This window comes from Saimiri boliviensis, chromosome 12, assembly GCF_048565385.1.
Source record: "Saimiri boliviensis isolate mSaiBol1 chromosome 12, mSaiBol1.pri, whole genome shotgun sequence".
In the NCBI taxonomy this organism is placed as follows: Eukaryota; Metazoa; Chordata; class Mammalia; order Primates; family Cebidae; genus Saimiri; species Saimiri boliviensis.
In genome coordinates this window covers 108,554,089-108,768,592 of record NC_133460.1, presented here as the reverse complement: position 1 = coordinate 108,768,592, position 214,504 = coordinate 108,554,089, and the positions used below count along the sequence as shown (strand labels likewise).

At 51.6% G+C, this 214,504-nt stretch overlaps 3 protein-coding genes and 1 pseudogene across 4 annotated transcripts; 2 read left to right on the top strand and 2 right to left on the bottom strand.

Moving 5' to 3' along the window:
* Positions 1-3,316: 3,316 nt before the first annotated feature.
* On the bottom strand, positions 3,317-156,729 carry LHPP (phospholysine phosphohistidine inorganic pyrophosphate phosphatase). Of its 2 annotated transcripts, XM_003922116.3 has the most exons (7): positions 156,539-156,729; positions 134,773-134,960; positions 130,604-130,757; positions 121,071-121,134; positions 120,015-120,107; positions 97,290-97,381; positions 3,317-4,113 (listed from the first exon to the last, which is right to left on the bottom strand). In XM_003922116.3, the coding sequence occupies exons 1-7, from the start codon at positions 156,661-156,663 to the stop codon at positions 4,017-4,019; spliced, it is 813 nt and encodes a 270-aa protein (XP_003922165.1). In that variant the 5' UTR covers positions 156,664-156,729; the 3' UTR covers positions 3,317-4,016. The 2 variants fall into 2 exon arrangements, with proteins under 2 accessions (XP_003922165.1, XP_074239157.1); XM_074383056.1 differs by lacking the exon at positions 97,290-97,381 and having other exon boundaries at positions 4,020-4,113.
* Positions 125,322-129,866, bottom strand: LOC141580693 (uncharacterized; annotated as a pseudogene).
* An 11,201-nt stretch (positions 156,730-167,930) lies between the features above and the next one.
* NKX1-2 (NK1 homeobox 2) lies at positions 167,931-172,839 on the top strand. The gene is made up of 2 exons (XM_003922117.3): positions 167,931-168,226; positions 169,801-172,839. The coding sequence occupies exons 1-2, from the start codon at positions 168,013-168,015 to the stop codon at positions 170,514-170,516; spliced, it is 930 nt and encodes a 309-aa protein (XP_003922166.2). The 5' UTR covers positions 167,931-168,012; the 3' UTR covers positions 170,517-172,839.
* Positions 172,840-189,731: 16,892 nt separating this feature from the next.
* Positions 189,732-213,934, top strand: OAT (ornithine aminotransferase). The gene is made up of 11 exons (XM_039465220.2): positions 189,732-189,817; positions 195,973-196,059; positions 198,678-198,905; positions 202,178-202,402; positions 202,542-202,637; positions 206,783-206,910; positions 208,424-208,546; positions 209,229-209,357; positions 210,390-210,503; positions 211,253-211,397; positions 213,143-213,934. Exons 3-11 carry the CDS (start codon positions 198,707-198,709, stop codon positions 213,301-213,303), a joined length of 1,320 nt encoding a protein of 439 aa, XP_039321154.1. The 5' UTR covers positions 189,732-189,817; positions 195,973-196,059; positions 198,678-198,706; the 3' UTR covers positions 213,304-213,934.
* Positions 213,935-214,504: the final 570 nt, after the last annotated feature.

Genomic DNA, 214,504 nt, shown 5'->3' with positions numbered 1-214,504 from the left:
TCAGCCCCTTGCCGACCCCCATCCCCAGATGAGGTCCCTGGCTGGGTGGCAGCTCCATTCTGCCCTGCCATGGGGCCTGGCCCTAGGCCTCACCCCAGTGCAGTGCCCAGGCCAGAAGCAGGTGCTTCTGACATGGGACACGCATGGAGTCTCCTTATCTGCACGGTGATCATAACCCTGTGGGCTCACGAGAGAATCAGTGTGAACCCCGCGGCCACCCTGGATGGCCACTCTGTCCAGTGTGCAGGGAGAGGGCCGTAGGAAAGAAGGCAGGAGGAAATGCCACAGAGACAGTGCTCAGGCTCCCGTGTGACTCTTGGTTTCTTTCTGTAGACTTTTCTGTTAAATATCCTATAATAACACATGCTGCTTATATAATGTTTAAAAAAAAAACACCCAAAAACCAAAAATCAGAACTAAATGCAGGCTGCCCCGTGTGGTCACCGCCTACACCAGGACAGTTCTGAGGGGCAGCTGGAGCTACTGGCACCACTCTGGGTCGGGAGGCAGACTCCAGAGCACCTGCCCGAGAGCTGTGCCACACTCGTCCGTCCCACCTTGTCCCCACCTGTGCCCTGAGTGAACATACAGGAGCCTTGCCAGCTGCTGGACGGCCCCGCTGAGAGGGGCAGGAACCACCACCCAGCAGGACAGGCCCAGGACGGTGGCTCCAGGTCAGGCCTCAGCCTTTCCAAGGGCTCAAGCTGAACGGAAGGAGAAAAGAACTGAAGTCAGCTGCCCAGGGGCGCTCACATCTGATGTGGACGCCTCTGCCTCACTTGGCCCAGTTCCCAGCCTCATGTCAGCGAGATGAGGACATGGACATTCCCTCCTCGTCCCAGAGCTCCCCCCACCCCCACCTTTTTTTTTTTTTGAGACCAAGTGTCGCTCTGTTGCTCAGGCTGGAGTGCAGTGGTGCAATCTTGGCTCACTGCAACCTCTGCCTCTTGGGTTTAAGCGATTCTCCTGCCTCAGCTTGTTAGTAGCTGGGATTACAGGCGCCCGCCACCATGCCTGGCTAACTTTTTTGGTGTTTTTTTTAGTAGAGACAGGATTTTGCCATTTGGCCAGGCTGGTCTCGAACTCCTGACCTCAAGTGATCCACCTGCCTCAGCCTCCCAAAGTGCTGGGATTACAGAAGAGAGCCACTGTGCCCAGCCCACAGCCGAGTCCTGACAGGCATTTGAGGAAGTGGCATTCGCTGGCCTCGGTCCTCCGCCTGGCACCACGTGCTGTCTTCTGTGGTTGGGGTTTGGTTGGGATGGAGACTGTGCCCCTGTTCCTGGTCCGCTTGGTCTCTTTGCCAGTCTGAGTCCTGGGGTTGCTGAACAGGGAGGAGGAAGTCTGGGGGGGTGGGGCCATTCTGCCACCCGCCAGGTAGCTGCGATGGGAAGAGATGGGGTTCCTGTGACGGCGCTTGGGACTCTTAACTCCTGAGACGACCAGATCTCTCGTCAGACTGAGCCACTTGCAGTGTTCGTAAGCAGCACACTGAGCTGGGCTCAGTACTGTGTGGGCCCTAGAGCTGGAAGGGGTGAGGGTGGGTGAGGCCCCGGAGAGGGGTGCTGCTCTCTGCCCCCCTCCATTCCCCACCCTGCTGCTACTCTCAGTGGTTGGGCCTGGCAGCTCGGGAGTCTGGGAGGCTAACTTGGGGCCTTGGTAGGAAAGGCTCTTGGGAGCCCCCCTGGCCTGTGGCCCTGGGTGTTGAGAGTCTTTTCACAGCGGTTCATACACGTGCCGAACTCGGCCTTAGCCCACAGCCAGCCCCGAGCTGCAGCTCCACATGCGGCCGGCGGCTGCACACCGCCTCTGCCAGGGCCCGGGCCCCCTCCACATGCTGGAAATGGCCAGACTGCTGGAAGGACCCTCACTTCTGGGCAGCACCAAACCCTGAAAAGCATCAGGGCACGCCTTATCAGCTCCAGCCAGGGGACAGGCACCCTGTGGGGTCAGGAAGTGCCTGCTAAGGAAGTGAATCCCCGTATTTTGTAGACATGGTAGTAGTAGGGGTTACAAGACCACCGCTGGTGGGGCTGGACCTCACCCCTCAGAAGAGCCCATCTCTAGAGCGAGGACACCGGTGTCCTGGCCCAGCCAGAAAGTCAGCCACAGGGGTCACCACAGCCCGAGGGAGGATTCCAGGCAAGCGTGGGAAGCAGCACTGCTGAAGGTGCTCAGAAGGGCCTGGGAGGCGGGGCTGGACCTTCCTGCCAGTCGCAGCCCCGCCCGTCACTAACTGTTGGCCTCAGCGAGTCCCTCGCTCACTGCACCCCAGGCTCCAGACCTGTGCAATGGGAAGAATGACAGCATCCGCTTCACTGAGCCCACCGCAGCCCAGAGGGTGGCATGCTCCCTGCCCAGACAGAGTAGGGGTCGGCACCCCACTCCCTGGGCAGCCACTAGAAAGAGGAGGCCTCAGCTTGAACTTCCTCCAGAGGGGTCGCTGTCTTGGTTGGAAGCTTCCCCATGAAACATAAAAGGAGAAAACAACTAAAGACCCACAAACGAACCCAACAGTAGGCGCAGCCCCTCCAGGCCGCCACCGAACTGCAGCCGCCACCTGAATGTCCTGTGTGGTCTCCTAAGGAGCTGTAATCGGGGACTCCATCGAGGGGCCAGCCATCTCCGTGTTCTCAACGAAGGGGCCAAATGGCCCTCCCTCAGATCCAGTAAGTAACACTGGCCCGGCTGGTGGCCTCTCGTTTTGATGAAAAGACTGTCACCGTTTCCCCTGATTCTGACTGAACGGTGGCCGGTCTTCTTAACGCTGCCCTCGCCCCCACTCGGGTCCCACACTTTCTCATTGTCTGTCTTCATGTAATGGAAATCCTGTTACGGGGACCCCTGGCTTCGCTCAGAAGCAGCGGTCTCCCAAGGGTTAGCAGTCGCTTCTGAACTGATTTGGGGAGAATTGGAGCAGTCGAGTTTCCTGCTCAGCTGACGGATTCTGAAACCTGAAACTTGCTCCCGGGAGTCCTGTGGGAAGGCCTCTGTGCCCTTGGTCGGGAGAGCAAAGCTCATCACCAGCCACCACCAGGCTGCAGGCTGCTCCGTTAGGAAGGGCAGCGCCAAAGTTTGCCCTGGACTACCTTGTTCCAGATGGGGCCAAGAGCAGCTCCCTGGCCCCTCTGGGCCTCAGTTTCCCCATCTGCTAAGTGAAGGGGTTGGAGCAGGCAAGGTGTGTCAGGACTTTTGTCCCTTGCCCCTCTGATATTCAGTGGCTCAAGCATAAGGCAGGACAGGGACAGTGGCCTAGACCCTGCTGGTGGCCTCCCCCATCTGGTTCTTTCTAGCAGTCAAAGCCTGAGTCAGAGGCTGCTGGTCAAGGCAGAGTTTATTCAACTGTTAATTTCCTCCTGCACATGCCAGGCATGACACCTTCAAGTCTGTCCAGCAGTGGCTCCAGAAAGTACCCTGTGTGCCTTGGACACAGGCTACAGTTCTTCCTGTGTGGCACTGGAGCCTCCAGAGTGCCCTCGAGAGCTGCCCCTGGTCCCTGTCTGCAAAGGTGACTGTGGGGATAGAAAGCAGTGGGCTGGCGCTATTTCGGGGCTGGGGTGGTGGGTAGTGTGCTTGGGCAGTCGCAGGGAGGCTGACGTGGTTCTGGGTTGCAAGGTCTGTGCACAGGAGGCCCTGGTTTATTCCAGGCTCTTCACTTAAATGCAGAGATCTGAGCAGGAGGCAGTGGGCGAGTGCCTCTGAGTCCAGTTAGGTGGAGTTTACTGCGGTTAAAGGACCAGGTGCACGGTGAGTGAGTGAGTTCGGGGATTTGGGAGCTTCCCAGAGGCCTGACAGGTCTGTCCCACCCTCCTGGACTTCACTACAGGGAGCTGAAGTTAGGGCCCAAGTGGGAGCAGGCCACCCGGATAGGGAACATATGCCTGCCCACGCAGGACAGAAGGCAGAAGGCAGGGCTCTCAGGGCCTTGGGTGGTCTAGGCACCTGGGTGGGTGGAGGAGGGGCACAGGTGGGGGAGAGGCAGGGGTGGGGGAGGTGGGGCTCTCCCAGGAGGCCGGTCACTTGTCCACGTGCTGCAGCAGCAGGTCCACAGCCTCTGCGAGGTTGTCCACATACCCATCAGCCTTCACTTCCGGATGGTGTTCGTCACTGGGCCTGGAGAGGATGGCGGAGGTTAGTCCATGCCCCCATGTTGACCCCTCTACAGCTCCACCCACCCAGCATCTAGCACAGGTCTGGCCTCAGCTTGAGGAAACCTCCAGGTCTTGCCAGGCAGTCTGACCCGTGACCACTGGCCATGCCCCTCTTCCCCGTCCCCTACTCAGGCACACACGGCCCCTCCTGACTGTGCCCTCAACCTGGACACCTCCCCAGACCTGTCTCCCATTGGGAGCTTGCTTAGCCTCGTGGCGCAGTGACAGCCGCCCAGCGCCCTTGGGTCTCCAGCACAGGCATCTCGCCTTCGATGGTGGGGACGTGTGTATGCTGCTGTGGGCTCCCCGGGGGCTCACCCTGCATCCCTGGCCTGGCCTAGTGCCCAGTGGGAGGAGCCCAGGGCATGTGCACTGTGGGGACTGCTGGGGGAGAGTCCCGGAGCTCCTGCCTGCCCTACTTTGAGGCCTTGTCCACCCGACAGAGGGGGCACTGGGCTGCTGGGTGAGCTGCCCTCTGGTTGGGATTCTGGGGGCAGGAACCTCCCCAAACCTTCAACCACTCCCCAGGCATCTCCCGAGGTCTCACTGATGCTGAGGACACAGGAATGATTCCATGAGGCAGCGTAGAAGCCTCTGGGCCCTGCCAGGGGACTTTGTGGAAGGCTCTGTGGGCTGAGTCCTGAAGGCAGGCGGGGGCTACGGGTAGACGTGTGTGGGAGAGGAGAGCCCCAGCCACAGGAAGAGGTCAGGTGAGTTAATGGGGACATCCAGAGCCTTTTTTTTTTTTTTTTTTTGAGACCAAGTGTGACCGTTGTCCAGGCTGGAGTGCAGTGGTGCGATCTTGGCTCACTGCAACCTCCACCTCCTGGATTCAAGCGATTCTCCTGCCTCAGCTCGTGAGTAGCTGGGATTACGGGCTACTTTTGTGTTTTTTTAGTAGAGACAGGATTTCACCATGTTGGCCAGGCTAGTCTCAAACTCCTGACCTCAAGTGACTCCCAAAGTGCTGAGATTACGGGAGAGAGCCACCATGCGCAGCCTGTACCCCAGGATCTTGACAGTTACTTGAGGAAGTGGCATCTCATCCTAGGGGCTGTGAGCCAGAAGACCCCTCCCCACAGCCTTACATCCACAGAGGGGCTGCTGGAGCTTCGCAGGAAGTAGGGACCGGCCCATCTGCAAACCTGCCACTGCCGAGGGACGTGGTGCTCGGATCACCCTATGGCCTGGTCCAAGCTCCCTGAGAAGCAGAGAAACCGTGGCCTCCCAGCTGTGTGCCCCGCCTTGGAAGCTGCCACCCTGGTCTAAGAGGACGTGCTTGAAGTTGGTTCTCACAACATCTAAAAGTTGTGTTGTCCCTTTCAAAGCGTTTGCTTTCCGCAAAGGGCTTTCTTCACCCTAAAATGACTGTCATGGGCAGGGGTGCATTTTCTTTTAAGGGTTCTCAGCCCAGTGGCCTAGAGGCTACCTCCTGCACTTGGGGACCGCTGAGGCCGTGGACCCGCACTCGGGGACTGCTGAGGCTGTGGACCTGGACGGGGCCACAGGGGCAGTCCCTGGGAGGGGAGGGCAGTGTGGGCTCCCCTGTGACTGGGGGGTACACCTTTTGGCTCTTGTCCGGGTCCCAAGGGAACCCTGTCCCCTGAGCTCCTCCAGCGCCCCCACTTGCTCGGCCACCCGCTTGTACGGGGCTGCGGCCACTTCCCCTCCTGCTGTCTCCGAGCACAGCACTCAGGCCTCACGTCCCTCGTTTCCTTATACCCTCCAAGGAAGAAATGGCCACCCCCATCTTGAATGGGTGAGGAAACAGCTCAGAAAGGTTCAGGGACTGGCTGAAGGTCACACAGTGGGGAGAGCAGAGCTGGGATCTGACCGAGTTCTACTCCCAGCCCTGGTTCTTTTGAGAGCTTCCACCACTGCTGGACCCTCCTGCTCCTTCCAGCAAAGGGTGGCTGACAGCACCCACTCCAAGCAGAGGCACCCACAGCTGTCAGAACCAGTGGGTGTCACTCTACTGCTCCTGAATGAACACACACCAAACTAAGAGCCTTGGGGACCAAACAAGGGGACGAATGTGTGGTGCCCTCACCCGAACTTCCACCCATACCCTCACCCCCACCCGCACCCTCACCCTCTGCCACACCCCAGTCCCACCTGCACCTCACCCTCGCCTGAAACTTCACCCTTACCCAAACCTTCACCCCCACCCTCACCTGCACCCTCACCAGTACCCCCACCCGCATCTGCACCCATACCCCCACCTGCACCCACATCCTCACCCGCACCCCAACCCTCACCTCCGCCCTCACCTGCGCCTTCACCCCCACCCCCACCCACACCATCTGTACCTGAACGCTTGACTGTACCCGCAACCCTACCAGCACCCCAACCCTCATTCACATCCTCACCCACACCCCAACCCTCACCCCCCCACCAGCACCCTCACCCGCAACAGCTCCATCAGCACCTGCACCCATTCCCAAACCTGCTCCCTCACCCGCACCCTTGCCCACTCTAGCACCCTCATCCACACCTTCACCCTCACTCCCACCCTTCCCTGCACCCCTCCCACTTCATCAGAACCCCGGGCAAGAACAGCTCATGTCACTCTCGGGGCTTTAGCGGCCTCTTGTTCTGTTCATGCCATTCTGTGCGTTCTGTGATGGCACAGTGTGTCCACGCTTTAGGAAAGGCGGCACTGAAGACGGGCATGATGCCACATCGGTGCTGAAATCTGTTCTGGGCACCGTCACAAGGTCTTCTATGGTATGGGCCGCTTTGGAAAACTGCGTGCCAACATCCTCTAGCAACCTGCAGTCCCACTCCTAGGTATGTACTCAGCAGAAATGCATCTGCACAGTCACCAAAGGCACATACTAGAATGTTCCACACAGCTTTAGTTGCAATAGCAGAAGTCAAACACTGGACAAATGCCCGCCAGTGGGAGGATGGAAAAACAGACGGTGGCAGAATCGCACGCTAGAATGCTCCGCAGTGGCTCAGCCTGGGGTGAGCTCCCGCTGCACGGCAACGTGGGAGCCCCAGGCCACGTGAGGAACACACAAGGCATGGCCGATTCACAGAGAGCTCCAGAGCTGGCAAAGCCAGGCTAGTGACAGAGGGTGGGATGGCAGTTTCCTCATGGAATGGTGAACGGGATGCCAGCAATGTTCTAGATCTTGGCCGGGGCTGGGCTAACATCCTGCTCTTTACTGTTAGAGAACTTTACTAATGTTATTTCTCAAAGATGTAATTAAAAAGCCACATATGGGCCGGGCGTGGTACGTAGCTCACGCCTGTAATCCTAGTACCTTGGGAGGCTAAGGCAGGAAGATTGCTTTAGCCCAGGCGGTCGACACCAGCCTGGGCAACATGGTGAAACCCCATCTCTACAAAAAAAATACAAAAATTATTCGGGTGTAGTGGCAGTCGCCTGTAGTCCCAGCTATTCAGGAGGCTGAGGTGGGAGGATTACCTAAGCCTAGGAGGTTGAAGCTGTGGTGAGCCGTGATCATACCACTGCACTCCAGCCTGGGTGACAGAGTGAGACCCTGTCTCAAAAAAAAAAAAAAAAAGCCACATATGATGCTCACAGATGCTGTTAAGTAGCCCAGAGGGCCAATCCTACCTGTGGCCTGTTTGTATTTTTTAAGGGATGTAAAAAGAAGAAAATAACGAAAGAGACCAAATGGAAGCCTGCAGAGCCTGCCGTGGTAAGGACCTGGCCCCTGCAGGAAAGGCCTGGGCCCCTAGTCTGGCCTGCCCACTCCCCTGTACCCCAGGTCTCCGGAAAGGCCCTCCTGGGAACAAGTTCTTGCTCTTGGGAGGCCAGTGCTTCCGCTCGCCCGCTGCTGCAGGAGGTGCGGCTGCTCCCGGCTAGGCAGGGCCGGTCCCAGTTTCCTGGGGCTGCCAGCCACGCCAGGCTCCAGGCTGTGCAGATATACCATGCCCTGGTACAGAACAAAGGATGGGCAGGGGTATAAGGTCCCCTTAAGGCTGCTGACGCCCCCCCCCCCTTACTCAGGTCTCTCTTGGAGGACAGATGCCATGAGGGGAAGCGCTTCTCCCCTCAGCAGCTCTACCTCTAAGACTGTGCTGGCCCTGGCCGAGGGTATGGCAGGGTACGTGGGCAGGACGGGCCCCTGACTGAGACAGAGACAGCACCAGATCAGCCACGTGGCCTCGGGCAGCTTCTTAGGCCTTTGTGTTTTGGTGTCCCCACCCCTGGACTGAGGTCATAATAGCATGCGCCATGGGCTCCCGTCAGGAGGGCAGGAGCCGACATTCCTGGCAAGGACAGGTTGGTTGGTGTGAGCATGGGCGCTGTTGTGGCTAAAATCGGGAGCTCAGCAATGCTGTTTGGGGAATGCACTGTGGGCTGGGGCTGGGTCGGCCAGGGAGGTGGTTTGTGACCGGCCTTGAGCCGTCCCCTGGGCACACAGGCTGGGTGGTGGGGATAGGCAGGCGGATGGACAGACCCTGGTGTGTGGGGTACAGTGAGGACAGGGTGAGGTGTGTGGGGACAGGGTGAGCCCACCATAGGCACTGGAGTTGGTGGGGGGGGGGGGTCAGGAAGGCTCCAAGCAGGATCCTAGGGGATGTCCCAACAGCCTGGAGTCCCAGCAGGCCTGGCACTAGGGAGGGCGCCTGCAGGCTCTGCCCCCTCGCCCTCTGTACCTGTGGTGCCACGCCTCCCTGGGCTCACCTCTGCCTGGCCTGTGTGCATAGCCTGGGCTCCCCCTGGAGTCTGGGAAGATGAGCTCGGAAGCCTGCTCGCTGCCACTGTGTGTGCCCAGCCACACTCACAAGGAGTCCAGGGCTGAGGTTGCTGGTACCAGTTCTCTTGGCCAGTTCCCATCGGATTCCCAACTTCTCTCCCCACGGCGGTGAGAGGTCTGGGCTCCTTGTTGCCCAAAGTGGAACAAAAATTTTTCCAGCAAACACTGCCAATTCATCCAAGCCCCCTGGGGACTGGCCCCCAGGACCCCCTCCTCGGGCACCTTCCCAGCCAGGCTTATGGTCCGGGCAAAGGAAACCAGCCCCGAGAAGGGAACAAGAGTCCCTCCCACAGATGAGGCTTCGTACTGAGAATCCAGCCGCCCCACTCCGTGCACGTACCTAGCCGAATGGTGTCTGTGGCTAATTATGTTTAATTACGTATCATTTAAATTCAAGAATCCACTGAAAGGATTGCATTAGCACCCGGCCAGTGTTTGCCCACACGCAGCAGAAATCGTGGACTTTTATGTCTTAATGACGTGACGCTGCTGTGGGCTGTGGCTCCCAGGGAGTTGGGGTAGGTGGGAGGGGACTGTTCCTGGCTTGCTGGCCCCAAGCCCCTGAAGCTGCTCTGCCTGGTCCAACGGCCTGTGCAGGAGTTGTCCCTGCACCACACTGGCCAGTGCCCTGTGACCTATGGGCCTCAGATGCCATGGTACAAAAGCCGAACCAAGAAACCCAGCAAAGGTGCGCCCTTGGTAGTGGGGACAGAGTGGAGCTGGTGAAGCGGGAGGGGCCACAGGCCTTCCTGCCCTCAGTGCCCTGCTGGGACAGAGCTGGTGGAGGAGGAGGAAGAGACACCCACATGGAGGGAGGGAGGGCAGGGACAGGAGGGACTGCAAGACAGGCAGAAACAGGGAGTGAGAAAAGAAACAGAAAAGGAGGGCGGAGAGGGCAGGCGGGTGGAGACAGACCCACGGAGGGAGGGGACAGGCCCGGGACACGAACAGAGAGCACACCATGTGCAGGGCACAGGTCTTCACCAGGCAGGGAGGCGTCGCTCGGGCTGGGGCTGCCCCAGGGTTGTGTGTCCAGGCCACGTGGGCCTGTGTAAGCCCCTCTGCCCTTCCCTGGCTTACGGACCCTTGCTGATTGCTCCCTGTGGGGGTCCTAGCACTGCTGCTTTTCTGCCCCAGGCCCAGCCCAGGCCCTCACAGGTGAGCACCCTGCTGTGTTCCCAGTGAACTTCGTGGCCCAGGGCAGGTCTCTTTACCTCCCTGAGCCTCGGCTTCCTCATCTGTAAGGTGGCAGGGGGCCTGGCTCCAGGGGCCACTCTGAGATGAAACTGAGATGAAACGGGGTGAGACTGAACACGAACCTGGCATTTCCCCTGCACCTGGGGACTCTGCAGCCCACACTGGTGCTGGCTCCTGCCCCCATCCCACCTCCACCCTCTGCCCTCCGGGCTTCACAGGCCAGTTCCACACTCATGGTTCTCATCACTGCTGGGAAGGAAAGAAAAGGGCCTGGAGTCACGGCACTGATGGGAGAGGGGGCGGGCAGAACTGAGTGGGGACGCTTCCAGAAACGGACATGAAAGCGAGCACCACTCCCATCCATTGTCCTTGCTGCTGTCCTCCTGAGAATGGCGTGGAGACACCAGGCCTTTGCAGGGCGGCTTCCTCTCCAAGCCAGAGTGCCCGGCCCTCGGGGCCCAGCTGGGAGGTGGAGGCAGTGGGAGATGCCCCCAGGTGCCTGCGGAGCGGCCGTGGGCTCTCCTCTCCTGTCCTGGGTGCAGCCTCTCTCGGGCTGCATTTGGGTGTCTCCGGCTGAGGACCTGCTTCTGGTGTGGGGTGCCCTCCAGATACCTCCCCCATCCTTGCGCAGCACCCTGCAGGTGGGTCCTACTGTCTGTTTCGGAGGGGGAAGTGGAGGGACGCGGCAGTGAAGTGTGTGGCAGAATGATCAGGAGGCCGGCCTGGAGCTAGCATGGCTTCCTCAGGCCCCACAGGGTGACCCGGGCCCCTCAGGGACAGTAGGGCTGCTAAAGCCTGTTCCCTTCCCCTTCCTCCTCCCCCTCCACTGGCTTATCCATCCAGCCTGGCCCCCTCTCATCCCTTTTGCAGCCAGAGTAGCTTCCCCAAATGCTCACCTGCTCCCGCCTCCCCTGTAAACGGCGGTGGCTCCCTGCTGTCCACGTCATAGCCCAGTTCCTCAGCATGGCTGACAAGTCCATCCTGCCTGGGCCTTACCTGCGGACCTCCCTTCCCATGCCAGCCACTCTGCCTGGGCTGCCACTCCAGACGTCCTAGCTCTCCCTGCCACTGCCCATGCTATGCCCTAGAATGCTCTTGAAACCTGCGCCACCTGCAGACTCCTACTCATGCTGCAAGACCCTACCCACTTGTCCCCATCTCCAATCTATGTTCCTTCCACTGGGCGAGTTGCTGTCTCTCCTGAGCATGCAGAATGTGCCCCCCACCCCAGACCACCCCACCCCACGCCACCAAATGAACAAAGGCCCCCAGCTGGGCCGGGCGGCGCCCATCATCAGTGATTCCTCCCTCTCATGCCCTGTGAGTTGAATGCAGGGAATGAGTGAGAGAGAGAAAACAAGGCGGTTCTGTGCCTGACCAGCTTCACAGGGACAGTCTCAATCCAAGGAAATGGTGGCCAGACCCCAGCAAACAAGCCTCATGAGGGCGGTCTCCCTGCCACTATCTCCAGGGCACATGCAGGCCAGCACCGCCTCCTGGGCAACACTGACCAAGGGGAGATGGTGGCCTCTCCCGGAGGGGCTCTTGAGGGTCCTGCCCTGCCTGGGGCTCCCAGCGGGTGGCCCGTCCACCCCCTCCCCGCCCTGCAGGGTCACGGGCAGGGGCAGGGTGGGGAAGAGGCTTTCACAACGGGAGGCCGCAATGGCTGCCTGCCAGTGGAGGGCCATGTTCCCTGTCCCCAGTTGCTTTAGAAAGGCGGTAGCTGAGAGCCAGGTGCTGGGGGCAGCTGCCCAGTGAATTCAGGGATCCGAGCATTGGCCTCAGAGGGTGACGTCAGCTCGGCTGTGCTGACAGACTTGCAGAACAAAGAGGCCGCTGATTCATGAGGTGGAGGTGGCAAGGCCAGGCATGGGGCCGCCTCCGTCGGAACCCCAGGAGCCCAAGATCCCTGGAGCCTGGGGGGTGGTTTCTAGAAGGGTGTTCACCTGAGCCTGGCCCTGGCAAGTGCCGGGAGGATGTGGCTGGGAGGCCTGCCTCCACCTGCACACGGCAGCTTCTCTGAAGGCTGATTATTAGATGCCTGCAGCATCGCAGCAGACACTAGGCCTGTGCCCATGGGGTTCCCTGCTGTCCACGTGCTGGCTCAGCACAGCCACCCTCAGGACAGCAGCTTGATGGGGCCCAGTGATGGGGGGAGAACAACTCACATACCGCCCATGACCTGGCCTGAGCTGGGCTCCTGGCAGATGCTCGAGGATCAGTGACCTCCTAACAGAGTGGGGGTGGGGTTGGGGGTGAGGGGGCCGGGGGGTGGACATGGCCACAGATCTTAGGCAGGTTGCTCCGACCCCTCCGTTCCCTGGGCTAACACTGGGCCTAGGTTCTGGAAGTGCTTCGGGGGTGTGACATGTCCAGACCCAGGTACCTCTAGAAAGGTGCCGTGTCCTGCTGATTACAAAGAAACCCGAGCTAGGAGCTCCTTCCATGGAGCCTGTGCATCCAGCCGAGGCCTCTGACCCAAGAGGGACACAGGATCCTGACCTGGTGGCTGCCTGCAGAGATCACATGGCGCCTGAGCCAGCACTCCAGGCCCGGGCCTCAGCAGGTGCTGGGGACGCAGGCTCCAGCCTCAGCTGCCTCACCTCACTCGGGGACTGCTCAGCCTCAGGCCCATGTCCCCCCAAGCCGGCTCTGCCCACAGGCCTGAGGACTGCTGCGAGTCAGCCTGGAGCCTCGGAGCCCAGCCTGAGGGCCCTCTAGCCCAGGGCACCTCCTGCCATGGAGGCCAGCTGGGTCCAGGTGGGAAGGGCAGTCTGGAGGGACCGGAGGGTTGGGCCACATGCCAGCCCCATGGCGAGGACCGCAGGGAGGCTCCCATCCTGGAGACTTGCCTCCCCACGCCCCTCTCACACATGCGGGAGCTCCTTGGGCTACCGTAAAGCCATTGGCAGAAAAAAAAACATCCAAATAAAAACCCAGGCCTGAAGGAGTCCTCACCCTGGGCCTCTCTGGGGCCCTCAGCCCTCTGGCCAAGAGCAGGGATGGGGACATACTTCCCCGACTGGGCCCTCCCTTGGAGGTGCCATGCTCCCTTTCCCACTGGCCCAGCCCAGAGCAGAGCAGTGGCCGGCTTGGGGGGACCACATGCTGGTCCCCCATCTATCTGGCCATCTGGCCACCCCAGGAGGAGTAGGGTGGAAGGAGATGACCCATCCCCCGGAGCCCCTTTCCATAGCATCTGTGTGTGACTGGGAAAATTGTGCACCCTGGTTGAGCCTGCCCAGCCCAAACTACCCAGGCCCGCCTTCCCCTCACCTAGGGTGAGCCAGACACCCATAGAGGCTGGGCACGAGGACACTGCAGATGTCCGGCCAGGCTGCAGCCCCCAGGTGGCACTTCATACAAAAAGACAGCCAGGGCAATGTTGAGAGGCCTGGATTCCCCAACTCTGTCCTGCCCCGGCCTGGCCCCAGCCCCAGTGCCCTCCCAGGGGCTGCAGCTGGCCACGCCTGCCCTGCCCCACCTGTCCAGGAGGCCTGTCAAGGACGTCTCAGCTAAGAGTGAGGTGGGGTCCTGTGCCCCCAGCCGAGAGATACACCTTCCCTGAGTGCACATGTGTGGGCGGGAGCAACCCAGAGATAGGAGAGGGCCGCACCATCTCCTGCCCTCAGCCTTGGGTCCCTATAGTCTCCTGGTGGTTTGACCGCCCCCACCACCATGTGGATATGTGAAGAGCTGGGGTGAGGGCAGGGCTGGGCTAGCTGAACCCCAATTTTCTTCCATTGTGAGGGCAGGGCTGCCTAACTGAACCCCCTTTCCTTCCAGTAGGTGGTACCCAGAGCCTGCCCCTGCTGACCTGTCCTCTAGCTAGTAAGTACAAGAGTCTCTCCTTGCAGAAGGAGGCACTCACTGGGCTCTGAGCCCTGGTGGGTAAACTGAGGCACAGAAGGGCCTTGCCCAAGGTCTCACACACCCCCAAGAGCCCCAGACTCACTGGAAATAGGCCTTGCCTGCTGCCTGCAACCCAGAGCTCTCACCAGCCAGCGGGCAGGCCCTGGGGTGCAGGCGAGACTGCTCTAGCTAGACACGCACGGCCGCCACCACATCAGCGATACCCCAATCGGCCCGCAACTCTGCAGCAGGCCAGCTGTGGGTGGCATCTCCACGTGCTCTGCACAGCATGCCGTGGGGTGCGTACTGCGATCCGTTTCTCTGAGATAAGGAGACAGACAGACCCCAGAGAAGAAGGGCTATGCCCAAAGTCACAGCCAGAGGCAGCGAAGCTGGGGTTTCAACCCAGTTGGTCTCCCTCCCACAAGAATGGAAATCTGGGCTCACATTAGTGATTCCTCCATGGGCACATGGGCATAGCCTGCATCTGGGGGTCTCAGATAGGCTGGTTGGCTCTGGCCAGACCTGGAGGCCTGGGGGCAGGGGGTCTCCCCTCCCAGCCACCCCCAGATGGAGTCAGGGTGCTAAGAAGAGGCAGTGGAGGGGCAGCCTGCATGGAGACCGACGGGGACCTGGAGAAGAGGAAAGGTGCATGCAGGGAGTGCACGTGGGCCTGGCAGCTCACAGCCTCCCCATGGCTGGTGCTCTGCATGGGGCCACCCAGATGCCTGCATTCCTTGGGATCTGCCACCTGATGGTCAACAGGACCCGGGGGCCAGGGCTGAGGCAAGGGTGTGTGCCAGCCAGCCAGCCAGAGGGCAGGGGGCCTGGGCAAGGCTTTAGGCTCCTAAGCTGGAGCCTGGCGGGGAAGGGCTTTTGCCGTGAACCTTGGCACCTGCCAGTCTCGGTCCACAGGGAGGAAACGGGGCTTATTTACGACTAGGTTTAGCCAGGTGGCACCCTGTCAACCAGAACTGACACCATGGTACCAGCTATTTCCTGCACGGTCCTCACTGCCGCAGTGACTGAGGCCGAGGGCAGACGTGGGACGAGGTGAGAGGGACTGGTGGTGATGCTTGGCGGTCTCCAGAGACTCCCTCACGTGGCAGATGTGGCCCCTCGAATCCCCGGCCCTGGCTGGAGTGTGGGGCAAGCGCTACCACTGCCTGTCTTCACCCGATTCACGTATACATAAGGCCCCGCAAGTGCACAAAACCAGAGCTTTTCAAAACCAGAAGCTGGAAATCTGGCTTCTTGAGAAAATCTGAAAGAGCCCAGTATGGGTGACAAACCATGGGCAGCGGTGTGCCGCAGGGTGTGATGTGGCAGCTGTCCCCTCGGAAGGGGCAAGGCGCGCCCGGCTGCCACGCTCCCCACCATTCTCCAGTGTCTCCCCATTCCCACACCAGGCACGCGTCACTTCCCCCTGCCCTGAGGGCGTCTCTGAGTCTACTGCCCGGCCCTAAAGCTTCGGCTACCTGAGACTCATTCCCCAAGAACAAGTCATCTCCTTGTCTTCCCTGAAGCCTTCCTCCAACCCTCACCTCCTCAGTTAGGTGCCCACTCTGCACTCCATGGCAACTGTGTGGACCCCATCACAGCACTCATCAATCTCTAGAATTATCTGGTTACCTGTGTGCTGCCCACTCCACACTGAGATCCCTGAAATCAGGGACATTCCGTTGGTGGCCTCATGGCCTTGGCTCTTAGTGGGCACAGGAGCAGTCAGCCAACTACCTGGGTGGACAAACGGGCAGCCTCCTTCCTCCTAACCACTGGGGACTGTGGGTCATCACCCAGCATCGGCTTCCTGTGAGCCCCGGCCCTCCTAGAAATGTGGGCTGGGGGGCAGTCCCTCCCCATGAGTGGAGGGGTGATGGGCAGACAGGCAGGCCCCTGGGGCTCAAGACCTTGGTACCCTGGCCTGACTTTACCCTTCTGGTCCTCCCTAGAGCCCAGCTCCAGCACAAGGGGCCACATGTACTTCACCTCCTTGGGGGAGGCCCCACTGCTTGAGACCCCGGGCACCTAGGCTGCAGTACTGATACAGAGAGTTGCCTTCTGGAGACTAACTCCCTGGATGGAGCACCCTCTCCTACATCCAGACCGAGAGGTGAGAGCATGCTGGCCACGCCACACAGGCCAACACCCAGATCGGGCCAGCCCTGTTTCTGGCCAGAAGGTGAACCCTATGCAGCAAGGCCCCCACCCTGCCCTGGCCACCTGCAGCCCTCTGTGCTTTGGCGAAGTGGGCACCGGTGCTCCGGGGCAGGGGCCTAGGAAGAGCCACAGGCGCCAGGAATGGAAGCAAAAGCTCACAGAAGCCGGGGTGGTGCCAAACCAGCAGCTGGGGTCCCGGAGGCCTGTCGGGGAACCCATCACCCCAAGGGGCCCCACTAGCAACCAGGCCAGACCCAGTCTCTCTAATGTGGCCCACAGGGGGCCCTGGACTGACCCCTGCTTACACATCAGCAGCCCCCTCCTCACCCCCCAGCACCTGCCCCTGCCTCACCGGGGGGCCTTTCCCGACCACCTCCTCTGCCTGGAACACCCTCTCACCTTCCTCCCTCCACAAGCCCCAACTCAGAGATCCCCGCCCTGTGGTCTCCAGGGCGTGTCCTACCCCCTGAATAAACGCATGCCAAATGAACGAAGACCTGGAGGGTCTCTGGGACACAGGCCTGGGGGATCCAGTTGGAACTTCCAGAATGGAGGCTGGCAGGGAGGAGCACCCACAGAATGGGTGGCTCTGCCCACAGAGCATGACACCCGGTTCAGGGCCGCAGCGTGGACGCAGCTCCTGGGCACCCCAAGTCAAGCCCCAAGCAATTGGCCATCACATCCCCCAGGACGCCCACAGGATGTCCTGACAGCAAAAGTGGCTTCTCTTTTTCTCCTTTTTTGTTTACAGGAAGCTTTGAGAGCCAGGCCTCCCTAATTTCAATGACTCGAGGACGTGGGCTCCCACAGCCTGGCTGCTCCACCTGCACACGGGGAGGCGGGGCTGGTGGAGGGGCCTGGGCTTCGGCCATGGGAAGGGCTGGCCCTGACCTCTGTGTGACCGTGGCCAAATAGCCACTCGGAGCCTCCCTTCGCTCATCCTGAAAGCGGGGCTGGAAAGCACCCATCCTAGGGCTACAGTGGAGATTCACCGAAATGATGCAGGTGGTGGCCAGGGCGGGTGCTCGCCGGGATGGTGGCTGGACAGGTGGATGGGGATGGACAGATGGATGGTTGGAAGGATGAATGGATGGCTGGGGACGGACGGATGGATGGACACATGGATGGGTAGGTGGGTGGACGAGATGGACAGATGGGTTGGTGGATGGATGAGTGGACAGATGGACGGATGGATGGGGACAGACAGAGAAGGGTGGATGGCAGGCCCTGCATCGGGGTGGACAGGTGGAAGAATGGACAGGGATGGACAGGGGACAGAGGGATGGGTAGATGGCAGGAACTGCATCGAGGTAGACAGAGACAGACAGGCAGATGGACGGACAGAGGGATGGGTGGGCGGGCCACTCCCCGCAGGTCCTCAAGCTGACCCTGGCCTCATCAGAACTCACATGAGCCTCACTGCCTGGAGAACAGGCTTCATCTCGGGAGACGGTGGGCAGGTCCAGTGCCCAAACACTCCAAGCGGCTTTCCCCATGGGGCTCTCCAGAGAACCTCAAGGCTACACCCAGCCAGGCCACTAAGCTCAGAGCGCTGTACTCCTGGCCCTCAGCGGCCAAGCAGGCCCTGGACAGCTGACATGCAGACCCTGCAGACACATCTCTGTGGCTGTGCCCGGGAACCAGTGGCAAGGGGCCACCCTGGACTCTGAGACAGAGAAAGGGAAGCTCCTGTGGGTGCAGACCCAGCCCGTGTCCCCTCCAGGCCGATGGGACACTCCTATTAGAACACCACTCCTGGCAGTGCCAGTCACAGAGAGTCCTCCCCCTGGGGACCTGGTGAGGGGCTGTCACACTTCTGCTCATTTGGTTTTCACGGCAGCTGGGGAGTGGGTGCCTCCGCCCCATCTTTACAGCTGACCAAATGGAGGCTCAGAGCTGGTGCGGGGGGCCCTGCCTGCCTTGCCGCGTGCGCTTGGAACTGCCTGCAGCCTGGGCCAGGGCCCACCAGGAGCTGGGGCCTGGGCCAGCAGGTGGCCGGCAGGGCTCACCTAAAAGGCTTTGGCAGAGGGATGGACCTGGGCACAGCGCCTCGAAGCCCAGGAGCCTCTTGCAGCTGTTCACAATATTTTGATAAAAACATGTTAAGCACCTGGTATGTGTTTAGATTTTAAAGAGCTGACTCCGCCCCTCCCAATGTGCACTACGACGGCCAGACCCTCCAGAGTTCTGCATGCACCCTCACCCAGGGGCACAGGCTGGGCTCGGGGCAGAGCACTCATTCCAACCACCCCAGAAGTGCCACCCCACCTCCTCTCCTTCTCAGGCCAAACCACATGGGGGTGGAGAAGCCCCATGTCTAGCCCAGTGGCCCAGGAGAAAGCAGGGGTGCAGAGAGGTGGGGCTGTTCTCTCCCAGGACTCAGTGTGCCCCTGCTGGTCCTGGGGATGCCGGAGTCACTCAGCCCCACTATTTCAGAGCCTAGTGTCATCTCCACCACCACTCACAGACCTGAGTGCTAGGCTGGGGGATCTTTTTGACAGGTGGCGGTGACACAGATGGGGACTTGCTATCCTAGGTGGTGACCCCCATGTTCTGCCCAACGGGCAAAGAAGCTGAAGCTGAGGGATGGGTGAGGGGCCTGCCTGGAGCCCTCCGCCGCTGTCTGAGGCAGGACTCACAGGACGGATGTCTCTATGAAGGGGGTTCTTTAGGAGAACTGGCTCACACCGTCACAAGGCGGGTCCATGATAGGCCGTATGCAAGCTGGGGAAGAGAGAAGCTGGTAGTGACTCAGTCCGAGTCCCAAAGCCTCAAAAGCAGGGAAGCCAGCACTGCCTGAGCGCCCCCAGCAAAACACTGGTGCAAGTCCCGGAGTCCAGAGGTCGGAGAACCTGGAGTCTGATGTCCAAGAGCAGGAAGCATCCAGCACGGGAGGCGGATGAATGCCAGAAGACCCAGCAAACCAAGTCTCCACCGCCTTTCACCTGCTTTGTTCCAGCCGTGCGGGCAGCCGATGGGATGGTGCCCACCCACACAGAGGCTGGGACTCCCTCTCCCCGTCCACCGACTCAAATGTCAGTCTCCTCTGGCAACACCCTCACAGACACTTTACCAGCCCAGCCAACCAGGCCTCCTTCAATCCAATCAAGCTGACACCCCATATTCACCATCACAGTGGCAGGGCAGCACCCACACCTGCAGCCTCCGTCCTGGCCTGTTTGTGGGGAAGCAGCTCCCTGACAGTCAGGCCTCCCCACCGCCCACCCAGCTTCATGGTGCCCCCTGCTCATGGGCCAGGCTGCCCCCGCTGTGTTGTTTAGGGTCTGACGCGTAGAGCCCTCATTCCAAGAAAAGCTCGGCCCCCGCTTAGCGATGCGGCTGCGCTAACGCGACACTCTCCAGGGATTCACACGGGACCTCCTGCAGGCGTCAGCCCACTCTGCGTGTGTCCACCGAAAGGGATTCCCGCAGGCGCCTCAGGAAGGAAATGACACCGCTACACGCCCGCCTGAATGGCCAGCGTGGAGAGGTCCGGCCACACTGTGTGCTGGAGAACGCGAGGTGCCGAGAGAACTCACGTGAGGCTGTAGGGAGCGCATCATGACGCATCGGGCACGCTGGAGAGACATTTGGCGAGAATCTCCCACAGAAACACATGCACACCGTGGGACCCCGCAGCCCCACTCTGGAGTCACATGCATGAAATGAGGCTACGTCCACCAAGAGCCATGGACAGGCCTTTTCTGATTAGCTCTGTTCACAGGGACCCCAACCCAGAAACTGCCCAAGGGTCCAGCAACAGTGAAATGATGAATACATTGTGGTCCAACCTTGTGATGAAACATTGCCACGGATGCTGCAGGACGGAGCCTGCACTAGGACAGTTCCAGAGGAAGTTTGAGGGGTGGCTCAGAAACCACAGTAAGGAAGTAAGGAGATATCCACACCAGGGGCCTAGGAATTTGAGCAAAAAAAAACTTAGCTTTGAGTTCCCTGGGAGCCAAAGCAAAGACGGAATCCCTGTAGGTTACACAGAAACAGGTAACTGTTTAGGAGGGATAGCCTTCCCAGCAGCACAGGCTAGGGTGTGAGGGGCGTGCGTGGCCTTCTGTGGCAGCCAAGGCTCTAGCACAGGCCCTGGGAGCTCAGAAGCCATTCTTACCACGTGGGCAGACCCCCGGCCATCTCTGATACATGCAAACTCCGAGGTGCCTGCTGTGGCTCCCCGGGGGACAGCCGGGTTCTGGGCCCAGATTGCAGTCCACCTCCTGCCCTTGACAGCCTGCTGGGTGCCCTCCTCATGGCCCCACCCAGATTGCAGTGGGTGGGGAAGAACAGAGCTGGGGCTCATCCCTCTCCAATGCCTACCCCCACAACCCTGCTCAGGACCCCCAAATTTTAATTTTGTAAAAATACAAAAATTAGCCAGGTGTGGTGGCATGTGCCTGTAGTCCCAGCTACTCGGGAGGTTGTGCTCCCTGGTGAAGGCCCAGCAGGAGACGTCACTCCAAAGGCGAGTGTGATAGCAGAAGTGACCAGAGGCCCTCACTTGGGGGAGAGTCATTCCAGCAGAAAGAGGCAGGCCCGGTCTCATTAAATGACATGGTGTATTAGTCTCTTTTCACACTACTAATAAAGACACACCTGAGACTGGGTACTTTATAAAGGAAAGAGGTTTAACGGACTCACAGTTACTTGGCTGGGGAAGCCTCACAATCACGGCGGAAGACAGAAGAGCAAAGGGGCCGGGCGCGGTGGCTCACGCCTGTGCTCCCAACACTTTGGGAGGCCGAGGCAGGTTCGTCACTTGAGATTAAAAGTTCCAAACTAGCTTGGCCAACATGGTGAAACCCGTCTCTACTAAAAATACAAAAATTAGCCAGGTGTGGTGGCATGTGCCTGTAGTCCCAGCTACTCGGGAGGTTGTGCTCCCTGGTGAAGGCCCAGCACACACTAACCATCCCTGCAGGTGATCTGAATGTCTCTGCTAAGATCCACAGGAAGACCGTGTTCCTCCACCCGCTCCTGGAAGTCTTTCCCAGAGACTCAGCTCTAGAAAGGGACCCACCCACAGCCTGGGATGTGGAAAGTTTGCCATGACATTTCACTGAGACAATTATTATTTGTTGATTAAAAAGAAATATATTTCTAATGTAAAAGTTTACTGAATTTGGCCAGGGATGGTGGCTCACACCTGAAATCTTAGCACTTTGTGAGGCCAAGGTGGGTGGATCACCTGAGGTCACTTCTAGACCAGCCTGGCCAACACGGTGAAACCCCATCTCTACTGAAAATACAAACTTTAGCCAGGCATGGTGGTGGGTGCCCGTAATCCCAGTTACTCGGGATGCTGAGGCAGGAGAGTCGCTTGAACCTGGGAGGCAGAGGTTGCAGTGAGCCGAGATTGCAGCACTGCACTCCAGCCTGGGCAACAGAGTGAGACTGTCTTGAGGGAAAAAAAAAAAAAAAAAGTTTACTGAATTGAAGGAAAAATGCCATAGGAATTGCAGTGATATTTACAACAGGAAAGGAGATGTTTAACCCTGGGGAGTAATTCAGGCTGGTAGAGTTTATCTGCTCTGCAAAATATTACGCAGCTATGAACAATGAGCAGGGTGAGGGCGAGGAGACGAGCCTTATACATGCCGTGCCCACAGCTAGAGAAGACAGCTGGCAGGCAGCTGGAGGAAATCAACAACTGTCTACGCATACACTTCTTTTTTTTTTTTTTTAATTCCCTTGGCTCCTAGGTTCCTGTCTCAGCCTCCCGAGTAGCTGGGATTACAGGCACGCGCCACCATGCTCAGCTAATTTTTGTATTTTTAGTAGAGATGGGGTTTCCTCATGTTGGCCAGGCTGGTCCCAAACTCTTGACCTCAAGTGAGCCACCTGCCTCGGCCTCCCAAGTGCTGGGATTCCAGGTGTGAGCCACCGTGCCCGGCCAATGCTGTCTTAATAACACATATAATACCCGCAATCTTTAGTTTGGTCGTGGTGCCATTCCGCAGAGGTAATGAGGAGGCTGAAAGGTCAAGGGTGTCCTGGAGCCCTGCCAGACTCGAGGAGGGCCTGGTGCTCAACGGCCGTGGGAGAGACGATCCAGGCAGCCCTGGCCCTGGGCAGTGCAGGCATGGCAAATGCCACCTGCTCCACAGACCATATCAGTAAATTATGGAGTGAGGGACAGCCCTGGTCAGCCTAGGGAGGCCCTGGAGCCGGTGAAAGCTCCTGTGTCAAACAAACACACGTGATGTGGAGACTGCCCAGGGCTCGCCCTCGCCCCAGACTCTCTGCTCAGTTACTGCCACTGGGGACGTTGTGTTTGGGTCCCAAGCCCGCCACCCTCTGGACAGGGTGTCCCCGGGGTCTGCCCAGCAGGTCCATGGTCGCGCCTCACTTGGAGCCACTTGGGAAGACCTCGTGTCACCCCCCCAGAGAGGAGGACATGGGAGGAAAGCCCAGGTCATGTGGCCAGCACACGGGGGCTGGGATGAGGAGCCCAGTGTGACTCCAATGCTGGAAACCACTGCAGGGAAAGAAGAGTGAGCCCCCAATCTGAGAGCTGGAGGGCCTTAGGGTGCCACTCCTCACATCTCAGGTGTGGAAACCGAGGTCTGAGAGGGGCAGATGCCCACCTGAGGTGGCCAGGGAGGCTGCACCTGAGAGGATAAGTCCGTGTCCCTCCCGAGAGCGCAGCCTGGCTCTGGGCCGATGGGGCTATCTGCCTGCCACCCACGGGCTGCAGGACCCGAGCAGAAAGAGGGGCTCTCGGCTGGCTTCCCAGGACTCTCCCTCCTGCCTGGACTTGCAATCCAGGGGCCAGGACAGGGGGCATGTGCCGTCTTCATCAGTTCCTCCACGCAGATGGGGAGACTGAGGCATAGCACAGGGACCCAGAGCGGGCCAGTGGGGAGGGCAGCACGCTCCCCCTGTATTTACCCAGCAACTTGCACCCGGTTCCCTGAAACGCTGACTGAGGCCACCTCATTAATCATAGCTGCAACGTCATCACCTTGTAAATTGTCAAAGCAGCCCAGTGAGGGTCCATTCATTCCGGCCCCAGGGATGCCAGCCTGCTCAGGGCGGTGCACCCCACACTGGGCCAATTGTGCCCGCAGGGACCCCATCCAAGCTGCCCCGGCGCCTGGCGGGCCGCCGTGTCCTGGACGATTCCTAGACGGAATCTTGTTTTCTGCAGTTTTCATTTCCAGGCCGGGGAGAAAAGCTGCCTTCCAGGGCACTCAGGTAACACTGCTTTGCTTTTCCTCAGACCCTGGTCCTGTCCCACCATTTACTGGGAAGCCACAAACCAAGTAAGACAGCCCTGGGGCCTCCGGGAAGGCCTGGACGCAGCTCCACCGCTCCCACATCCTGGCCGCCAGCCACAGGCGTGGTGGTGGTTGGGCCTCAGTGGTCCTCAGGAGGGTGCCAGAGAGAAGGGGAAACTGAGGACTGGAAGGGAAATTGGGTACTTGGCAGCAATTTAGGCTCAGGATTCTAGGCCAGGGCTTTTCCCAAGTTCGGGGGAACACCCCAGTGACTCATTTTCCCCACCAGTGACCTTAGGGTCTCACCATGAAAGCTCAAACCTGGGCCCTAAGTCCAGTGTGCTCTAAGGGCTCTGCTATGCTGCAATTCGAGCTGACAGGGCCAGCCTAGGGCTGGGTGAGCACGGCTAAGGGACCTTCCTCTTCATGGTGCTGAGAGGGTTGAGACTCCATCAGGGCCAGGTGCCATCTGCCACGTTTTGGCTTCCTGGTGAGAGATGTGGTGCACAGAGCCTGGCGTTCCCAGGCAGGCCACCCCGCACTGTCCCTCACCTAGTCACGTGCCAGACCACACTGTGCCAGCAAATGGGGCTTTATACTGCACTTAAACATCCACAGGACTCGCCTCCTCTTACTGTCCTCCCACCCCAAGATTTCCTTTCTTGACTAATTTTACTTGCTTATTTAATCGTATAAACTTGAGCACTGACTCGCCTAGGGTGCGTTACAAGGTGGGGAGAAGAAGGGAGGAGAGCAGATGAACCTCCTGGCATCTGAAATTGTCCCTAAACAAAGTTCTTCACCAGGAGGCAGAGTCTAATTTGCTCCTCAGAGCCATCAGAACCCGGAAGTGTTGCTAGCTCTATTGTCAGAGACCCAAGATCAGAGAGAAGATGAGAATGTTTCTCCAATGTGGCTGCTCTCTGGAATCAGCTGCGGAGCTCAGAACAATTACTCCTGCCTGGTATCAGAAGTTAGGATGCAGCTAAAGCAGGACTCAGAGGGAAATTTATAGCACCAAATGGTTGTTAGAAGAGAGAAAAGATCTGAAATCAATCACTGAAGTTCCCCTCTTAACAAAGTAGAAAAGGGGCACAAAATAAACCCAAAGCAAGCAGAGGAGGGAGTAACAGAGATCGGCACCATGCTGGCCACCTGCTCTGTGGCCTTGGGCAAGTCCCTTTTCAGGGCCTCAGTGTCCACAGTGACTGTCCTAAACCTGATGTTCTCTGCCTGGGCTTCCTGGAACCCCAGGCTTCCAGAGAAATCAGGGGTTGGGAGACAGCCCAGGGGTAGGCGCCAGGCTGCCGCATCCTCAGAAGGCCGCCCCCACACTGCTTCCACGGTGGGGGAGGTGGGGGTAGGGGGTGGTACGGACTCTGTCCTCCAGCCCCAGGCCTGCACCTGTGGGAGAGCCCCTGACTGCCCTAGCTCTGTCCCACCTTCAGGGGCACCCCAGCTTTTGTCTTCTCCCTGAGGCCCTCTCCCTCACCGGCTGCTCAGGCCAGGCCACTGGTCAGGCACAGGACTCTTCCCTCCCTGCCTCAGCCCCACTGACCCTGAAGCAGCAGTTAACGCCCGCCCGCCGCGCCCTTCCCCCAGCTTATTTCCTGCACATTTCACACCCCCTTTGGGAGGCTGCTGTGCGCTCCTCCACTCGAGAGAGTTGAGGAAACAGGAATTCCTCACGTTCGGGTCTGGTGGAAAGTCCACAAAGGAATGATGCGCTCAGGCCCCGGATGGGCGAGACCGCTTCTGTCTGGGATCCTGTTTCCTGGAAGGAGGCCCATGGCAGTGTTTACCAATGACACAGTCCCAGCCCTTGAGTTCATAGGGCACAACCAGATGGATTCAAAGCCATCCTGCCCCCTCCAAGTGCGCACGCTAATGGTCTGGCCTTTGTTTTGTGGGCAGAGAAGCAGGCTGAGGAAGGGGACATCACTTCCCTCAGTCACAACGAGGCTTAGCTGAGCCTTGCTGGTGCCTCTGTGGGACGGGTGCATTGTTCGGGTAGAGAACGTCCTGGGCAGAGAGGACCAACTCTGTCCCCTCACCTGGAGCTCCCAGCCTAGAAGTGACAAGTACAGCCATGACACGGGACAGGTACTGAGTGGGGTCTTGGCAGGGGAGCCAAGTCCCCTAATGGGGTCACACAGACTTTCTCGGGGCAGCCTGGAGACACTCACCATCGCCCATGCCTGCTTCAGACCTCAACTCAGAATTCTGGGTCAGGAGACATCTTTTTGGCTCAGAGCCTGAGAGGTGCCTTCAGAGCCCAAGAAAGTTGCCCTCAGGCGTGGGGTTCCAGCACTTCCCTGTGGTCAAGGGTGGGAGCCGCTCCTGAGCAGCCTGGCCGTGGGGCGCGCTCCTTTGCAGACCTCGCCCAAAGCCAATGCTTGTTCCGCACCCACCCCGATAATGCTCACACACCATGTTCTCCTACTTCCATCTCACGTGGCTATGAAAGGAGAGAGAGAGGGACTGGGAGCGGGAAGTCACGTGGACGAGCGAATGAGCTGTTCACACTATTCTGTGGAAAGAACCATGGATTGAAACCTGCAAAGCCAGTCAATCACACATTTATTTTTCTAAGGGTGGGGGGTGGGGTGGAGCGGTGGGATGGAGAGAACTTTCCTGAAAGGACTTGGCCTTGAAACGTGAAGTCAAACAACTGGATTTGGCAGGCTGACAGCTCCTGGGCCCTGCCAGCCTAAAGAATTGCCAGCCTGGCGGCCAGGGTGAGCTGAGAAATAATGAACTCATTCAGAGCTGCGCGGGGCTGGAGAGCGGGGCTGCACGCAGGGGACCTTCCAACCAGAGGGGCCACGGCACCAGGGACCCTGCAGGCCTGAGCGAGAGCCGACCTCACCCCTGGAGAGGCGGGAAAGGCAGGTCCGCCCAGGATGGACGAGAAAAGGTCTTCTTTAATCTCTAACGAAGCAAGGAAGTCCCAGAGAACAGGAGTGAAGGCGGCCAATCTCGGATGGGTGATGAAAGCTGGGGCGGGGGAGCCCTGCCCACCAGAACCTGTCCACTGAACCTGGCCCTGCTCTCCTGGCTCCGCTCCTCCCGGCTCATTTTGCTGAGCCTGTGTGGCCACCTCCGGGACCTTCTCCTGGGTGGAATCCCGCCGTGGGCCTATGGGGTTGTGAGCTGCATCTCAGCAACTCTATGGCTGAGCCCCTATCAGCTTTATTTATTTTTTTGAGATGGAGTTTTGCTCTGTCACCCAGGCTGGAGTGCAGTGGCACAATCTCAGCTCACTGCAACCACCCTCTCCCTGGTTCTAGCGAGTCTCCTGCCTCAGCCTCCCGAGTAGCTGGGACTACAGGCGCACACCACCACCCCTAGCTAATTTTTTTGTAATTTTAGTAGAGACGGGGTTTCACAGTGTTAGCCAGGATAGTCTCGATCTCCTGACCTCATGATCCGTCGGCCTCAGCCTCCCAAAGTGCTGGGATTACAGGTGTGAGCCACTGTGCCTAGCCCATGTCAGCTTTTTAAAGCCAAGTTTTCATTGTCATTGCCTTCCAGGTGGCTCAGAAACCTGAATGGTCACAGGGGTCCAGTCAGCAGTGGAAGCTTTTGTGGCTGGAACAGATACGGCATTAGGACCTGTGGTACATGCTCCAAGTGAGACCGAGGTCCCATGTCTCAGGCCGCGAGCGTAGCCACCACCAAGCAGGTGGTGTAAGCTCTGAGATGCTTTATGCAGAAAAAGCCTCCTGACATTTCTGCAGGGACTGTCCCCAAGGCTGCCTGACCTTGCAGCAGCAGGAACAGGTTCTGCTAGAGTCCAGGCAAAAGCATTGGTTCTTGAAGGTGACAGGCCAGCTTTCTCTGGGATGGTTCAAGGGAGGAGCACCAGGAGATCGTCTCGGAGCCCTCACAGCCTCGCTGCTGGGGACAGCCTTGATTTGTGGGCCCTCCACCAGGGCTATAAATAACCGCACTGCGCTGGCTGTGGCTGGTCAAGAAATTGACGTCTGGTTTTCCCTAACCTTCGCCCTTCCTTCCTCATTGCCAGGGCACTGTGCAGCATGTGTGGAGGGTGGGCCATTGCCCTCTCCAGAGCCCCCGGACCTGACTGTCAGAGGAGGGAGGAGACTTGGGAGGCCTTGGGGTAGGGCAGGTCTCCCTTGGAAAGCAGCGTTGGGGGAGCTGCGTCCTCTGTGCAGCTGCTGTCACCTCGGACCCTGAGGACCTGGGACCCACCAATATGGATATTTTTGTGCAGACATTTGTAAAAACTTCCACTGATTTCAAAATCAAAAAGCAGGGCTGGACCGGGCGCGGTGGCTCACGCCTGTAATCCCAGCACTTTGGGAGGCCGAGGCGGGTGGATCACGAGGTCCAGAGATCGAGACCATCCTGGTCAACACGGTGAAACCCCGTCTCTACTAAAAATACAAAAATTAGCTGGGCATGGTGGCGCGTGCCTGTAGTCCCAGCTACTCGGGAGGCTGAGGCAGGAGAATTGCTTGAACCCAGGAGGCGGAGGTTGCGGTGAGCCGAGATCGAGCCATTGCACTCCAGCCTGGGTAACAAGAGCAAAACTCTGTCTCCAAAAAACAAACAAACAAACAAACAAACAAACAAACAAACAAACAAACAAAAACGCAGGGCTGGCACATGTCTGTAATCCCAGCACTTTGGGCGGGCAGATCACATGAGGTCAGGAGTTTGAGACTAGCCTGGTCAACATGGCAAAACCCTGTCTCTACTAAAAACACAAAATTTAGCGGGGCGTGATGGCAGCTGGCTGGACCTCCACTCAGTACTACCGATTTTAATCACTGAGGAGGTCCTAGGTGATTAAAACTGACAGTACTAAGTGGAGGGCCACAGCTCCAGCTCAGCTACTCGGGAGGCTGAGGCAGGAGAATCGCTTGACCTGGAGGTTTCAGTGAGCCGAGATCGCATCACTGCACTCCGGCCTGGGCAACAAAGCGAAACTCAAAAAAAAAAGAAAAGAAAAGAAAAAGTGGCTGCTCCAGAAAGCAGTGCTTCAGGTCAGCTAGACCCAGGGTCACCCTGGAGGGCAGCAGAGGTGGCAGGGCTGAGGGACGCATGCTGTGCTTGTGGCCACATCTGGGCCTGACACGTGAAGCCCCGCCCTCAGCAAGGGCCTGTTCACTGGGTCCTGTCTTCTCAAACGTCCGCTTTCCGTACAGAGCACCTGTGAGTGTGGCCTGCTTGTGGGGAGCAGTGGCAGTGGGGCTGTCCATCAAAGCTGGCAGCCAGTGGAGGTGGGCACTGCCGGGTGAGGCTGTGTTTATCACAGCCAGCAGCCCCAGCTCCACCGGGTGGGTCTGGGGTCCCCACCCTTACAGAGGCCGGCAGCCCCGTCCCCATCCTGCATTCAGCAGTCGGCCAGGGCCTTCCCGTCCTCATCTGTGGGAGGCATGGGAGCTCCGTGGCCACCCCTGAGACAGCCCAGCAAGCATTTCTTAGCATTTTTCTTTTAAACTCAGGGTGGGTTTTCGTTCGTTTGTCTTGAGATGGAGTCTCACTCTGTTGCCTTGGCTGGAGTGCAGTGGCGTGATCTTGTCTCACTGCAACCTCCACCTCCCAGGCTCCAGTGATTCTCCTGCCTCAGCCTCCTGAATAGGTGGGATTAGAGGTGCACACCACCACACCTGGCTAATATTACCTGGCTAATGTTTGTGTCTTTTAGTAGAGAGGGGGTTTCGCTATATTGACGAGGCCGGTCTCGAACTCCTGACCTCGTGATCTGCCCGCCTCGGCCTTCCAAAGTGCTGGGATTACAGGCGTGAGCCACCGCCCCCAGCAATTTTTGTATTTTTAGTAGAAATGGAGTTTCATCATGTTGGCCAGACTGGTTTTGAACTCATGACCTCAGGTGATCCGCCTATCTTGGCCTGTCTTGGCCTCCCAAAATGCTGGTATTACAGGCGTGAGCCACTGCGCCCAGCCTCAGGGTGGGTTTCGGCCATGTTTGCAATAAACGAGCAAAGACCATGGAGGCAGAAGTGGAGGGAACATGGGCTCCCGGGAGGCAGCAGGCAGAGCTGGCCCTGGTGGCAGGGCCCACCTCCCATTGGCACTGGCCACAGCCTTGTCCTGATCACCCTGGCTAAGCAGCGAGCCCCGGCCTCTGAGGTGACGGAAGGAATGGAACAGTGGTGACTCAGGAAGTTCAGACTAAATTGAGACACTGAAGGTCACGGTACAGGGGCCAGTGCCAGAGGAAGAAGTGTCATGGAGTCCCCCAGGAAGCTCCCCCTGCCATGAGATGTGGAGTGGGGGGATCCCTCCCTTGCTGTCCAGGTATGGTGTCCCAGCCTGAGGATCCCCTGACATCTGGATGGACCTCCTTACTAGGAGGAGTCCCCGGTGGCCAGCAGGTCGGAGAACCAAGGCGAGGGCTGTCTGGGACCCTCTTTTAAGCACTGCCAAGGCATTGCTGGGGGTTGCTGTGGGGCCTGAAGCCAGGCCGGAGGACTGACAGCCGGAAGGGGCACTCTCGGCGACTCTGCATGCCAGCTCCGATGTGGGCTCCAGCTGGAGTTGCTCTGCCACATGGTCACAGAGACCCAGGCCTCAGGGGCATTGCTGGCAGGGATGAGGGTCCAGAGGTTGAGAGCAGAGATGTCTGACTTGGGGCAAATCTCCCAACCCCCAAAGCCTCGTGAACTTTTTGCGCTGTCTGCCAGATACCAGGCAACCCTTTCAGAAGGAAATGGAGGCTCTCTCAGCATTCAGGAGTATCAGAACCCGGAGAAGGCTCCTGCTGGGTGGCCCTTCTCACAGGGCGGGGACTTCCGTGCTCTTTCTACTTCCTGCTCTGCTCTTCTCTGCCATCCACACAGAAATCCCTTTGCTTTGTCCACTGCTGACCTCAAGCTCTGCAGAGATTAGACAAAAACAGTCCCCTCTCACATCCATGCAGCCTTCTCTCTCAGGGCTGTGTCTGCACCCGGAGATGAATTAGAACCAGTTTCTCCCTAGAAAGAATCTCGAGACCACATGCTCCTCCTTAGAATGAAAACAAAAGGGGTTGCACACAGCGGCGTGCGATCCGACAGGAGGGTAGGAGCTGGCGCGCACATCTCTACACTCCCTGTTCAGCGACATCACAGTGGCTGCTTGAAGTCAGCCACAGTGGGAGTATTTACACCACACGAAGTAGCAAGCACTGCGAATTAGGGCTTCCCCTACCCCAGCCTGAAGAATTGTTTGTTACATTTAAAGTGCACCACTTGAACTTGATAATCCCCAAGTTCATTTCTGTTAAAAAAAAAAAATCCATGGGATGATGTATATGCACATATATATAAACAAGTCTGTGCTCACAGGTCCACAGCAAGGCAATTTCCAAGATAATGACAATAAAACCTAATTACTATTAATCCAGGGAAGGTTTGTTTAATTGAGCAAACCTTTAATTACATAATTTCTTGGATAATTAAAATTGATAGTACTGGCTAGGCATGGTGGTTCACGCCTGTAATCACAGCACTTTGGGAGGCTGAGGCAGGCAGATCACTTGAGGTCAGGCGTTTGAGACAGCCTGGCCAATATGGCGAAACACCGCCTCTACTAAAAAGACAAAAATTAGCTGGGTGTGATGGCATGCACCTATAGTCCCAGCTACTTGGGAGGCTGAGGCAGGAGAATCACTTAAACCCGGGTGGCAGAAGTTGCAGGTCGCAGTGAGCCAAGATTGTGCCACTGCACTCCAGCCTGGATGATGGAGCAAGGCTCCATCTCCAAAAAAAAAAAAAAAAAAAAGAAAACACACATCTAGCCAGGCACACTCCTAGGCATACTCCTATAGTTCCTGCTGCTCAGGAGGCTGAGGCAGAAGGATTACTTAAGCCCAGGAGTTTGAGGTCAGCCTGAGCAACAGTTCTTTTTTTTTTTTTTTTTGAGACGGATTCTTGTTCTGTTGCCCAGGCTGGAGTACAGTGGCCATGATCTTGGCTCACTGCAACCTCTGCCTCCTGGGTTCAAGCAATTCTCCTGCCTCAGCCTCCCATGTAGCTAGGACTCACATGCTCGAAGCCATGCCCAGCTATTTTTTTGTATTTTAGTAGAGATGGGGTTTCACCATTGGTCTCGGACTCCTGAGCTCAGGCAATCCGCCTACCTCTGTCTCCCAAAGTGCTAGGATTACAGACATGAGCCACTGCACCTGGCCTACGTCTCCATTTCTTTAAAAAAAAAAAAAAAAGAGAGAGATCAAAAAAATCTAACAGGAATGCAGTCCAATTTACAGCAGCTCAAAAAGAATAAAATAGTAGTAAATTTAACAACAAAAGTATGCACTGTATATTTTAGCCTATATTGTTTATATTGTATTACAGTTTATAGTGTGAACACTGCAAAATACAAGAATCCCTTATCCAAAATGCGTGGGTCCAAAAGTGTTTCAAATTTTTCTCTCTCTATATTTGTGATTCCGGAATATCTGCATATACATGAGAAATCTTGGAGATGGGACCTAAGTCTAAACATAAAATGTATTTGTGTTTCATGTATGCTTATGCACATAGCCTGAGAGTAATTCTACAATATTTTAAATAATCTTGTGCATGAGACAAGGGTTTGATTGCGTTTTGACTGCGAGCCATCACGTGAGGATGGGGGTGGAATTTTCTACTGGTGCTGTCATGTCAGTGCTCAGAAAGTTTCGGGTTTTGGAGCATTCTGGATTTCAGATTTTTGGATTAACATTTGTTAAAAGAAATTAGGCCAGGCGTGCCAGCCCATGCCTATAATCCCAGCACTTTGGGAGGCCAAGATGGGTGTATCATGAGGTCAGGAATTTGAGACCAGCCTGGCCAATATGGTGAAATCCTGTCTCTACTAAAAACACAAGTAGCTGGGCATGGTGGTGCACGCCTGTAGTCCCAGCTGCTCAGAAGACTGAGGCAGGAGAATCGCTGGAACCTGGGAGGCAGAGGCTACAGTGAGCCAAGATTCCACCACTGCACTCCAGCCTGGTGACAGAGCAAGATTCCATCTTAAAAAAAAAAAAAAAAGAAAGAAAGAAAAAAAAGAGAAAGAAAGAAAAAGAGAGAGAGAGAGAGAGAGGCTGGGCACAGTGGCTCACGCCTGTAATCCCAGCACTCTGGGAGGTCAAGGCGGGTGGATCATGAGGTCAAGAGATCGAGACCATCCTGGCCAACATGGTGAAACCCCATCTCTACATAAATACAAAAATTAGCTGGGCATGGTGGCGCACGCCTGTAGTCCCAGCTACTTGGGAGGCTGAGGCAGGAGAATTGCTTGAACCCAGGAGGTGGAGGTTGCAGTGAGCCAAGATTGTGCCACTGCACTCCAGTCTGGCGCCTGGTGACACAGCAAGACTCTATCTCAAAAGAAAGAAAGAAAGAGAAAGGAAAGAAAGAAAGAAAGAAAGAAAGAAAGAAAGAAAGAAAGAAAGAAAGAAATTACAGAAGATCTAAATAAACAGAAAAACATCCCATGTTCATGGAGTATAAGACTTAACGTTGTTAAGATGGGAATGGGAATACTCCCTGCTATGGTCTGAATGTCCCCCCAGAATTCATGTGTTGAAACTAAACTGGTAACATGATCATATTAAGAGGTGGGGCCTTTAAGAGGGGTTTGCTCTTGTGAACACGATCAGCAATTTACATATAAAAGGGCTGCTATGAACACTGTTGGTCCCTGTTTTTCCTTTCCGTCCCTCGCCATATGAGGACAAATCACAAGGCACCATCTTGAAAGTAGAGAATCGCCCTTCCCTGACATCAGCCTACTGGTGCCTTGATCTTGGAATTCCCAACTCCCGAACTGTGAGGAAACAAATTCCTGTTATTTATTTTTTATTTTTTTTGAGTCATTGTCTCACTCTGTCGCCCAGGCTGGAATGCAATAGTGGGATCACGGTGCATGGCTACCTTGACCTCCTGGGCTCAAATGATCCTCCTACCTCAGCCTCCTAAGTAGCTGGGACTACAGGTGCATGCTACCATGCCTGCTAATTTTTTTTTTTTTTTTTTTTTTGTAGAGATGGGGTTTCCCTATGTTGCCCAAGCGAAATTTCTATTATTTATAGATTGCCCAGTTTCAGGCATTTTGTTATAGCAGCACAAATGGACTAAGACACTCCCCAAATTGAGCTATGGATGTCACACAATCCCCTTCAGAATTCTAGCTGACTTCTTCGTTGAAACTGACAAGCTGAATCTAAAATTCATATGGGATTATAAAGGACCCAGAATAGCCAAAACAATCTAGAAAAAGAATTACAAAGCAGGGGAATTCATACTTCCTAATTTCAAAACGTACTACAAAGCAAGAGTAATCATGTCAGTGATCAATGAAATAGAACTGAAAGTCTAGAAACTTTGGGTTTCTAGAATATTTGTCCCCACCCAAATCTCATGTGGAATTGTAATCCTCCATGCTGGAGGTGGGGCATGGTGGGAGGTGTTTGGGTCATGGGGCAGATCTCTCAGGGCTTGGTGCCATATTTGCGATAATGAGTGAGTTCTCATGAGATCTGGTCATTTAAAAGTATATGGCACCGCCCTTGCTCCCATTCGTGCCATGTGAGATGCCTACTTCTGCTTTGCCTTCCACTATGATTGAAGCTTCCTGAGGCCTCCAAGAAGCAGATGCTGCTATACTTCCTGTGTAACCTGCAGAACTGTAAGCCAATTAAGTTTCTTTTCTTATAAATTACCCAGTCTTAGGTAGTTATGGCAGTGCAAGAACAGCTTACTACAATGGTCAACTGATTTTTGACAAATGTGCCATAACCATTCAAAAGGGAAAGAACAGCCTTCAACAAATGCTGCATGTGGATAGCCACATGCAAAAGAAAAGAAGTAGTACCCTTACCTCACACCATATGCAAAAGTGAATTAACAATATATCAGAGACCTAACTATTACAGCTAAAATATACAGTTCTTAGGAGAAAACACAGGGGTAAATCTTCATGGCTTCAGATTTATCCAAGGATTCTTAGAGATGCCACCAAAACCACAAGCAACAAAGAAAATAAAAGATAACATGGACTTCATAAAAACTTTAAAAACTTTTGTCCTTTAAAGAACATCATCTTGGGAGGCTGAGGCCAGTAGATCATGAGGTCAGGAATTCAAGACCAGCCTGGTCAAGATGGTAAAACCCCGTCTCTACTAAAAATACAAAAATTAGCCAGGTGTGGTGGCATATGCCTGTAATCTCAGCTACTCAGGAGGCTGAGGTAGGTAAATGCTTAAACTCTCAAGGCAGAGGTTGCAGTGAGCTGAGATTGTGCCACTGCACTCCAGCCTGGGGAACAGAGTGAGACTCCATCTCCAAATATATATATATATATAAATAAAATGAAAAGGCATACCACAAAATGAGAGAAAATACAGTTGACCCTTGACAACTGGGTTTGAACTGCATGGGCCCACTTATACACAGTTTTTCTTCTACCTCTGCCACCCTGAGACAGCAAGACCAGCTCTTTTCCTCTGCTTCCTCAGCCTATTTACAGCCTACTCAATGTGAAGACAATAGATAAAGACCTTCATGATGATTCACTTCCACTTCATGAACAGTAAATATATTTTCTTTTCCTTGTGATTTTTTTTTTTTTTTTTTTTACTAGAAAGAGGGTTTCACCATGTTGCCCAGGCTGATCTCAAACTCCTGAGATCAAGTTATGCACCTGGTTTGACCCCGCAAAGTGCTAGGATTATAGGTGTGAGCCACCATATCCAGCCCCTTATGCTTTTCTTAATAACATTTCTTTTCTCTGGCTTCCTTCATTGTAAGAATCTAGGGTATAATACATATGCAAACATGTGTTAACCAACTGTTTATGTCAGGCGTCCCCAAACTACGGCCGGCCCACAGGCCGCATGCGGCCCCCTGAGGCCATTTATCTGCCCCCGCCCACCCGCCGCACTTCAGGAAGGGGCACCTCTTTCATCAGTGGTCAGTGAGAGGAACACAGTATGTGGCGGCCCTCCAACGGTCTGAGGGACAGTGAACTGGCCCCCTGTGTAAAAAGTTTGGGGACGCCTGGTTTATGTTATCAGCAAATCTTCTGGTAAACAGAAGGCTATTTGTAATTAAATTTTGGGGAAGTCAAAGGTTACATACAGATTTTCTACTGCACAGGTGGCAAGTACCCTTAACCCCCATGTTATCCAAGGGTCAGCTGTACCTGTAAATCATATATTTGATGAATCCCTTATGTCCAGAATATATAAATAACTCTTACAATTCAATGATAAAAAGGTAACTAATCCACTTTTAAAATGTGCAAGGGAGGCTAGATATGGTGGCTTACACTTGTAATCCCAACACTTCAAGGGGCCTAGCCAAGAGTATTGCTTGAGGCTAAGAGTTTGAGACCAGCTTGAGCAACAAAGCAAGACCCCATCTCTCCAAAAATAAAAATAAAAATTCACCAGGAATGCTGCTGTATACCTGTAGTCCTAGCTACGTGGGAGGCTGAGGCAGAAAGATGGTTTGAGCCAAGGAGTTCAAGGTTGCAGTGAGCTATGATTGTGCCACTGTACTCCAGCAGGGGTGACAGAGATCCTGTCTTTTAAAAAAATAAATATATAAATTAAAATGTGCAAAAAAATCTGAATAGACATTTCTCCGAAGAAGACAAACAGATGGCTAATAAGTACAAGAAAAGATGTTTCACATCACTAGTCATCATCGTAGGGAATTGCAAACCAAAATCTGAATGAGATAGTACTTCAGCCACTAGGATGGCTAGAATTAAAAAGTCGAATCAGAAGCATTGGTAAGGGCACGGATAAATCAGCTCTCATACGCTACTGGTGGGAATGTAAAATGGTGTAAAATGGTGCAGCTGCTTTTGACTAGTCTTGCAGTTCTTCAGGTGATAAAAATAGATATCATGTGACCCAGCAATTCCATTCCTTAGGCATATATACAAGAGAATAAAGACCTATGTCCACACAAAAACTTGCCCATTAATCCTTATAGTAGCATTACTCAAAATAGCCAAAGGCAGAAACAACCCAAATGTCCACCAACACAGCCATAAAAAGAAATGAAGTCCTGATACATACTACAACATGGATGAACCTTGAAAAGATGCAGAGTAAAAGAAGACAGACAGAAAAGACCACATACTACATGGTTCCATTCCTAAGAACTGTCCAGAAAAGGGAAACCCACAGAGTCAGAAAGCAGACGAGTATTTGCTTAGGGCTATGGAGATGAGAGGTAACTGAAGGGCACAAGGTTTATTTGGAGGTAGTGAAAATGTTCTAAAATTGACTGATGGCAATGGCGTATGAATATAATAAAAACACTAATTACACACTTTAGATGGGTGAATTGTATCATATGTGAATTATGTCTCAATAAAGTGTCAAAAACACATTTAACAGGAACTGATAAAGCAAATATGCAAAGCTGGCATATGACAGAGGTGGCACAAGTCAGTGAGGGAAAGGGTGGAACATTTAAAAGTGATAATGGAACAAGTGTTATCCATGTAGCAAATCAAATCAAATCCCTATCTCACACCATACACACAAGTCAAATTCAAACAGATTTGGAACCTGAATGTGCAAGGCAAATCTTGAGAACTCCTGAAGGAGAATATAAGGTATCTTTCTTTCTAAGTATAACATGGAGAGAGATAGATTTCTTAGACAAGATAGAAAATGCACAAACCACAACATGATTAATACATCTGATTATACTTTAAAACTCTGTCTCAATAAGGGATCATAAACAAAGTAGAAAGACAAACCACAGACTGGGAGCAGATGTGTGCACCACACATAATCGACCAAACAGTGGGAGTGAAATGTATAAAGAATGGTTACAAATCAGTAATAAGCATTCCACAGTGAAGCTACAAAGGATATGAATAGGTCATCCACAAAAAGGAAGTTTCAGTGGTCAAGGTCATCAAGCATTTGAAAAAGTACTCAAGCACAGTAATAATATAGAGAATGTGGATTATATTACAACAACATACGATCACAGCCTTCAGAGAAGAAGTTTAAAGAATCTCACAATACCAAGAACTGGCCAGGATGTGAGATAATGGGATTCTTTCCCACTACTGGAGGGGACAGAAATGGCACGTCCACTTTAGAGTCATCAGCAGTGTCTATCTAATTAGTAAGACAGAACACGTACGTTTGCTCCAGTGAGCTCTTCCACATCAGGGCAAACTTCCTGGACCACAGGAATCAGTTAAGTATCTGCTAAAAGAAAGAAAAGATTCCTGGGTCCAAATGTCAGACCCACCAGAGCAGACCTAGAAATAAGTATATTTAACAACCTTCTCAAGGTGACCATATTACCTGGCAAGTTTGGAGAACTATGCTCTGAAGAACACCTAGCACCGTATTTGCACAAGGAGTCACACCCAGAGCTGTTCACAGTGGCGTGATCTATGATCGTGGAAAAACTGGAAACCGCCTACCTGTCCATCAACAGGAGACTGGAATATAAATTATGAGACAGCCATACATTGAAATGCTACAGCACAGCTCTGGCCTCCTTCCTGGCCAGCGCTGAAATGCTGATTTCCAGAGCCAGCCAGGCCTCGGAATGAATAGGTGCTATGTAAGTTTCCCCTGTTGGCACCGTGTCTGCAAATGTAGTTGAGGGGAAACTGGATGGCACTCAGTGCTGGGATTCTTCTGCCTTCCCCAGGGTTGACTGCCTCCCAGGCAGGACTTACTCAGACTGGCCAGCACCCCGGTGGCGGGCTGCCTGCTCAGAGGGCGCTCAGAACACTGGGCCCAGGAGATGCTCTTAGAGAGGGGCTGTTGTTAAGCTCCTCTGGGGAATGAGATACACACCCGCTCTCAGCTCATTACAACATGTATCTGCTTGCTGGTAACTGGGAAGACCTGCCTTACAGCCACTCCAACATGGAGACCCAGTGACCGTGCCTGAAATAGCCTCAGGGACTGCAGGCAGAGAGGTGTGCCAGCCTCAAGCAGCCAGTATTTCCCAGGCTTACACCACGGACTCCCCTGTCCACATTATCCTGCCACTGGGAACCCCTTCTGGCCTCAGGCCTCCCAGCAGCCTGAGATGGGTGGGGCCGAAGCTAAAGCAGCACTCAGGGCTGTGAAGAGCTTTTTTCCACTCAGGACAAACCGTAGCAAGCCCTGGCTCCTGCCCCATAGGTGCTGGGCTGCGCTGGGTTGTGGGGGTGCAAGGAGGAGGGCGGAGATGCTGCTCAGCCCCTGCCAGCTTCTGATGCATGGCACAGTGTAAGCCCTGCAGCCAGCAACTGTGCCTGCGTCCCCTTAGCTCTGTGCTGCCACGGCACCTGCCACACACAGTTATGTCCTTCCTGACCCTCTCCCTCCGCACCCTGCCAAGGCAGGGTGAGATGTCACCTCTGAGCTCCCCCAACCCCCATGCCTCCTGATCAGAGCCTGTCACACCAGTGACAGCTCAGAGGGTGATCAGAACAGTCTACGTCCGGCCCTTCCTTTAGAGCAGACATTCCCCCTAAGAGGCACTCAAGAACCCCTGCTGAATAAATGAAGGAATGAATGAATGAGTGAGCAGATGGAAGAAGGACACAGGAGAGCCAGTGACACAGAGGACCCCAAACCATGCCTGTGCCCCGTGGCTCTCCTGTCAGGTGGAGACTTTCAGAGCTGCCCCTGAGGCAGTCACGGGGTGCGTGCTCAGTACACAGCCAGCAGCCTCTTCACTGACTTAGTCTGTGTTCTCCTCCCTTGTAAATGCCCTGGGAACCAGGTGGAGGATATCAGCAGGGAGGAATCTGTGAAGGCTTCTTGGAGGTGATAGCATCTGATGGGGCCTGGGAAGGCAGTGGGAATGCCAAATGTGCCTATGGGAGGAACAGTGACTCAGGTGTGTGCCGGACTGCTGTCCTGGGCTTTGGAGAGCCAGGTTGTCAGCTAGGGCCACGCTAGCACCACACCTGGCACAGAGGAAGGGGTCTACCCAGACCCCAGAGAGCACAGCCAGGGAGAACCCTGGTGGCACTCCAGGATGGGGCTGGGTGTGCTGCTGTGCCGAGACAGGGACCAGTGTGGCCCCACCTCATCTCAAGGAGCTCAGAGACTGGGGACCAAGTGGTCACATGAGGAGATGGAGTAGGTACGCACAGATGTGAGGGGCCACAAGGCTCAAGTCCCAGTGTTGCCAGGGTGAAGAAGGAGCAGCCCTGAGGAAGGCCTTCCCTTGAAGGATAGGGAGGTGAAGGTATGTACATGTGTGTGCACATGTGTGCGCATGAGCCTGTACATGTATGTACATGTGCATGAGTATGTACATGTGTGCAAGCATGTGTCTGCATTTTGTGCATGTGAGTATGCATGTATGTACATGTGTGTATGGGTGTACATGAGTATGCATGTGTGCATGAGTACACGTGTGTGCATGAGTACATGTGTGCACAGGTTCATGCATATATATGCACACATGCACGTGTACATGTGTGCATGTATGTGTGTGCACCTGTACGTGTGTGTACATGCATGTGCACAAGCATGTACATTGTGTGTGCATGAGTGTACGCATGTGCATGTGTGTACGTGTATGCAATGTGTGCATAAATATGTACGCATGTGTGCAAGCATGTACATGTATATGCATTGTGTGCATGAGTATATACGCATGTGTGTGCATGTGCATGTGTACACGTGTTTGCATGCACATGCATGTGTGTACACGCATGTGCACGTGTGCATGAGTGCGTACATGTGTGAGTACATAGGTGTGCATGAGTATGTACGCATGTGTGCATGAGTATATACATGTGTGCATGTGCGTGCATGTGTGTGTACACACGTGTGTACATGTATATGTGTGCACACATGCATAGGATGGGGCAGAGCTGGTCACTGCTTCACATCAGGGAAGGAAAGGTAACCACAGGGTGACATTTCAAAATGAGGAAGGCAGGGCCAAGGCCTCTAAGGTCACCTGGTGCTGGCTGAAGACGGACCTGGCTGTCCACCTGCCTCAGACTCCCTAGGGAATCTGAAAGCCAGAGGTGTGTCCTCTGGAGAGTCTAAAGTAACAGTTTATAAAGCTAATGTTTTTTCTTTGAATCAATAAAATCTCAGGGTGGGCTCATTCCAAGGGATGTCTTGCTTTAAAGAAAAGGTTAGATGGGGAAAAGGCTATGCAGGTTGGCTGGGGGTGGGAGGTGACCTCTGTGTCCAGGAGGCTGGGGTGGTCCAGTCTTGGGCTGGCTGGGCTTGGCTGAGCCACCCTGGCCTCAGCCATAGGGACACACAGCCTGGAGGCCAGGAGCACAGGCTCGGGACCCATCGGCCCACGTGGCTCTTCTCCTGGCCCAGCACAGACCCGCCTGGGCAGGTTAAGGAACCTTTCTGGCCTCTGTTCTCCTAGCTCTGAAATGGAATGACAAGGGTACCTGCTTCCTAGGGTCTGGAAAGACTGAAGTCAGCACAGTGCCCAACAACAGTATGCGCTCAGAGACTCTATCATTCAGTGTCCTTGTCCTCAAAATGCAAATTACAGTGCCTGCTTTATTTCTAGGTCGAGGCTGTTGGGTGGGTGGTGCAATGTACCTGGGCGCTAAGGATCACAGCTGGCCAAGCCCCCTTCTGGAGGCAGGATATGAGGGGGTCTGGGGTTAGCTAGTGGAAAGGAGTCTGGGGTGGGATATGGGGGTATGTTGGGGGGCCTGTCCCTGCTGCCACCCCAGCGCCCCCACTTGCTACCTCACACCCCACACTAGTGCTGTATGTTCTGCCAGGTTCCTGATGGGTTTTTCTTTGAACGTGTTTCTGGGACAGCTGTATTCTCACTCCTGCCTGCCAGGTGGTTTTTAATGCACGTGAGCGCTTCCTTAAGCAGTACAATCACAATCTGACGTGAAGTTGCCCTCAGCAGCTGATAATCAAGCCTGAGGTGTTCAGTGAACACAGCGGTTAAGAAACTGGACAATACAGAAATGACCAATCCAGTGGAAACCCCAATTTCTTTTGGCTCATACCTTTCTCATTAGCCACTCATTTGTATGCATCACAGCAGACCCCAAGGAGTGTGACCCTTTCAGGGGGCCACCAGGCTGCCCAGACCCCCACCTGGCACCCAGGTCCTTGCCCAGCCCTGGTTCTCTGCCATCCAGGCATCTCACGCCAACACGCCAGGCTTTCTTTCCCTCACTCATCCACATGCACGATGCCTTTGGGAGTCAGGGTGCGGGGGACCGGGACACAGGTTTGAGGTGGTGACAGTGGCAGTGGGTCCAGGGAAGCTGGTGCAGGGAAGGTGCTGCCGGAGGGGACAAAGGGGGCCAGGATGAGGGGAAGACCACACAAGGGCCGGTCTGTCCTGCAGACGCCGACGGAGGTCTCTGCTCAGAGCCTGGACCCAGGAGCTGAGGTAGGAGCCAAGAAACCCTGTAGCTCTTGCCCCCAGGAGAGGCTGCAGGATATGGTTGTAGGGGACTGTCACAGAAAATCAGGGGCTACGCATCCTCGGAAGAACAAAGCAGGGGTCTGGCAGGAGAGGACCCGGAGCTTCTGCCTCAGGCAGCCAGTGAGGGCTTCTCTAAGCAAAGGGTGCGTTAGGGAGTGAACTGTGCCCACCCCCGCTGAAGCCCTAACCCCCACTGTGCCTGTCCTGGGACATGCGGCAGCTTGGTTTTGTCCGATGCTCCCCGGGCGAGGCTGAGTGGTGCATTGGGGGAAGGGTGCCCGCTGGAGGTGGGCTGCCCTTCTCAGCACACCAGGAACGCAGGCCACCTCATGACTGGTGCCGTGAACCTTGGTTGCCGGGCCAAGCCTGTGTCTGGCAGGATTCTCCACTGTAAACCTCCTATTTTGCCCTTTGTAATTGTTAAATATTTGGGGTGAAGGGAATTACTTTAAGACTCTGCAAATAGTCTGTTTCTGCTAAAACTCCCAAAGGGCTGTTTTGAGGCTGCCAAGTTTGAGATAGTTCATGATGGCAAGGGGGAGGTCACGTGGCTGCCGGTAGCAGCTCCTGAACTCAGGGGAGGGCCCGGGCGGAGGCAGAGGCTGAAGAAGCATCATCTGGCTGGGTTTAAAGCCACAACCCAGGTGGGTCCCCTGGGGAGATAGTGGAGGAGGACAGCAGCAGGCTCAAGCCAAGCCACCCTGGAGCACATGACATGGAAGATCAGGAAGGGACAGAGGCCGCAGAAAGACTCGGGGGGGGGGGTGGCGGTGCTTCTAGACAGCGGCCCCTCTCCTGCCTCTGGACCGCCAACCATGCCTTCCCCAGGCTTGGGCTCCACTCCCTCCTGCTCTGTCCCCACAAACCCCGCTCTGGCCCTACAGAGCCAAATCAGAGGCTGCCTCCTCCAGTGTCATTCTAGGCGCCCTCGGCACAGCCGAACTCAGGACTTTGGTTGACCCTTGGGTCAGCACAGATGCCGAGTACGAGTTGGCCCAGGAGCAGCTCCACATTGGAAGCTTTGCAGCCCCCGGTGCACACTGCTTCTGCACACAACACCTCCCGCAGATCAAAGCTGCGCTGAGCTCCCACCCGTCTTGGAGCCAGGCTCTCTGCCTGTGAAGGTCTAGGGACTGGAGGGGATTGTGCCAAAGGCCCTCTGTGGGGCCTTGCTCTGGGTGGCGAGTGATTCTGAATCTGTGAGTGCCCTCGTGGGGGGTGGCACTCCTGCTGCTCGTGATGCTCCCGCCTCCCACTCCCCAGCAAACCTGCGCCCCCAGCGCCACGCTGCCTGTTTGCTGTGGCTACGCACTGAGATCCATATGTCGGAAACGACTAACTGTTCCGAACGGCAGCAAATATTTTGGCAGGCGGGTGTCACACATGTGCACGCAGATGACACGTGGTCTGATGGGAGGCAGAACTCACAGGGGCACTGGGAGGAGCCAGCACAGGGCCTCACGTCCCCTGTGCCATGCCAGGCATTCCCGCAGCTTCCATGGGTGACAGCTTCGGGGCAGCATGGTGGCTCCAGGGAAGCTGTGCCCCTGGAGGCTGCAGGGGTGGCTTTTTGATTCTCAAGCCTCACACATAAACTCGGACCTGTCTGAGTCTCAGGTAAACAAAATCAGTGTTTGGGAACAAAAACTGCCAGGTGTCAGACATGGCAACCTCTGTCCCCCCACAGCCACCACAGCTAAGCCTTGCTTTCCTCGGCTACACAGAGCCTGGGTTGGCCTAGGGGGCCCAGAGCTCCGTGATGTTGCCTGGGCACACTGCTCAGCAATGGGGGACAGTGAGGCCCTGTCCCCTGTGGGATGATGATGTGGCAGCGGGGATCAGGCCTGGTACTCCCATTCCAGGGACTGTACCTTAAACAAACAGTCACACAAGTATACAGAAGCATATGTTTATAGTAAAATCCAAATAAAGACTGGACATAGTGGTTCATACCTGTAATCCCAGCACTTTGAGAGGCCAAGGCAGGAGGACCCTTTGAGGTCAGGAGTTCAAGACCAGCCTGGGTAATAGAGTGAGACCCCCATCTCTACAAAAAATAAAGAATTAGCTAGGCCGGGCGCGGTGGCTCAAGCCTGTAATCCCAGCACTTTGGGAGGCCGAGGTGGGCGGATCACGAGGTCAAGAGATCGAGACCATCCCGGTCAACATGGTGAAACCCCGTCTCTACTAAAAATACGAAAAATTAGCTGGGCATGGTGGTTCATGCCTGTAATCCCAGCTACTCGGGAGGCTGAGGCAGGAGAATTGCCTGAACCCAGGAGGCGGAGGGTGCGGTGAGCCGAGATCGTGCCATTGCACTCCAGCCTGGGTAACGAGCGAAATTCCATCTCAAAAAAAAAAAAAAAAAAAAAAAAAAAAAAGAATTAGCTGTGCGTGGGGGTGCGCACCTGTAGTCCCAGCTACTTGGGAGGCTGAGGCGGAAGGATCATTGAGGTGGAGACTGCAGTGAGCTATGATCTGCACCACTGCACTCCAGCCTGGGTGACAGAATGAGACCCCATCTTAAAAAGAAAAAAATCCAAATAAAGTCTGATGTTTCATTAATAGTGTAGGTACCAATGTCAGTTCCTTGGTTGTGACAAATGTACCATGGATGTGTGAGATGTTCCTACAGAAAACTGGGTGAAGAGTGGATGAAAACACCCTAACTCCACAACTTTTCTTTCCATATGAAATTATTCCAAAATAAGCTTATTTTTAACACACACACACATTTACATAAGGATGTTCACTGTGACACTAAGTAGTGACAAGCTAGAAGGGACAATGTGCACCGATCTGGGAACTGTGAGACACACAATGGCACAACCGCATTACACACATTGTGCAGTTGAGTGCGAGGCAACTCCATGCGCACCCACATGCCCTGAGTGCACGGGCGTCACCTCTGGGAACCAGGATTGCTGGAGCCGATACTCTGCCACGATTCCAACAAACTACAGAGTGTGTTTCCATCCATGACGGAGACCACAGGGCTGATGTCGGATGGGGCCAGCAGCAATTACTGCTGGGGAGTGCAGTGATGAGATGACGCTCACTGTCAAATGTCTGTATTTCTTTATTATAGGAACAGAGCATTTTAATTAATTTATTTATTTTTTATTTTTTCGAAATGGAGTCTCACTCTGTTGCTCAGGCTGGAGTGCTGTGATACGATCTTGGCCCGCTATCACCTCCGCCTCCTGGGTTCAGGGGATTCTCTCTAGTCTCAGCTTCCTGAGTAGCTGGGATTACAGGCACCTGCCACCATGCCTAGCTAAATTTTGTATTTTTAGTATTGACAAGGTTTCACCGTATTGGCTAGGCTGGTCTCCTGACCTCAAGTAATCTGCCCACTTCAGTATCCCAAAGTGTTGGGGTTACAGGCGTGAGCCACTGCGCCTGGCCTCCTGAACATAGTATGTTCTTTGCAGCATGTACACTACTTGGTGCTGGTGACCGCCACCACTCCGTGGGTTACTGCAAAAGCCTCCTGAGCATCCCCTGCTCTACCCTCATCCCGCTGTGACCTTCTCTCAAACAGCAGCCAGAGGGACCCTTTGAAACCTGAAGGAAGGTCATGGGTCTCATCTGGCAAGGCCCATGATGGCCAGCCTGGCAGAAGAGAAGCAAAAGCCTTTGGAAGGCCTGCCAGCCCCTGGCTTCTCCCTGCCCAGTGCTTTCCCCCAGCCCTCTGACCACTGAGAGTCTTTCTCCAGCACCTGAGGGGCTTTGCAGCGGCTGCCTCCTCACCTGGAATGTTCCTTCCCCAGAATTCGCATTAATCTCCCTTTCCCAACCCCTCACCCCCCCAGGTCTTGGTTTAAATCTCACAGTTCAGTAAGACCCACCTGAACCCACCTGTGTAATGACAGCCCTCTCATCCTCCTACAGACACCCAACCTCCTCATCCACCACATCTTCTGTCTTCCTCTGCTGGCACGTGAGGCCACAGCAGAAGCCTGTGTCTCTCGATGATGATGCCTCCTGAGGGCCAGTGTGGTGCTGGCAGGGTGGCCACCCAGGGAATGCGGTTAAGGAGCAAAAGACTCAGCAAAACACAAAAACACCTATAATGCAAGAGGTCCAAGATCCCATACATGAACCAGACTGCATTACCAAAGTCACATTACTTAACCTTTCCATCTGAAACACGGGGGGCTCTGCCCTTTGCTGGTCCTCCTCCAGGCACAGGGGCCACAGCTTTCAGGCAGCACATCCTGGACGCCTCGTGCAGGGCGTTTGGCTAGGTCCCGAAGCGCTCCCATTCCGCCTGCTGTTTGGTAGGTACATTTCCCGAATGGAAGCGAATAAATGTGGTTTCTTCCTTGTGCATTCCTATCCAGTCTTTAAAAATGGCTGCTCATTCCTCGAAAAGTTAAACATGAATTACCACATGAGCAAGGATTTCCGCAACTAGGTATACATCCAAGACAACCAGAAACGTGTCCACACAAAAACCTGTACGTCAGTGTTCACAGCAGCCAACAAGTGGAAGTGTATTAGACCGCCTTCACGCTGCTGATAAAGACACACCAGAGACTGGGCGATTTACAAAAGAGAGGTTCATTGGACTTACAGTTCCACATGGCTGCAGAGGGCGCATAATCGTGGTGGAAGATGAAAGGCGGCACGTCTCACATGGGCACAGACAAGAGAAGAGTCTATGCAGGGCAACTCCCCTTTTTAAAACCATCAGATCTCGTGAGACTACTTCACTATCACGAGAACAGCATGGAAAAGACCTGCTCCCATGATTCAATTACCTCCCACCGGGCCCTCCTACAACACGTGGGAATTCAAGATGAGATTTGAGTGGGGACACAGCCAAACCATACCAGAAAGCAACCCAAATGTTTATCAACTGATAACAGATCAACAAAACGTGGCCTATCCACACAGTGGAATATTACTCAGCCACAAAAAGAAGTGAAACTCTGACGCACACCATCACACAGATGAACAGTGAAGACATGATGCAAAGCGAAAGGAGCCAGACACAAAAGGTAGCATATCGTCTGATTCCACGTATATGAAATGCCCAGAGCAGGCGAATCCATGGAGATTGAAAGAGGCTGGAGGCTGCTACGGGTTGGGGGTGTGGAGAGTGAGAAGTCACTGCTAATGGGTACAGGGTTTCTCTTTGGAGTGACAGAAATATTCTGGAATTAGAGGTAACGGTTGTACAGCATTGTGAATATATTAAAAACCTAAAGACAACCAGATTGTGTGTTTTAAGAGGAATTTTATGGCATACGAATTATCTCAGTTAAAAAATTTAAAACCTGGCTGCTCACAGGGTCACACCTCTGATTTGGGGACAATCTCAGCTCACCAACTGTCCCCTTCATTCCACAGGCCCTTGGGCCAGCCCAGTGCCCAATTTGCTTAAGCACCTAATGAATTCTGACTGCACTGAGCTAAACCAGGCAGATCCAAATTAAGGAGCTATGCACAGGTCAGCGGGAGGGCCCAGAGGAGGGCTATGAGAGCCACTGTGGGTGCCGTGGGGACAGAGGGGGGCTTTTCCTCCAGTCCCTCCTAAGATTAATCCTGGAAGCCCCCAAAGAGATTGAAGCTAGGGAGGAACTTGGTCAGATCAGCTGTCACCAACATATTTTAAACCGAAATTAACAGTCACAGTTTTTCCCTGAAAAAGACCTTCCTCACCTGCTATGAGGAAGAGAGGAAGTGGCCAGGTGGCCTCTGCGCTGCAAGTCAGGGCACTGGTGACCTGGGGTCGGGGAGAGTGACTGAGAAGAGGAACGGGGAAACTTCCGAGTGCTGGAATGTTCCACATCTTGATCTGTGTCGGGGTTACATGGGTGTATGTATGTGCAAAAATTCACCAGACTGTACACTTGATGTCCTTTACTGGGTGTTACCCCTCGATAAACATGTGGAAGAAAGAACAGAGAAACCTTGCTTGTGACTAGCGACACTCACCAGCCCCACTGTGGTGCCGCTGCCTTCAGGTCTGTTTACCTTCACAGCCATTGTGGCATCTGTGACGGTGGAGGTGGCAAGCGCCTCTCCCCTCCAGGCTGTGTGCGTTGTGAGACACATGTCCCTGAGGTCCCTCAGCCCTGGTTCAGGGCCACAGACTGCACCATGCCACTTGGCAAATCTTGGTAGAGCGAATGAATGGCCTGGGACAGAGGGTGTGTGTCCCGGCTACCCTGCCTGCTATGTTCCTGTCTGCCTTTTCCATTCGCTTTAGAAATGCTGCCCTCCCAGCTCTGCCCTCAGGCTTTCCACGACAGAACTCAGTGCCTGGCACAGGACAGCAGAGCCAGCAGTCCCCAAGGCAGCGCCTGGAAGAGACAGCTGCTCTGTGGGCTGCCCCGCGGAACCACTGTACAGTGCAGTCCAACAGACAACTGACCAGGCGAAAGGCCTCATTCCTACGCTTGCACAACCTCAAAACCTGATCCAAAACCAGGGAGAGAAAAAAATCCCCAATTGTGCAAGAGCCTGGGCCTCCCAGCGGCCTGTCTCACCGTCTCAGGCCAGGTCAAGCCACCAGCAGCTTCCTCCGGGCAGAAGAAAGCCAGCCATTCCTGATCTGGGGCCCTGCCCGAAGGAACGGGCCCCACCTGGCAGTGTACGTGTGGAGGGGACAGAAGCCCAGGACACAGACCTGGGGCTTATCAGACCTGCCGTGGAAACAAGGCATGCCTGTCACCCCCATCACCAGCAGGTCCTGTGCTAGCCACGCCGAGCCCATGTCTTAACAGCTCAAAGCTGCGGGAGGGCGCCGGGAGTGGTGCAGGCAGAACGCGCTGGTCACCAGCACGAGCTCATTACGGACAAACCTGGGGGGCATCCCAGTGTCCCTTGGCACCTGCCCTTACTTCTGTAGAACACAGACAGGTTTAAAAATTCAATGAAGTGAGGTGTGTAAAGGGGAGGTGACCGCTCCAAAGGTGGCCTCCTCCCCACTGCCCTGGGGACAACAGCTTCCCCCACAGAGCTAGGATGAAGAGCGCCAGACACAGAAGCCCAGTGCCAGCACATGCCCAGCATGTCACTGTACCACAGGACCTGTATGAGAACATTCCAGACCCCATTCCAAGATCCGGCACTGTAAGCCTCTCTCGGCATACAGAGAAAGGGCAGAACTTGACACGCCTCGGAGTGGGAAGAAGCCACACCTCCCCACAGCACCGCAGAGGGACGGCGTAAGCGCAGGGCTGAGCAAAAGCAGGCAGACATGAAAGGGTCCTCACCCCGTGGCTCCACCTCAGTAAAGCAAAGGAGCGAACAGAATTTTCCCAGGGGCAGAGACCAGGGAGCGGTTACCCCGGGGATGGGGGTGGCAGGGAAAGGGCAAGAAGGGGCAGGAAGTGTTCCGCTTCTCGATCCGGAGCTGGTTTCAGGATGTCTTTCACTCTGTGAACATCTATCAGATTGTACCCTCATGATATGCACACTTCTCTGTAGGTATGTTATTCTTCAATAAAATTAAAGACATAAAAAAGACCCAGCTGGGCACGGTGGCTCGTGCCTGTAATCCCAGCACTTTGGGAGGCTGAGGCAGGCGGATCACGAGATCAAGAGATCAACCATCCTGGCTGGCATGAAGAAATCTTGTCTCTACTAAAAATACAAAAATTAGCTGGGTGTGGTGGTGTACACCTGTAGTCCCAGCTGCTTGGGAGGCTGAGGTGGGAGAATCCTTGAACCCAGAAGGCAGAGGTTGCAGTGAGCTGAGATTGCACCACCGCACTCCAGCCTGGCAACAGAGCAAGACTTTATCTCAAAAGAAAGAAAGAAAGAAAGAAAAAACCACCATGGAACATTACATAGCTATTAAGACCATGCATCAGAGCAGATCATAGTGAGCCGCTGTGTCTGTGCACTCATGTGTGCACGTGTGTATGGTGTAGGAATGCGTACATGTGTAGTATGAGTGTATGCATGCATGTGCATGTGTGTGCTGTGTACTGTGTGTGTGCATACATGTGCATGCGTGTCCATGTGTTTGTGCACTGCATACGTGTGCACATGTGTAAGTACATTAGTGTGCATGTGTGTGCACATGCGTGTCTAACCAAGGAGAGTAGCAGCTCAGTCAACCACAGATCACAAGCCACAGGTGGGAACACAAGTGGCTGCTGTGGCTGGCTAGGCTGCTGACCAGCAGTGCCAAGCCAGAGCGTTGCCGAGTGGTTACTCAGTGAAAATAAGAACTCCCACAGCCACAAAGGATGGCTTCATAACACTGGTTACTATCTATCAAGCATTGCTATGAGCCAGGCGGTCAGCCAAGAACCTCACTTATATTTTCTATTCTCTTACTTATTCCCACTCATGAGTGGCGGGGGCCGAGGCTGAGAGGGGTGGCCAGGGGTGCGTGGAGGGTGGTCAGCGGCCGAGCAGGGATGTGATGCCCATAGCCCTGATCGGCCCGGGCGTGTGCTCACTCCCTGGTTTCTGTCTTCTCTCTGATTTAGTAAATGCTCACCACAGTTTGCTCTTTCCAGGCTTGTGGACACAGCTGACCACGACAAGGCCTGCCCACCCGGAGCTTCCAGTCCACTGCTGGGACAGGTCCCGACACGTTCACAGTGGAGGTCTAGATAAAGGGCCGGGGCACCCCAAGGACGGGGCTGCAGGGACACCCGCCCTCAGAACTCCTGGAGCAGGATGAGGGCCTGCCTCTGAGCTCCTGGAGTCCCGGAAGCCCCCACAGCTGGCCTGTACCCCTCTCTGCAGGCCACCTGGACCCCTGCCCTCCCTCTACACTGGGAGCTCTGCAGGCTGAGCAGGGCCTGCCTCTGCGGGGTCCCGGTACCTGGAGGTGCCATCTGGAGGAGAGCTGGATGGTGGCGGATGTGGGCTGCTCACAGGGGTGTGTGACCAGCACTGCCAGAAATGGGGCCCGACCTTGGGAGGGAGGCTCCTGCCCCTGGACAAAGTGCAGGGAAATCCAACAGAACCCCAAATGACCCCCCAGGCCCAGCTGACCCTCAGACTCTCAGCCTCCTCCCTCTGTCTCAGGTGCCCCCGACCTCCCACCGCACAGTCTCACGGTGGCCAGGCCAAGTGTCTGCTAGGGCTCCATCCATCAGCCCTGCATGAAAGATCCCAAAAGGCAGGAGTGTGCTGGTAACTGGCTCTCCAGGGGGCTGGGGGAACCCTGGTCTGAGCATTTGCCAACCTCCGTGGTGTAAATACTTCCACCGTGGCCAATTTCAAGCTACAGAACAGAGTTGGCAAGAGACGTCACAACTGACTCCTGCCAGCTAGTCCAAGCGGGCTCCAACACCCTGAGGCCTAAATCACAGGCACCCACATGCTGCTTGAGGCCCCGACTTGGTGACAGTTCGGGGGACACCAGAGGAGGCTGGGCAGAAGCTGCAGAGCAGAAGCTGCGTGGACATGGCCTCCTGGCCCGCAGTCTTCCTGCCCTGCACCCCCAGGGGTCAAGTAAATGGTGTGTCCCCCGGGGGGAAATACAACCCTCCTGAGCGTGGGTCTCCTGGGGGTCCCATGATGCTACCCAGCCTCCTGCAATCGGGAGGTGCCAAGAAAAACCACATGCCCGTTCTCCAGGCCTGGCCTGCGTCAAGTAACCGGAGAAGGTGCGGCTGGGAGGCCAGGCTGGGCTGGAACCGCCGGGCGCTGCCACACCTGTCCCTGCTCTTGCTGCCGCCTGAGTGGCATGGCAACTGCCCACAACAAACACTGCGGGGCAGCCAAGCCCAGCTCTGCGGGCCACCCAGGGGCAGGTGGACGCCTCCAGGCCACCTTGGCAAGGGCCCTCTGCGGACTGCAGGGGGAACTCTCTGCTCTGCTTCCCCCATCTGAGGGTGTCAACCCCAATTTCTCTTCAGCTCCCACAGTGACACCTCTTCCCCTTCTCGGCTCCTCTGCTGTAACCCAACGCCGGGCTAGAGCAGGGCAGATCCACAGGGCCCTCGCCAGCTGTCCCCATGCCTTCCTATGACCTTGAGCAAGGCCAAAACGTCCTCCCGGTCCCCAGCTGCACGTTGGGATGATGGGAACCAGGCTGCTTCTGCCTGTGCTGAGAAGTGACACCAGAAGAGACCTGGAAATTCTTGGGCGACAGTGGCCGCCTGGGGCGCATGGCATGGGGCAGCATTCCTTCCTTGTCAGGCTCCATCCGGAACAATGTCCTCCCCAGGGCGTCCCCAAAGGGCACAGGGTCAGACTGATTCCCTAGTCTGCATGGCTATTGATTTAAAAACAGCGTCCTTTCTAAAATCAGACATCAAATCTGGAACCCCAGCTCCGTTGATCCTCCTCCACCCAAACTAAACCTAATCCTCAACATAAACTGCCACAGAGACTCACAAGTGAATTCTTGGGGACTGTGGCCTGCAGGCAGAGCCTGGAGGCACCAATGTTTCTCGACCCTCAGTAAGGGACGGCAAAGGAGACCAGTTCTCTCTTCTGCAAGTAGATGAAGAACACACAAGAAAGCAACAAGCAACAAAACCCCCGATCGCAACCAAAAAAATGCCCTTCTCACACTTGCTTCTCAGCTGTCCCGGAAGCTCAGGTTGCCGTGGGAAGGGGAGCTTCGGCGAGTGGAGCCCTTGAGCATCTCGGGCGGCCTCACTTATTGCTGGCGCCGTGTTTTCGAACATCGGAGCAGAGTGCGTAAAGACGCGTGGAGCCTGGCATGGAGCACCTGCTGGATGAGGACACCACTGCCAGACAGACACACGGGCTCCTGCAACAGCCTTCCCCTCACTCCCGTGTGGACACGGCCTCCTAGCTTATTGCCTAGTGGGAGGACAGCCTGGAAGAGGTGGGTCTGGCCCAGCTGAGGATGCAGGTGTCAGAGAAGCGCAGCGAAGAGCCCCAGCAGTGAGACGGCCAGAAACAGTTTCCTTCCTCCCTGGCACGTCCGACCCTAGAACCCAGAGAGGCTGCCAAGCGACTTTCTAGAAACTCGGTGCACCCTATGAGCTCCTTGAGAATGGCTAGCACAGAAGCCGGACTTGGCCCATGCTCCTTTTTAAATATATGGTATAACTTTTATTTAATTTTGTTTTTCCTTAAGTTATTGGGGTACAGGTGGTATTTGGTTACATAAGTTATTTGGTGGCGATTTGTGAGATTTTGCTGCACCCGTCACGCGAGCAGTATACCCTGCATCCTATTCGTAGTCTTCTACCCCTCGCCCCCCTCTCAATCTTCCCCCCAAGAACCCAAAGTCCATTGTATCATTCCTATGCCTTTTCGACCTCATAGCTCAGCTCCCACATATCAGTGAGAACATACGATGCTTGGTGTTCCATTCCTGAGTTGCCTCACTTAGAATAATAGTCTCCGATCTCATCCAGGTCACTGCAAATGCTGCGAATTCATCTAAATACATGGTATAACTTTTCCATCATAAAAATGTAATATAAGCATGACAGACACTGGAACTTAAGAGATATGAAGAAAAACTCTCCACAATTCCACAGCACAGTGCGCTGCCCCCAGCCCAGACTCAACGTCCTTCCCCGTGCCTGCCTCCTGATGCATCCGTCTCCCACTGGGGAACCAGGAGCTTGTGCTCCGAGTACTCATGCCTGGCAGGGGCTCTGTTCATATCTGTAGGAAGGACGTCAGGAGACTGATGTTCAGACAGACAGACCCATAAATGACAATCCAAGGCTGGGCACAGTGGGGCACACCTGTAATCCCAGCACTTTGGGAGGCTGAAGTGGGAGGATCACCTGAGCCCAGGAGTTCAAGACCAGCCTGGGTGCCATAGTGAGACTCGTCTCTATAAAAAAAAATTCAAAAATCAGCTGGGAGCTATGACGTGTATCTGTAGTTCCAGCCACTCAGGAGGCTGATGTGGGAGCATCGCTTGAGCTCAGGAGTTCAAAGTTGCAGTGAGCCACGATCATACCACTGCACTCCCGCCTGGGTGGCAGAGTGCCCATCTCTTAAAAAAAAAATCGTTGGCCAGGTGCAGTGGCTCATGCCTGTAATCCCAACACTTTGGGAGGCCAAAGCTGGTGGATCACAAAGTCGAGACCATCCTGGCTAACATGGTGAAACCCTGTCTCTACTAAAAATACAACAAAATTAGCCAGCCATGGTGGCGCGTGCCTGTGGTTCCAGCTACTTGGGATGCAGGAGAATCACTTGAACTCAGAGGCGGAGGTTGCAGTGAGCTGATATCCCACCACTGCACTCCAGCCTGGCGACAGAGTGAGACTCCATTAAAAAAAAAAAGTTAAATATAAAAAGCAAACATTGAATGTTGATCCATTCCAACCCCTTACCCCAGCCCACTTCGTAAGCATCTGCCTGGGTGTGCAGCTCCCAGCCTCTTCCTCCCAGTGGCATGCTTGTCCCGGAGTTGTCATTGCTCTGAACCAAGAACGCCTGTCATCAGCTCCTGCCACGTATCACGGGCATTCTGGGTTGCTACGTATGCAGGCTTTTCTTGTTGCATTGTTGTTTTAGTAAACTTTTTTTTTTTTTTGAGATGGAGTTTCACCCTCTTTACCCAGGCTGGAGTGCAATGGCGCGATCTCGGCTCACCGCAACCTCCGCCTCCTGGGTTCAGGCAATTCTCCTGCCTCAGCCTCCTGAGTAGCTGGGATTACAGGCACGCGCCACCATGCCCAGCTAACGTTTTGTATTTTTAGTAGAGACGGGGTTTCACCATGTTGACCAGGATGGTCTCGATCTCTTGACCTCGTGATCCACCGCCTTGGCCTCCCAAAGTGCTGGGAATAAAGGCGTGAGCCACCGCGCCCGGCTTTAGTAAACTTTTAATTTAGGGATAACTGTAGATTCACATGTAGTTGTAAGAACGCTAAGTGACTCAGTTTCCTCTAATAGAAACATACTGTAAAAGTATAGAATAATATCAAAGCCAACATATTGACATTGACATAGTGAAATAAAGACGCTTTCTATACCACCAGGAAACCTCAGGCTGCTCTTTACAGCCACGCCCACTGCCCTCCTGCCCCACCCCATCCAACAGCATCTGTGTTGCATGAGAGAATTTTGTCATTTTGAGAGTGTTCTATACATAGAATCAGAAAGTACATAGCCTATTGGGATAGGCTTTTTTCACTGGGATTCCATCCAAGTCATTGTGAGTATCAAGTTTGTTTCTTTTTTTGTGCAGTATCTGGATTTTACACACACACACACACACACACACACACACACACACAACAACAACAACAAAAAACCAGAGAGTTTGTTTCTTTTTATTGCTGAGTACTATGCCATGATGTGGATGCATTTCCTCTCATCACCCACTGAAGGACATTTATCTATCTGGGTTGCTTCTAGTTTGGGGCTATTATCAATAAAACTGCTATGAAATTAAAAGTTATAATTCACACAAACCCCTATACACATAGGGGCATTTACCTCTGATAACTGCCCAGGAGTACCCTGCCTGAGTTTTAAGACACTGCCAAGGTACTTTGCAGAGTGTTGATATTATGTTACCTTCTTACCAATGATGTGTGAGTCATCCAGATTCTCATTGTTCTCACTGGCATTTTTTATTTTAGCTTTTTTTTTTTTTTTTTTGAGATGGAGTCTTTCTTGGCTCTGTTGCCCAGGCTGGGATGCAGTGGTGTGATCTTGGCTCACTGCAACCTCTGCTTCCCAGTTCAAGCAATCTTCCTACCTCAACCTCCCAAGTACCTGGAATTACAGGTGAGTGCCATAATGCCTAGCTAATTTCTGTATTTTGAGTAGACACACAGTTTCACCATGTTGGCCAGGCTGGTCTCGAACTCCTGGCCTCAAGTGATCCACCCACCTCAGCCTCCCAAAGTGCTGGGATTACAGGTGTGAGCCACTACCCCCGGCCTATTTTAGCCATTCTGATAGGTGTGTAGTGATATCTCACTGTGACTTTAAATTGCTGTATCTTAGTGACTTGTGACACCTTTCTATGTGCTTTTTTGCCATTTGTATATCATCTTTGGTGAAATGTCTGTTCATTCTTTTCAGTCTATTTTTCCTCTGTTCTGATTGGATCATCTCTATTTTTCTGCCTTTGAGTTCCCAGACTCTTTCTTCTGTCCCCTTGATTCTGCTGTCAAAGCCAACCACGGAGTGTTCTATTTTGGCTGCTGTGTTTTTCAGTTATAAAATATGCATTTGGCTCTTCATTATATCTTCTATTTCTTTGTTTGTTTGAGACAGGGTCTCATCCTGTTGCCCAAAATGGAATGCAGTGGCCCGATCTCAGCTCACTACAGCCTTGGCCTTCCAAGCTCAGCTGATCCTCCCACCTCAGCCTCCTGAGTAGCTGAGACTACAGGTGTGCACCACCATGCTCAGCTAATTTTTTAATTTTTATAGAGACAGGATCTCCCTATGTTGCCCAGGCTGGTCTCGAACTCCTGGGCTCAAGTGATCCACCCACCTTAGCCTCCCAGAGTTCTGGGGTCACAGGCATGAGCTGCCAGGCCTGGCCCTATATTTCCTATTTCTTTGCTGAGATTTTCTACTTTGTCATTTGTTTCGAGCATGTTTGCAATTGCTGGTTGAAGCATTTTTCCAGTAGCTGCTTTAACATCTTTGCCCTGATGTGAGTCAACTCAGTGCTGGTGTCTGCTGGTCTTCTCTCATTCAACGATGTGTGATGTTCAACGATGCTGAGGTTTCCTTGGTTCTTAGCATGACAGGTGGTTTTGTACTGCAAGCTGGACATTCTGGGTGTGTGGTGTGAGACTCTAAATCTTATTTAAACCTTCTCGTTCAGCTGGCCTTCTCTGGACACAACTCTGGCAGGCGAAGAGGGTAGTGCTGCCTTACTCTGCTTGGGTAGGGTGGACATCCAGGCTCCCCACTTGGCCTCTGCTGACGCTGAGGTGGGGGAGGTGCTCTCATTACTGCTGGTCAAGGGGGGAGTTTTTCCCCGGTTGGGAGGTGCAGAACCCCTCACCACTGTGTCCCATATGGGCTCCACTGATACTGTTGTGGGGGGATGGCCTGGTGACCTCTGAGTGGCGGTGGAGTCCTGACTCTTCAGTATGACACAGCCCGTCCAGTGGGAGAGGAAGGGATGTGTTGTTCCCACTGACTGGGGGAAGCACAGGCTTACCATGCGGTCTCCACTGATGCTGCAGTGAGGGCACCTTACTCCCACCCTGCTCCTGGCTCCCTCCTTGGCCTTCTCTCCCCCCGCTGTGGTAGGGGTTCATTTCAGCCTGGTGAGCGTTTTGGTGCAGGCTCCCTGCTGAGCCCTTGCTGACACGGATGGAGGTGGGGCCACAGGGTTTTCTGCGGTGTCTGGCTGGAGTCCCACAATTACTGCCTAAGTGTTTTTTGTCTCACCAGGGGCCCCTGGCTCGGTCCTTCGGCCTGGGAGAGGAGCCTGCTGCAGAGGCTCTTGCTGGCTTCTTCAGCTCCATGTCTGAGATGTACAAGGCCCAAAGGAAACCCAGGGAGCTCAGCCCTCCACGGATCCCCAGGTCCTGAGGTCTCCAGCCACTCGGCCTTCTCCTGTCTTCGTTTCAGCCTCTTCAGTTTGTTTCATAACTGCGTCCAGGGGTTTGCACTGCACTTGGCAGGAGGAGTAAGGAAAGGCCCTTGTGCCCGACCTTGCCGGAAGTGGAGTCTCTAAGTTGCTCTTCACGGTTTGGATTTTCTCCTCTTGCAACCAGGGTGGGGCTTGGTGAAGCAGCATCGTGTGTCTGACAGATGATCCCGTGAATGTGTTTACTTTGCAGAAGACTCCGGAGAGCCCCAGAGGAGCTCCTCAGGCAGGAGCTGAACCCCAAGCCCCTCTGTAGCTGGGCCGGCTGGGCTCCAGCCCCTCGTCCCCGGCCAGTGTCCCCGCTCACCTGTGAGCCTGAGTTGGGAGCATGCTACGTGCTCTGGAGGCAGAAACACCACGGAGGCCCACTCTGAGTCACGGTTAATTCCGCGTATTGACAGGGAGGGGAACGAGAGGCCGTGTGCCCCCTGAGCGGGCCGCTGAGAAGGGTATTTTTAGATTTCCTTCTCCTACAGCTTTAGCTAAGACTCAGCAATCTGGTCTTTTCCCTGCAGGCCAAATTGCAAACGCAGATGGGTCTGTTTCAAAGCTAACAAGTACATGCTATAAAATTGTACATAAAACACAATTTCAATTATGTTTAAGAAGTCCAAAAAAATGGGAGTGGGAGCGACTGGAAGGAAACGGGCCACATGGTAACTGATGTTGTGGGTGGATTATGAAAGGGCTTTTTTTTAGCTGCTTCTTTTCAATTGTTCATAATTTCCAAATTTTCCATGGTAATATATTACATTTATAAAATGAAAAACAAAATTTTAAACCAAGAAACAGTCCGCTCTCCGTACACAACAACGTAGTGACCATATGAGGCCATCACAGGCTGCGTGTCTCACCTGGACCTGGGCTTATTCCCTAAGACCACGAGCTGGGGCAGGGCAGGACTCCACTGCCATGGCACAGGTGACACACCAGATCGCAGGACCTGGAAAGTGGAAATGATGGCTCTTCTTGGCTCCTGAAAGCTGCTGTCCTGCCCTGCCCCAGGGCTTTCTGGTTTGGGTGGCACCTCAGGTGACAACATCACTGCAAGGAGCACTGGGCAGCTCTGCCCAAAGATGTGCCCGATTCCATGGAACCTACTGTCTGTGGACTACTGAGCCAGTGGCACACACCCAGACAGGTGCCTCAGGCCTGCAAGTGACAGCCTGTGCCACCAAAGGACCAAAAATACAGGAAAACCAGCACTTCCGAGAACTGATCTCTCCCGCCATGGCTTACTCCAGACTGGCCGAGGAAGTCCTTCAGGACTGAGAAAAAAAAAACCCACTCATTACCCTACATGACATACGCAGCAAGGTGGCTTCCAGTCTGGGCAGCTGGGCTTTTGAGTGTCACGGCATCCCCAGCGTACATCCTGGACCTCACCACCAGATCCCCTCTGTGGCCAGGGTGGTGGCTTCAATTTCCACACAACTCGAGTTGCGACTTCGCTGGTACGGTGTGGCCACGGGGAAGCCAGGCAGGTCCATGGTTGGGAGCCTGGGACCCAAATCTGTACCAGCGCAGGTCTCTGGGTGTAACCGAGACCAGCTGGTAGGCATCACACAGGCAGGTGCTCTTAGAGCCTGCCCATGTTCCACCAGCAGATGGTCAGTGCCAAGAGAGCCAACAGGTTCAAAAGAAAGGACACTTACAATATCCAGGCCAACTCAGCAAATATTCCTGATCTCAAGCTCATCTTCAGATGGCACTGTTTTGCCAGAAGCCACCCCTGTAGCGTGTCCTCTGTGGCTCCTCTCCCTCCTTGAGGCTCCTCTGCCCTTAACTAGCCTGGGGTGGAACCCTTCCCCTCGGCACCTCTGCCTCCCGGACATCACTGCCAACTTCCCTGCACAGAGGTGGGGGCCACAGCCTGGCCCTTGTGCTTGGTAACTTCTGCAGAAACCACAGATGGTCAGTTGGGAGAACAAGGCCAGGCCTGGCACTGGGGCTGTCCTGGGAGCAGGACCAGCCACATCTTCTAACTCCTTTTACTTCTAGTGTTGAGGCCCCACAATTCCAACAGAAAAGGCTAAGAGAAAAAGGAACGCTTTGACATTCTTTCCAAATATCCCCCAAAGAATGCGTGGCAAGAAGGCCTGGTCTCGCCGCGCGTGGGCGTGTCTACGGTCGCAGGGCCCTGCTCTAATGGCCCTCATTTTTGTCTGCTGAGACATCTGTGTCCCGCTAGGCTCGACACTGTGACTATAAAGAAAAACAAAACAGGGAAATGGGGACTCCAAGCTTTACCAAAAGAAAAGTGAGTCCTCAGCCCGTGTGTTCCACGCTGGGGGTGCCATAGCGGGTGGGGTAGCATGGCGAGTGTCCCTGCTCACTGGCTCCCAACCCTAACAGGCTGACCAGGATGCCTGCTCAGGGCTTCCACCCAGGTCTGTCCCTGCAAGCCTTCTGGCTTCTGAACCAGCGACGCAAGGGCACACACTCTTGGGAGAGGCTGAGACGCTCCAAGGCCAAGGGCGGCAGAGCAGCTGGGAGGGCCACGCCCAGGCTCAGAGCCTCTCGCCTGTGGGACCTTCCACAAGTGACTGATGCTTCCTCCTCCTGTCTCGCCCTCATCTGAAAAGTGGGATTCCAGTAAGGGCTGTGCACAGTGACACGCGGCTCGTGGCACCCACTGGGAGGGCCAATTAGATGGTGGCTGGCTGGGGACGGGGAAGCCGAACAATCCCTAGAGGACGTCCACTCAGGGAGGCTGCAGGCAGCCTTTCCAGCTGCTCCCGAGCTGGGGCTCAGCTTCCAGACTAGTAACTATGACTTCCTGCCACCAGAAAGGCCACTACGAAGTGGCCGACCACCCCCAGGTCCACTGGTCCAGCTGCAGCACAAGAATATGGGACCATACGGCTGGCTGCTTCTCCCTCACAGCCTGGTACCCTCTCTACTGTCACTGAAAGTCATCAGGGTGCCTCTCTACTGTGACCACAAAGCACCACGCAGACGGACAGGAGAGGCAGAGATGAAGCAAGCACAAGTGGACAGGCTCCCTGTGACCACGCACAGTGTCGCGGTGTCAGGACGCGCTGACACCAAGAAGCTGAGGCCACCCCAGGCTGCAGGCAGTGCACCCCACCCCTGCCGTGCCCGAAGCTCCCTAGATGTCTGCAGGCTCATGTGTTGAGGCGACATGCTCCACCACTCAACCCACGGCCCCCAGAAGGGGTCCCCACGCTGGATCCCCAGGTCTGCTCCCACGTAGCCACCCCTTCCCCGGTGTGCCCTGTACCCCTTGGCCAGCCTCACCCAGCAGCATGGTGACTTCCACAACGGCCCCGCAGGGAGTGAGCCCACCAGCAGGGTAACCACGAGGCCACGAGAGGCTTCATTCCCAGCCTGACCCCGAGCCCTGCGTCCCCCGCCCTCCTCTAGTATGGAGATTTTCCAAGTGGACTGTGATTTACTCTGAGACAAAAATCCTTTTGTTACGTATCCTTGTCTTTTGAATTCCTGAGGATACAAGGACTTGAGTAAAAAGTCATCAAACGAAGCTGTGTAGTGACTCCTACTCCAAACACAAACAAACAGGGCTAGTATGTCCCAACAAAGTCCCTTTGGAACTCATCCGGTGGCTCTGGTTTGTAGCTCACCCAGGTTACCTGGGCACCATCTCTTGTGCAACAGGCATCTGCTGAGCACAACTGAGCGCCAGGCCCCGGGGAGGCCCGGCTCTGCCGGGCCTGTTCACGTGAGCCTTCTCTCTCTGTCAGCTCAAAACCAGGTCTGCCTACTGAGCATTCAGACCTACCCACACCACAGCCACCCAAACCTCCTTCCAACTGCACACCAACACCTCATGGTTCAGCCCAGAAAGTGAAGGTTTCTGGTGGCTGAGGGACCTCCCAAAGTCATGCTGCTAGAAAGTGGCCGAGTGGGGATTTGAACCCTGGTCCCTGTTGACTCCAGGCGGCCTCACCACTTTGAGGTAGTTGAGACTAAAATGTGATTTCCTCGGCCAGGATCCTGGTGAGCATCGACTGCCAGTCTCATGGGCCTGAAATTAATTTGCCTGCATCTTCGGGCTGGTGTCTGATTGGTTAGAGAACAAAAGAAAAAAAGCAGCATCTCCTCCAGAGAATAAATGAACCACAGACTCGGTGCTCCATCTTTGATGAAATGCAGATTTCCCATTAAAGAAAAGCCTTCATTTAAAAAACATACAATAAAGACTAAGAAAGGATATGAATATGCAATTTACAGAAGAAACAAATATCAGCGACTGAAGAAGACAGAAAAAGCCTTCAGTTTCATTATCAAAGAAGATCCCATTTTTTCCCATCAATGGAAGCACATTTTCAAAATGACACTACTCCTCCTTGGTGTTATTTGTTGCTGAGTGTGTGGAGAGCTGCAGGATTATCCACAGTGCAGACGGGAGAGCAACTCAATGTCTGGAGGGAGAATTCTGCAGAAGCACCGAAACCCTTAGCATTTGCATACCCTCTGACCCAGCAATTCCATATGTGAGAAGTTATCTTAAGCAAAAATCCAAAATAACTGCAAAGCCACGCTACGGGAATGAGCGATGCAGTCGGGTTTACGACAATGAAGAACTGGAAGCAAATGCAACATGTAACCATAATAATGAGGGACTGTTTGGGATGCGCCCACACACGGGAGCAGGGTGCAGCCATTAAACGGGGCCCCGGAGAATGTGTGGCGGTGTGGAAGGGTGTTCTGGAACCAGGCCCTGGGAAGAGATGTTCCCCAACAGCATGTGCTCCTGACCTCACTGTGGAATAGAGCACAGAAGGCACATGTGCGCACAGAGTTTGGGAGGGGGACACCCAGAGGTATCAGAGGTGGGTCAGTGGTTCACTCTCTGCCTTTCACTTTTTCAGTTTGCCCAAGTTTTCAACAGGGAACACAGACACAAGTTTTGGGGCCTGAGTTTGAATATCACCTCCGCCACCTCGTAACTGTGGCCTCTGCAAGGTTGTAGGGACAAAATGAGCCAGTGCGTGTAGGTGCTCAAAAAACACTGGGCACTGTGGTCAACCAGCTAGCGCCCAGCCTGGATGCACTACATCCCAGCTGTGTGACCTCGGGCCAGTGACTGCACTCATCTGTAAGGGAGAATAATGGCCTGGGGACGGGGTGTGCAGGATCAGCAAGGTCACATCTGTAATATGTGCAAACAGCTTGGGGCAGCTGGGCCCAGAACAAGAGCTCAATGATGTCAGCGGTTTTATCATCAATAAGAAAAAATGCAAACTATAATATTGAAATTTTTTTTTTGAAAAATAAAGAGGCTCACAGTCATGATAGACAAAGCACCTTAAAGCAACCAGAAAACCCAGTGAAATACATGAAATGATGACATTCAGGCCCCGCACACAGGCAGTGCAGGACTGGGGGTCCAGAAAGGAGGGACTCCAATGAGGCCAGCCTTATAGGTGCCCTCTGCAAAGCCAGGGGACCTACCCCATGCTGACCCCACAGCTAGGGGACCCTTCCCAGGCTGAGGGAGGGTCCAGGGAGATCAGACGGGGACACGGGTTGGGCGGGCAGGACAGGGAATAGTGCAACGCGCTGACACACCAGGACCCAGTTGGGCTTTGGACAGTGGTGAAGGCTGGGCCCTGTGAGATGGGGACCCTCCCTTCCTGCAGGGAGGAGCTGTGCCTTGTAGAGCCCCCTTCTCACTCTAGGGTCTCCAGACAACGGTCCTTATTTCTCCTGGCAAGCGTGGCCTCCTGCAGCCTATGGCTCTGGTCCAGCCAGGAGTTCACCCACCCTGCCTGTTCTCCCCTACTGGGTGAGGGAACAGTGACACACTCACCCCTCACCCAGCCTCCCTGGCCCACCCAAGGAGAAAGCAAAGGAGTCAGAGCCCCCACTCGGGAGGCAGAGAGCACAGAGGCATTGAGAATGGCTGGCTTCAAATCTGGGCCCAGCTGCCCCCTCGCTGGTTGAACTCAGACCAGAGATCAGCCTCTCCAAGTCTCAGTTTCTTCAACCTAAAATGAGACTGAAATGCCAGCCACATCAGATTGTTGTTGGGAATCAGTGAATTATGTTTGTGCAGTGTTTAGCCCAGAGGCTAAGAGCACACAGTAGGTGCTCAATAAATGACAGCTGCTATCATGAACAATCAATCTCCTGTTCACATGTGCCTCATTCCTCCATGAAAGAACCTAATCCTGTCTAGAAATCTGTCAGAGTTGTAAAGTCTTTGGAAAGGTCCCGAGGCCCAGAGAAGGAAAAGTGTGCAGAAATGATGATGGGGGAAAGTGAGCCCTGGGACCCACCAATAACAGCCCACCCAGGAGTCAGCATGATGCAGACAGCCCGCCCGGCTCCACCCCTTCAGCTCCTCTAGGGCTGTCAATGACAGAGATGACAAGGACAGTAGGAGCAGCAGCATTAATGAAGCAGTGACAGCACCAAGCGCTACGCTAAGCACTTTATGCACATTATTAAATCGCCACATCCCCATTATAGAAACTGAGTCCAGGCTGGGTGTAGTGGCTCACGCCTGTAATCCCAGTATTTTGGGAGGCCAAGGCAAGAGGATCACTTGAGCCCAGTTCAAGACCAACCTGGGTCACATAGGGAGACCCCATCTCTGCAAGAATTTAAAAAATTGGCCAGTGTGGTGACGCATGCCTGTACTCCCACCTCAGGCATGCATCCTGCCCAGGAGGCGGAGGTGGCAGGATCGCTTGAGCCCAGGAGGTCAAGGCTGCAGTGAGCAGACTTGACTGCACCACTGTGCTCCAGCCTGGGTGACAGAGCAAGACTCTGTCAATAAAATAAATAAATGAGCCTTAGAGAGGTTGAAAAACTTCTACCTGGCCCAGGTTGTCCCAGCTGTAAATGTCAGAGCCAGACCTGAATCTAGGCAGCCCAGGCTGACCACCGCCCCTCAACTAGAGGCTCAAGGCCTCCCTCTATCTGCCGTGGAATCCCTTGCAGCAGACCCACATGGAGCTGTCTAGAGGAGCGCCCAGTTCCCAGAGCACGGTGCTGCAAGGACAACAGGGGGGGTCTGTCCCTCCTGGAGCAGGAAAAGAACAGATGCCAATAGCTTAGCCTGCGGTAAGGGCTGCTTACCTCCTCCTGTGGACAGAGGACGGGCCTGGCCAGGAGGTTTCTCTCTGCAGCTCCCAAGGTGACAATATCACCGGGAGCCACATAACATTGGAGAATGGATGTAATCCTGGCCCTTTAGTGCCCCTGTTGGGATTCTCCTGGGGTTTCAGGGCAGTCTGAGCTCTGGTGCATCCCGGCTGCAGGTACAGGGGGTGGGCGGGAGAAAAGTGCCATATTCCTCCCACATGAGAACCCCACTTGGCCTCTGTCCTGGCTCAGCACATGGATTTCTTGTTCTCTTTCTCCAGGTTCCCCTTTGTTGGCCTGAGTCCACTGAGCCAGAAAATCAGCCGCATTCTAGGGATGGTCAAGTCACAACGACCCGGCTTCCTGTGGTGCTGCTACTCATCAGCTGGGTGCCTGTCTCGGAGTCCCAGGGTGCTAACAGCAGGTGCTGACCCCCCCCACATTGAGGTCCCCAGAAGGCCCCCTTGTGCAGAGTAAAGGAGCGCTAGGAGGCCATGGAGCACCGAGCGGCGCTCATTATCAGCTCAGAAGGCCAGCTTAAAGGATATTCCAGTAATTGCAAGGTTTTTTGTAAATGTTAATTACAGTTGCCTTAATTAGCTCCGAACCCATTGATCTATGGATTATATTAAGTTTATAGGTGTAATTACCTTAACAGGCATATGGATTACAATTACGCTCCAATTAAACCCCAAATGTATGGCATATAAATTAGCAAAGGGATTGTCCTGATTGTCCAGGGTTAGGCTATTGAAATGTTGCCACTTTCAGGGCCTCATGCTGGGGCTGGTCCTTTGCAGGCTGGAGGACTTTGAGGAATTTGGAGGTGGGGGGGGGGGTTCAAACAGTCTCTCGAAGTCACACGTCAAGTCCATCTAGACCCGATTTAGAAATGACTACAGGGGCAGGGCTGGCAGGCCCCAGCCTGGCGGGGGAGGGGGGAGGCAGTGGCTGGAGGATGAGAGCTGTGCCTGCTCAGCCCCTGTCTTCCCTCAAAGAAAGCAGGACACCCAGTAGCCCATTTATGACATCTTCGCTGCTGTCCCTCCAGGTGGAGATGGCTTTCTCACCTCGTCTGGGGAGGGGCAGGTGCTCCTCTAGATAGCTCCATGTGGATCTGTGGAGAGGGATTCCAGCACTGACAGGAGGCCTGGTGTCCGTATGTGACGAAGGGGTGTGCAGTGGCAGGGTGGTGATCAGCCTGGGCTGCCTGGATTCAGGGACTGCTCTGCCACGTACGCCTGGGATGACCCTGGTAAAGTAGCTTTTCAACCTAAGATTCCGTTTCTGTAACGGGGATCTAGCAATTTAAGAATGTGCATAAAGTGCTTAGCAGAGAGCCTGGTGCACGGTGACTGCTCCGTTAATAATGCTGCTGCCATTAACATCATTAACTCTCTTTCAGGGTGAGGAAAGGCGCCACGATTTGGTGAGGGAAGTGCGGGAGGGGCTGGCAGGAGGGCAGGGGGATCCCGGAGTGCCAGGCCTTGCCAGCCTCCCAGCCCCTCTTCTGACAAGCAGCGAGGGGACAGGGGAGGGACACTGGGAAGCCCCATGAGGCCCGGCAGACAGACAGGTGACAGGTGGAGAAGGGGAGGGGAGGGAAGTGTCTGTGCCCAGTGGGGAGGCTTCGATGGGCCTCAGCAGGGTCCCTGGTGGGTCAGTGCTGTCAGCAACTGCCACCTGGGGCACAGAGCCTGCCACCCCGCCCCGGGGCCTGCGGGCATCCTTCGTGTACCTCCACTTGAGCCAGGCTGCAGCGAGGTCAGAGGTGGCAGCCCTGCTCCCCAGGGAGCCTTGCCTGGTGCTCCCTGCGGCCAGCAGGTGGAGGGCGCTCTGGCTCCCCACATGCCCTGCATGAACTACCCTCCAGCTGTGGGTTTTCTTCCCAGGGTGGCCAGCCAAGTCTTCAAGGACTCAGGGGCCATAGCACTTCCCCCACCCTGGCTGAGGCCTCTCTCAGCCCCGGGGACCCTGGCCCTCCACTTGTTGGGCTCCAAAAGCTCTGGATCTCACACTCTCAGACCCCTGCTGAGGATGGCCTCCCACCAGGTGACCCTTACCTCCCCATGCACTGGCCTCCACCCCGAGGGCCCCATGATTTGGTGAGGGAAGTGTGGGAGAGATTGGCAGGCTCTGTCCCCCACAGCGGGCAGCGTGAACAAGGAGCCCACTGGAGCCTGGGGAAGGGGTGCTGGGTCAGTGTGAGGGCAAGGATGGGTGTCTAGAGAGGCTGGGGGTGCAGGGCTTGCCGTGGTGAGTGGGACCACCCAGGGCACAGAGGGAGCTGTGGGGGTGAGTCCAGGATGCTGGGGGTGCCCCAAAGGATGGGATTGGGCCTCTCTAGGGTGAGCTGCTCCGTGGGTCTGCCAGGTCCCTCCTGGGCCCTGCCCCCAGCTGGCATTCCAGAGCCTCCTTTCCAGAGCCACTGGAAAAGGGAAGCGAGTCTGTCTTCCCCACGATCAGCCAAGGTAGGGAAAAGCACAGGGCACGTGCCTGGGTGAACACATTTGTGCGCTGGTGTTCACACGCCGGACAGGAAGGGAACGGCCCTGTGCACACAAACACGCCCGGCTCTGCCTCTCTGGGGCCGCCTCCCACGCCACTGTAGCCAAGCCACCCGGCGCACAAACGCTCCACACCCTCCCCCACCCACACGTTTTCGGAAATCCTAGGAAGAAACAAAAGCAGGCGCACTCACTTTGAACGCAGTGCCATGGGGCGCGGGGGCAGTGTGGGCGTGAAGGAGGACGGGCCCTCTCTCCTGACAGCTACAAGAAAGGCTGTGCCTTGTGTGGGGGGAGTGGCAGTGGGGACAGTCACCCCCCAGCAAGGGCAAGGACTCAACAACCAAGACAGGGGTCACCCCACAGCTGCCTGGGGTTGGAGGTCGCGAGACACACAGGTCAGGAGACAGAGTATGAGGATGACGGTGCCGACAGCTGACCAGGCTCCCTCGGCAAGGACTGAGCCCCCCGTCACTGGAGGTGTTCAGGCTCAGTTCACAGGCACGCAGAGGAGTCCATTTGCAACGAGCAGCCTGGCTCAGAGGTCCGTAGTTCTCTAACCCCTGGGCCTCCGAGGTCCAACACTAGCCGGAAGCCTGGCCCATCCACCCTGCATGCCAACGTCAGAGCACCTGTGCCACCCCGTCCCTGTGAGGCCAGTGTCATCCTCACGGCCACCGATTACCATCCCAGGTGCTTCAAAGACACGACTCCATTTTATTTAACATCCAGCTAAGTAGGCATCGCCTCCCCCATTTACAGATGAGAAAAGCAAGTCCCAGAAAGGCTGTCATTTGTCTCAAAGTGCCCCACTAGGCACTCAGGATTCAACCCAGGCCTATGATTCTGGAGGCCACGCCCTTCCCAGCCATACCGACAGGGCCAAAGACAGGCCCCGCCTGGCAGACCCTTCCCTGGACATCATACCAACGGGCCACTGTAGTGATCCCAGATGCAGTGCTCACATTAAGGGAAAAAAGTAAAAAATGATTTCATCTATGAACCATTAAGGTTTTGCTAATGAGACTGAAGTGAAGAAAGAAAAAAGAAAGCTTTTTCAAAACCAGGGCTGAGAAATTAGGAGTTCCTTCCTTGCTCTTAAATATCCTAGTTTAGCTGATAAAACTCATTGGCCAAATCTTTTGTTTTTTTGAGACAGGGTCTTGCTATGCTGCCCAGGCTGGAGTGCATGGCTACTCACATGTGTAATCATGGTGCAACCTCAAGTTCCTGAGCGCAAGTGATCCTCCTGCCTCAGCCTCCCGAGTAGCTGGGGCTACATGTGCTCAACGCCATGCCTTGCTAATTAATTTCTTTTATAGAGACAGTCCCACTATGTTGCCCAGGCTGGTCTCAAATCCTGGGCTCAAGCAATCCTCCTGCCTTGGCCTCCAAAAGTGCTGGGAGTCAGGTGTGAACCACTGGGGCTGGCTGTACATTCATCAAATCTCTATGTCCACAATGCATTGTGGGAAAACTGTCTTATGGGGAAAATCTAATTAGATTTTCACTTTAGACTTACTAGTTCCCATTCAGGTCTAACCAAAAGAATCACTATTGCTACTTAAAAGCTAATAGACATCAAGTGTTTTATATGTATATATTTATTCTATAGTGCAATGGCCCATTGGCTGCCCCACTTCTCCACTGTCTTGCAAGGTTACGGAGACTTCAAGGTTGCCAAGGCTGTGATCCAAGCTCGCCTCAGTGTCCGGGGACCCGGGCTCCTGCCGAGACTCTGCCAGACAAGCTGTGTGGCCCTGGGCAGGCCTCAGGGTTTCCTGAGCTCAGCCAACCTGTCCCTTGGAGCTCCATTCTCAAAGATCCACCTGCTCACCTGCCAAGGTCTCCACCTGGGCACTAACAGGCCTCTCTATCTGAGGCACCCAAAGCAGGTCCCACTCAATGAGCAGCATTACCACCCATCCCCTCCTCGCAGCCGGCTGTGCCGGCCAAAGCCAGAACCCCAGAAAACATGTCCCAGCCACAGAGGCACGGTGGGGGCCCCGAGGCAGGAGAGAGCAGTCTGCAGTTCTGACACCCACCCACCTTGACAGAAGGCCTCTCTGGGGTCCAGGCTGATCGATTACACACTGCAGACAAAAATCAGTAAAGCAAAATTGGGAACTTCAAAGGAGGTGACTGGAGCCCTCCCTTCCCTGGCTGTGATGGAGCTTCCCTGGAGCCCTGGGCAGGGGGTTCCAGATAGAAAGAGAGGAGAGCGGGGTTAACACCAACCATCCTCCTCAAGCAGGAGCCTGATGAATGAACTGGAGGATCACGTTCACAGTAAGCAGAGCCAGCATAGAGCCCCCACGCATTTTACCGTCACAGAAATGGTTCTGGAGTGGCCCAGGCCCCAAGGAAAGCAGTCTCGCCATCTCCAAGACTGGCTGGATTTTCTGAACTTTTGTGCTTACAGAGGTTTTCTGGGTGATCCTGTGGCCTCAAAGGGTTCCCCTTCACCTCCCAGGAACTCCCCCAGAGGCAAAGGGAGCTTGCTGACCGGGGAACTCCACATACCCACCCACAAACAGACCCCAGCCCAGACTCACCAGGCACAGAGGCACCAGGCGGTAGGGGGAAGCCCAGAGGCTGCCCTGCCTGGGCCGGGCCACATGTAGAATTCTAAAAGGACAGTGAGGCCACCCCACCTCCACTCAGCAGTTTAGAAGCAAGGAAGGTGCTGTGTCCCTGGAGGGCGACATCCTGCCAGGGCCTAGGATGCCTGCTGGCCCTGCTGGCCAGGCCGGGGTCCAGCCTGAGCAGCCCTATCCCCGGACTGCTTCTCCTGGAGGGGTAGGGCCAGCCATGACCTCCTCGAGGCAGCCAGAATTCCTCCGCTTTCAGGCAAGGCTAGGGCATCCAGGCCAGGGTCAGGCACCCAGGGAGGACCTTTCACTCCTGCAGCGCGGCCCCAGGGAGGCCCCGAGTGGAAAAGAAACCCAAGAGACAGGAGGCAGAAGCTCGCCCTCCCTGCTTGCTCGAACCTCTGTGGGTGTGCAGCGGGGACAGGGGGTGGGAGAACCAGCCGCAGACTCTCCTACAATTTCTCCTTCCTCCGCAAAGCCTTACATTAACAGACTCGTTCACAGAATCTAAAGTTGCAATACTGATGAGAAATTAGAAAGTTTAAAAACATGAGAAGAAGTTAAAGAACGCAAATGTCTTTGTTTGTAACGAAAAGGGTAAAAAAGGGGAGCCGTCTAAACGTCTGTTGACAGCGGAGTGCAGGGAAGAGCAGGAAGTCCACACCGAGGACCCGCGTGCAGCCGCCACAGCTCGTGGCCACCGGGAAGTGCGAGGCCCTGCTTCTGCCAGTGACTTGGAAGTGGGTATCTGGGACGTGCCATGAAGTGAAACGGGCAAGGTGCAAAGAAGAACAGGACCATTCCGTTTCCAAAACCAAACAGGACAGTGCTCGCTTCGGCAGCACGTATACCCAAAACCAAACAGGGCAACCTCCGGTGTGTGTGCACACGCGTGTGCAAGAGCACAGAAAAAGACGCCTGTAGGGTTAACAGAGCTGAATGGGGGGCGGCGGGTAAGAGGGAGGGAGGTACAGAAAACATTAAAACCATCGTAAAAGAGTAGCCTATGCGTGACGTGATGGTCCCTGAAAATGTAGAATACAGAATTCTACCTGTATTATTTTTGTGTCTAAAAAGTGATATAAAACAAAATACGTGTGTGAACAAATAGCAAGAGAAGCATGGCGAGGCGGGGAACATGGAAGACGGGCTGGCAGGCGGGGTACAGAAAGATCCACCTTACCCACCAAGATACAACCGCATAAGATCATTCATTGTCTTCTTTAGTTAATAACATGAGCTCATAGGAAAGGGAACAACCCAGGCCTGGCAGGGGCCTAGCACAGGCCCTTGAGAATACGTGGGTGGCTGCCACCCAGCAAAGGTCACGTGTTCAGACTTGGCACGGCCCCGGCCACAGCTGGCGCTCACAACCCTCCCACCCCGCCCACCAGCAGCCAGGGATGGTCTTGGAGGGGCCAGCATCCTTAGGGTGTAGGGCGCACCCTTTCCACCTTCCCCGCAGGCTGTGAAGGAGTCTTGTGCACTTTGGCGAGGGCCTTCCCACCAGCTTGGCAGAGGGAGGGAGGACACCACCCCCGCAAGCCTCGGGTTCTCACGTCACGTGCCTGAGCTGCACGCCTGGTCAATACCACCCCCCCACCACTGCTCTGAGCTCCGTCAGCACCGTGACTGTCGATAGCTGCCACTGGACTTAATTACAGCAAAAGCACTGCATTTTCCCCCAACTGAACTTCCCGGCCTCTTTCGCCAGAAGGACAGTTGACAACATTGGCCTTTACAGACTCAAATTATGCCTGTGGGTTGTTTGTATTGATTTTTGGAAAGATTTTAAAAAATCAAAAACTACAGGAGACACATTTTAAAAACTCATCTTTATCCTGTAAGCGTGCACACACAATTTGCCCTAAGACTCCCAGGCCCCCCTACACACACACCCGCTGGGCCTTTCATGCTCAGAGTTTGGCCCTTCCTCCTGCTACCTGGGGGCAGCTGCCAGCCGCTGACAGCTCAATAGGCACCCAGACAGTCCTGCCGCTAACGAGACTGCCAGGCTCGCCCACGCTGCCCCTGCACAAAGACCCTCCTGCACAAAGCTGCTTCCTGCCTGGGCACATGGGCAGCCATGGGCACCGGCCCAGGCTGAAATACCAATGTGTTTGGATGCGGCAGTGATCATGTGGGGAGCTGTAACCAGCAGCCAGGCACAAGTCTATGTTATGGGCATGATCTCATGTCATCCTGGGATGCCCTGGGAGGTTCACACAATCCTGCGCCTCCACGTTCCAGATGAGGAAGGGAATGCTTAGAGAAGCGAGGGACCCAGCTGAGGCCCTGGCATGCAAACCTGGTTTCTGTCCATCTGAAGGGAGCTACACATGGGAGCCCCCCTTTACCGCAAAGGGGCAGTGGGGCCAGCAGAGGCTGTGGCCCTGTAAGGACCGCTCTGCTCCTGGGGTAGGGCTGCCAGGGAGGTGGCAGACAGAGCTCTCCTGGAGAAGTTCCTCCTTCACTCGGCTCGAAGCACCCACATCCCTGGGTTGGGGGGCAGAGACAGGGAGACGCCCACTGGGAGCCACTGTCCTCCCAGGCAAGCAGAGAAGGAAGCCAGCCCAGGCTGCCCACGCACAGCCCTGCACACGTGTGCGTGCACCGCAGTGGCCGGCATACTCGATGTGATCGCCTTCCACGTGCTGGCGTTTGCGCCGAGAGGGATGGCCTCACCCTGACCAGGCCTGCTGGGTCCCCGCACCTGGCCTGCACTGTCCCCACTGGAACGATGGCTCTGGGATGGGGACAGACCGGCCCCTGGGCCGACCGGGGGTGTCTAGGGTCTGGAGGATGGGCAGTGTCTGCCCTGAGGTTGGCCGCAAACTCCTGTCCCTCTGGGGTATGCACCCCGCCACCCCCGTGAGGGCCACACAGGAGGCAGCAGCCATGCAGTTCACCACCTTGACCCCAGGGAGGCGAAGTCTGGGAGGATGGAGGCTTGTACTGCCCAGGCTGGAATGGGGACATTTTCTCCCTTGTTCAACCCTTGGAAAAGGGCCTGTCCAGGTATCTATCCCCGACAGGCACAGCCTGAGGACCCACCGGGCCCGCATCCTGAGATGGGCATGGGTGGCAGTGGGGTGCGGTGCAGCAGGCCCCACTCCCAGGGCACACGCAGCACAGTGGCAATGACAGACGCTAAACCCAGAGCAGCAGCAACCCCACTGCAGCAAGAGCCACCAGCAGGCAGGGATCGGGAGGGCGACCATCACGGGGCCCAGATGCGCAGGGCCCTCAGTCCTGGTCAAGGAGACAGCTGGACACCACTGGTGAAAGGCAGGCAGGCGCAGCCACAAGACCCCATGAATGCAAGGGGAGGGGAGGAGCAGGGAGGCAGGCTTCTGGGAAACACGGGCCTCCAGCCTGGCTAGGCCCCAGGGTACAGAGGGCTGGGATGGAGGCCGGAGTCTCCTGGTAACTGCCCCTCCCCCAGGCTGGCACTGGCCTGCCCCTCTTGGTGCTGGTCAGCTCTAACTGTGGTCCCAGGCACAGTGGGAAGGTCACGGGGGCAAATGCAGGACAGGAACTTTGGTGAGGCAGCCACTCAGTCTGCAGGGGCTTCCAACTCCAGGACTCAGCTGGAGATGTGTCTCACGAGAGACCCCTCAAAGCTCTTTCCTGCTATCCATTTCATGTCTGGACGGGGACAGTGTGGCCACAGGGCACTCTGCCAATGAGCAGATGACAGTGTCTCCCCAGAGCCTAAGGAAAGCAGCACCCCTGCAGTGGGGAAGTGGGGTGATGGAAAGGTGACCCCATCTGGGCCGGGGCCGGGTCCTGGCCCACCTGCCCACCCAACTCTGGTCTCCAGTGTCACAGATTTGTGCAAATACCATGAGCGCCCTCCCCGATGGCCAGTGTATCTGTCCTAAGAAGCCCTGGTAGCTGGTACTGAGGGATGACGTCATGGGAACTCTGGCCCACAGGAGCACTCCAGGGCCTCAGTGCCCCCTCGAGTGCCCAAGGTATTTCCCTGGCAACACACTGTGCCCACAGGTAGTCCCAGGCTCATGTGGGAGTCCTGCAGATAGGCATGAGAGTTTTGAGCCTCAGCCTGCCATTCGAGATGGCTAGAGACACCAAACGCCCAGGTGGCATTCCTCAGGGTGGCCATGGGTCCCATCTCTGTTAGGTCTGGGGCTGGCAGAGGCTGGCTCTTTTGCCAAGCCTAAGTTCAGGAATTGCATCCCATGTGGCCATTTTGAGCCACAGGCAATGTTCTTGCAAGGTGGAGAGCTCCTTCCTGGGCTCTTCCCATGATGAATGCTCTCCAAAAAGCAGCCCTCAATCAAAGTCAGGCTCCCTTTCATCAAGTGTGGCTCCAACCCAAATTGTCCCTCTTGGCACCACAGGCTGGTCAGGCCGGCTGTCTTCTCCCAGCACAGCGGGCAGGGGCAGTGGCCCACCTCCAAGCTGTCTCCTGGTGACTCTCCGTTCCGGTGGCTCAGGTTACATCACACTCCAGGATCAGGCACGCTGCATTGGTATGGCTGGCTCTCACCCGGCTACCCCAATGCCCAGGGCCACTTTGTGATTTTGGGGCCCCCTTCCTCCATTAAAAAGCAGTTAAATAATTTAATAGATTTTCATAGGCCTTGAAAATAGTATTTCTAAAGTGAGAAAAAACATTAAAACATTTTCTTTGGCCCTAAATGTTCCAGAGACTTTTTCCTTCTAATTTTAAAAGAAATTTAAACATTTTCATGAGCCCTTAAAGGCATCATGTGTCCAGAGCCTGATAGGCAAGTGAGCCCGGCTTCCTCTGGCTCCAACTCCTGGGAGATTTGGAGCCTGGAGCCCAGACCTGTGGCTACAACTTAGGAGGACTCTGCCCCTGGTCTTGGTGGCTGTCTTGGTGCAGCTTTTGGGGTCCTGGGGCTGTGTGGGGCCGGGTGGAGAGGATGCCGTTTCTCTCTGTGGCCCCTGGGACCCTGCCTATGAAGAGTCAAACCAGGGCACATTGTGAACCCCAAGCCATGTTCCAGGCAGCCAAAGTGCAGGGTGTGTTCAAGGCGACCCCTAGCAGTCCCGGATCCCCAGCAAAAATGTCACTCGACGGGCCGGCTGTGGTGTCTCACGCCTGTAATCCCAGCACTTTGGGAGGCTGAGGCAGGTGGATCATGAGGTCAAGAGATTGAGACCATCCTGGCCCACATGGTGAAACCCCGTCTCTACTAAAAACACAAAGATTAGCTGGGGTCGGGGGGAGGTGGTGTGTGCCTCTAGTCCCAGTTACTCAGGAGGCTGAGGCAGGAGAATCACTTGAACCTGGGAGGTGGAGGTTGCAGTGAGCTGAGATCACACTGCTGCACTCCAGGCTGGGTGACAGAGCAAGACTCTGTCTCAAAAAAAAAAAAAAAAAAAAAAAAAAAAATCAATCAAACTGCGAAGACAAAACTAAGTGAAAGGGAGCAGGCTGGTGGGGCCGGAGTGAGGCTGCGCTGCACTGCAGGGAAAGCTGCACGCAGGGGAAAGGGCACTGAGAGCTCTCGGTGAGCTGGTGAGCCAGCAGCTCCAGGCAGTGTGAAAAGGCCCCTCCCGCACAGCTCCCGGGCCCCAGCCTGGCCAAGATGCAGGGAAAAGCAGGTTGGGTCCAGTTTCCGTGGTGGGAACCCACAGCCACATGGACCCAGCGGGATGGGGCAGGGCTATGTGCCTGGGCTGGGGGGCCCTGCATGGGTGGGAGTCCACCTTGTCTCTGGAGGCCACAGCACAGGGCACACCTGCCCACCCACCCACAGCATCTCCACAGAGGCACACAGACAGAAACAGCACAGTGCTGCAGGAACAGCTGGGCCGGAGCACCATGAGGCAAAGCCCTCCCATCCTCACGGTTATCTGGGGACCCAAGTTTCCCCAAATAACCATACTGATGAGAACACCGAGACAATGAGCGGGAGCTGGCATCAGCTGAACCCTCGCTGTGTGCCAGGAAGTGCAGTGGGTGCTTTCACAAGAGATCTCACTCTGGTGTCCCCAGCCCTAGGTGGCAGATACTCTTATTGTGTCTACTTTATTTTTTTGAGACAGAGTCTCACTTTGTTGCCCAGGCTGGAGTGCAATGGTGTAATCTTAGCTCAATGCAGCCTCAACCTCCTGGGCTCAAGCAATCCTCCCACCTCAGCCTCCCAAGTAGCTGGGACTACAGGTGAGTGCCACCATGCCTGGCTAATTTTTGTACTTTTTTTTTTTTTTTTTTTTTTTTTTTTTGAGACAAGATCTCACTCTGTCTCCCAGGCTAGAGTGCAGTGACGCGATCTCAGCTCACTGCGACCTCCACCTTCCAGGTTCAAGTGATTCTCCTGCCTCAGCCACCCAAGTAGCTGGGATTACAGGTGCACACCACCACACCTAATTTTTGTATTTTTAGTAGAGGCAGTCTCAAACTTTTGGCATCAAGTGATCCGCTCTCCTTGGCCTCCCAAAATGCTGGGATTACAGGCGTGAGCCACCACGCCTGGCCAAATTTTTGTACTTCAATAGAGACAGGGTTTTACCACATTACTCAGGCTGACCTCAAACTCCTGGGCCCAAGCAATCTGCCAGCCTTAGCCTCCTAAAGTGCTGAGATTACAGGCATGGACCACCTCACCCGGCCAACTTTGTCTATTTTACAGATAAGGAAACTGAGGCCCAAAGTGCCCTGAGCAGGAAGCGGCCTTGGGTGAGCAGCTCCAGAGCTGGGCTCACCTTAAAGATATGACATTGCCTCCCCTTAAGCATTCCAGGTCCACACCCTGGAGAATGCAGGATGAGGGGTCATTTTGGTTTCCTGATGGCAGAAGACCCACAAGAAAAACTTGGGGGTCCTCTGGTATACCTCAGGATACCCCACATTTCCTCAAATGACCCGATCCTCTCAATAAGAGGCCCCGAATCACCACTCTCCACTAGAAGCCGATCTGCCAGCGTTGCTGCAAGCTGATTCTCTGATCCCTTGAGGCCGAACTAAAAATAATTCAACCCCTCCAATATTTAGAGAAATGAAGCGCCGAGAAATGTCGGGGGAGGTAGCACAAACCCGAAGAAGTGCTTCCTCCTCTGCCACACCGCGGCTGCGGGAGCTGAGTGGCTGTGGGGGCCTGTGCCGGCCAGCAAACCTAGGCTCTGAGGACCACAAGTGTCCAAGCAGCTATGACCTCTGGGCAATTCAGAAACCGCTTTGGGTCTTACTTTTCTGCAAAATGGGATGGGAGAGAAGCAGCTAGAAAATTCCTAGGATTCTCCCAGGCATGCGAGTCTCAAAACAAATGGAATATCTGTCAATACAACTGCATCCTCTGTCTCTTCCGGGTCTCAGCAGCACAGTCTTTGTGGCAGCAACAGGCCCAGGGCATGATGCGTGGCCCCCATGTGTGGAGGCACAGTGGGCAGGGAGTGCACCCCACCACTCAGGGGAGGGAGGCCTGTCCACTGTCTCCCCTCAGGCAGGCACAAGGTGGAACAGCCAGCTGCTCCTGTACAGCCACTGGAGTGGGCAGTGCAGACACGCTGTGGGATCAGGCCTCCCTTCCTCACACCAAACAGCCCACGGAGTGGAGAGAAGGCTCCCAGGAGACCACGATGCCAGGAAATGGCAAGGCAGCAGCAAGGCTGGGAGCTGCTCAGGTTCAGGGAGGCTTACAGACCCCAGGGAGACGGACCGTGAGTGGGGAGGTGCTCAGCAGGCTCTTGTGGCCCCATATAGTGAGCCCTGCAGGGTGACCCCACATGGTGAGACTCGCAGGGTGACCCCACATGGTGAGACTCGCAGGGTGACCCCACATGGTGAGACTCGCAGGGTGACCCCACATGGTGAGACTCGCAGGCTGAGACTCGCATGGTGACCCCACATGGTGACCCCACCTGGTAAGACTCACATGGTGACCCTACATGGTGACCCCACGTGGTGAGACTCGCAGGGTGAGACTCGCAGGGTGAGACTCACATGGTGACCCCACATGGTAAGATTCACAGGGTGAGACTCGCATGGTGACCCCACATGGTGACCCCTGCAGATGGGAGGACCCAGCAGGTGGCTGGGCCTGGGTGGGAGGCTTGGGGAAGGGGAACTGGAATGGCAGTGCCTTGGAGCAGTGCTCAGTCAGAGTGAAGGGGTCAAGGACACCACTGACCCCCCAGAAGGTCTCCTGTCCACCTTGGCCCCTTGGCTGTGTCCTCCACTTTCAGCATCACTGGTGGACCCTGTGGCAGCACATGCCAGGGGCACAGACCACACGCATTCATAACGGGGCGACTCGAGCCTATAGCTTGTCTGTGCAGCCTAAATTACTCACACCCGCTAAAGCTCCGAGGTCGCGGGGATCATGGACTCGGGCTCGCGCGGGGTACTGCAGTGGGGTGCCCAGCAGCAGGAAATGGGAAAGCCAGCTCCTGGGCTGCCCTTTGCACCGGCCGCCTGGCTCTCTGGCCTCAGTTTCCTCATCTGAGAAGCTGGGACAGCTGAGAGTGGGTGCCCCGTGGGGACTGCCTGGCTGCCATCACTCATGAGCACGGTCCGCCGACACCATCTTGTGGGGCTGGGGAGAGGCTTTGGGAAGTTTGGGGCTCATGGTGTCTGCTGCAGGCCTGGTGCTAGGGAGTGAGCAGGAGTCTCCACTGTCCCACCGGCCTTCGATGGGGCCTGGCCTCCTCGCATTGCCGATGGCACAGCTTGCTCCAGGCTGGGCCCGCCTGCCACCCACTCTCTCTCAGCCCTGATGCATGAGGCCACCCACTGCCGCCAGTCCAGCAGCTTCCGGCAACAAGGAGGCTCTCAGGCACATGGGCGGAGCCCTGACACCCCAACAACTCACTGGGCCCCATGGACTCCACAAACGCCATGCTCCCAGGACCTCTCAAGGCAGCTGGGAGGCAGCCAGGGCAGGCAGGGAGACTGGGAGAGCGAGGTGGGGCTGCCGGCATCGGTGCTGGAGTCGGCCAGGCTCTGGGAGCACCAGGTTGCAGTGAATGTCTCCGATTCCCAAATTCTTTACTTAAAACCTGGAGACGGCGATATTTACCTTCAGACTTGCTGTATAAGAAGACAGGTGCTTGGATGCTCCCTTTCACATTCTAAGTGCTAGATTATTTCTGAAAAGATGGCTGTTACTTTTATGGTTTATATGTTGCATATGCTGTGTTTATTATTTCTGTTGCTGGAGAGGCTGGGGAGCCTGGGCAACTGGCATCCTACAGCAGAGCCAGGTCTCCACCCCTCCATGTCTCAGCAGCAAAGGGACCTCAGACAGCTTCCAGCACGGCCCACCAGGAGCCACAGCTCCGGCCAACCTCCCCGATCTGTCTGGTTCCCTGGGATTGGCATTACCAAATACCGCAGGGAATTTGTTTTATTAAGTATATCAGGATCCCAGAGGTCTTCTGCCAGTGGGGTCGGGGAGCGTCTGTCCTGATTCCTGCCTTCAGGGGTCCCTTCCAAAATGGCACCAGGCACCCCTCCCCTCACTCTAACCTCGAAGCCCTGCCCTGCCCATCCCTGGACACACCCTCCCCAGCCTTCTGGCCCACAGAGTCCTCAGGGAGGTTCTACTCTCGCTCTGGGACACACAGCAGGGACTCTGGGTTCCTGCAGCTTGGTCTCCCCGGAGCCCAAAGCCTTGGCCTGCCCATGCCCTGCCCTGGCCCACCGGGCTGGGGGCTCTCCCAGGCTGCAGGGAGAGGGGCAGGAACAATGGCCCAGCCCGGAGCTTCCGTCCAGGAGTGCAGGAGTCTCTCCAGGACACTGCCGCTGCCTCTTTCCTGGTTCCAGGCAGGTCAACCCCTTCTGCCTCCCAAAGGCTCCTGCCAGGAGAAAACAAGGGCAGCCTTCCAGCTGCAGGCAGCATCCCTGAGCCACAGGCCTCTGGGCAGCATCCCTGAGCCACAGGCCTCTGGGCAGGATACTCGGGAGCAAGCCCAAGGACAGGCCCCGGCCCACGGATGGCGGCGAGGCCAGGCTGCAGCACGAGCGGGGGTCGGGGGAAAGCCGGGGCCCGCGGCCGGTGCCAGCCTCGGCCTCCCAGGCCTGCTCCGCCCCAGCTTCCTTGCCTGTAACGGGGCAGGAGATCACTGGTTCTCAAGCCTTCCAGGAGGTTTAAAGCAGCAGAACCTCCCACCCCAGCCCAGGCGCATCCTGCCAGGAACCCCGCAAGAGATGAGAACTGCTCTGGCTGAATTAGGGCAGGTCCAGGAGCCCCACCTTGGTCTCCCCAGTTCCCCTGAGGGAGCAGAGCAGAGCTGGGGCTCAGGGGCCCACAGGCTGCGGAGCCGGAAGCAGCTGCTCTCCCAGTCCTGAGGCTCTGTGCTCCTTCAACAGGCGCGAGTGTCTCCTCCCGGCCCCTGGCCCCTGGCCCACAGGTCTTCACAGCACCTACCCCTAAAGGCCAGCACGACTGAAAAACCCACTGGATTAGGCCAGGCATGGGGACTCATGCCAGGCTAATCCCAGCACTTTGGGAAGCTGAGCTGGGAGAATCACCTGAGGCCAGGAGTTCCTGACCAGCCTAGGCAACATAGCAACACCTTTGTCTCTACAAAAAAAAAAAAAAAAAAAAAAATTTTTTTTTCTTTTTTTCTTTTTTTTTTGAGACGGAGTCTCACTCTGTTGCCAGGCTGTAGTGCAGTGGCATGATCTCTCCTCACCGCAATTTCTGCCTCCCTGGTTTAAGTGATTCTCCTGCCTCAGTCTCCCGAGTAGCTGGGATTACAGATACATACCACCACACCTAGCTAATTTTTGTATTTTTAGTAGAGATGGGGTTTCACCATGTTGGCGAGGATGAACTTGATCTCCTGATCTCGTGATCTACCCGCCTCAGCCTCCCAAAATGCTGGGATTACAGGCATGAGCCACCGTGTCTGGCCAAAAATAATTTTTTTTTTTTTAATTAGCCAGGCATTGTGGAATGTGTCTGCAGTCCTAGGTACTTGGGAGGCTGAGATGGGAGAATCACTCGGGCCCCGGAGGTCGAGGCTGCAGTGCGCTATGATCGCCCCACTGCACTTCAGCCTAGGTGACAGAGTGAGACCGTGTCTTAAAAATAAAACCAAACCAAACCACAGGACTAACTTAGAACAGTGTGGAAACAAATGGAACCGACAGTAACTACCGCACGCGACAGAGTGGTTCAGAGCACAGATGACGGAGTTAGACTCCGGGGTTCAAAGGCTGTGTGATCCTAGGCAAGTTACTCAACCCTCTGCAAAGTGAGGACAATGTCAGTTCCATCTCATACAGACATCTGGTGGGTAAACAGGCTCAAGGAACAATTTCTGGGGGAGCAGGTCCTGCGTCTGTCGCTGTGGCAATCAGTGTTTTCCCAACGACCTTAGGAAGAAGACACGCTGCTATCACCATCCACAGTGGTAATGCTGAGGCACAGAGAGGTTAAGTAACCAGCTATGGCCACACAGCCGAGCGAAGTTGCACCTCCAGGCTGAAGCCCCGGTGCCTGTGTGCTCTAACAATAGGTGCCGAGGACCCAGGATGAAATGTTTCCCATGGGGAAATCTTTCAGATGGGGTCCAGGACACCTGAGAAAAGGCCAGATTCCATCCCTCTTTCTTTTCCTTTCCTTTCCAGGCCTGGAACTGTTTGTAAGGCCTCACTGCCACTTTATACAGTCAGGTCAACAAGGTCCTCCCAACACCGTGTCAGCCAAAGCCACACCACCGACAGCGCCAGCCTGCGCAGGGCTGCCCTCGCCACAGCTGTGCCGCAGGCCGAAGCCCCGAGAGCGCTCAGGCACCTGCCAGGCACGGGAGGGAAGGGCCGGTGCTCATGGTGGGCTCGCCTGTCCGCAGGGGCCCTCGCCCGGCTTCAGAGCTTCCTGCAAGGCCCTCAGGCGATCTGCTTTTCCTGACAGAAAAGGAGGCACGCAGGGGTGAAGTGGCCCAGGCAGGCGACCGTTAGATGGTGGGTCCAAGATCTCATCCCCTGCCCTCGACCCCAAAGCCTGGCCTTTCCCCGGCACTGGCTGGTCAGGCTGACAGCCCCCAGCCCTCCTGTCTAAGCCGTCCTCGGCCTCCGAGGAGCCGCTGGTGCGCTCTTCCTGCCGCCGGCTCTCTGCACAGTCACAGATATAGGAGATTAAAACAACAAACTAAAAGACAGGCCCCTGCCCTGCGGTGGTAGAGGAAGAATCCAGCACCTGCCCCCAGGGGCTGAGCTCTCTAGCAGTGGAGGAAAGGCAGCAATGCCAAATTCCCAGCAGGGGCCACTAAGCCTGTGACACGCAGGGCACCTTGTATGCGATCGTAGGCGGCCCTCGCGGTGGGACTCTCCTGCATCACACTCACTTACCAAGCCCTAGGGCCTCCGAGGGGTTTCTGACACAGCAAAGGCTCTGCTCTGCCTGGCCCACTGTGCCCGAGCTCCCCGCTCCAGCCCCCTGCAACCCCCACCCCAATCCCCAAACTCTGCCGTTAGAGCCTGCATGGGCAGGGCATTGAGCAGGGCAGATGTGGTCTCTCCAACCCAGTGAGCCCCAACTCATGGGATGGCCCTGAGCCCCTGCACCCCCTCCACGCCTCAGCCCTGTGTTCCGCATCTCACTGAGTCCTCCTGAGTCACCCCAGGCACACGCTTGGGGCGCGGCGCTGGGCTGGGGACTCTGTACTTCAGGACCCTCGGGGCCACATGGTCTTGCACATCTCATCACCCTGCACACTGCTGAGCACACGGCAGGTGCCTGCAAAGCTGGGCTGTGTCTCGGATGCAGTGCAGGTGGCAGGAGCAGCCACGTGGGTGAGGGCTGGGGGTCTGTCCACTCACACGGGAGCAAGGGAGGACAGAGGCAGAGAAGAGCCATCCCCTCCTCGCCATGCTGTAGGCTCTGACCTTTATTTATTTAAATGAAAAATCAACTTTTCCAGTCAAGCAGCTATCCTTCTGGGAGAGGCTGGTCTCCAAGGCGTGCCACACTATGCCCAGCCACACCAACTGGCACAAGGTCATGGGTGGCAAGGGAAGCCTCGACACTGTGCTTGGGCAGACGCTCTCCCCTCCCCATCTGAGGACACAAACTTCTGGGTGCCAAGATCTATCCACCCTCTACTGCCACCCCAGCCAACCCCACCCCGCACAAAGTGAGGGCAGGAAGCCACTCTGGGGGGTGCGTCTTGCAAATCAGAGCATATGGTCACTGGTAGTTTCCCAAGTCAAGCGAACCCCTAGATGGTCTCAGTTTACCTCCCTGTTATTCTAACCAGGAGTATAGGCCCTGCTGAATCTGCCCTCAGGAATATCTCAGGTGCTGCAGAGGCCAGGCTGACAGCCCCAGGCCGGGATGCCCCTGGCACTCCACCCTTCCCTTTCCCTGAACTTCCTCCTGCAGTCACGTATTCACAGAGCTCTTGTAATAAAGGCGCTGAGGATACCCAGGAAATAAATCCAAAACAAATCCATTTTACAGACGAGAAAACTCAGGCTCAGCAGTTTTCCTGCCAGCAAGCAGTGGGGCCAAGATTTGAACCTGGGGTTCTTCTCATTTCCCGAGTACGAGTCCTTCCGTGGTAGTCCCTGCCCAGACGAGCACCTGAACATCCCAGAATGCCCCTTCCCTGGGACACTTGGCCACCATTTGGCTAATCTTCCATAGGGGCCATAGGGACAACTGGGGCAGATAAGCTGGCACTGTCCTGCAACACCCTTGCCAGCTGGGTGACCCTGGGTGAGTCTGCAGCTTCCCTGGAAAACAGAGAAGACTTTCTATGCCTACCCACGAGGCTTGGATGAGAACCACAAATTGCAGAAATGCTCTGGGAAGCTGAAAAGACGTCTCCCAGTAGACGGAACTGTTGTTACTCAGTTTAACAAACGCCGAGTGTCCACCACAGGCAAGGTCAGGGACTTGGGTTACATGGGATGGAGCCATAAGCAGATGGAGAGAGAATGAGGATGGAAGACAGGTACAAACGTGTAAAGGCATGAGGTGAGAAGGGGCCCTGTGCTGCTGGGCTGGAATCAGATGCACTGGTGTGAGCTCGAGGTTTTGGGCAGGCCACGTGGGCTGGGTCAGCATGGGCATATGTGTGTGTCATGTCTGCATACCATGCCCACCTTTCCTGCCTCTGTCCACTGCCAGGGTGTGAGCAGCCATGCCCAGAGACCCCTGGGAGGAGCTGGGGCTCCCTGGAGAAACAGCCGATTCTGGGGCTGAAGTAAAGACAGAACAAATGAGCCTGAAACATCTTTTTGAGCCAAAAAGCAAGGAAGGGCTCAAAAAATGGTGAGGATTGCCCAAAAAACGCAGGGCCAGCTTGGAGGGGCTGCCAGTGTCTGTGCCGGGACCATCGGAGTATCCCGGTGATGATGGCTAACAGATGATAACCCACTGAATTACACGGGAAGCCAGGAGCCCATGCCGGCATACATAAATCAGTGGAAAGATGCCAGGAATAAATATAAGGAAGAATGATAGTTACTTGGCGACCATCAGATAAATCATTCAAACAAGAAATATTAAGAGCCACTAAAACTGGCGGATGAAGTGGGACTTTGCATCGCCTCAAAGCATCTCCCCACAAATATGTATCAGTCACAAAGGGGAAAAACACAACGTTATGTGGTCGCCATTAAACAAGAGGTCAAAGTTAACATCGCCAGTATCTGGGCAAGCCAACATCACGGGCCTGTGGGAGCAGCACAGTACCACTTCCACGCCATTCCAGCCCCAAACGCGCCACCTGGGTTCCATCGTGAGAAGACATCCCACAAAATGACCGTCTCATAACCTTCAAAACTGGCAATCTCTGAGCGCTGAGGCGAGGACAAGGAAGTGCCCCAGGGCGGAGTGCAGAGACAGACCACAGAGCTGCCTGGCCCTGGACAGGGTCTTCCTCTCTCTAGAGGAGTTCACGGAATAATTGGCAATTATGGGGTCTGTGTCTAGGAGAAGAGCTTATGGGATTTCTTTCTATTCTGGAAATCTGAAAAATGACTGGAAAATAAGAAGGCTGTGGGAACTCCAGGGAGTGCCAGGTAATTCTTCTGGAGGCGAGACCATGGATTGGGTATAACAGAAATGAGCTTGGCACGGCAGCCAGCCCCCACCCCAGCTCGCACGGGATTAGCACATAGCCTTGAGAGGGCTGGGGGGTGAGGGGACAGCAGATTCCTCAGGCCCTTGTGATTGGGAGGGTTCAGGAATTCCATCACCAGGGAAGGCCCTGAGGACATGGCAGGCTGAGGAAGAGGTTGCGGGACAGGTGAAGGGCGCAGACAGCATGAAGGCTCCAGGTGGGATGGGCAGGAGGGAAGCTTGGTGGGTGGGGGGAGCGCAGGGAACACTGGGAGGCCTCCAACACCCGGAGCGTGTTCTCAGGCTCTGAGAAGGTGCCAGGGGGACAAGGAGGGTGGGCTAGTGGGGCTGGTGAGGCTGCCTGGGCCCCTCTGCCTGCTTCAAGCTGTGGGACTTCAGGGCTGCAGGACTCTGATGGTGGCCCTTGGCCCTGCGAGCCACGGTGTTCTCCACGCTCATTGTCTGCGCCTGTGAAGTGTGGCAGAGGAGAGCTGGTGTCCCAAGGGGTGGGCAGGCTTGAGGAGGCCTCGATACAGCAACCCCGTGGTTCTTGGATCTGGAGCCTCCAGGGCCGCAGGAGGCAGAGGGCACATGAGGGCGCAAGGGCACGGGAGCGTCTGCGACAGAATAAGCAGGGTGTGAGCAGGCCCACGTGTACGGCCTGGGGTTTGGGGGGGCTGGGTGTGACTGTATGTGTGTGTGTGTGTGTGTGTGTGTGTGTGTGTATGCAGTATGGGGCCAGTGTGAGAGTGGGCGCCTATGGGTGTGTGGCCTGGGCCTGAGAACCCGTAGGACCTGGCATGTGCACGTGCGGATATGGGAACAGGAGGGCATGGGGCCCCTGGTGAGCACACGTGGGCTCGGGTGAGCCTCTGCGGCTGTGCATGCATCGGCCCGGCTCCAGCAGGCCTGGCCTGTCCCGTCCCTGGCAGCAGGGCGCCCTCTCGTGGCCTGAGCAGGTGGTGTGGGGAGGAGAAAATGAGTGAACCCTGAGACCTCACCAGCGTGGGACGCAGGAGGAGGGGTGGGGCGGGAGGAAAGAGGCGGCAGGGAGGATGCCAGGTGGGCATTCAAGAAAGCTGGATGCACACTGCCCTAGGGGCCTAGGGATCCTCACTGGCCCCTGCCCACCACTCCTGGCTTCACCAGGCTCCTCCCTCCCTGCAGGGCAGGGGCTGGCGGGGTGTCCTCTCTGATGCAGGGCAGGCGGGCTTGGACGGCCTCATGGGAAGCGTGTGGGTGGCCTGGGCCCTGTAGCAAGGCACCTCTCCAGCCGCACCCACTTGGGACCACACTGCCAAAGACCAGCGTGCCAGGGCTGCCCCTCACAGTGCATCTGCAGGGCTGATTCGCTGCACCCCTCCCGGGGCAGCTGGGATCCTGCCCTCCCCCAGGCCAAAGAGAGAGTGTGTGTGCGTGTGTGTGTGCATTAGCCAGGGTCTATGACCCCCATGTGAGTGTGGCACGAAATGAGGCCGTCCCTGCACGTCTCCAGGGAGGGGGACGCTGTGACAGAGCACAGGGCACGGTCCCTTGCTCTTCCCTGGCATGGATGGCTGTGGCCCAGGAGATTGTGTTGAGTCTACAGTCACGGAGCCCTTGGCCCTCAGCTCCTGGATTAAACCTTTGTAAAGCGCAGAGCACTCCCTGCACGAAGCTAAGTAATGAGGACAGATGTGGGGGACGCTGCCGTCAGAGCGCGGCCTCAGTGCCACTGACGGGGGTGGCTGGGAGGTTCCTCACTAGGAGGCCTATTCTCAGCACCTTTCCCTCGCCCGTGAGAAGGGGCCCTGGTCAAGCAGGAGCTGCGCAGGCTCGGGAGTGTTGGGTGCGTGGGTGGGTTTCTGTTTTTAAAACCAGGTGGTTTTCCTTTTTAAGAATCCCCGAAATTCACAAACCCAGGGCAGGTGCGATTGTGCCATAAAAAATAACCTTATTCTTACAAGAGTGTTATGAGATAGGCTCAGGGCCACTCCAGGGGACCAGCAGAGCAGGGATCCGTGATGCTGGGAGGCCAGCCAGGCGCCAGGAGAGGGGCTTGAATCTCCCTCCCTGGAAGGAAGAACAACCACATTCACTCCATCCTCACATCCTCAACAGCGCCTGGCCATACATAGTAGGTGCTCAGTAAACATCTATGGGGACCAGGGAGCTAATAGAGGACAGGCTGTGGGCAAAGGGGGACCACTGAGATTTTAAAGGCTGTAGGGAAGGCCAGGCACTGTGGTTCATGCCTCTAATTCCAGCACTTCAGGAGACTGAGGCAGGTGGATCACCTGAGGTCAGGAGTTCAAGACCAGCCTGGCCAGCATGGTGAAACCCCCTCTCTCCTAAAAATAGAAAAATTAGCCCAGTGTGGTGGCATGCACCTGTAATCCCAGCTACCCGGGAGGCTAAAGCAGGAGAATCACTTGAACCCAGGAGGTGGAGGTTGCAGTGAGCCAAGATTGCGCCATTGCACTCCAGCTTGGGTGACAGAGCGAGACTCCAGGAAAGAAAACAAAAGAAAAAAAGCAAAAAAGGCAGGCAGTAGAGAAGGTCAAGTCTGCCCTAGAAAGCCACCATGACCTTGTGGTGAACTGCACCCACGGGGTGGAGAGCACCACAGAGGCGGTGTCTGTCCCGCCAGCCCAGTGTAGCAGGACAGACCAAAGGGGAACCGTTAGGGAAGTACGCCACGTGGGGTGCGGCAGCCACACCATGGCGCGCCCTCACCCTAGGGGCCGAGCTTAACCCGCTCCTGTCCAGCCCACACAGCCGGGGCTCAGCCCGCCTTGACACATGAGGAAACCAAGACCCAAGCGAGGTGAAGATCGTGCTCAAGCCAGGCGCGGTGGCCCACGCCTGTAATCCCAGCACTTTGGGAGGCTGAAGCGGGAGGATCACTTGAGCCCAAGAGTTCGAAACAAGCCTGAGCAACACAGGGAGACAAAAATATTTTTAAAAATTTAAAAATTATCTGGGTGTGGTGGTGTACACCTGTTTCCCAGCTATTTGGGAGGCTGAGGCAGGAGAATCCCTTGTGGCTGGGAGTTCGAGGCTGCAGTGGGCCATGATGGTGCCACTGCATTCCCACCTGGGAAACAGAGCAAGACCCCATCTCTAAAAGAAAAAACAAACAAACAAAAAAGCACAAAGAGACCATGTCTGAGTTCACATGGTTAGCACGTGGCAGAGGACTGGGTCCACACCTCTTGGGGTCTCTGTGCAGCTGGACTCCGGTTCTAGAGCGTGCGGCTGGGCTTTTCTGTCTCCCTGCTACTCTGGTTTCAGCTCCTGGGCACAGACAGAGTCAGAGAGAGACCCGGGGCTATCCGGCTGGGCCTGCACGCAGGGCACGCCGGGCACGCCAGCCTGGAACTACGTTTGGAGGCTGGAGTGGGGACCTTGTCCCTGGCTGTCCCCAACCTAAGGACAACGGGGCTAGGGGAGCACACTGGGTCCACATCCGGGGCTCACATCCCGGGTCCCACCCGTGACACAGAGGAACCTGTGCACAAATACAACCGCTGTTGCAAGACGGTTGAAAATGAGAACTACGTCAGGCTGTCTGCAAGGGCGGCAGTCGGGGCTCGGGGCCCCTTTCTTTCCTTCACTTTTCCAGGCTGGAAGAGATGTAGCACGAAGGGATGGAAAAGGCAGGCTCCCTGATGGTCAGAACGCAGCAGCAACGGTGGACGCTGTGGGGGACACGCCCTCCCCGCCCTGGGCAGTAAGTGCCACCAGCCCTGGCCTCGTCACTGAGCCGCAGCGCAGCAGCAGAAAGGCGGAGGCCGGCCCTGGGGCAGCGAGAGGACTCAGGTGGGACTCCAGGTCTCATGGGGCGGCTGCAGCGGGCAGGCTCTGGGCCCTGGGCGCATCCAGCAGAACCCAAGTGGCCCAGGTTCAGGTTAAGGTTAGACGGCATTTTGGGCAGGTGGCCAGCCCGGCCAGGACGGTGGCCACGGCTCCTCTGCAGGCTCACTGCGGGCCCTCCCTCCCCTGCTGGCTGCGGCCCGGCCAGCTGCCCAGAGCTGCCTAGGTGCCCGCCCACCTTCCCCCACACACTGGAGAGCACTGGGCTCAGTGGACTTTAACCACAAAGGCAGCAACATGGGACTCCTGGGGCTGTCACCTGTCACGTCTCTGCCAGGCCCTCAGGTGGGAGTGGGTGGGGTCAAAGGACCGACCTCAGGGCCTTCCCTAGGTCAGAAGCCCCCAAAGCCAAGTCCCGCTTACGTCCAGCTCAGCAGCAGGTCTTGTGTGAGGAGGGGGCCAAAGCGGGGGAGGGCGGGAGCTCCCCAGCCCTGTGACCCCCACACTGCCTACTCTTGTTTCGTGAGGCTTGGCCCCTGCTCAGGGCTCTGGCAGGACTTGGCTAATTGGGGGGTGATTTGAGAAGGTTCAGAGGCACAGGCCTTGGAGGAAGGCAGAGGTGGGTTCGAATCCCGACTCACACTGGCAGGCTGTGCGGCCTTGGGCAAGTTACTCCACCTCTCTGAGCTTCCATTTGCACATCTAAATTGTCGGGGTAAGAAGGTGGGCACCTTCTCTGGGCTGTTGCAGGAGGTAGGTGAGCCAAGGCCAGGTGTGTGAGCGTGGGCGCTGGCCCCGCCACGAGGCACGCCTGTGTTATCCCCCTGCGGCTCCTGGGAACATGCTTCAGGGAGTGTCTTGGGAGGAGAAGAGCAGCGTGAGCACCAGGCCCAGAGCATGCGCCTTGAGACGTCTGTTGAGCAGCTCTGGGGAGATGAGAGGGCCCTGCGCACCCTCCCTCAACCCTGTCCCACCACTCCAGAGCCTTCCAGGACCCTGGAGAGAACTGCATGTTCCCAAGACGCAAATTCCTGGGCCTGGGAGGTGGCCTACAGGGGTCCTACCTTCTGGGCCAACCCCAAGCTTTGTGGCTTCACTCTGTGGCCACCTCCCAGCCTCCACCTGGGACCACCTTCCTCAGCCCAGAGCCCACTACCCCCCAGCCCACTGGTTACCACACAGGCCGCGCGAAGCCCAGCAGGGGAGTTCAGGTTTTAAAATCTTTCCCCTCTTGCCCTGGACACGAAGCAGTCTTGGTCAGGCACCAGAAGGGCGATGGCTCCTCATCCTGTCTCCCCCGCCCCAGTGCCCCAACCAGACAGAGCCACTGGGGCGACGACAGGGTGTCTACCCCAACTTCACCTGCTGAGCCGCATGGACCCACCAGCCTCATCTCACGTGCCCGCCTCTACCTCGGGTCGCCTCCACCTCGGGTCACCTCCCCGCTGTCTCGGGAGGCCCAACGTCCGGGACTGCCAGGTGCTGACCATGCCCAGAGACCTCCCAGGACCGTCAACTGGGAGGCACATGGGCCTCCCTCCCAGAACAGCCAGTGACGGCAGGGGCGGGGAGCGCAGGGTCCCCCATGGTGGGGGCGTACACCCATCTAGCCTCATGTGGTCAAGCCGAACATACACTTCCCCATGACCCAGCACCACCACCTCTCAGCAGACCTTCCCCAGAAGGACTCACGTCCATGTGTACAGGAGACAGAAACCAGAACGTTCCTGGCAGCCTGTGCAGACAGGCCGAACTGGGACCCACCCAGATGTCCTCTCCAAGGGATGGGCAAAGGGGGGTGTTCAAGCCACAAAGGACGCGATGAATAAACCACAGTTCAACGGTACAGTGTGAGATTCCATTTGGATAAAGCTCAAAGCCAGCGCCATGTTTGAGGGAAGCAGCCACGTGGGAGAACAAAGCAGACACAGTCACTGTGGCCACCGTGCCCGCAGCGGGACAGGGCGTATCAGAAGGGTCCAGGCCTTCTGGGGCGCTGACAGCCTCCTAGCTCTCAAACTCAGAGTGTTCCCTTTGTTATTCACTATGATACGCATTCAAATTTTATTCACGTCATATCACAATTGTTTAATGGCACACTTTATATCTATTTTATCACAATTTAAAAATTTTCCTTTTGAGACAAGGTCTTGCTCTGTCGCCCAGGCTGGAGTGCAGTGGTGTGACCATAGCTCACTGCAGCCTCCTGGACCTCTTGGATTTAAGAGATCCTCCTGCCTCGGCCTCCCAAGTAGCTGGGACCACAGGTGGGTGCCACCATACCTGGCTAATTGTGATTTTTAATAGAAATGAGGTCTCACTATGTTGCACAGGCTGGTCTCAAACTCCTGGGCCAATTTTTTTTTTACGTTTTTAAAATGAAAGTATGACATAAGGCCAGACTTTCATGCCTGTCATCCCAGCACTTTGGGAGACTGAGGCAGGCGGATCACCTGAGGTCAGGAGTTTGAGACCAGCTTGGCCAACATGATGAAACGCCATCTCTACTAAAAATACATAAATTAGCCAGGTGTGGTGGTACGCACCTGTAATCCCAGCTAGTCAGGAGGCTGAGGCTGGAGAATCGCTTGAACCTGGGAGGCGGAGGTTGCAGTGAGCTGAGATTGAGCCACGGCACTCCAGCCTGGGCGACACAGTGAAACTCTGCTGCAAAAATATAAACAAAAAAAAAGTATGACATAAAGTAGATTAGTGATTGGGGCTGGGTGGAATGCGGGGGGTGCTTTCCCAATAATAGCTAAACGATTTGAGGCTTCTTTTTGGGGTGATGAAATGTTATAAAATTGATTGCGGTGACGGCTGCACAACTCTGTGAATGCATGAAAGCCACTGACTTATACAGCATGGGAATTATTTCTCAATAAGGCTGCTACAGAAAGAGCCCAAAGTAAAAAGCATACAGGCTTAAATTGGGGTGTGTCCCCTTCTGTGTGACCTCAGGTGCACTAAGTGACGCCTCTGAGCCCAGAAGTGCCCACCTACACTCCAGAAGCCATGGCCTCTCTCCCAGGCAGGACCAGAGGGCTGCCTGAGGGATGCCAGGATTCACGGACTCACTGCACGGTGGATTTTTCCGCAGGCCTGTTCCCTTGCCCTTCGCTGCACTACCAGGATGAATACGTGAGGAACCTGGGGTGAGCTCCCAAGCCCAGCACTTCTCTCCGCCAGGGCTGGCTCGGACTACCCTGGCTGGTCTGTTCACACACGAGAACAAAAGGAGGGTCCTGACTCTTGGGAGGCTGAGCAGGGCCACCAGAGCCTGGACACCCCCTTGCTGGCCACTCACTTTGATATGTGACTGCTGAAAAGGGAACACCAGGTTCACTTCCTTCCCTCACACCCATGTGGCACAGAAGAAAAATCTGTCATGTTCCAAAGAGAATCCACAGCCTTCTCTTAACAGGAAACACTGTGGTGTCAGTCGCTGCGAAGTCTGGGAGGACCCAGGACAAGGTACTGCTTTGACGGCAGTGCTTCCAAGGTCAAAGGCCAGGCGTGCGGGCACTCTCCCTCCCGAGCCGCCCGCTCCGCAGCCCTGCAGCCCCTCATTGTCCAGTGTGGGGCAAGGCGGCTGGAATCCTAGATCGGCCAGCCGCCCCACGGCGGGAGGCCCCTTCATCACTGAGACCCCAGCTAGACGGGACTTTTCAGGACATCTGGAATCCCGGTCCAGGAAACTTTCCCTCTCAGAAGGGCAAACTGTTTGTCAAGAATGTTCTGGCTTATGAAACATCTGCCAGCCTTGGGTAAACAGTAAGAGAAGACCCAAGGCGAGTTTGGCGTAGCTGGTTTATTTACACAACAGCTCCATGACCAGCACGGGCGCTTCTCAGGCAGTGGCAACTTTGTCTGTGCTCAGAAAACAGGGTGGTGGCTGTGCCGTGTGGCATGGAACAGGGAACAGAGTGATGGCGGACGGCGAGGGGCGACACTGCCTGGTTTCTGGCATGTCCGTGGGAAGATGGGGTTGGTGGGGAGACATGGGGCAGGAAGGGTCTGCGGCTCAGATGTGCCAGCGGCTCTTCCTTTGCCACTGAGGACAGAGAGGGTACCTCGGAACTGGGCAAAACGTCCCTTCCCTGTATTCATTTGTCAGAATGGGAGGACACAGGGTTCCAGCCAAGTCCATCCTTCAAGGAAGGCGAGGGCTGCCTTGACAGGCAAGAAAGCAAGGAGGGCGACAGTGCCGGGGGCACGGGGAGCACTGCTCACCCACTGGGCCCCGCCTCCAAACACGGAGCCCCGCCTGGGCCCTGGAGGGAGGCCTGTGGCTGCTGCAGAATGTGCCCCAAGGGCAGGACGTTCCAGGAGGGAAAAGTACAGGCAAAAGTACCGGCCCAGGGGACTGGGGGCGGCCAGGTTCCAATCCAGCCTCTGTGAAACCTCACCAGGATAACGCTTTCCTGGGGAGCAGGCCCTACAAAACATTCCCTCCGGAGCCAAGGCCACGTGGCGATCTCTCCCAACCCCGAGGCTGCACTCTCTTTGGGCCAGTTTATAATAAAAGTGGAAGAAAGCAAGAGGAATGGACACACCCATGGTGACAGGGAAATCTCGCCGCCAGCGAGCAGCCGAATCCCAATCCTCAGCCCCCTCTCCGCCTCTCAGACTCCTGATGGCTGCCTCAGAAACAATCGTGTGTGCGTGTGTGTACGTGTGTGTGTGCGTGTGTGTACACGTGTGTGTACATGTGCGTGCTCTGCACTAGACCTTGACTTGAGGGCACACCCCACAGCAGAACCAGTGGGAAGCCTCAGTAGGCCCCTGCAGCTTCCCTCCCTTCCTGGTGCCAGTGACTGGCAGGACTGGCTGAACTGCCCCCATCGGCCAGCCGGCCCAGCCTGGACCGCCTTCCCATCCTGCCCTGGCCTCAAACCAAGTGTGAGCGCAGCTACTCACCATAGGCTCTCTGCCACCTGGGCCCAGGACAAGGCCACTGCCCCTCCCTCTTCACTCTCCCAATTCAGCCAAGGCTAGGCCAAGGCCACCAATGGAGGACGGAGCCTGGAAGGCCGCCCGAGGCCCAGCTGACCCAGCTAGTGCTGACTGGCTCCTGTAAGGTCTCTCTCCTTGGAGAGGAGAGGTGCAGCACAGGGTTGTGACAACATGTCTCTGCTGCAGAAAGGACACAGCTGCTGCCCCTGGAAAGCTCACCTCAGTGCCGAATGGGGCTGTGCTGACCGCCACAGCTAGTGCTGCCCCTCACAGAGGTGCCAGAGGGCTGGGGGTGGCCCCGGAAGGGCGAGGTGCTGCTTCATAGAGCCTGGCTGGGGGCATGTCCTGGAGGGAAGGGACTCTGGCCCAGTGGCAGGGTGCCCGGCTGACGGCTGTTTGCTGGCCCCGGACCTGGCATACATCCACAGGGAGCACCACACAGGCACTTCCAGTCCCAACAGGGCCCTCCAGAGAGCGAGGCCCCACCAGGCTCTGCAGCATGGCTCATCCAGGGCCCGTTCCCCTCCAGTGCTCCAGCGCATCCGTGCACCGAGAGTGCCATCTGGAGGGAGAAGGGGACAGTGCAGGAGGAGGGCAGCTGCCACTTGGGGCCACCAACACCCTTGCAGAGGCCAGCGAACCTTTTCTAGTAGCCACATTAAGAAAAGTTAACAGGTGAAATTAACATGAAATATCAGCATTTCAACATGTAGCCAATATAAAAAAATACTCAGGAGCTCTTTCACAGTCCTTTCTCTCCACTCAGTCTCTGAAATCCAGTGTGTATTTTACACTTCCTGCACGTCTCACTGTGGACGAGCTACGAGTCACCTCCTGCGGCTTGAAGCTACTGTGTCTGACACAGCACCTGGCCCTTCTGGGGCCACCCCCAGCCCTCTGGCACCTCTGTGTGCACTGCCTGTTTGGCACTGAGGTGACCTTTCCAGGGGCAGCAGCTACGTCTCTTCTGCAGCAGGGGCAGGTCCAGAGAGTTGCCAATGGCTGGAATACCTCCCATCCCTTTAACCGGGGCACACCTACACACACAAAGCCCCATCACCTTTGATGCCTGGATGGTCTCCCTTAGTGACTGGGTCCCCACCCTAGCCAAGCTCACACTCTTCTCCCTTCGTCCTGCATGTTAACAAAGGCAGATTTGCATCCTGACAAACACAGCGGAAGAGCTGACAATTTTAAATTTCTTTAGGAACAAACAGGCTAAGTCCCATCCTCTTCAACCGAGGCAAGTGACTCCATTCCTGGAGCTAGGCAGACATGGATGGTAGTGGCCACACGTGTTCCCTACCCTGGCCATTTGCTGAGGGCTTGCTGTGTGCCTGGCACTAAACTGATTACTTTCCTACAGCGTCTGAACACGTGGATGCACAGGATAACACACTGAGGCCTACTGGAGGGTGGAGAGGGGAGGAGGGCGAGGGTCAGGAAAAATAACGAACGTGTACAAGATTTAAAACACAGGTGATGAAATAATCTGTACAATAAACCCCATGACACACGTTTACTTATGTAATAAATTGCACATCCTACACATGTACCCCTGAACTTGAAAGTTAAAAAAAAAAAAAAGAAAGAAATGTGGTATGTATATACCATGGAATACTACTCAGCCATAAAAAGGAACAAAATCATGGCACTCACAACAACCTGGATGGAGGTGGAGACCTCAAGGAATGGAGGTGCCTCAGGTCTGGAAAAGCAAACATCGCATGTTCTCACTTCTAAGTGGGAGCTACGTTATGAGGACGCAAAGGCGTAAGAATGATACAGTGGACTCTGGAGACTTGGGGGGAAGGGTGGGAGGGGGGGGAGGAATAAAAGACTCCATACTGGGTACAGTGTACACTGCTCAGGTGACGGGTGCATCAAAACCTCAGAAATCACTGCTAAAGAACTTATCCATATAACCCAAAACCACCTGTTTCTCAAAAACTACTAAAATTTTTTTTTAAAAAAGATGAAGATGCTTGTAGAAAGATGCCATAAAACAGTGTTCAAGAAAAAAGGAGGCCGCAATACAATATCATCTCATTTTTTTTTAAAGAGAAAAAATCCAAAATATTACCAGTCTTTACCTACACAGAGAAGGCAGCGTGGAAGGATTCAGCAAACCACTGATAGTTTCTCTCTCTGGGGCCAGGTGTGGTGGCTCACGCCTGTAATCCCAGCACTTTGGGAGGCTGAGGTGGGTGGATCACCTGAGGTCAGGAGTTCAAGACCAGCCTGGCCAACATGGTGAAACTCCATCTCCACTAAAAATAGAAAAATTAGCCAGGCGTGGTGGCACACATCTGTAGTCCCAGCTACTCAGGAGGCTGAGACAGGAGAATCGCTTAAGCCTGGGAGGCAGAGGTTGCCATGAGCCAGGATTGGACCTCAGCACTCCAGCCTGGGTGACAGAGGGAGACTCCATCTCAAAAAAAAAAAAAAAAAAAAGTGTCTCTCTCTGGAAGACACCGTCATGGGGATGCCCACCCCATACTCTTCTTTAAATGGCACGCAGGTAACTGGAATCCGAAAAGCGCCAACCCTTGCTGGTGTAGGGCGGGTACAGTCCCCCGCATGGCCACCTGCTCATTCGTGGGCTGTGAGAGGCCTTCTTCAGAGGCCCATTCTCAGTTTATAGGGGCACCTGGCCTAGGCTGGCCCCAACTGAGGTGGCATTCAGGACAGACATGTTTTTCCTCCAAGGAACCGAAAGCAGCCCAGTGCACAACACTGTATGGTTCTCCCTCTCTCTCCACCTTCTGCCAAGCCACACCGCTGTGTTCCCAAGCAGGGAGGCGTCACCAGTGCTCACAGGTCACAGATGTGAGCTGGGCTGGTCTCCTGATGGCTGACGCCAGGCAGCACCCGGCATCAACTATAGGGCCCCGAGGCCCACTGTCAGTGGGGAGCCTGGGAGCAGCAGCAGGACTAGGCTCTGCCACTTTGGCAGGAAAGGCAGGAATGGGGACCCCTGGCTGGCCTCTTGGAAAACATGTTCCTGTGGCTTGTGAGTGGGTCTCCCTCGCTCCCTTAGGCCAGGGCTCACCACGGGGAGCCACGAAACCAAACCAAGGAAGAAAGAAGGCCCATATGTCATGCATGTCAGAGGCTCCACGGGGACCCCCAAGCCTGGGAGGATCTGGGAGGTGGCTGGAAGGGACCAACTTCCTGACCCTGGACCCATGTGCGCTGAGCCTTCCTCACTCACCTTGCACTCAGCCACGGCCCCCAACCCGCAGGAGAGCCCTCAGAGCGATGGTCGGACCCTCTGCTCTGTCTTCTCTGGTCCCGTCTAAGCAGATCTCTCAGGACAAATGCAACCGCCCCTGCCCCAAATCCAAGTACTCCAGGTAACCATGTTTCAACCAAGTTTCCCCAGCATCTACAAAGATGTACTTTCTCTGAATGGCCACAATCGAAACTATCGAGCATAAAGCAAGATGACACTCTGATGTCCAAGATCTTCTTGACGACAAAGCGAGCTGCGGCCCGGGCACCACAGGGCCCTCCACATGCCCTGGAGCTCCCAACACCTGGCGGCTGCTCCGGACCAGGCAGACTTTCGACCCCGCAAATAAAACATAAGCTTCTTCTCAAGATGGGGGTTCCGTTCCAGAGCACCCCTGAGCACTCTCGTGTCGTCTCCAGGCTCTCTGTCTGTCACCAGTGGAGAAGGTGAACACAGAAGAAGGAGGCGCTCCAAGGGGCTGGAGTGCCCATAGCTGTAACTGCCACAGCGCAGGGTCTGCTCAAACTGCCGAAAGGACAGCAGCACAGATTCTCCCAGCTCCCCGGTGGGCGGCCGCCACGATGAACAGCAGCACAGATTCTCCCAGCTCCCCGGTGGGCGGCCGCCACGACGAACAGTGCCTTTGCTTATTTCTCTCAGCGCCGCACAGTTTCAAAACTCAGACCCTGTATCAAAAGCCACTCTACCTTATCACTGTCTGCTATGAAAGACCACCCAGCCCTGTTCTTAGAGGTCCATTACATACAACATAGTGAATGCCCGCACACTGCTCTTTGATTTGGAAAGAATACCCCCTTTACTTTGAAAAACAAAACAGAATGAGAATGTGGCCATCCCCTGGAAGGAAGGTGAATGAGTGCATCCAGCCGGCACTGACACTGACCTGAACTTCCCGGTCCGCACCTGCAGCGCTCTCATTCCACACCGCTGGGCACCGCCGACGTCGCCCACGATATCGTCCCCAATCATGACGGCCTGTCACGGCAGTGAAATATGCTCAGAAGTGATGTCAGGAGAGTTTTATTCCTGGGCTCTTCATCTTCTCTTTGACATAATAAATGGCTTCATTTGATGTTTAAAACCACCATCATACAAATTAAACAAGATAATATTGTCATCGTATTGATTAAAAGTCAACCCACCTGGAATATATCTCACACTGCCCCTGGAGGCCATGGCTTTGAAAGGTATATATTTGTGCAATTTGAAATCAATCAGCAGACATCAAAGTGATTTGGCACCGCAAGGACGCGTGGGGATGCTGAACGCTGCCCTGGCCTCTGCTGAAACACAGGCTGAATTTTACTTGACCCCAAAGACTCTGTAGCCTGGTTATTCGCCTTGGATTCCATGAAAGTGAAGCAAATCTCTGGCAAATCTTTGTAAGTCTGGCTTTATATAGCTTTTGCTTTCAATCGTGAAGGTAATGCCTTAAAGAAATTTATTATACAGCCGGGCTTGGTGGTTCACGCCTGTAATCCCAGCACTTTGGGAGGCCGAGGCGGGCAGATCATGAGGTCAGGAGTTCAAGATCAGCCTGACCAACATGGTAAACCCATGTCTCTACTAAAAATACAAAAATTAACTAGGCATGGTGGTGTGCGCCTGTAATCCAAGCTACTCAGGAGGCTGAGGCAGGAGAATTGCTTGAACCTGGGAGGCAGAGGTGGCAGTGAGCCAAGATGGCATCACTGCACTCCAGCCTGGGTGACAGAGCAAGACTCTGTCTTAAAAATAATAATATACAAACCAAAATACACACATGCACACAGATGAAATGCTCACAGTCTATCATTTCAAAAAGCAGCCCCTAAGATACAGTCTCCCACCTGAAACACCCAGAAAACCAAACTATGAAACAACAGCTTTCAGGACACTGGACATCAAGCAGTGAAGGACAATGACTTCTGAGACGCAGGAAACAAGCGAGGTGGCTCCTGCGACTGCCCCCAGCATACTGCCTTTGACGCTTCCAGACTGTGGGCACGGGGGATGGACTGAAGTGTGTCCCCCACAAATTCATATAAAGAAGCACTAGCCTGCAGTGTGACTGTATTTGGAGGCAGGGCCTGTAAGGAGGTAATTAATTAAGGTTGAATGAGCTCAGAGGGGGCCCTGATCTGATGGGACTGGTGTCCTTATCAGAGGAAAAGGCACCGGAGTGCCCGCCCGCTCCATGAAAGCACAGAGGAGAGGCCATGGGAGGACACAGCAAGAAGGCGGCCGTCTGCAAGCTGGGGAGAGAGCCCTCATCAGAAACTGGACTTGCCAGCACCCTGATCTCAGGCTTCAAGCCTCCCGAACAGTGAGAAAAAAAGTTTCTGCTATTGTATGACAGTCTGAGCTGACTAATACAGAGGGAAATGCAGGTGGAGCCCTGCAGGATCCCTGAATTGGGAAGACAGAGCTAGGACCCTGGGGAGACCCATGAGCAGCATCCACAGGACAGAGAATCAGAGAGGAAAAGACTGCATGGAGAAAGAGCTGTGGAGATTGTGGAGGGTCCCTTGGTACTCAACAGACCACTGCCCCTGCACATAAGGGCAGAAACTCCCTGAGCCTGGGAAAGAATCACACCAAATAACTAGAGAAAATGGTGACTGTGTCTCACACAGGACTGCATACGTCCCTACCAGCCAGGCTGGGAAAGCTCACTCATGATACACAGGGCATTGGGTAGGATCTCAGAAGCCGCTGGCTTCGCTGGTGAGGAATGATTCATCCAGGGCAACCCCTGCTCTGGTGCTGCCCCCCCAAATCTTAAAAGCAAGATCTGGAAGGATCAAACTGTTTCCAAGTAATTTAATTGCATCCTAGAACAAAGTTTGAAATTATTTATAGGCACAAGAAAATATCTAAAACCCAAAAAGAAGGTAAAATTGATCATACCTGGCACCCAATAAAAAAATGATCAGACATGCAAAGAAGGAAAATATGCAGGAGGAGAAAGATCAGGCCATCCAAACTGAGCCAGAGCTGAAACAGATACGAGAATGAGCAGACAAGAGCATTAAATTAGCCCTTGTATTTGTATTCCATAAGTCCCAAAAGTAGAAAAGTGGAAGATAAAAGAAAAAATCCAAATCAAGCTTCTAGAGATGAAAACTAAAATGTCAGGGATCAAAATTCGCGGGGTGAGATCAGTGCCAGAAGAGATACTGTAGAGGAAACGACTAATGAACTTGGAGACATGGCAACAGAAACTACCCAAAATGAAATAGAGGCAGAAGAATTATTTTAAAACGTGAACAGGCATCAGTGAGCTACGGCACAACTTTAAGCGGCCTGATTTACATGCAATGAGAGTTCCTGAAAGTGAGATGAGCTGGGGCACAGTGGCTCACACCTGTAATCCTAGGACTGTGGGAGGATCACTTGAGCCCAGGAGTCCAAGGCCAGCCTAGGCAACATGGCGAGACCCTGTCTCTACAAAAAATTTTTTAAAATTAGCCAGATGTGGTGGCTGAAGCCTGTAGTCCCAGCTACTTACGAGACTGAGGAAGTGGAGAATGACTGGAGCCCAGGAGGTTGAGACTGCAGTGAGCTGTGTTCGTGCCACTGCACTCCAGCCTGAGAGACAGAGCAAGACCCCGACCCAAGATTAGGAAAAAAAAAAAAAAAGTGAGATGAGAGAAGACACAAATACATTTGAATAGTGAATGAAAATTTTCCAAACTTGATAAAAATAATAAACCCACAGACCCAACAGCCCGGTGAACACCAAACACAAGAAACATGAAGAAAACTGTATTAAGGCACATCATAATCAAATTGCTCAAAACCAGTGACAAGGAGAAAATCTCAAAAAACAGTCAGACAAAAAAGACATGTCTTTTTTTACAGAGAAACAAAGATAAGACGTTAGATTTCTTGTTGGAAACAATGCAAGTGAGAACACTGTGGACTACTGTCTTTTAAGTAGTAAAAGAAAAAAAATGCCCATCTAGAATTCTATACCCAGCAAAAATATCTTTCCAAAACAAAGATGAACTAAAGATATTTCAGATATCGAAGTGGAAAGAATTCATCACCAAGAAATCTACCCTACAAGAAATGTAGAAGGAAGTCCTTCAGGCAAAGGGAAAAATGACAACAGCTGGAAATATACATCTATACCGGAAAGGTGGCTTGTGGACACGTGATGACCTTCTGCCTGCTCACCTTCCTCCTCTGCTGGCTAATTCCTCCCAGGCCTTCAGGACCTAGTTCTGGTGACCACTACCTTTCCTCCACCCCAGGCTGGGTTGTGTGGCCCTCCCAAAGCACTCTGTGATCACTCCCTAGTTCCACCCATGTCATACTGCAGCGTAACAGACTCTGCTTATCCCATTTTTCCAGAAGTAGGAGCTCCTACAGGGCAAGGAATCTGGGCTGACAACTGGCACTCGGTTGACACTTAGCAACAGTGTCTTCAGCGGATGTGTGCTCTGCATTATGGCATGGCCAGCTGTGTCTGGACATACTTAACGAAGCACAAATAAGACTTCCCATTGGTCACCTATGCAGAGTGGAGGGAGTTGCACAGTTCATGCCAGTGTGGCTGAAACGTCAGTCTTTGTGGGCCTCCTTTTGCCACATTAACATGTTATTGCTTAAATGGACTCATGCTCTCTTTTTTTTTAAACATAAATATATGTAATTTTAAAGAAAAAACAGCTGGGAGTGGTAGCTCACACCTGTAATCCCAGCACTTTGGGAGGCCAAGGTGGGTGGAAAATTAGCTGGGCATGGAGGGTGAGGCACACGAATTGCTTGAACTTGAGAGGTTGAGGTTGCAGTGAGCCGAGACTGTGCCACTGTACTCCAGCCTTGGCGACAGAGTGAGATTCAGTCTCCAAAAAAAAAAAAAGTAATAATAATTTTAAAGAAAAAAAAAAAACCCAACCAGCCTTTCTCTCTCCCCTACCCCAAAATCTGATTAAAAGCTTCAAAGTAGGCTGGGCATGGTGGTCCATGCCTGTAATCCCAGCACTGTGGGAGGCTGAGGCAGGCAGATCACTTGAGCCCAAGAGTTCCAGACCAGCCTGGGCAACATGGTGAAACCCTGTCTCTACTAAAAATACAAACACTAGATGCATGTGGTGGCACATGCCTGTAGTCCCAGCTACCTAGAAGGCTGAGGCATGAGAACTGCTTGCACCCAGGAGGTGAAGGCTGCAGTGAGCCAAGGTTACAGCATTGTACTCCAGCCTGGGGGCAGAGTAAGACCCTGTCTCAAAAATATAAATTAAAATAAAAACAAAAAGCTTCAAAATAGTTTCAGGGGAAGATGCTGCCAGTGGAAGATTGGCCAGCACCATAGACATCAAATGTCAGATCTGCCCTCAACGTCAATCAGGGATTTCCTTGGTTGGGGACCAGACTTGAGCAACTGGACTCCAGTGACAGAGGAGTATCTTGAGATGACTGAAACAGATACCTTGAAACCACAGGTCTCGGCCGGGCACTGTGGCTCATGACTATAATCCTAGCACTCTGGGAGGCCAAGGTGGGTGGATCACCTGAGGTCAGGAGTTCAAGACCAGCCTGACCAACAGGGTGAAACCCCGTGTCTACTAAAAATACAGAAAGTTAGCCGGGTGTGGTAGCCCGTGCCTGTAGTCCCACGACTCTGGGAGGGCGAGGCAGTGGATCGCCCAAGGTCAGGAGTTCAAGACCAGCCAACATCGTGAAACCCTTTGTCTTCTAAAAACACAAAAAAATTAACCAGGCATGGTAGCCGATGCCTATCAGCCCAGCTACTCAGGAGGCTGATGCAGGAGAATTGCTTGAACCCAGAGGTGGGGGTTTCAGTGAGCTGAGATTGTGCCATTGCACTCCAGCCTGGGCAACAAGAGCAAAATTCTGTCTCAAAAAAAAAAAAAAAGAAAGAAAAAAAAAGAAAAGAAGAGAAAACTACAGGTCTCCTCACTGGAATTCAGATGCCAAGTGGGGCTAACTAACAAATACACAAAACAAAATCAAGACAAAATGAAATGATGACTGTGAATGAAACCAGCCTGGGGACTCACTGAGTGTGGGGCCATTGATTTGGACTCTGCCTGCAAGGACCAGGCCCAGGTGCAATTTCCTCTCTATCTGGGGGAAGGAGCCTCAGAAAGGGAGGTGGGCCTGACGTGGCCAGCAGATGCACAGACTCACTCCTGTCTCATATTGAGCTAGAGCAGCGGGGCGGAGATCCCAGCTCTGCTGTTTGCTGGCTGTGTAACCTTGGGCCAGCCTCCCCTTCCATCTGTAAAATGGGTATAACCGTTTTAAACCAAATCATCGCAGTGAGGCACCCAGCACAGGGCCAGGACGTATAAGTTATCTAAACACGTTAAAAAGAAAACAGAAACACGAGGAAATGTTTTGTTGAGGAAATTCCCTCAACGTCAGAGAGGCCACACGGCCTGCAGCAGGCGCCCTTGCTCTGGTCACTTGATACCTTTGTACTGGGCCTTTGCGGGCCAGGGTGGGGCCAGGCAGTGGGCACACAGTGTGAATCAGACAGATGGGGGCCCTTGTGGAGCTCACGACAAGTACTGAAGACAGATGGTAATCAGATCATTTCACAGTCTCATCATCAGGGCCTGTGATAACGCAGAGGCGGCTGTGAGGCCCAACCTCATGCCCCACTGGGCTTGGGGCGGTCAGGAAAGGCTTCCCAGAGGAAGTGAGGTTTTGAGCTTTGATCTGATAGGCAAAAGGGACCAGCCAGGCTGGAGGGCGTGGGTGAGAGGTGGGACACACCCAGCAGGGAAGACCACACGGGTGCCTCCTCTCCATCTCCCCAACAGTCACCAGGGCAGGCCATGCTGTGAGTTCCGCAAAGCACAAATAAGCCTGAAGCAACTGTCCTGGGAACCGCCTCCCAAACAGGCCTTTAGCTAACCAAGGAACCACCAGCAGCCATGAGAAAGGACGAAGACAGAGCCGGTAAGGTCCCGAGGCCAGGGAGATAGTTTCGGGTGAACATGGATGGACTTGTCATGTATCATAGTCAGGCAGAGGCCAGAGGGGCCTCCCTCAGAGAAGCCACGGGGGACGGTGGCACTGGAGGCGAGGGCCACGATGCTGAGAATTCTGCCAATCACTGGTAGCCGCAAGCCACTGGGAGACATGAGGTGCTTGAAATAAAGCCCGGTGTGGTGCTCTACGCTTCATACTCTCCACGGAGTTTCTCTGATTCTTCCTCCACCTACCCCTGTGCCTCCCAGACTGTGTCGTGCACACGGGTGACATACTATTTGACTCCAGGCAGAGCAAGGACATACATTTTAATGCCATCACGTGGTCTTTATTTTTAGATTAATCTATTATGGTAAGTGAGAGATTCTGGTTTTCCATTTATAGGAGTGATCAAAAGTTCCTTTCAAAATACATTTATTTAAGTAATAAAATGAATCAATTTTAGGAAATGTGAAGTAAATAGAGCTAGTGGCAAGTACCCAGATATGGTAAAAATACCCAGATACGGCAAAAATTCCAAGTGTTTTTTCCAGAATGACTGATGCTGGGGAAATGCTGCCAAATCCACATGAGGTTTTTTTCTGTCAATCAAACCAGCACCTGGCCAGGGAAGAACAGCCAGTGGTACCACGTGCTCCCTGGAGTGGGACCAGCACCAGCATCCATTGCAGGCATACAGGGCGCTTTAAGGGTCAGGCAAAGCCAAGGCTGCCCAGGCAGTCCCCATGGCTCCTGGCATCTGGCAGCAAGGCTGGCCATAGCCCCTGTATTCAAGTCTCCTCTGCCCTTCTCAAGGAGTTGTCCTGAAACTGTGAGGTCAGGCCGGGCGTGGTGGCTCATGCCCGTAATCCCAGCACTTTGGGAGGCTGAGGAGGGTGGATCACGAGGTCAGGAGGTCGAGACCAGCCTGGTCAACATAGTGAAACCCCATCTCTACTAAAGATACAAAAAATTAGCCAGGCCTGGTGGCGCACGCCTATAATCCTGGCTACTCAGGAGGCTGAGGCAGGAGAATCACTTGAACTCGGGAAGCAGAGGTTTCAGTGAGCTGAGGTCGCGCCATTGCACTCCAGCCTGGGTGACAGAGCGAGACTCTATCTCAAAGAAAAAACAAAAGAAACCGTGAGGTCCCTGGTGAACATTTACAGCACTCCAACTCGGGACGATGTCCACTTCGGCCAGAGCCTCCAGGGCCATCCTACTAAAGGGTTCCTTGGAAATGGAATGGGTTTTCCAGATATCACATGTCATCCTACACCTCCATGCTTCTGGGGAAACCTGTGCGCATGCTCCTCCCCCAGATACAACCAGACAGCACAAATGTTTCCCTCCCAGAATAGAGACTCTCGGTTCCTCCTGGGCCAGGACATTTGTGGATGCGGCCTGCGGAGACAGGACAGGAGGAATGTAGTCCCTTGGAGGAAGAGCTCTCATGCAGGAACAGCGTGGAGGTTCTGCAGGATAATGCGAGGCTGCATCCAGGCAGAGCTCCGGGAAGCTGTCCGGGAGCCAGGCGCAGGCTGGGGGCCGGGACGCCGGGACCGGTGGGGTGTGTGTCTGCCCGGAGCAGCGATGCCTGTCCCGGCCAGCTTGTGGGCTCTGCATAGCAAAGTGTGCTCAGGACCCCGGGGGATTCCCAGATTTACTACCGGTGAAGGGCAATAATCACGCAAGGAGGAGCAATTATTGCCAAATCATTTAGGATTTAAAAAATCACTGGCAAGAAGATAGAGGTCAGGAGGTGCGCTGTCGGGGGAAATAAAAACACTCCACCTGCCAGGCCTGGCTTCACTTCCTTTCAGACACAACATGGTGGGGGGGGGGGGGCGAGATGGAGAAAAAAACGAAAGGTCGGATCCCCCAGAACCCAGATTCCAGGGAGTCGGAGGGAGGCGCCACAGTCCCAGAGGCAGGTTTCCCGGGTTGGATTCCACATCAGCTATGCCTCCCTCGCCTGTCGCCTGCGCGCCCTGGTCTCCTCCTCAATGTCCTAGGTGCCGAAGGAAACCTCATCTAACAGGCAGCGATGCTCTGGACTGCAAACTTCCGGTGCCGACAAGCTTCCACAGTTCACAAATACTTTCCTATCCCGGGGCTCTGCCAGGAGGATCAGGGCAAGAAGAGCAGGGCTGGGTGGTGAAGGTGGAGCGAGCTCAGTGTCTCTACCTGTAGCCCCAAGGAGCACATATTCCCCCCCGGGAGACGCCTTGAGATGACAGCGCACTCTAGGACGAGCCCTGGACCCAGGCCCCAAGGAACCCAGACTCCCACAGAGACCTGGAGACAGTGTGACGCTGAGTGATTTCCACTGTGGCCCGACACCTTCATAAGGAACAAAACTAACAGCAAAACTCAAAGACCACTTTTTTAAAAGGCCAGAAATCATGGTGTTGGTAAGCAGGACATGGGCAAACAAGCATCCCTGTACGCAGCAGGTGAGGAAGGTGCACGGACACACCTTTCTGAAACAGAAATAAGCAACATGCATCACAGCAACGCAACCACATCACCAGGATTTGCAGCAAAGAATTAGAAATGTACAAGAGGATGTAAACACAAGATGTGTTCATCAGGGTTTTATGCACAAGAGCGAAATTGGAAGCAGCCTCATCTCCATCAATGGGGAATGGTCAAGAATGTTACGGGAGTGTGAAGAGTGGAATACTATGCAGCCGTGAAAACGGCTTCGTTAAAGTGCTTTAATAAGCACAAAGAGGCCGGGCGCGGTGGCTCAAGCCTGTAATCCCAGCACTTAGGGAGGCCGAGGCGGGTGGATCACGAGGTCAAGAGATTGAGACCATCCTGGTCAACATGGTGAAACCCTGTCTCTACTAAAAATACAAAAAAATTAGCTGGGCATGGTGGCGCGTGCCTGTAATCCCAGCTACTCAGGGGCTGAGGCAGGAGAATTGCCTGAACCCAGGAGGCGGAGGTTGCGGTGAGCCGAGATCGCGCCATTGCACTCCAGCCTGGGTAACAAGAGCAAGACTCCGTCTCAAAAAAAAAAAAAAAAAAAAAAAAAAGCACAAAGAAAGTTGTCCCCTAAAAAAGAATAAGATAATGTCATTTGCAACAACAGGGATGGAGCTGGAGGCCATTAACCTAAACAAACTAATGCAGGAACAGGAAACCAAAGACCACGTGTTCTCATTTATAAGTGGGAGCTAAACACTGACTGTACATGAACACGAAGAGGGGCAGCAACAGACGCCAGGGCCTACTTGAGGGTGGAGGGTGGGAGGAGGGAGAGGATTGATAAACTGCCCTATCAGGTACTAGGCTTATTACCTGGGTGATGAAATAATCCACACCCTAAACCCCCAAGACACACGATGTACCTATATCACAAACTGCACACGTAGCCCTGAACCTAAAATATAAGTTAAAAAAACAATTGTTCCCCATAGGATATTAAGGGGAAAACTCAGATTTCAAACAGCAGATACAAGATTATCCCAATTTTGTGTTAAAAATGTATATATAGACATGAAAAATTGGCAAGATCAAGCATGATTTGTGTTATTCTAGGCTGGCGGAATGATGAGCGGTTTTTTTTCTTGTCCTTTTCTGAATTTTTCCTAGCTCCTTTAATGAGCATGAGTTGCTTCATAATCAGATTTTTTTTTTTTTTTTTTTTTTTTTTTTTTTTGGAGACAGAGTTTCGCTCTTGTTACCCAGGTTGGAGTGCAATGGCGCGATCTCGGCTCACCGCAACCTCCGCCTCCCGGGCTCAGACAATTCTCCTGCCTCAGCCTCCTGAGTAGCTGGGATTACAGGCACGCGCCACCATGCCCAGCTAATTTTTTTTTTTGTATTTTTAGTAGAGACGGGGTTTCACCATGTTGACCAGGATGGTCTCGATCTCTCGACCTCGTGATCCACCCGCCTCGGCCTCCCAAAGTGCTGGGATTACAGGCTTGAGCCACCGCGCCCGGCCCAGATTTTTTAAATACTTGTGTTTTGAGAACAAAATAAAATCTACTAAAAAAAAAAAAAAGGCTCCAGGGAAGGAAAAGCCTGAAGGAAAACTAATCCATGAGATCTCACAGCGCCTTATGACTAGGCCACATCACAAAGATGAGGCCAGGGCCGGAAGTTCCGGCAGCTCCCGTCAGTTTCAGACAGAGCTGCAGGGCTAGGTGCCAGGTGCCAGGCATCCGTGGGTGGACAGTTTCCAACTCAAACCAGGGCTGCAGGAGGGCTGACCCCCTCCCGGGCCCACTCTTTCAGGGCTGAAGTGGGCACCGCCCAGCAGGCCAGAGCTAAGCAGGGTCATCCCCACACTGACATCCAAAGAAAATGCCCACGGCCACGAGACGGGGCTCAGCCAACAGAGTTCCCCGGGGTGGCCTCAATGCAGGAGGGAGGCCGCAGCGGAAAGAACTGGCCCAGGGTGGCCCCCACGTGGACGGACATGTACTCCCCACCCACCAGCCTCTCCGCTAGGGGTACAGCCTGTCCCCAGACCATACAGTTAGGACTGATCCCTGAGAACCAGGGAACAAAACGGTGGGGCAACGTCCAGCTTTTATGGCCAGGCCTCTGGATAAGCCTGCAAACTTCACCCCAATTTTTCACAGGAGGTCCTGAGGGCGTGAGCCGAGAGGATCACAGCAGCCTCTGCCGACCCTCCTCACCTGAAACCCTGCCTCACTTGATTTTTTACAAAACTACAGTTTGTATTCTGCCAACAATACGTATTGCGGTATTTTTCAAAATAGAAAATGATACCACATCCCTAAATATGTCTTTCAAACTTCATTTACAGAGCCTCAGACGTTCTGCTGCAACGCTGGCCCTCCCCGAGAGCTGGGCGTGGCTGGAAGACGAGGGTTTGCAGCCCGGCCTCACTCCTCACTGGCAAGATAACCTTGGTTCAGACCTGGACTTCTCATGACCATTCTCAATGCTGCGGCTCTCCCCAGGGCATACGTGGCAATGTCTAGAGACAATTTTGGTTTCGAAGCTTGGGAAGGGGGTGGTCCCACACAGTGGGTGGAGGCTGGGATGCTGTTGGCACCTATAACACAGAGGACATCCCCACACCACGGGATCACCCAGCCCAAAAACGTCAAGTGTGGAGGTTGAGAAATCCTGGGTTTTTTTCGGTTGTTTTTTTTGAAACAGCGTCTTACTCTTTTGTCCAGGCTAGAGTACAGGGGTGCCATCCCAGCTCACTGCACCCCCTACCTGCCATCGATTCTCATGCCTCAGCTTCCCCAGCAGCTGGAACCACAGCGGGTGCCAGCCACCACGCCCGGCTAATTTTGAATTTTTTGTAGAGACAGGGCTTCACCATGTTACCCAGGCTGGTCTCTAACTCCTGGGCTCAAGTGATCCACCCGCCTCAGCCTCCCAAAGTGTTGGGATTACAGGTATGAGCCACTGCGCCCAGCCTGAGAAATCCTGTCTTAACCTCGTGGTGGAAATGCAAGCAGCTATGACCTGCTTTTTGAGGTCCTCCATCTCTAAGCCTCAGGCTCCTCACCTGTGAAATGAACCCCTCCAGACCAGGCTCCTCGGCTGCCGCATATAAGTGCGTGCTCTGGTTTGAACAGTCTCAGTCTCCACTAAACCTGCACAATGTGCAACCCACAGAACTTATGATGCTGGAAAACTGCCAAAACCTTCACATCACTTGGGTGTTCGTATGAAGCTATAAAACCATCCACTGATTCAGAAGCTTAAACGGTGAGAATTAGCTATTTCTAAAAGCAACCTTTAAGGTATGTTATTCTTTGCCTTATTACTGAATCCTAGAAAGGGCCAGGTTGCCTCTAAGAGGGTTGAAGAGCGTAATACCAGCAATCTGTGATTTCTAGGCTACTAAGGAAAGCTTAAAATGAAAATTGGATTTGGGGAGTTCTATCTATTCCAAGTGCAGACTGAAAACTCAGCAGCAAGAAGCAGGTCAGGGTGTCGGGAAGCGGCACTGATCAAGGGAAATGACGGGTGATAACTTTATTGATTAAAGCTGCTTGAAAAATTTGAGATTTGCCACAGCCTGGCAATTCAGCAGCAAGAGAGCTCCTCGCAGGTATTTTTCATTAAAAAAGCCAGGAACAGAGAATTCTTACCCTGTGCATAAGACTCAGTTCATTTGAAATAGCCTTATCTTAGCAGCCACAGTGACCCATCAGGAATCCACAGCCCCCCTCCCTTCCAGATGCACTGCCCCAGCATCCGAAAACGATGAATCCAGATTCACCAGACCCCCATGAGGGCTCCACTTTGTGGGGTGGGGTGAGCTAAATCTCATTCAAAACGTGAAGGATACTGACTATGAAACTGAAAATGCCATGAAGGAAAAGGCAGGGAGATCACCCACGGTCAGACCACCCAAATATCACCAACAAAGCATCTGGATAGCCAGTTCCTTCCACTCTTCTTCTCTGTTGCCCAGGTTGAAGAGCAGTGGTGCAATCTCAGCTGGCTAAAACCTCAACCTCCTGGGCTAAAGCTATCAGCCCACCTTGGCACCCCCAAGTAGCTGGGACCACAGATGCCACCACATCCAGCTATTTTGCATTTTTTGTAGAGACGGAGTTTTATCATGTTGCCCAGGCTGGTCTCAAACTTCCGGGCTCAAGTGATCTGCCCACCTCGACCTCCCTGAGTGGGATTACAGGTGTGAGTCACTGCGTCCAGCCAGGTCTTATTTTCCAGGCAGTGGCAGGGTTTTGTTTTTGTTTCGGTTTCGGGTTGGGGAAAGGGTGCTGTTTGAGATGGTTGTGATCATACCACTTATGTTATTTTTTTGAGATGCAGTCTCACTCTGTCACCCAGGCTGGAGTGAAGCGGCGTGATCTCAGCTCACTGTAACCTCTGCCTCCCGGTTTCAAGTGATTCTCCTGTCTCAGCCTCCTGAGTAGCTGGGATTACAGGCGCCTGCCACCACACCCAGCTAATTTTTGTATTTTTAGTAGAGATGGGGTTTTGCCATGTTGGCCAGGCTGGTCTCAAACACCTGACCTCAGGTGATCTGCCCTCCTTGGCCTTCCAAAGTGCTGGGATTATGGGTGTGAGCCACCACACCTGGCCTAGTTATATAATTTTAAATACTGATTTTTTTTTTTTTTTTTTTTGAGACAGAGTTTTGCTCTTGTTACCCAGGTTGGAGTGTGCAATGGCGCGATCTCGGCTCACCGCAACCTCCGCCTCCTGGGTTCAGGCAATTCTCCTGCCTCAGCCTCCTGAGCAGCTGGGATTACAGGCACGAGCCACCATGCCCAGCTAATTTTTTTTATTTTTAGTAGAGACGGGGTTTCGCCATGTTGACCAGGATGGTCTCGATCTCTTGACCTCGTGATCCACCCGCCTCGGCCTCCTAAAGTGCTGGGATTACAGGCTTGAGCCACCGCACCCGGCTTAAATACTGATTTTTAAACTCAGATTACAGCGTTAGCCTTTCTCTCTATATATAAATTATTTTTGAGAATTTATTGTCTCTTAAATTCATCCTATGAGTGGAATACAAATATATACATAGTTGCTTATTTTTTAAATGAAAAGATAAGCTATAATATTTATAAAAATGGCTACCTACGAGACAGGTAAAAACAAAATAGAAGGAAAAGAACGGAAATTAGATTTTCTTTTTTCTTTTCTTGAGATAGTCTTGCTCTGTCGCCAGGCTGGAGTACAGTGGCATGATCTTGACTCATGACAACCTCCGCCTCCCAGGTTCAAACCTCCTGCCTCAGCCTCCCAAGTAGCTGGGACTACAGGCACCTGCCACCACACCCGAATAATTTTTGTTTGTATTTTTAGTAGAGACAGGGTTTCACCATGTCAGCCGGGATGGTCTCAATCTCCCAAACTTGTGATCTGCCCGCCTTGGGCTCCCAAAGTGTTGGAATTACAGGCGTGAGCCAACATGCCCCGCCAGAAGGTAGACTTTCTTGAATATGCCTTGCTTTGTGGTTTTGATTTCAGAATCACGTAAATATTTTATGTTACTACAAAACAAATGTAAATGTTAAACCAATCCCCTAAACATTAAAATGAAAATGAATTCAAAGAGTGTCCACTTGGGGAAATACCATCCACAAAAAAGAATGATTCCTAGCAGCTTTAAATATAGTATTTTGGTAATCAACCTCTAGAGCAGGATGTCCAATCTTTCGGCTTCCCTGGGCCATATTAGAAGAAGAAACGTCTTGGGCCACACATAAAATATGCTAACGATAGCTGATGAGCTTAAAAAAAAAATCGCCAAAAAAATCTCGAAATTTCAGAAAGTTTACGAATTTGTGGTGGGCTGTATTCAAAGCCATCCTGGGCTGCAGGTGACCCAGAGGCCACAGTTTGGACAAGCTTACTCTGGAAGAATATGCTATAAATTACAGGAAGAAAAGAACTGTCAAAAAATAAATCTTAACCAGTACCAGCCATCAGTTTTATCTATTATTTTTTGAGACAGAGTTTCGCTCTGTTGCCCACGCTGGAGTGAAGTGGTGCCCTCGCAGCTCACTGCAACCTCCACCTCCCAGGTTCCAGTGAATCTCCTGCCTCAGACTCCAGAGTAGCTGGGATTACAGGCATGCACTATCAAGCACAGCTAATTTTTTAAATATTTTCAGTAGAGATGGGGTTTTGTTATGTTGGCCAGGCTGGTCTCGAACTCCTGGCCTCAGGTGATCCGCCTGCCTTGACCTCCCAAAGTGCTGGGATTACAGGCATCAGCCACCAGGCACAGCCCAGCAATTGGTTTTACTACGTTCAGTATTTAGTCATCACATCACTGAGTATCACAGCACAGGACTCTCAAGGAATGACCACAGTGCTGTGCTGTACTGGGTGGGGACGGGTTGGTGACGTCAAGCTTCCACACAGCATAACGTTTTGGACATTCGTGACTTGTGTGGGTACTAGAGACTAAAGCAAATGGCTGATGATGTTGGTCTTCTTGAGAACCAGGATTTTTAACATGTTAAATGAAAATACAAGATCGGTAAAATAAATTAAAAACCCAAGGCCCGAATCTCAATCAGAAATGTCACTCAAGATGTGCTTCATGTTTAAATACATTTTTCCCCAAGTCTTATCAACTGAAAGGGCTTAATGATGACTGAACTAGGAGCAATGAGAATCATCACTATCTCAATGATGGCTTCTAAAGAGTACTTTCTACTAAAAGTTAAGCATGGCTCCTTATTAGGATGGTGAATTCCAGGCCTAGGGCAGGAAATGCATGAGACAGGTCTGGAACATTCCATTTTAACAGAGAGTAAAGAATGGACCCCCGGGGTCAGGTCAAAAGGATCCAAACACCAACTCAAGGAAGCTCCCATTAGTCAGAGATGAAATAACTTGAACATCAGGAACACAATATTTGCACTGGAGCTAACACATCAATCATTTTTAAATCTACTGATGTAGAATGATAGGTGCATTTTAAAATCTCATTTGTCACATTGGGAGGATGCTGGAGAATCAACTCATTTTTGAAAACTAATAAATAAAGGGAAAGGAACAAGAATCTGGCCGGGCGCGGTGGCTCAAGCCTGTAATCCCAGCACTTTGGGAGGCCGAGGCGGGTGGATCATGAGGTCAAGAGATCGAGACCATCCTGGTCAACATGGTGAAACCCCGTCTCTACTAAAAATAAAAAAAAAAAATTAGCTGGGCATGGTGGCGCATGCCTGTAATCCCAGCTACTCAGGAGGCTGAGGCAGGAGAATTGCCTGAGCCCAGGAGGCGGAGGTTGCAGTGAGCCGAGATCGCGCCATTGCACTCCAGCCTGGGTGACAAGAGCGAAAGTCCGTCTCAAAAAAAAAAAAAAAAGAACTTATCCAGCATTTCCAATATGAACCTCAGGGTATCAAACAGTTGATGAAGAGCCTTCCTGTGTAGAAGTAATCCAGGGAATAAAGGAAGGAGGAAAGATGCAACCAGACGTCACCATTTCGTAACCATGAGCGAATTAATGGAATCAGGCCCTGGTCATTAACAGCTGCTCACCCCACAAAAAGAGGTAACTGGACATTCTACACCTTCTAGTGGAGGAAAATAACATCACCTGTTGAGCAGTCTTGCGGGGGCCGGGGAGGGGGGGGCGGCGGAAAGAAACAACCTGTCTTTGATCAAGCTTCTAAATCTAATCACCAAAAGAAGAAACAGAGAGAACAGAGGAGCATGTCAGAAGCCACCACTGAGACACAATCAACAAAATCCAGACCATGGGAAACTTGACAGGACAAACCACTCAGTTTCCTTCAAAAAGTTTCAAGAAAAACAAAAGGCAGAGGGGAAGTGAGAGATCAGGGGATCAGCAGATGAAAAGACACTTAAGAATCACACTGACCACTCACAATGGAAGGACTTCATGTGGATCCTGATTCAAACGCATATAACATTTACAAGATAAGCAGGGAAATGTGAACAATGATTGAATATTTAATGCTATTGAGGAATTATTGTTTGTTTTATTTAGTAATAATACTAAATAATGGTATTACCTATGCCTTTAAAAAGAATCTTTTAGACATACGAAGAAATATTTAAAGATGAAAAAATATGGGCTCGGCGCGGTGGCTCACACCAGTAATCCAAATATTTTAGAAGGCCAAGGCAGACAGATCATTTGAGATCAGGAGTTCGAAACCAGCCCGACCAACATGGGTTTTTTTTTTTTTTTTTTGGAGGAACCAGCTGAATTTCTGAAAGTTTCCTTACAATGGTGGTACCTGGCTCAGGGATGGGCAGGGGTAGTCAAACCCTCCCCGCTACCACCCAGTTCTCTGCGGGTGGGAGTAGGAACAAAAGTTTAAGGCTGAAGCCATGGCCATGCCCTGGATGCAACAACCAGGAAAATCATGTTAATCAAGGAAATAAAAACTCCTCTAGACTCTGCAAACATACTGCACTCTTTCAACAACAAAAATCAAATGAAAACAGATACGTCAGCCACAGCTCTCAGGATCATGGACGCCCTGTCCGCTGCGAGCTGCAGTTGCTGCAGTCAGAGTTCTTTGATCAGCCCTGAGCCCAGTTATCACAAGGGGGTGGAAGGGAAGGGGCCCTTTCACCTGGTCCCATGATCCTGGCTTTGTGTAGGTCCCAGTGATGTCCCAGGCTGGGTGGCAAAGGGACACCTGATAGGATGAGGCACTCAGTGAGGAGGAGGGAGGCAGAGTCTGCTCTCTGATTGGGGGAGGGCAGGAACACAGTCCTTTCAGTTGATAAGACTTGGGGAAAAATGTATTTAAACATGAAGCACATCTTGAGTGACATTTCTGATTGAGATTCAGGCCTTGGGTTATTTTATTTTATTTTACCGATCTTGTATTTTCCTTTAACATGTCAAAAATCCTGATTCTCAAGAAGACCAACATCATCAGCCATTTGCTTTAGTCTCTAGTATCCACACAAGTCACGAATGTCCAAAATGTTATGCTGTGTGGAAGAAGCTTACTAAAAATACAAAATTAGCCAGGCATGGTGGTGCATGCCTGTAACCCCAGCTACTTGGGAGGCTGAGGCAGGAGAATCACTTGAACCCAGAAGCAGAGGTTGCAGTGAGCAAAGATCACATCATTACATGCCAGCCTGGGCAACAAGAGTAAAACTCCATCTCAAAAAAGGAAGGAAAAGAAAGAAAGAAATACGACTTCTAGATTTTCATTCAAAAGAAACTAGGGGAGAGGAGTGGGTTGGGGTCTAAGTTAAACATTGAAGGAGGTCCCAATAGCCAAATGCGAGACAATCTGAGCAACAAAATAAATAATAGGAATGGACTGCATGTCATGGAAAACTCAAAAATCCTTGAGTCCAGGCTGGTATACATACATACATACATATTAATGCACATATATATAGAAACATACGTCAATGGGAGAAGAGAGGAAACTCTTCCGTATAGTAAATTCCAAGTAATAAATACAGAAAAAATGATGGGAAGAGAAAAATAGCCATTTGGCTGGACATGGTGGCTCATGCCTGTAATCCCAACACTTTGAGAGGCTGAGGCAAGAGGATCCTTTGAGCCTAGGAGTTTGAGACCAGCCTGGGCAACATAGGAGACCCCATCTCTACAAAAAATTGAAAAATTAGCTGGGTTCACCATATTTTTCGTCTTAGCTACTTGGGAGGCTGAGGTGGGAGGATTGCTTGAGCCCAGGAGTTCGAGGTTGCAGTGAGCTATGATCGTGTCACTGCACTCCAACCTGGGTGACAGAGCAAGACCCTGTCTCAAAAAAGAAAAAAAAAAAAAGAAAAAGAAAACCAAATCATCATTTGACAAACATCACAATAATAACTGTTTCAGAGCCGGGCGTGGTGGCTCAAGCCTGTAATCCCAGCACTTTGGGAGGCCGAGGCGGGTGGATCACAAGGTCGAGAGATCGAGACCATCCTGGTCAACATGGTGAAACCCCGTCTCTACTAAAAATACAAAAAAAATTAGCTGGGCATGGTGGCGCGTGCCTGTAATCCCAGCTACTCAGGAGGCTGAGGCAGGAGAATTGCCTGAACCCAGGAGGCGGAGGTTGCGGTGAGCCGAGATCGCGCCATTGCACTCCAGCCTGGGTAACAAGAGCAAAACTCCGTCTCAAAAAAAATAAATAAATAAATAAAAATAAAAAAATAACTGTTTCAGATAAGAATTATCAGCTGGGAGCAGTGGCTCACGCCTGTAATCCCAGCACTTTGGGAGGCTGTGGTAGGCGGATCACAACGTCAGGAGTTCGAGACCAGACTGGACAACATGGTGAAACCTGTCTCTAATAAAAACACAAAAAGAATTAGCCAGGCATGGTGGCAGTTGCCTGTAATCACAGCTACTTGGGAGGCTGAGGCAGGAAATTTGTTTGAACCCAGGAGGCAGAGGTTGCAGTCAGCCGGGACCACACCATTGCCATTGCACTCCAGACTGGGCAAGAGAGTGAGACTCCATCTCAAAAAAGAAAAAAAAAAAAATGCCAAAATTAGAACTAATAATCAGAGAATATTTACATAGTATCAAAGTACTTTTCCCTTAGATACTTATTAAGGTTGAGTGCAATGGCTTACACTTACAATCCCAGTACTTTGGGAGGCCAAGGCCAGCAGATCACCTGAGGTCAGGAGTTCAAGAACATCCCGGCCACCATGGTAAAACCCTGTCTCTACTAAAAATATAAAAATTAGCTGGGCATGGTGGTGGGCACCTGTCATCCCAGCTACTCAGGAGGCTGAGGCAGGAGAATCACTTGAACCCGGGAGCTGGAGGTGCAGTGAGCTGAGATCATGCCACTGCACTCCAGCCTGGGTGACGAGAGCAAAACTCTTGCTTAAAAAAAGATACTTATTAAGAGGGACAAATAGTAACAACAGTGGAGAACCCTGGAAGACACCTCCTCAAACGGCGATCAGAGTTCACAGATAAAGGACACTAGGGACGTGACTGCCACATGCAGTGTGTCCCCAGAAAGCTATGAGTGGGCTGACTGATGGCGTCTGAATAAGGTCTCTCGGTTAGCTAACAGCCTGTACCAGGGTCGATATCCTGGTTTTCTCATCATTCTGATGGGGAAGCTGGTGAGGGTACATGGGAACGCTGTATGCTATGCTTGCAACTTTTCATGTCACTTTACTTCAAAATGAAAAGCTGAAAACAATTTTTGAGTGGTTATTAGTTGATTTTTTTTTTTTTTTTGAGATGAAGTCATGCTCTGTCACCAGGCTGAAGTGCAGTGGCGCAATCTCAGCTAACTGCAACCTCCGCCTCCTGGGTTCAAGTGACTCTTCCGCCTCAGCCTCCCAAGTAACTGGGACCACAGGCGCGTGCCACCACACCTAGCTAATTTTTTTGTATTTTTAGTAGAGATGGGGTTTCACCATGTTGGCCAGGATGCTCTCGATCTCTTGACCTCGTGATCCACCTGCCTTAGCCTCCCGAAGTGCTGGGATTATGGGCGTGAGCCACTGCGCCCTGCCCAGCTGATAATTATTAAAGCACAGTGATGGGTACTTAGGTGCTCCCTGGGCTGCCCTTTCTACTGACACAGATATTTGAAATAGTCCATGATGGAAGGTTAAAAAGAGAGGTTTGGGAAACCTAAAAACCACGTGCAAGTTACGAAGCTTTTTCAGGCCGGACTCCAACAGATCAACGGCAAAAGGGCATTTCTGAGACAGTCGAGAACACTGAAGTACGGGTTGGTATTAAATAATATTAACAAAAATTATTGTTGGCCGGGCGCGGTGGCTCACGCCTGTAATCCTAGCACTTTGGGAGGCCGAGGCAGGTGGATCACCTGAGGTCAGGAGTTTGAGACCAGCCTGACCAACATGGTGAAACCCTGTCTCTACTAAAACTACAAAATTACCTGGACATAGTAGTGTGTGCCTGTAATCCAGCCTGGGCAACAAGCGTGAACTCCGACTCAAAAAAAAAAAAAAAAAAGAAATCAGTTCATTTTTTTAGGTAGTTTTAAAATTTTTATTGTGGTAAAATACACATTACATAACATTTCTGTCAGTGACCAAAGTATCAGCTCACTACACTGAGCACACAATGCTGTGCGACCAACGCCACTGTCCAGCTCCAGGCTTTTCTTTTTGCTTTTTTCCGAAGGAGTCGTCTCACTCTGGCACCCAGGCTGAAGTGCAGTGGCATGATCCCGGCTCACTGCAACCTCCACATCCTGGGTTCAAGTCATTCTCCTGCCTCAGCCTCTCGAGTAGCTGGGACTATGGCACTTGCCACCACGCACAGCTAATTTTTTGTATTTTTAGTAGAGACGGGTTTTCACCATGTTGGTCAGGTGGTCTAGGTGGTCTCGATGGTCTCAATCTCCTGACCTCGTGATCTCCTCGGCCTCACAAAGTGCTGGGATTACAGGCATGAGCCACCACGCCTGGCCATTTTTTTTAGACAGGGTCTGGCTCTGTCACCCAAGCTGGAGTGCAGCAGCTCAATCTCGGCTCACCGCAACCTCCACCTCCTGGGCTCAAACAATTCTCCTGCCTCAGCCTCCTTAGTAGCTGGGATTACAGGCACGTGCCACCACGCCCAGCTAATGTTTGTATTTTAGTGGAGATGGGTTTTACCATGTTTGCCAGATTGGTCTTGAACTCCTGACGGTGATGGACATAAGGGGCGGGGGTGGGGCGGTGGTCGCAGACGTCACTGTATCATCCTCCCTACTTTTCTGTATGTTTGAAATTTCTCATAATAAAAAAAAGAAAATCTGCCCTATGAAGCAAGGTAGTAAAAGCCAGGTTACTTATTGCCGCAGTTCTCATTCATTCAAAACACAAACCCTTCCTTCTCTAACAGACTAACGTGATGTTTCCCAGGTGTTTTCTGGGGCCTCCAGAGAGCCTGCAACTTCTGATATGTCCAGGCTTCGGCAGCTTTGGGCTATGTTTTCAAAGCACCATGGGGCACCAGCGTTCTGGACCGAAATGTGCTCAGGGGAAACACACACCCAGCTTGACACCTGGGACGCCCCACCCACGCTTCTGCTGCCCACTTCCCAGGAGGCGGCAGGACAGCCTGGGGCAGCTATGGACTCTGCCTGTTTTTTTCTTTTTGAGATGGAGTCTCGCTTCATCATCCAGGCTGGAGTGCCGTGGTGCGATCTTGGCTCACTGCAACTTCTGCCTCCCAGGTTCAAACAATTCTCATGCCTCAGCTTCCTGAGTAGCTGGAATTACTACGCATGTGCCACTTCACCCAGCTAATTTTTTTGCTTTGCTGTATTTTTAATAGCGATGGGATTTCATCATGTTGGCCAAGCTGGTCTCAGACTCCTAAGTGATCGCCTCAAGTGATCCACCCTCCTCAGCCTCCCAAAGTGCTGGGATTACAGGCGGCTGCCCACTGTTTCTTACAACCTTTCAGAAAACCTGCTGGAGGGGTTTGTGTGTGGTGGCTGATGCCTGTAATCCCAGCATTTTGGGAGGCTGAGGCAGGAGGATGGCTTGAGTTAGGAGTTCAAGACCAGCCTGGGCCACCTGGTGAAACCCCATCTGGACAAAAATACAAAAGTTAGCCAGGTGTGGTGGCGTATACCTGTAGTCTCAGCTACTCCTTGGGGGTTGGGGATAAGGGGGCACTGAGGTGGCAGGATTGCTTGAGCCTGGGAGGTCCAGGCTACAGTGAGCCATGCCTGCACCGCCGCACTCTAGCCGGGGTGACAGAGAGAGACACCGCCTCAACGAAGCCACACTCACTTAGGGTGGGGGTGGGGTGGCCTCAGACGGTGAAATCATAACCGATTCTTTTTCCTTTCTAAAATTTGGAAGTTTGGAAGGCAATCTATCCCCAAATAGTCAAAATATAACAGTGGCAAAATGAGTGACTTTATTATTCCCAACATATTGTTGTAATCTTGCCGTTATACTGTCTTGCCAGTGAACTATATTAATACACTGATAGGACTTGTCAATTCTTATCCTTCCAGAGAAGCAGCAAAAACGTACCCCGGAAACGCCGTAGCATTTCTGCTTCTTGCTATCACATTGAAAGGAACTTCACAGTTGAAACTATTCAGTGGATTTTGTTTGCTGTCTCTCCCCTCCTCCCAGCCGGGTCAGCTCTCATGGGGAGCCCACACTGGGCTGCCCCGCCAACCCCGCAGTCCGCCTGAGTCCTGTGATCTGCTCCAAGCTCCAGGGCCCCCCTGACGGGGCTGCCTCCCCCAACCCACTTCACACGGCGCCAACCTACCTGGTGGGCTTCCACACCTATTGCTTGCAGGGCAGACTTGAAAAACTCAGGAGAAGGCTTCCCCACAACCTCGGCTTGGATGCCACAGGCATACTGGGAAAAGAGAGAGGGACGTGGCATGGGTTTGGGATCAACGAACAGGTGTATGCCCAGGTGCAGAAACCCTGTCCCAAAGGTGCCCCCAAGGGTCACAAGCCTTGAAGAAGCAAAATGCTGTGGGCCTGAGAACACATCTCACAAGCAGAAGCCTCACGACTCCCTCAAAGGCTGCCCGGGTCCCTCAGGTCACCTAGCACCAGGCACCCTACCATGCGCTCAAAGGCCTACCTACAGCAGGAAGCACCCAAGAGCTGGCAAAACTGCAGGGCTCCCAAGGGCCGGGAGAGCAGTGCTTGCTCACTCAGCTGCAGTTCGGTTCTCTCGCCCCTTCTGCCCCTCGTCCCCGGCCCACGCCCAGCTCATCACAGGCCTCTCCCTCCCACCTGACGCAGGCAGGCAGGACAAGCTGCTGCAGCTGTGACGATGGGATGGCGGTGAGGCTGCCCTGAGGCAGCTGATGCGACGTGGGCCAGAGTGGACCCGGGGGAGCCCCACCCGGAGGCCGGGCCACAGATGGCCTTGGAAACCGAAGGGGGAGTCAGGAAGGAGTCCAGTGGGGACCGTCAAGCCTGAGGTGCTGCAGAGGCCCAGGGTCAGGAATGAGGCTGGTGGTCAGCACTGCCACAGGAGCCACGGCCCGGGAGGAGCGTGGCAGGGAGGAGCGTGGCAGGGAGGAGCGTGGCAGGGAGGAGCGTGGCAGAAAGCAGCTGGGAAAGCTGCAGGGCCCACGGTGGGCAGGGGATTGTGTCCACTGGAGGACGGGGAGGAGGAGGAGGAGGAGGGAGGAGGACAGCTGAGGACCCGGCCAGGGGAGCCCCCATAGGAGGGTGGCCTTCGTGGAAACGCAAAAGGCCATTCGTAGGTTAATTACGCACAGCCTCTTCTCAAAAAAGACCCCCAAATGTCCCAGGTGCCTTGAGGTCTGAAGAGAGCTTGGGACAGAACCAGGACCGGTACCTCAAGTGCCTTCATGTAGGGACCAACGTCCAGCATCAGGCCAGAGGTCTCCTTGTAGTAACGCCTAGGAGAGAGCAGAGGGAGCGCAGGGAGCTGAGTGCGGGCGTCTAACAGACGGGCCAGGCGCCACGCTGAGAATGACTGCAGGGGGCCAGCACCACAGAGCAGGGACGCCGCCACGGGTCACACACAACGCACCCCTGCTGCCAGCCTTGTGGGGACCCTGCTGCAATGATTAACAGGGGACTCCAAGGGCAGATGGTTCCAGTTGCTAATACAGAGAAAGATAAGTAGCCTGTGTCCTGGGAAGGAACAGCAGCTCCACAGAGCATGTGGTGAACCCCTAATTGCTAATAATTAACCCCTAATTGCTGGCTGAAGAAGAGAACTCCATTAGTTCCACAGCACCCTGCTGCATCATCCCCCATTAGCCGGAGGTCAAGCGAGGTGCCAGGTTTCACGGGCGCCAGATGCTTTAATGAGAAGACAACTATTTCTTCTCCTGTCTCACGGAGGTCGAGACAGGCTCTGAGCGAGGGGGCATTCCTTTCTCAAACGGCAGTGGTGAGCCCCGGGCTGGCTTGGTGGCCAGATGCAGCCCAGCCTGGCCCACCCCACGATGGCATCACACTGAGCCTCAAGGCACCTACAATCCAGACACACAGCGGGCCAGACCCAGCTGTGGCAGAACAAAGTCAATTGACTACCACGAGGGGAGAAGTGGTTTAACCTGCGCTGCTCTGAAGACGCAATGAATACACAAGGGGGCTTGATTCTTGGAATCACTAAAATGTGTTGCCCTCCAGCATCACGTCCGTTTCCCTCTCCTCCCGCCATGCCCTTTGGATTTGGGAGGCGTGGAGAAAGCACGGGCACAGACAGCGAGAGGGACAAGAGCGCACATGCGGACTTCAGCGCTCAGACCTAACAGTGTGACTTTGGGTTGCTTATACCTGTGGGCCTCAGTTTCCTCATCTGTAAAATGGGCAAAATGAACAATAAACAATACCTATCTCACGGATTGCTGTGAAGCTTGAACAAAACAACGCATGCAAAGTTATTAACTGGGTACCCTGCATGCAGACACTGCCCAGACGAGGTAGGCACACATGAAGATAAATAACCCCTCACGCAGCTGAGACGCAGGCAGTGACATATGAGCTGGGGTAAGGGAAACATGAACACAGCCCTGTTCAATTCGGGGGCTTGAAATGTGTTCCATGCCCACCTGGGCTGTGAGAACTGAGCTCCTCGAAGCTGCCCCGGGCCTGGGGACCCTGCCTGTCCCTTTCTGCCCGCCTGACGCCTTGAAGCTGTAGGAGCCTGCGCGGCGCACCAGCCACTCCTGTGGGAAGACCACTCGCTCTGTGCGTCCTTCACTGCCTGCTCAGAGGCTTCCTGGCTAAATGCAAGCTGGCTGCAGGCACAGGCTTCAGCCAAACCTGGGCCCTGCCAGGGCTGGTCCCGTGCCACGCCCGTTAGCCGGCTTTGGAGCTTGCAGTCTGTTGAAAGTGCGGGCATCTCCTGTCGTGACAGGGCTTGGGACTCTCCACGTGAACCCCAGGCCTGTCCCATAGCTGCCAAGGCTCTGCTCTGGGGCCGCAGCCCAGCGATCCGTGCCGGCGGGACCACTGTGTGTGCTCACAGAGAGGGGGGGCCTGCAAATGCCCCCGATTTCACAGAGTGACCCCCAAAACAGGCTTAGAAATCTCTAAGTTCCTGTCTTAAATGCAGACTTCAAGTGTACATTTTGCATTTATGTGGCCTCAAAAAAGAACTGCCTTTTTCCCAGTTGGACAATCAGCTACTTTGCCACAGTGATTTCCTTAGGGGTTTCCAGAGTTCTCGGGAACGGTGAGGGGACACCAGGTCCTGAGGCCTGCACTGGCTGGAGCTGCAACTGGCCCAGCTTATCCTGGGCCCCTCGGCATTAACGACCCCAGATGCTCCACAGCCCTTGGCAGGACTCGGGGACACTTCCAGCTCCAGGCCTGCTCCCAGGGACTCACAGTCGGTGGGGAAGCAAGGAAGCCATGGACAAACTTTAAAGGGCAGGACCCAGGTGACGGGCAGTCTGCTTGTACAGGGCGGGGACAGGCTGGGGACAGGGAAGGAGGAGAGGCACGGGAAGCTGAGACCTAAGCTAAAAGGAAGTGAAGGAGCCATCCAGGTCCATGGTGGCCATGCCACCCCAGGCAAGGCCCTCTACAGGCCCTCAGAGGCCATGAACCTCGTCCCCTCCTGCCCATCTGTGCCAGGAGAAGGTGGGCACCGAGGTAGGTAGGGAGGGCCTCTCTAAGGAAGTGATGTGTGGAAGTAATCCAGGATGGAGGAAAGAATATACCCCACCCGGGAAATGCTTACCCAGCAACAAAAGAAAACCTTAAATCAACAAAATGACCCCACTGCAACAGGGACAGCTCTGTTGGGAGCTGAGGATTCTGGGTGGGCCCAGACCCTTGTCCCTCAGGTGCCCTGGGGCCGGCTGAAGGAGGTGCAGGCTGGGTGGATGGGTGCAAGCACCTCCCATCAGCTGGAGAAACCTCCCAAGGGGACCCGTGTGGCGCCACTTCCGCTGGACTCACGTTCCCGCAGCGTCTTCTAACGCGAAAGAAACCTGGATTTTCTTATGTTTAAATTTAGTCCTGGATGGGATTTTAAAAAACTGAACGTACAACTTAAAATACACAATCAGCACCTTGTCTTTGCTATGCTTACCTTCAGCGTCCAAGTAGAATACTAACTTCCAGAAATTAAAATGAGAAACTTATTTTTCTTTTTTAAAAAACGGAATCTGGGCTTGATTTTTAGTGCCCTGAATTTTTCTTTATTCCTTATTCATTCAGAAAAACAAAAAGGCATCTTGAGGTCAACTGTTAGTTGAAAACATTTTTTTAGAGACACAGCAAATAAAGGCACTTAAAAAAATTTTTTTTTTAATATAAAGACCTGGTAATCGCCACACACTAAAGATGCGATGTATTTCTCCTGTTACTGGTAGAACCCAGCTAAGGCAGCCCCATTTAGGAAGCAAAGGTTCTAGCCACAATGAGGAAACCGTGGATGCGGGAAAGAAAGGAGGAAGCCGGAAGGAGGAGTCAGATGTGATCTGATGCTTTATTCTTCTGCCGGTTCTGATTATTCAGCACAGCCTCCCTGAAAATGACCACTTGACCTTTCCCAGAAGAGCCATTAACCTTCCATAGTCTGTCCCGTAAACAGCTTAATTTTCTGAGGGCGGCATGACAGAAGAAATTACAAAGCCAATTCCCACTCTCCGGTCCAAACAGATGCCAAATGTAAATCACTCCATTTCCAGGAGCGGGGCGGTCTGCCCCGGCACGTCCACTCGCTGCTCCTGCCTCCTTGGGGGACACCGCTCAGCCTGCACCCCTGAGACCTGCAGTGCAGGACAGCCTCACCAGTGGTGACCCACAGCGGAGGACAGCATGGTGGCAGCACCTCTTCCAGCGTCCTTGGGCTGTCCTGAGAAGCTGGGACCTAGCTCCCAAAACCACTGGTTCCCCCCATCAGCAGAGACCTCCACTAATCTCCTATTGTAATCAAAGCCTGTCTACTATGACACTTGCTGCAGTATTACACAGCTAAAAGTGACTGCTTCCGTTTTTTTCAACACTACACCTATTCTACTATTCTCTATAATGTAAAATAGTGATTTTTAATAATTATGAGACTACTTTATTTTTATTTTTTTGCTTTTCTTTTTTGTAGAGCTGGAATCTCACTATGTTGCCCAGCTGGTCTCGAACTCCTGGCCTCAAGCTATCTCCCATCTCAGCCTCCCAAAGTGCTGGGGTTGCAGGCGAGTGCCACCAAGCTCAGCATGAAACATCTTTTTTTTTTTTTTTTTTTTTTTTGAGACGGAGTTTCGCTCTTGTTGCCCAGGCTGGAGTGCAATGGCGCGATCTCGGCTCACCGCAGCCTCTGCCTCCTGGGTTCAAGCAATTCTCCTGCCTCAGCCTCCTGAGTAGCTGGGATTACAGGCACGCACCACCATGCCCAGCTAATGTTTTGTATTTTTAGTAGAGATGGGGTTTCACCATGTTGACCAGGATGGTCTTGATCTCTCGACCTCGTGATCCGCCCGCCTCAGCCTCCCTAAGTGCTGGGATTACAGGCTTGAGCCACCGCGCCCGGCTAGCATGAAACATCTTTAAAGAAAAAAGTGTTGCCGAGCATGGTGGCTCAAGTCTGTAATCCCAGCACTTTGGGAGGCCGAGGCAGGTGGATCACCTGAGGTCAGGAATTCAAGACCAGCCTGGCCAACATGGTGAAACCCCGTCTCTACTACAAATACAAAAGTTAGCCCGGTGTGGTGGCGTGCGCCTGTAATCCCAGCTACTTGGTTGACTGAGGCAGGAGAATCACTTAAACCCAGGAGGCAGAGGTTGCAGTGAGCCAAGATCGTGTCATTTCGCTCCAGCCTGGGTGACAAGAGCAAGACTCTATCTTAAAAAGAGACTGCAATGATTAATTTTACATGCCAACTTGGCTGGGCCACGGTGCCCAGATATGTGATCAAACATTATTCTGGATGTTTCTGTGAAGAGGTTTTTGGATGAGATTAACATTTAAACTGCATCTAACTAGTTGCAGGCTTTACTAGAACAAAGACTGACCTTCCCGGATCAAGAATTCCACCAGCAGACTCAGCCGTGGCTCCTTCCTGAGTCCCAGCCTGCCAGCCCTACCCTGCAGACTTGGACTTGCCAGGCCTCACAATCAATGTCTCCATATATCTATATCCCGTAGCTTCGGCTTCTCTAAGGACCCTGACCCCACACAGGACACATTTTATCTACATGATAAACAGACTAGATGCTTTTAGTTACGAACAAGAAAATCCTCTTTTATTTCTTGAAACATCTTTCACTTGCCCATTTTTGATAGAGATACAGCGTGAAGAAATATTTCTCTATGAAAACAACAAACGGAACACAATAAATGGTAGCTGACTCTGCCATCTGGAGACGGACGACAGGGCGGGGTGGGGTCTGTGGTACACTGGAGCCAGAGGAGTCAGTGGCTCCAGCTACATCGCAGCATGTTCAGGAATGTGAGGCTCGGTACTCAGCATCAGATCTTCAGAAGAATCCAGAAATCCGGATATTTTGTGTAAAATCTCCCCATTTTTAAACACAGCCTCAAAAATACATTTAAGGTTTTGTCTTTTGTTTTTTGAGATGGAGTCTTGCTCTGTTGCCCAGGCTGGAGGGCAATAGTGCGATCTTGGCTCACTGCAACCTCTGCCTCCTGGGTTCAAGTGATTCTCGTGCCTCAGCCTCCTGAGTGGCTGGTATTATAGGCATGCACCATCACGCCTTGCTAATTTTTGTATTTTTAGTAGAGACAGGGTTTCACCATGCTGGCCAGGCTGGTCTCAAACTTAGGTGATCTGCATATCTCGGATATGCACTCCCAAAGTGCTGGGATTACAGGCGTGAGCTACCACGCCCGGCTCACATTTAGGACTTATCTGGGTGAAAAGTCTGCTCTAGAATGTAGCTTATAGGTGACAAGCACAGGGTCTGGGGTTGGCCATGCTAAGTGGCGTCCCTGGTCCTATCAGCACTCAGCAGCTGGGGGACAGCAGCTTATCTCACCTCCATGGCCTCAACACCCCTCCGCCCCACAAAACGCCACTGACCTGTCCAGATCACACCGGGTTGTGGTCAGAATTACACAAAATGGGGCACATCAAGTGTGCGGCAATTGCCAGTGGCCAGATAAAAAGTCCTTCCCTGTCTGTTCCATCAGCTGGCCCTGTGCAGCAAGCAGAGGTGGGAGCGCTGTCACCAGAAGCACTGAAGCTGGAAAACACTTTCTCTACTGTGGCCTCGCGATTCCCACACTTTGTGAGAAGCTGAGACAGACGCTCCAAAGTGTCCTTGCAACTTTAGGGGCCTGTGATTCTAGAATTCTAGCTGTGCAGAACCAATCTGTGTCACTTTCTGGAAACAACTTGGCGGCATGCCTTATGCGTCTCAAAAATACGCGTTCTGTAGCCGTATCCAGAGACATCATCCAAAATGCAACGAGATGCTCATCACAGCCCGACTGCGGTGAAAATCCAGGGAGAGCCCAGAGGCCCGTCAGCAGGGATCGGTTAGAAAAATCGCGCTTTCCAGACCCAGCCCCGGCCCTGCCCCTACAGCTGCAGAGATGCTGGTGCCTAAGAAGAACGAGGTTGCCATTAATGAACTTTTTTTTTTTTTTTTGAGACGCAGGCCTCTCTTGTCACCCAGGCTGGAGTGCCATGGTACAATCTCGGCTCACTGCAACATCTGCCTCCCAGATGCAAGCAATTCTCCTGCCTCAACCTCCGGAGTAGCTGGGATTATAGGCACCTGCCACCACACCCAGCTAATTTTTATACTTTTAGTAGAGACAAGGTTTCACCACGTTGGACAGGTTGGTCTCAAACGCCTGATCTCAGGTGATCTGCCTGCCTTGGCCTCCCAAAGCGCTGGGATTACAGGTGTGAGCCACCGCACCAGGCTTCTGAACTCCTCTTTAAGGAGGGAGTCATGGTGGCCAAGAATAACGTCCACCTGCCCAAGACCCGGAGCTGGCGGATGAGAATGTGCCCAACCTTCACGTCATGAAGGCCACGAAGTCTCTCAAGTCCCAAGGCTGCGTGCAGGAACAGGCTGCCTGGAGACACTTCCAATGGCACCTTACCCACACCGGCATCCAGAATCTCTGTGATTACCTCTATCTGCCCCTGGGGAGCGCGTCTGCCACCCCATGCCACAGCTGTCGGGAGACTGGCAGGCTGCGGCCTAAAGGTCTGGAGCATGACCAACCTGCAAGACCCACAAGAGGGGAAGCTGGCAAAGACACCCACAGACAGGGAGAGACACCCACAGATGGGGAGACACCCACAGATGGGGAGAGATACCCACAGACAGGGAGACACCCACAGACGGGGAGAGACACCCACAAATGGAGAGAGACACCCACAGACGGGGAGATACCCACAGACGGGGAGAGACACCCACAGACGGGGAGAGACACCCACAGACAGGGAGAGACACCCACAGACGGGGAGAGACACCCACAGACAGAGATATCCAGAGACAGATAGAAATACCCACAGACGGGGAGAGACATCCAGAGACAGATAGAAATACCCACAGATCGGGAGAGACACCCACAGACAGGGAGAGACATCCAGAGACAGATAGAAATACCCACAGACAGGGAGAGACACCCACAGATGGGGAGAGACACCTACGGATAGAGAGAGACACCCATGGATAGGGAGAGACACCTACAGATGGGGAGAGACACCCACAGATGGGGAGAGACACCCACAGATAGGGAGAGACACCTACAGATGGGGAGAGACACCCACAGATGGGGAGAGATACCCACGGATAGCGAGAGACACCCACGGATAGGGAGAGACACCTACAGATGGGGAAAGACACCCACAGATGGGGAGAGACACCCACGGATAGGGAGAGACACCTACAGATGGGGAGAGACACCCACAGATGGGGAGAGACACCCACGGATAGGGAGAGACACCTACAGACAGGGAGAGACACCCACAGACGGGGAGAGACACCCACAGATGGGGAGAAACACCCACGGATGGGGAGAGACACCCACGGATGGGGAGAGACACCCACAGACGGGGAGAGACACCCACAGATGGGGAGAGACACCCACGGATAGGGAGAGACACCTACAGATGGGGAGAGACACCCACAGATGGGGAGAGACACCCACGGATAGGGAGAGACACCCACGGATAGGGAGAGACACCCACGGATGGGGAGAGACACCTACAGACAGGGAGAGACACCCACAGATGGGGAAAGACACCCACAGATGGGGAGAGACACCCACAGACGGGGAGAGACACCCACAGATGGGGAAAGACACCCACAGATGGGGAGAGACACCCACGGATAGGGAGAGACACCTACAGATGGGGAGAGACACCCACAGACAGAGATAGCCACAGACAGATGAAGATACCCACAGATGGGAGAGATACCCACAGACAGATGGAGATACCCAGATACCCACAGAGATAGAGAGACAGCCACAGACAGAGACAGCCACAGACAGATGGAGACACCCACAGATGGGGAGAGACTCTCACAGATGGAGGGCTGTGTCTCCCGGTGCTGACAGGAAAACTGCGGCTGGGCTGGGTCAGCAACTCAATTCCAGTTTAGAGGCATATTTGGTCGTGGATGTGGTCAGCCACCTCAGTACAATTGGAGAGGGTTATTTTGCATTGAATAAACTTATAACCAGAAAAAAGAAGAAAAAAAAATTGTAAGAGGCTGGGTATGGTGGCTCATACCTGTAATCCCAGCAGTTTGGGAGGTTGAGGCGGGTAGATCACGAGGTCAGGAGATCAAGAGCATCCTGGCCAACATGATGAAATCCCATGTCTACTAAAAATACAAAAATTAGCCTGGTGTGTGATGTGGTGGTGCACACCTGTAGTCCCAGCTACTCAGGAGGCTGAGACAGGAGAATCGCTTGAACCCGGGAGGCGGAGGTTGCAGCAAGCCAAGATCGCACCACTGCACTCCAGTCGGGCGACAGAGAGAGACACCGTCTCTAAATAAATAAATAAATAAATAAATAAATAAATATTACAAGATAGTCACACAATAGATAACCATGCCCCCAAGACATGCTCATTTTCTGCATGCTAAGTCATTCACAAATATTGTTTAGTGAACAATAAAAACCAAGTCACAATACAAGGTCATGTGTGACACCAGTGCTGTGAACACCCCCATCCATAATGGAGTATTCGCACAGGAAACCACGTGCAAGGACATACACCAGAATAGTGACAGGTGTTCTCCTCGTGCAGTGGGACTAAAAATACTTTCTGGTTTCTTCTTTTGCTCATCTGTATTGTCTAATTTTTCTTCAATGAACATGTGCTATCTCAGTATAAGAAAAACGTTAAAAATAACCAACACTGTTTAGTTTAAGAAAGAGATGGCAGGGCACGTGCTAGAGGCCCAGACAAAACACCGATCACAAAATCACAACTTTACAGACAGGGATCTGGGGCCAGACACTGACTGTGGCTGCCCAGACTGGAGCCGACGGGGCCGCAAGCCTGCTTTTCACTAATTAGGTAACCCCCGAGAGCATCCCCCAACACCCTGCTACATCCAGTGCAAATGTATCTTCTCCTTCTTTGCTCTAAACTTGGGACAATCAGCACTTGGCCTCTGAGGTCTCCAGGGGTCTCCATCTACAGTGAAGCCCCCTCCTAGTCTAGACTGCATATGGAAGCTTGATCAACCAGCTCCTGAAGATGCAGTGTTCCTATTCCCTAAAGAAATGATTAAAGGAGAGGAATAAAGAAATGAAGAGAGAAAGCATTAAAAAGGGAGGGAGGGCAACGCGAAGGTCACCGGTGCTCCCCCCACACCCCCTTCTGCCTCCTTCTCTGCCTGATTCCACAAGCCAGAGGCTGGTACAGGCAAAGCAATGAGAAGTGACTCTCCCTACAGCCAACTTACCCTTTTCCCAGTGATATGAGCACAGGATTCTCCAGCTCCATGAGCACCTGGAAGGCGCTATTCATGTTTTGGTACGAAAAGCTTTCTCCTGCATCTGCGATCACCACACAGTTCGGGTTGGACGTGTCGATCTGATCAAATTCTGAGCGGACTCCTGGAAAGAGAAAGAGAGTGTGACTGTGTGACTCGGCCTTGGGAGAACACGGCCTACCTCCCCATCTCCTACCAGGAGCGCCTTTTACATGTCCTCCCCTTTCTCAGATGCACTTCCGTCTGATCCTCACAGCTACCATGGGAGGTGGACACAGGAGGGTGTTATTCCCATTTCACAGAGGAGGGGCTTCGGCTCCTCACCAAGAGCACATGAGGAGAAACGCGGACCCACCCCCAGGACCCTCCATCGCAACAAATCAGCCCAGGAGGCCCCTGAGTTCACTACCACAGGCAGGAAACCCACAGGTCTGCAACTAAGAAGGGAAATCTCAGAAGACACTGAGACCTGCAGCAGCAGGAAACAGGGCTGCTTGCAAGCCTTGGAGGGCTGGCACTACTGGTCCCAAACTGTAAGAACCCTTGACACATTTCAGGCGACCCCACATATATGTCCTGAAGAAAAGGAGCAGGATGCCATCTCCACAGGCCCTGTTCACCAGCTCCCTTAGAAAACTCTCTTCCTCCTCCTTCCCTTGTCCTCCCCATTTTAAATTAAAATAGGAAAATTTGCAAGGATTGATCAGATCATTGGCTTTGTGTCTTCAGGTCCTAGAAGAAACATGCTGTCATCTCTCTTAGGATTAGATGTTGACCTTTCTAAATTAAAAAGAAACTGAGGCACGGTGGCTCACGCCTGTAATCCCAGCACTTTGGGAGGCTGAGGCGAGCCGATCACCTGAGGTCAGGAGCTCAAGACCAGCCCGGCCAGCATGGTGAAACGCCATCTCTACTAAAAATACAAAAACAAGCCAGGTGTGGTAGCAAGCACCTGTTATCCCAGCTACTCAGGAGGCTGAGGCAGGAGAATCACTTGAACCCGGGAGGCGGAAGTTGCAATGGGCTGAGATTGCACCACTGCACTCCATCCTGGGCAACAGGGTGAGACTCTGTCTCGAAAACCAAAAAAAGAAACTGAAATACACAATGAGATACCATTTCATAGCCACCAGAATGGTGAGAATTAAAAAGACTGATAACACCAAGGGCTGGTGAGGATACTGAACAGCTGCAATGGATGGAGAAAGTGTAAAATAGTACAACCCCTCTGGAAAAAAGGTCTGGCAGTATTTTATAAAGATGAACGTACACGTACGTACCCTATGACCCAGTATTTGCCCAAAAGAACTGTGTAAGAATGTTCCTAGCAGATTTGTTCGTCATAGACTAGAACTGATAACAATCCAGGTATCGACAACATGTGAATGGGTAAACTGCGGTCTCTTCACTCAGTGGAATACTACTCTGCAATAAAAATGAACAACACTGCCAACAGATGCAACGATATGGATGAGTCTCAAAAGCATGATGCTGGGTAAAAGAACCCTTACACAAAAGACAACTGTGAAGAAAAGGGTTAACTCACCAGGACTAGGTTGCTCAAACCCTACACATTCCAAAACAGGCTTGTCTTCAGGACTGGCTCCCAGGAGATAACCCCTGAGCCTTCACAATGTCCTACCTGGTAAAACGTGTTTTGTGTGGCCAAGGCCTTGGGCCCTGCTCTCTCGGTCTGACCACATCGTTGGTGCTAACGGCTTGGCTTGCAGTGAATGCCTGTTTCTGTATGCCTGAGGCCCTGGCCAAGCTGTACCAGTTTGGACTCTGGAGGGCTGGAGACTGAGTCACTAAGGTCAGTCACGCAGGTGCCAATGCCTACACGAAAACCCTGGACACTGAGGCTCCCGTGAGCGTCCCTGGTGGCCAACACTCCCCAGGTTGTCACACATCATTGCTGGGAGAATCAAGCGTGCCCCTGTAGGATTCCATGTTGAAGGGACAACTGGAAGCTTACGTCTGGCTTCTCCTAGGCTCTGGCCCACGTGCCTCCTCTCTTTGCTGAATTTAATCTTTATTCTTTCACAGTAATACATCTAAATGTGAGTGTAATAGCTTTTCTGAGTTCTGTGAGTCCTTCCAATGAATCATTCCGCTTGGGGGTGGCATTGGAGGCCCCAACACAATTCTATACTGTATGATTCTATTTACATAAGATTCTAGAATAGGAGAACTTATTTATAATGGAAAAAATCAAAACAGTGGTTGCCTCCAAGGAGGCAAGGGGTGGAGACCACCTGGGAAGGGCACAAGGTAGCTGTCAGAGCTGTCAGTGATGGTGATGGTCCAGATGTTGCCAGCGTTGGGTTCCACGGATGCAGGCTTTTGTCAAAACTCAGCAAAAGTACCCTTGAGGTTTGTACATTTCATTGTTTGTAAATTTCACATCAACAGGAAAAACTATAAACAAATATCAAACTCTAATGATATGCAGAAGTGTTTAGGGGTGTATATCTACGTCTGCATTTTAGTCTGAAATGCATCCAAATAATAACATGGATAGACAGATGGAAGACGGATGGATACAAAGTGAAGAAAACATCAAAAAATATCATTGACAATCTAGGTGAGGGTATAAAACTATGCCGAGTAAGGCCAGGCACAGTAGTTCACGCCTGTAATCCTGGCACTTTGGGAGGCCAAGGTGGGTGAATCACCTGAGGTCAGGAGTTCCAAGACCAGCCTGGCCAACAGGGTGAAACCCCATCTCTACCAAAAGTATAAAAATTAGTTAGGTGTGATGGCGAATACCTGTAACCCCAGCTACGTGGGAGGCTGAGGCAGGAGAATCACTTAAACCCAGGAAGCAGAGGTCACAGGAAGCCAAGATCACACCACCGCTGCGCTCCAGCCTGGGTGACAGAGTGAGACTGTCTCAAAGAAAAAACGATTCCAAGTAAAAATTCTTTGAACTTTGCTGTATGCTTGAAATTTTTCATAAAATGTTAGACGGAAAGTTCTTCAAAAGAAATTCCAAGTCTGAAAACACAGGTGGAGTTATTGAAAACACGGAGCGGGATTAGAGCTGAGGAAGGGCGTCCTCCGTCCAGCCTCCCAGCTGTGCCGTCTGCTTGTCTGATTCACTGGCCAAGGCCACCCTCCAAGTGGATGCCCCCTCCCTCTCCTGCTGGCTTCTTCAGCTCCACTCCCAGGTCCAGCAACCCTTTTCTGGAGGCTGGGGGAAGACAATTTGTCCTCAATCTTCTTTCTTTGAAAACCATGTTCTAAAGACACTAGCAGGGATCCTAGATTACAGAGAAAGAATTTTGAGAAACATGATTTCCAAAGGCCAGGCGTGTCACCCTTAACCAGCCCCAGGGCTATGAAGTCGACATTTGGGCTTTCCAGGGAGCACCCGCCACTTCTTGAGAGCCCCTACCTTGCCCTGGAAAGGCAAACATGCTTGCTTCTGCCTAGTGGTTTGTGAAAATAAGAATATCAAGCATGCAGGAAGGAAGAGGGCACAGTGGACCAACGGAGAAGTGTCCGGAATTGCTAATGTCTCCTCTTTTTAAATATTCAGAAAGCACCAGATAATATTGTTCCTTCTGCTTCATTCCAAAAACAAAACTCCCCACTGAGGGTCAAACAGGCTCTGTTCTCGCATTCAGACTAAAATCAGGATGCAAATCTCGTTCTTACGGCCGTTTGCAAACTGTTCCAAAGAGCGGGACTGGTTTTCACATAGTTCAAGGCTATAGCGCCAGACATTAGAACATTAGCAGCTATGGAGCCCAATGTAGCTTCTCATTTATATTCTCTCTCTGCCTCTTCCTCAACGGGAGCTAGAACTCCGCCCCCTTGAAAAATTCCCTGGACCCTCGGTCCATCCTAGATCAGGAAAGAGAGCTTAGGGTTTTCCTCCCAGGAGCCATCCGGAACCTGCCCTAAGAACCCCCTGGTATGAGGCCAAGGAATGGACAGGGCTGGTTCCTAACTTGCCCCCAGCCCCAGCAGAAAGTCCCATGAGGTTTCCACCCCTCCACCCATGAGCATTGGTAGCAGGAACCAGTGTGTCCTTCTCAATGGCCCAGCCCAGTGACAGAGGCCCTCTGCACAGCCCCCACCCTGGGCAAGGGGAGCTTTCACCCCCGTGAGGTCCTGGTACCCGGCAGGCCTACCGTCATGGATGAGCAGGTGCGGTCGCAGGCCTCGCTCCTTCAGGATCTGGCAGGCTGCCGGTGCCGGGGCGGTCACCTCCCCCTCAGAGATGTCAAATCCCAGCCGCCGAAGCTGTCCCACCAGCTCTGCCCGGGACTTCTGCGACTCGTTGGTGCAGAACCTCACCTTCAGCCGGGAGCGCTTCAGTCTGCGGCAGGGAGACACAGGGCCGGGGAGTCAGCACGGGGAGGGTGGGGCCTCTGAAGGCGCCCGCAAAGCCCAGGACAGACCAGACCACTGCGAGCCCGGGGGGCCCTGGCTGACCCCGGTGTGTGCACGCTGGGATTTCTGAGCTGAGGCAGACTCCTTCTCAGAGGACCCCAGACCACGCCCTGACAACCCTTTTCCATCCTCACTGGACTTTACACAGCTGAGGCTTCCTGAGGTTCCCACCTCCCTTTGCAGTGCCTGTCCCCCCGCCTGGGGTGCAGTTCCGTCCCCCCGCCTCTCCATCTGGGCCACTGCTTTATTTATTTATTTATTTTTTTGAGAAAGAGTCTTGTTCTGGTCACCCAGGCTGAGTGTAGTGGCACAATCTCAGTTCACTGCAACCTCCACCTCCCAGATTCAAATGATTCTCCTGTCTCAGCCTCCAGAATAGCTGGCATTACAGGCGCTTGCCACCACACCTGGATAACTTTTTGTATTTTTAGTAGAGACAGGGTTTCACCATGTTGGCCAGGTTAGTTCGAACTCCTGACCTCAGGTGATCCACCCGCCTTGGCCTCTCAAAGTGCTGAGATTCCAGGCATGAGCCACCATGCCAGGCCCATCTGTGCCACTTCTCCCCAGCCCCTGAGATCCATGCAATGCCTCCTCTCCACAATCTCCAGCCAGGCTATGAGTGTGATTTAGCCAGGCTGATTTAGCCAGGCTAAATCCTCACTCAGCTCTGAGTGTCCACAGCTATTTCTCTGTCTCTTCCACCACACTTAGCAATTCCACTGCAAGTGAGCTGCATACGTCCACACTTTACTAACTCTGAATCCATATTTCCCAAAAAGTACGAAGGCATAGGGCCTGAGACAAGGTTTGTCTTCTCATCACTATCCATGGAGAAAGGTTTGCCAAAGTCATCAGGGACACTTCCAGAACAGAAAGGAACCCTGCCCAAACCCAGCCTGGAGGCCTCGTGAACCTGAGATGCTGCCAATGGCCCGTGGCACCGAGCTTCTTCCCTCCTGTCTTCACAGGAGACCCGCGAATCCGGGCTGCACCGGGGCAAATTCTCAGAATGCACCAAATGAGACAACACCCACCCTTCTACAAATGGTCACTGAGCACCTACGACGTGCCTGGCACAGGCCTCGTGCACAGAGCTGCAGTCGTGGGCACGGACAAGGTCCTGATCTCCAGGACACCATATCCAGGGTGGAGTGTGAACTGGGCACAAACAAGAGTCCCCGCAAAGGAAGGGCAATTGATGACTGAGAAGAGAAACGCGCTATGCAGAAGACAAACAGGGTGAGCAAAGGGTGACAAGCTGGGCTAGGAAGGTCAGAGTCTGGTGTTTCTGCGCTGGGAGAGGAGGCTAGAGGGCCTGGCACCCACCAGGAAGGGACCTGAGCGTGTTACAGGTACCTGCAGAGGAGGATGGGTTGGGTCACTCAGACCTAGGGCGAGGGTGACAAGGAAGACCTGGTTCCCTCACCCAGATCACAGAGCCCTCCCTGGACAAACTGGCCCCAGCAAGGCAATGGTCATACTTGACATCTGCAACAAGCTGCAGTGTGGACTCGTGGAAAAGACATCCAGCTGCAAGTCCGAGGGCCAGGAGACACTTTAAAGAAACTCTAGTACAATTAACCAACAATGCTAATTACATCTAGCGCTGTTCTCAGACAGGTCCCTAAACAAATGCATTTCACTGATCTCCGAAGACACAGACATCTTGACTCTTCACCCATTCTTTCAAGTTGTACATTTTTTATGTTTTTTAAGAGATGAGGTTTTACCATGTTGGTCAGGCTGGTCTTGAACTCCTGACCTCGTGATCCGCCCGCCTCAGCCTCCCAAAGTGCTGGGATTACAGGCGTGAGCCACCACACCTGGCTAAATTGCCCATTTTTTATAATCTAAGCAATGCAGTAATGCAGTGTTAAATGTATAATTTAAAATGTACAGAAAATACACAGAGAGGAGGCGTGTGCTCAGGTTGTGTTTACAGATGTGGCCCCAATGAAAGGAATACACGTGGAGTCAACCCAGTTACTAGAACTGCGGCTTGAAGTCAACTTCTATTTGAGCAAGTGAAACCCAGCCAAAAATTCAACTCAAGCTCAACCCAGTGTGAATGTGATTTATCCCATGTTACGGGTGAGGGAACTGAATCCCAGAAATGTCAAGAGCTTTCTGTTCCTCCCCTTCAGTCTGAGACTTTGGAGACAGAGCTGATACCTCCTTAGAGTGGAGTCAGAAACCGGCAATCAGTGCTCCTGGAGCTCTCCCACATAGTGGGGAAAGCACACAGCCCAGTGTGGGGTCTTAAAGATTGGAGGATTCAGCCTAGAGACCTGAGAGACAGACAAGGAGACGGCAGGAACGGGCAGGCCAGGTGGTGGGAAGGGCACCCACCTTGAGAACAGGCAGGTATGCACTGGCCCCATCCTCTCAGATAGAAAGAACTCGAGCAGCATGGGGTATGTGGATGGTACAGCCAGAAAATGAGACTGGAGTGGAGGACCACTGAGAGGGCAGATAAGGCAGGGCACGGTGGCTCACATCTGTAATCTCAGCACTTTGGGAGGCTAGGGCGGGTGGATCACTTGAGGCCAGGAGTTCGAGACCAGTCTGGTAAACATGGAAAAACCCTGCCTCTTTTAAAAATACAAAAAAATTAGACAGGTATAGTGGCTGGTGCCTCTGGTCCTAGTTACTCGGGAGGCTAAGGCAGCAGAATTGCTTAAACCTGGGAGGTGGAGGTTGCAGTCAGCTGAGATCACGTCACTGCACTCCAGTCTGGGTGACAGAGTGAGATTCTGTCTCAAAAAAAAAAGAGGGCAGGTAAGCCAGGCATGATTCCCCACTACTGTGGGAGGGTCCCAAATACAGCCCCAAGTGGCGGCGGCGGTGAAAGCAACTGGGAAAAGGTGGCAGGACTCAGGACATGGTCCCCTCTTCCCACAATCCTGTGTCACGTTGCCCCTGCCCTGTCTCTGTCAGTTTTTCTTTGTAACACGAACCAGAGTCTCCGATCATCTGATTTATGCATTTGCTGTCTTTCTCCCTGGCCTACAAGCTCCATGAGTTCAGGGATGAATCTGTTCGGGTATCCAAGGCATCCCCATGGCTTCCCACAGGACTTGGCAAGCCACAATCCTCCAGAAACATTTGCTGAATGACTGATGGATGGAGAAGTCTAAATGACCTCACTCACTACTTCCCTGAGGGTGTCCTGAGCCCGAAGCCTCCTTACAACCCCCAACAGAAACAGACAGGCTTTGGTGGTGAAAACACATGTTTTTGCACTGAAATGAGCCTCCAGACCCCCAGCCCTGGAGCTGACAGGTGCAATTTAGGCAGCTTGCATCTACTGACCACGTAGTGAACGCAGATGACAGGCCGGCAGCGTCTTCTTCAATAGCACAGGTGATTCATTCCTTTCTTATTATTTGTCTTTCCTAATCAGAGGTTTATGAATGATCAATTACACTTAGTGGTTAATTGCCCTTCATAAAGATAGCTTTTTTATTTTTAAATTAGGCAGTTAATATATTGTAACTAATAGCGTCACCTTGTACATTATGGATAGATCGCCATTGATTGGCACCTGGAAAGTATGATTTGCACCCAAGTTAATGGAGCAGGTGAGTGAAGAAGTGCAGGGGGTCCCTGGGGACTAATTATTGCTAATGAATGATGATGTGACCTTCTCAGAACAGTGAGCAATCGGTGTGACAGTGAGATGACAGTGCCTCACATCTGTTATCCCAAACGTGCCTTCAGATGTGGTTGAAAAATGAGGAAATCACAGAATTCACTTTGGGGCTCTTCAGCCACCGGCCTCCGAAATACCAACGTAAGTTCATCTAACATATACGCTCAAAATATCAAGCACTAGTTTTAGAGAAGGAATCTGTCCCTGAAAAATCTGACTTGAAATGTTGGGGTAAGTCCCCTCCCGTTAGGTTCCATCCTTCTGTGCCCCAGACCACACCCCCTTTTGATCCGTCACCGGAGACCCTTTCTGACCAGGGACCAGACCCAGGTTGCCTCTTCCTTATTTTAAATTACCGAAAATAAAGAGAGTATGCACTACCATTTAAAGAGTAAAGTATTAAGACAACATTATATTAAGCCTTGCCTCTGGGTAAGGACAGTGGTGTCACTCAGGATCCACGATCTGATTTGGTCCTCATGCCCAAGGTATTTGCTGACCCTTATGCACATTCCCAAGGGTCAGGTGCCTGGCAGGTGGCCCTCAGGAAGTAGCACCCACTGGGCAAATGAGCCCATGAGGCAAGAACCATTATCTCCACTCTAGAGAGGAGACGATGGAGGCCCCAGGAGACAGAGACTGGACCAAGGTCACACAGCTTGTAAGCAGCAAGGCCTGCGAGCCCAGATGGGGAATCCCAAACCACAGTGTGACAGCATCTGGAGATGGGGCCTTTGTGGAGTAATTCAGGTTAAATGAAGGCATACGGGTGGGACTCCCATATGACAGGACCAGTGTCCCAGGAGGACGAGACACCAAAGAGCATTCCTGCCCTCTCTTTCCTGAAGGCACAGAGGCCACATGAGCACACGGCAAGCCGGCACCTGCTTACAAGCCCAGAAGACGGGCCTCACCAGAAACTGGCCACACTGACCCCCTGATCTCAGCCTTCTAGCCTCTAGAACTGTGAAAAAATAAACATCTGCTGTTAAAGTCCCCCATCAATGGCACTTGCTGTGGCAGCCCAGGCCAACTGGGGCAGCTGAGGAAGCAAGTCCTTGTCATCCCTTGGTGGGGCCCACGCCAGATGTCACAGACTTGGCCTTGGAAGGTGTGGAGTATAAGAATCCCACAATGTCAGGAAAGCCCTAGGCAGGCACAGCTCCGGGATCCCAGCAAGGCTTGCAAAGAGCTGCAAAAAGAACTCCTGCAAAGAGGGACAAGCCAGCTCTGGGATGGGCTGTTCCCCACCCCACCACCCAGGAACCTTGGGGAGGGGCCCTTCTGTAGAGTCCTGGCTGCCAGACAGCCCCTCTGACCAGGGCTCCTGCCTTGACACGCTGCCTCCTCCCCAGGAGTCCCATGGGAGTGAGTGGGGATTTGCTCCCACTTCCTGTGGGAGCAAACTGGATCTTTTTTTTTGAGATGGAGTTTCTCTCTGTCACCCAGGCTGGAGTGCAGTGGCATGATCTCGGCCCACTGTAACCTCTGCCTCCCGGGTTCAAGTGATTCCTCTGCCTCAAGCTCCCGAGTAGCTGGGATTACAGGTGCCTGCCACCACGCCCAGCTAATTTTTGTCATTTTAGTAGAGACGGGGTTTCACCAGGTTCGCCAGGCTGGTCTCAAACTCCTGACCTCAGGTGATCCACCTGCCTCAGCCTCCCAAAGTGCTGGGATTACAGGCATGAGCCACCGTGCCCAGCCCAAACTGGATCTTTGAACTGACCTTTACCTTATCCCAGCAGGCCAGGACGAGCCTCTGAGTGACAACGTCGCCCGGTGCAATTACCGCGCATCAGATGAACCGGCCCTTACAAATCACCTCGGCCTCTCCACATCTGCTGGCTGTCGGCATCTGCCAGGAGCACTCACCCGCAAATAATGAAAACCCTCTCATTACTGTTCCATAGCAGGTAAAGTGTTAGGACAATTATTGGACATCCTGAGTGACCTTGGGACAGCTCAATAGCTGGCCCTCTGGGGACCACCAAGGGTCCTGAGGCTGGAGAGAGCAGGGGCTCTTTTGGAGGAGAGGCTGGGCAGGAGGTGGGGGGGGGACGCAGGAAAAGAGCCGCACGACCCCCTCCCAGCCAGGCCCCCTGCCCTCCAGCCCCGGTACTGGTCACCTTTGTGTGACCCAGAGGCCCTCACAGCACCCTGAGTCTTTGCCTTCATGCTCCCCTGGGACCTGACCTTCATCATCCTACAAAGCAGGGTTCATATGCCTCTTCCTCCTGGAGGCCCCCAGGCTGTGCACCCGGGCAGAGCTCATCCTCCCAGCTGGGCCCACACAGCCCTTGGTGCTGCTCTGGTCCTGCTATCACCACCTCCCCCTCCTGCCTCCTCCACAAACCTGGGGCTCGGGAGGGCAGGGCTCTGTCTGCGCAGCACCCCCACCATGCCTGGTACCTAACCACAGGGGAGCCAAGGTCAGCACCTGGGAGCACCCTAGTGCAAAACCAGTGCCATCTTCAGCGACCAGAGCCTTGGTTTACCACCAGAGGGGTCACCTCAGGCATCTCCTGTGGAGGGGTGAGGGGCAGCGGGCACCCAGGCCAGGGCCTTGGAGGTCAGGGAGGGGCCGCCAGGTGCTCAGGAGGACACAAGGCCGCAGGGAACCCTCAGGGTCAGTGCCATCAAAAGACTCAGGGTGGCTGCTCACAGGTCAGAGGGGCTGCCTGGCCCACAAAGTGAGGCTGGAATTTGGGAAATGTCAGCTCGTGGCTCACAGCGAGGCTGGCAGGCAGTGGCTGGCCCTTTCCTGCAGCAACTTCACTGGATGCTCTCTAGAATCCTGCCCCAAATCTACCCAGCACAGTACCAAGTACCCCGCGTAGTGGGAGCTTTACTGGGAGAAGCACCTAACTGACCCAAACCCCACATCTTGGTAATGGAGAAATTCACAGCAGGAAGAAAGGGGTGTGGAGGCAGCGGGGTAAGTGGGTGAAGGGTGGTTAGTGGGGGCACTGCTTTCCCACATGAGGCTTCAGCCTTTCTGACACCTGGCCTGCTCCTGCCTCCTGGGGCCACAACACAGACATCATCTCGTATGCTGGGAGTGTCCCTATTACTACTGAAATGGGAACCAGTACAGAGAAATACAAGCTCGATGCTTCAGTCTCCTCGGAGAGGGGAAAGGACACTGACCACCCCCCAGGGGTTGCAGTGAAAGGAAATGCCGCAGCCCCAGCACCACCGAAATGTTTCTAGTAACGCAGCCTCTGGGCAGTGCTAGCCACTGGCTGATTTTCAGATCTTCAGTACCTTGCTTTTTGGAAAGCAATGGAGATTGAACATGCACGTTTGGAGAACTAAAACTTGCGGAGTGCTCATTTCCTCTAAGAATCCAATTTTTCAAAACAGGAGGTCAAGCAGGAGCCCTGTAAGCAGAGCAGAGTTGTTTTTTCAATAGAAAAATACAGTTATTCTCAGGCCAGGTGCCGTGGCTCACACCTGTAATCCCAGCACTTTGAGAGGCCGAGGCAGGTGGATCACCTGAGATAAGGAGTTCGAGACCAGCCTGGCCAACATGGTGAAACCCCATCTCTACTAAAAATACAAAAATTAGCTGGGCGTGATGGTGGGCACCTGTAATCCCAGCTACTCGGGAGGCTGAGGCAGGAGAATCACTTGAACCCCGGAGGCGAAGGTTGCAGTGAGCCGAGATCGTGTCACTGCACTCTAGCCTGGGCAACAGAGCAAGACTTTGTCCTCCCCCACCAAAAAGGAAAGAAAAATACAGTTATTCTCATACGCCCAGGAATGCCCACGCTGATGTGGGGATGAACCCACCCTGTGCCCTGGGCAGCAGCTTGTGCCAGGGACCACCTGCAGGTAGGGCCAGCAACAGATCCACACTGCCCCCCTGGGAGTGGGGTCTGGCTTCCCACCAGGCGCCTGCACCAGGCTCGTGAAGTCTTGGAGCCTCAGCCATAAATGGGGTGATGGCAGTACCCAGCCTTCCAGCTCCCCAGGGCTTCCATGAAGGAGAAGAGGTAAAGGCTGGGCACAGTGGAGACCCCCTGGGCCCCTGGCACAGGGCACGGCCTTCACACTGGCTCTGCTGAGCCTGCTGCACTTGTTCTTCCTTCTGGATGACGGTCCAGGGCAGCCCTTGCAGCGAGGTGGGCAGCCCGCTGCTCCCTGGCTCCGACCCACACACCCCTCCCCATGGTCCGCTAGGCACTGCTGAGCAGCCACACGCAGCTTTGTGTCATCAGAGTTCAAAGTCTGAATGAAGAGAAGGACGCAGTGACGCAGTAGCCAGGCCCTAGCTGGACCTCTTGGTCTGGGTCAGCAGGGCAGTAACCTTAGCTGGGCGCAATGAGGTCACGCTGGAGCAGGCCCCCAGCTAGGTCCTTATAAAACACGAGGCACACCCTCCCGTGCCTGCACCTCCTCACCTGCCCACAGAACATCCATCTAGAGTGTTCTCTGAAGTGCCTGTGCCACAGAGCCCAGATCACAGGGACATGTTGATCCCACGAGCATCGATGTCCCAGGAATCAATAAACACAATTTAGAATCAAGTGCATGGGAATCTGCAAGCCAGAGACGTTGGAGATCACACAGCCCATGTGTCTCACTTCACAGAAGGGATACCAAGGCCCAGAGGGGCAGGAAATGCCTCATGGCACGTTGGGGTGGAGGGGTGGGGCATCTTGGGTCCTTTCTTCCACTCCCCAGCCTAGGAGCCTCAGCAGCAGCTGGTTGTCCCTGAGGGCTACGGTGGCTACAGGGGACAAAGCCTCTGGAAGTAAGGTGGGAGCTTGGCTCGGGAAGCAGACACACCTTCTCCCTGTGTGACGGCTGCTTGTCACCTAACCCTCTGCAACCTCAGTTTCCTCACCTGTAAATTGAGGCACAAACAGTAGCTACTAGATGGGGCTGTCATGAAGATCCTATTTTTTAAAAAAGACATGAGGCCAGAGACTGTGGCTCACACCTGTAATCTCAGTACTTTGGGAGGCTGAGGTGGGCAGACTGCCAGAAGTCAGGAGTTCAAGACCAGCCTGGCCAACATAGTGAACAACATAGTGAAACCCTGTCTCTACTAAAAATACAAAAACGATCCAGATGTGATGGCGCACACCTGTAATCCCAGCTACTCGGGAGGCTGAGGCAGAAGAATCGCTAGAACCCAGGAGGCAAAGGTTGCAGTGAGCTGAGATTCAGCCACTGCTCTCCAACCTGGGTGACAGAACAAGCCTCCATCTCAAAAAACAAACAAACAAACAAAAAGACATGAGAAGCACCTGGCACATTTCAAATACTAAATAAATAGCAGTAATTACTGTGGTGGTGACAATGACAGCCCTGTCTCTGACAAATCCAGTGTTGGGGCAGGTACTCTCTGAGAGGAAGCCAGGTGCCCGGGGAAGCAGGAGTAACCCAGAGGGTATTGCCCAGGGGCACCTTTAGAAAGAGGGGAAAGTTCACACCAGCATGGAGCCCTGGGAAGAACTGAGGACAGAGGAAGTCCCAGCGGTGGCTACAGCTGCGCCCAGTGACTGGCGCCCCACCCCGTGGAATCCTCTCGACAATCTGAGAGGTGGGTTCGTGTTTCCATTTACAGATGGGACCTGCAGTTTGGAGACGGGACCTGTGGTTTGGAGGGGCTGAGTGAGTCGTCCAGGAACCCAGCTGGAACGAGAATCTTTTCACGTTGGCCTCATGAAAATAGAAACAGATGTGGAAAATACAGCACCTCGAGCAGAACTGTGCTTCGGCTTTGCATGTGCGCCAAGTTCAGCAACTAAAAGACTTTGTATGGCCGGGCACGGCGGTTCACACCTGTAATCCCAACACTTTGGGAGGCTGAAGTGGGCAGATCCCTTGAGCTCAGGAGTTCAACACCAGCCTGGGCAGCATGGCAAAACCTTGCCTCTACTAAAAATAGAAAAATTGACCAGGTGCAGTGGTATGCACCTGTAGTCTCAGCTACTTTGGGGGCTGAGGTGGAAAGGTCACTTCAGCCCAGGAGCTGGAGGCTGCAGTGAGCCAAGATTGTGCCGCTGCACTCCAGCCTGGGTGACAAAGTGAGACCCTGTTAAAAAAAAAAAAAAAAAAAGGAAAAGAAAGGACTGCTTACTGGCAAAGAACCCACTCTTCAAAAGTATTCGACCTTTCAACAACAAAATACTCCTTTAGCTCCTAGATATGGAATAAGTAGAACGTTGGCTTTTATCTTTTTTTTTTTTTTGGAGACGGAGTTTCGCTCTTGTTACCCAGGCTGGAGTGCAATGGCGCGATCTCGGCTCACCACAACCTCCGCCTCCTGGATTCAGGCAATTCTCCTGCCTCAGCCTCCTGAGTAGCTGGGATTACAGGCACGTGCCACCATGCCCAGCTAATTTTTTGTATTTTTAGTAGAGACGGGGTTTCACCATGTTGACCAGGATGGTCTCGATCTCTTGACCTTGTGATCCACCCGCCTCGGCCTCCCAAAGTGCTGGGATTACAGGCTTGAGCCACCACGACCGGCCGGCTTTTATCTCTTAATAGTGAAAGGTAAAAAGCAAAACAAATACTTTAAGAAAAAGGAAGACATTGGCTTTTGTTTGTTTGTTTTTGTTTTTTTGAGACCAAGTCTTGCTGTATTGCCTAGGCTGGAGTGCAGGGTGCAATCTCGGCTCACTGCAACCTCCACCTCCCAGGTTCAAGTGATTTTTCAGCCTCCTGAGTAGCTGAGACTACAGGTGCACACCACTGCAACCCAGCTAATTTTTTAATATTTTTGATAGAGACAGGGTTTCACCATATTGGCCAGGCTGGTCTTGAACTCCTGACCTCAGGTGAGCCTCCTGCCTCGGCCTCCCAAAGTGCTAGGATCACAGATGTGAGTCACCTCGTCCAGCCCAAAGTCCTTTTGTTTTGTTTTGTTTTGCTTTGTTTTTTGAGACAAAGTCTCGCTCTTGTCTCCCAGGCTGGAGTGTAGCGGCGCGATCATGGCTCACAGCAACTTCTGCCTCCCTGGTTCAAGCCACTCTCCTGTCTCAGGCTCCTGAGGAGCTGGGATTACAGGCATGCGCCACCACGCTTGGCTAACTTTTGTAATTTTAGTAGAGACGGGGTTTCTCCATGTTGACCAAGCTGGTCTTGAACTCCTGACCTCAGGTGATCTGCTCGCCTCCGCCTCCCAAAGTGCTGAGACCACAGGCATGAGCCAATGCGCTCACCCCAAATGTTGGTTTAGGAGAAAACATTTCACTTAATTCTTGCAGCCTGGGTACAGGTATTACACATGGGAAACCAGGGCCCTTGAACCGCAGCCATAAATGGGGTGATGGAAGGTAAGGGACTTCCTCAAGGCCACATGCCAACTATGGGGCAGAGCAGGAATTGGAAACCCAGGCTCTCACACTACAGCTGACACCTGCCACTTTATGTGACACGATGAAGCTCTCCCACAGGTCAGAGGTGGCACCTGCCCTGGCAGAAGCAGCAGCCCTCACTCCTCCCCAAGAGGTGTCTGAATAAGTCCTATCACTTCTGGGAAGCTTAGGCTCCTCCTCTACAAACTGGACAGCAACGTGACTGTCCCTGGGGGGCCTGGGAAGTTACCCTGCACACCATGGTGGGCAGGTGTGGCAATGCTTTGCCAACATGGCTTCTCTGTACATTGCAGGATGCTGGGGGCGGGGGCGGGACTAAATTCATGAGCTTTGTAACCTATGCCACACTCAACTTCACAATTGGCCAAGGGCTTCCAACCAGAGGCAGCACCTGCTGGGTAAACCAGTCATCCTGTGCCAGAGCCACCCTGGCTGCCCTCGATCTCCACAGGACGACCCCTGCCCACCCAGGCTGAGATCAGAGGCTGAGAAGCAGACCTTACTCCCAACTGCAGAGCCACAGGAGAGCTTTCAAGTGCCCGTCAGATATTCCTCCGGGTCCTTCCACACAATCCAAGTTCATGATTCTATTATGACTCTAGCCCAGATACATCGCGGTGGTTGTTTCCTCTCTTTGTTTATTCTTAACAAAAATGGAAGTTTAGGCCGGGCGCAGTGGCTCATGCCTGTAATCCCAGCACTTTGGAAGGCTGAGGCAGGCAGATCACGAGGTCAGGACATCAAGACCATCCTGGGTAACGTGGTGAAACCCTGTCTCTACTAAAAATACAAAAAATTAGTCGGGCACGGTGGCGCGTGCCTGTAGTCCCAGTTACTCAGGAGGCTGAAACAGGAGAACCACTTGAACCCAGGAGGCAGAGGTTGCAGTGAGCCAAGATCGCACCATTGCACTCCAGCCTGACCACAGAACGAGACTCCCGTCTCACAAAAAACAAAAAACGCTTCCATCACGTCAATGGACCCCAGGAGAAACATTGTAAATTTGAACATAGAAAATATTTTCCATTCTGAGCTAGGCACAGTGGCACACACCCATAATCCCAGCTACAGGGTAGGTGGAGGCAGGAGGACTCCTTGAGGCCAGGAGTTTGAGATCAGCCCGGGCAATATAGTAAGATCCCATCCCCATGAAAAATAATATACTATTCAAACACTGTTCATATATATATGTGTGTGTATATTTAATTTTGGAATTCTACTCAAAATTTCATTTGATGGGATAAGTGCTCTGAGTATTAAGAATTCAGAATCCCTGGCTCGGGGACCTGTAAGGGGTCTCCAGCCTCCAGTGACCCGTGCACTAACAAAACACATGCCTGGAGCAATGGTGGCGGCGGCATTCTAGAGTGACGGGACAGGTGCCTGCAGAACCGCACCAGAGTCAGGGAAGGGAGGGGACTGTGTCCCCAAATCCTCTGTGCTTCCAGGGAATAGAAAGGAAAAAAGTCTGGAAGGGTGTGTCTCGTCACCCTGGGGAAGGGACTGGGATAGGGTCGAGGACGAGGACGAGGACTTTTCACTCTGCGTATTCACAGGCTGGTGAGAATGTTTACAGAAGGAGGCCGCCTCTGTCTTATGAAACTGACAATGTTGAAATGACTGCTGCAACGACAGAACCCAGGATGAAAGCACGCGGCTCCCATCTCTGAAGACAAAGGGCTTCGCCTCCTGACAGCAAACGGGACCACAAGTGACAGCACGTTCTCGACAAACACCCCTCGTCCAAGGTCCAGGCTGCGTCAGGAAAGCTCCTGTTGGCTTAAACAAACTCAAACAAATGGACCTCTCCCTGCAGTGTCCTGCCAACCCCTCCGGCAGGTGCCACGCCATGTGTGGGGTAGATGAGGCAACACAGATGAGGTTCCAGCCCAGGCCCACAGCCCACGTGATTATTACTATTATTGTTGTTGTTGTTGCTACTATTGCTGCTACTCCCAGGGACCTGTGCCCCTACGGCCGGATGCTGCCAGGGAAGCCAGGCATAAAGGAGAAGATTCTATGGTGCCAAGACCAGCAGCACTTCAAAGATCCCCTGGCCCGGGCCCTGGCCCCTCGCTGCTCTAGGCTTGCTGGGAGGCACCTGTGTTTGATCAGGATCTCCAAGGCACCTGCGCACGTGGGGGACTGAGGGGTGCTACTGGAGGGATGGGCTGTGGCCTGGCTCCACAGCACCAGGGCCATTGGGGCGGTCCCGGGTGGGAATTGCTTTATGAGGCCGCCCTGGGCCAAGCCTGCTTCCTTCCGCCGGCTCCAAAAAGGCCTGGCTAGGCCTGGGCTGGGCCCAGCAGATGTGCTTTAGTGGCCCAAGACAGGATGCAGTAAATGCCCACTCCCTTTCACATGCAGATGCCTCCTAGCCACAGGGCCAGGACCCCGAGGCCGGCCTCTGCACCCCTCGCTGTGCCTGGCCCTGCCTCTGAATGGCTCCCCTCGGGGAACCCAATCAGCCCATGAAAGGGCTTCAATAAAGGGCCTGTTGGGGGGCCCCAGCCGGTTACAGATGTCCTCCAGCCTGTGACCACGCCCACCCACAGGTCCTGGAGCAGCAAGTGGGCCCTGCCCAGCCAGCAGCACCAGCCGGCCTCAGAGGCTTGGGCCTCCTGCTCCTCCATCTGGGATGCTCTTAGCCCAGCTGCCTGCCTGGCCGGCTCCCTCAGCATCCTCCAATCCCAGCTCCCTCAACACGGGATCTGCTAGGCCAGGCACCCCCACCTTGCTACGGGTCTCAGATGCTCTAGCCTTCTGAAGTACATGCTGTCACCTGCTGGTCCCCCAGGACGGCAGATCAGCTCCACCAGGGCACGGGCTGCCACACGCCTGTTCACTGTCGCGTGTCCCCAGGGCCTAGGATGGTGTTTTTAGTATCGCAGAGGCACTCAATGCAGGCTTGTTGAGTGTGTGGGGGAAGGAATGAATAAAGGAACATTAAAAAGAAATGAATGAATGCATGTGTGTGTGCATCCATCTTTAATCAGGGCTCGGCAACCTTTTCTACTTCTGCGTTTCTGAATCTCTCCGATTTTTGGTCCTCACTTTGAAAAAAGACCCCCACGTCAGGGGCCGGTGTGAAGGGAAGGTGGGCAGTGAAGCACCTGCCTGGCGCATGACAGCCTCCCTTGACACAGGGTGACTGCTGTGGCTGTGGGTATTATTTTAACAAGCTGAGCTTCTACACGCCCCCCCACCCCGTCTTCTGTGGCCCTCAATAAAATCACCACAGAAAATCCAAGAAGAATGGTGACAGCGGGTCGCCCCTTGCAGGCTCACAGAATGGACGATGCTGCCTGGGAACCCACGGTGCTGGGAGCTGCCACAGAGCCATGTGCTCCCCCTGCCAACCCTAAGACCCCCACATCACACTTGTCCCTCTGAGGTGGCCGGTCTCACCCCAGGCACTTCCTTTGAGCTCCTGTAGGACTTCAAAGCAGGCTGTGCATATCAAGGAGGCCACAGCATGAAAGGCGCGGGGCCACCGAGCTCCCGTGGCTGAAGGCCACACAGGCTTCCCCTGGCAAGCAGGGCCTGTCCCGTGAAGGCTTCCTGGCTCCATCACCCGGCGAGGAAAACAGGCGTCCTGTATCTCTGGTAAATCCCCGGGGAAAATTCTAAAAGCAGGGACATTTTCCTGGAGTGGGGAGTCTCTTGCACCGCCTTCGCAGTCGCTTTGGGCCTCCGTCACAGCCCCCACGGGCTCGCAGGGGAGGGTGTACAGAGCTTCCCGGGGCCTGAGCGTGGTGATCTGGCCCTAGAGGCACTGGGTCTTCGTGGAGGGGCCTTGCCCTCAAAAGCCAACAGAAGAGCTGAAGGGGGCCAGAAAGATCTTCCGAGAGCCGGAGGGCAAGCTGGGGTGGGCAGAACCAGGTCTGTGGGTGCTGGGTGGCTCAATGGCTCCTTCAGTGAACACCCCACCAGGAAGTCTGTGTCACTGGGGGCCAATGGGAGAGGCCACAGAGGTCGCTTGAGAAGACCCCAGAGGACAAGGCGGGGCATGGGGACTTGGTCCTATGGCATGGGAAGCCCATGGCTTTCAGAGACCAGGCCATCAGTTCTGCAGGACCACAGATGGCACAATAACGAAACCTCCCAGACCACCGGTGCGATGTCCCCTCGCCAAAAATAATCCCATATGCTTTTGGGAAGGGAGCGCTTAGCCTGTCCCAGCTACATCACAGGCTATGGTGTATTTCAGGATTGTGATAATATTGCTGTTAGATGTGTACAGTGTAGCTGCTACCAGAGTGACCCCCGGCTAGATAAATCTGCAGGAGTCAAAGCAAATCAAAACAAAACCCTCCTGGTGACCCGTCAGAAGATGCCAGCCCAGAACCCACAGAGGTTAACAGTGTCACAACCTGGAATCTGCACGTTTGTTGTCGAGTTCTGTATCCAGTGGGGGCCATCTGCTCAGAAGAAGCTGTCGGAGAAGCCTGTGATCTTTCCCAACACGCCCTTCTCCCTCAAGGATTCTAAGTAGAGGTTTGGGTTGGGCAGAGCAGGGCTCAAACTGTCCCTGGGGGGCTGGGCATGGTGGCTCACACTTACAATCCCAGCGCTTTGGGAGGCCAAGGAGAGTGGATCACTTGCAGTCAGGAGTTTGAGACCAGCCTGGCCAACATGGTGAAACCCTGTCTCTATTGAAAATACAAATATTAGCCAGGCATGGTGGCGGGCACCTGTAATCCCAGCTACCTGGGAGGCTGAGACAGAAGAAGTGCTGGAACTCGGGAGGTGGAGGTTGCAGTGAACCGAGATCACACCACTGCACTCCAGCTTGGGTGAAAAGAGCAAGACTCGTCTGAAAAAAAAAAATGTTTTTTAGAGATGGGGGTCTCACTCTGTCACCCAGGCTGGAGTGCATTAGCACATTCATAGCGCACTGCAGCCTCAAATTCCAGGACTAAAACAATCCTGCCTCAGTCTCCCAAGTAGTTGGGACTACAGGCGTGCACCACCATATCCAGCTAATTTTTGTACTTTTTGTAGAGATGGCGTCTCACTGTGTTGCCCAGGCTGGTCTCAATCCTCCTGCCTCCAGCCTCCCAAAGTGCTGGGATTACAGGCATGAGCCACTGTGCTCAGACGTTAATATTTTAATATTCAACTAAATATTCTGAATTTTAATATTCAATTTAATATTTGAATTTCAATATTTTGAATAGAAAATACATTCTCATGGTTCAAAAACCTTAAAAATGTTGATAGGCAGCCAGGCGCTGTGGCTCACACCTATAATCCCAGCATTTTGGGAGGCCAAGGTCGGGGGATCACATGAGGTCAGGAGTTCGAAACCAGCCTGGCCAACACAGTGAAACTCTGTCTCTACTAAAAATACAAAAACTAGCCAGGTATGGTGGCAGGTACCTGTAATCTCAGCTACTCTGGAGGTTGAGGCAGGAGAATCACTTGAACCCGGAAGGCAGAGGTTGCAGTGAGCCGACATTGCGCCACTGTCCTCCAATCTGGGTGACAGAGCAAGAGTCTGTCTCAAAAACAAGAACAAAAACGTTGATATACAAAGTTATACAGTGAAGAGTCTTTCTCCTACCCTATCTCCAACCACAGAGGGGCTCTCACTTTCCTTATCCTCCAGCTCTTCCCAGACTCTGAAGCAGCCTGCGTCCTTCCAGTGTCTTTATGCAAACACCAGGAGGAATACATTCTAGCATTTCTGCCTTTTCTTTTTTTTTTTTTTTTGAGACGGAGTTTCACTCTTGTTACCCAGGCTGGAGTGCAATGGCGCGATCTCGGCTCACCGCAACCTCCGCCTCCTGGGTTCAGGCAATTCTCCTGCCTCAGCCTCCTGAGTAGCTGGGATTACAGGCACGTGCCACCATGCCCAGCTTATGTTTTGTATTTTTTTTAGTAGAGATGGGGTTTCACCATGTTGACCAGGATGGTCTCGATCTCTTGACCTTGTGATCCACCCACCTCGGCCTCCCAAAGTGCTGGGATTACAGGCATTTCTGCCTTTTCTACACCAGAAGCAGCGCACCATGCACCCTGCTGTGTGCTTGCTGTCTCCACTACTAACATGTCTATAGACAGGGGTGCCCAATCCTTTTTACACTGCATGTTATTCTGCTGTATAGACAGACCCTAGTACTCCCCTACTGACGGCTATCTCAGCTGCTTCCAGGCTTTTGCTATTTAAAAGGCACTTCCAGGAATGACCTTATACTTGCGTCATTTCTCATGCACGAGACAGGGCAAGTTCCCAGAAGTGGAGCCACTAGCAGATAATGTCAAATGTATCTTCCACAAGCAATGTGGCAGGGTCTGTTTCCACAAACTCTCACAGAGAATGTGTTCTCATACTTCTGGATTTTGGCCAATTTTATCAAATTGATGAAACACGGCAGCTTGGTATAGTTTTAATTTGCATTTCTCAGGCCAGGCGTGGTGGCTTACGCCTGTGATCCCAGCAGCTTGGGAGGCCAAGGTGGGTAGATCACTTGAAGCCAGGAGTTCGGAACCGGCCTGTCCATCGGTGCAAAATCCCATCTCTACTAAAAATACAAAACTTAGCCAGGCATGGTGGCACCCGCCTGTAGTCCCAGCTACTCAGGGGGCTGCGGCATGAGAGTCATGTGAATCCAGGAGGCAGAGGCTACAGTGAGCCGAGATCGTTCACACGTCTCTTATTTGAGCAAGGCTGAGCCTCGTCCTTCCTTTCCCACGCACCGTTTCTGTCCTTGCTTACATTGCAATCGGGCTGCTTGTTTGCTGTCTTTGCTTTCTAGATTTTGAGGCATGGATATAAAGTCCTTCTCTCCAAGGTTTCAAAGGAAATCTTCCTTGCTTTCATTTGCACTTGTATGTCTCACTTTTTACATTTGTATCTCTTTAAAACCCAAAAATCAGGCCAGGCGCCGTGGCTCACACCTGTAATCCAAGCACTTTGGGAGGCTGAGGCTGGTGGATCACAAGGTCAGATTGAGCACATCTTGGCCAACATTCCAAAACCCCGTCTCAACAAAAAATATGAAAATTAGCTGGGCATGGTGGCATGCACCTGTAGTCCCAGCTACTGGGGAGGCTGAGGCAGGAGAATTGCTTGAACCTGGGAGGTGAAGGCTGCAGTAAGCTGAGATCGCGCCACTGCACTCTTCCCTGGGCAACAAGAGTGAAACTCTGTCTAAAAAAATAAAGAAATAAATAAAACATAAAATCAGACCATGTGATATGCCTATTTAAAGTCTTCAGTGACTCCCTGCCACTCAGGATAAAGTCTGGACACCCTTCGGTGCCCCTCAAGTTCCTGCCTGGTATAGCCGCTCCCCACCCCCACACTCCTCCTGGGCACACAGGACTCTTCAGCCCCTCCAACTCGAGAAGGGCTCTCTTCCTCAGGCCTATGCAGCTACCATCCTTCTGCCTGGAATGCGCTTCCTCCATCTCCTCCCGCAGACGATTCCCACTTATCCCTCCAGAACTGTCCAGTGCCTTCTCCTCAGAGCTGCCCCACCCCCTCCCTAGCACAGACCACCCTCGCCCATCACGATCTCAGTACCCTCCCGTCCTCACAGCCCTTAGGCCCACCTGTGCTGAGGCACTTTACCTGAGTGCCTGCCTGCAGCTTTCCTGTGCCTCCCCCCTCCACACGCCAGCCTCAGGAGGCCCTGACTGCCCCGGTCACAGCACTGAGCTCTGGCCTTCTGCTCCCCGAATAAGGCCCACATCACCCCAAATCGCTGCCCAGAGCCCTCTGCTGGATTCCCATCAGTGCCACCCACAGGATGCTCTCATCTGTGACGGAGCCAGTCTAAAGCTTTAGGGTAGTGGAGAATAAGGTCAGGAATGCATTTGACGCTGACCTTCAGCCAACACTGAGGGCAGACCCAGGACCCAGGGGAGTGTCCTAGGTCTGGGCTGCCCTTCACGCTTGCTCCTGGAAGCCAAGTCTCCCTGTTTCCAGGTCCCTACTTCCCAAACACCTCCAGCTTCGCTACGCAGGACTGTTTGGGACCCTATTATCTCAGCAGCTCCCAGACATACAGATTGGTAGGACGGGGTCTCTAAGTAGGACCAAGAGGCTCACTTAATTACCATCTACAGGTAGGTATATTGAGTCCCACTGACATCAGGCCACCAAAGCAGGGTGTCCCAGCTAATGACTCTGGGAGGCCAAGTCCTGGCAATTAGCCTTTCCCAACTGCCTGTCAACATATGGCAGTGTGGCCTGGTATGCCAACAGGAGACCTTACAAAGCCCAGGTCCAGTGGTGCCAACCATGCTACTGAAAGCGTCCTCCTGGCTGGGCACTGTGGCTCATGCCTCTAATCTCAGCACTTTGGGAGGCTGAGGAGGGCAGATCGCTTGAGCCCAGGAGCTCAAGACCGACCTGGGCAACATGGCGAAACCCCATCTCTACAAAAAATACAAAAATATTAGCCAGGCATGGTGGCGCACACCTGTAGTCCCAGCTACTTGGAAAGCTGAAGTGGGAGGATCTCTTGAGCCCTTGAGGTGGAGGTTGCAGTGAGCTGAGATTGAACCACTGCATTCTGGCCTGGGCGACAAAGGAAGACCCTGTCTCAAAAATAAATAAATAAAATTAGGCCAGGCGCAGTGGCTCATTCCTGTAATCCTAGCACTTTGTGAGGCTGAGGTATGAGCATTGCTTGAGCCAAGGAGTTCCAGACCACCCTGGCAATATAATGAGACCTTATCTCTTAAAAGAATTTTAAAAAAGAAAAGTGTCCTCCATGGTTAAGTCCTGATGGGCATGATGTTCTCTTCCTCCTCCTCTCACCTAAGCCAATGAATTATAAGGAGTCCAATAGAATTATAATGAGAGCCACAAAGGTAATTTAATGTTTTCTATTAAGCACATTAATAAGAGTTAAAAAAAAAAAGGTAGAATTAATTTCAAATATTTTAACCTAAAACAGTATATTGGCCAGGCGTGGTGGCTCACACCTATAATTCCAGCACTTTGGGAGGGCGAGGCGGGCAGATCACAAGGTCAAGAGATCGAGACCACCCTGATCAACACGGTGAAACCCTGTCTCTACTAAAAATACAAAAATTAGCTGGGCGTGGTGGTGCACACCTGTAGTCCCAGCTACTCGGGAGGCTGAGGCAGAAGAATTGCTTGAACCCAGGAGGTGGAGGTTGCAGTGAGCCAAGATCACATCACTGCACTCCAGCCTGGCGCCTGGCGACTGAACAAGACTCTGTCTCAAAACAAAAACAAAAACAAACAAACAAAAACCTAAAACAGTATATTAAAAATATTATCAGGCCGGGCGCGGTGGCTCAAGCCTGTAATCCCAGCACTTTGGGAGGCCGAGGCGGGTGGATCACGAGGTCGAGAGATCGAGACCATCCTGGTCAACATGGTGAAACCCCGTCTCTACTAAAAATACAAAAAACTAGCTGGGCGTGGTGGCGCGTGCCTGTAATCCCAGCTACTTAGGAGGCTGAGGCAGGAGAATTACCTGAGCCCAGGAGGCGGAGGTTGCGGTGAGCCGAGATCGCGCCATTGCACTCCAGCCTGGGCAACAAGAGTGAAACTCCGTCTCAAAAAAAAAAAAAAAAAAATATTATCAGCCAGGCACATGGCTCACACCTATAATCCCAGAACTTTGGGAGGTGGAGGCAGGTGGATCACCTGAGGTCAGGAGTTCCAGACCAGCCTGGCCAACATGGAGAAACCCCATCTCTACAAAAATACAAAAATTAGCCGGGCATGATGGCATGTGCCTATAACCCCAGCTATTCAGGAGTCTGAGGCGGAGGCTGCGGTGATCGAGTGGAGATCGTGCCATTGCACTCCAGCCTGGGCGACAGAGCAAGACTCTGTCTCAAAAAAAACAAAACAAAATTTTACAAACAAAAAATATATTGTGATTTCAACATGCAAACAACATAAAACCGTTTTATGTTATTTTATATTTTTCTCACTAAGTCTTGTGTTTTTGAGGGTTTTGTTCTGAGACAGTCTTACTGCAACCTTGACCTCCTGGGCTCAAGCGAACCTCCTGTCTCAGACTCCTAAGTGGCTGGGCCTACAGGCCTGCACCGCCACACCCGGTTTATTTTTAAATTTTTAGCAGAGACGGGTCTCCCTATGTTGCCCAAGGTGGTCTCCAACCCCTGGCCTCAAGCGATCCTCCCTCCTCCGCCTCTGAAAGTGTTGGAATCACAGGTGCAAGCCACCCTGCTGGCCAAGTATTGTTAATCAGTGTGCATTTAACCCTTACAGCACATCTCAACTCAGACTGGCCACATGTCAAGCGTTCAGCAATGCACGTACCAAGTGGCGGCCCTGTCTGACCGCGCAGCCCTCACCATCAGAGGCCTGCTGCAAGCCCGGGACAGCACTGGGGTCCTCTGGGGCCAGCTCTGTGCGCGCACCGGGGTGGGAAGGGGAGGACGGGGCGGGGTCTGCACCAAGGCCCCGCCCCTTCCGCTCCGCCCCCTGCCAGCAACCGAAGGACCTGGCTGAGCGCAGAGCCTGGCTGCCGCGGCGGCGCCCCGCGGCCCACTCACCTGGCCACCGCCTCCACCGAGCCGGCGATGGCCGTGCCACCGCCCGCGCCGCTGTCGTACAGCACGCCCGAGATGTCGAGCAGCACTCCGCGCACGCCAGCCAAGAGCTCGCCCAACGGGGCCATGGCGTCCGACAGGGCTTCTCGGCTCCGCGTCCCAAGCGGCGCGGGTACCGCGGCCGCGCAGGAGCGTCTGGGAAGTGTAGTCCCGCGGGCGAGGCGGGGCGGGGCGGGAAGGCCGGGCGCAAACCCGGAACTGGGGTGCGGCCTGGGCATTGCGGCGCCGCGCGCCCCAGAAACGGTGTCGTTTTCGGAAGTTTTCTTCCCAGAAAATCAGTGGACAAAGAGCAAGAAAAGCAGAAAACAAGTAACTAAGAAAGATCGAAAGCAAATTGAGACAACAAACCAGAAGGCGCCTGTAGCCAGGGGCGGTGGCTCACACCTGCAATCCCCGGACTTTGCGAGGCAGAGGCGGACGGACCGCTGGAGCCCTGGAGTTCTAGACCAAGCTGGTCAACATAGTGAGACCCCCGTTCCTACTAAACAGGCGTCCCCAAACTTTTTACACAGGGGGCCAGTTCACTGTCCCTCAGACCGTTGGAGGGCCGCCACATACTGTGCTCCTGTCACTGACCACCAATGAAAGAGGTACCCCTTCCTGAAGTGCGGTGGGGGGGTCGGATAAATGGTCTCAGGGGGCCGCATGCGGCCCGCGAGCCGTAGTTTGGGGACGCCTGCTATTAAAAAAAGAAAAAATACAATGCAAAATTGAGGCCCGGTGCAGTGGCTCACCCCTGTAATCCCACCACTCTGGGAGGCCGTGGTGGGCAGATCACTTGAGGTCAGGAGTTCGATACCAGCCTGGTCAACATAGTGAAACCCCTATCTCTACTAAAAATACAAAATCAGCTGGGAGTGGTGGCGCATGCCTGTAGTTCCAGCTACTCTGGAGGCTGAGGCGGGAGAATCACTTCAACTTGGGAGGCGAATGTTGCGTTAGCCGGGATTGCACCACTGCCCTCCAGTCTGGGCAACAGAGCAAGACTCAGTCTCAAAAAAAAAGAAATCGTGTGCAGATAACAGCCCTGATAGATGAAGATGCATGGGAACTGGGCGGAGAAGAAAATGAGACTATCACACTGCGTTAGGCCCAGGAGATTTTTTGATGAGCTATAAAATACCCCTCAATGCTACATTATTTTTGCAATAAATACAAATTGATATTGAAAGGGAGGAGTTTCCTTGATGGCCCCTTGGAACCTTTCAAATTATTAAATTGAAACAAGAACACTTTACTTCTGGTCCAATTTAGCTTTGAGTTTTCAAAGAAGAGAGGATCATATTTCACTACTTCATGTCAAGTGTTTTGTTATTTGTTTCTGAGATGGAGTTTCACTCTTCTTGCCCCGGCTGGAATGCAATGGCGTGATCTCAGCTGACACCACAGCCTTCGCCTCCCAGGTTCAAGTGATTCTCCTGCCTCAGCCTCCCAAGTAGCTGGGATTACAAGTATGCACCACCATGCCTGGCTAATTTTGTAGAGATGGGGTTTCTCCGTGTTGGGCAGGCTGGTTTTGAACTCTAGACCTCAGGTGATCCACCTGCCTCCCAAAGTGCTGTGATTACAGGCGTGAGCCACTGTGCCCGGTCCACTTCAGGCTCTTGCTTCACGGAAATGATGAAGAATTCGTTGGATTGTTATAGCTTTAATCCAGTTCAACGAATTCTGCATATTTTGTTGGTATTAGGGGAGCTGTTTACAAGCGAAATAAAATATAGTTCCTACCCTTTAGGGATTTCCACTAATGGTTGGGGCATCGTACACCTTATATAAGCGTTCTTAGTCACAGATACTAGAAACCACTTCACCTAGTGGGGTTTTGTTGACATGGGGCATGAAGGAGCTTACAGCTTTCCTGGGAGACAGGTCTAGGAACTACACAGCCAGGAGCCATGCAGCTATGAGAAACACCTGATTTTACTGCTCCATTGAGATCATTGCCCCCATCACTTACTGCAGCCCCCAGCACAGCTGCCCCCAAATGAACAGAACATCTCCACCACTATGCAATCCAAAGCTTCTCTTTCTCCACCTGTGGCCACCCACTTACTTTCACTGTGTCTAGCTTGGTGGAACCTAGCCCAAGCTGCAAGTGATTCTGGGAAATGCAGTTTTTAGTCTTCCAGGGGCTGAGTGAGTCAGTTTGGAGAATCCGCCAGGACTATCACGAACCACACATGTATTGAGACCCTATTCTGTGCAGTGGGCACTAGAGGTGCAGTAAGTTCTAAGGTGTGATCCCGGCTTTCCAGGATCAAGACTGGGCAGAGAGCAATGGACCTTCATAATTGCTGACCAAATGTGTGCCGAGTGACAATGAGGGACACAGACACAGTCAAGAGGATGACTTCTGCAGGCCTTGGAGGGCAGCAGTGGCTTCTTGGCAGGGAGCGGTCTGATATGGACCTTGGAGAATGGCTGGGCTTTAGCTTCATGCCAAGGAGGAGGAAAAAGGGTGCTTCTGCCAGTGTGTGAGCCTACCCATAGTTCTTTCTTTTTTGCCAGCTCTGCGAGTACTCTTGGGAAAGTCACTTTTCACCTCTAGGACTAGGGTAGACAGAATAATGCCCCCTTGAGATGTCCGCATCCTAATCCCCACGACCTCTAAATATATGACCTTCCATGGCAAAAGAGACTTAGATCTTGCAAAGCCTAAGCTCCTCTAGGGAAATTATCCTGGATGGCCCAGGTGGGCCCTGTGTAATGACGTGAGTCCTCGTAAGGAGGAAGCAGGAGAGAGTCCAGAGTCAGAGAAGGAGGTGTGACAGCAGAAGCAGAGGTCAGAGAGAGAGATGTGAATACACTACACCGCTGCCCTTGAATATGAAGGAGCCATGAGCCAAGAAATGCAGGTGGCCTCTGGAAGCTAGAAAAGGCAATTAAATGGATCCCGCTAGATCCTCCAGAAGGAATGCAACCCTGCTGAGACTTCAGTTTTAGGACTTCTTACCTCCAGAACTGTAAGATAATAAATCTGTGGTTTTAAGCCACTAAGTGTATGGTTATTTCTTGCAGTAGTGACAAGAAACAAATACAGGGATCCAGGTCCCTCACCTGAAAAATGACAAGTTGGTCCAAGGTGGCAAGTCTCTAAGTGTGGGCCACTGATAGGCTAAAACCTGATCTGAAAGTTCCAGGCCTTTCTTGGGATGCAGTGAGTGTGGGACATTGTCTATGTTAGGGTTGTGTTTGGCTGCACATAACAGAAACCCAACCATAGCTGCTCAACCAAATAGAATTGCTTTTCCTCCTATATCAAGAAGCCAAGAGGAAGGAGGGGACAAGAGGTCCCAGGACCATCGGGCAGCAGGCTGCCGCCTGCTTTCTGCTCCACCACCCCCTGGCCTGCGGCCTTCCCCTGATGCTAGCAAGACTCCTGCTGCACGCACAGCTATCGTGACTGCGTTTCAGGCAGGAAGGAGGGAACAGAAAACAAACAAGGGCATGTGGCAGCTGAGTCTTACCCTTTACACCCAGAAAGCAAGAGCTTCCCGGGAACCCTGACTCAATGGACTCTCATTCACATCTCTTGGGCCAGAGCTAGTCAGGTGGCACACAAACACCACTGACTGGGCTTCCGGCCTGTTACGTTTCCAGGAACAAATCTACAACCCATGTCTGCATTTCAGCTCAACTATGAATCCATCACTCATCTATTGCTGTACTAGACATATGCCTCATCCTTTCAGATTTGCTTGTTGTAGTCGGGACTTTTCGGTTGCCAGTGACAAAAGCCAAATTTCAATGGCCTAAATTTAAAAGGGAAGTATTGGCTCACACAATCAGAGAGTCAAGCAACTGACAGCTTCGGGCATGGCTGGTTATCAGCGCTGGGCTCACAGTCTCTGGTACACCACCTGTTGAAGACCCTTTTGCTCAACTTGGTCTGGCTGTTCCAGAAAGAACTCTGATTGGCTCTCTTGGGACAGTGTCCCCCAGTGTCTGTGTTCCAGTGGAAGTGATACTGTTACAAGACACCCACCCTGACTTGTGCCCTTACCAGGGCTGGAGGTGGGGCACTTGTGGATAGTCCCAGCATGACCACAAGGAATGGGAGAGGAAAAGCCCCCCAGCAAAAAGCAGGGCACATCAGCCAGGCGCACTAGCACAGACCTGTAGTCCCAGCTACTCTGGAGGCCGAGGCAAGTAGATCACTTGAACCCGGGAGTGGGAGGCTATAGTGTACATGACTGCAACTGCAGTGGGTGGCCACGGCACAGTAGCCTAGGCCATATAGCAAGACAAGAAAGAAAGGAGAAAGAAGAAAGAAAAAGAAAGAGAAAGGAAGGAAGGAAGGAGAGAGAGAGAAAGGAAGGAAAAGAAGAGAGGAAGAAAAAGAAAAAGGTAAGAAAGAAAGAGAAAGAAAGGCGGCAGGGCACTGTGAGAGAGGAATGAGGAAACAACCTGGTACAGGCAAAAGTAGCAGGTGCCCGCCAGTCGCAGAGACCTTTCTTTTTTTTTTTTTTTTTGAGACGGAGTTTCGCTCTTGTTGCCCAGGCTGGAGTGCAATGGCACGATCTCGGCTCACTGCAACCTCCGCCTCCTGGGTTCAAGCAATTCTCCTGCCTCAGCCTCCTGAGTAGCTGGGATTACAGGCACGCGCCACCATGCCCAGCTAATTTTTTGTATTTTTAGTAGAGACGGGGTTTCACCATGTTGACCAGGATGGTCTCGATCTCTCGACCTCGTGATCCACCCACCTCGGCCTCCCAAAGTGCTGGGATGACAGGCTTGAGCCACCGCGCCCGGCCTGAGACCTTTCTTATTATCAAAGTCCATCTTCCTGGAAAGTGAGACCAGACCAAGTGAGGCCCATATGAGCCAAAGAATCCTCTGTTTTATTGAGCTGGGCTATAGTGAAAAAAACAATTGGAGCATCATTGATGTAGAAATACTTCTCAGGCCAGGCGCAGTGGCTCACACCTGTAATCCCAGCACTTTGGGAGGCCAAGGTGGGCAGATTACTTGAGGTCAGGAGTTCGAGACCAGTCAACACAGTGAAACACTGTCTCTACTAAAAATACAAAAAATTAGCCAGGCATGGTGGTGCAAGCCTGTTGTCCCAGCTACTTGGGAGGCTGAGGCAGGAGAATCACTTGAACTTGAGAGCTGGAGGTTGCAGTGAGCCAAGATCGTGCCACTGCACTCCAGCACCGGGAGAGAATCACTTGAACCCAAGAGCTGGAGGTTGCAGTGAGCCAAGATCGTGCCACTGCACTCCAGCCTGGGGAGAGACTTCATCTCAAAAAAAAGCATAAGCTTGTTCCACAGATGCTCACCATGGGAGTCAGACCCCTTATGAAGCCATATCCATACCTAAACATTTCTTGATCCGATTTTTGTCTTCAGCCTATATGGTCTCTTAAGGAAAGGGTTTCCAGTCCATCCTAGTGAAACTGTGGCACTTTGGGTTTGTATTATTGGGCCACCATTTATTGCTTCCAACTTTTCAACCTGTTGAACACCAGGGTGCTGATGGGCACAGCGGCACATGCTCTCTGTGCTCCCTGAAGTTAAGACAATCCGAGGACCAGAGTCTGTATGCCAGGCCGTGTGATAAAGGCTGTGCCTGGCAGGGTGCTTTAACTCTGGCTAATTGAATTCTAAAATGCAACGGGGACTAGAAGGTTGGGAAGAGTGTAGGCAATTTACAAAATCAAAGGAAACGCTAACAAGCAGACCTGGGCAAGCAGCCAGAGTGGGAAATGCCAGAGTATTTTGTTTGGGCACTGTCACAATGAAGCAGCGTCGCTCTGCTTCAGATACTTCCGGGCAGAGAGTCCAGTAGGACGCTGGTCCTGCAGGAGCTCACGCTCACCTCTTGGCTACAAGAAGGTTGGGGGGCTTGACTGGCAGTCCCCTCCCTACCACATACAAGGGTGGAGGCCCAGTGGGATCTCGGCAAAATCAACTGCAGAGACCAGAAAAGGGGGAGTGGATCTTCAGATCAGGCAAAGCCAGAGACGTCCATCAAGGGCTGTGATGGCAGTGTGCCCCAGAAACAGCATGAGAAGGAGTGCTCCACTCCACGTGGGGTAAGTCAGAGAAGCCCCTAGGATGAAACTGTGTTGTAGGGATGCAGTGAAGCTCCCAGGGAACCCAGAATGGAACAACCAGCCGCGGCTGCAACCTGCCAGTCTGCATGTCTCTCGCGGCTTCCCTGCTCTGCACTTGTTTTTTTTTTTGTTTTTGAGTTTCACTCTTGTTGTCCAGGCTGGAGTGCAACGGTGTGATCTCGGCTCACTGCAACCTGCACCTCCTAGGTTCGAGCAATTCTCTTGCCTCAGCCTCTCCAGTAGCTGGGATTACAGGCATGTGGCACCACGGCAGGCTAATTTTGTATTTTTAGTAGAGACAGGATTTCTCCAGGTTGGTCAGGCTGGTCTCGAACTCCTGACATCAGGTGATCCGCCTGCCTTGGCCTCTCAAAGTACCGGGATTATAGGCATAAGCCACTGTGCCTGGCCTGGCTTTTTTAAAACTTTGGTTTGGGGTCAGGTGGGAAGGCTCTACTTTGAACTCAGCTTTCATAACTAAGTCTACAAGGTGTTTTCTCTCTCTTTTTTTTTAATACTTGCTGTGCTTGGCAGCCAGAGTTCAAAGCTCTGGTGGGAAATGGTAAATGCTAGTCTTTAATTGTAGATGACCTCTCCAACACCAAGGGACATAGAGTCCAATAAACAAACCACGGCTTCTGCTGTCTGCAGCTTCCTTCTAAAATCCAGTGCCTTCCCTCTCCCATCTTACAGACAGATTTGAGTTGAAGAAGCACGTCTTGGGGAAGGTGGCTGGGTACTGGGAAAAGGAGTTGCCCACAGGCTGTCTGGCAGTTGAGGTATCCCTCTTTGCCATCAAGCTGTGTCTTATGAAGCTGTCTCTGGCATATATATCCTACCCTGGGGGCTGGCTCAAAATGCAGGGTTTTACCTAGAGAATTTCAGTTGTATTTTATTTCAGGAACATAAGATTTTATCTAAGATGCTCTGACATGGCTCATAATATTACCTGCCGTCCCTCCCTCTGCATAAACTGCCAATTCTTTCCATTGTTAACACTATTCATGGCAGGCAGCAGCTCCTCAAGACTGTGCTGGAATTACAGGCACGTTTGTCTGTGGAATACCTTGGGAAGCTTGGCACCATTGATTTGCATCAGTGCCTCCGGAATAGCCTTTGCCTTCTCCTTAAAGATACTATCTAAACTGTGAAATTCATTAAATAGCCCCAGAAATGGATCAGGTTATTTAACACAACATCCCTAATGGCGCAATATCTCAGCTGTCTGCACTGATAGTGAACATTGTCTTGGATAGTGTTATCAGCCCAGGACACCCGCTATGAATATTGATCCTGAGCTTGTTACAGGCATCACTTGCCATCAGGACAGGTCAGGGTTGGAACCCACCTAGCATCAAAGCAATTTGAAGACAGCACTCAGGCAGAATTTTAATGCCCAGGCCGAAAAAAACAAATCAACTCCATGCACAGCGGGAAGGTGGCTTGCTGGATCTGGATATATTATATAGGAATACCGTGGGTATAAATACACATGTGAGGATGGTAGTGAGCCAAACACATGGCCAAGTGTTACTGAAAGGGATGCTCATTGCCTCCTGGTCTTTTACAAAACAGGTGGCCAGAAAAAAATTACCTAGGACCTCCTCCTCCTCTGTCCCCCACATTGAAGAATGTATCCTGTTCTTCGGGTAGCAGATTTTGTTGGATGAGTAAGAGAGGGCATTTCTATCCCTCCAGTGTTGATGGGAGACCCAGTGGAGTTTCTTGTGTGTCATCTATTGTCTGCAGCCAAGTACTAACCATGAGCATTCACATTACCTCATGCCACACTGAACACACAGATCAGAAATATCTGGCTGGGCATGATGGCTAACGCCTAGCACTTTGTAATCCCAGCACTTTGGGAAGCTGAAGTGGGTGGATCATGAGGTCAGTAGTTCGAGACCAGCCTGGCCAACATGGTGAAACCCTGTCTCTACTAAATATACAAAAATTAGCTGGGTGCAGTGGTGCATGCCTGTAGTCCCAGCTACTCAGGAAGCTGAGGCAACACAATCACTTGAACCCAGGAGGCAGAGGTTGCAGTGAGCTGAGATTGCAACACTCCACGCCTCCTGAGTGACAGAGGGAGACTCCGTATAAAAAAAAAAAAATAGACCAGACACAGTTGTTCACGCCTGTAGTCCCAGCAGTTTGGGAGGCTGAGGCGGGTGGATCACATAAGGTCAGGAGTTCGAGACCAGCCTGACCAACATGGTGAAACTCCGTCTCTACTAAAAATAAAAAAGTTAGCCAGGGTGGTGGCGTGTGCCTATCATCGCAGCCACTCTGGATGTTGAGGAACAAGAACCACTTAAACCCAAGAGGCAGAGGTTGCAGTGAGCCAAGATCGTACCACTGCACTCCAGCCTGGGTGACAGAGTGGGACTCTGTCTAATACAAAACAAAACATTAGCCCAGCATGGTGGCACATGCCTGTAATCCCAGCTACTCGGGAGGCTGAGGCATAAGAATCCCTTAAACCCAGGAGGTGAAGGCTGCAGTGAGGATCATGCCACTGCACTCCAGCCTGGGCAACAGAACGAGATCCTCTCTCTCTCTCTCTCTCTCTCTCTCACACACACACACACACACACACATACACACACACACACAAATCTGAAAAATAAGGGGCAAGCAAAATAGAAAACCACTAACAGAAGGAGTCTGTAAGATTCGCAGGTTTAAGGAATGTGGCCTCCACACGTTCTTGGCTTTGTCTCCAGTTCGTTGCTTCTTCCTTTTTCGGCTCCTTTCCTATATTTAACATCTGTGAACCTGAAGGGAATGATGATTCATATCATTTAAACAAAAAATTTTGAGGTAATCTATGGGGTGCAATGGAAATGATTCAGGTTTGGGTTACTCTTGGCTGTCTGGGCCTCCCTTGTCCCTCTGGTTTGGGGTTTAGGGTGCTCCCTGGAATGCCCACCATCCTGTGAAAACAGAGTCTTAAGGTTTCTTACAGGAGAATGAATAAGAGGGACAGTGGGAAGCCGCATACTTTCATCTGGGGCTAACTTAAGGAAATCTATTCCTAGCTACCCTGAAGAACCTAAGCATTTAAACATGTAAACATGGGTGGGCACAATGGCTCACACCTGTAATCTCAGCACTTGGCGAGCCCAAGGTGGGCGGATCCCTTGAGATCATGAGTTTGAGACCAGCCTGGCCAACATGGTAAAAACCTGTCTCTACTAATAATACAAAAATTAGCCGGGCACAGTGACATGTACCTGTAGTCCCAGCGACTCAAGAGGCTGAGGCAGGAGAATTGCTTGAACCTAGGAGTTAGAGGTTGCGTGAGCTGAGATCGCGCCACTGCACTCCAGCCTGTATGACAGAGGGAGACTCTGTCTCAAAAAAAAAAAAAGAAAAAAAGAAAGAAAAGTAAACATGGTGGGAAAAGGTAGAAGGGGCGGCTAGGATTAAAAGGGTAAAGGGGGAGAAACAAAAAGGAAGATGAAAAAAAAAAAACAAGAACTGGGTGGGAAACGTGTTGTCAAAACAGAAAACGAAGTGCCCGCTCAGTATTTCAGGAAGGCTCTGTGATTTGTAGTCCAGCATCCCGGGCACCACTTTTAGTTTCAGGGCCATCTTTTCTTTGGGGTTTTCTCATGGTGTGCATTCACTTTGGTGGGAGGTGGTTCAGTGGGCTTGGGAAGGGCACTTCCTTTCCTGAGCTTTAAAAGCACAATCCATCTTCACTTTAGGACTGAAGCTAGCTTGAATTTCGGCAGGGCTTTAAAGTCTGCAGGGAATACAGTGACCACCTCTGGGAGGGGCAGCAAGGTTTGAATGAGAAAAGCTACAAGGAGCTGGCCTCTAAGAATGCCTCCTCAATAACAGATGGGATTAGCAGCCCCCAGCACTTTAATGAGAAGGTTTCCCCTCCTCTTCCTACTGCTTACCTGCTCAGACAATATTAATTGCCACGTCATTGTTTGGAAACCCCATGGGGCAGAGAAGAAAGGAATGGCAGAGTCAGAGGTGGTTCTGGGCCAAACACTAGGAGAAGCCTCAGAATTTGCCTGAAACAAAATGCTTAGTGCTCATAGACTGCTGCGTGCTCTCTGAGAGACAAAAGAAATTTAGGAAGGGTGTGGCCAGTGGAAGCTTCTCTAGCCACTGGTGATCACCTTCCCAGGGGTAGGGCAGATGAGGGCCATTTCAACTGTTTCTCTTCTCTGACTTTAAATTCAAACCAGACAGGCATTTTTGAATCTTCTGTTTCTGGGGCTGGGGAGGAATGGGGGTCAGAGATGCAACCTAATTCTCAGATCCAATTTCTGTTGCACATGATCGAATTTGTGGCTCTGGAGAAGGCCTGAAGTTTGTGCATCAAGGGCTGTGCTCCGGGTCATAGCAAACCAGGGCAGACACCCTTAGCCATCTCCCTTGGCTCTGTGCCTGAAGCCACCAAGGTTTCCAAAGCCGCAGGTGTCCTGGTGGGGGCTCGTCACCTCTACAGACCTCTTGCTGGCCTCTGGCCTGGCTTGGCTTTGGGGTGGAAGCAAAAGACTGACAGTGGGGGATTTTCTCCCTCCTTTTTCCAGAGAGCAGAGTGTACTGAAAAAGCCCTGGTCCAGAAGACCCGGGTCCAAACCCAGACTCTGTCACCAACTCATAGTGACCCCGGGCAAATCTCTTCTTACCTTTGAACCTCGATTTCCTCATCTTTAAAACGGGGACATTGGTCTGTGCCAAGTGACGCCCGTCTCACAGGGATGCTCAGAGAATGAGATCGTGCAAGCCTCAGGGTTTTGTGAACCCTAAACTGAGAGAATGTGAGGGCTTTTAAATCCGTGATAACCGGGTTTGAAGCTATTACTGCCATTCACTGGCAGGGCAGGAGATGCGCTGAGCATTTCCTGGATTCATCAAAGTAATCAGTCCTGGCCTCAAACATCCCCCAAGTCAAAGGCGGGTGCGCTAGAAAAAGGGTACAAACTCCAGTAACAGAGGTGTGTGTGTCGGGGGGAGGGATCCCCAGGATGGAAGCCTCCCTGGCACCCTCCGAGAGTCCCAGAGGATTGGGCGGAGGCGCGCGGAGCCGACTGCGCTGTCCCCTCGGGCGCGCGCACCGGGCGCGCGGAGGCTTCCTCGAGCCCAGGCAAGCGGCCTCCGCACGGCGCCGGGTAGTCCTGAGGCTGGCCCGGGCTGCGCCGGTGCCAATCGGCGCGGAGCGCCCCGCGGCTCCCTCCCCGCCCCGCCTCCCCACCCCCCTCCCCAGCTTCACTTGGACGCGCGAACCCGGCTCCCAGCTGGAAAGCTGCGGCCGAGCCACAGCCGAAGGCAAGTCCTAGCACCGCCATCCCAGACCCTGCGCCGCTGACCGCCGGCCCGCAGGCGACGGGCATGCTGGCATGGCAGGACGGTGGGGCCAAGGCGGCTCCCTCGCATCACAAGATCTCCTTCTCGGTCCTGGACATCCTGGACCCGCAGAAATTCACCCGCACCGCGCTCCCGCCCGTGCGCCCGGCTACCGGGGAAGCCAGGAAAAGTTTGGCGGAGGTCGAAGCGGGGAAGGATGCCAGCTCCGAGGACCCTGACGGACAGCTGGAGACCCCTGGTAAGATCCAAGGCGCCCCCCGCCCCAACACTGCGGAGTGTTTGGGGAACAGCCGGGCCTGGTGAGTGGCGCTTAACTGAGTCTCCCTCAAAAAGAGAAGGCGCACGGGACCGGGTGCGAAGTGCAGTTTCCGCCTGGGAATTGGAGAGCTGCGGAGAGGAGGCTCCCGAATTCCCGGGCAGGGATTTGCCGCATCCCTGCTCACCCGCCAAGCTTACCCGCACCATAGCTCTGACGCTCGCGGTGGAAACTTCACTGAACCGGAGCCTACGTTGCCAGGCTTACTCATTTATCGGGCATTTAATTCGCTTGCCACGTGCTAGGACCTGGGCTAAGGGTTGGGATAAAGGTGATGAAAATTTCGGAACCTGAGGGATGGACAGCATCATTCACATCACCCCCATTTTGTGGATGGGGGAGCTGAGGCTAAGGCTTGCGCCAGGGGTCCTGGTGAGTAGCGAGGTCAGGCGCCTACTTCAAACCACCCGGAGACGCCTGCGAGGCTGGGCTGCCCCACGCGCTCAGGCTCCCCAGACCCAACTGCTGACCCGGGCTGGGGGCGGGGCTCTGATGGGGTGTTGGGAAGCTTTTAGTACTTTTTCCTCAAAACCCTTTGACTTACTCCCTACGCTGGCGGACACCTGATGGCGGGATCAGGAAAGTTTGTGGCTGGAAGGAAGGACAGCATGAGTCCTGCTGGGTGGGGCTTGGGATAAGACCGGGAAAGGCAGCTCCCTGGAGGGGCAGAGGCTCAGGTCTCCCGGTAGGCTGGATGCCGTGCACCCCCCCGTTCCCCTCCCCAAGTTTGGCGATGATTGCCTGGGGCCCCAGGCGCCTGTGGTGGCGGCACTTAGGCTCGGGCCCGTGGCCTGGTAATTGTTCGGATATTCTCTCCAAGGGGCCGCGCTCCCTTCCCCCACCCTCGTGATCGATATTCTATTACTGGTGCCTGCATATCTCCTGCCCGCAGCTTGCAGGTACCGACTTCAAACCCCTTTCCCTGTCTGATCCTAATATTGTTCGATTAAAACTTACCTTTAATAGATGACATCTATCGATCCGGCCCCGCACAAATCTGAAACTCTATTAACACGGCGGGAGAGAGAAGATGGGAAAGGGGGAATTTCACTTTAAAGCGGGGGCGGGGGCGGGGGGGCAGAGAGCTTAATAACTTCTTTTTTAATTGCTAGGAGTCCTAGACCAAAATAGGTTTCTAGGGTCTGGGGAGGCACAGCCCTAAAGGCGTTTGATATCTGGATGTCTTAATACAATGATCCTAACCCCCAATATGGTTACTCAGTAAGGCCACTATTATTTTCAATGCGGGGTGTCATTCATTCATTCAGCAGACATTTCTTGGACCCCTACTTGATGGCAGATTTGTAAAGGGCAAGAGGACATGATTCCCCTAAAACCGCTGGCGAGGATATGCAGTCTGGTCTGAGGGAAGCGAGACATGGGACAGCAACGGCACCGGGAGTTGGCTTGAGGGGACAGCTGCTTGCTCTGGGGAGGACGAGGAGGAGGTTTGAGGACCCCAAAAGGCTTATGTTCACCGCCCCCTTATCCCCTAGATGCTGCGGGCCGAGGCGCCGGCCGGGCGTCCCCCCTGGAGGGTTCCGAGGCGGAAGAGGAGGAGGATGCGGAGGATCCAGGGAGGCCGCGGCGGCTGGAGCGAGCTGCGCGCCTGCTGCCGGGCCTGGCGCGCTCACCTGACGCCCCGGCCGCGGCGTTGGCGTCTGGGGAGCCCTGCGAGGAAGGCGGGGGCGGCCTTGCCGGGTCTCCGGGCTCCCCCGGCTCCCCGCGGCCCCGGCGCCGGCGCGTGGAGTCCAACTGCGCCAAGCCTCGGCGCGCGCGCACCGCCTTCACCTACGAGCAGCTGGTGGCTTTAGAGAACAAGTTCCGGGCCACGCGCTACCTGTCCGTGTGCGAGCGCCTGAACCTCGCGCTGTCGCTCAGCCTCACAGAGACGCAGGTCAAAATCTGGTTCCAGAATCGCAGGACCAAGTGGAAGAAGCAGAACCCGGGCGCCGACGGCGCGGCGCAGGTGGGGGGTAGTGCGCCCCAGCCAGGGGCTGCAGCGGGGGGCGGCGGCGGCGGCGCGGGGGGCAGTCCCGGCCCTCCTGGCACTGGGACTCTGCCCTTCCAGACTTTTCCCTCCTACTCCACGGCCAATGTCCTCTTCCCGGCCGCCGCCTCCTTCCCGCTGACCGCCGCTGCCCCCGGGAGCCCTTTCGCGCCGTTCCTCGGGCCTTCCTACCTGACCCCCTTCTACGCCCCGCACCTATGAGTCCGGAGCCTCCGGCCCATCATTGGCATCGTCGTGTGCCCTCGGCTCCTCCACCGGGGTGCCGGTGCGCGGGTGTCAGTGCGCTCCTTCCCTGTCAGCAGCCGGAGACGCCGCACCGCTGCCCGCCGCGTGCGCCCGCGATCCTCGCGGGCAACCAAGGGGTCAGGGATCCGCCCCCGAAGTCTCGGGGGACCGAGACTGACCTCAAACCATGCCGTTTCTGGACCTTGCTGTTCACTTTGGGTCAGGTTTAATTCAGTTCAGGGGCTACGTTTTGAGGGTCTGGACGGAGGTTCAGTTCGGGGCTAACTAGTGAAGATTACAGGAGGGAAACACCGGGAGCAGCGACGCCTTCGCTGCCAGCTGCTGGCAGCTGGGATGGAAGCTTCAAAGGTGCTGCCTCACCAGAGGGTGAGGAGCAGGCTCTGTTTACAGCTAATGGCTTCCCTTCCTCATGTGTGATAGTTCGGCCCATATCCAGAGACTTCTTCCAAATCCTGAACAAGGCTGGGGAGAGCTTGGTCATGGAGCATACATGGGCCGCTCTGCAACAGACTGTTTTTAAAATGCATACAACTTGGCCGGGCATGGTGGCTTATGCCTGTAATCCCAGCACTTTGGGAGGCCGAGGCGGGTGGATTGCTTAAGGTCAGGAGTTCAAAAACCAGCCTGGCCAACATGGTGAAACCCCATCAACCCCGTCTCCTTAAAAAAAAAAAAAAAAAAAAAAAAGCATACAACTCCATATCTCTAGATCTTTACTTAAGATTCGGTCTGGAGCGCAATACTTGTTCCAAATAACCTCTCCAGGTTGTTCCTGAGAGAGGGGGTACCTTGGTTTTCTGAGTAGGCCAGAAGTTTGTGGTAGGAAAGGTGACTCCACTTTGTAGCTAGACTAACCGAGACACAGGTCTGTTGCACTGCAAGTTTTGAGAACAGCTTGGAGCAAACCACACAGTGGCCCCAAAGGCATAGAAATGATACCGAAAGCCGCGATGGCTCAACTAATATCACGAAGTCTATGCATGAGGCTGCCTGCTTTGATTTGCAGAAATTGATACTTTAAAACTTCAGTCCTGGCTCATCTGCCTGTCACAGGGATTCCAGGGATTCCAATACTGAGCCAGGGAGAGCTAGCTCCACCAGCAGCATGCACTGCTGCTACATGTGGACAGTTGGACTGTTTTTTAAAAGCACAAACTCAAGATTTTTAGAACTTCATCTAGGATTCTGACTTGAAAACAATTCTTGTTAACAGACACTCCACGGTGAACAAGGAGATGAACAAGCCAAGACTGTAAGGGCCAGTGAAAGCAATACTTGGCTGTGAAACGCTGTCCTGTTCATAATGGATTCACCTCCAGGAACCTAATACGTGGACATGCATTTTAACTGCTGCTTTTATGACCTCCCTTAAAAAATTAGTTCTGTGAAATGCCCTTGCCAGTTTTGCTTGGAATATGCTTCCTTTAGTTTTCTATGTAATATAATCTTGTAGCCCACATCTCGGAAACCCAGACATCCCCGGTTTGTCATGTATGTTTCATTCTCACTTTTGATTACTTGAGGCCAGCTGAGATCTATGTGAATACCAAATTTCTTGCTATTTCTTGATAGCCTGTGCTATTAGCAATTAAGTTTAATGATCAATGGCTTCAAAGTAAAGCACACTGTTTGGTGTTATGACCCATTCCATTACTGTAATCTTGAAATATCTAGTTCTTTTATCAGGAATGATAGAAAATATTTCCATTTTCTCCTAAATTAAATGAAGACTTCATGTTCATGTGACTCTCCTAGGATTTGATAGTATATATTATTTAATTACTTAATATCCACTAATTAGACTCTTTACCTTCTAAAGAAGAATGTCCTTCAAATGACACATTGTAACTTTCGAAAAGACAGTTGGTGCCAGATGAGATTAAAAATGCAGTTACTATACTAGATATTACTCACTTTATGCTTTGGTAAACACCCCTTTAATAACTATTTGTTGGTTTCTCAAAAGCAATATCCCAGATTAAACAGGCAATTCAAATGTGACAATTCCTCTGTAACAAAGAAGCTGAATTTCTGTAATAAGTGGGAAGCATTCATTCCAGTCTTCTCAGGTACCAGAATCATAGACTTCAGTAGAAGAGAGGGAATAGGGAGGGAGGTGGGAGGCTGATCTGTTCCTTGCCTAGCAGGGTGCCGTAATTCCTGACCCTTCTGGTTTCTACAGATCGTTGCAGAGTAATGCTTGAAGTGTGTGACTTTGGACGTCTGCTGCTTTAAAAGGCCCAGTTGCTTCCCAACCAAATCTTTAGACTCAATCTATCCGTGTGTTTGTCTAATAAATTCTTTTTGTAATAAATTCATTTTTATTTCTTGTTTGATTATTCTTGTTCTCTATTAACAAAGCTTTAAAATAATTTTTATAAGGGCCAGGCGTGGTGGCTCAAGCCTGTAATCCCAGCACTTTGGGAGGCCGAGGCGGGTGGATCACGAGGTCGAGAGATCGAGACCATCCTGGTCAACATGGTGAAACCCTGTCTCTACTAAAAATACAAAAAAGAAGCTGGGCGTGGTGGCGCTTGCCTGTAATCCCAGCTACTCAGGAGGCTGAGGCAGGAGAATTGCTTGAACCCAGGAGGCGGAGGTTGCGGTGAGCTGAGATCGCGCCATTGCACTCCAGCCTGGGTAACAAGAGCGAAACTCCGTCTCAAAAAAAAAAAAAAAAAATTTATAATTATCAGAGGATGTATACGTGTATCTCTCCCTTCTCCTCACTGGCTATGGAATACGCTTCCTTTAGTTTTGCATAAACTCCCAAATAGGGAATATTTCTACACTAACACTCCTTTCTTCAGCCATTTCAGACTCATAGATATACCCAAAGCAGCTACATTTGCAGGCAGTATATACAGACATATTTCAAGCCATATTCTTAGCAAAACAAAGCATCTTCACAGTATTTGAGTTACATCAATACCAACTTACCAGATTTCTAGGACATTAACTTCTTAGCCTTAACCTTACAAGTTCTTAATATTCCAAAACGGCCTGGTAGGTAACTTTTCAGACTTGGGGCATCTGCTGGTCATCGATTTCTGATGTTAAATATTACCATTTTTGAAACCACATAGCCAAGGAGCTGTATTTATAGGAGTGACTGGAGAGCATTTCTTACCTTGAGAGAACCCCAATCCAATTTATGGGCAGAAATTAATTTAGTGTGTTTATCTTTATAGAAATAACTTTTTTTCCCCTTTGACGCAGGGTCTCCTTACTCTATTGCCCAGGCTGGAGTACAGTGGCACAGTCATGGCTCACTGCAGCCTCAACCTCCCATGCTCAAGTGATCCTCCCAGCTCAGCCTCCTGAGTAGCAGGGACCACAGGCACATGTTACCATGCTTGGCTATTTTTTTTACTTTTTGTAGAAACAGGGTCTGGTTACCCAGGCTGATCTTAACCTCCCAGGCTCAAGCAATTCTCCCACTTCAGCCTACACACTACAGGGTCCCACCACCACACCTGGCTAATTTTTTGACTGGATGCGGTGGCTCATGCCTGTAATCCCAGCGTTTTGGGAAGCTGAGACGAGCAGATCATGAGGTCAGGAGATTGAGACCATCCTGACTAACATGGTGAAAACCCATCTCTACTAATAATAAAAAAAAAAAGTAGCCAGACATGGTGACTTGTGCCTGTAGCCCCAGTTACTCAGGAGGCTGCGGCAGGAGAATCGAACCTAGAAGGCAGAGGCTGGAGTGAGCCGAGATCAAGCTACTGTACTCCAGCCTGGGCAAGAGAGCGAGACCCTGTCTCGGGGAAAAAAAAAAAATTAATACTTAAATAAAAAACAAAGAATATTTTTGTTTTTACATCTGTTTATTTATTTTTGAGACTGTGTCTCCCAGGGTGATTGTAGAGGCCCTATCATGGCTCACTGCAGACTCAGCCTCCTGGGCCCAAATGATCCTTCCGCCTCGGCCTGCTAAGTAGCTGGGTCTACAGGCATGCACTAATACTCTGGCTATTTATTATTATTATTTATAGAGCCAAGGTCTCACTATGTTGCCCAGGCTGGTCCTGAATTCCTGGGCTCAAGAAATTCTCCCACTTCTGTCTTCCAAAGTGCTGGGATTACAGGCATGAGTCACTGTGCACGGCCCTGCCCTTGATTTGTAATGGATTAACTTTATTTTGAATATTGCATAGGAATGGAATTATAGAATACATGTCCTCTCATATCTGGCTTCTCTTACTGAGCATAACGTTTTCAAGGTTCGTTCATGTCGTAGCACCTATCAGGGTGTCATTCCTTTTTATGATGAATACTTCATTGTACCGACAGACCACATTTTGTTTATTCATTCATCGGTTGGTGGACATTTGTATTGTTTCCATGTTTTAGTTGTTGAGAATAGTGTTGTTATGACTATTTCTGTACAAGTTTTTATTTGAACACCTATGTTCAATTATTTGGGGCATATACCTAGGACTGGAAATGTTGGATCACATGATAATTCTATGTTTAGCTTGTTAAGGAACAGCCAAATCATTTTCCACAGTGCTTGTACCATTTTACCTTTCCACCAGCAATGTGTGAGGGTTGCAGTTTTCTTCATATATTGGGGAATACTTGTGATTTTCTTTTTCTTTTTCTTTTTTTAAAATTTAAACCAGGCTGGGCATGGTGGCTCATGCCTGTAATCCTAGGACTTTGGGAGGCCGAGGTGGGTGGATCATGAGGTCAGGAGTTTGAAACCAGCCTAACATGGTGAAAACTCATCTCTACTAAAAATATTTAAAAAAAAAAAAAAAATTTAGCCTGGAGTGGTGACACTTGCCTATAATTTCAGCTACTCAGGAGACTGAGGCAAGAGAATTGCTTGAACCCAGGAGATGGAGGTTGTAGTGAGCCGAGATCACACCACTGCACTCCAATTCCGGCAACAGAGCAAGATTTTGTCTCAAAAAATAAAAAATAAAAATAAATAAAAATAAAACCATGGCTCATGCCTGCAATCTCAGCACTTTGGGAGGTCGAGGTGGGCGGATCACTTGAGGTCGGAAGTTCAAGACCAGCCCGGCAAACATGGAGAAACCTCCTCTGTACTAAAAATAAAAAATCAGTTGGGTGTGGTGGCACACACCTGAAGTTCCACTTACTCAGGAGGCTGAGGCAGGAGAATCACTTGAACCCAGGAGGCAGAGGTTGCAGTGAGCCAAGATAGTGCCACTGCACTCCAGCCTGGGTGACAGAATGAGACTCCATCTCAAAATTAATTAAATAATGTAATTTTTTTTTTTAAAGAAAAGTCTTCCCAGACTTCTTTTCTTTCTTTCTTTCTCTCTTTTTTTTTTTTTGAGACGAGTCTCAATCTGTGCCCAGGCTGGAGTGCAGTGGCGCAATCTCGGCTCACTGCAACCTCCGCCTCCCGGGTTCAAGCAATTCTCTGCCTCAGCATCTCAAGTAGCTGTGATTACAGGCACCTGCCACCACGCCCGACTAATGTTTGTATTTTTAGTAGAGAATGGGGTTTCACCATCTTGGCCAGGCTGGTCTTGGACTCCTGACCTCATGATCCACCAGCCTCGGGCTTCCAAAGTGTTGGGATTACAGACGTGAGCCACCACATCCAGGCTTCCTAGACGTTTATACCTCCCAGAGTGTGGCAAAATATTACTCACAAATAAGTCAATAGTATTACTTACCAAAGCAATTTTAAACTACCAGAGTTACTTTTTTCCTCAGATGAACCATCACTGGTGCTTTTCACTTATTAAGCCATTAGCTTCCATCCTGATTTTCTAAAATAAGTTTAATTACAACCACCTTCACTGGGTTTCGGTGATCTGTATATCCTGTCTTCCAGGTAGCGAGATTCCATGTGCTTACGGAGTACAAACCTATGTGACAGGATCCATGCTGATTTCATTTTTTTTTTTTTTGAGATGAAGTCTTACTGTGTAGCCCAGGCTCTGCACTCCAGCCTCCTGGGTTCAAGTGATTCTTCTACCTCAGCCTCCCAAGTAGCTGGGATTACAGGTACGAATCACCACGCCTGGCTAATTTTTACATTTTTAGTACAGATTGAGTTTCACCCTGTTGGCTAGGCTGGTCTTGAACTCTTGACCTCAGGTGATGCACCCACCTCAGCCTCCCAAAGTGCTGGGATTACAGGTGTGAGCCACCATGCCTGGTCTTTTATTTCTTTATTATTATTATTTTTTTGAGACAGGGTCTCTCTCTGCCACCCAGGCTAAAGTGCAGTGGTACAATCACAGCTCACTGCAACCTCCACCTCCTGGATTCAAGTGATTCTCTTGCCTCAGCCTCCCGAGTAGCTGGGGCTAGAGGTATACACCACCTTGTCCAGCTAATTTTTTTTTTTTTTTTGAGACCGAGTCTCTCTCTTTCGCACAGGCTGGAGTGCCGTGATGTGATCTTGGCTCACTGCAATCTCCGTCTCCCAGGTTCAGGCAATTCTCCTGCTTCAGCCTCCTAAGTAGCTGGGACTACGGGCATGCATCACCAGGCCGGGCTAATTTTTTGTGTCTTTTTAGTAGAGATGGGGTTTCACCATTTTAGCCAGGCTGGTCTCGAACTCCTGACCTCAGGTGATCCTCCCGCCTCAGCCTCCCAAAGTGCTGGGATTACAGGCGTGAGCCACCATGCCTGGCCGAATTTTTGTATTTTTGATACAGATGGGGTTTCGCCATGTTGGCCAGGCTAGTCTCAAACTCATGATCTCAGGTGATCCACCCACCTCGGCTTTCCAAAGTGCTGGGATTACAGGCATGAGCCACTGCACCCGGCCTTGAATTTCTCTTTCAACTCTAGAAGATGAAAACACTATGTTTGAGTAACTCCCTTGCAGGACAAATATGAGATGTTTTACCTTATCCCCGTCTTCAGAAGATGAAATATTTAGCAATCACCCTGGCAGAAGCATGCTGGCTCTTGATGCAGGTACTAATTTTCAAGGCTGTAAACAGCCACAAAACCCTCTTGGTTTGCTGTGTAGGCACTGTGCTAGGCCTGGGGGTGCAACGGTGAGCAAGAAAGCCTGGTCCCTGCCCTCTGTTCCTGCCACATATCTAATCCAGTGGACTTTCAGCTTAAAACAATTGTTCTAAATTGATGCATAATAACTGTACATATCTACATGGTACATGTGATGTTTTGATACATGCATACAACATGTAATGATCGAATCAGGGTACTTGGGATATTGAGCAACTCATTTATCGTTTCTTTGTTCTGGAAACATTTCACATCTTCTCTTCTAGCTAGTTTGCACTACACAATAGATTGTTGTGAACTAGAGTCAGCCTACTGTGCTATCAAATACTAGAACTTACTCCTTCTGTCTAACCCAGGCGTCCCCAAACTACGGCCCGCGGGCCGCATGTGGCCCCCTGAGGCCATTTATCCGGCCCCCCGCCGCACTTCAAGAAGGGGCACCTCTTTCATTGGTGGTCAGTGAGAGGAGCACAGTATGTGGCGGCCCTCCAACGGTCTGAGGGACAGTGAACTGGCCCCCTGTATAAAAAGTTTGGGGATGCCTGGTTTAACCATATTTATCTGGGGTCGTTTTGTGTGTTTTTTGTTGTTGTTTTAAAGACAGGGTCTCCTGTTACCCAGGCTGGAATGCAGTGCTGTAGTCATGATCACAGCTCACTGCAGCCTCGACCTCCCAGGCTCGAGCGATCCTCCCATTTCAGCCTCCAGAGTAGCTGGGACTACAGGCACACAGTACCATGCCCACCTAATTGTTTTGTAGAGACAAGGTTTCACCATGTTGCCCAGGCTGGTCTTGAACTCCTGGGCTGAAGCCATCTTCTCACCCTGGCCTCCCAAATTGCTGGAATTACAGGATTGAGCCACTGCACCCAGCCCCTAACTGTGTTTTTGTACCCATTCACCAAACCTCTCTTCACCCCTCCCCACCTTCCCAGCATCTCGTAACTACCATTTTACTGTCTACCTCCATGAGAACAGTCTTTTAAACTCCTACATATGAGTGAAAATAGGTGATATTTGTCTTTCCATGTCTGGCTTATTTCATTTAACATAATGACCTCTGATTCCAACCATGTTGGGACAAAGGACAGAATTTCATTTCTTTTTTTTTTTTTCCTTTTCCTTTTTTTTTTTTTTTTTCTGAAATGGAGATTTGCTCTCGTTGTCCAGGCTGGAATGCAGTGGCTCACCGAAACCTCCGCCTCCTGGGTTCAAGTGATTCTCCGGCCTCAGCCTCCCGAGTAGCTGGGATTACAGGCATGCACCACCATGCCCGGCTAATTTTGTATTTTAGGAGAGACGGGGTTTCTCCATGTTGGTCGGGCTGGTCTTGAACTCCTGACCTTAGGTGATCCGCCTGCCTCGGCCTCCTAAACTGCTGGGATTACAGGTGTGAGCCACTGTGCCCGGCCCTCATTTCTTTTTTTTTTTTTTGAGACGGAGTTTCGCTCTTGTTACCCAGGCTGGTGTGCAATGCCTGATCTCAGCTCACCGCAACCTCCACCTCCTGGGTTCAGGCAATTCTCCTGCCTCAGCCTCCTGAGTGGCTGGGATTGCAGGCATGCGCCACCATGCCCAGCTAATTTTTTTGCATTTTTAGTAGAGACGGGGTTTCACCATGTTGACCAGGATGGTCTCGATCTCTTGACCTTGTGATCTACCCGTCTCAGCCTCCCAAAGTGTTGGGATTACAGGTGTGAACCACCGCGCCCAGCCCCTCATTTCTTTTTATGGCTGAAGAGTATCCTATCATGTGTATATGTACTGCATTTTCCTTATCTATTCATCCACTGATGGGCACTTGAGTCCATATTAGCTTTTTTCTCCTTTTGAGACAAAGTCTCACTTTGTTGCCCTGGCTAAAGTGCAGTGGCACAATCTCGGCTCACTGTAACCTTTGCCTCCGGGGTTCAAGCAATTCTCCTGACTCAGTATCCTGAGTAGCTGGGACTGCAGGTGTGCACCACCACACCTAGCTGATTTTTGTATTTTTAGTAGAGACAGGGTTTCACCATGTTGGCCAGGCTGGTCTTGAACTCCTGACCTCTGGTGATTGGCCCACCTCGCCCTCCCAAAGTGCTGGGATTACTGACATGAGCCACCATGCCTGCCCCATATCAGCTTTTTTGATCCCATATCATTCAGAATAAGAAAATAGTGACCTGCATCATCCCCAATATAGGAATTTATCTAAACTATGTGTATATGTTTATGTATGCTACAGTGCTAATAGATGATCTACATTAGAAAGTAAAATGTACATTTAAAATGATAAGGTTGGCAGGGTGCAGTGGCTCCAGCCTGTAATCCCGGCACTTTGGGAAGTCGAGGTGGGCAGATCGCTTGAAGTCAGGTGTTTGAGACCAGCCTGGCCAACATGGTGAAACCCCTGTCTTTACTTAAAATACAAAAATTATCTTGGCGTGGTGGTGCATGCCTGTAATTCCAGCTACTCAGGAGGCTGAGGCAAGAGAATCTCTTGAACCTAGGAGGCGGAGGTTGCAGTGAGCAAAGATCACGCCACTGCACTCCAGCCTGGGCAATAGAGAAAAATAAAAAAGTAACACATCCTCTTTTTTTTTTTTTTTAAAGGTAGGCAGGACTCGGTGGCTCACACCTATAACCCCAGCCCTTTGGAAGACTAAGGCAGGAGGATCACAAGGTCAGGAGTTCAAGACCAGCCTGATCAACATGGTGAAATTCCATCTCTACTAAAAATACAAAAATTAGCCCGATGTGGTGACTCGAGCACCTGTAATCCCAGCTACTCAGGAGGCTGAAGCAGGAGAATTGCTTGAACCCGGGAGGCAGAGGTTGCAGTGAGCTGAGATTGTATCACCGCACTTCAGCCTGGGCGACAGATAGAGACTCCATCTCGGGAAAAAAAAAAAAAAAAAAAAAAAAAAAAAGCTTCTAAGTATGTGTACATGATTTCTTTAGATTTTAATAAGAATCTCTGTAGAAGAGGGAAGATTTGAAGGTAGAGGACTTGGACAAGGGCCTTTACTTACCGTTGTAAATAAAGATAATTACACCACCATGTATTGAGCGGCAGCGTGGCTTAGAATTAGCTGGAGAAGGATGGGGACAGTGGCTCATGCTTGTAATCCCAGCACTTTGGGAGGTCAAGGTGGGTGGATCACCTGAGGTCGGGAGTTCGAGACCAGCCTGACCAACATGGAGAGAGCCCCATCTCTATTAAAAATACAAAATTAGCAGGGTGTGGTGGCACTGCCTGTAATCCCAACTACTCGGGAGGCTGAGGCAGGAGAATCACTTGAACCTGGGAGGTGGAGGTTGCAGTGAGCCGAGTTCGAGCCATTGCACTCTGACCTGGGCAAGAAGAGTGAAACTCCTACTCAAAAAAAAAAAAAAAAAAAAAAAAGGCCGGGTGCGGTGGCTCACACCTGTGATCCCAGCACTTTGGGAGGCCAAGGCGGGTGGATCACGAGGTCAAGAGATCGAGACCATCCTGGTCAACATGGTGAAACCCCGTCTCTACTAAAAATACAAAACATTAGCTGGGCATGGTGGTGCGTGCCTGTAATCCCAGCTACTCAGGAGGCTGAGGCAGGAGAATTGCCTGAACCCAGGAGGCAGAGGTTGCGGTGAGCCGAGATCGCGCCATTGCACTCCAGCCTGGGTAACAAGAGCGAAACTCCGTCTCAAAAAAAAAAAAAAAAGTAGCTGGAGAAGAGTCGCATGTGTCAGTGATCCTCAGAACAACCCCTTTGACATGATGGGGTAAGTGAGGCGTGGGGTCTCAGGTTACCCAGGTAACTACAGATAGAGTCAGGATTTGACTTCTGGATTGCCTCAATCCAAAGCCTGCTCTCCGAAGCACTCTATGGTACAAACACTGGGTGCTCTGGGGCCTGGCTAAACATGTTTCTTAGAGCATCAGCCACAGTCAAGACTGACACCAGCATGTGCCTCCAAGGGTCAGAGCTGAAATGTATTTAATTGCTTTGATTTTTCCTTGGAATCAAAGGGCCGTGCCCTGTCCTTTGCAAGTTAGGTGCATTGCAGAAACAGTTCAAAATTGAATTACAAATGGAGAGAGGCCAGGCATGGTGACTCACACCTGTAATCTCGGCTACTCGAGTAGGTATAGGCTGGGTGTGGTGGCTCACCTCTGTAATCCTAGAAGGCCAAGGTGGGTAGTTCATTTGAGGTCAGGAGTTCAAGATCAGCTTGTCCAACATGGTGAAACCCCTAAAAATACAACAATCAGCGGGACGCAGTGGTGTGTTTCTGTAATTCCAGCTACTCGGGAGGCTAATTTTTGTATTTTAAAAAATTAAAATACTACCCGCCCAGCTAATTTTTGTATTTTTAGTAAAGACCGGGTTTCACCATGTGGGCAAGGCTAGTTTTGAACTCCTGACCTCAAATGATCCACCTGCCTTGGTCTCCCAAAGTGCTGGGATTACAGGCGTGAGCCACCGTGCCCGGCTTCCTATACCACTATTACGGATGTCCACAAAAGCAGAGTTTATTGATGACCCAAATACCAGGATGGGCATTGCTTTTGGTGAACTCGATTATCCAAAACAGTGAAACTCTCTGCAAAGTTCTGTGCAAAAAACATTAAATTTTTTCAGCAAAGATGAAATGATTTGCAATTCCCATTCTATTAATATATTTATTGCATAGCATTTAGCTGTGAAATTCAAAGAATTAAAAGCTTCATTTATTTAGGTCAATAATCTCAGGAGGCCTGGAGTGGTGGCTCATGCCTGTAATCCAAGCACTTTGGAGGCCAAGGCGGGCGGATCACCTGAGGTTGGGAGTTCAAGACCAGCCTGACCAACATGGTGAAACCCAGTCTTAAAAAAAAAAAAAAAAAATCATCATCTCAGGAATAAACCCTGGAAATTTTTCTTTTCTGGTTTGTTTTTATGACAGTCCAACTTCAAAGAGTCAGAATTAAGGTCCTCAAAAGAAAAGTGCTGGGTGCAGTGGCTCATGCCTGCAATCCCAGCACTTTGGGAGGTTGAGGCGGGTGGATCATTTGATGTCAGGAGTTCAAGACCAGCCTGGCCAACATGGTGAAAACCCATCTCTACTAAAAATACAAAAACAATTAGCCATGTGTGGTGGCCTACACCTATAATCCCACCTACTCAGGAGGCTGAGGCAGGAGAATCGCTTGAGCATGGGAAGCAGGGGTTGTGCTGAGCTGCGATCACACCACTGCACTCCAATCTGGGTGACACAGTGAGACACTGTCTCAAAAAACAATAACAACAAAAGAAAAGTAATCAAGCAGGGCATGGTGGCTCTTGCCGGCTCATGCCTGTAATCCTGTAATCCCAGCACTTTGGGAGGCTGAGGTGGGTGGATCACAAGGTCAGGAGTTTGAGACCAGGCTGGCCAACATGGTAAAACCCCATCTCTACTAAAAATTAAAAAAAAAAAAAAAAAAAAAAAAAAAAAAAAAAAAAAGGCCGGGTGTGGTGGCTCAAGCCTGTAATCCCAGCACTTTGGGAGGCCGAGGCAGGTGTATCACGAGGTCGAAAGATCGAGACCATCCTGGTCAACATGATGAAACCCCGTCTCTACTAAAAATACAAAAAATTAGCTGGGCATGGTGCCACGTGCCTGTAATCCCAGCTACTTAGGAGGCTGAGGTGGGAGAATTGCCTGAGCCCAGGAGGCGGAGGTTGCGGTGAGCCGAGATCGCGCCATTGCACTCCAGCCTGGGTAACAAGAGCGAAACTCCGTCTCAAAAAAAAAAAAAAAAAAAATCCAGGCATGGTGGCTTTTGCTTGTAATCCCAGCTACTCAAGAGGTCAAGGCAGGAGAATTACTTGAACACAGGAGGAGGAGTAAGATTTTTTTCTTTGAGACTGTGTCTCTAAAAATGTCTATATATTTTTTTAGAGGCAGTGAGCCAAGATTGCGCCACTGCATTCCAGCCTGGGCCTCAGAGCAAGACTCTGTCTCGGGGAAAAAAAAAGAAAAGTAATCAAAGTTATCTAAGCTTTGGCCCTCAGTTTGCCATCATGGACTCAATACAAAAAAATCATTGCAAAACACACTGATCTTCTTAGTACCTAAATAGATAAGGATGTAAAGTAAATGTTTAACTAGTACTTGAGGTTTATTTTTTTAAATTAATGAGCAATGTAATATTCTTTAAATAAATACTGCTGTTTATTCCTGAAATTTTTATCAAAAATTTTTATTTCCACCTTTTTTATTCTTAGCCAAAATTCTTACTGCTGATTAAATGTATCAACGTGGAACATGATCTGTAGAACACCTAGTTTCTCTGCTGCCCGCATGACCTATTTCGTAACACTGGTGGGGGCCCTTTACTTTGGAATCTTGGATTCTTGGATTTCTGTGTCTTTAAAAGGGTTACGTTAGTTTTTTTTTTGCTTTTCTTTTTGTTTTAAAGAGTCTTGCTCTGCTGGTGCAGTGGTGCGATCTTGGCTCATGGCAAACTCCGCCTCCTGGGTTAAAGAGATTCTCCTGCCTCAGTTTCCTGAGTCGCTGGGATTACAGGCACTCACCATCATGCCCAGCTAATTTTTCTTTTCTTTTCTTTTCTGTTTGTTTTTTTGTATTTTTGTAGGTTTCCCCATGTTGGCCAGGCTGGTCTTGAACTCCCGACCTCAGGTGATCTGCCCGCCTTGGCCTCTCAAATTGCTGGGATTATAGGCATGAGCCACTGAGCTGGGCCTAGATTAGGTTTTAAGGGCTCTCTTCAGCTCTAAAACCTATTCTGTATTTGCATCTCTATGTTCATAAGAAAGAAAAGAAGAAAAAAGAAAGAAAACATTATTTTTTCCTGTTAAGACTTAGCTGACTTAGCTTCAGGAGCCTAACGGTTTGTTATACGTTTGCTTTAGGGCTGATTTGAATAGCCCTGACCCCCTGCTTGGTGAGCTGACTGGGCCTGGTCCTCCTCCATCCCTCTTCTGGCATTTTCTGTTCCCCTCTGCCCCATACCCAGTCTTTCAGGCACACAGTGTCCTCAGCCCCTCTGCTCTCAAGATCCTCACAGAGGCTCCCCTCCAGATCTCATGCCACATCTAGAGAATTGTCCAACTCCTCTCCAGACAACTGTACACGTGCCAGGCCCAGGTGACATTCCTTCAGCAGGACAGTTAGCAAAGCATAAATGGGCAATAATGCTTCGAAGTATCCTCCTGCCTTCAACTCAAGCTTCTAGGGCTTTAATTTGAATAGCTGTTACTATTCTAGGCCTGAGGAGAGGCTTTTGGGATCTCAGAACCACTCCCATAATGCCTACCTGCTCTGCCTCTAATTCCTGACCAGAGGAATAAAGAGAAGTAGTGATAAACGAGTGTGGAATAGTAATTTCTACTGGAGCTATGTAGAGATGGGCACTGGGAGGCTGGGAAAATCCTGCGAAACAAGCTCTGCCTTTAAGAATTTAGATCTGCTTGGGAAGATAAGACACTGCCAACCTTAAATAACTAGAGTCAGAAAATGCTGTGACGTATAGAGTTGATTCAAGCCCAAAGCTTGGAGGATGGCCACCTGGGAGCATCCATTCCAATTGCCCTGACCATACACTCTGATTGACATCAGTTATAATTGGGTATTTTGTTTTTGTTTTTGTTTTTTTGAGACAGAATCTTGCTCTGTTGCCCAGGCTGGAGTGCAGTGGCGTGATCTCTGATCACTGCAACCTCTACCTAGGTTCAAGAGATTCTCCTGCCTCAGCCTCTTGAGTACCTGGGATTACAGGCGTATGCCACACCCTCAGCTAATTTTTGTATTTTCGGTAGAGATAGGGGTTTCACTGTGTTGGCCAGGCTGGTCTTGAACACCTAACATCAAATGTTCCTCCCACCTCTGACTCCCAAAGTGCTGAGATTATAGGCTCGAGCCACAACCCTGGCCCCTGAGTGGGTTTTTAAGGAAAAAAAAGAAAAGGCAATTCCTAAATTATTTACCAAGAATTTACATGAAAATGACAAGCTACTCAGATTTCGTGAGAACCTGAAAAATTTAAAAAAAAAAAATCAGAAACAAAAACAAGCTACTGATTGTCTTTACCAAAAATATACAAAAGATACATTTTTTTTGGTAATATAAGTTCCAGGAAATTGAAGATAATAAGCACCAACCCCTGGGGCATGAGTTGTGGGGAGCGGTGGACTGCTGTCCGGTGCTGGTGTTTCTCTGGCCTGGTTTTGCATACCTTGCATACCTTCCATGAATGAGTTTTCTTTTCTCAATATTGATAGAGCTATAGAGCTAGAGAGATATTGTAGGTTAAAAAATGACTTCTCAGATTTTATTGTCCTCATATAAACTTGACTTATTAATAGTTAGAGACTCAAAAATCTTTGTAATGTACATTTAGGCCAGGCATGGTGGCTCACACCTGTAATCCTAGCACTTTAGGGGGTTGAGACCGGAGGATCACTTGAGCCCAGGAGTTCCAGACCAGCCTGGGCAAGATGTCGAGACCTCGTCTCTTTGTATATTTTTAAGTTGGGGGAAAAAAAAAAAAAAGACTGCAGGCTGGCCTTAAGTGGACAGGAAGTGCTCAGGAGGAGGAGAGGGACCCTGCAGCCTCAGCCGTCAGGGCGGGTCTCACTTGGGGGAAGGGAAGGAGCTGCAGCCGAAGTTCTTAGGTGGAGCTTACCTCAGGGGAGAGAAAAATTAACACTCCTGTCAGGCACAGTCTCATATTAGGACCCATAGGTGAACAGCAAAATTTCTAAGTCACTGTCTATAGTTCCGAGTTCAGAACTTTTACCACTGATCCCTCTTCCACCTTCCTAGATGCCTCGCTTAACTTGCTCCTCCCAGATCCCTGCTTTTCTGGACTTAAAGGCAGTTTGTGCTCCACCAGAATAAATACCTGCCCTGACTTGGTGCACTGAGAGCAGGAAGGATGAGTTATACATGCTACCCAGACTTCTGCTGCGAAGACATCTTTTTAGGGTAAATACAATCTGGGAAACAAAATTCCTCCTGCTGGGTAAAAACCAAACACTGATTTTCTCTGTGTCACTATTGGTTTTCCTCCCTGGCTATCAGCTTGGAATTTCCTTTTGAATCATCTGAAGCTCAGGTATATGGAGGCTATACTAATAACAAGTCAGAACAAGCTGGACAGTGAAGGACGTAATGAAAAGCAAGAGACCTGCATAGCCCATATGTTGTTTTTCTGGTCTCTAAATAATAGAGAGTTGCCTGTATAAGAAAATCAATGATTCTTTCCTTTTTTTTTTTTTAAAAAAAAGTATACATATATATGTATATAGTTGTAGCTTTTTTCGATGGCTGATGTTGCAAGATTTTTGTTCAAGACACATTTCTGGAACTGTTCAAGACACATTTCTGGAACTTATCCCTCCTTACTGAAGAGACTTATATGGGTTGGGCACGGTGGCTCATGCCTGTAATCCCAGCACTTTGAGAGGCCAAGGTGGGCAGATTGCTTGAGTCCAGGAGTTCAAGACCAGCCTGGGCAACATGGTGACATCCTGTCTCTACCAAAAAGATACAAAAATCAGCTGGGTGTAGTGGCATGTGCTTGAAGTCCCAGTTACTCAGGAGGCTGAGGTGGGAGGATCCAGGAGGTGGAGGTTGCAGCGAACCATGACCATGCCACTGCACTCCAGCCTGGGCATCAGAGTGAGAAACTGTCTCAAAAAAAAAAAAAAAGAAAAGAAAAAGAAAAGAAGAAAGAAAAAGGGACTCACATGGTCTTGCCTGATGTGAAACCCCTTGCAAGGTCAGGCTGAGGCACTCAAGGGACATTTGTAGAATGAACTGATAAATGAATGCAGGTCTTGGATGTCTGCTATGAGGGCCACTCTTTTTGTTCTCAGGTTTTATTGTCCTCGTATAGTTAATTACCTGACTTATTAATAGTTAGAGACTCAAAAATCTTTGTAATGTACATTTTACCTTTATGTTTCTAGATTGCACCAATAAAATGCATACAAATAAAGCAGCTCTGTTGCTTGGTTGAAAAGAAGCAGGTTTCAAGTTCAGGTCTCCCTGTCAAGGCCATGTTATGCTGAAAAACAACTGCTAGTACAGAAACCATAAAATGGTATCTTGCTCTCTGTACCTATTGCATTTTTCTGATAAGAGAAAAGAGATAAAACCCAGACATTCTTGAAAACTCCTTAGAGCACCTTGTCTGTGAGCCCCAAGCCACTGCAGAGTACTTTGTGTTACCCCTGGATCCCGGGTGCCATGTGCCTCTCCTGAACCCACCTGCTCCTCCTTGGCAAGGCATAACTGGGGATTCTTGGGCTCTATTAGAGTTCCAAGAGCTGGGCATGGCCCCACATACCTGCCCAGGTTTATAGAGCAGGGCCATGGAGAAACCATTCCTTTCTAACCCCTTGGGCAGGATAAACTAACTTCCAGGAAATTAATCACATAGTATTGGGTGCTGTGGAGGAACATCAAAAAAATAAAAGGCAATGTTCTGCCCTCAGTGAGTTCCGGAAAGCCCATGGCCACAACGGTCTGAGACGGTCTGAGAGAGTGACCCTGGTCTAGGGGAGGTTGAGCCCAGGAGGACGGAATCCCTTTTGGTGTCTTGCTCTGCACATCTGCAGATGTTAGCTCTGCTGTTCACAGCTCTGTACCCATATCACTTGCTTACCCCTACCATTCAGCATGGACTTTCCGCTTAGCTAAGATTTACCTTAGCCAGTTATGCATACCGAATGTCTTCCAATTGCTCCCCTACCCGTCTCCACCCTTTTCTACCCTGCTGTGTGTCCCAGGAGGCTGATCTGTCTTAAAGGGCTCCCCTGGCCTCTGGCCTCCCAATGGCTTCAGCCTATGTGGAAGTCTGACAGGAGGTGCTTATCATCCAGCTGCCTCCCATGCAGTTGCTGATGACTTTGGTGATCAGGTAGCCTTCCCCACACTCCTCTTTTTGGGTTCTGGAATTCTGGAAATCCCCTTGGAGTCCTTTAGGCCTAGGGTAGATAATGGCCCTCTCTGATGCATGAGTTTCAGGTTATTTATCCATTCCTTGTGGTTTACTTGCCTACATCGATCGATTGGTTGATTAAGATGGTCTTGCTTTGCTGCCCAGGCTGGAGTGCAGTGGTGCAGTCATAGCTCACTGGAGCCTAAACCTCCTGGGCTCAAGTGATCTCCCACCTCAGCCTTTGGAGTAGGTAGGATTACAGGTATGCCATCACACCAGGTTAATTTTAAATTCTTTAGAAATAGAGACAGGGTCTCACTATGTCACCCAGGATGGTCTGGAACTCCTGGGATTAAGCGGTCCTCCTGTCTTGGTCTCTCAAAGTGCTGGGATTACAGGCGTGAGCCACCGGCATCCACCACCACGTTTTAGGAAATGTTCAAATTGGAGTGTGCCCTGTTTCCAGCTGGGACCCTGACTGGTCGCTGTGGTCTAATGGAATGTGGTGCCGGCAGCTGCCAGTGCCTGCCCTCTGAAAGGGGTGGTGAGGGGCACGCAGGACCAGACTGCCCCTATCTGTTGGATGACTCTGGGTAAGTCGCTTCTCCTCTCTGGGTCTCTGTTTCCCAATATTTAACATAAATGTAGTAGGCTAAGTGAAGCCCAAGTCCTTTCTGATTCTAACATGAGATTGTCCCTGAATATCTATTTTGTGTTCTAAACTTAATAACAGGCTGTGGAGGACACCACAGGCAAATCTGTACTCTAAGTGGGTTGCTGTCACTCAGGTATTTGACAGCAGCTGCTAACTGGTGGCGGTGTGTTTTCCAGAGGCAGCGACGACGTCTAGAGGTGGGTTCAGAGGCACAACTAAGCCACGAGGCGCAACAGGGCTCAAGGGCATGGGGTTCCCGCAGCTGTGGCTGGGGCAGAGCTGGGGCTGGTCCCTCCCTCCGGGAGCGCAGGGCTGGCGGTCCAGCTCATGTCTCTCGGCCTCCAGCCACACCCGGCCCGCGCAACGGGGGCCCGACAGACTTTTCCTTTTCGGGCCTCAGTCGTCTCGCCAACAAAGGGCGGACAATGACCCTTCTCGTCCCGCCGGAGGAGGCGACCGAGGGGCCTGAGCGCAGGGACAGGCAGGCGGGCCCAGGAGGCGCGAGCGCTGATCGAACCCGCGGGAGGAGCAAAGGTCCGTGATGCTCGGCCGGGCCGGCGGGGCGGAAGACGGGGCCCACGGGATTGGTGCCCTGCCCTCCACCCCAGCCAATGAGCGGCGAGGGTGACTTGGGGGCGGGGCGGAATCAGCCTTTAAGCCGCCGTGACCCGCCCGGTCGCCGCCGCGCTGCGCAGACGCTCTGTGGTCCGGGTCTTCCTCGGGTGCCGTCAGGTACCGCGCGGGCGCAGCAGTCCTGGGGCCGTGGCTGGGGCCTGGGCCGGGGGACCCTGACGGCGGCCTGGGAGGCGGGCGGGCGCGGGGTGGTCGCGGCCCGGGTTCTGGGGAGCCGGCTGAGGGGGCGCACTGGGCTCTGGCCGGGGAACGAGCCCCGTCTCCGCGGCCCGTTTACTCCGCGGGCCGCTCGGATCCGGGCGACCTGGAGTCGCCGGCTGGCGCGCAGCCACGGCGGGCAGGGGTGTGGCACCCCCGCGGCCTGCAGGCCGGAGTCCTGGGTCCCGCCCCGAGCGGCCGTGGGGCGGGAGGCAGGGAGAGGCTGAGGATGTGGCAGCTCCGCCTGCCAGGCCGGGCGGAGCCGCCGCCCCCTGCGCTCGCGGCCTGTGCAGGCCAGGACCCGGCCCCACCCAGCCCGGAGCCCCCAAGACCCCGAGGCGCCCCGGGGTTCTGGGAGGTCTTTGGGTCCCCTCGGTTCCGGGAATCTGCGTGGAGGCTGCGTTCTGGGGAGCGGGGAACTGCGCAGTAAGCCGGGGACCCTGGTCACGCGGCGGGGGCGCTGATGGAGCCTTGGGGGGGCTGGGTCCTCCCGCCCGCCCCTGCGCCCTGCAGCTCGGCCTGCCCGTCGCTCCCCTCCTCCAGCTTCTGTAGAAATAAATAAAACTACGGAGGCAGAACCTTTCCTACAGTAATGTGCAGGTTAATTATATGGTGTGGGGGGATGGGGACCAACAGGACTTTCCGAAGGAAAACGTCCAGTTGAGGGTTTTTCTTTTTTTTTTTATTTATAATTTTATGCAAACCCTGCTGATATCAGTAAATGGGCCTTCGAGGGTGGGACGGGAGGGGGCTGGGGCGAGAGGACTGGGGCCGGAAGTCACCTCGGCACTCACCCTGTGACCCACCGTCTCCTCCATTGTCCCTCTGCATCTTCTTGGTGTTCAGTTTTACCTCTTAGATAAATTACGGTGATCAATTAAGGGGGAAAAGAGATTAACTTTGGAATGAAGTGGCTTTACCTTAAGAGATAACTAATGTTCAGTTGTTAAATTCTAAATTTCTCCTGAGATTGAAAGGCTTTCTGTGACTAAGCTAGTTCTTTCAGTTAAACCCGGAACTGCTCTTTAGATTGTAATCCGAAACTCTTACCTATGTGAAATAACAATAGATTCCTTTCATTAGAATATCCTGGTTCTGTCATTAGGTGAATCTTTTCATAAAAACAAGAGTTACCTATAATCCCAGCACTTTGGGAGGCCGAGGCGGGTGGATCATGAGGTCAAGAGATCAAGACCATCCTGGTCAGCATGGTGAAACCCTGTCTCTACTAAAAATACGAAACATTAGCTGGGCATGGTGGCGCGTGCCTTTAGTCCCAGCTACTCGGGAGGATGAGGCAGGAGAATTGCTTGAACCCAGGAGGCGGAGGTTAGTGAGCCGAGATTGCATCACTGCACTCCAGCCTGGGTAACAAGAGCGAAACTCTGTCTCTCTCTCTCACACACACACACACACACACACGCACACGCACACAAAACAAAACAAAAAAACAACAAAACCCAGTTACATTAAAAAGCTTACTTTGGTCAGGCACGGAAGCTCACACCTGTAATCCCAGCACTTTGGGTGGCCGAGGTGGGCGGATCACCTGAGGTAAGGAGTTTGAGACCAGCTTGGTCAACATGGTGAAACCCCATCTTTAAAATTAACCAGACGTCGTGGTGTGGGCCTGTAATCCCAGCTACTGGGGAGACTGACACAGGAAAATTGCTTGAACCTGGGAGGTGGAGGTTGCCTTGTTGAGATCTGGCAGGTCCCTTGGGGGACAGACTCCATTTAAAAAAAAAAGCTTATAGTTTTGGGTTTAAAGTTTCTCATGGTGTTTAAGAATAGTTTTGCATCCCTCACCAAAGAAAAACCCAGTATAACTTTAAATAGTAAACATTTTTTTTTTGGCAGTCATCTTTGACTAATAAATAGTAAACATTTTTTAGAGACATTTTTTCCCTCAAACTGGCTGTCTTAATATGTATTGTTCCCATAGCTTGTCTTTATTACAGTTATTTGTGTGCATATTTTACGTCCTTTAGTGAGTTTTTGAGGACCAGTCAAATCTGAAACATTTACAAACAGCGATGAATGGACTGAATTTGGATGTGTGTGGAGGATGCTCTGTAGTTGACCCTAGTCCTTTTTCAGTAGTAAAACTAACTGTTTGCCAATAATGCACTTGCCTTGGACTTAAGCCAGAATACTGATTACGCAAAAGAGACTTCTGTTGGTAGGCCTGTATTTGTGAATAGTTACCTCAGGAAAAGTAAATATTTGTCCAAATAGCAAGAACAAATTTACTCCTCAAGTTGAATATTTCAAATGGCTGTTGAATGACTTTATACTATTCTTTTTTTTTTCTTCTTTTTCTTTTTTCTCTTTTTTTTTTTTTGGAGATGGAGTTTTGCTCTTGTTAACCAGGCTGGAGTGCAATGGTGCGATCTCGGCTCACCACAACCTCTGCCTCCTGAGTTCAGGCAATTCTCCTGTCTCAGGCTTCTGAGTAGCTGGGATTACAGGCACGTGCCACCATGCTCAGCTAATTTTTTTTGTATTTTTAGTAGAGACGGGGTTTCACCATGTTGACCGGGATGGTCTCGATCTCTTGACCTCATGATCCACCCACCTTGGCCTCCCAAAGTGCTGGGATTACAGGCTTGAGCCACCGCGCCCGGCTATACTATTCTTTTAGAATAGGAAAATAGGGCCTGGGTGCAGTGGCTCACACCTGTAATCCCAGCACTTTGGGAGGCTGAGGTGGGCGGATCACAAGGTCAAGAGATCGAGACCAACCTGGTCAACATGGTGAAACTCCGTCTCTATTAAAAATACAAAAAATTAGCTGGGCATGGTGGTACGTGCCTGTAATCCCAGCTACTTGGGAGGCTGAGGGAGGAGAATTGCTTGAACCCAGGAGGCGGAGGTTGCGGTGAGACGAGATCGTGCCATTGCACTCCAGCCTGGGTAACAAGAGCGAAACTCCGTCTCAAAAAAAAAAAAAAAAAAAACAGTAAAATTCACTTTGCATTCCTAGAACCTAGCCCAGGTTCAGGCATTCTGTGGGCCTTTGTTAAATAAATGAGGTCGGTCTTACTGAGGACCTGAAAGAGTCAAGATAGCAAGTGATCAAGACTATGGGATCACCTATCCCTAACCAAGTTGAGTCTAACTCTAAAAGGGGGTGGTCACTCTCTGACCTCATTTGGAATAACTCATCTCTTCATCAAAAGTTCACTTCATTTAATCTAATGGCCTTCAAAGGTCAAAATAATGTGTTCCAGGCTGCTATCATGCATTGACCTGAGGCCCATACTCAGGTCCTGGATATGAGAACAAATTGCTATTGGCAAGCAAGCATTCTAACACTGAAGGTTTTATCCACATAATTAACAGAGTCCTCCAGGCTACTATTACTCCCTCCCTCCATCTAGCCCACCCGTCTACATAGAACATATTTACTTTACAGTAGGATTTCCACAAAAGGCCTAATGTTGAAGTTAATTTAGCCTATACTCTTAAAATTTTTTTTTTTTTTTTTTTTTTTGAGACGGAGTTTCGCTCTTGTTACCCAGGCTGGAGTGCAATGGCGCGATCTCGGCTCACCGCAACCTCCGCCTCCTGGGTTCAGGCAATTCTCCTGCCTCAGCCTCCTGAGTAGCTGGGATTACAGGCACGTGCCACCATGCCCAGCTAATTTTTTGTATTTTAGTAGAGACGGGGTTTCACCATGTTGACCAGGATGGTCTCGATCTCTCGACCTCATGATCCACCCGCCTCGGCCTCCCAAAGTGCTGGGATTACAGGCTTGAGCCACCGCGCCCGGCCAATTTTACTGTTTTTTTAAGGAGTTTATAGACTTGTAGGCTTTAAAAACAAGTGACCTGAAGTGTTGGGACCTGTTAGAAGCCTGCAAACTTCCTGGGAGTCTTTAAGAGGGACTTAAATAGTAAATACTATAGGGGAGGGTGAAAAAAAGCTACTGTGGATAGTAATTATGATTAGAAAAAAATAACCAAACCTTAATTGTTATCTTGCAAGTATAAAATTGCAGGTAATTTTTTGTCTGTATTTTCTAGTTTTTTTTTTTTATCAACTGAAAAATGGTGTGTGTATGTTTTTAAACAGTTCCAAAAGGAAATCATGGCACTGTTGATTTTTATAATTCAGAAACTGGCTAGTTTTAAGGGCAAAAGGGAACTGAGTGGCCATTTTGTGCTGGATTTGGCACAGTAACATTAACCCGTTTAATCCTCAGTAACACTTCAACCTCATTTTACAAATGGGGAAACGGAAGCTCAGAAAGATTGACAAAACACCCGGAGTTACTCTTAAGAACCACAGACAATTTAAAACCCAGGTCTCCAAACTCTGGATTTTCCACTTGATTCTCCTAATTTTGAAACCTTTTTGGAAGAGGATATTATTGATGTTGGCTGTTTTTAAGTCCATCTTAATTCTGCCCTAAGATTTCTCATACAGTGCCAAGAACGGTGACTTGAACACAGAAGTTTCCTTGATAGAAATGCGTTTACAGGATTTTGATACATCATGGTGCATCCAGTTTCTGACCTTTCCCAGTTAAATCAAATATCTGGACTTTGTTTTAAAAACCTTAAGAATAAGGCCAGGTGCAGTGTCTCACACCTGTAATCCCAGAACTTTCGGAGGCTGAGGTGGGCAGATCGTCTACGGTTAGGAGTTCAAGATCAGCCTGACCAACATGGAGAAACTCCCATCTCTAAAGAAAAAAAAAAAACCAAAAACCCCTGAAGAATTGCTGACCCAGCGGTGTGTGCCTGTAGTTCCAGCCCCTCCTGAGGCTGAGACGGAAGGGTCCCTTGCGCCCAGGTGTTTGAGGCCAACGTGGGCAGCATAGCTGAGACGTCCACTTGTGAGGGAAAAGACACAAAAGCCTGAAGAATGAGTATTGGTAATGTTTTGAATGTTACTATTTATTTTGTCACCAGTTATTCTGTAATAAAACTGCCTAAACTTGACAGGTAAATGATTTGTTCATCCCATTTCTATTGGAAATCAGCTAAGCAGATAACTTTTTTTTTTTTTTTTTTTTTTTCAGACAGAGTCTTGCTCTGTCGCCCAGGCTGGAGTGCAGTGGCACGATTTTGGCTCATTGCAACCTGCGCCTCCCATGTTCAAGCAATTCTCCTGCCTCAGCCACCCGAGTAGCTGGTAGCTGGCATTACAGGCGACTGCCACTATGCCTGGCTAATTTTTGTATTTTTAATTTTTATTTTATTTTTTCCCTACAGCACCCCCCAATTTTTGTATTTTTAGTAGAGATGGAGTTTCACCATGTTGGCCAGGACGGTCTCCATCTCTTGACCTCGTGATCCGCCCTCCTTGGCCTCCCAAAGTGCTGGGATTACAGTTGTGAGTCACCGCGCCTGGCCTAGATAACTTGTGTATAAAATGAGAATGTTGAACTTAGAAAATCTCAGATATTCTTTTTTTTTTTTTTTTTTTTTTTGAGATACAGTCTCACTTTGTTACCCAGGCTTTAGTGCCAGTGGCACAGATTGTGACTCATTGCAGGCTAGAACTCAGGGGCTCAAGAGATCGTTCCACCTTGGTCTCCTGAGTACCTGGTCCTACAGGTATGGGCTGCCACACCTGGCTAATTTTCATATTTTTTTGTAGAGCTGGGGTCTCCCCATGTTGCCCAGGTTGATCTTTAACTCCTGGGCTCAAGTGATCTGCTTTGGCCTCCCAAAGTGCTGATATAAATTATAGACTTGAACCACCTTGCCTGGCCCTGGAAAGTTGTTAGAGTTTAGAGCACCACTAAGTATTGCCTGAGTGTTTTAGTGCTGATTTGATAGGCAAAAATTAATGTTCTAATTTTTTAGTTGATCAAACAATACTGAGTAAAGCATAAAGAGCCCAAGAAAGAAATAATAAATAAATATTTTAGACTTAGTAGTATTTTGGGGGAAGTTCTGTATAGTGCAATTAGATATTTTTGCTAGCAGCTACCTCCAGTTTGATGATTCTTACCCATCCTTTTGTGATACAGTCTGATGAAAGTTATGGACCTTCTTTTTGGAAACATACGTGTCTGCATATAATTCCGCATTTTATTTCAGGAGATTTTGGACTCTCTGAAGACTGTCCCTGGATCTTGGGTTAAAAATCTATATTCTAGTCTTGACTGTGGGAAGAAAAAATAGTCGGTGAGTCTTTGGCAAACCGAGTGCTGGATTTTGTTTAGTAATTGCAAATTCCTGAACATGCTGTATTTACTGGGTAGTGCCAAGTTTAAAGGGAAGTAAGCCAAACTCTGAGTATTATGTTTTGCTAATTTGGCAGCTTAAATCAAGAGTGCTGTGAGATTATACATGGTTTGACTTGTCATTGGAAGACTTCTATTGAAACATGAACTAACTAGGTTTTTTTTTTTTTTTTTTTTTTTTTGCGACGGAGTTTCGCTCTTGTTACCCAGGCTGGAGTGCAATGGCGCGATCTCGGCTCACCGCAACCTCCACCTCCTGGGTTCAGGCAGTTCTCCTGCCTCAGCCTCCTGAGTAGCTGGGATTACAGGCACATGCCACCATGCCCAGCTAATTTTTTGTATTTTTAGTAGAGACGGGGTTTCACCATGTTGACCAGGATGGTCTCGATCTCTTGACCTCGTGATCCACCCGCCTTGGCCTCCCAAAGTGCTGGGATTACAGACGTGAGCCACTGCGCCCGGCTGAATTAACTAGTTTTTTAGAAAGTAAATATAGATAGAATAAGTATGCCTAGTTTTTGGCATCTTTCTCCTAATCAAGAATTCATCTTTTAAGTTTTTTTTCCTTCCAGAGGTGATGCCTATGCACACACTCTAATTTCCTTTTAATTATTAATTTCTTTCGTAGCTTAGTTTTTACTTCTCGGCTTATCAGGATGCTTAATGGTAAATTGGGTACAAAGAAGGGTGCGAAGCCTTGTGGAGGGGCTGGTTTTAGGGTTGAGGGTGACTGGGGAGAGTAGCCATGACTCTGACTTATGTGATGGGGTGGCAGGGTAAACACCAGTGTGCTCACTGACATTTAGACTTTAATGTTCACATAAGTCATGGATTGTAGTTTGACCCTCTCCAGTTCCCAGTTACCTTTTGCTCACAATAGCTTTTATGCCACAATTTTTTGGGGGATAAGTTTTGTAGAAACAACCCTCCTAGCAGAATAGATTGATTTGTTTGGGAATCCTATCTATCTATCTATCTATCTATCTATCTATCTATCTATCTGTCATCTATGTGTATGTTTGGTCTATTCAGCTTACTGTGAACACTCTTTAAAGCTATTATAAATTTACATTTTTTCCTAGTCTTTTTGCCTTTCACCTTTGTTTATGATCAGTTTGACCTACAGAAGTTTTAGATATGTGGCTAAATAAAAGATTTTAGGCTGGGCACAGTGGCTCACACCTTTAAATCCAAAATTTTTGGAGGCTGTGGTGGGCAGATTGCTTGAGCCCAGGAGTTCGAGACCAGCCTGGAAAACAGGGCAAGACTGCCATCTCTACAGAAAATACAAAATTAGCTGGGTGTGGTGGTGTGTGGCTGTAGTCCCAGCTACTGGAGAGGCTGAGGTAGGAGGATCGCTTGAGCCAGGGAAATGAAGCTGCAGTGAACTGTGATCACATCACTACACTCCAGCCTGGGTGACAGAGCTAGACTCTTGTCCCCCGCTTACAAAAAAAAAAAAAAAAAAACTTTTACTTTTTGTAGTTTAGATCTTCCCATACCCTAGAAGTAAACTTTTCCCTCTCCACACCTGTTGTTTTTGTTTCAGGATGGTCCCTTTTATCTTGGTGGAAACCAGATTCTTCCTTAGTTGCTTTACCCTCTATATACAAGGACAAAATAGTTGCCAGTCCTTCCATCTCCTGCCCCATGACTAGTCTCTGGCAGCCTTCTCTCTGGTCTCTGCCCTACAGTTGCAGCTGTCTCATAGCATCGTGCCTGATGGTATTGGACTGTGGTAGGTGCTTAACAAATACTTAGTGTTCAGCAGTACTCAGTCAACACAAAGTGCAGCAGCTCTGGAAAGCGTCTCACTCTCACTGTTTGGTTGATTGATTGACTGATTGACAGGCTATCACTCTGTTGCCTAGGCTGGGCTCAAATTCTTGGACTCAAGTGATTCTCTCATCCTGAGCAGCTGGGGGGCTATAGGCACAAACCATCACACCTGACTCAAGAGTCTCACAGTTTCTTTTTCTTTTATAGAGACTAGGTCTTACTATATTGCCCAGGCTGGTCTTGAACTCCTTGGCTCAAGCGATCCTCCTGTCTTGGCCTCCCAAGGTGCTGGAATTACAGATGTGAGCCACGACGCCTGGCCATTTTTTTTTTTTTTTAAATAGAGATGGGGTTTCTCCATGTTGGTCTTGAACTCCCGACCTCAGACGATCTGCCCATCTCGGCCTCCCAAACTGCTGGAATTACAGCCATGAGCCACCATGCCCAGCCCCATTTTTTTTTTTTTTCCTTGAGACTGGGCTTCACTCTGTCTTCCAGGTTGGAGTGCAATGGCACAATCTCAGCTCACTGCACCCTCAATTTCTCAGGCTCAAGCAATCCTTCCACCTCAGTCTCTTCAATAGCTGGGACTACAGGTGCACACCACTACATCCAGCTAATTTTTAAAATTTTTGTAGTGAAGGAGTCTTGCTGTGTTGCTCAGACTGGTCTCAAACTCCTGGGTTCAAGTGATCCCCTGGCTTCAGCCCCCAAAGTGCTAAGATTACATGCATATGCAAAGGATTCTCACTCTTAATGCATTCTCTTTTCTTTGGACAGATCTGTAGTTTTTCTACTTGAAGGACACAATGTTTTCCAAACTAGCACATTTGCAGAGGTTTGCTGTACTTAGTCGTGGAGTTCATTCTTCAGTGGCTTCTGCTACATCTGTTGCAACTAAAAGAACAGTCCAAGGCCCTCCAAGTTCTGATTACATTTTTGAAAGGGAATCTAAGTATGGCGCACACAATTACCATCCTTTACCTGTAGCCCTGGAGAGAGGAAAAGGTATGTTTCAAATTACTCTGTCTCCTCTCTTTTCTTAAAACTTTTTATAAAAAAAGAATTGCTTCCATATTTTTTCAATATACATTTTTCTGGATGTATTTAATGTATATATTGCAGACACAGTCAATTCTTCATTGAGTGTCTAGTGCTGCTGTGTTAGGTGCTATGGAGGCTTCAAAGAGGAACCATTTAGTTTTTGTCATATGGATCTTACCCAGAGGGAATGCAAGAGAAATAAGAAAGTACTGGCATATTGCTGTCATTTTTTTCTTTTAACTTTTATTTTGGCATAATTTTAGACTTAAAAGCTGTAACAAGTAGTGCTAACGTTTGTCTTTTACTTTTCTCCCAGATTCTCCAGGTGCTAACTTTTTACTGCCTTGCTCTTAGCATGTTCTCTCCCCCCTCTCCTCTCTCCTCCAACGTCCACATATTGTACATTTGTTTTCTGAACTGTTTTGAGAGGAAGTTGTAGACATCACGTCTTTTTTTTTTTTTTTTTTTTTTTTTTTTGAGATGGAGTGTTGCTTTGTTGCCCAAGAATCACTTGAACCCAGGAGGCAGACGTCCTGGGTTCACCGCAACCTCTGCCTCCCGAGTTCAAGTGATTCTCATGTCTCAGCCTTCACATAGCTGGGATTACAGGTGCATGCCACCACATCTGGCTGATTTTTGTATTTTTAGTAGAGATCGGGTTTCACCATGTTGACTAGGCTGGTCTCAAACTCCTGACCTCAGGTGATTCATTCGCCTTGGTCTCCCAAAGTGCTGTGATTATAGGCGTGAGCCACTGGGCTCAGCCGGACATGACACCTCCCCCCTGCAACTTTTTTTTGAGGAGTTTCCCTAGTCGCCCAGGCTGGAGTGCAATGGCATGATTTCCGCTCACTGCAACCTCCGCCTCTTGGGTTCAAGTGATTCTCCTGCCCCAGCTCCTGAGTAGCTGGGACTACAAGCCCATGCCACCACGTCCCACTAATTTTTGTACTTTTAGTAGGATAGGGTTTCACCATGTTGGCCAGGCTAGTCTTGAACTCCTGAGCTCAAGTGATCCACTCACCTCAGCCTCCCAAAGTGCTGGGATTGCAGGTGTGAGCCACTGCGCCTGGCCACAGGGCGTCTCTTTATCCATAAATACTTAGTGTGTCTTTTCTAAACACCGTGACTTTTTGAGATAGGGTCTCACTCTTTTGCCTAGGCTGGAGTGCAGTCCTGGGTTCAGGTGATTATCCCACCTCAGCTTCCCAAGTAGCTGGGACTACAGGTGTGCCCCACCATGTCTGGCTTATTTTTTGTAGAGATTAGATTTTGCCATGTTGGCCCAGGGTGGTCTTGAACTCCTGGTCTCAAGTGATCCTACTGCCTCGGCCTCCCACAGTGCTGGGCTTGTAGGTGTGAGCCACCATGCCCAGCTGACTTTCTCTTTTATAACCATAGAGTAATTACAACAATCAAGAACCTAACACTGGTACAGCACCATTATTTAGTCTAGAGACCTAATCCAGATTTCATTCGTTCTCTTTTGTAACAAAAGAAAAAACCTCGGATGAGTTGCATTCAGTTGTCATGTTTAGCGTTCTTGAACCAGAACAGTTCCTCAATCCTTCTTGGTTGTTGTGGTCTTCTTTCCCTTCGTATTAAGTATCTCGTGGGGACAGAGTGTGAAACTCTGTAAATACCCAGTTACTCATGAACTTTGACTCACAATTTTAGCATCTACTCGTGATTCCTGCCTGAATAAATGATTACTGTGACAGTGGCCAAATGGTGATTTAATCTACAATTTGGAATAAATAACAGCGTTAACTAAATAAAACAAAAATTTATTACTTAGCTTTGTACCAGAAAATGACAATGTAAGAGTATCACACATTTTTGTCAATTGCCTGTATTTTATTTGCCAGTATTATAGACATACCTTCTTTTGAACTAATAAAAATCTGTTTTGTGTTACATGACATGGCAACATCATTTTACATTCCCACGAGCAATGTATGAGAATGCCAATTTCTTCAGATACTTGTCAAAACTTGTTTTTTAATTATAACCATCCCAGGGAATGTGAGATGTTGTCTCACTGTGGTTTTAACTTGCATTTTCCTAATGATGTGATGTTGAACATCTTTTCATGTCTTAGCCATTTGTATATCTTCTTTGGAGAAATAGCTATTCAAGTCCTTGCCCATTTTTAAATTGGGTTGTTTGTCCTTTTGAAATTGAGTTGTAAGAGTTCTAGGTATTAGATCCTTATCAGATATGTGATTTGCAATTTTTTTTTCCATTCTAAGGGTTGTTATAGTCTACTTCTCATGATTTTTGTCTGTTATGTGTAACTTCTGCTTTTTTTGTTTTTAAATTTTATTTATTTTATTTATAGGCAGAATTATACTCTGGTGCTCAGGCTGGAGTGCAGTGGCACAATCTCAACCCACTTCATCCTCCATCTCCCAGGCTCAAGCAGTCCTCCTACCTCAGCCTCCTCAGTAACTGGGACCATAGGCTCACACCACCATGCCTGGCATTTTTCTGTAGAATCAAGGGTTTTGCTGTGTTGCCCAGGCTGATCTGGAACTCCTGGGCTCAAGCAATACCTGCCTTGGTCTCCCAAGGTGTTAGGATTACAGGCGTGAGCCACCCCTCCCGGCCTAATTTCTGCTTTTAAATTTTAATTTTGGGTCCTAAATCTTAGAATTAGGTAAAGGTGGCCAAGTGTGGTGGCTCACGCCTGTAATCCCAACACTTCAGTAGGCTGAAGTGGGTGGATCATGAGGGCAGGAGTTCAAGACCAGCCTGACCACCATGGTGAAACCTCGTCTCTACTAAAAATACAAAAATTAGCCAGGCATGGTGGTGCGTGCCTGTAATCCCTGATATTCAGGAAGCCGAGGCAGGAGAATTGTTTGAACCCAGGAGGTGGAGGTTGCATTGAGCCAAGATCATGCCACTGCACTTCAGCCTGGGCCACAGAGTGAGACTCCATCTCAAAAAAAAAAAAAAAAAAGTCTTAGGTAAAGCTTTTATTCCAGAGTTTATAACCTTTTTGTGTTATTTTTGTTAAGTGTGTATTTTGAGGCCAGGCAGATAAAATCCAATTCTTAGTAATTCCTTATAAACCAAAGTTTATTATACCTGAGCTAAAACAAGCTTTAACTACAAATATATGTTAAATAGAGGTCCACATATACACGTTCAGAGGGCTTGCTAGCAGTCTTAATTTTTGGACATTATGCCATGTAGTAATTGTCTAAAATTATTTTCCTTGTGTATTTTAGGCGTTTACTTATGGGATGTAGAAGGCAGAAAATATTTTGACTTCCTGAGTTCTTACAGTGCTGTCAACCAAGGGCACTGTCACCCCAAGATTGTGAATGCTCTGAAGAGTCAAGCGGACAAATTGACCTTAACATCTAGAGCTTTCTACAATAACGTACTTGGTGAATATGAGGAGTATATTACTAAACTTTTCAACTACCACAAAGTTCTTCCTATGAATACAGGTAAAGCATTTCCTTTTTTTGTTAAATACTCTCAAAAATAATATTTGTATTTTCTGGTAGTTTAAAATTTTTTGATAGTTTAAAATTTAAAAAAAAGTTTAAAATTTCAAAAAATCTGAACGTTTTTCTCTCCTGATAGGAGTGGAGGCTGGAGAGACTGCCTGTAAACTGGCTCGTAGGTGGGGATATACTGTGAAGGGCATTCCGAAATACAAAGCAAAGGTTGTTTTTGCAGGTACGTAAAATTAAATACTCTGTGATTGAAACATACAATATAATTTACTGTGGCCAGGCATAGTGGCTCATGCCTGTAAACCTAGCACTTTTGGGAGGCCAAGGCAGGAGGATCCCTTGAACCCAGGAGTTCAAGACTGGCCTGGGCAACATAGGGAGACCCTGTCTCTATTTTAAAAAAAAAAAAGTAATATATATAATTTACGTATGTATATAAAATTTACTGTTTTAATTTACTGATGAAATACTTGTAATATATTTTGCCCAGTACATGATACATATTTGCTGAATGTTTCATAAAAACTAATGAGGGATTTCCTCTTCTTGGGATTATTTCTTCATGTATGAATTTTTCTTTCTGAACTCTCTATTCCTCTAATTTGCCAGTCAGGTTTTTTTCATAGCAGTTATCCAGTTAATTAAATAGTCTTACTGGTAGAGGGTTTTTTGTTGGGTGTTGGGGCTGGGTGAAGTTAGTATGGGGCCACACTCTACGTAGACTGTGGTTTGAATCTTGATATTGGAGGTGCTGTTGTGCCATGTTCCTCTTAGAAGCTGTTGGAAAGAGGAGGGTTGGAGTTGCCCTTGTTAGGCTTCTGGGACTGGATGAAAGGAATATCTTGAGACTAGCAATTAATTGAGAGGTTGTAGTTTGACAGTTGAATTCTTTTTTTTTTTTTTTTTTTTTTTGAGACGGAGTTCTGCTCTTGTTACCCAGGCTGGAGTGCAATGGCGCGATCTCGGCTCACCGCAACCTCCGCCTCCTGGGTTCAGGCAATTCTCCTGCCTCAGCCTCCTGAGTAGCTGGGATTACAGGCACACGCCACCATGCCCAGCTAATTTTTTGTATTTTTAGTAGAGACGGGGTTTCACCATGTTGACCAGGATGGTCTCGATCTCTCGACCTCGTGATCCACCCGCCTCGGCCTCCCTAAGTGCTGGGATTACAGGCTTGAGCCACCGCGCCCGGCCTGACAGTTGAATTCTTTATATTATGTTCAAATGAGAGATTCTGACTTGTTTTTTAAGTTTTTTTTTTTTTTTTAAATTATGTATAGATTTGTCACTGTAATGGTCAAAGTTTATTCTTGTGATAGTTGAAATCATTACATATTCTGCCTTGTGAACACATGCGGTTAAATTATAAACCCCATAACATAATAGAATCCAGAGTTCAACTGAAGGCCAGAGGTAATTGGTATTTGAGGTGACAGATTTGTATTCCCAAAGAAGAAATCTTTGCAAAACTCTAACTTGCCATTTAAAAATACTGTGCTTTCATTGTAACTCAACATAACTGTCTCTTGCAAACAAAAATGGTGTTTCTAGTGATTTTCATTCTTATAGACTGCATCCAGTCTCTTTCTTTTTTTTCTTTTGTGACAGAGTTTTCGCTCTTGTTGCCCAGGCTGGAGTGCAACGGCGCGATCTCGGCTCACCGCAACCTCCGCCTCCTGGGTTCAGGCAATTCTCCTGCCTCAGCCTCCTGAGTAGCTGGGATTACAGGCACGCGCCACCATGCCCAGCTAATTTTTAGTATTTTTAGTAGAGACGGGGTTTCACCAAGTTGACCAGGATGGCTCGATCTCTTGACCTCGTGATCCACCCGCCTCGGCCTCCCAAAGTGCTGGGATTACAGGCTTGAGCCACCGCGCCCGGCCTAGTCTCTTTCTTAATAGCAAAGGGTGCAAAGATGATTTCACCTGAGTATTGAAAGAAACTGGTGAGTCAGTGGGGTGGAGAGACAGAGGAAGACTGTCCCTTACCGTAAGTCCCTTATGTCTGCAGGGTAAGTGACCAAGGGTGAGGTTCCTGAGGCTAGGCAGGGGAGAGCAAATAGGCTTAATGGTCCAATCAGTACATTTCTTAAACAAGCCTAGTCAAAATCAATGTGCTGTTGTTTGTGGACAAGTGAAAGATGAGATTACTTGTAGGTTAGAGATGCTGGTGAAAGAGGCTTTGCAAGAATAGTATTTAGAAACGTGATGAAGCCAAAACAGGATAATCTAGTACTGATTAATTGAGTTGTTGCTGGCAGAGGTGGTGAGAAGATAAAAACATTCATGATATCATGAACTCCCCACCTCTCTTATTCTACATGGTTTCTTTCCTTCTGGAATTTAACCCTGTCTGAAATATTCAGCTTACTTGCTTTACTGGTTTATGTTAGGTGTTTCTTTCTTGCTAGAAAGGAAGCTCCCTGAGGACAGGGATCTTGCTAGTTGTGATCATGATCTGTTCCCCAACATTTTTTTTTGAGATGGAGTTTTGCTTTTGTCACCCAGTCTGCAGTCTGGAGTGCAAAGGTGAGATCTTGGCTCACTGCAACCTCTGCCTCCTGGGTTCAAGTGATTCTTCTGCCTCAGCCTCCCGAGTAGCTGGGATTATAGGGACCCACCACCGTGACTAGCTGATTTTTATATTTTTAGTAGAGACAGGGTTTCATCATGTTAGCCAGGGTGGTCTTGAACTCCTGCCCTCAGGCGATCCTCCTGTCTCAAAGTGCTGGGATTACAGGTGTGAGCCACTACACCTGGCCCCCAACATCTTTATTATTATTATTATTTTTAGTTTTTCAGACAGAGTTTTGCTGTTGTCTAGGCTGGAGTGCAGTGGTGCGATCTTGGCTCACAGCAATCTCCACCTCCCGGGTTCAAGCAATTCTCATGTCTCAGCCTTCCGAGTAGCTGGGACTACAGGTGTGTGCCACCATGCCCGGCTAATTTTCGTATTTTTAGTAGAGATGGGATTTCATCATGTTGGCCAGGCTGGTCTCAAACTCCTGACCTCAGGTGATCTGCCTGCCTCGGCCTCCCAGAGTACAGGGATTACAGGCGTGAGCCACTGTGCCTGGCCTATTCCCCACCATCTAAAACAATGCCTGACATAGTAGATCCTCAGTCACCTTTATTAATGGATAAAAAAGAAAGGCAGACATCTGTCATTTAGCATCATGAAGGATTATAATATCAAGGAAGGCAAAATGGAAATGTGTTTGGATCGCTTGAGGATCTTTTCTCCAAATGAAATTGGAAATGCATTCTGTTGTTAGCCTGCAGTATTGGAGTTTTTTTTTTTTTTTTTTTTTTTTTTTTTGAGACGGAGTTTCGCTCTTGTTACCCAGGCTGGAGTACAATGGCACCATCTCGGCTCACCTCAACCTCTGCCTCCTGGGTTCAGGCAATTCTCCTGCCTCAGCCTCCTGAGTAGCTGGGATTACAGGCACGTGCCACCATGCCCAGCTAATTTTTTGCATTTTTAGTAGAGACGGGGTTTCACTATGTTGACCAGGATGGTCTTGATCTCTTGACCTCGTGATCCACCCGCCTCGGCCTCCCAAAGTGCTGGGATTATAGGTGTGAGCCACCGTGACCGGCAGTATTGGAGTTTTGAAAGGAAAACTGCTAATTGTCTATGAAGGATAATCTCCTTCTCATATCACCATCATACATGCACCTTCTCTAGAAAACATGCTTTGAAGACCTCAATTACGGCTTGGTATTGGGTTGGGAATTATTGAAAGAAAAGTAAGTTATCTATCTTTAGGGGCTGTATATTCCAGTCAAGAGGCTTAGTAGAGAGAAATGCCTAAAATAGGAATGACAAGGCTAGACCTAGTGGTCTTCTGTCAGAGGAGCCATGGTGTTTAATTCATTTTTTATTATTTTTTTTGAGATGGAGTCTTGCTCTGTTGCCAAGCTGGAGTGCAGTGGTGCAGTCTTGGCTCACTGCCACCTCCAATGCCTGGGTTCAAGCAATTCCCCTGCCTCAGCCTCCTGAGTAGCTGGGACTATAGGCACGTGCCACCACGCCCCAGCTAATTTTATTTTATTTTATTTTATTGTATTTTAGTAGAGACAGGGTTTCACCATGTTGGCCAGGATGGTCTTGATCTCCTGACCTCATGATCCACCTGCCCTGGCCTCCCAAAGTGCTGGGATTACAGGTGTGAGCCACTGTGCCTGGCATGGAGCCATGGTATTTAATATCAGACTATGTTTTAAGAATTGAAAGCCCACTAGAGGTGCGTTAAAGCAAGCCCTTAATTTATTTTTTGAGTCAAACTTCTTGTGGTGTTTTGCAGGGATAGTGCTTATTGAATTTTCAGTTTCTTTAAAATAATCACTATTTGTTTCTCCTTTCTAGCTGGAAACTTTTGGGGTAGGACGTTGTCTGCTATATCTAGTTCCACAGACCCGACCAGTTACGATGGTTTTGGACCATTCATGCCGGGATTTGACATCATTCCCTATAATGACCTGCCTGCACTGGAGGTATTTTCTAGCGTCATGCTTAGCTCACTGTGAATAGAAATTAAAGCTGTTGAATATATGAATGAAAAATACATTATATGATAGTAATGCAAATTTATCTCACTTAAGTTAGGCCACGATTTCAGACTTGTTCTTAGTAACAATCAATTAGTTTCTAACACAGAGAAAGCTGATTTCCATGATCTACTCTGTACAGCCAGCCAGCTGCTTTAGATGTGTCCTTCAGAACAATTAACGTGGGTATACCTGCTTAATTGCTAGGTAAAATTTCTGATTTTAGCTAGCTTCTTAAATTTTGAAGTCAAAGACTTTTTAAGAAAGCCTTAAGTTGGCTTTAAAAGGGTATTTACTTTAGATTTAATTTAATTAATTTTTTTGAGACAGAGCCTTACATCGCCCAAGCTGGAATACAGTGGCACAATCTCGTCTCACTGCAAACTCTGCCACCTGGGTTCAAGTGATCCTTCTGCCTCAGCCCCCCAAGTAGCTGAGACCACAGGCACACACCACCACACCCAACTAACTTTTCTATTTTCTGTAGAGAATGGTTTTGCCATGTTGGCCAGGCTGGTCTCGAACACTTGACCTGAAGTCATCCACCCACTTTGGCCTCCCAAAGTGCTGGGGTTACAGGCATGAGCCGCTGTGCCCAGCCAGATTTAATTTCTAATACATGTATTAGAAATTTTGTATTAAAAAACAGGCTGGGCATGGTGGTGCATGCCTGTAATCCCAGTGCTTTGGGAAGCCAGGGCTGGAGGAGCACTTGAGTTCAGGAGTTCAAGACCGGCCTAGGCAACATAGGGAGAGGCTGTGTCTACAAAAAATTTTAAAAATCAAGGCCAGGCGTGGTGGCTCACGCCTGTAATCCCAGCACTTTGGGAGGCCAAGGTGGATGGATTGCTTGAGGTCAGGAATTCAAGACCAGCCTGGCCAACATGGTGAAACTCTGTCTCTACTAAAAATTCAGAAAAATTTAGCTGGGTGTGGTGGTGTGCACCTGTAATCCCAGCTACTCAGGAGGCTAAGGCAGGAGAATTCCTAGAACCCACAAGGTGGAGGCTGCAGTGAGCCAAGATTGTGTGTGCTATTGCACTCCAGCCTGGGCAACAGAGGAAACTCCATTTCCAAAAAAAACAAAATAAATAAAAAGTCGGCTGGGCATGGTATACACCTACTTGAGAGGCTGAGGCAGGAGGATCACCTGGAGCCCAGGAGTTCGAGACTTGAGTGAGCCAAGTTTATGCCGCTATACTCCAGCCTGGGCAATGGAGTGAGGAGAAGAAGAAAATGTAGGCTAGTGTCACTTAAAGCTGAAATATCTGGAGCTTCTGATGATTGGATGGTAGTGAATTTGAAGTCTTCCACTTCAAATTCTTCTGACGTCAGAATTTATGTTAGTGCAAAAACTTGATTTGCATACTTAATAGGAAAATATGTGCGGTGTATGATTTCAGATTTCCAAGTATGGTAGAAAGAACGTTACTAAAACTTATTCCTGTTTCTTTTGTAGCGTGCTCTTCAGGATCCAAATGTGGCTGCGTTCATGGTAGAGCCAATTCAGGGTGAAGCAGGCGTCGTTGTTCCAGATCCCGGTTACCTACTGGGTGTGCGAGAGCTCTGCACCAGGCACCAGGTTGTCCACTTAGCTGTTTGTGATCCTCCCCAACTTCTCTCTCTGAACGCTGCTGGTAGGATAAATGCAAAGTTAAATTGCTGTCCACTAGAGGGCGATGGCATTCTAAGAGCTGAAGTACTTTCTAGTGCTTAGAAATCTACGCAGAAGCTGACTTTCCTGTCTCTGGCCATGTCCTGGGCCCTGTGCAGAGCTGCAGACCCGGCCTTAACAGCGTTTCCCTTCTCGCCACTCTAAGAGCCTTTTGCGCTGAGCCCCTCCCAGACCCGTTGTCCTATTCGTCTCTCCTCCTTTCCCCCAGGGCTAAAATTAGTGTATTTTGTTTACCATTTGAGAGTTCCTGACACATCTTAAATGTTTGTGGAATAAACAAGTGAATTAATTTGTCCCCAGAGGGTAGTTATGTCCAGAAAAGCTGTACAAAATCCTCACTTTTGGATCAGCACCTTGGGCCTCTAGGGAGGTAGCAGCCTGACAGGAAATAGGAAATAGTTGGTGAGTATTCAAGATTCTCATAGGATACTCTTGAAATTGTGTGTGTAGTCAAAACATTTTTACAAATCTGAGGGCACGTCAGAGTTACACCTTTATTGTCAGGGAGGGCAGTGAAATAAAGATGGGTATTTTCCCTTTGGAAACAAAAATGATCACTGATGCTTTTACGTTTTTTTCCCCCCAATAGGTTCTGTTTATTGCTGATGAAATACAGACAGGATTGGCCAGAACTGGTAGATGGCTGGCTGTTGATCATGAAAATGTCAGACCTGATATAGTCCTCCTTGGAAAGGCCCTTTCTGGGGGCTTATATCCCGTAAGTTTCATGTCCCCCCGTTTCCATTTCCTATTTTTGTAAAATATACCGCTAAAGTGTTTCTACATTAACCGATTGTGACAGTTATGCCTTTCAGATGGTTTGATTTTACCAAGCGTGCTGTAGGTCACCTGGAATATATGTAATAAAAACATTTAAGGGACCAGTGTGTGCCCCACTTAGAAGAATTGAGTGTGCCTTGGAATTTGCTATGACATTGGATTTGGGTGGAAACAGTTTACCCTCAAAGGACTCCTGTAGACTCCTGTTGTTTTTTTCAGTGTTCAGAAACATGGCATATTACTAATTGTTTAAAACGGTGACTGATGAACATAGTGAAAAAATTAATGTTGGTTGTAGTTCATGTCTTGGGTTTACCATTCAGAGCCAGTAATTGTTGCTGGGTCCAAGATCTCCAAAGTATAGATGTTTTTGCTGAATACACAAAACTTTTGCAAAAAAGAATGCTCAACTTTGTTTTCTAAGCATTTAAACAAAGCATTTTATCTCCATGTTGGAAGGAATTGTGAAATTATTTCATTTTCTCTTTTAGTTGCAAAATTATATTGTTTTGTTCCATTGAAGTGTGCCTAATGTATTTGTAATGTTTTAGGGTATTACTTAGGTTGTCATTGGTAGTTAGGCTGGCAGATGTAAACTCTTGTTGAAGTCATTAAGTATTAGCTTCTTGGCTGGGCGTGGTGGCTCATGCCTGTAACCCCAGCAGTTTGGGAGGCCAAGGCAGGTAGATTGCCTGAAGTCAGGAGTTTGAGACCTGGCCAACATGGTGAAACCACAGCTCTACTAAAACTACACATACACAAAAAATAGCCGGGCATGGTGGTGGGCGCCTGCAATCCCAGCTATTTGGGAGGCTGAGGCAAGAGAATTGCTTGAGCCAGGGAGGTGGAGGTTGCAGTGAGCAGAGATCCTGCACTCTAGCCTGGGTGACAGAGCGAGGCTCTGGGAAAAAGAATGCTTAGTAGAATGCTTAGTGCTGAGAAATGACGTGATGAATTCACTGTCTTTCAGGTGTCTGCGGTGCTGTGTGATGATGACATAATGCTGACTATTAAGCCAGGGGAGCATGGATCCACATACGGTGGCAATCCACTAGGCTGCCGAGTGGCCATCGCAGCCCTTGAGGTAAAGCTGATACAGCCGTACAGTGACTATTATTTAAAGTAATGTTGAGGTGATTTTTAATTTGGCCCACTGGTATAATAAGAAATTCAATAAGAATGCCAAATATTAGAAAACACGACGTATAGAGGAAAATTTTTAGGAAGACGACATTTTCGAAAAGTAATTTAAACTTGGCCTAGTAGACTGGATTTCCTCTGTGGGCTTCTGGGGTTCACCGTCTCCTGGGTGCTTTGGGCTCTTAGGCCCTGGCTTGCCCTCACAGAACTCTCACCTGTGACCCACCTACCAGGCCCGACTTTTTGCTTATTTTAGCAAGCAAGGCTTTTTTTTAAAAGTGAGGATTTATAATGTTTTCAAACTGATTTTTTAAGTGCCTGCTGAAGGCCTAAAATTATTATGTAATCTCTGAGGATGGGTCTTTGTGAGCGGGAAGAAACTATTGCAGTTTAGGAATTTAGTCCATTGATGCATTCAACTAATGATAGTATGTGAGTTGCATTAAATAAACTTTAATACTGATTTTGCCATGAAAGATTGGCAGTAGATTCATGACTAAAGCAAGGCTCTGAGCTAGTGTATGTTTAATTAGAAATTAAACTAATAGAGGCTTTGAAAAATCGCAGTGAAAGTTAAGTTCCTCTCATCTTTCCTCTAGTCATGTTCTTCCTGTGCTTACAGGCCCTGTTGTCCTCCAAAGAACAACGAAAAAGGGAAGTCTTAACATGTGTATAATTTTTCCTTTAACGTAGGTTTTAGAAGAAGAAAACCTTGCTGAAAATGCAGAAAAAATGGGCATTATCTTGAGAAACGAACTCATGAAGCTGCCTTCTGATGTTGTAACTGCTGTGAGAGGAAAAGGATTATTGAACGCTATTGTTATTAAAGAAACCAAAGGTATGGAGATAAAACGTTTACTCAAGTTTTTTTTTTTTTTTTTTTTTTAGGAAGATCTAAAGTACACTTGGTATTTTATTTTACTTTTTTTTCGAGACAGAGTCTTGCTTTCTAACTCAGGCTGGAGTGCACTGGCATGATCTGGGCTCTCCGCAACCTCCGCCTCCTGGATTCAAGCAATTCTCCTGCCTCAGTCTCCTGAGTAGCTGGGATTACAGGCGCCCGCCACCATGCGCAGCTAATTTTTGTAGTTTTATTAGAGACAGGGGGTTTCATCATGTTGGTCAGGCTGGTCTCGAACTCCGGACCTCTTGATCTGCCTGCCTTGGCCTCCCCAAGTACTGGGATTACAGGTGTGAACCCACTGCGCCTGGCCACACTTGGTATTTTAATTGGTTGTTGGGATGTTCTGTTTGAAACTGTTGACTGACATACTGACCAAGCCTTTTAGAGAGATTATTTATAATTATATTGAGTATAAAAAATATAGCTCTTTTCTAAATGAAGGCAAATTTAACCAATTTGATTCTTGCTGTTCCTTTAAGAGACTTGTTTTTCTGCCTTAAGTAGTCATGCAATATTTAGAGAGTTCAAGATTTTTTGTTGGTGAGTCTGAACAGAATGCTGTCCTTGAAAGTGTCCTCTTTGCTATTCTTCTCTCCCTCTGATGCTTTATGTGAGTAGAGGTTAGAGGAGCAGCAGTAATAATGATATAAATGACAGTGATGATGTCGCTAATAAAAATAATGCTGGCTGTCCCTTAGTTGGGTGTTTGATGTCTTAGTACATCGTTTGTAATCCTTAAGTCTTCCTTGTTGGATTTTCTTGTGATAACTCTTCCTTTTAAAGTGATGATTCCAGCCTCCCAACTTTGGCTGCACTTAAAAATCAGCCTGGGAGCTTTTTAAAAAAATGAGTCAAAGCCTGGTCTTACCCCAGGGAGTCTGATTTGATGCATCTGGGGTGAGGCACAGGCGTTAGGAATAGCTTTTAAGGTGATTCTGATGTACAATCAGATTGAGAATCACTACTATAAAATGTTGAACTCAGGAAGTGAATCCCTTTTTTTGGAATAAGTAGTGTTCACTGGTTTTTGAGCATTGCCTTTTTTTTTTTTTTTTTTTTTTTTGAGACAGAGTTTCACTCTTGTTTCCCAGGCTGGAGTGCAATGGTGTGATTTCAGCTGACTGCAACCTCCACCTCCTGGGTTCAAATGATTAGCTGGGATTACAGGAACGCGCCACCACGCCTGGCTAATTTTGCATTTTTAGTGGAGATGGGTTTCTCCATGTTGTTGACTGGTTTCAAACTCCCGATCTCAGGTGATTCGCCCACCTCAGCCTCCCACAGTGATGGGATTACAGGGTTCAGCCACTATGTCCAGCCAGAATATTGCCCATTCTGTGTTAGTTAATCATCTGGATCATACCCAAGTTCTTTTACATTAGTTACTTGTGTGATTAATATAGCAGCCTTAACACATTTTTTTTTTTTTTGGCTTGCTCTTTTTCATTTATGAAAATCCATGATATGTCTAATATCATTGAAACCTAGTTGTGTGCTTGCTGAAAAGTGAAGAGTAACTTCATTTTTAGGGATAATAAAGCAAGCTTGCAGCTCCAAGCTTCCCTTTTTTGAGCAAGTTCTGGAATATTGTTTTGCCAGGCTGCACTTCACTCATACATGTGGCAAGGGACGTTTAAATGTTTATCTTTGAGCATGTATGTTTTACTGTTTTTCTTTAGATTGTGATGCTTGGAAGGTGTGTCTGCGACTTCGAGATAATGGACTTCTGGCCAAGCCGACCCATGGCGACATCATCAGGTTTGCGCCTCCGCTGGTGATCAAGGAGGATGAGATCCTAGAGTCCGTTGAAATTATTAACAAGACCATCTTGTCTTTCTGAGGGTAGCCAGCTGTTTTCAGTGGTCGCTGGGAGACAGCTGCAGACAGGTGGTCCTGTGAAAGCTTTGTTCTCAATGCAGGCACATTTCACTCCCATGAGTCTTCAAAAACTTTTTTTTTTGAATATATGTTTTTTTCAGTTTATACGTAATAGAACAATGTTTATGAACCTGCCATTTGCTTTGTAATGTAACTAAGAGAATGTATTGGCATCTATATCAGTGAAAGTGTGTTGATATGCGTGTGTACTTTCTAAGGGGAAACACATCTATATACAGACAGCCTTTAAATCAAGTCCTTCAGTATAATTTATACATGTTTTTATAATTTCCTTGCTGGTATAAGTGTTTTGTATTTGAAAAAGTTATCTCTGGGGTATTACATAAAAGGCTTCACCTTATAAAGTGAAATCATTGTTATAAAATCTTAGGAAGGATTAGTGGCTAAGCATGTATAAAATAGTGACATTAAGTAAACTTCATGTTGGCCAGCACCAGGGTTGTATTCTATGGATGTCATTATTTTCAATTAAGAATTAGTGTTTATCATTCCTAAATTGTTTTGGTGCTTGATTATAAAAAATGTTTATTTTAAACATTTCTTTGAATTTAAAATAAAGCTTATATTTCAGATGTCTGTTTTGTGATGTGTATTGACCTTAGAAGGAAGAAGCTGAGGCAAAATTAGTATAGGATGTTTAGGCGGGCCAAGGTTGGGGACTAGCTTGGGATGCACTTCCAGGTTGCCTTGGAGAGTGCTCCAGAGAACATTTTTTAAAGAGAAAAGGACAGCTCAGCTGCTTCTATAGCCTCTACTGACACAAGGCGAAGGGGTGTTACAAATATTGTTTGTCAGGCATTCTCACTGGTTTACAGAAGTAACCTTGGTTAGTGATGGGTTATATGCTGTTGAACTATAAGGTGTATGGCGTTTGATAGCTACTTGGCTTCAAGAGGTAATTATTTAGCTCAGGAGGGAGTGACCTGACTACGGTTTCATTCTATAATGCCTCTCTGGGCCGGATTATTATTTTCTATTTTTTGAGCTGGAGTCTCACTCTGTTGCCCAGGCTGGAGGGCAGCGGTGTGATCTCAGCTCACTGCAACCTCCCCCTCCTGGGCTCGTGTGATTCTCTTAACTCAGCCTCCGGAATAGCTGGGGTCACAGGCATACACCACCATACCAGGCTAATTCTAGTATTT

Coding starts and splice junctions, on each gene's coding strand:
- LHPP (XM_003922116.3), bottom strand. CDS start 156,663: ATGGCCCCGTTGGGCGAGCTCTTGGCTGGCGTGCGCGGAGTGCTGCTC. Junction 121,135..130,603: donor CTCATATCACTGGGAAAAGG/GTAAGTTGGCTG, acceptor GCTCTCTCCTAG/GCGTTACTACAAGGAGACCT. Junction 120,108..121,070: donor CCTACATGAAGGCACTTGAG/GTACCGGTCCTG, acceptor CTCTTTTCCCAG/TATGCCTGTGGCATCCAAGC.
- OAT (XM_039465220.2), top strand. CDS start 198,707: ATGTTTTCCAAACTAGCACATTTGCAGAGGTTTGCTGTACTTAGTCGT. Junction 202,403..202,541: donor AGTTCTTCCTATGAATACAG/GTAAAGCATTTC, acceptor CTCTCCTGATAG/GAGTGGAGGCTGGAGAGACT. Junction 202,638..206,782: donor AGCAAAGGTTGTTTTTGCAG/GTACGTAAAATT, acceptor TCTCCTTTCTAG/CTGGAAACTTTTGGGGTAGG.
- NKX1-2 (XM_003922117.3), top strand. CDS start 168,013: ATGCTGGCATGGCAGGACGGTGGGGCCAAGGCGGCTCCCTCGCATCAC. Junction 168,227..169,800: donor CGGACAGCTGGAGACCCCTG/GTAAGATCCAAG, acceptor CTTATCCCCTAG/ATGCTGCGGGCCGAGGCGCC.